This window comes from Hemitrygon akajei, chromosome 31, assembly GCF_048418815.1.
Source record: "Hemitrygon akajei chromosome 31, sHemAka1.3, whole genome shotgun sequence".
Taxonomy (NCBI): domain Eukaryota; kingdom Metazoa; phylum Chordata; class Chondrichthyes; order Myliobatiformes; family Dasyatidae; genus Hemitrygon; species Hemitrygon akajei.
The window spans coordinates 39961649-40169631 of NC_133154.1; the positions used below are offsets into that span (position 1 = coordinate 39961649).

General features: G+C 44.6%; 3 protein-coding genes and 1 pseudogene across 5 annotated transcripts in view; 2 read left to right on the plus strand and 2 right to left on the minus strand.

The window, feature by feature from the left end:
• The window catches only part of LOC140719254 (complement C1q tumor necrosis factor-related protein 1-like), a 58313-nt gene extending 57495 nt beyond the window's left edge, over positions 1–818 (minus strand). For both annotated transcript variants that reach the window (XM_073033741.1, XM_073033739.1), the window contains exon 1: positions 773–818. Coding sequence is in view for 1 of the 2 variants with exons in the window: in XM_073033739.1 (XP_072889840.1) it covers positions 773–801 (29 nt within the window). In the remaining variant the exon portion in view is untranslated. The remainder of the gene's footprint in view (positions 1–772) is intronic.
• A 56577-nt stretch (positions 819–57395) lies between these two features.
• ncf4 (neutrophil cytosolic factor 4) lies at positions 57396–160623 on the minus strand. 2 transcript variants are annotated; one of them, XM_073033747.1, is made up of 10 exons: positions 160485–160623; positions 160241–160325; positions 150642–150795; positions 121724–121794; positions 111555–111619; positions 109608–109665; positions 93579–93677; positions 76569–76723; positions 72629–72694; positions 57396–57715 (listed from the first exon to the last, which is right to left on the minus strand). In XM_073033747.1, exons 1-10 carry the CDS (start codon positions 160508–160510, stop codon positions 57514–57516), a joined length of 981 nt encoding a protein of 326 aa, XP_072889848.1. In that variant the 5' UTR covers positions 160511–160623; the 3' UTR covers positions 57396–57513. The 2 variants fall into 2 exon arrangements, with proteins under 2 accessions (XP_072889848.1, XP_072889847.1); XM_073033746.1 differs by having other exon boundaries at positions 111555–111682.
• On the plus strand, positions 67489–68813 carry LOC140718983 (sin3 histone deacetylase corepressor complex component SDS3 pseudogene; annotated as a pseudogene).
• Positions 100523–107382, plus strand: LOC140719256 (endogenous retrovirus group 3 member 1 Env polyprotein-like). Its single transcript, XM_073033744.1, has 2 exons — positions 100523–101269; positions 104866–107382. Exon 2 carries the CDS (start codon positions 105158–105160, stop codon positions 106826–106828), a length of 1671 nt encoding a protein of 556 aa, XP_072889845.1. The 5' UTR covers positions 100523–101269; positions 104866–105157; the 3' UTR covers positions 106829–107382.
• Positions 160624–207983: the final 47360 nt, after the last annotated feature.

The following is a 207983-nucleotide window of genomic DNA, read 5'->3' on the forward strand; positions in this document are numbered from 1 at the left end:
AGCACGAGGATAGATCTGTAAGATGATGAGAGGTATACATCAAGTGGACGGCCAGAGACTTTTTTCCCAGGGTGGAAATGGTTAATACAAGGGGGCATCATTTTAAGGTGATTGGAGATAAGCACAAGGGGGTATTCTTTACACCGAGTGTGGTGGGTGTGTGGAAGGAACACAATGCCAGGGGTGCTGGTAGAGAAAGATACATTTGCAATAGGCACATGGATGATCGGAAATGGAGGACTTTGTGGGTGGGAGGTGCTATATCGATCTTAGAGTCGGTCAGAGGGTGATGGACCGAAGATCCTGTACTGAGCTGTGATGTTCCATGTTCCATGTCCTACTGATGGTCAAAGTTCCTGAAATCACTCAGTTCACAGTGGGCAAAGTCATCTTCAAGTATAAACATGAAACATAGCTTTGAATTTTGTACACTCAATGAGGATGACAAATTTGAATTTTACATTCACCCTGAGATTATATCACATATCTCAGTCTGTAAACAGAGTGAGGTGTCTCTCAGACACAGAAAAGTTTCTCCTTAATATGGGTTGCAATGCGATCTGTTGGCAGTGTTTGAGAGTCTGCATTAGTTAATGTCTCTCAGTGGGACAAATACTGATCTGTTAAATCCCTTTTACTGAAACCTCCCGTTGGCAAATAAAGCTCGGCAGAAATTTGCAAAGCGTTGGTGGTAGAAGTAAATTAGCAGGAACCTCCTTCAGCATGCGGAAAGGGAAACTATGATCACAAATATAAAACAGTGGGATCTTACCTTTGATAGAGTAAAACTGTACTCAGCATATATGTAACGCAGATGGTTCACATAACATGGCCGGAAGGAAACTAAGATAATTAGAAACAGACTCACAACTGTATGAGGTGGAGAGAACATTGGCAGTTTAAATACAGGAACAATGTATTTTAATCTAATTAACTCTTAAAGTTCAGACGTGTTCAATGCTAATGAATGGCCAAATTATGCCACGCCAATATTCTGGATGGATCTTGCTGTGTTATTAGTATTTCAGTAATATTTGAGGAATATTGTTAATAAGTTGTTTGAGTAAACACTGTTTGTTTAAACAATTCATTAAGGGCTCCGTGAATCGCATACATTGTGATGCTACCACATCACATGTGTGCGCTTCGCTTAAAGTAAAAATAAATTAACGTACACGCATTCCAGGCTCTCATCTTTTTCTTTCGATTCATTTCTGAACTTACAAAACATAACAGGTCTCAGAGCAATAATAATAACTACAGTGAGCTGCTTAGTTTTTGGTTTAAATTGTGTTCTTTCTTGTACAATTCTTGTATATGATTTTTTTTCCTGTTGAATGCAATGCCTATGATGCTGCTGCAAGTAAGATTTTCATTGCACCTGTGCACACACTTGTGTATATCACAATAAACTCGACGGGAATTGATCTGAGCTTGCTCGAACCATCATGAGTTGTCACAAGGCGCAGTGGCTAGTTTAACATTTGGCATTGCGAGCAGTCTGGGTTCACTCCCACTGTTATCTGTAAGGAGTTTGTACATTCTCCCTGAGACTCAGTGAGTTTCTTCCAGTTGTTCCAATTTCCTCCCAGACTCCAGAGATTAGTTAGAGTTAGTAATTTATGGGTATTATTGTGTGTTTGATATTACATGGATCTATTTATTATCAGAAAATGTACACATTTACAACCAGAAATTCTTCGTCTTCACAGACATCCACAAAAAAACAGAACCCCAAAAGAATGAATGACAGAAAAATGTTAGAACCCCAAAGCATCAACCCTCTCCCTGACCAACCCATTTCAGCAAAACGCATCAGCACCCGCTGCTCACCAAAGCACCCAAAGAGACACCATGATCTGCAGTCAGCAAGAACTATTGTTTACCTGACAGCTTGACAGGCCACAGGCTCGCTCTCACTAACAAGGGGCAGAGAGACATCACCCATTTCACAACAAAAGGACCAACAAGCAGTTGCTATTACAATGTTACAGTCTGCCACGTCACTTCTTATTCCGAGATTCTCTAACTCAAGAATTAGCAGCAAACTCTCCCCACCATCGAGAGAGAGAGAGAGAGAGAATGGTCGTTCCAATACAGAGACCTCCTCCTGATGGTCCTTCTCCTGTGATGTTTCAGTCAGTGTCACCGGCCTGGAATCGGTCATCCACCCTGGAGCTGCATCTTCCACACTGCACCTGGAGAATGCCAAATAATGATTGGTCTGTGAGCTCCAGGATCAGGAACTCATCTGCACGATAAAACGCAGTTTGAATGACATTGCAGATCAGGGACCTCAATAAAACTCCAGGCACCTTGAAAAGGAAAAAGGAGACATTAAAAGAGAGGAATATTTCAGTAATAATTGAGTCTTCTTGTATAGATTAATTGTTTGATGAAGGTTTCTTGTTTGTTTAAATAATTTATTACAGGTTACATATATAAATACAAGAATTACATATGTCATCACGTTACCATGTGATACATGCATGGCTCCCTTCGAGTAAATGAGAAGTTGGACCTGCATTCTTGGACTCCCTTGTCTTCCTTTGAATTAGTTTAATGTTTTGAAGTTACAAAACATAACATTGGCAGTGAGGTATTTTTAAAATAAACCCAAGATTGCTATTGACCAGTTGAAGCCATCTGGTTCAAACTAAAAAAAACACAGCCCAGCACCAGCAGAAAAAAGGCAGGAAACGGGAGGATTCACGGGTTCGTAAAGAGAGAGAACCAGGTGATAATAATCTGCTGGTCTTTGACAGAAAGAAACACATTTCGGAAAATGGTGGTTGATGGTTGGGTTGAGTTGCTGTCTGATCTTGGCAATTCATTTTCAGATGACTCGTCACCATACAAGGAGATTTCATCAGTGTGCAGTTCATTCGTGGCGTGTTCTCCAAACGCTTGGCCTTTATACACTAATCCGTCAGCTGATTGGCCGTCATTACAGACACTCAATTGTGATGTAGGGAGGGGGCTCATCACTGGTTGGTTGCATGGTGAACTCTGTACGTTGTGGTCTAGAATTTTACCTGCATTGGCGTTTTGCAGAATTGTTTGCGGAAAACTGCAAAAGTCATGGTTCAAGCAAGCACGCGAGAGAATTCCAATAAGCTTGGTTTTCCGCAAACAATTCTGTAAACAGACCTGTAGATCTCAATCCTATTAATAAGCCAATGCAAGCAAAATTCCAGACTACAACACACAGAGATGGCCACAAAACCAGTCAGTGACAAGACCCCCTCTCAATGTCACCACTGAGCTTCAATAACGATGACCAATCAGCTGATCGATAAGCATTCGGCGGACACTCCACAAGTGAACAGCGCACTGATGATGTCTCCTCGAATGATGATGAAATGTTTGCAAATGGAGGGCAAAATTGCAGAACAACTTAACCCAACCAAAACTCAGTTTGCTGCACGTTTCCATGTTTCAATACATGAGACAAAGTTAATCTAATCTCATTGGGTTCAATTCCCACCGCTACCTGAGAGAACTTCTCCCCTTCTCCAATATTCCAAAGATGTATGGTGAGGGATAATAGACAATAGACAATAGACAGTAGGTGCAGGAGTAGGCCATTTGGCCCTTCTAGCCAGCACCGCCATTCACTGTGATCATGGCTGATCATACACAATCAGTACCCCATTCCTGCCCTCTCCCCATATCCCTTGACCCTGCTATCTATAAGAGCTCTATCTAACTCTCTCTTGAATGCATCTAGAGACTTGGCCTCCACTGCCTTCTGGGGCAGAGCATTCCACATATCCACCACTCTCTGGGTGAAAAAGTTTTTCTGCATCTCTGTTCTAAATGGCCTACCCCTTATTCTTAAACTGTGGCCTCTAGTTCTGGACTCACCCATCAGCGGGAACATGCTTCCTGCCTCCAGTGTGTCCAATCCCTTAATAATTTTATATGTTTCAATCAGATCCCCTCTCATTCTTCTAAATTCCAGTGTATACAAGCCCAGTCGCTCCAATCTTTCAACATATGACAGTCCCGTCATTCCGGGAATTAACCTTGTGAACCTACGCTACACTCCCTCAATAGCAAGAATGTCCTTCCTCAAATTTGGAGACCAAAACTGCACACAATACTCCAGGTGGGGTCTCACCAGGGCCCTGTACAGCTGCAGAAGGACCTCTTTACTCCTATACTCAATTCCTCTTGTTATAAAAGCCAGCATGCCATGAGCTTTCTTCACTGCCTGCTGTACCTGCTTGTTTGCTTTCATTGACTGATGTACAAGAACACCTAGATCTCGTTGTACTTCCCCTTCTCCTAACTTGACTCCATTTAGATAGTAATCTGCCTTCCTGTTCTTGCCACCAAAGTGGATAACCTCACATTTATCCACATTAAACTGCATCTGCCATACATTTGCCCACTCACCCAACATGTCCAAGTCAACCTGCATTCTCATAACATCCTCTTGACATTTCACACTGCCACCCAGCTTTGTGTCATCAGCAAATTTGCTAATGTTACTTTTAATCCCTTCATCTAAATCATTAATGTATATTGTAAACAGCTGCTGTCCCAGCACTGAACCTTGCGGTACCCCACTGGTGACAGCCTGCCATTCCGAAAGGGACCCGTTAATCACAACTCTTTGAGTGCTGGCATGCTACCTTGATGCTGGAAGCACGACACCACTTGCAGGCTGCTCTGCAGAATCCTTGCTGATTTTGACTGGACGCAATCAACTCATTTCACTGTATGTTTCAAAGTATGTGACAAATAAAGCTCATCTTTGTTTTCAAGAAGTCTTTTCCTTTTGTTGGATAAGGAATAGGTTGAGACGATTTGGAATTCCAGAGCTTGGCACCCAGACGTATTAAGGGACAGGTGTCAATCAACAAAATGAGTGGAACAGAGAAATGCACATAGGATGAAGAAAGCTGGGGTTTAAATACCTGTTCAGCTGCACTTTGATGGTAAGGGAAGGAATTATACACTGGAGACAGCATCGAGCTTCAATGCCAATCCATAGTGTGGGTGAACGGAGGGATATGTCCATGTCCACAGATCCGTCAAGGTTGCCACACAAGTTGATAAGGTTGATATGGTCTATGGTGTGTTGGCCATCGTTAGTTAAGTTCAAGAGCCACGAGGTAATGTTGCAGTTATATAAAACCTTGGTTAGACCACTCTCCAAGAATTGTGCTCAGTTCTGGTCTATTCTTTATAGGAAGGATATGGAAGCTTCAGAATGGGTTCAGAGAAGATTTACCAGGATGCTATCTGGATTAGAGAGCATGTCTTATGAGGATAGGTTGATTGGAGTGAAGCAGGATGAGGTGTGACTTGACAGAGCTGAATGAGGTGATAGGAGGCATCGATGGAGTGAACAGCCAGAAACTTTATTCCAGGTCAGAAGTAGCGAAGTATAAAGGGGATGTCCAAGATAGTTTTTTAAACAGAGAACGGTAGGTGTGTAAAAGTCCTCCCTCGAGTGGTGGTAGATGCAGAGAAACATCTAAAAAACTCTTTGATAGGTACATGGATGATAGAAAAATGTTTGGCCATGTAGTTAGATTGATCTTAGAGTAGGTTAAAAGGTCAGCACAATATCATGGACTGCAGGGCCTGTACTGTGTTTAACGTTCTTAAGCTGTGTTATCTTGAGGAAAGAAGGGAGAAATTAATAGCTCTTCCAGTAGATATTGAACACCTTTTACAATATTAAGCAGATGTATATAGCTCAGGTGTCTCACACTTTTGCACTGTTTTTGTTAACGTGGGTTTGTAAATGTGTCAGGAGCAAAGGATGTTGGGAATTGAGAGGGTAGAGTGCCGTGAGAGGGGCGTGGGACACAGGCCAGGTCCAGGGGGTGGTGTGGGTGCAGACACACCCAGAACCAGGCTCAATCAATTGATTCCAAGCAATTGGTTTATTGACCATTATAGACTATCTCTCTGGTGTTTCCTACTCCCCCAACCTCCCTTCCCCTATTCCCAATTATGAATCCCCTCTCCATGCCCCTTTATCACTCTCAGTCCACAATATCAAAGTCAGGTTTATCATCATTCACATCATGAAATTTGATTTTTTTTTGTGTCAGCAGCGCTGTGCATAAGTCTTAGGCACCCTAGCTATATTTATGTGGCTAAGAATCCAAACAAGGACGAGGAGCTGAAATGCTGTGTCTATTTTGAGAGATCAAACAAGATCAACTTAACCCATTAATTTGAATTTCTGAGATAATGTTACTAAATTTGGAAATAAATATGATGTGACTTAAATTGCAAAGAACGATATAAAATGTTGAAAATTCTAACCTAGGGAAAAATGAATTTAGATACTGTCTGGAAATGAAATAAAATGAAAGGGTGGATTGAGGGTCTATACAGAGTAAGAATAGGGAAAAGTCTTCCTTTCAGTACAGAGGCTAAAGGACTGCAGGGTGCAAAATGCATACAACCTAGAAAGAAGTTCAGCTGCATCTTCCCAAAAGATAATTGGGCAACTCACAAAAGAAAATGCAGAGCCCCAGGGTAAGAGTTGGTCAATGGAACTAACTCAATGTGTCATGGTCCTGACTGAACAGCAGCTGGCTCCAAGTTCCTCGGAGAATGGCTGGCAGCCACTGTCCCTTTAGGCTGACCGCCGCACTCCTTCATGAAAGGTCTGTACTTGAAAGCCTCGTGCTGACCACTCAGTGCTAGTTCCATTTCTAGAACTCCTGTTTGTGATTTTGTTTGTGTCATCTTGTTTATCCCGAGTCTGTGGCTGAGTTAATTCTAGACCTTAGTCTGCACTTGGGTTCACCACCCTTGGGTTCATAGTGCTCTGGTCACACAGTGGACACCATCAACGCTGTTACAGTTCTTCGAGTCTGCAAACACAACACTAGTGGTCTGTTTGGCCCTGGGCACATGCTGTCATGCCCGTAGTTTATGGGGACATCATTGTACAACTGTACTCTCGGAGTATTCTGAACAGTTCTGGTTGTGTAGCAATAGGAAGATGTCCTTTAGCTTGACTGGGTGCAGAAAAGACACGGATGCTACTGGTACCGAAGGGCTTGAGTTTTAGGTGGAGGTGGGGTGGGGGGAGGGCAGAGCTGAGGCGTAGGAAAACACGGTGAGCCTCTACAGTCTTTCCCTCAGGATAGGGGAAGTATAAAACTACTGTATATGGCACAGGTTTAAGGTGAGAGGGGAAAGTCTTAGAAGGGACCTGAGGGGCAACTTTTTCACACGGGGGAGGTGTGTAAATGGAATGAGCTGCAAGAGGAAGTTGAAGCAGGTATAGTTACAACATTTAAAAGAAACTTAGACAATTACATGGATTGGAATATTCAGAGGGATAGGGATCAAATGTAGGCTAACTAGACTGGCTCAGGTAGATGACTTGGTCAGGATGAATGCAGGGCCAGAAGATCTGCCAAAGTGCTTGTTGGTAGTGTAGCGGTTAGGGAAACAATATTACAGTGTCATGGACCCCGGTTCAAATCTACCGCTGGCTGTAAGGAGTTTGTACCTTCTTCCTGTGACCGCGTGGGTTTCCTCTGGGTGCTTCAGTTTCATCTCACATTTCAAAATGTTCAGGTTATGGTTAGTAAGCTGTGGGCATGCTATGGTTACGGTTAGTAAGGATACACAGGTTAGAGTTAGTAAGGATACACAGGTTTGGGTTAGTAAGGATACACAGGTTTGGGTTAGTGAGTTGTGGGACATGCTATGGTTAGGATTAGTAAGGATTCACAGGTCAGGGTTAGTAAGGATGTGGGACACACTATATTGGCACACGCTCTGGTGACATGTGTGAGCTGCCCGCAGTATGTCCTCAAACTGTACTGGTTGTTGACACAAATGATGCGTTTCAGTGGATTGATGTACACATGACAAATAAAGCTGGACTCTCCCTCTCTGCCATCTGTGCATATTAATCCAAAGTAACTGGAGAATTTTTTTTATTCTTGTACTCCAGTCCTCTCAGTGAATGTCTCCTCAATCACCTGTTTGCTTATTGGCATTGACCGGCCCACAAGGACCCACCTGTCAGTGATGCTATTTTTCATTGTGCCTGCACCTCAATAGAATTGTGCACATGACAATAACCTCAGACTGACTTGATTCGCACTATCCTTTCACAATCTAGCGTTCTTTAGCTAATAATCTGCTGTTCCTGTTTTATTCTCCAAACTGGATAACCTCCCATTTATCTATGACACTGATCTGCCACGCACTGCCACTGGCTCACCCATAACACATAAGACATAGTAGCAGAGTTGGGCCATTCAACTCATCAAGTCTACTCCGCCAGTCCAGTGTTAATTTATTATCCCTCCATAAGACCACAAGATATAAGGTCAGAATCAGGCCATTTGGCCCATTGAGTCTGCTCATCATGGCTGATCCAATTTTACTCTCAGCCCCAATCTCCTGTCTTCTGAATTGCTGCCAGAAATTCCAGCCATTGTTGCTCAACGGTCATCGGGATGTCATCATACCTACTCAGGATGTGCACAGCACAACAGGCAGGCTGAAATTTTTAATCTTTCCCTCTCCCAGTGTAGAGTGCTCTCCTGCTTCAAATTATCCACCATTGTCCCTGTACCAAAAAAAGACTAAGGTAACACGCCTGAGTGACCTCAATAATAAGCAAATACTTTGAGAGGCTGGTCAAGGATTACATCTGCAGGTTGCTGCCACCCAGACTGGACCCCCTACCGACACAACCAATCGACAGATGCCGCAATAGCCACTGCTCTACACAGCGTCCTTACACACCTGGAGAAGGGAGATGCGATGCACCATCAATAACTCTCGGAGACTGGAAGTGAATGATAGGCTTTTATTAGCAGCTAAAAGGGAGCACGACATCTCGGAGACTGAGGGGGGAGCAGTGCCTCCAATCGCCTTTATACAGGGGTCTGTGGGAGGAGCCACAGGAGCAGTCATCAGAGGGGCATGTCCAGACAGGTATACATAGTTTACCACAGGATGCTTATGTGAGAATGCTGTTCTTGGACTACAGTTCAGCATTCAACACAATAGTTCCATCCAGGCTCGACAGGAAGCTCAGAGACCTCGGCCTTGACCCTGCCTGTGCAGCTGGATCCTGGACTACCTGTCAGATTGCTGGCAGGTGGTAAGAGTGGGCTCCTCACCTCCACCCCTCTGACTCTTGACACAGGAGCCCCTCAGGGCTGTGTACTAAGTTCCCTCCTTTACTCTTTGTATACCCATGACTGTATTGCCATCCACAGCTCTAATCTGCTAATTGAACTTGCCAACGACACTGCATGGATTGGCCTAACCTCAAACAATAACGAGGTGGCCTACAGGGAAGAAGTCATCTCTCTGACACAGTCGTGTCAAGAAAACAGCCTCTCCCTCAATGTCGCAAAAACAGAAGAGCTGTTGTGGATTACAGGAGGAATGGAGATGGGCTAACCACTATCGACATCAATGGATCTGCGGTTGAGAGGGTGAACAGCTTTAAGTTCCTCGGCATCCACATCACCGAGGATATCTTGTGGCCTGTACACACCAGCTGTGTGGTAAAAAAGGCACAACAGCACCTCTTTCACCACAGACGGTTGAGGAAGTTTGGTATGGGCCCTCAAATCCTCAGAACTTTCTACAGGGGCACAATTGAGAGCATCCTGATTGGCTGCATCACTGCCTGGTATGGGAACTGTACCTCCCTTAATCGCAGGATTCTGCAGAGAGTGGTGTGGACAGCCTAGAGCATCTGTAGTTGTGAACTTCCCATGATTCAGGACATTTACAAAGACAGGTGTGTAAAAAGGACCCATAGGATCATTAGGGACCCACGTTACTGCAATCACAATCTATTCCAGCTGCTACCATCTAAGAAATGGTACCACAGCATAAAAGCCAGGACCAACAGGCTCCGGGACAGCTTCTTCCACCAGGCCATCAGACTGATTAACTCACGCTGATTTGAGTGCACATTTAGACGGAGATGTAATGTAAAGATTTTTACTCCTCATGTATGTGAAGGATGTAAGAAATAAAGTCAATTCAATTCAATCCCTGCTTGTGTTCTTTTCCAATCAATTCTGGCCAATTCCTCTTTCATACCTCTATAATTTCTTTTACTCCACTGTAATACTAATACATCTGACTTTAGCTTCTCCTTTTCAAATTGCAGGATGAATACTATCATAAATATGATCGCTGGCCTTTAAGGGTTCCTTTACCATAAACTCTCTAATCAATTCCAGTTCTTTGCACAACACCCAATTCAGAGTAACCCTAGTGGGTTCAACATATAGATGCTCTAAAAAGCCATCTTGTAGGCATCCTAAAAATTCTTCTTCTTGGAATTCAGCACCAACCTCATTTTCCTAATCTACCTACATATTGAAACCCCCCTCATAACTAATGTAACATTGCTCTTTGGGCTTGCATTATCTCTCCCATTGTAATTCTTAGGCCACTTCTTTATTACTATTTGGGGTTTGTATACAACTCCCATCAGGGTCTTTTTACCCTTGCAGTTCCTTAGCTCTAACCACAATGATTCATTAACTTCTGACCCTATGTCACCTCTTTCTAATGATTTGATTTCAATTTTACCAGCAGAGGTATGTCAGCCCACCTCCACCCCCTTTGCTTACCTGCCTGTCCTTTTGATACAATGTGTATCCTTGGACGATAATCTTCCAGCTATTACCTTCTTTCAGCCATGATTCAGGGATGCCCACAACATCATACCTGCCAATCTGTAACCGTGCTACAAGTTCTTCTACCTTATTCGGTGTACCGCAGGCATCCATCGTGCTCACAGAATCTCATCTGTTACTCTGACTATGGAATCTCCTATCAACGGTGCAGCCCTCCTCACCCCTCTGCTTTTCTGAGCAGTGCCAGAGACCCAGTCACTGAGGCTCCCTTGGTAGGTTGTTCCCCCTCAATAGTGGTATACTCTTTATTGTGGGGAATGCCACAGTTGTACTCTGCACTGGCTGTCCATTTCCTTTCCATCTCCTGACAGTCACCCAGCTCAGTGCACCTGGTGCAGACGTAGGAAGCTGGAGGCCCAGAATTCCCATATCTCACACAGAATAAAACACAGCCCCTGATGCTGCTCTCCCTGTACTGACTGCACCTTAGCAGATGAGGAATGAAGGATAAACAAAAAAAAGGAAAGAGAAGCTTAGCAGATACTTACTGTAGCTCACTGAAGCCTGATGAACTAAAACTACTCCAACACTGGACCACTCTAACCATGGCCGCTCCATTTGTGCCTGCTTTATTTTCATTTACCCTTTCGAATGACTCCTGCTAAGTGATTGGTCACAGTCCAACTCCAAAAAACTATGCATGCATATAATTTTGCACTACATGTATTACTCTATTTATTTATATATTTCTTGTAATTTATCATTTAAAAAATTATGTTGTGCTGCTGCTGTAAAGCAGATTTCATGACATATACCAGTGATATTACACCTGATTCTGATTCTGTAATCATACACATCGGAGCTATAGATGCCCAGAAGGACTGGAGACCCACTGAGGGAATCATTGACTTATATTGGTGTTGATGTTAGTTTATTACTGTCACATGTACAAAGATACAGTGAAAAGCTTGTTTTGCATACTGTCCATACAAATCAAATCATTACACAGCGCATTGAGCTATAAAATGGTAAAGCAATAACAATGCAGAATGAAGTGTAAAAGCTAATGAAAAAGTGAAGTGTAGGTAAAGTGCAAGACAGGGTAGATTGTGAGGCTGAGAGTCCATCGTATTGCACAAGAGGTCTGTGCAAGTGTGGTAGAATCAGGGAGGTATTAATTAGAAACAACACACATGAAATGCTGGAGGAACTCAGCAGGTCAGGCAGTATCTATATATAAAAAAAATTACAGTCAATGCTTCGAGCCTGAAATGTCAACTGTACTTTTTTCCTTAGATGCTGCCTGGCCTGCTGACTTCCTCCAGCATTTTGTGTGTGTTGATTGGACTTTAATCATCTGTAGATTTTCCCTTGGTTGCAGAATGTAGAATGAGAATGTAGGGGGTATAAAACAATGGAACGTATAGGTGCCTGATGGTCACTGTGCACTTGATGTGCTGGAGGAGACACAGGAACCTGCAGAATCTGGAACCTGGAGCAACCTGAGCAACTAGAGGAAGTCGACGTGTCGGGCGGCATCTCTGCTGGGGAAATGGGCAGTTGAAGTCTCGGGTCAAGACCCTTCATCTGGGCTGTATTTTTGTGCTGAATGTTTCTGTGACTTTCTGATTTGTAAGATGCATTGTGTATATCTTCATTCATCACAGAGTCAGAGGGATAGAGCACTATAGCCCAGAAGCAGGCCATTTGGCTCATCTAGTTAGTGCCAAGCTATTATTTTTCCCTTGTCCCAACCATGCTGAAACAAAGTAGCAACAGATTCCGTTCATTAGACACAGTGTTTTTGAAAGCTATTATTTCTGGTCAGAAAGTTGCATTCTTCATTAGACAGCACCGAAACAAATCTGAAACATAAGACATTCTAAATGTCTGCCAGATGTCAGCCAGCTCTTAAATTCACTGGGATTAAATCTGTTTATCCTTGGCAGCCTGCAGCCTTCCTTGTGGTTTGAGTTGAAATAGCCAGATTCTGTTTTTAGAGCATTTAGGAGACGTGGCCATGCCTGACTACAAGAGCCTTTGTCACTAGATTCTGAATTTTGTGCTGAGCCAAGCTATGAGCTAACCATTTTAGAGTTATTGAGTCACTACAGCAGAGAAACAGACCCTTCGGCTCACTTAGTCTGTGCTAGGTAAATCGATCATAGCACTCCATATCTCTCCCATCCCAGGTACCTATCCAAATTTGTCTCAAATGGTGAAATCAAATCAGCATCCACCATTTCCGCTGGCAGCCCGTTCCACACTCTCACCACCCTCTGAGTGAAGTTGTTTCCCCTCATGTTCCTCTTAAACATTTCACCTTTCATCCCTAACCCATGACCTCTAGTTCTGGTCTCACCCAAGCTTAGTGGGGAATGCCTGCTTGCATTGACCCTATCTATACCCCTCATAATTTTGTACACTTCTATCAAATCTCCCTTCATTCTCCTATGCACTAGGAAATAAAGTTCTAAGCTATCCAACCTATCTCTATAATTCAGTTTATCAAGTACCAGCAACATCCTTGTAATTTTTTCTGCACTTTTTGAATGTAAGTGACCAGACTGCACACAATACTATAATACACAATACACAATACATGTTAGGCCTCTCCAACGTCTTTAATGACTTCAACATAATATCCCATCTCCTGTACTCAATACATTGATTTATGAAGGCCAATGTGCTAAAAGCTCTCCTTATGACCCTATATCTATTAGACCTGTGATACCTCTTTCAGGGATTTATGGATCTGTATTCCCAGATCCCTCGCTTGCACTGTACTAAGTGCCCTAATGTTCATTGTGTAAATCTCATCCTGGCTGGTCCTACCAAATTGCAACACCTCACACTCGTCTGCATTAAATTCCATCTTCCATTTCTCAGCACATTTCCCCTCTGGTTCAGATCCTTTTGCAAACTGTGACAGCCTTTCTCCTGTCCACGACACCCCCAATCTTAGTGCCATCCACAAATTTGCTGGTCCAGTTTATTACATTATTATCCACGACACCCCCAATCTTAGTGCCGTCCACAAATTTGCTGGTCCAGTTTATTACATTATTATCCACGACACCCCCAATCTTAGTGCCGTCCACAAATTTGCTGGTCCAGTTTATTACATTATTATCCACGACACCCCCAATCTTAGTGCCGTCCACAAATTTGCTGGTCCAGTTTATTACATTATTATCCACGACACCCCCAATCTTAGTGCCGTCCACAAATTTGCTGGTCCAGTTTATTACATTATTATCCACGACACCCCCAATCTTAGTGCCATCCACAAATTTGCTGGTCCAGTTTATTACATTATTATCCACGACACCCCCAATCTTAGTGCCATCCACAAATTTGCTGGTCCAGTTTATTACATTATTATCCACGACACCCCCAATCTTAGTGCCATCCACAAATTTGCTGGTCCAGTTTATTACATTATTATCCACGACACCCCCAATCTTAGTGCCATCCACAAATTTGCTGGTCCAGTTTATTACATTATTATCCACGACACCCCCAATCTTAGTGCCATCCACAAATTTGCTGGTCCAGTTTATTACATTATTATCCACGACACCCCCAATCTTAGTGCCATCCACAAATTTGCTGGTCCAGTTTATTACATTATTATCCACGACACCCCCAATCTTAGTGCCATCCACAAATTTGCTGGTCCAGTTTATTACATTATTATCCACGACACCCCCAATCTTAGTGCCATCCACAAATTTGCTGGTCCAGTTTATTACATTATTATCCACGACACCCCCAATCTTAGTGCCATCCACAAATTTGCTGGTCCAGTTTATTACATTATTATCCACGACACCCCCAATCTTAGTGCCGTCCACAAATTTGCTGGTCCAGTTTATTACATTATTATCCACGACACCCCCAATCTTAGTGCCATCCACAAATTTGCTGGTCCAGTTTATTACATTATTATCCACGACACCCCCAATCTTAGTGCCATCCACAAATTTGCTGGTCCAGTTTATTACATTATTATCCACGACACCCCCAATCTTAGTGCCATCCACAAATTTGCTGGTCCAGTTTATTACATTATTATCCACGACACCCCCAATCTTAGTGCCGTCCACAAATTTGCTGGTCCAGTTTATTACATTATTATCCACGACACCCCCAATCTTAGTGCCGTCCACAAATTTGCTGGTCCAGTTTATTACATTATTATCCACGACACCCCCAATCTTAGTGCCGTCCACAAATATGCTGGTCCAGTTTATTACATTATTATCCACGACACCCCCAATCTTAGTGCCATCCACAAATTTGCTGGTCCAGTTTATTACATTATTATCCACGACACCCCCAATCTTAGTGCCATCCACAAATTTGCTGGTCCAGTTTATTACATTATTATCCACGACACCCCCAATCTTAGTGCCATCCACAAATTTGCTGGTCCAGTTTATTACATTATTATCCACGACACCCCCAATCTTAGTGCCATCCACAAATTTGCTGGTCCAGTTTATTACATTATTATCCACGACACCCCCAATCTTAGTGCCATCCACAAATTTGCTGGTCCAGTTTATTACATTATTATCCACGACACCCCCAATCTTAGTGCCATCCACAAATTTGCTGGTCCAGTTTATTACATTATTATCCACGACACCCCCAATCTTAGTGCCATCCACAAATTTGCTGGTCCAGTTTATTACATTATTGTCCACGACACCCCCAATCTTAGTGCCATCCACAAATTTGCTGGTCCAGTTTATTACATTATTATCCACGACACCCCCAATCTTAGTGCCATCCACAAATTTGCTGGTCCAGTTTATTACATTATTATCCACGACACCCCCAATCTTAGTGCCATCCACAAATTTGCTGGTCCAGTTTATTACATTATTATCCACGACACCCCCAATCTTAGTGCCATCCACAAATTTGCTGGTCCAGTTTATTACATTATTATCCACGACACCCCCAATCTTAGTGCCATCCACAAATTTGCTGGTCCAGTTTATTACATTATTATCCACGACACCCCCAATCTTAGTGCCATCCACAAATTTGCTGGTCCAGTTTATTACATTATTATCCACGACACCCCCAATCTTAGTGCCATCCACAAATTTGCTGGTCCAGTTTATTACATTATTATCCACGACACCCCCAATCTTAGTGACATCCACAAATTTGCTGGTCCAGTTTATTACATTATTATCCACGACACCCCCAATCTTAGTGTCATCCACAAATTTGCTGGTCCAGTTTATTACATTATTATCCACGACACCCCCAATCTTAGTGCCATCCACAAATTTGCTGGTCCAGTTTATTACATTATTATCCACGACACCCCCAATCTTAGTGTCATCCACAAATTTGCTGGTCCAGTTTATTACATTATTATCCACGACACCCCCAATCTTAGTGTCATCCACAAATTTGCTGGTCCAGTTTATTACATTATTATCCACGACACCCCCAATCTTAGTGTCATCCACAAATTTGCTGGTCCAGTTTATTACATTATTATCCACGACACCCCCAATCTTAGTGCCATCCACAAATTTGCTGGTCCAGTTTATTACATTATTATCCACGACACCCCCAATCTTAGTGTCATCCACAAATTTGCTGGTCCAGTTTATTACATTATTATCCACGACACCCCCAATCTTAGTGTCATCCACAAATTTGCTGGTCCAGTTTATTACATTATTATCCACGACACCCCCAATCTTAGTGCCATCCACAAATTTGCTGGTCCAGTTTATTACATTATTATCCACGACACCCCCAATCTTAGTGTCATCCACAAATTTGCTGGTCCAGTTTATTACATTATTATCCACGACACCCCCAATCTTAGTGCCATCCACAAATTTGCTGGTCCAGTTTATTACATTATTATCCACGACACCCCCAATCTTAGTGCCATCCACAAATTTGCTGGTCCAGTTTATTACATTATTATCCACGACACCCCCAATCTTAGTGCCATCCACAAATTTGCTGGTCCAGTTTATTACATTATTATCCACGACACCCCCAATCTTAGTGCCATCCACAAATTTGCTGGTCCAGTTTATTACATTATTATCCACGACACCCCCAATCTTAGTGCCATCCACAAATTTGCTGGTCCAGTTTATTACATTATCATCCAGATCATTGATATAGATGACAAACAACAACGGACCCGGCATCGATCCCTGTGGCACTCCACTAGTCACAAGCCTCTGGTCAGAGAGGCAACACTCAAATACCACTCTCTGGGCTCCTCCCACAAAGCCAATGTCTTATACAATTTACCAACTACTGTTTTGCTTCACTTCTATAGATTTTATGTCTGTAGATATAGATGCAAAAAAAATCAACTTAAAGAACATCTCTTTCAGCTCAGTGAATAAGTGATCTTCAAGGGGACCAAGTTTGTCCCTTGCTATCCTTTTTCTCTTAATATAGCTGTAGAAGCCCTTGGCATTCTCCTTCACTTTGTCTTTCAGAGCAAGCTCATGTTCTCTTTTAGCCCTCCTGATATCCTTCGTAAGTGTTCTCTTGCATGTCCTCAAGTACCTGATTTGTTCCACGGATCTGCTGTGGTTGTCTATTGTGTCCAGTGCTCCTGACGCTGCCATAAATTGGGGGCGGCTTCAGTCAAAAGCTTTGCTTCCTGGTGGCCAAACATTTTAATTCCAGTTCCTATTCCTGTTCTGATCTGTTGATCCATGGCCTCTTCTATTGCCTTGAAGAGGCCACCCCCAGGGTGGAGGGCAACACCTTATATTCCGTCTGGGTAGCCTCCAACCTGATGGCATGAATATCAGTTTGTTCTTCTGGTAAAATAATTTTCCCATCCCCCCCCCCCCCCCCCCCCCCATTCTTCTATTCCCCACTCTGGCCTCTTACCTTTCGCTTCTTCTTTACTTTCTTATCTAGTCATCTCCTCTTCTATCAGATTCTTTCCTCTCCAGCCCTTTACCTTTCCTACCACATGGCTTCACTTATCATGTTCTAGCTATCCTCCTTCCCCTCCACCCACCTTTTTATTCTGGTGTCTTCCACCTTCCTTTCGAGTCCTGATGTTTGACTGTTCATTTTCAGCCATGCCTCCTGAGTTCCTCCAGCATTTTATGTGTGCCACTTTGTTCCTTGCTGTCTATATCCGCATTACACCTTCTTCATTTTCATAACCAGGCTTTCAATGTCTCTCGAAAGCAAAAGTTCCCTAAACCTATTAGCCTTGCCTTTGATTCTGACAGGAACATTTCACTTTTGAAGAAATTCCACTTAGAAAGTACACCTTTTCCAGAAAACAACCCGTCCCAGTTCTTTCTGCTACCATCAAAACTGGCCTTTCTCTAGAATCTCAACTTGAGAACCAGATCTATCCTTCTCCATGACTATCTTGAAACTAATAGCATTGAGATCACAAGATCCAAAGTGTTCTCCCACACACATTTCTGTTACCTGTCTTGTTTCATTCCCGAATAGGATATTCAGTATCATACTCTCTCTAGTTGGCTGTTCCTGGGAGAACATTGCTTGTAAAAACAATTCCACAGAACCATAGAACATTAGAGCACAGAAACAAGCCTTTTGGCCCCTCTTGGCTGTGCTGAACCATTTTTCTGCCTAGTCCCACTGACCTGCACCTGGACCATATCCCTCCAAACCCCTCTCATCCATGTACCTGTCCAAGTTTTTCTTAAATGTTAAAAGTGAGCCCGCATTTACCACTTCATCTGTCAGCTCATTCCACACTGCCACCACTCTCTGTGTGAAGAAGTCCCCCCCCCCCCGATGTTCCCTTTAAATTTTTCCCCCTTCACCCTTAACCCATGTCCTCTGGTTTTTTCCTCCCATAGTCTCTGTGTAAAAAGCCTGCTTGCATTCACTCTATTTATACCCATCATAATTTTATAGACAATAGACAATAGGTGCAGAAGTAGACCATTCGGCCCTTCAAGCCTGCATCGCCATTCTGAGATCATGGCTGATCATCTACTATCAATACCTGGTTCCTGCCTTGTCCCCATATCCCTTGATTCCCCTATCCATAAGATACCTATCTAGCTCCTTCTTGAAAGCATCCAGAGAACTGGCCTCCACTACCTTCCAAGGCAGTGCATTCCAGACCCCCACAACTCTCTGGGAGAAGAAGTTTTTCCTTAACTCTGTCCTAAATGACCTACCCCTTATTCTCAAACCATGCCCTCTGGTACTGGACTCTCCCAGCATCTGGAACGTATTTCCTGCCTCTATCTTGTCCAATCCCTTAATAATCTTATATGTTTCAATCAGATCCCCTCTCAATCTCCTTAATTCCAGCGTGTACAAGCCCAGTCTCTCTAACCTCTCTGCGTAAGACAGTCCAGACATCCCAGGAATTAACCTTGTGAATCTACGCTGCACTTCCTCTACAACCAGGATGTCCTTCCTTAACCCTGGAGACCAAAACTGTACACAATACTCCAGGTGTGGTCTCACCAGGGCCCTGTGCAAATGCAAGAGGATTTCTTTGCTCTTGTACTCAGTTCCCTTTGTAATAAAGGCCAACATTCCATTAGCCTTCTTCACTGCCTGCTGCACTTGCTCATTCACCTTCAGTGACTGATGAACAAGTACTCCTAGATCTCTTTGTATTTCTCCCTTACCTAACTCTACACCATTCAGATAATAATCTGCCTTTCTGTTCTTACTCCCAAAGTGGATAACTTCACACTTATTCACATTAAACGTCATCTGCCAAGTATCTGCCCACTCACTCAGCCTATCCAAGTCACCCTGAATTCTCCTAACATCCTCATCACATGTCACACTGCCACCCAATTTAATATCATCAGCAAACTTGCTGATGTTATTCTCAATGCCTTCATCTAAATCGTTTATGTAAATCGTAAACAGCTGTGGTCCCGATACCGAGCCCTGTGGCACCCCACTAGTCACCACCTGCCATTCCGAGAAACACCCATTCACCATTACCCTTTGCTTTCTATCTGCCAACCAGTTTTCTATCCATGTCAATATCTTCCCCCCAATGCCCTGAGCTTTGATTTTACCCACCAATCTTCTATGTGGGATCTTATATACCTCTAACAAATCTCCCATCATTCATATACACTCTGGGGAATAAAGTCCTAACCTATTCAACCTTTCTCTGTAACTCAGTTTCTCAAGTCCCGGCAAAATCTTTGTAAACCTTCTCCACACTCTTTCAACCTTATTAATATCCTTCCTGTAACTTGGTGACCAAATCTGCACACAATACTCCAAATTTGGCCCCACCAATGCTTTATACAACCTCACCATAACATTCCAACTCTTATATTCAATACTTTGATTTATAAAGGCCAATGTACCAAAAGATCTCTTTACGACCCTGTGACGTCACTTTTAGGGAATTTTGTATCTGTATTCCCAGATCCCTCTGCTCTACTGCACTCCTCAGTTCCCTACCACTTACCTTGAATGTTCTACCTTGGTTTGTCCTTCCAAAGTGCAACACCTCACATTTGTCTGTATTAAACTCCATCTGCCATTTTTCAGCCCATTTTTCCAGCTGGTCCAAATCCCTCTGCAAGCTTTGAAAAACCTTCCTCACTGTCCACTACACCTCCAATCTTTGTATCACCAGCAAATTTGCTGATCCAATTTACCACATTACCATCCAAATTATTGGAAAGGGTACAGAGGAGATTTACCAGGATGCTGCCTGGTTTAGAGAATATGGATTATGATCAGAGATTAAGGGAGCTAGGGCTTTACTCTTTGGAGAGAAGGAGGATGACAGGAGAGATGATAGAGGTATACAAGATATAGAGGAATAGATAGAGTGGATAGCCAGCACCTCTTCCCCAGGGCACCACTGCTCAATACAAGAGGACATGGCTTTAAGGTAAGGGAATGGAGGTTCAAGGGGGATGTTAGAGGAGGGTTTTTCACTCAGAGAGTGGTTGGTGCGTGGAATGAACTGCCTGAGTCAGTGGTGGAGGCAGATACTCTAGTGAAGTTTAAGAGACTACTAGAAGGTATATGGAGGAATTTAAGGTGAGGGGTTATATGGGAGGCAGGGTTTGAGGGTCGGCACAACATTGTGGGCCAAAGGGCCTGTAATGTGCTGTACTATTCTATATTCTATGTTCTATATAGATGACAAATAACAATGAACCCAGCACTGATCCCTGTGGCACACCACTAGTCACAGGCCTCCACTCAGCGAAGCAATCCTTCACTACCACTCTCTGGCTTCCTCCATTGAGCCAATGTCTAATCCATACTACCTCACCATGTATACCTAGCGAATGAATCTTCCTAATTAACCTCCCATGCGAGATCTTGTCAAAGGCCGTACTGAAGTCCATGTAGACAACATCCTCTGCCTTCCCTTCATCCACTTTCCTGGTAACCTCCTCGAAAAACTCTAATAGATTTGTTAAACGTGACCTACCATGCACTGAGCCATATTGACTCTCCCTAATAAATCCCCGTTTCTCCAAATACTTGTAGATCCTATCTCTTGGTACTCCTTGCAATAATTTACCTACTATTGATGTCAAACTTACCGGCCTGTAATTTCCCGGATTACTTTTAGAGCCTTCTGTAAACAATGAAACAACATGAGCTATCCTCCAATCCTCCGGCACCTCACCCGTAGATACCAACATCTTAAATATATCTGCCAGGGCCCCTGTAATTTCAGCACTAGTCTCCTTCAAGGTCCAAGGGAATATCCTGTCAGGACCTGGGGATTTATCTACTCTGATTTGCCTTAAGATAGCAAGCACCTCCTTCTCTTCAATCTGTAAAGGTTCCATGACCTAATTATTTGCCTTATTTCCATTGACTCCATTCCAGTTTCCTTAGTAAATACAGATGCAAAAAACCCAGTTAAGATCTCCCCCATTTCTTTTGGTTCCATACATAGCCGACCACTCTGATCTTCAAGATGACTAATTTTATCCCTTACTATCCGTTTGCTCTTAATATACCTGTATTAGCTCTTTGGATTATCGTTCATCTTGACTGCCAAAGCTACCTCATGTCTTCTTTTAGCCTACTGATTTCTTTCTTAAGTTTTTTTTGCACTTTTTATGCTCCTCAAGCACCTTATTTGCTCCCTGTTGCCCATACAAGTCATACATCTCTCTCATCTTCTTTATCAGAGTTCCAATATCCCTAGAGACCCAAGGTTCCTTATCCTTATTCACTTTGCCTTTAATCTTGACAGGAACATACAAACTCTGCACTCTCAAAATTTCTCCTTTGAAGGCTTCCCACTTACCAATCACATCCTTGCCAGAGAACAACCTGTCCCAATCCACGCTTTTTAGATCCTTTCTCATTTCTTCAAATTTGGCCTTTTTACGGTTTAGAACCTCAACCCGAGGACCAGATCTATCTTTATCCATGATCAAGTTGAATCTAATGGTGTTATGATCACTGGAAACAAAGTGTTCCCCTACACACACTTCCGTCACCTGTCCTAACTTGTTTCCTAATAGGAGGTCTAATATTGAATTCTCTCTAGTCAGTGTCTCTATATATTGATTTAGAAAACTCCTGAACACATTTTCAAGTCAAGTCAAGTCACTTTTATTGTCATATCGACCATAATTGCTGGTACAGTACATAGTAAAAATGAGACAATGTTTTTCAGGACCATGGTGTTACATGACACAGTACAAAAACTAGACTGAACTATGTAAAAAACCACACAAAGAAAACTACACTAGACTACAGACCTACACAGGACTGTGTAAAGTGCACAAAAACAGTGCAGGCATTGCAATAAATAATAAACAGGACAATACTCTAACCCGTCTAGACCATTAACAGTATGGGAGTCCCAATCAATATGTGGAAAATTAAAATCCCCTACTATTACATCTTCATGTTTCCTGCAGTTGTCTGCTATCTCTCTGCAGATTTGCTCCTCCAATTCTCGCTGATTATTGGGTGGTCTATAATACAGCCCCATTAATGTGGTCATACCTTTCCTGTTTCTTAGCTCCACCCATATGGCCTCAGTAGACAAGCCCTCTAATCTGTCCTGCCAAAGCACTGCTGTAATATATTCCCCCCCCCCCCCCCACCCTTCATCCCTCTGCCTCTATCATGTCTGAAACATCGGTACCCTGGAACATTAAGCTGCCAGTCCTGTCCATCCTGTAGCCAAGTTTCACTAATGGCTACGATCTCATAATTCCACGTGTCAATCCTGGCCCTCAGCTTGTCAGCCTTCCCCACAATACTCCTCACAAGATTATTACCACCACACATAACCCTTCTATTTGTGACAATGCATGAACCTTTAACATCATTTATTTTCACCCCCGTTCCACTATCTGCCACTCAGCACCTTCAATGATCAGACTTTGGAGGATGTTGCTAAGGGAAACAGAGTCACACCCGTCCAGCAGCCAAAAAATAAACGTTTTTTGCTCTTTGACACCTTTGTCAGAATTTTATCTCACGATTGGTATTTTCAGATCCCTCCAACAACCCCCCCCCCAAATACACAGATACACACACACGCGCGCACACACATGCGCACACACACACAGACACACTTAAAAGACTTTGAAGAAGCTTGAATCTGAACTCAGAGGGTTACTGATTATATATTACTCATTAAGTAAGCAGCTTTGACTGTAAACAATGTGAACTTTGATTCAACTCTGGGTAACCTACTGAGACAGATGTTCCATATGTATTGGCCACATAAATTTCTAAATTCCAAATAGATTTTCCTCCTTCACGTCAGAGATTAACATGTGCCTCAAACATTTACCACATGATTACAAATATTTGCTTCAAAACTACTTTTCAGAAATATTAAATGCCTGCTATTTGTATCTCAGTAACCCTGCTTACAAGACTTTGGAGAGGCCACACTCAGTGTTGTGCTCAGTTCTGGTCAACCAGCAATAGGAAGGATGTTGTGAAACTGGCTAGGGTGCAGGAGATGTTCATGAGGATGGTAACAGGAGAGGAGGGCTTAAGTTATAGGAAGAGGCTGGATAGGTCGGGGCTCTGTTCCCTGATGCGTAGAAAGCTGAACGGAGTGCTGATCTCATTGAAGTGTAAAACAATCAAGATTTTTTAAGGTGAATCTTCACAGACTTCCTCCCAGCCCGAGCGAGTCTGAAACTGGAGGGTGTAGAATTAAGCTCATGTGAATCTTCACAGACTTCCTCCCAGCCCGGGGAGAGTCTGAAACTGGAGGGTGTAGAATTAAGCTCATGTGAATCTTCACAGACTTCCTCCCAGCCCGGGGAGAGTCTGAAACTGGAGGGTGTAGAATTAAGCTCATGTGAATCTTCACAGTCTTTCTGCCAGCCCGGAGGGAGTCTGAAACGGGCGGGAGTAGATTTAAATTCACGTGAATCCACAGACTTTCTCCCAGCCCAGGGGAGTTTGAAACTACAGGATGTAATGTGTTAAGGGGAAAGATTTAAAAGGAACCTGAGGGGCAATTTTTTTGGCATAGAAGTTTGTGGTTATAGGGAATGAGCTGTACGAGGAAGCTGTAGAGTTGGATGCAATTATATTTTCAAAATGGTTTTGGACAGGTGCTTGAATAGGAAAGGCTTAGAGGGATATGGGCTAACCAAAAGCAAATAGGACTAGCTCAGTAGGCATGGACCTGTTGGGCCGAATGGCCTCTTTCTGTGCAGTATAACTCAACAACGATGGCGGCATTATGTTGACACCACTCTCTTGCTGAGTCTCCACTTGTAGTCACATCATTCAGTTGGAGATAAACTGCAGGTTTTCCTAGTTTTGTATTAACAGTAGAATATAAACAATATAGCCAAGTAATCCTAGACACTTTAGGAGCTGTTAGGTGAAGTTATGAACAGCACACTCAGAATGCTGGAGGCAGCATCTATGGAGGGGAATAAACATGGGGCCATCAGTCCTAATGAAAAGTTTTGGCCTGAAAGAGTGACTGTTTATTTCCCTCCACATATATTGTCTGGCTGCTCAGTTTTGTTTTAGACACACAGTGTGGTTATAGAGACATCCAGCCCAACAAGCCCACGTCACCGCATTACACCCATATGACCAATTGACCGTCTAACCTGTACGTCTTTGGAATGTTGGGGGAAAACATATAAGCTCCTTACAGGCAATGGCAAGAATTGAACCCAAGTCACTGGCACGGTAAACTGCTAGGCCTCTTTAGTTCCTCCAGCATCCAGCGTTTTGCTCTAGATTTCCAGCATCTGCAGAGTTTCTTCTGTCTCAGGCTTTGGAAGTCATGGACATTAAAAGTCATGTTTATTCTCCTGTCCTGAGACAGGCATGAATGTCAGAGAAGGGTAGGGAGGGGGAGAAGTTGAGGTGTGGACTTTCAGAGATTAGTGCTTGGTGGTTAAGATCATGGCACCAGTACAGTGTACACAAGAGACTGGGGCTAGAAAATGGAAGAATTTATCAAAGTCCCTCTGATATTCCTATTTTTTAAGATTCTAAAACTTGGCTTTCTCTCAAAGTACTTTATGAAGCCAAACTGGCTGAACCCTCTATCAGAATGTCCTTCAAAGGCAAAAAAAAATCTTGGAAATCTAGAAGAAAACAAGATATTCTTAAGCACTCAGCGGATCAGGCAACATCGGTGGAGGGTGAAACAACATTAATTTATCTGATAAGACATAGAAGCAGAATTAGGCCATTCAGCCCACTGTGACTGCTCCACCATTCCATCCTGGCTGATCTCCTGCTTCTCCCATAACCTTTGGCACTCTTACTAATTGAGAAACTATCAAACTGTGCTTTAGATATACCCAATGACTTGGCCTTCACAGCCATCTATGGCAATGGATTCCACAGATTTACCACACTCTGGCTAAAGAAATTTCTCTCCATTTCTATTCAAATGGAACATTCTTCTGTTCCGAGGCTGTGTCCTCTGGTCTTTGACTCTCCCACTACTGGAAACAGCCTCTCCATGTTCACTCTATATAGGCCTTTCAATATTCAGTAGGTGCCCTATGACTTTTTGACCTTACTCCAGAAATCTGAGGGAGCTCAGTCCTTGTGCAAATCAATAAGATTTAGGCTATTCAAGAATTTGGAAATAGTTGGTTGTGTGGGAAAATGAAAGAGGGAGCGGGTTGGGTCAGACCTCCCCAAATGGCAGAGTGGGCTGAGGGTTTAAATCCTCTGCCTCAAGATCCTATTTGCCATGTCTTCATGACAAGCACCCAGAGCACAAGCACAACTAAACATTGCAGTCAAACTCTGAGAGGATAATAATTGTACATTTTTAAGGTTAACGCATCAGAATGTAGTACTTCTGGAGAGTGCATTCTGTGTTTGGAACTAATGGTTTCTCCCCTCTCAAGATATCCCTTGGTTCTATGTCACAGAGAAATTCAAAGGTATTCTTCCAAAGAGTGAACCATCAATGATCAATACACAAGGACTATCCACTGGTTTTACAATAGAGTGCTGTGCACACGCTCACAGTCTTGGTTCCCCTGTACTAGGGAAGATGTGGTTAAACTGGAAAGAATGTAGAGAAGATTGCGAAGATGTTGCCAGAACTAGAAAGTCTGAATTACTGGGATAGTTTGTCCAAGCGAGGTCTTGATTCCTTGGAATGTAGGAGAATGTGAGCAGTTTTAAAGAAACATTTAAAATTATGAGGCAAAGATAAGGTGGATGATAAGAGTTTTCCCCCCAGGACACAAATGTCTAAAACTAAAAGGCATAGATCCAGGGTAACATAGAAACATAGAAAACCTACAGAACAACACAGGCCATTTGGCCCACAAAGTTGTGCCGAACATGTCCTTACCTTAGAACAACCTAGGCTTACCCAGAGCCCTCTATTTTTCTAAGCTCCATGTACCTATCCAGGAGTCTCTTAAAAGAACCTATCATTTACACCTCCACCACCGCCACTGGCAGCCCATTCCACACACTCACCACTCTCTGCCTAAAAACTTATCCCTGACATTTCCTCTGTACTAACTTCCAAGCACTTTAAAACTGTACCTTTCATACTAGCCATTTCAGCCCTGGGAAAAAGCCTCTGACTATCCACACGATCAATGCCTTTTACACCTCTATCAGGTCACTGCTCATCAACCTCCACCAACATTACCGGCAGCCCATTCCACGCACTCACCACTCTTTGAATAAAAAAGTTACCTCTGACATCTCCTCTGTACCTACTCCCCAGCACCTTAAACCTGTGTCCTCTTGTGGCAACCATTTCAGCCCTGGGAAAAAGCCTCTGACTATCCACACAATTAATGCCTCTCATCATCTTATACACCTCTATCAAGTCACCTCTCATCCTCCTTTGCTCCAAGGAAAAAAGGCTGAGTTCACTCAACGTATTCTCATAAGGCATACTCCCCACACCAGGCAACATCCTTGTAAATCTCCTCTGCACCCTTTCTATGGTTTCCACATCCTTCCTGTATGAGGCAACCAGAACTGAGCACAGTACTCCAAGTGGGGTCTGACCAGGGTCCTATATAGCAGCAACATTACCTCTCGGCTCCTAAATTCAAATCTACGATTGATGAAGGCCAATACACCATACGCCTTCTTAACCAGAAAGTCAACCTTCACAGTAGCTTTGAGCATCCTATGGACTCGGACCCCAAGATCCCTCTGATCCTCCACACTGCCAAGAGTCTTATCATTAATACTATATTCAGCTATCATATTTGACCTACCAAAATGAACCACCTCACACTTATTCTGGTTGAACTCCATCTGCCACTTCTCAGCCTAGTTTTGCATCCTATCAATGTCCCTCTGTAACCTCTGACAGCCCTCCACACTATCCACAAAACCTCCAACCTGTGTGTCATCAGCAAACTTACTAACCCATCCCTCTACTTCCTCATCCAGGTCATTTATAAAAATGACCAAGAGTAAGGGCCCCAGAACAGATCCCTGAGGCACACCACTGGTGACTGACCTCCATGCAGATTATGACCTGTCTGCAACCACTCTTTGCCTTCTGTGGGCAAGCCCGTTCTGGATCTACAAAGCAATGTCCCCTTTGATCCCATGCCTCTTTATTTTCTCAGTAAGCCTTGCATGGGATACCTTATCAAATGCCTTGCTGAAATCCATATTTTCAAAAGGCTTTTGACAAGGTTCCACGCAGGAGATTAGTGTGCAAACTTAAAGCACACAGTATTGGGGGTATGGTATTGATGTGGATTGGTTGGCAGGAAGCAAAGAGTGGGAGTAAACGGGACCTTTTCAGAATGGCAGGCAGTGACTAGTGGGGTACTGCAAGGCTCAGTGCTGGGACCCCAGTTGTTTACAATATATATTAATGATTTAGACGAGGGAATTAAATGCAGCATCTCCAAGTTTGCAGATGACACGAAGCTGGGCGGCGGTGTTAGCTGTGAGGAGGATGCAGGGTGACTTGGATAGGTTAGGTGAGTGGGCAAATTCATGGCAGATGCAAATTAATGTGGATAAATGTGAGGTTATCCACTTTGGTTGCAAGAACAGGAAAACAGATTATTATCTGAATGGTGGCCGATTAGGAAAAGGGGAGGTGCAACGAGACCTGGGTGTCATTGAAGGTGGGCATGCAGGTACAGCAGGCGGTGAAAAAGGCAAATGGTATGTTGGCATTCATAGCAAAAGGATTTGAGTACAGGAGCAGGGAGGTTCTACTGCAGTTGTACAAGGCCTTGGTGAGACCACACCTGGAGTATTGTGTGCAGTTTTGGTCCCCTAATCTGAGGAAAGACATTCTTCCCATAGAGGGAGTACAAAGAAGGTTCACCAGATTGATTCCTGGGATGGCAAGACTTTCATATGAAGAAAAACTGGATCGACTAGGCTTATACTCACTGGAATTTAGAAGATTGAGGGGGGATCTTATTGGAACGTATAAAATTCTAAAGGGATTGGACAGGCTAGATGCAGGAAGATTGTTTCTGATGTTGGGGAAGTCTAGAATGAGGGGTCACAGTTTAAGGATAAAGGGGAAGCCTTTTAGGACCGAGATAAGGAAAAACTTCTTCACACAGAGAGTGGTGAATCTGTGGAATTCTCTGTCACAGGAAACAGTTGAGGCTGGTTCATTGGCTATATTTAAGAGGAAGTTAGATATGGCCCTTGTGACTAAAGTGATCAGGGGGTATGGAGAGAAAGCAGGTACAGGGTTCTGAGTTGAATGATCAGCCATGATCATACTGAATGGCAGTGCAGGCTCGAAGGGCCGAATGGCCTACTCCTGCACCTATTTTCTATGTTTCTATATACACTACATCTACTGCTTTTCCTTCATCAATGTGTTTAGTACCTCCTCAAAAAATTCAATCAGGCTTGTAAGGCACGATTTGCCCTTTACCAGGCTATGCTGACTATTCCAAATCATATTATACCTCACCAAATGTTCATAAATCCTGCCTCTCAGGATCTTCTCCATCAACTTATCAAATACTGAGGTAAGACTCACTGGTCTATAATTTCCTGGGCTATCTCTACTCTCTTTCTTGAATAAAGGAACAACATCTGCAACCGTCCAATCCTTGGGAACTTCTCCCATCTGCATTGATGATGCAAAAATCATGACCAGAGGCTCAACAATCTCCTCCCTTGCCTCCCACAGTAGCCTGGGGTACATTTCGTCTGGTCCCGGCGACTTATCCAACTTGATGCTTTCCAAAAGCTCCAACACATCCTCTTTCTTAATATCTACATGCTCAAGCTTTTCAGTCTGCTGCAAGTCATCCCTACAATCATTAAGATCCTTTTCCACAGTGAATACTGAAGTAAAGTATTCATTAAGTACCTCACACAAAATGCTGGTGGAACGCAGCAGGCCAGGCAGCATCTATAGGGAGAAGCAATGTCGACGTTTCGGGCTGAGATCCTTCATCAGGACTAACTGAAAGGAAAGATAGTAAGAGATTTGAAAGTAGGAGGGGGAGGGGAAAATGCAAAATGATAGGAGAAGCCCAGAGGGGATGGGGTGAAGCCGAGAGCCAGAAAGGTGATTGGCAAAAGGGAAACTGAGCTAGAGAAGGGAAAGGATCATGGGACGGGAGGCCTAGTGAGAAAGAAAGGGGGAGGGGAGCACCAGAGGGAGATGGAGTACAGGCAGAGTGATGGGCAGAGAGAGAGAGAAAAAAAATGGGAGGGGGGGATAAAAACAAAAAAAAACTAAGAAGGGGCATTAACGGAAGTTAGAGAAGTCAATGTTCATGCCATCAGGTTGGAGGCTACCCAGCCGGTATATAGGGTATTGTTCCTCCATCCTGAATGTGGCTTCATCTTGACAGTAGAGGAGGCCATGGATAGACATATCAGAATGGGAATGGGACTTGGAATTAAAATGTGTGGCCATTGGGAGATCCTGCTTTCTCTGGCGGACAGAGCGTAAGTGTTCAGCAAAATGGTCTTCTAGTCTGCGTCAGGTCTCACCAGTGTATAAAAGGCCACACTGGGAGCACTGGACACAGTATACCACACCAGCCGATGCACAGGTGAAGTGTCGCCTCACCTGGAAGGACTGTCTGGGGCCCTGAATGGTGGTGAAGGAGGAAGTGTAAGGGCAGGTGTAGCACTTGTTCCGCTTGCAAGGATAAGTGCCAGGAGGGAGATTGATAGGATGAATGGACAAGGGAGCGATCCCTGCGGAAAGCAGACAGTGGGGGAGAGGGAAAGATGTGCTTGGTAGTGGGATCCCATAAGAGGTGGCGGAAGTTACAGAGAATTATACGTTGGATCCGGAGGCTGGGGGGGGTGGGGGTGGTAGGTGAGGACAAGAGGGACCCTATCCTTAAGTACCTCTGCTATTTGCTTTGGTTCCATACACACTTAGACACTTCTCCAATGTCACACTTGATAGGTCCGATTCTTTCACTTCTTATCCTTTCACTCTTCACGTACTTGTAGAATGCCTTGGGGATTTCTTTATTTCTGCCCACTAAGGCCTTCTAATAGCCCCTTCTAGCTCTCCTAACTTCCTTCTTAAGCTCCTTCCTATTAGCTTTATTATTTTCTAGATCTAAGTAGTTCTACCAGATACGATCTGCAAGTATTTGGATAAACAGGGACTTGTTAGGGAGAGTCAACATGGCTTTGTGCATGGTAGGTCATGTTTAACAAATCTATTAGAGTTTTTCGGGGAGGATACCAGGAAAGTGGATGAAGGGGAGGCAGTGGATGTTGTCTACATGGACTTCAGTAAGGTCTTTGACAAGGTCTCGCATGGGAGGTTAATTAGGAAGATTCAGTCGCTAGGTATACATGGAGAGGTAGTAAATTGGATTAGACATTGGCTCAATGGAGGAAGCCAGAGAGTGGTAGTGGAGGATTGCTTCTTTGAGTGGAAGCCTGTGACTAGTGGGGTGCCACAGGGATCAGTGCTGGGTCCATTGTTATTTGTCATCTATATCAATCATCTGGATGATAATGTGGTAAATTGGATCAGCAAATTTGCTAATGATACAAAGATTGGAGGTGTAATGGACAGTGAGGGAGGTTTTCAAAGCTTGCGGAGAGATTTGGACCAGCTGGAAAGATGGGTTGAAAAATGGCAGATGGAGTTTAATACAGACAAGTGTGAGGTATTGCACTTTGGAAGGACAAACCAAGGTAGAACATACAAGATAAATGGTAGGGCACTGAGGAGTGCAGTAGAACAGAGGGATCTGGGAATACAGATACAAAATTCCCTAAAAGTGGCATCACAGATAGATAGGGTCGTAAAGAGAGCTCTTGGTATATTGGCCTTTATAAATCAAAGTATTGAGTATAAGGGTTGGAATGTTATGGTGAGATTGTATAAGGCATTGGTGAGGCCGAAATTGGAGTATTGTGTGCAGATTTGGTCACCAAGTTACAGGAAGGATATTAATTAGGTGGAAAGAGTGCAGAGAAGGTTTACAAGGATGTTACCGGGACTTGAGAAACTGAGTTACAGAGAAAGGTTGAATTGGTTAGGACATTATTCCCTGGAGTGTATATGAATGAGGGGAGATTTGATAGAGGTATATAAAATTATGATGGGTATAGATAGAGTGAATGCAAGCAGGCTTTTTACACAGAGGTTAGGGGAGAAAAAAACCAGAGGACATAGGTTGAAGGGGGAAAAGTTTAAAGGGATCATTGAGGGGGCTTCTTCACACAGAGAGTCATGGGAGTATGGAATGAGCTGCCAGATGAAGTGGTAAATGCGGGCTCACTTTTAACATTTAAGAAAAACTTGGACAGGTACATTGATGAGAGGGGTATGGAGGGATATGGTCCAGGTGCAGGTCAGTGGGACTAGGCAGAAAAATGGTTCGGCACAGCCAAGAAGGGCCAAAAGGCCTCTTTCTGTGCTGTAATGTTCTATGGTTCTATGGTTCCATCTCTAACACTACCTAGCTCTCTGAACCTTTTGTAAACTTTTCTTTTCTTCTTGACTAGATTCATTACAGCCTTTGTACACTACAGTTCCTGTACCCGACCATAACTTCCTTGTCTCATTGGAATGTACCTGTACAGACTCTACACAAATATCCCCTGAATATTTCTCACATTTCTTCCATACTTTTCCCTGCGAATATCTGTTTCCAATTTAAGCCTCTGATTTCCTGCCCGATAGCCTCATAATTCTCTTTTCTCCAATTTAACCATACAACCATATAACAATCACAGCATGGAAACAGGCCATCTCGGCCCTTCTAGTCCGTGCTGAACGCTTACTCTCACCTAGTCCCACTGACTCAGCCCATAATCCTCCATTCCTTTCCTGTCCATACACCTATCCAACTTTACTTTAAATGACAATACCGAACCTGCCTCTACCACTTCTACTGGAAGCTCATTCCACACAGCTACTACTCTCCGAGTAAAGAAATTTCCCCCTCATGTTACCCTTAAACTTTTGCTCCCCAACTCTCAACTCATGTCCGCTTGTTTGACTCTCCCCTACTCTCAATGGAAAAAGCCTATCCATGTCAACTCTATCTATCCCCCTCATAATTTTAAATACCTCTATCAAGTCCCCCCTCAACCTTCTACGCTCCAAAGAATAAAGACCTAACTTGTTCAACCTTTCCCTGTAACTTGGGAGCTGAAATCCAGGTAACATTCTAGTAAATCTTCTCTGTACTCTCTCTATTTTGTTGACATCTTTCCTATAATTTGGTGACCAGAACTGTACACAATACTCCAAATTCGGCCTTACCAATGCATTGTACAATTTTAACATTACATCCCAACTCCTATACTCAATGCTCTAATTTATAAAGGCCAACATACCAAAAGCTTTCTTCACCACCCTATCCACATGAGAGTCCACCTTCAGGGAACTATGCACCATTATTCCTAGATCACTCTGTTCTACTACATTCTTCAATGCCCTACCATTTACCATGTATGTCCTTTTTGGATTATTCCTACCAAAATGTAGCACCTCACACTTATCAGCATTAAACTCCATCCGCCATCGTTCAGCCCACTCTTCTAACTGGCCTAAATCTCTCTGCAAACTTTGAAAACCTACTTCATTATCCACAACGCCACCTTCCTTAGTATCACCTGCATACTTACTAATCCAATTTACCACCCCATCATCCAGATCATTAATGTATATGACAAACACCATTGAACCCAGTACAGATCCCTGAGGCACACCACTAGTCACCGGCCTCCAACCTGACAAACAGTTATCCACCACTACTCTCTGGCATCTCCCATCCAGCCACTGTTGAATCCATTTTACTACTTCAATATTGACACCTAAAGATTGAACCTTCCTAACTAACCTTCTGTGCGGAACCTTGTCAAAGGCCTTAACGCTTTTCTAACTTGTCTGTTCCTATCTCTCTCCAATGCTATTGTAAAGGAGTTAGAATTATGATCACTATCTCCAAAATGCTCTCACACTGAGAGATCTGACACCTGACCTGACCAATACTGGATCAAGTACAGCCTCTCCTCTTGTAGGCTTATCTACATACTGTGTCAAGAATCCTTTCTGAACACACCTTACAAACTCCACCCTATCTAAACCCCTTGATCTCGGGAGATGCCAATCGATATTTGGGAAATTAAAATCTTCCATCATGATAACCCTGTTATTATTACACCTTTCCAGGATCTGTTTCCCTACCTGTCCCTCAATATCCCTGTTACTATTGGGCGGCCTATAAAAAACACCCTGTAAAGTTATTGACCCCTTCCTGTTCCTAACCTCCATCCGCAGAGACTCTGTAGACAATCCCTCCATGGCGTCCACCTTTTCTGCAGCCGTGACACTATCTCTTATCAACAGTGCCACACCACCACTCTTTTGCCTCCCTCCCTGTCCTTTCTGAAACATCTAAAACCTGGCACTTGAAATAACCAATCCAGTCCCTGAGCCATCCAAGTCTCTGTAATAGCCACAACATCATACTTCCAAGTATTGATCCATGCTCTAAGCTCATCTGCTTTATTCACAACACTCCTTGCATTAAAATAGACGCATCTCAAGCCTTTGGTCTGAGTGCGTCCCTTCTCTATCACCTGCCTATCCTCCCTCTCGCACTGTCTCCAAGCTCTCTCTATTCGTGAGCAAACTTCGTCTTCCCCAGTCTCTTCGGTTTGGTTCCCACCCCCCAACATTTCTACTTTAAACACTCCCCAGTAGACTTAGCAAACCTCCCCGCCAGGATATTGGTCCCCCTGGGATTCAAGTGCATCCCGTCCTTTTTGTACAGGTCACTCCTGCCCCAAAATAGGTCCCAATGATCCAGAAATCTGAATCCCTGCCCCCGCTCCAATCCCTCAGCCACGCATTTATCCTCCACCTCATTCTATTCCTATTCTCACTGTCCGAGATTACTACCTTTGTGGTCCTGCTTCTCAACTTCCTTCCTAACTCCCTGTAGTCTTTTTTCAGGACCTCTTCCCTTTTCCTACCTATGTCATTGGTGCCAATATGTACCACAACCTCTGGCTATTCTCCTTCCCACTGCAGGATATCTTGGATGCGATCTGAAACGTACTGGACCCTGGCACCTGGGAGGCAAGCCGAGTTTCTTTCCTGTGTCCACAGAATTGCCTATCTGATCCCCTAACTATAGAGTCCCCTATCACTACTGCCTTCCTCTTTCCTTTCCCTGCCCTTCTGAGCCACAGGGCCAGACTCCGTGCCACAGGCACGGCCACTGCTGCTTCCCCCAGGTAGGCTGTCCCTCCAACAGTACTTATTGTCAAGGGGTACAGCCACAGGGGTACTCTCTAGTACCTGACTCTTCCCCTTCCCCCTCCTGACCCACTCATCTGTCTCCCGTGGTCCTGGTGTGACCAACTTCTCTCTGTCACCTTCTCGCTCTCCCTGATTAGGCGAAGGTCATCGAGCTGCATCTCCAGTTCCCTAACTCGGTCCCTCAGGAGCTGAAGCTCGACACACCTGGTGCAGATATGGTCATCCGGGAGGCTGGGAGACCCCAGGACCCCCCACATCTGACACCGAGCACAGAAAACTGGCCTCACACACATACTACTTCCTGTCCACAATTAACACAGGTAGACCTACCTCGCCTCGTCCCATTACCACATAAGCCCATTGATCATCCACACTGTCAAGAGTCTTGTCATTAATGCTATATTCTGCCAGCATACTTGACCTACCAAAATGAACCACCTCACACTTATCTGGGTTGAACTCCATCTGCCACTTCTCAGCCCAGATTTGCATCCTATCAATGTCCCGCTGTAACCTCTGACAGCCCTCCACACTATCCACAACACCTCCAACCTTAGTGTCATCAGCAAATTTACTAACCCATCCCTCCACTCCCTCATCCAGGTCATTTATAAAAATCACAAAGAGTAGGGGTCCCAGAACAGATCCCTGAGGCACACCACTGGTCACTGGCCTCCATTCAGAATATGACCCATCTACAACCACACTTTGCCTTCTGTGGGCAAACCAGTTCTGGATCCACAAAGCAATGTCCCCTTGGATCCCATGCCTCCTTACTTTCTCAATAAGCCTTGCATGGAGTACGTTATCAAATGCCTTGCTGAAATCCATATACACTACATCTTCGGCTCCACCTTCATCAATGTGCTTAGTCACATCCTCAAAAAATTCAATCAGGCTCGTAAGGCATGACCTGCTTTTCACAAAGCCAAGCTGACTATTCCTAATCATATTACGCCTCTCCAAATGTTCATAAATCCTGCCTCACAGGATCTTCTCTATCACCTTACCAACTACTGAAGTAAGACTCACTGGTCTATAATTTCCTGGGCCATCTGTACTCACTTTCTTGAATAAGGGAACAACACCCACAACCCTCCAATCCTCCAGAACCTCTCCCATCCTCATTGATGATGCAAAGATCAAGTCCCGGGGTTCAGGTGTTTTAAAAGGAATAGGATGGGTGGGTAGAAAAGAGTGGCATTGCTGGTCAGGGATAGTATCACGGCTATAGAAAGGGAGGACGCTGCAGAAGGAGTGTCCACGGAGTCAGTCTGGGTGGAAGTCAGAAATAGGAAGGGATCAATCACTGTGCTGGGAGTAGTCTACAGGCCCCCAAATAGCCCTCAGGACACCGAGGAGCAGATAAGCAGGCAGATTTCAGAATGGTGCAGGAAATACAGGGTAGTAGTTATGGGTGATTTCAACTACCCTCATATTAACTGGCGCCTCCTGAGTGCAAGGGGGATAGATGGGGCTGAATTTGTCAGATGTGTTCAAAAAGGATTCCTGACACAGTATGTGGACCGGCCGATGAGGGGTGAGGCTATACTGGATCTAGTTCTGGGTAATGAACCTGGTCAGGTGACAGACCTCTTGGTGGGGGAGCATTTTGGTGAGAGTGACCACAACTCCCTTAGCTTCAGCATAGCTATGGAAAGGGATAAAATCAGACGAAATGGTAAAGTGCTTAACTGGGGAAGGGCTAACTTTGAAGGGATGAGGCAGGAACTAGCAAGAGTAAATTGGAAACAGATGTTCAAAGGGGAAAGCACAGAAGTAATGTGGGAGAAGTTTAGGGACCACTTGAGCTGGGTTCAGGATAGGTTTGTCCCACTGAGGCAAGGAAAAAATGGTAGGAAAAGGGAAACGTGGCTGATGAAACACGTGAGGCAACTCATCAAGACGAAAAAGGAAGCATATGTTAGATATAAGAAGCAGGAAGTAGGAGGGGCTTATGAGAAATATAGGGTAGCCAGGAAGGAGCTAAAGAAAGGACTTGGGAGAGCTCGAAGGGGGCATGAGAAGGCCTTGGCATGTAGAATTAAGGAGAACCCCAAGGCATTCTATGCATATGTGAAGAATAGGAGGATGACGAGAACGAAGGTGGGACCGCTAAAGGATAAAGAGGGCAACATGTGCCTGGAGGCAGAGGAGGTTGAGGAGGTCCTAAATGAATACTTTGCTTCAGTATTCACAAGTGAAAAGGATCTTGATCAGGATGAGGTCGAAGTAGAGTGGGCCTGTGTGCTGGACAATGTGGAGGTTAGGGAAGAAGTAGTGTTGGATCTTCTTAAAAACATTAAGATTGATAAATCCCCAGGGCCGGATATAATACAACCCAGGTCGTTGTGGGAATTGAGAGACGAGATCACAGGAGCATTAGCTATGATCTTTGAATCCTCTTTGGCTGCAGGGGAAGTGCCGGAGGACTGGAGAATGGCAAATGTAGTTCCCTTGTTTAAAAAAGGTAATAGGGAGAAACCTGGGAACTATAGACTGTTGAGTCTTACGTCGGTGGTCTGCAAATTACTGGAAAGGATTCTTAAGGGTAGGATCTATGAGCATTTGGAGAAGTACAGTCTACTCATGGATAGTGAACATGGCTTTGTGAAGGGAAGATCGTGCCTCACGAGCCTGATTGAGTTTTTTGAAGAGTTAACAAAATAAATTGATGAGGGTAGGGCAGTGGATGTGGTCTACATGGACTTTAGCAAAGCATTTCACAAGATCCCTCATGAGAGACTCATCCAGAAAGTCATGAGACATGGGATAGGTGGAACCTTGGCTGTTTGGATAAAAAATTGGCTTAAAGGAAGAAAGCAGAGGGTAGTTGTGGAAGGAAAGTATTCTGCCTGGAGGTCGGTGACTAGTGGAGTGTCGCAGGGATCTGTCCTGGGATCCCTGCTATTTGTGATTTTTATAAATGACCTGGATGTAGAAGTGGAAGGATGGGTGAGTAAGTTTGCCGATGACATGAAGATTGGAGGAGTTGTGGATGGAGCTGTAGGTGGTTGAAGGTTACAAGAAGATATAGACAGGCTACAGAGCTGGGCAGAAAAATGGCAGATGGAGTTCAATCCGGACAAGTGTGAGGTGATGCATTTTGGAAGGACTAACCAGAAGACAGTACAGGTCGCTGCACAGGTTGATAGGGTAGTTAAGAAGGCCTATGGGTTGCTAGGCTTCATTAACAGGGGGATTGAGTTCAAGAGTAGCGAGGTCACGTAGCAACTCTACAAATCTCTGGTGAGTCCGTATTTAGAGTATTGTGTTCAATTCTGGTCACCTCATTATAGGAAGGATGTGGAAACTATGGAGAGGGTCCAGAGGAGATTTACCAGGATGTTGCCTGGATTGGAGAACAAGTCATATGAAGCAAGGTTAGCAGACCTGGGACTTTTCTCTTTGGAGCGTAGAAGAATGAGAGGGGACTTGATAGAGGTCTACAAGATTATGAGAGGCATAGATAGGGTGGATAGTCAGTACCTGTTTCCCAGGGCACAAATAGCAAACACCAAAGGGCATAGGTACAAAATTAAGGGAGGGAAGTTTAGGGGAGACATCAGGGGTAAGTTGTTTTTTTTTTACACAGAGGGTTGTGAGTGCCTGGAATGACTTGCCAGGGATGGTGGTGGAGGCTAAAACATTAGGGGTATTTAAGAGCCTCTTGGACAGGCACATGGATTTTTTGAAGATGTAACTTTTTTAGAATTTTTTGAAGATGTAACTAGTAGAGTGGATAGGGGAGAGCCAGTGGATATGGTATATTTAGATTTTCAAAAGGCTTTTGACAAGGTCCCACGCAGGAGATTAGTGTGCAAACTTAAAGCACACGGTATTGGGGGTATGGTATTGATGTGGATAGAGAATTGGTTGGCAGACAAGAAGCAAAGAGTGAGAGTAAACGAGACCTTTTCAGAATGGCAGGCAGTGACTAGTGGGGTACCGCAAGGCTCAGTGCTGGGACCCCAGTTGTTAACAATATATATTAATGATTTAGACGAGGGAATTAAATGCAGCATCTCCAAGTTTGTGGATGACACGAAGCTGGGCAGTGGTGTTAGCTGTGAGGAGGATGCAGGGTGACTTGGATAGGTTAGGTGAGTGGGCAAATTCATGGCAGATGCAATTTAATGTAGATAAATATGAGGTTATCCACTTTGGTTGCAAGAACAGGAAAACAGATTATTATCCGAACGGTGGCCGATTAGGAAAAGGGGGGGTGCAACAAGACCTGGGTGTCATTGTACACCAGTCATTGTAGGTGGGCATGCAGGTACAGCAGGTGGTGAAAAAGGCAAATGGTATGTTGGCATTCATAGCAAAAGGACTTGAGTACAGGATCAGGGAGGTTCTACTGCAGTTGTACAAGGCCTTAGTGAGACCGCACCTAGAGTACTGTGTGCAGTTTTAGTCCCCTAATCTGAGGAAAGACGTTCTTGCCATAAAGGGAGTACAAAGAAGGTTCACCAGATTGATTCCTGGGATGGCAGGACTTTCATATGAAGAAAGACTGGATCGACTAGGCTTATACTCACTGGAATTTAGAAGATTGAGGGGGGATCTAATAGAAACGTATAAAATTCTAAAGGGATTGGACAGGCTAGATGCAGTAAGATTGTTTCTGATGTTGGGGAAGTCCAGAACAAGGGGTCACAGTTTAAGGATAAAGGGGAAGCCTTTTAGGACCGAGATGAGGAAAAACTTCTTCACACAGAGAGTGGTGAATCTGTGAAATTCTCTGTCACAGGAAACAGTTGAGGCTGGTTCATTGGCTATATTTAAGAGGAAGTTAGATATGGCCCTTGTGACTAAAGTGATCAGGGGGTATGGAGAGAAAGCAGGTACAGGGTTCTGAGTTGAATGATCAGCCATGATCATACTGAATGGCGGTGCAGTCTTGAAGGGCCGAATGGCCTACTCCTGCACCTATTTCTATGTTTCTATGGATGGAAGAAAAATAGAGAGTTATGGGGTAGTGTGGGTTTAGTACTTTTTTAAGGATTATATGGGTCAGCACAACATGGAGGGCTGAAGGGCCTGTACTGTGCTGTAGTGTTCTATGGTTCTATCATCGCCAGAGACTCCACAACCTCCTCCCTTGCTTTGCACAGTAGCCTGGGGTACATCCCCTCTGGTCCCAGAGACTTACCCAGCTTGACGCTTTCCAAAAGCGGCAGCACATAAGGTAAGAAGGAAAGGTTTGAAGAGGTCCTGAGGGTGAACTTTTTCATGTAGATGGTGGTGAGTATATAGTTAGAGGAAATAGTTAGAGCAGGGACAATAGTATCATTTAAGAAGCACGAAGGGGTGTGGCATGGAGATTATGAGCCAAATGGAGGAAATTGCGATTGACTAGGGTGGACTGGTTGGGCCAAAGGTATTATGTCTGTGCTGTATTGTTCTATGACCCTATGAACCTACACTCAATGACCCGGATAACAGGTACACCTGTACACCTGCTCATCAACACACAAAAGCATGCAGACATGGTGAAGAGATTCAGTTGTTGTTCCGACAAAACATCAGAATGAGGAAGAAATGCGATCTAAGTGACTTTGAGCGTGGAATGGTTGTTTGTGCCAGATGGGGTGGTTTGAATATCTCAGAAACTGATGATCTCTTGGGATTTCATGCACAACGATCCTCAGCGTTTACAGAGAATGGTGTAAGAAACAAAAAAAGTATCCCGTGAGGGGCAGTTCGGTGGGCAAAAACGCCTTGTTAATGAGAGAGGTTAGATGGAATGGTCAAATAGGGTTTAAACTAACAGGAAGCTAAAACAGTGGTGTGCAGAAGAGCATCTTTGGGTACTGTGGCGACCCATTTCCCAGCACACTCGAACCGGCTCACAAAGTGGCACACACCGGCATTGAGACCGGTCCCAAAGAGGGCGCCAAGCCTTCTTCACCAGCAAGGAGAAAAGCCCACGCGTGGGACGGGACTGTGACGGGAACAGGAAGGCTTTAAAGCGAGGCCGCAAAGTTTGAATAAACCTCTTTCGCAACTGCAGCTCACCGACTACGTGTCGTTATTTCAGCGCTGCGTGTAGCACACCGCTACAATTGGTGACCCCGTCGGCCCAAACGATATTTGGACCGGAGATGAACGACGCCGCATCTGTTCATGCAGTTTTGTTGAAACTGCCAAGCTTCTGGACGCTGCGACCTCACCTATGGTTCCAGCAAGCAGAAGCCCAATTCCACATTCGGCAGATAACCTCAGATGCCACACATTACTACTACGTGGTGAGCTCCCTCGACCACGAGACAGCCACCCAGGTTGAGGAGTTCATACAGTCACCCCCGGAGGACGGCAAATACACGGAATTCAAAGCCTTGCTCATAAGGACTTTCGGGCTCTCACGGCGCGAGCGAGCTGCCTGCTTACTGCACCTGGATGGTTTGGGAGACAGGCAACCAACGGCTTTGATGAACGAGATGCTGTCCCTGGCCGGAGGACACAAGCCCTGCCTTATGTTTGAGCAGGCGTTCCTGGAGCAGCTGCCCGGGGACATATACCTGCTGCTGTCCGACGCTGATTTCAGTGACCCCCGGAATGTGGCGGCCCGGGCGGACGTACTGTGGAAAGCCAAGAAGGAGAGTGAGGCGTCCGTCGCACAGATCACCAGGCCACACTCCTAGCAGCAGACCAGACCAGGCCTGGCCGCAGAGCCCACTAACCCCAGAAGCAGGCTACAACACCGGACCACTACCTTGTGCCGCACATTCAGGACTTTGCAGCAAACCTGCACGGCGCACGGATCTTCTCCAAGGTAGACCTCGTCCGGGGATACCATCAAATCCCGATGCATCCGGTCGACGTCCCCAAAACGGCACTCATCACCCCGTTCGGCTTTTTCGAGTTCCTCCGCATCCCGTTCGGCCTAAAGAATGCCCCACAGACGTTTCAGCGGTTAATGGACGAGGTGGGACGTGACCTGGACTTCACTTTCATCTATTTGGACGACATCCTCATAGCAAGCAGCAGTCGTCAGGAGCATCTGTCCCACCTCCGTCAACTCTACGCCCGACTGAGTGAATACGGCCTGACAATCAACCCGGCCAAATGCCAGTTCGGGCTCGACACCATCGACTTCCTGGGCCACAGGATTACTAAAGACGGGGCAACCCCTCTGCCCACTAAGGTAGACGCAGTCCGCCATTTCCCCCGACCCAACACAATCAAAGGTCTTCAGGAATTCATGGGTATGGTGAATTTCTACCACTGCTTCCTCCCGTCAGCTGCCCGAATCATGTGCCCCCCGTTCGCCCTGCTGTCTGGTCCGGGCAAGGACATTACCTGGGACGAGGAGTCTGCCACCGCTTTCATTCAAACGAAGGAAGCCTTGGCAAACGCCGAGATGCTAGTGCACCCCAGAATGGACATCCCTACCGCCCTCACAGTGGACGCATCTAACACGGCAGTCAGTGGAGTGCTGGAACAACTCATCGAGCATCGCTGGCAACCCCTGGCGTTTTTCAGCAAACACCTACGACCACCTGAGCTCAAATACAGTGCTTACGACCGGGAACTGTTGGCGCTATACCTGGCAATCCGGCATTTCAGGTACTTCTTAGAAGGTAGACCCTTCACCGCGTTCACAGACCACAAACCTCTTACCTTTGCGTTCACGAAAGCATCCGACCCCTGGTCATCCCGCCAGCAGCGACATCTGTCCTACATCTCCGAATACACGACGGATGTCCGGCATGTCTCAGGAAAGGACAATGTTGTGGCGGACGCCCTCTCCCGTCCTAACATCCAAGCCCTGTCCCAGGGGTTAGACTATGAAGCACTGGCGGAGGCGCAGCAGGCAGATGAGGAGATCCCTAGTTACAGAACTGCAGTCTCCGGTTTGCAGCTCCAGGACCTCCCCGTAGGCCCAGGTGAGAGGACCCTACTCTGTGACGTCACCACCGGCCAACCCCGTCCCATCGTCCCGGCAGCCTGGCAGCGGCGCATTTTCGACTCCATTCACAACTTAGCGCACCCCTCCATCAGGTCAACCGTCCGGATGGTAGCCAACAGGTTCGTTTGGCACGGACTCCGCAAGTAGGTCAGTGAATGGGCCAAAACGCGCATGCACTGCCAGACGGCCAAGGTGCATCGGCACACCAAAGCTCTGCCGCAGCAGTTCCACCCCACCCACCGGCGTTTCGACCACATTCATGTGGATATCGTGAGACCCCTGCCAGTGTCGCGAGGAGCGCGGCACCTCCTGATTATCGTGGACCAGTTCACAAGATGGCCAGAGGCGATCCCGCTCACCGACACCACCTCCGAATCTTGCGCCCGGGCACTGATCACCACCTGGGTGTCCCGCTTTGGTGTACCAGCCCACATTACCTCCGACAGAGGCGCCCAGTTCACCTCCAGCCTGTGGTCAGCTATGGCCAGCCTTTTGGGGACACAGCTGCACCACACAACTGCCTACCACCCACAGTCAGATGGACTAGTGGAGCATTTCCACTGTCACCTGAAGTCGGCTCTCATGGCCCGGCTCAAAGGGCCTAACTGGGTGGACGAGCTTCCCTGGGTCCTGCTCGGAATCCGCACGGTGCCCAAAGAGGATCTGCACACCTCGTCGGCCGAGTTGGTGTACGGTGCACCCTTGGTCGTCCCAGGAGAGTTCATACCAGCCCCAAGGGGGCAAGAGGAAGAACCCACAGCAGTACTGGGCAGACTACGCAAGAGGCTCGGTAACCTGGCCCCCATACCCACTTCACAGCATGGGCTGAACCCGACCTGCATACCCAAAGACCTGCAAAACTGTAAGTTCGTTTTTGTAAGACGGGGCGGACATCAGCACCGTTACAGCAGCCCTACGAGGGGCCGTTTACGGTGCTCAGAAACAACGGGTCCACATTCGTGCTGGACATTGGGGGAAAAGAGGAGGTTTTCACGGTGGACCGACTCAAACCAGCCCATGTGGACTTGGCGCAGCCGGTCGAGGTTCAGGCACCGCGGCGCAGAGGCCGACCTCCCAAACAGAGTCCAGCCCAGACTGAGGACATTGGGGGGTGTATCGCCGGTTCTGGGGGGTGGGGGGGAGGTTATGTGGCGACCCACTTCCCAGCGCACTCGAACCGGCTCACAAAGTGGCACACACCGGCATTGAGGCCGGTCCCAAAGAGGGCGCCAAGCCTTCTTCACCAACAAGGGGAAAAGCCCACGCGCGGGACGGGACTGTGAATACGCGCCCCCTATAGCGTTCCCGCCTGGGGAGGGCGGGAACAGGAAGGCTTTAAAGCAAGGCCGTGAAGTTTGAATAAACTTCTTGTGCAACTGCAGCTCACTGACTACGTGTCGTTATTTCAGCGCTGCGTGTAGCACACCGCTACAGTACCTAATAAAGTGGCTACTGAGTGTATTTCCATGAGCTGCTTTTGATTTGCTTTCCACCAGTTGGGAAAGGGTTTAGTATTTGGCAGCCAATGTGTGGTGCAGTTTAATTATTTTGGGAATTGTAAGCTGAAGCCACATGGACACATTCTGGGTCTTGGGAAAGTGAACACAAATTAATGTTAGCTTCCAAAGCGACAATTTGTTAGAAGCCTAACACACAGTTCTGAAGAACAAAGTGACCAGAATAACTCAGGACTCACACATGAGTGCCCAGGGCATTTCAACTCAGATACCTGATTGAGGAAATCGAATGGGAATAAATTTGGAAAGCAGGGAGCTTTGAAATAATTTAAAACATAGAACAGTACAGCATTGGAATAAGCTCTTCAGCCCATAGTGTTGTGCCTAATTAAACCAATAATTAAATGCCTACATAACTAGTCCCTTCTGTCTCCACAATGTCCATATTCCTCTATTTCCTGCACATTCAAAGTTCAAAGTAAATTTATTATCAAAGTATGTATATGTCACCAAATACTACTGAGATTCATTTTCATGTGGGCATTCACAGTAGAACAAAGATATACCATAGAATCAATGAAAAACTACACACAAAGTCTGACAAAGAATGTGTGAAAAAGAATGACAAACTTGCAAAAACAAAATAAAATCATCCATGAATATGTAAGTTAATAATACCAAGAGACACAAGCAATTTTCTCTGCAAAATACATGACCCTCCACATCCCTCTGAACAGCCCCCCTCTCTTTGAACATATGCCGTCTAATTTTAGATATTTCAAAACTGGGAAGAAAGACACTTAGTCCATAGCCATGAAACCTGTCACTGCTGATCCAGGAGCTCATTAGCTGCAGGCCACAGCCTCAGTTCAGCTCAGAGATGAGTAAATCCTGTGGAGCAGTGAACTGAACCTCCAGCCCTGAAAACCTTGACCTTTTCAATCTGACCCAGTGTTTAAATCAGCCAAACAGCGGGTCGTTCCTCGTTTCGAACCCGGGCCCTGCAGCTTTGATACTCTCTTGGGCCTGGGACCTGCCACCTTGCACCACTCTTCACTCTTCTTTGCAGATATTCATCTTCAAGAGATATTCTGAAGGAAGAGAACATCTTCAAAAGGTGATTCATCAAAAAGGCGACACCCATCATTAAGAATCCTACCATCCATGGCATGCCTTTTTCTCATTAGCTATATCTGGGAGTAGATACAGGAGCCTGAAGACACACACCCAACATTTTAGGAACAGCTTCTTCCCCTCTGTCATCAGATATCTAAATGGACAATGAACTCATGAACTCTGCCTCACTATTTATTTATTTTTTTGTACAGTCTATATATTTTTAAATAATTTATAGCATATTTTACCTATTGCTCCACTAAACAACACATTTCATGACATTTGTCAGTGGTAATAAGCCTAATTCAGCCTCTTATATTCCAGTACATTTGAATTGCTGTACTAGACCACGATGTCACACATGCTCACAGGGTACCACACTCCAGAACATAGAACAAGATAAGCCATGTTATTCCAAATCTGGATGAGTGTGTTTTGGAGGGGAACCTCCATCTCCTGATGTTTCCATGTGTCTGCTGTCCTCATCCTTGTAGAGGTCACTGGATTGGGATGTCATAGAACCATAGAACATTACAGCACAGAAACAGGCCTTTTGGTCCTCCTTGGCTGTGCAGAACCATTTTTCTGCCTAGTCCCACTGACCTGCACCTGGGCCATATCCCTCCAAACCCCTCTCATCCATGTACCTGTCCAAGTTTTTCTTAAATGTTAAAAGTGAGCCCGCATTTACCATTTCATCTGGCAGCTCATTCCACATTCCCACCACTCTCTGCATGAAGAAGCACCCCCCCCCCATGTTCCCTTTAAACTTTTCCCCCTTCACCCTTAACCCATGACCTCTGGTTTTTTTCTCCCCTAGCCTCAGTAGAAAAAGCCAGCTTGCATTCACTCTATCTATACCCATCATAATTTTATACACTTCTATCAAATCTCCCCTCATTCTCCTGCGCTCCAGGGAATAAAGTCCTAACCTATTCAACCTTTCTCTGTAACTCAGTTTCTCAAGTCCTGGCAACATCCTTGTAAACCTTCTCTGCACTCTTTCAACCTTATTAATATCCTTCCTGTAATTAGGTGACCAAAACTGCACACAATACTCCAAATTCGTTCTCACCAATGTCTTATACAATCTCACCATTACATTCCAATTCTTATACTCAATACTTTGATTTATAAAGGCCAATGTACCAAAAGCTTTCTTTATGACTCTATCCACCTGTGACACCACTTTTAGGGAATTATGTATCTGTACTCCCAGATCCCTCTGTTCTACTGCACTCCTCAGTGTCCTATCATTTACCTTGTATGTTCTACCTTGGTTTAACTTTCTGAAGTGCAATACCTCACACTTGTCTGCATTAAACTCCATCTGCCATTTTTCAGCCCATTCCTCCAACTGGTCCAAATCCCTCTGCAGGCTTTGAAAACCTTCCTCACTGTCCACTACACCTCCAATCTTTGTATCACCAGCAAATTTGCTGATCCAATTTGCCACATTTCAGAATCAGAATCATTGACATATGGTGTGAAATGTATTATTTTGTGAGATCAGTACTGCGCAATACATAAAAAAAACAAGATTTTGTTAAAAGATTATCTTTATTTATCACACAGCAAAGCATCAAAACATACAGTGAAACGTGTCCTTTGGCTTCCTGACCAACACAGTCCAAAGATGGGCTTGGGAGGCAGCCTGCAAGTGTCACTACATTTCCAGTGCCAACATATCATGGCCACAACGTACTAATCCTAACCTATCCGGTTTGGAAAGTAGGAGGAAACGCAGAGCACTCGGAACATAACATACAGGGAAAATGTACCAACTGTTTACAGGCAGCGGCAAGAATTGAATCTCGATTGGTGATCGCTGGTACCATAAAGCAATCAAATTTACCGTGCTCTCCTATGGTAATACTATAAATTATAATAAGAATATATATTTTAAAAATAAAAAAACTAGTCCAAAAAGAGAACAAAATAGTATTCATGAATTCATGGACCTTTCAGAAATCTGATGCCAGAGGGGGAAAAGCTGCTCCTAAAACATGGGTCCTTAGGTTTCTGCGGCCCCTCTTTAGTGGTAGTAAAGGGCATGTGCTGGATAGTGAGGGTCCTTAATGCTGGATGTTGCCTTTTAAAGAACCTTGATGCTGGGGTGGCTACTACCCATGATGCTGGGGTGGCTACTACCCATGATGGTGGGGTGGCTACTACCCTTGATGGTGGGGTGGCTACTACCCATGATGGTGGGGTGGCTACTACCCTTGATGGTGGGGTGGCTACTACCCATGATGGAGCTGGCTGAGTCAAAAACCTTCTGCCACTCTTCCCAACCCTGTGAACTGGAGCCGCCCCACCAGACGGTGATGCAACCAGTAAGAATGCTATTCATGGTGATCAATTTTACTACAGTAAAGGAGCTGGATTCTCTTAGATTTGGACATGGAGTAGAAATATAAATGGCAGCAGCTAAATTGAAGAGTTCAGATGGCGGTAATCCAAGAACAAGACCCGTACTGTGTTGGGCTTTTGCCAGTTCCCCATCAGTGGATTCAATGTTGAGTGTAATCACAACCAACACTCAGAAACTGAACCTTCTAAGGGAGCTCAGGTAGGAAAACACTGCCTGGGGACTGGTGAATAGAGAGATGGGTTTATCCCACTGGATGGAAATTCAGCACTGAGCCCAGAGGTGGACTACAAGGTTAAATGCAGGAACAATCTGTACAACCAAAGCAATACGGGTACACAAAATGGTGTAGGAACTCAGCAGGTCGGGCAGTGTCTATGGAGGGGAATAAACAGTCTCTGTTTTAGGTTGAGAACTTTATCAGGACACATCAGGTTTCTTGATGAAGGGTCTTGGCCTGAAACACTGGCAGTTCATTCGGAACTTAAAAAGACTCAGAGCCCAGGCCCTTTGGCCCACGATGCTGTGCTGATGGTTTCACAATTAATCTGACTCTTTCTTCCCACAAAACCCTCTATTGTCCATGTGCCTGTCTAAGAATATCTTAAATGTTCCTTAAGTGTCAGCCTCTACCACCACCCCTGAGCGCACGTTCCACACACCCACCACTCGTGTAAAAATTTACCTCCGACATTGCCCCTAATGTTTTCCTCCAATCACCCTAAAATTATTGATTGATGCATCCATTTATGGATGCAGCACAGAGATGCAGGCCCATCGAGCCTAACCACCCCAGCAATCCCTGTCAAACACGATTAATCACAGGACAATTAACCTGCCCAGGACCTGGAGGAAACCCAGTATTTCATGAGGAAGAGGTGCAGAACAGTGCTGGAATTGAACTCCAACCTCCAGAATGCCCGGAGCTAACAGCTACACTGCTGCGGCACCCACTCATTTGTCATTAAATCCCCTCTCTTTCCACTCCTCGCATCAGCCTTTCCACCCTGGCTATCTACTTGATCTATGCCTCTTATCATCTTATCCACCTCTATCAAGTCACCTCTCATCCTCCTTCACTTCAAAGAGAAAAGCCTTAGCTTGCTCAAACTATCCTCAAACTGTGCTCATTAATCCAGGCAGCATCCTGGTAAATCTCCTCTGCACCGTCTCTAATCCAGGGAGCATCCTGGTGAATCTCCTCTGCACCCTCTCTAATCCAGGCAGCATCCTGGTGAATCTCCTCTGCACCCTCTCTAATCCAGGCAGCATCCTGGTAAGTCTCCTCTGCACCCTCTCTAATCCAGGCAGCATCCTGGTAAATCTCCTCTGCACCCTCTCTAATCCAGGCAGCATCCTGGTAAATCTCCTCTGCACCCTCTCTAATCCAGGCAGCATCCTGGTAAATCTCCTCTGCACCCTCTCTAATCCAGGCAGCATCCTGGTAAATCTCCTCTGCACCCTCTCTAATCCAGGCAGCATCCTGGTAAATCTCCTCTGCACCCTCTCTAATCCAGGCAGCATCCTGGTAAATCTCCTCTGCACCCTCTCTAATCCAGACAGCATCCTGGTAAATCTCCTCTGCACCCTCTCTAAAGCTTCCACATCCTTCCTACGAGATTCGGTGAAGATTGTCCATGTGCTTGTGAACGAACATGAAATAAGACCGTAAAAGGAACAGAATCAGGTCAGTCAGCCCACCAGGAAATGTCTGATTTAATTTCATGCTCAACCCCATTCTCCTGCATTACCTTGTTTAGCAAGAACCTATCAACTTGCTATATATATACCCAATGACTTGGCCTCCACAGCTGCCTGGGGCAGTGAATTCCACAGATGCCTCACCCTCTGGATTAGACTCCCACAGTGTAGGAGACATCTCTCTATCTCAACCTTTCAATATTCAGTAGTTTTCAATGAGAAATCCACTCATTCTTCTAAAATCCAGTGAGCATAGGCCCAAAGCCACCAAACACTCATCATATTATCTGTTCATTCTTGTGACCCTCCTCTGAACCCTCTCCAGTGCTGGCACATTCTTTCTTCGATAAGAGGCCCCAAACTGCTCACAATACTCCAAGAGTGGTCCAGTCAATGCTTGGCAAAGCTTCTTTTATATTCCAGCCCTCTCAAAGTGTATGCTAGCAACTCAAGTTTGTGTCTTAAACAGCAATATGTTATCAACAAGAGGGTGAATTAATAAACAGATTATTTTAATTTCTGGTGTTTACCTTTCCCAGTTAACACGGTGGGTTCCGAGTAGCTTCAGCCTTCCAGATACAGCCCACAATCCTGCGATAACCTCGGACAGCACGAGCAAGTCGGGTCCTTTCAGATACAGCCCACAATCCTGCGATAACCTCGGACAGCACGAGCAAATCGGGTCCTTCCAGATACAGCCCACAATCCTGCGATAACCTCGGACAGCACGAGCAAGTCGGGTCCTTCTAAGTTTCAGAGAATGACCACAAGTCCGACCTTGGCAATAGATGGAACTGGGTCATGAGATAAGGTGAGTCTTGAGCAACACACACAGAATGCTGGAGGAACTCAGCAGGTTTGGCAGCATCGACAGAAAGGAATGACAAGAAGGTGTTTTGGGCTGAGACCCTTCATCGGGATTGGAAAGGAAAGGAACAGAAGCCAGAATGAGTAGGTGGGAGAGAGGGGAAGGAGTACAGCTGGAAGGTGATAGGTGAAGCCAGGTGAGGGCTAGGTAGGTAGGCGCGGGGAGGATGGGATGAAGTGAGAATTGGTAGGTAGAAAATGTAAAGGGCTGAAGAAGAAGGAATCTAATTGGAGAATAGAAGAAAAGGTAGGTGGAAGGTGTCCAGAGAGAGGTGATAGGCAGGTGTGGAGAAGATAAGGGGGTAAGAGGACACTCTGAATGGGGAATGGAAAAAGGCAGGAGGGAGGAGGTGAAATTCAAGCTATCAGATTGGAGGCTGCCCAGAAGGAGCACGAGATGCTGCTGCTCCAACCTGAGAGTGGCCTCATTGTGGCAGCAGAGGAGACAGGTCAGGATATGTGTAATCCTGGAGAATCATTCCAATTACGTTGTCTCATTGCTCCATCATTTTCAATTAGTATCAAATTATTCCACAATCACAGTTCTCATAAAAAGAACCCTGCCAGATATCCTTCACATTTACATTTTCCTACTCCAGGTGAAGCTACACTCACTGGCTACTTCATTAGGCACACCTTTACACCTGCCCTTTAATGCAAATCAGCCAATCACGTGGCAGCAGCACAATGCATAAAAGCATGCAAGTATGGTCAAGAAGTTCAGCTGTTGTTCAGACAAAACATCAGAATTGAGAAGAAATGAGATCTAAGTGACACAAAACAGTCTCTAGAGTTTAGAGAGAATGATACAACCAAAACAAAAAAAAGTCCAGTGATTGACAGTTCTGTGGGATTACCTTGATAATGAGAGGGGTCAGAGGAGAATGGCCAGACTGGTTCAAGCTGACAGGAAGGCGACAGTAACTTAATAACACAGCAGGTTCCACTCAATAAAAATAAAGTGGCCACTGAGTGCAAGTTGCTGCCTCTTTATTACCTCAAGATTCTCTATGTAGTGTGGATACTAAAACTTCTCTGCAATTTAATTAAACTCACTGTTATCCTTTCACTTTTAAGCTTTGTTTTCCTTGAGCTGTATAGTTCTCGGCAAAAGTCTTAGGAACATGTAAAAAAATTACTATAAAGAGCAGTAAACAGTAAAAACCTAAATTAGATCAATATTTGGTGCGACCACCACTTCCCTTTAAAACTGCATCAGTTCCCTTCGGTACACTGTCATGATGCTGTTTTATAAGAAAATCAGTTGGTGGGTTGTTCCAAGTATCTTGGAAATCTCGCCACAGTTCTTCTGCAGACATTGGCTGTTTCACTTGTTTCTGTCTCCCCAGATAATCCTCGATGTTCTGATCAGGGCTGTGTGGACAGCATGCCAGCTGAAGCCATATAAAAAGTCCAAGGTGCCTAAGGCTTTTGCACAGTACTGTAAGTATAAGCATAACCTGATTGGTTGCTTTAATATGCCTTCAACCGAAGAGAAAACGGGTGGGAGTGTAAACAAAGCATTAATTCAGCAGTGTTTCTGGCACACTGCGATCTGGTCAAATATCTAGCCGAAGTCCCACTCCCACTTTTAATAGCTTCATCCACAACAGAGGTATCGTTATCCATATTTCCTGTCCAAAGGATTCAGTATTGCCCAGGGAGGAAAGGTCTTGTTTTGCTGCTGCTGTTGCCTATGTTGTTCTGCTGAGCATCGTGGGTATGCTATGTGTGGCGACACTTGAGGGCTGCCACCCGCCAATCCTTAGGTGGTATTGGTTGATAATGCAAATGATGCATTTCACTTCAATGTACATTTGATAAATCAATGAACCTGAACCTGAACGTACAGAGAACTTGGACTGATTCTCATACTCTGAAGTTTAGACGAATATGGGGGATCTCATTGAAACCTAATGAAAATTGAAAGGCCTAGATGGAGAGGATGTTTCCTATAGTGGGGGAGTCTCAGAAGGCACAACCTTAAAGTAGAGGGGCATCCCTTTAGAGCAATGATGAGGAGGAACTTGTTTAGCCAGAAGGAGGTGAATCTGTGGAAGTGCAGTCACTAGATAAATTTAAAGTGGAGGGCGATAAATTCTTCATTAGTTAGGGTGTCAAAGTTACGCAGAGAAAGCAGGAGAATGGGGTTGAGAGGCAGAGCAGGCTCGATGGGCAGAATGGCCTAATTCTGTTCCTATAGTTTATGGATTTATGGGAGTGTTAAGAATTAATGATGAAATAAACAGTCGAAACTCTTTTCCTGAGATAGAAATGTCAAGAACTAGAGGACTTGTATTTAAGGCGAGAAAGTTTAAAGGAGACATGCAAGACAGGTTTTTTACAGAGAATGGTGGGAGCCTGGAATGTTCTACGGGGCAGTGGTGGAAGCAGATACAATAGTGGTGCTTATGAGATTGTTAGACAGACACATAAACGTTCAGTGAATGGAGGGATAGGCGCCATGTGTAGGCAGAGGAGAATTCGTTTAATTTGCCATCCAGTTTGGCACAGACATTGTGGGCTGAAGGGCCTTTGCCTGTGCTGTACAATGCTCCACGCTCAATCCACTGACCTGTGCTGTACAATGCTCCACGCTCAAGAATTTCATCTTGCACTGTTTTGGCACGTTCCAACATTATTAATGCTGGCTTTCTCTGGTCTTTTCTATTCTTTACTCTGGGATCCATGCCCAGCTGCACCAACCACAGGATGGCACAATATCCTCCAGTTACGGAATTCACTTACCACTGCTGACCTCCTGAACTCAATACTGCCCGTGTGGAGTTTGCACGCTCTCCCTGTGACTGCATGGGCTTCTTCTGAGTCTCCACCCTCAGGGTGGAGGAGTAACATCTTATATTCCATCTGGATAGCCTCCAACCTCATGCCATGAATATTGATTTCTCTTTCCAGTCAAAAAATTCCCTCCTGCCTTCTTCTATCTCCCACTCTGGCCTCTTACCTCTTCTCACCTGTCTGTCATATGTCCCTGGGCCCCTCCTGCTTCCCTTTCTCCTCTGGTCCAGTCTCCTCTCCCCTAGGTTCCTTCCTCTCCAGCCCTTTATCTTTTCTACCCACCTGGCTTCAGCTATCACCTTCTCCTCCCCCACCTGTTTATTCTGCCATCTTCCCCCTTCCTTTCCAGTCCTGAAGAAGGGTCTCAGCCCAGCAATTATTAAACACTGCCTGACCTATAGAGTTCCTCCAGCATTTTGTGTGTGTGTGTGTTACTTTGGATATCTAACATCTGCAGAATTTCTAGTGTTTATATCTTCATTCCAATGAGACAGGGAAAGGACAGTAGGGTACAGGAATTGTGGTGTATAAAGGCTGTTGTAAATCTAGTCAAGAAGAAAAGAACATAGAACATAGAATAGTACAGCACATTACAGGCCCTTTGGCCCACAATGTTGTACCGACCCTCAAACCCTGCCTCCCATATAACCCCCCCCCCACCTTAAATTCCTCCGTATACCTGTCTAGTAGTCTCTTAAATTTCACTAGTGTATCTGCCTCCACCACTGACTCAGGCAGTGCATTCCACGCTCCAACCACTCTCTGAGTAAAAAACCTTCCTCTAATATCCCCCTTGAACTTCCCTCCCCTTACCTTAAAGCCATGTCCTCTTGTACTGAGCAGTGGTGCCCTGGGGAAGAGGTGCTGGCTGTCCACTCTATCTATTCCTCTTAATATCTTGTACACCTCTATCATGTCTCCTCTCATCCTCCTTCTCTCCAAAGAGTAAAGCCCTAGCTCCCTTAATCTCTGATCATGATCCATACTCTCTAAACCAGGCAGCATCCTGGTAAATCTCCTCTGTATCCTTTCCAATGCTTCCACATCCTTCCTATAGTGAGGCAATCAGAACTGGACACAGTACTCCAAGTGTGGCCTAACCAGAGTTTTATAGAGCTGCATCATTACATCGCGTCTCTTAAACTCTATCCCTCGACTTATAAAAGCTAACACCCCATAAGCTTTCTTAACTACCCTATCTACCTGTGAGGCAACTCTCAGGGATCTGTGGACATGTACCCCCAGATCCCTCAGCTCCTCCACACTACCAAGTATCCTGCCAGAGAAGAGCTTATAAAAGGTTCAAAAAACTAGATAATGATAGAGATCTAGAAGATTATAAGGTTAGCAGAAAGGAGTTTTAAGAAAGAAATTAGGAGAGCCAGAAGGGGCCATGAGAAGGCCAGGATTAAGGAAAACCACAAGGCATTCTACAAGTATGTGAAGAGCAAGACAATAAGACATGAGAGAATAGGACAAATCAAGTGTGACAGTGGGAAATTATGTATGGAACCGGAGGAGAGAGCAGAGATACTTAATGAATACTTTGCTTCAGTATTCACTACGGAAAAGGATCATGGCAATTGTAGAGATGACTTACAGTGGACTGAAAAGCTTGAGCATGTAGATATTAAGAAAGAGGATGTGCTGGAGCTTTTGGAAAGCATCGAGTTGGATAAGTCACCGGGACTGGACGAGATGTATCCCAGGCTACTGTGAGAGGTAAGGGAGGAGATTGCTGAGCCTCTGGTCATGATCTTTGCATCATCAATGTGGATGGGAGAAGTTCCGGAGGATTGGAGGGTTGCGGATGTTGTTCCATTATTCAAGAAAAGGAGTAGAGATAACCCAGGAAATTACAGACCAGTGAGTCTTACTTCAATGGTTGGTAAATTGATGGAGAAGATCCTGAGAGGCAGGATTAATGAACATTTGGAGAGGCATAATATGATAAGGAATAGTCAGCATGGCTTTGTGAAAGGCAGGTCGTGCCTTACGAGCCTGGTTGAATTTTTTGAGGGTGTGACTAAGCACATTGATGAATGTAGAGCAGTAGTTGCAGTGTATATGGATTTCAGCAAGGCATTTGACACGGTATCCCATGTAAGGCTTATTGAGAAAGTAAGGAGGCATGGGATCCATTGCTTTGTAGATCCAGAACTGGTTTGCCCACAGAAGATTGTAGATGGGTCATATTTTTCTTGGAAGTCAGTCACCAGTGGAGTGCCTCAGGGATCTGTTCTGGGGCCTCTACTCTTTGTGATTTTTATAAATGACTTGGATGAGGAAGTGGAGGGATGAGTTAATAAATCTGCTGATGAAACAAAGGTCGGAGGTGTTGTGGATAGTGAGGAGGGCTGTGAGAGGTTACAGTGGAACATCGATAGAACCATAGAACATTACAGCACAGAAGCAGGCCTTTTGGCCCCTCTTGGCTGTGCTGAACCATTTTTCTGCCTAGTCCCACTGACCTGCAGCTGGCCAATATCCCTCCATACACCTCTCATCCATGTACCTGTCCAAGTTAAATGTTAAAAGCATTCACAACTTCATCTGGCAGCTCATTCCGCACTCCCACCACTCTCTGTGTGAAGAAGCCACCCCTAATGTTCCCTTTAAACTTTTCCCTCTTCACCTTTAACCCATGACCTCTGGTTTTTTTCTCCCCTAGCCTCAGTGGAAAAAGCCTGCTTGCATTCACTTTATCTATACCCATCATAATTTTATATACCTCTATCAAGTCTCCCCTCATTCTTTGAGAATGCAAATGGGCTGAGAAGTGGCAGATGGAGTTCAACCAGATATGTGTGAGGTGGTTCATTTTGGTAGGTCAAATATGATGACAGAATATAGTATTAATGGTAAGATTCTTGGCAGTGTGGATGATCAGAGGGATCCTGGGGTCCTAGTCCATAGGACACTCTAAGCTGCTGTGCAGGTTAACTCTGTGGTTAAGAAGGCATACGTTGCATTGGCCTTCATCAATCATGGGATTGAGTTTAGGAGTCGAGAGGTAATGTTCCAGCTATATAGAATCCTGGTCAGACCCCACTTGGAGTACTGTGTTCAGGTCTGGAAGCCTCACTACAGGAAACCATAGAAACGGTGCAGAGGAGATTTACAAGGATGTTGCCTGGATTGGGGAGCATGCCTTATGCGAATAGGCTGAGTGAACTCGGCCTTTATTCCTTGGAGCGATGGAGGATGAGAGGTGACCTGATAGAGGTGTATAAGATGATGAGAGGCATTGATCGTGTGGATAGTCAGAGGCTTTTTCCCAGGGCTGAAATGGCTAACATGAGAGGGCACAGTTTTAAGGTGCTTGGAAGTAGGTACAGAAGAGAGGAGATGTCAAGGGTAAGTTTTTTACGCAGAGAGTGGAGAGTGCATGGAATGGGCTGCCAGCGATGGTGGAGGCAGATACAGTAGGGTCCTTTAAGACACTCCTGGACAGGTACATGGAACTCAGTAAAATAGAGTGGTGTGGGTAACTGTAGGTAATTTCTAAAGTACGGACATGTTCGGCACAGCTTTGTGGGCCAAAGGGCCTGTATTGTGCTGTAGGTTTTCTATGTTTCTATAGGAGGAGGATTAGATCATTTGGTTCCTCAATTCTGCTCTGCCATTCAATCATGGCTGTTCCATTTTTTGCCTCCTCAGCCCAACTCCCCAGCGTTCTCCCTGTAACCGTTGATGCCATGTCCAATCAAGAACCTTGATTGCTTTAAATACACCCTATAACCTGGCCTCCACAGCTGTCTGTGGTAATAAATTCCACAAATTCACCACCCTCTGGCTGAAGAAATTTGTCTGCATCTCTGTTTTAAATGGATGCCCCTCTATCCTGAGGCTGTGCCCTCTTGTCCTGGACTCCCCCACCATGGGTAACATCCTTTCCACATCTACTCTGTCTAGGCCTTTGAAAGGTTTCAATGAAATTCCAGCGAGTACAGACCCAGAGCCATTAAACATTCCTTGTATAATAACCCTTTCATTCCTGGAATCAGCCTTTTGAAGCTCCACTGAGCCCTCTCCAATGCCAGCACATCCTTTCTTAGATGAGGATCCCAAAACGGCTCACAATACTCAAGGCGAGGCCTCACCAGTGCTTTTACAAAGTTCGGAGTTCAATTCCAGCGCCGTCTGTAAGAAGTTTGTCCATTCTCCCTGTGACTGCGTAGATTTGCTCCAGGTGCTCCAGTTTCCTCCCACAGTACAAAGACACATGGATTAGTAGGTTAATTGGTCATTGTAAATTGTCCTGTGATTAGGTTGGTGTTAAATAGGTGGGTAGACAGGTGGGCAGGAAGGGCACTGTGATCTATAAGTAGAGTAAAATTAAATAAAATATATAAAAACAACAGGGACATCCAAATGCAGGTGAACAACATCTGAATTCTTCTTTAATAAAAGGTCCTGATAATATTTTTTCCTCCATATTATAGTTCTGCAAAATAACTGACCCTTTAACACAGTGGTAAGTGGGAACATATTCACAGGTGGGTGTTGTACACAGACAGGTCGTCCTTCCTTGTTACATGCAGTTGCCATGAAGCAAAGTCTGGTTTAGTGACCCTGGGCTTCTCTTCTGCCTCCAGTGCCATCAGTTCCACGTCCATGTTGTCTGTGATGCGGACCAGATCTCCTTCTGGGTCACGGTAGTTCAGGGCGATGGCCTTGTTTGCAAACTCGGTCCTGGGATGCAAGAAAACACAAATAATAATGCTGGAAATAGCAAGTTACAGGTGAGGGAAATAGGATACTGATGAAGGGTCTCAGGCTAAACTCCTGACCTGCTAAATTCCTCTGGATATCCAGTCTCTGATGAATTTCTTGTGGTTATGAGGTAAAATGGCAAAGTGTGCGGGCCACTAGCATGAACCTGACATGTTGAATGGCCCTCCCTGTCGTGATGAGTCAGTGAGCAACACATCTTACCATGAGCCTTGGTCTTCTGTACTCTTTAAGCACAGTTTGGGAGGCCAGCATTTATCGATCTTCTCTGGTTGCATTTTCAACTCAATGGTTTGTCAGGATGTTTCAGAAGGCAGTTTAGAACTGACCATCAGCGCTGAGGCCCTGCAGTCATTGTAGGACACAGTGGGTGCCAGGGAAAAATTTGCTAAGGAGTTTCAATTAAAGTTGGTCACAAGTAAATTGGACAGGGACTTCGAAGAGGCTAGAAAATACCTTTGTATAAGGGAAGATGTGACTTGCTAACAGTGCAATCGCCAGTCTTCCAAAGAGCAATAGTCACAGCCTTGTTCTATACATTAATCCTGTGTAATTTATCACATTCTACAACATGTGAGAGACATCAGTCAAGAGACAGTCTGACTTGTCCCACAGCTTTTAGAATTTCCACAATTCACAGAAATAGGATTTAGCTTATGCAGCTGTGTTATGCCCTACGGCTTAAAGGCTAACACTAGATAGCTGGTTTGTTAATTAAAGGGTGTTAACACTCAGATAGTTTAACCCTTTATTCAGAATTTTCTTCTACAGTGGGCAAAATGAGGCACCAGTGAGCAGGACAAAAGAGACTGAAGATACTAGACTCTGAAACGTAAACAAAATTAGAACTCAGAATAAGCAGTAGAGGAGGCAAAGGGGTAGATGACATTTCAGGTTGAGACCCTGTTTCAGGTCTGAAACTGTAGAGGAGAGAGAACCAGGGTAAGGAGGTAAGAGAGAGGGGTGAAGCAAAGGCTGACACATGGCAGGTGGATCCAGGTAAGGAGAAGATGATAAGCGGATGCAGGGTGTATGGGACAACACTGGCTCCATGCTTTTATTCCAAACTTCTTTCTTATTGATCATAATTTTTTACCTGCACTGCATTTTCTCTGTAGCTGTTACACTTTATTGTTTTACATTGTTCTGTCTCAATGCATCTGTATTAAGACAAGTTTGTCACCATGCTTTATGAGACCATAATATTTAGCAGCAGAATAGGCCATTCAGCCCATCGAGTCTGCTCCACCATTCCATCATCTATTTTGGTACATGTGAGAAAAATAAACCAACACCAATATATTAACACAAGTTCAAAGTTCAAAGTAAATTTATTACCAAAGTACCAAATACTACCCTGAGATTAAAGTCCTTGCTGGCATTCACAATGGAACAGGAAATACAACAGAATCAATGACAAACTACACACATACACAGACTGACAAACAACCAATGCGCAAAAGACAAATTGTATAAATAAAAAATGCTTAAATAAACAAACAAATAAATAGATAGATAGATAGATAAATAATACTGAGGACGGGCCGACTGGTGATGAAGTGACATCAGCAATGAAGTTCAAGTCAGATGGTCCTGAGTTCAAACCCAGCCGGGTCCCGGTATCTGTGTGCAAGAAAGGCAGGGCAATCTACTTCTGCATCATGCCATGAAAACCCTTTGGACCCTATGGTTCATGGGGTCATGAAGAGCTGGACTCAACTAAACGACTGAAGAACAAACTGGGGACCTGAGTTGTAGCGTTCTTGGAAGAGTTGTGTTCAGTGATCAGTTTAGTGTTGTGGTGAATGAAGTTATCCACATTCATTCAAGAGCCTGATTGATAGTTGAGGGGTAAAAACTGTCCTTGAGCTTGGTGGTGTGGGACCTGATGCCCCTGTACCTCCTTCCTGATGGTTAAAGGGCAATAACTGTCCATGAACCTGGTGGTGTGAGACCTGATGCTCCTGTACCTCCTCTTGATCCTGCAGATTCTTAGCATCTGTACAGACTCATAGTCTGTAACTTCCTTTTGGACTTGGAGGCCATTGGTGTGGCAGAACCAAGGCAGGGTGAGGTGGTGGGTTCGTTGCTGAATCGGAGAAGTCAGTATCAGGCCAAATCAAGGTGGAGGTTGTTACGATCCAGCAACAATGAATATATAATTGAGACAGGTTTTTAATAACAAATAAAACATTTATTAAACACTGCTAAAAAAAACACAAAAGTAAACAAACGACTAACTTAACCGGAAGTCGACTGCTATACGGCAGCTCAAACAGTTCTTAAAGCGAGAAATGTGAACTCAGTTCTTTAAAGTAGTATTGCAAAAAGTCCAAAATGATTTACACAGTCAGTTAGGAGAGACTTTCCTTGAAATAATAAATTCTCTTCTGTGACATTACTGCTGATCCCAGCCAAAGTATGCCTTGCCCGAAGGATTTACGACGAAGGAAAATAAAACGGCTTAAAGGCACTGACCTTTCCTTGGTGAAACGCTGCATCCAACTCTTTCTGCTTTCAGAATGCAGGACCTATCTTGGACACAGGTTACTAACTCCTTGTATGAAGATTAAATAAGGTCAAACCTGTTTTACCGCCGACATCAACTTTCCTTGATTCTTCGGCTTCCCGAACTTCGATAAATCTTCACTCTCTGACTAGACTTTAACTGGCAGCGTTTTCCAGAACTGCCGGCACAACAATTCTTACGGTAGAAATTAAAACTCCACTTTTAAAATGAAACTGCGTCATAAAATCAAATACGCAGCAGAACGGAGTCACTGATGACTTAAGCCAGGAACTGACCTGCGTCACAGGGAGGGGTTCTCCTTTTATACCCTGTTGAAAAATACCATCACATGACCTCTCACTGGCGGGAAAAGTACATCACTCCACCATCACAAGACCATTACGTCATGCCCAGCAGAGCCTCAATTACATCATGATCATGTGACAGTCACAAGATACCCACGGGGTATGTAACAAGGTGTCTAGGCCCCAGATCATATCGAGGTGAGCGAACTTCACATTTGGATGGAGACTTAGGCACCATGCTGAATCGGAAAGATCGGTTACAGGCTGAGTCAAAGCAGTGGAGTCTTGACCCCAAAGTGTATCCAATGCTGGGACAGAGATTCAGGCGCCAGTTCTGATTGGAAAGGTCACGGTGTCAGGGCTCAGGGTGAGGGACGGGCCAGTTCTGATTGGAAAGGTCGCAGTGTCAGGGTTCAGGGTGAGGAACGGGCCAGTTCTGATTGGAAAGGTCACGGTGTCAGGGTTCAGGGTGAGGAACAGGCCAGTTCTGATTGAAAAGGGGGAAAAATGAAAGTAGCAAACAATCTGCTGGAGGTACTCACAAGAGATCCTGAAGAAAAGCTTGCAAAACTGGCATAAAATGTTGGAGGAACGTAGCAGGACAGACCGTTCCAATGACAGGTCTCAGCCTGAAACATTGACTATTCATTTCCCTTCATTGATGCTGCCTGACATTCAGAATTCCTCCAGCATTTTGTGTTTATTGCCTTGGGTTGTTGAGATTGTTGCTGCATTTAACCTCCTATGGACTCAGTTCTTGAATGCCCATCCAGTGGGATAACCCCATCAATTCATTCACCGGGCCTCAGACAGTGTTTGCTTTACCAGAGCTCCTTGAAAAGATTAAGTTTGTGACTCCCACACACTTTTCAAAGTGATTTCATTTGACAGTGATCTCTCATGGGTAACTGGCAAGGACCCAACAGAGTCCTGGTCTTGTTCTCAAGTTACAGTCATTTTAACTCATTTCAAGTTAACTTTCCATTCCATGTCCAAATCGAAGAACATTCCGCTCACTTACTGTATTACAGCTCACTGAACAGTTGCATCATGGCCTGGTATGGAAGCAGCAATGCTCAGGATTGGAAAAAGCTGGCAAAGGTTGTAAACTCAGCCAGTTCTATCATGGGCACTAGCCTCCCCAGCATGGAGGCACCTTCAAAGGGCAGCAACCTTCATGAAAGGCCCTCACCATCAATGAGGCTGTACAGAAGTCTGAATTCACACACTCAATGTTTTAGGAACAGCTTCTTCCCCTCCACTATCAGATTTCTGAACAGTCCATGACCCATGAACACTGCCTCACTATCTGCTCTCTTTTTGCACTACTGATTTAATTTATTCTTCTTATATTTCTTATTGTAACATTATTTTTAATGTATTTCACTGTATTGCTGCAAAGCAACAATATGCCAGTGTTCTGATTCTAAAAACATTAAAATTTCTGACACATCAGCACATTTGGAATAAAGCCCATGCCTGCTGAGTACACAGTGGAGGTCACAAAAACATTTCCTTATTCAAGTCTAGAATTCCATTAGGGAAAATTAATTTCCTATTCAAAACATTAGATATTATGGTTCTTGTCCAAGTATAACATGGTACTGATTGTTGTAATGGTAATTCATGGCACATTTATTCGCCTCCACCCTGGCCTCAAAGTTTCATCGTCCTGAAGCAGACAGCACCATAACTGACTGCCATTCTGTAATACTTGAACCTTACAATGCTGGATTCAACACTCTGCTCCTCTAGTTGTTTTGGCACCGTGGACACCTCCTTCACACACATTGTACTATGAGCTGTCCATGCCACCATTTTGGTAAGGGCATTACTATGTGCTGACTCCACTATTTTAAGGATGATAACTTGTGCCAAGGTGGGTGCTGGCTGCCATACTGGTGAGGGCAAAACTATGTGCAAACCTGAGGCACGCCAACAATCATGTTGATCAAGATGTCATCATGTACGAAAGTGAACTGTTTCTACAGCCATTACTGTAAGGGCATAATCATGTATGAAAGTGAGCTGTGTCAGCAGCCATTACTGTAAGGGCATAATCATGTATGAAAGCGAGCTGTGTCAGCAGCCATTACTATAAGGGCATAATCATGTGAGCTGCATAACCATTACAATGCTATAGGCACTCGCATTTGCTGAAGTGGATCATGTTAGTAACAGCATAAGCACAGTAATAGATCAAGATGTTGGTGAAGGGATGGAGCCGTTTTAATGTCAGCATCACCCAACCACAGCACTGTCCACAGGGTACAGTCTCAGAATAGAAGGACATTCCTTTAGAAGAGAGATGAGGAGGAATTTCTTTAGCCAGAGGATGGGGAATATGTGGAATTCCATTGCCACAGATTGCTATGAAGTCCACAAGTTCAACATCTTCAACATCTTCTTGATTAGGAAGGGAGTCAAAGATTATGGTGAGAAGGCAGGAGAATGGGGTTGAGAGTGAAACTAAACCAGTCATAGCAGAGAAGATTCAATAGGCCAAATGGCCTCATTCTCCTCCTATGTCTTATGGTCTCTGCTCCCCTGAAAATGGCATATACTTTCACCCACTTCAAAGCATCCAAAAGCAAAGTGGAGTCATAGAGACATAGAAAAGTACAACACATAAACAGGCCCTTCAGCCCATCTAGTCCATACCAAACTATTAAACTGTCTAGACGCATTTGCCTTCACCCAGACCATAGTCCTTTGCAACCTTCCCATCCAAACATCTTAAACTTTGAAACCAAGCTTGCATGCACCACTTGCACGGACAGTTTTTCCACAGTCTCAAGATCCTCTGAGTGAAGAAGATTCCCCTCATGTTCCCCTTAAACATTTCACCCTTCACCCTTAACCCATGACCTTGAGTCATCTGGACTGGTGCAGAGCCAACAACCTGTCTCTTAATGTGAACAAAACAAAAGGGATGGTTGTTGACTTCAGGAGGGCACGGAACGACCACTCCCTGCTGAACATCGACGGCTCCTCGGTAGAGTTCGTAAAAAGCACCAAATTTCTTGGTGTTCACCTGATGGAGAATCTCACCTGGTCCCTCAACACCAGCTCCATAGCAAAGAAAGCCCAGCAGCGTCTCTACTTCTTGCGAAGGCTGAGGAAAGTCCATCTCCCACCCCCCATCCTCATCACATTCTACAGGGGTTGTATTGAGAGCATCCTGAGCAGCTGTATCACTGCCTGGTTCGAAAATTGCACCATCTTGGATAGCAAGACCCTGCAGCGGATAGTGAGGTCAGCTAAGAAGATCATCGGGGTCTCTCTTCCCGCCATCACAGACATCTACACTACACGCTGCATCCGCAAAGGAAACAGCATTATGAAGGACCCCATGCACCCCTCATACAATCTCTTCTCCCTCCTGCCGTCTGGGAACAGGCTCCGAAGCATTCGGGCTCTCACGACCAGACTATGTAACAGTTTCTTCCCCCAAGCTATCAGACTCCTCAATACCCAAAGCCTGGACTGACACTTTGCCCTACTGTCCTGTTTATTATTTATTGTAATGCCTGCACTGTTTTTGTGCACTTTATGCAGTCCAGTGTAGGTCTGTAGTCTAGTGTAGCTCTCTCTGTGTTTTTTTTTATTACGTAGTTCAGTCTAGTTTTTTGTACTGTGTCATGTAACACCATGGTCCTGAAAAACGTTGTCTCATTTTTACTATGCACTGTACCAGCAGTTATGGTCGAAATGACAATAAAAGTTGACTTGACTTGATCTTTCCTGTGGGTAGGTGATCAAAACTGCACACAATACTCCAAATTAGGCCTCACCAATGTCTTATACAACTCTAACATAACTTCCCATCTGCTGTACTCAGTACTTTGATTCAGTACTACAACATGCCAAAACCTTTCTGTACCATATAGCCTACTGTATAATATGGGACAACTTTATGTTGTAGTAACACATCGTTGCATATACTACTAAGCACGTATTGATCTGTACGCGTGTGTTCAGTTCGATTTCAGTCAGTAAAGAACCCTGTTAACTTAGCTCCCATCTCCAGCATTTTTATTAATAGTTTTGTTGTGTAACCCGGCCACATACACAACAAATTGGCAATGAGGTTAATGAATCTACATCATTCTGGAAAGCCGTGTTCGTATCGGAACGAGCCAAGGAGCGGGAGAAGGAGGCAGAGCGAGGCCGCGAGTCTGAAAGGAAGCGGGAGCACAGTCGGAGTCGGGAACGTCGGGAGACCAAGAGACACAGTCGGAGCTGCAGCACGTTCAGCTGAGACCTCAGCCGGCGCTGACCTCAGGGACTCAGAGTCTGCCTGCCTCAGAAGGGAGATAAAAAGAAGCGACACACACACACATCTAGACAGAGTGTGCTCGTGGCGTTAGCAAAAAGGTCACGTGAGTCAAAAAAAAAGGGAGAACAGGGCTAAACTAACATAACAAAGATGACGATAATTGGAACCATTACAGCATTTGATAGTAGCATTGAAGACTGGGCAATTTACATTGAAAGAGTGGAGTTATATTGTGTTAATGATGAAAAGAAAGCCAGCGACTTACTTAGGCTACGTCCACACTAGACCGGATAATTTTGAAAACGCCAGTTTTGCGTAAAAACAATAGGTGTCCACACCAGGCATTTATGAAAATACCTTCGTCCATATTAAAACGGGTATTTGGGCGAATCTCCTCCTACTGGGCATGTGCAGGATACATCTACAGAAAACGAGTGATATGTTTGGTGTCGAATCTCGCTGTGAAAGACTTGGAGCACGTTTGTCCAGTTACAGACTGGAAAAACTTAAAAGGAAATTGTCAAATGATGGACAGCTATTGGCTCTCACACAGGAGGACTTAAAACTGAAAAAACAAATACTGGAGCATATGGAGGCGACCATCAGGGAGTTCACGGACAGTATTGGAACAATTTCCTATAGCCATAGTCTCTTCACCGATGAAAGGGACGACAGCTACAACTAAATGCAATCAGGCTTGTTACTGGGCAAAAGTGAAATCTGCTGTTACCTCATCTGTTTGCCTTTACTTTTGCCACGTCTCTCTGTATTATTTTGCTGTATTTAACATGTGCAATAAAACGAGTTACTGGGCAAAAGTGATCTTATTTTTACCTGAGTAAAAGTGAAACTTATAATTTTCCTTTTTTGGCCTTAACATTTTCACGTCTATGCCAAACATAAGCTACTACTTAAAAATGACATTTTGGAAGTAGTGACAATTGCATCTATTGAATGTTTGCACAAGCAATACATTAATAAAGCACTTTGTTAAATGTATAAAACATGTCTGCATCAGTGTTATCTTGTATTTCCATACAATGTTACATTAGGCTGTAACACATCTATTGTCAGAGAAGTACTTGCATAAATAGGTAAACCACCTTCATATGAGCAAGGACAAAAAACAGGGCAAAGTGAGTATACTTATTTATTCAGTAAGTTATGGGTCAAAGTATTTGGTGAGTACATTTCTAACTCTTCTGGCTTCAGTCTCATTGCCGTCTGTTCTGAAATTGTTAGGTTGTGTGGGGGGTTGGAATTCTCTGTCATACTGCAAAGCTGCAGTAACATTCTGCTCAAGGACAGTCTCCTGAAGCCATCTGCCATTGTTGTTGTGGTGTTGGAGGTTGCATTCCAGAAAACAATGAAATGCCGCGCTGCCACTACCATCTGTCCGGCACGTCATGACAGCGTTTTGAAAAAGCTTCAGTTACCCCGTACACACTACACCGGCCAATCGGCGTTTTCAGATTTAAACACTCTGGAGAGCATTTTAGAAAAGTTCAGTTTTCAGGGGAGGAAAACGCCATTTCAGTGTGGACGGAGGGTCAAAGCAAAGAGAAAAAGCTTCAGTTATGGATTTATCTGGTCTAGTATCAACATAGCCTTAGTATTATGGGAGCAAAAACATACGGGCTGCTATGGAGCTTGTTAACCTCTGAAAAGCCAGCTGATAAAACGTTCAAGCAAATAGTAGACACTCTCCAATAGCATTTAAATCCCAAACCACTGGTCATTGCTGAGCAAAAATGAAAGCATTTCTGAATATTGTGCTGAATTGCGCAAATTATCAGAACATTGTCAATTTAGAGCTGGTCTATCGGACGCATTTAAGGGACAGGTTAGTGTGTGGCATGCACTGTGAAACCACACAGAAGAAGCTCCTGTGTGAAAAATACCTTACCTTAGAGAAGGCGCTGAACATTGCAATATCATTAGAAATAGCCGCACAAGGTGCTTCAGAGATAGAACACAAATCTCTGGAATTTGCTATGAATAAAATGTCACTGAGCAGAAATGAAGGAAAGAAATGATACTGTTGTGGGAACATGTCACATGACCCTGAGGACTGTTGGTTTAAAGACAAAGAATGCAGAAACAGGGCCACATTGGCAGAGCTGATATTAAACCAAAGCTAGTAAACAGCAGAAAAGGGACAGAATACAGAGAAAAAAGAAACCCAAGAAAGGAAAATACAACAATGTACACATAATTAAAGAAGGCATTTCAGATGAACGTGGATTGTCTTGTCTGCAACTTCACAGCGTGAAAGAGACAGATGATCGAAGAGTAATAAGGATCACTCCACAAGTGGCAGGCATGAGACTGAAAATGGAGCTGGACACAGGCTCAGCTTTAACAGTGATCTCTGTACATGACTACAAACGATTGTTTTTGCACATACCTCTGAAACAAACTAAACTACTGCTAAAGACTTACACAGGACAGAAAGTGCGTCCTGAAGGCAAAATTAAAGTGACAGGGACCCATGGAGGTAAACACAGCAACTGATCCTCTATGTACTGAAAAAGGGAGGACCACAGTTGCTGGGACATGAATGGCTCAGAAAAATCCAGTTGGATTGGCACACCATCACGGACTAGATATGTCAACAAAGGAGAGCAGCTCGGTGGGGAAGATGTCTGCAGCTCTCCTCTCTCCAATTGTCAACTATTACAACGACGAGGAGGAGCTAGACAGCGTCGATGATGAGGACGAACACAGTATTGTTATGACCCCAGCCCCCTCCTTTGTGAGAATCGCGAGAGAGAGAGAGCAGCCTTACAGTTTGGAATGTGAGCTGGCCTCTCAGCCAGACAAAAGCCATGGAAATAGCCATTGTCTTGGGAGACACCTTTGTGGAATAAGGGACTGGACTACATGCAAACCCTCAGGGCAATGTGGGCTGGGTGATGGGGGAAAGATTGCCTCACCCCCACCCTGATTGACATCTACAACCCTGCCAGTCCAGATAAAAGGTGGGCTGCCGAGGCGGGGCCTCAGACGCACCAAGGAGACACACGAAGAAGACACGATAGCGCTTCCCGTCGGAGCGGGAAGCCATTTTGAAGGAAGCCACGTGCGTTAGATTCCGGATCGAGAGTCTGTGGCTGAAACCAAAGGAAAAACGTTTTAACTAGCAACAGGGATTTGCTTTGCAAAGACGACGGGCAAGTGTTCCTTCTTTCTCACCACTCTCTCTCTCCAACACGTGAAATGCCAGCGGTTCCCAAACGGAAAAGCCTGCAAATTTATGAGTGACTTTTATATTCCATTGGACTCAGTATTCCCCTAGACAATGATAGAGCTTATTTCTGATTGATTATTACTATACCTGTGCTTTAGATTGAGTTTTGACGATGTATATGATCTGAATGTTTTGTATTAACCATACGTTTGTGCCCCTTTATAAATAAAAACGTTTGAAAATAATATCATCAGACTTCAGCGGACCTCTCTATCTTTGCTGGTAAGTCACCCGGTTACTGGGAACGTAACAGTATCCATGGCTGCAACTCGGATGAAGATACAGAGAATGCAAGGGAGACAGATATTGCCAATAAACAGGATGATGAAGACTACCTGGAAGTCAAAGAGCAGATGTACCAGGAGAAATTGTTATCTCCCAAAAGGCAGCTACAGCAGTTACAGCAAGGCACTTTGCAGGAGTATCGGAAAAGGATGAAGAAACTAGATCAACAACACAAGGAAAGAATACGAAATGCAGAGCTTTTTCTGAAACTGGAGACAGAACAAGTGGAAAGGAATTATATTAAAGAGAAGAAAGCAGCAGTGAAGGAATTTGAAGATAAAAAGATTGAATTAGAAGAAAAGAAAAAGATGATTGAGAATGAGAGGCTAACAATGGAACTCACAGGAGATTCTATGGAGGTAAAGCCAATAATGACTAGGAAACTAGGAAGGAGACCTAATGACCCTGTTCCAATTACAGACAAAAGATGAAAACCTGCACCTGCGCAGTTAAATTACTTGTTAACAGATGAACAGATAATGGAAGATCTGCAAACTCTCAATAAGCTTAAATCTCCAAAAAGGCCAGCATCTCCTGAACAATCTCCTTGGGAAAGATCCATGAAAATTGGTCATCCCTTAAAAGCTCTTGGACAAAATCAATTCCATTCAAACAGAACAGCTTTCGCACAAGGTAAATCTTGAAACAACCATTTGCTCCATTGAGAATCTTATACTTAATCCTTTGCAGGGAAGTTTCTTTTGCACGTACATATTTTGAATCCTCTGCCTATGTGTCTTGTTTTTCACAATGAAGTTGGGAAACAGCATCAAAACAGAGGTGAATTCTGGCAACTAACTTCTATTGTTGTATTTTCACACTTGTGCTGACTGTGCATCTGAAGGAATTCTCCCTCTTGAAGCCAGACAGACAGCACTGCAGGTAATCCTTAATATCAGCAAAACTGTACTTTAACAGCAGCTTAAGAACAATGGAATGAACAACAGGATTTCGATCAACTGCTTCATCGAACAGTGAAAGATTACTGGTAAAGTACTGATCTTTCTGTGAGTCATTGGATTGCCCTGACTTTTGAATAACTAGCCAGATCACCAACCACTTCTTTTGTTGTTGGCAAGTCATCTCTGAAGCAGACCATGGAAACTCCCTATGACTTTTATATGGAAATCTGTATTAAAACAAACAAGTTTATTGACAGACGTTACCTAAAGAGGCAGAGAAGATCCCCCCCCAAAGACTTGAGTTATAATTATTATAATTTTTATTATTATGTTACTTTGTTATAATTTGATATTATTATGTTACTAAGTAAACAATTGGTTGGCGTTTGTATGTTAAAGGTACACATATTTGTTTAGCGTAGTGCCCCCAGTGAAAAAAAACAGTTGATACACTATTAAAATAAAAGGGAGGATTGTCCGTGGATTGTCACCTTGTGGAGAAGCTTGTGTGGTCCTGAGATCCCGAGAGAGATGCCGTCTGGAGCTATGCTCCTGGTAGGGTTACCCATGGCGGTAAGGTTGAGGGTGAGGTCCCTGACAAAGAACAATCCAACCTTGACCTCAACGGTGGAACAGGCGGACGAAGTTACTTCGAACTCAACGGCTGTGAAGGCGAATGAAGGCTGCAACAAATCCATCAGCTCCATCGTCGTGGTTTCCATGCCATTGGAATCAGTTGGTTGATTTGTGAAGTATCGTGTGCTTCTTGGAGTGCAACATCAAGTACACGTTAAACAAATACACGCACAGGCGTCTTCGCTCTGTGATAGATCAACGGAACGAAGACCATCATCCTTGACCTTGAGGGATAGCCACCACGATGACGAAAAGGGAGGAGTATACCATATAGCCTACTGTATAATATTGGACTAATTTAAGTTGTAGTAACACATCATTGCATGCACTATTAGGCGCATATTGATCCATACGTGTGTGTTCAGTTCAGTTTTGGTCAGTAAAGAACTCTGTTAACTTAGCTCCTGTCTCCAGCATTTTTATTTATAGCTTTGTTGTGTAACCCGTCCACATACACAACACTTTAATTACGATCCTGCTGTATTTACCTGTGCCACCACATTAAATGAATTATGCGCACCTGTCTTTGGTCTTGCTGACACTAAACGCCAGTTTGTTGCTGCAACACCACTCTCACTGGTATCTCACTCCTGTATGTCCTTCCATCACCATCTGAAATTCTGACAACAATGGATGCATCATCAGCAAATTTAAAGTTGGCATTTGAGCTATGCCTAACCACACCGTCATGGCTATAGAGAGAGTAGAGCAGTGGACTCAGCACATATCCCCAAGATGCACCAGTGTTGATTGTCAGCGAGGTGGAGATGTTATTTCCAATCCACACAGATTATGGTTTCTGCTGAGGAAGTCGAGGATCCAGTTGCAGAGGGAGGTACGGAGGCCCCGGTTCTGGAGCTTTTTAATCTGGACTGCAGGAATCACAGTGTTAAATGCTGAGCTATAGTCAATAAACAGCATCCTGAAATAGGTACTTGCATTGTCTGTGTGGAGAGCCACTGAGATTGGGTCTGCTGTAGGCCTACTGTGGCCTTGGGCAAATTGCAGTGGGTCCAGGTCCTTCCTGAGACAGGTGTTGATTCCAGCCATGACCTACTTCCCAAAGCATTTCACCACAGTAGATGTGTGTGCTACCAGACGATAGTCATTGAGGCAGCTCACACTACTCTTCTTGGGTTCCAAGTGTGGTCCGACCAGAGTTGCAAACTCACGGCTATTGAAGTCACTGAAAATAAGAACATTGCAGAAGCTGGAAGTCTGAAACTAAACTTAATGCTTCAGGCTGATGACCCCCCATCAGAAAGTTTCTTTTAAGTTGCATTGGCCGCAGACGGTAACTCCATTCCTCTCCCCAGATGCTGGATGACCTGCTGAGTGTTTTCAGCATTTTCTGGTTTGGAGACACAAATGACTGCAGATGCTGGGAACTGGACTGCTTCCCTTTCAATAGATGCTGCCTGACCTGATGAGTTCCTCCAGCATTTTAGGTGTGTGTTGTTCCAGATCCCCAGAATTTGCAGAATTTCTTGTGCTTATAATAAGTTCTGGAGGAACTCAGGCATCATCAGTAGAGGCAGAGAGATGGACAGTGTTTTGGGTCAAGATCCTGCATCTGGACAGGATTCTCTGCTTTGGCTGAAGTGATAAAGAATGGTAACATGGTTCCTTCTCAGTGAGGCCACACTTGGAAATTGTGTTCACTGTTAGTCACCTGTTGTAGGAAAGATTTCATTAGCTGGAATGAGTGCAGGGGAGATTTTTGAGGAAATCATTAGAATTCAGATGACTGAGTTATGGAGAGAAGTTGAGCAGGTTACAACAGTTTTCACTGGAGCCTAGGAGAATGAGAGCAATCTTATAGAGGTGTATAAAATCACAAGGGGGTAGATAGGGTAAACATACAAAGCCTTTCATCTCAGGGTTGGAGAATGAAAAACTACAGATTTTGGCTTCTTCCCTCTTCCTTTCCTGTCCTGATGAAAGGTCTCGGCCCAAAACATTGACTGTTTATTTCCTCCATGGATGCTGCCCAACCCTACTGAGTTCCTCCAGCATTTTGTGTGTTGCTTTGAAGAACTAGAGAGCATAGGTTTAAGGTGACATTTGAAGCAACAGCCTTTTCACCTAGAGGGTGGTCAGTATATGTAATGAGCTGCCAGGGGAAGAGGTTGTGGCAGGTACATTAACAACATTTAAAATGTACTTGGATGGTAAAGGCTCGGGGAAACATGGCAACTGGGACTAGCTCAGATGGGACTTTTGATCAGCATGGATGAACTGGGCTGAAATGCCTGTTTTCATGTTCTATGATTCCATGACTCTGATGGTGAAAGATGAAGGAGATGGAGAGAGAAGCTTGTGGGGGGTGTTACCATCCCTCATAGAACTATGAGATGTAGGTACAGAATTAGACCATTCAGCCCATTGAATCTACTCTGCCATTCAATCATTTCTAACATCTTTTTAATCTCAACCCCATTTTCCTGCCTTCTCCCTATAACCCTTATACCTCCTTACCAATCAAGAGCCTATCAATCTCTGTCTTAACGACTTGATGTGATTTCCATGGTAATAGAATGGATCCCTTGAGCTATCAACCAATGGGAGCAGCTGTCAGAGAAACGTCCACCAACCTTGAGCACTCCACCGTCAGCAAATGAGTGCAGAGAAAAATAAAGCAGTAACCCAAAGAAATCTTATTAAAAGGAGGCTGTTGAGTCACGGCTGTTTGCCTATGCATACTATACCTCATCAAGGAGAGAAGAAATGTATATTCCGGCTGTAGAGAGATGCCACTTCCCAAATAGATATCCCTGCAATAGTAAATATGTAGTCAGTACAATGTTTCATCAACAGTACAATGTCTACAGTGATGTGGGTTCTTTCTGATCCCTAACACCAGAGTCATGGAGAGAGGCAGAGACTCGGCACTGATAACCAACTCGGCTCACAGTAGTGAAGCGGTTAATGCAAGGCCTTCCAGCTGTAACTGTTGCCTGTAAGGAGTTTGTACATTCTCCCTGCAGCCAGGTGGGTTTCCTCCCACATTGCAAAGACGTAGGAGTTAGGGTTAGAAAGTCATGGATGCCATGTTTACACTTGAAGTGTGGTCCCACTCGTGGGCTGCCTCCAGCACATCCCTCACACAAGCAGCACATTTCACTCAATGTTTTAATGTTCATGTACATATGACAAATAAAACTAATCTTTAACTGGTCTCAGTGATGTAGGTCAAGATTAACCACTTCTGTTTTCATTAAAAGACATTTCTATCTTTCCCTTCACTGCATCCTGAAGCAGCTTACAGGCAATTAAATTTTTTTGAGCTCCCCCCTCAAACAGTAATCATGTGCTCACTTGTGTTAATTTAGTTCAAAGTTCAAAGTAAATTCCAGTTTAAGATGGCACTACAGAAGGTGGGCTACATCTTACTGGTGGTTCCCAAAGCAAGAAATACAACTAACTACTTTATTAACAACACTTTTTCTGTAAAATAAATCATGGCAAACAATCAGCACAAACAATGAAGAGGCTAGTGAATGTGAGGCTTTCTCAAGGGTCGAGGCATGTGGGTGTGATGCAGAGCGGAAGCAAGATTGAGGCATGTTCGAGAAGGTTTCTACAGTTATTTTAATAGCAAAAGAATAGTGAGGGATAAAATTGGTCCCTTAGAGAATCAGAGTGGCAGTTATGTGTGGAGCCAAAAGAGATGGGGAAGATTTTGAATAATTTATTTTCTTTGGTATTCACTAAGGAGAAGGATATTGAATTGTGTAAGGTAAGGGAAACAAGTAGGGTAGTTATGGAAACTATGATGATTAAAGAAGAGGAAGTACTGGCACTTTTAAAGAATATAAAAGTGGATAAGTCTCCAGGTCCTGACAGGATATTCCCTAGGACCTTGAGGGAAGTTAGCGTAGAAATAGCAGGGGCTCTGACAGAAATATTTCAATTGTCATTAGAAATGGGGATGGTGCTGGAGGATTGGTGTATTGCTCATGTTATTCCATTGTTTAAAAAGGGTTCTAAGAGTAAACCCAGCAATTAGCGACCTGTAAGTTTGACGTCTGTGGTGGATAAATTAATGGAAAGTACTCTTAGAGATGGTATATATAATTATCTGGATAGACTGGGTCTGATTAGGAACAGTCAACATGGATTTGTGCGTGGAAGGTCATGTTTGACAAATTTTATTGAATTTTTTGAAGAGCTTACTAGGAAAGTTGATGAGGGTAAAGCAGTGGATGTTGTCTATATGGACTTCAGTAAGGCCTTTGACAAGGTTCCACACGGAAGGTTAGTTAGGAAGGTTCAATTGTTAGGTATTAATATTGAAGTCGTAAAATGGATTCAACAGTGGCTAGATGGGAGATGCCAGAGAGTAGTGATGGATAACTGTTTGTCAGGTTGGAGACCGGTGACTAGTGGTGTGCCTCAGGTATCTGTACTGGGTCCAATGTTGTTTGTCATATACATTAATGATCTGGATGATGGGGTGGTAAATTGGATTAGTAAGTGTGCAGATGATACTAAGGTAGGTGGCGTTGTGGATAATGAAGTAGGTTTTCAAAGTTTGCAGAGAGTTTTAGGCGAGTTACAAGAGTGGGCTGAAAGATGGCAGATGGAGTTTAATGCTGATAAGTGTGAGGTGCTACATTTTGGTAGGAATAATCAAAATAGGAATTTACATGGTAAATGGTAGGGCATTAAGGAATGCAGTAGAACAGAGTGATCTAGGAATAATGGTGCATAGTTCCCTGAAGGTGGAATCTCATGTGGATAGGGTGGTGAAGAAAGCTTTTGGTATGCTGGCCTTTATAAATCAGAGCATTGAGTATAGGAGTTGGGATGTAATGTTAAAATTGTACAAGGCATTGGTGAGGCCAAATTTGGAGTATTGTGTGCAGTTCTGGTCACCGAATTATAGGAAAGATATCAACAAAATAGAGAGAGTACAGAGGAGATTTACTAGAATGTTACCTGGGTTTCAGCACCTAAGTTACAGAGAAAGGTTGAAGTTAGGTCTTTATTCTTTGGAGCATAGAAGGTTGAGGGAGGACTTGATAGAGGTATTTAAAATTATGAGGGGGATAGATAAAGTTGACATGGATAGGCTTTTTCCATTGAGAGTAGGGGAGATTCAAACAAGAGGACATGAGTTGAGAGTTAGGGGGCAAAAGTTTAAGGGTAACACAAGGGGGAATTTCTTTACTCAGAGAGTGGTAGCTCTGTGGAACGAGCTTCCAGCAGAAGTGGTAGAGGCAGGTTCAGTATTGTAATTTTAAAAAAAATTGGATAGGTATATGGACAGGAAAGGAATGGAGGGTTATGGGCTGAGTGCAGGTCGATGGGACTAGGTGAGAGTAAGTGTTCAGCACGGACTAGAAGGGCCGAGATGGTCTGTTTCCGTGCTGTAATTGTTATATAGTTATATGGTTATAAGTGGTCGGAAAAAGATGGAGGCATGTTCGGGAAATGGTTGGAGCGAGATCGAGGCATATTCGAGAAGTAGTCACAGCGAGATCAAGACACGTTCGAGAAGGGGTTGGAACAAGGTCAAGACATGTTCGAGAAGAGGTCAGAGCAAGGTCGAGGAATGTTCGAGAAGAGGTTGGAGCAACATCAAGGCATGTTTGAGAGATGGTCACAGCGAGATCGAGACATGGTTGAGACAGAGCTTGGATGTGTGAAGTGGAGAGATGTCAGGTCAAAGGAGTTTCAGAACCCAACCACCTAAACTGAGACAACCCTTCAGGACAAAGGATCTCGGCCCGAAACGTCGACAGTGCTTCTCCTTATAGATGCTGCCTGGCCTGTTGTGTTCCACCAGCATTTTGTGTGTGGTGTTTGAATTTCCAGCATCTGCAGATTTCCTCATGTTTGCACCTAAACTAAGAGTGAGGTTTGATCGATCAAAGGCCAGGATGAATTGCAAATATCTGGAACAAGATGGTGGGATCCATTCCTTGCTTTAATAAGGAGCGGTTTCCAGGCTGGGTTGAACCAGGGTAGTTCTGGTGAAGCTCAGTATCTTTAAACCGTGGACTATCAGGAGAGACAAAGAACAGGTGGTGCCAAGTGCAGAGGAGACCAGAGACAAGGATGGAGTTGAATGAAGAACGTTCACTAGAGGATTGGCTAGTAGTGAACTCAAGAACACGCACGGAGTAAACACAAGACCGAGAAAAGGCAAACCAAAACAAAGGCAACTAAACTAGAGAAACAAAATAACACTGTAACTAAAACAAGGCTCAGGTGAAAATAATCAACTAGGAATCATGGAAGGAGGAAGTTTGGAGCCTGAAGGACTCAGGCATCCCCCCCCACCCCACCCCCCCACCTTCCCAGTGCCCAGTCCAAAGTACGACACCCCCTTCGCCATCAGATTGCTGAACAGGCAATGAACCTGCGAACTCTGCCGCACTATGTTTGCCCTCAATTTGCACTCTGCATGTTTATGTCTGTAATTATTCATATTTCTTATGGTCATTTATAGTAAATTTTATGTATTGCATTGCACTGCTAAGCAAAACAACAAATTTCATGACATATGATAAGAACCTCAATTCTGATTCTGATAGCCTGATTGGTAAATGATCTATGATTGCCTCTTGTACCGGGAAGCAATGTAAGCAGCCATATTCCTTTGTTTTACCCCTTCAAATGAATGAGCTTGCTCACACTCACCTAATTTCACAACAGTAGACATCATGGTAGACACATCGCAATTGGTGGACCACAGAACTCTCTTCTTTATATGTAGCGGGGACTTCTTCCAATAAATCGTTAATGATTCTCACAAAGGATTTTGGGAAGATGCCTGTGTTGCCACAGTGAATGCCCTATTGCAGGAGGACAACAGTGAGAAAGAGAGAAAAGTCAGTGAGGACACATATAGAAGGATCATCATCTGCTGGACTGCTGCAGAGCCGGGTGGTGCAGTGGTATTTATCTAGAGATACTGACAGAACAGGTCCTTCCAGCCCTTTGAGCTGTACCACCTAGCAATGCCCAGCTTAATCCGAGCCTAATCACAGGACAATTTACAATGACCAATTAATCTACTAACATACAAACAAGAGAACATCTGCAGGTGCTGGAAATCCAAGCAACACACACAAAATGCTGGAAGAACTCAGCAGGCTAGGCAGCATCTGTGGGAAAAGTACAGTCGATGTTTCAGGCTGAGACCCTTCAGCAGGACCTACTAACCTATACATCTTTGGACTGTGGGAGGAAACCAGAGCATGTGGAGGAAATCCATGTATAGGACGTACAGATTCCTTACAGATGACACCAGAATTAGTATAATAAATTCATAGATTCATAGAAAACGACAACACAGAATCAGGACCTTTGGCCCATCCAGTCCTTGCTAAACCATTTAAACTGCCTAGACCCATCCACCTGTACCGGGACCATAGCCCGAACATCCATGTACCTACGCAAACTTCTCCTAAACATTGAAATCGAAATCACATCCACCATTGTTTTGGCAGCTGGCTCCACACTCTCACCACCCTCTGAGTGAAGAAGACTTCCTTCATGTTCCCCTAAAACATTTCACCTTTCACCTTTAACCCATGACCTTTAGTTGAAATCTCAGCCAACCTCAGTAGAAAGAGCCTGCTTGCATTTACCCTATATATCCCTTATAATTTTGTATACCTCCATCAAATTTCCTTCAAACGTTCCAGGGAATGAAATTCTAAACTATTCCATCTTTCCTTATACTTGGGTCCTTCGCAACATTCTTGTAAACTTTCTCTTTCAAGATCATTGACATCTTTCCTGTAGGTAGGTGACCAAAACTGCACACAATACTTCAAATTAGGCCTCAACATCATTGTATATAACTTCAACATAACATCCCATCTCCTGTACTCAATACTTTAATCTATGAAAGCCAAAGTCCCAAAAGCTTTCTTAACAACCCTATGTACCTGTGATACCATCTGTGACAGATAGACCTCAGTATGTGCGGTTGGGAGACTGTAGGTCTGACACGGTGGTCAGCAGCACAGGGACGCCGCAGGGAACCGTACTCTCTCCGGTCCTGTTCACCCTGTACACATCAGACTTCCAATATAACTCGGAGTCCTGCCATGTGCAGAAGTTCGCTGATGACACGGCCATAGTGGGATGTGTCAGGAATGGACAGGAGGAGGAGTATAGGAAACTGATACAGGACTTTGTGATATGGTGCAACTCAAACTACCTGCGTCTCAATATCACCAAGACCAAGGAGATGGTGGTGGACTTTAGGAGATCTAGGCCTCATATGGAGCCAGTGATCATTAATGGAGAATGTGTGGAGCAGGTTAAGACCTACAAGTATCTGGGAGTACAGTTAGACGAGAAGCTAGACTGGACTGCCAACACAGATGCCTTGTGCAGGAAGGCACAGAGTCGACTGTACTTCCTAAGAAGGTTGGCGTCATTCAATGTCTGTAGTGAGATGCTGAAGATGTTCTATAGGTCAGTTGTGGAGAGCGCCCTCTTCTTTGTGGTGGCGTGTTGGGGAGGAAGCATTAAGAAGAGGGACGCCTCACGTCTTAATAAGCTGGTAAGGAAGGCGGGCTCTGTCGTGGGCAAAGTACTCGAGAGTTTAACATCGGTAGCTGAGCGAAGGGCGCTGAGTAGGCTACGGTCAATTATGGATAACTCTGAACATCCTCTACATAGCACCATCCAGAGACAGAGAAGCAGTTTCAGCGACAGGTTACTATCGATGCAATGCTCCTCAGACAGGATGAAGAGGTCAATACTCCCCAATGCCATTAGGCTTTACAATTCTACCGCCAGGACTTAAGAACTTTTTAAAAGCTATTATTAATGCTTTTTGAGATAGTGATTTAGATGCATATCATATTTTTTACTGAGTTAAGTATTGTATGTAATTAGTTTTGCTACAACAAGTGTATGGGACATTGGAAAAAAAGTTGAATTTCCCCATGGGGATGAATAAAGTATCTATCTATCTATCTATCTATCACTTTCAATGAATTATGGACCTGTATTGAGAGATACTTTTGTTCTACCACACTCCTCATTGCCCTACCGATCATTGTGTGAGACCTACGCTGATTGGTCCTCCCAAAGTGCAACACCTCACACTTGTCTGCATTAAATTCCATCTGCCATTTTTCAGCCCATTTTTCCAGCTGGTCCAGATCCCGTTGCAAGCTCTGATGGTCTTCCTCACTGTCCACTATATCTCAAATTTCAGTGTTATCTACAAATTTGCTGATCCAGTTAAACACATTATCCTCCAAATTATTGATATAGATGACAAACAACAATAGACGTAGCATCAATCCCTGTGGCACTCCTTTAGTCACAGGCCTCCAGTCAGAGGGGCAACCAACTACTACCACTCTCTGGCTTCTCCCAGAAAGCCAATGTCTAATCTAATTTACCACCTTATCTTGAATGCCAAGTGACTGAACCTTCTTGACTATCCTCCCATGAGGAACCTTGTCAAATGTCTTGCTAAAGTCCATGTAGACAACATCGACCATCTTGTCTTCATCAATGTTCTTGGTAGCATCCTTGAAAAACTCTATAAGGTTGGTTAGAAATGACCTACCACACACAAAGCCATGTTGACTATTCCTAATCAATCCCTGTCTATTCAGATACCCATATATCCGGTCTCTTAGAGTACCTTTCCCACTACTGATATCCTGCTCACTGTCCTAGTTTATTTTTAGAGCCTCTCTTAAACAGCAAAATAACTTTCCTCCAATCCTCTGGTACCTCACCTGTAGCTAAGGATGATTTAAATATCTCTGCTAAGACCCCGGAAATTTCAGCACTTGATTTCCACAGGGTCTGAGGGAACACCTTGTCAGGCCCTGGGGATTTGTCCACGCTGATCGGCTTCAAGACAGGTAGCACCCCCTCCTCTGCGGTCTCTATAGGGTGCACAGCCTCAGTGCCGCTTTACCTCATTTCTATAGACTCTGTCCATCTGCTGAGTAAATACAGGTGCAAAATATCCATTTGAGATCTCCCCCATCTCATTTGGCTCCACGCATAGATGGCCATTCAGATCTTCCAGAGGAACAGTTTTGTTCCTTGCAATCCTTTTGCTCTTAACATATCTGTAGAATCCCTGAGGATTCTCCTTCACCTTGTCTGCTAGAGAAACTCACGCCTTCTTTTAGCCCTCCTGGCTTCTTTCTTTGAACTCTGAACCCTGACACCTTGAGCCTGTATTAGCTTTGCACTAATTGCGATGGTACCATGACAGAGCTGCTGTGTCATTGATCTGGTGATCTGGGTTCGATCCTGACCTCAGGTCTCGTCAGAATTTGCACTGGTGCTACACTTAAAATGATGGATTAATACAGCATGGAAAAAGGCCCTCAGGCCCAGCTCACCCAGGCCAACCAGGGTGTCCACAAACTTCTTCCACTTGCCTGTGTTTGGCCTATGTTCCTTGAAATCCCTCCTATCCAACTGTCTATTATTGTACCTTCCTCAGCCACTCCTCTGGTAGCTCATTGCATATACCGACTGCCCTTTGCATGAAGAGTTGCCCCTCAGGTCCCTTTAAATCTTTTACCCCTCACCTTAAACCTAGTACATGTCTGGATGGCTAAGGTTCAGCTGAAATAATAGTTAGGCATGGACACGATGGGCCGGAAAGCATGTTTCTGTGCTGCAGTGCGCTGGGCTCACTGACTGAGCATTCTTTCCAGTTTAAAGAAGTTTAATTTAATGAATCACTTCACAAAGGCATGTGGATTGACCAGTTAATTGGCCAGTATTGGTGTGTGTGGGCTGACCAGGGAGGGGTAGCACCTCTGTTGAAGCAGCTGTCGTGTCCATTCTGGGGCAGTTTCCTCACCTTTGGTCCCCACCGGACACTCAGTTCTCACCTGTGGCTCCAAGTAGCTGTTTGCATGTGACAGCGGTAAAACCCCGGTACGCTGCTTTGACTGGCAGGCTAAACCAGCTGAATCATACCTCAGTGAGATAAGGACATGCCTGTCCTAGCATGGGAAGTCAGCTCTGGATGAGATCTACAGTGACACCTAATGGCCAGGAGGTGGTTCTGAAATGCTCTGAAGACATCACGGTTATCCACTGCAACCAAGGAAGAGCCCAGTCTGTGACACTTGTTTGCACTACTGGACATGGACTTCTGAAGTCTAGAGAGTGAAACTGCCCCAGTGCAACAGCTTTTCCACTTTAAAGCTCCCCCGCAAAGGCTTCCTGTCATTGTCGGACATGATGGACTACCAATAGCGTAGGGGAGTGGTGGGAGAATGACGGGGGAGTTGATGGGCTTGTGAGGGTAAATAAGTTACAGGGATGTTAGTGGGGAATAGAGCTGAGGTTATCTCTCTCACAGAATAGACTGAATGAGTTGAATGCCCTCATTCTATGAGCTATTAGGCTAAAGAACATCAAACTTATTGTAATTTGGAAGAAAAAAGAAATGAATGTGGAATAGGAAGGTCAGGAAGAAAGAGGATTCAAAAGTTGAGATTATTGTCATGTGCACACGTACAGTGAGGTGTGGTTGCAATGAAAGATTTATTTACAACAGACACAGGCCCCTATACAGATTACAGCAGACATGGGCCCCTATATAGATTACAAAGGAGGAAGTGTTTGCTGCCTTAAGGCAAATTAGGGTGGATAAATCCCCAGGGCCAGACAAGGTTTTCCCTCAGATCCTGAGGGAGGCAAGAGCAGAAATTGCAGGGGCCCTTTAGAGATATTTAAAAACACGAGAAAATCTGCAACTGCTGGAAGTCCAAACCAAAACACACGAAATGCTAGAGGAACTCAACAGGCCAGGCAGCATCGAAGGAAAAGGGTAAATAGCTGATGTTTTGGGCTGAGACCCTTCTTCAGGACTGAGAGGGAAGGGACAAGATGTCTGAATTAGAAGGTGGCGGGAGGGAAAAAGAGGTCAACTGGAAGGTGATAGGTGAAGCCAGGTGGGTGGGGAAGGTCAAGGGCTGGAGAAGAAAGAATCTGATAGGATTGGAAAATGGACAGTAGGAGAAAGGGAAGGGAGGACCCAGGGAGAAGTAATAGGTGGGTGAGAAGATGTAAAAGGTCAGAGTGGGGAATGGCGGGGTGGGGAACTGAAATACATGCCGTCAGGTACCCAGATGAAATCTAAGGTAACACACACAAAATGCTGGTGGAACACAGCAGGCCTGGCAGCATCTATAGGGAGAAGCACTGTCGACGTTTCGGGCCGAGACCCTTCATCAGGACTAACTGAAAGAAAAGATAGTAAGAGATTTGAAAGTAGGAGCGGGAGGGGGAAATCCGAAATGATTTATCTGAATGATGAATTTGGATAAATGATAAATTGGCCTGCTACGTTCCACCAGCATTTTGTGTGTGTTGCTTGAATCTCCAGCATCTGCAGATTTCCTCGTGTTTGCGAAATCTAAGGTGTTGCTCCTCCACCCTGAGGGTGACCTCATTTTGGCACAAGAGGATTGAGACATTGGAAAGGGAATTGAAATACATGCCATCAGGTTGGATGGGTACCCAGCTGAAATCTCAGGTGTTGCTCCTCCACCATGGTGAAAATGAGGCAGTTAGGGCAGAGAATTGGAAGCTACTGAAGAGATCGAGGATATGAGAAGAGTCGCAGATGTAGGTGGGAAGGGAATGAACCAAGGGGGAATAAAATTGAGTCAAGAGATGAGGAGACATGTTCAGTAGGGCAGGAGAAGGCAGAGACAATAGCCCTACCCAGACCGTAGGAGGTAGAATCAAGCAGTGTGGTGTAAGAGAACTATGAGTTTGGTGGCAATGACAGGGAGTTCTCCAGAGTGGATAAGGTCAGTGACAGTGTCAGAGACAGTTTTTTGGTGGTGAGGAGTGGGGTTCTCCTCAAGGGGTAGATATGAGGTAGAGTCTGAGAGTTGCCACCGGGCCTCAGCATGTAAAGATATTTACACCAAACTACCACGATGCCCCCTCTGTCTCCAGGTTTGATGGTAAGTTTGGGATTGGTGCAGAGTGTTCAGGTTGGAGGAAGAGAGAGGAGTGTTGTATTCAAGATGGTTGATGTCTTGTCAACAATTAGAGATGAAAAGATCCAGAGCAGGCAGGGAACTGGAACAAGATATCAAAATCATTCTCAGCGACAGGTGAGGTACAGCAGACTGGAGGATGCCTAATGTTGTTCTGCTGTTTAAGAAAGGCTCTAAAATTAAACCAGGAAATTATAGGCCAGTGAGCCTGACATCAGTAGTGGGATAGTTATCAGAAACAATCTGATATGTATTTGGATAGACATGCACTGATTAGGGATATTCAGCGTGGTCTTGTGCGTGGTCGGTCACAGCTAACCAATCTTATAGTTTTTTTTAGACTAACTTATCAGGAATGTTGATGAAGATAAGTCAGTGGATGTTGTCTACTTGGATTTTTGCAAGGCATTTGAGAAGGCCCCCATGGGAGGTTCATCAAGAAGGTTCAGGCACTTGGCATTCAAGATTAGGAGGTAAATTGAATTAGACATTGGCTTTGCGGGAGAACCTAGAGAGTGGTAGTACAACTTTACCTCCCTGACTGGAGGCCTTTGACTAGTGTTGGGTCTGTTGTTGTTTGTCATCTACATCAGTGAAGTGGATGATAGCATGGTTTACTGGATAAGCAAATTTGTAGATGACACCAAGACTGGGGGTATCATGGACAGTGAGGAAGACTACCAGAGATTGCAGTGGGATCTTGACCATCTGGAAAAACACAGCTGAAAAATGGCAGATGGAATTTAATGCAGAAAAGTGCGAAGTGTTGCACTTCAATAGAACCAACCTGGACAGGTCTTACACAATGAATCGTAGGGAACTGAGGAGTGCGGTAGATCAGAAGGATCTGGGAATACGGGTCCATAATTCACTTAAAGTGGCATTACAGGTAGATAGGATCGAAAAGAGAGCCTTTAGCTCATTGACCTTCATAAATTGAAGTATTGAGCTCAGGAGATGGGATGCTATTTTGAAGTTGTATAAGATGTTGCTGAGGCCTAATTTGAAGGGTTATGTGCAGTTCTGATCACCTACCTTCAGAAGATGTAAATAAGGTTGAAAGAGTACAGAGAAAATCTGCAAGGATGTTGCTGGGACTGGGTTAGGGTTAGGGGTTATAAGTAAAGATTGAATACATTAGGATTTTATTCCTAGGAATATAGAGGTTTTAGGGCAGATTTGATAGGTATACAAAATTATGAGGGATAAATGCAAGCAGGCTTTTTCCATTGAAGTTTGGTGGGACTACAACTAGAGGTGAAAGGTGAAAAATTTAAGAGAAGTTTGGATAGGATGTCAGAGGTATGGAGAGCAGGTCAATTGGACTAGGCAGTTTAAATGGTTCTGTATGAACCGGATGAGCCAAAGGGCCTGGTTCTGTGCTTTACTTTTTTATACTCTGTGACTCCATAAAATGACTCCATAGTGAAAAGGACTGCAAAAAAGTCCGTGGTGGTACAAGAGGTGGTCTGTAGTGTTCTGTTGATGTGGTAGGGTTAGGGTTGAATAGACTGTGTAAGACAGGGAAGAAACAAGAGGTTCTTGAGCGCCAACATCTCAAAGGATTTATCCTGGGCCCAGCTTACTGATGCAGTTACAAACTTGGAGGACTGTCCGAGGGTATGGATGAGTGGGTGGGAAGGCGATTCGAATGGTGCTTGTTTCACTGCTTTTGTGTTATTGCTTCTTGTGCTCTGTGCTGTTCTACCAGGCAAGGTGGGCACGTTGTGTTGGTGTGTGTGCCAACACTTGCCAGCTGCACCCAGCTTATTCTTAGGTGTGTTGGTGGTTAATACAAATGATGCATTTGATTGTACATTTCCATGTGATAAATCTGAATTCTGAGAATCTGAAGCCATGGCAGTATCATTAGGAGTCTTTGATATGTCACCAAAGACGCTAGCAAATTTGTACAGATGTACAGTGACAGGTTGTATCACCATCTGGTACAGAGAGGCTACAATGCACAGATCTAAAGAGACTGCAGAGAGTTGTAGAGTCAGCCAGCTCCAAGCCTCCCTACCACTGAGGGCAACTTCAAAAGGGAGTGTCTCAAGAAGGCAACATCTGTTGATAAAGATCTTTGCTATCTGGGACATGTGCTCCCCTCATTACCACCATTGGCGAGGAGGTACAGGATCTTGAACACAATTGCTCAATGTCCTAGTCATGGCTTCTTCTCCTCCGCCATCAGATTCCTCTTTTGCACTATTTGTTTTTTTTTGTAACTTATTGTAAGTTTTTTATCTTGCACTGCACCGCTGCTGCAAAATAACAAATTTCCTTGCATGTGTCAGTGGTATTAAACCCGATTTTGATTCTGATTCTGAAGTGTCTGCAAAATGCAGGGTGAAAGGCCTAACTTTACCCTTTCTCCAGCATGCAGATTGGTGGCCCTCAGCATGGTTCACCAAGTCCAAAGGTACAGGCCCCACTCCAGAGTTTTTGGTAGATTTTCGTAAATAAAAGAGTGGAGGCATTTTACGTTTCAGAAAAGCCATAGCAACTAATTTATTGAACACCAAAAAACTGAACTCAAAGCCTGCTAAAAACTCTTTATGTAATTATGTCATCATGTCAGAACGGCCTCTTAAAATGAAACCCCAACTTAGTGTCGGTGGCTGTGAATTATGTACATTTCCACCAATTACGTTACCCTACACTTGAGCCCAAGAAGCTCGGTTAATTCCCCAAGTGCAGGAGTTGTCACCTCCACTCTGGCTTGCTATGTCATTATCATGATATGCAGCATGTCAAATATTTACACTGTTAATCAGCAGAACCCTCATGTATCTGAATATGACACTTGATGGTTTGAAAGTCTGCATGTTATTTTTGTGACACAAGATACTTCAGGGTCTGTTATGTATCTGCCACAGCTGTCGACTACCTTCTTAATGGAAATAGCTCATGCTCTTTCCTCATGGAACGTACAGAATGTACATACAGCACACATATTGTCTTGAGCTTTCTGAAGCTGGCTGCTGTCCACAGCACTGAACTAAAGGCGTTTCAAATGCATTCCAAACTATGACCCTGTTAGCTCTCAAAACACATAAAACTTGGGAACAAGGACAAGATTTGGAAGTGGAGAAGCAAATGAAAATAAAGGGCCCTCACTGTAGAGAAACTATAAAGATTGAACTGTTGGTAAGTTTCATCATCAAATGGTTTAATATTAAAGGGAGGAAAGGGGCTCGTTTTGCTGTTGTTGTTTTGTTGCCTGTTGTGTTCTGTGTTGTTCTGCCAAGAATCATGGGCTTTTCTGTTGGTGCTAGAATGTGTGGTGACACTTGAGGGCTGCCCACAGCACACCCTAGGGAATTGGTTATTAACACAAACAAAGCATTTCACTTTATGCTTTGATGTACGTGTAAAAAATAAATCTGAATAAGGTGATGGTGATACCATTGATGGTTAGATTCCATTGGAGGAGATGGTCATTACACATACCTGTGATGACTTTCCTCTTACCAGCCAGTTTATACACAGGGTGGTAAATGGTGTGCTCTTTATTCTCATTTGGCACAATCTTCATTAGTTGAGCCACTGAGTTCAAGAGTCACAAATCTCTGATGAGGCCACATCTGGTGTATTGTATTCATTTCTGGTTGCTTCATTGCAATTAGGATGTGGAGGCTGTGACACTGCTGGATTAGGGGACATGTCATGAGTAAACTGAGGCTGTTTTCTCTGGAGTGGTGGAGACTGAATGGAGATTTGATAAAAGTTTATTAGATTATGCGAGGCATAGGTAGATAGCCAGTATAATTTTTTGGCCCCTGGATTTGAATGTCTAATACTAGAAGGCATGGATTTAAGGTGAGAGGGGGAAAGTACAATGCACCTTGACCCAGTATCACCTTGGCCCTGTGGCACCATTACTCAGTTATTATTTGACCCAGGCAAGAGGGGTAAGTGCAACAGGGCATATGCAAGACAATTTTATTTTTACAGAGTGGAGGGTGTCTGGAATACATTGCTAAGGGTGGTGGTGGAAGCAGACAGTATTGGAGCATTTAAGAGACCCTTAGATAGGCGCATTAATATGCAGAGAAAGGAGGGATATGGTCAAGTTGCAGGGAAAAAGGATGAGATTAATAAGGAGTCATTGGTTTAAACAGTGAGGCACAACTTTTTTTCCAATGTCCTATTCTGTGCTGGACTGTTTGACGTTCTACATATCTAGGTCTTTTTGAACAAAGGCACGTGCTAAGGAGCTGCAAAGGAAACTAAATCACTGACAAGCATCCCAACCTCTGACCTTAGGACGGAAGGAAGGTAATTGGTGAGGTAGCTAAAGATGATTAGGCCTAAGACTCTGCTGTTCTGAGAAGATCTTGGAGATTCAATGCCGTCACCAGAAAATGGTTCACTTTTCCAGCAGTAGGAAAACATTAAAAATTTATCACCTGCAACAACATGATTTACTCAAACACCAATAATTGTGAACGGTCCCCAAGGAAGTCACATCGATTGACAGACCAGTTTGGGAAATGGAATTATGTCTTCAAAATTTTATTTTGCTTTAATGAGAGCTGAATTTTCTCACAAAAATTAATAACTGGGCAGCTACAACAGTATCATTCAAAATTTGGATAGGAGCATGGAGGGGCAGGGCTTGGAGTGATATGAGCCAAATACAGGACATTGGGAATAGCTGGGAGGACAGCATGGATGAGTTGGGCCGAAGGGTCTGTATCATTGCTCTATATCTCAATGTCTGCACATGCATAGGAAGGAAAAAAATTCCCTCTTCTTTCCCTCACATTGAGCAGAAGATACAAGACCTTTAATGCATGTCGCATCAGGCTTAAGGACAGCTTCTATCCCGCTGTTATAAAATTATTGAATGGACCCCCTGGAGCAACCTCACTATGACCTTGCACTGCACTTTCTCTGTAATTGTAACACCTTAGTCTGCATTCTGCCATTGTTTTCAATTGCATTACTGATGTGATCCAATGATCTGTACAGATGGCAAGTAAAACAAAGATTTTCACTTTACCTCAGTACATGTGAAAATAGTAAACCAATTTACCCTTTCAACTTATCATGTTCAAAAGTATCATTCCTGCCACATTTCAGCAAATACATCAGTAGTTCAGGACAGGTAACCAGATTCAACCTCTAATACATCTATCCACCAGCAGGCTCTACAATAGCTTCTGCTCTGCTTTTACACAAAGTACAAAGTACATTTACTATCAAAGTACAGGTATGTCACCATGTGCAACCCTGAGATTCATTTTCTTGTGGGCGTAATAAATCCATAATAGAATCAATGAAAGACCACGCCAACTTGGGCACTCAACCAGTGTGCAAAAAACAACAAACTGCATATACAAAAATAAGTAATAATAATCCACTAAATAATGAAGATTGAGAACATGAGATGAAGAGTCAGATCATTCAATAAGATGATTGACTGGACTCCTGATCTCATTATGATCATGCACTTTACTGTCCACCTGCACTGCACTTCCTCAGTAGCTGCTGTGCTTCATTCTGCATTCTGATTGCTTACCTTGTTCCACCTCAGTGCACTGTGCAAACCAAGCTTTTCACTGCCCCTTGGTACACGTGACATACTAGACCAATTCCGGTGGGGAGATATTAATCTCTGTGGTGATACAAATGATTACACAGTGCTGCTGCTAATTTCTCCCAATAGTCCCCAGACCAGTCCACCTCCTGTTCAACAAATACAAAATGCTCGAGGAAGTTTAGCAAGTCAAGCAGCACCTATGGAGTGGAATAAATAGTCAACATATCATGCCGAAGTCCATCATTAGAACTCATCTCATCCCAAAACATCAACTGTTTTTTCCCCTCCACAGATGACTTGCTGAGTGTTGTTTAAAATTTTCAGCATCTGCAGAATGCATTGTATTTATGACCTTCAGTTCAGAGACGTTTAAGTTTATTGTCATTGAACCTACACATGTATACAGCTAAAGGAAACAACATTTCTCTGGGACCATGGTGGAAAACACAGTACATATATCACACACAGCACACAAAATAATATTAACAGATATTAACAAAATATTCTATAGATGTACTGTACAAGTTGACATAAAGTGCATTTATGACGTATAGTTAAATATACAACAATGCAATGCCACTGGCACAATCAGAAATAATGTGGACTGGATGGTAATGGCTAGAGTTTCTGGGGGAAATTCGGAAAGCGCAGGGCAGACACATCCCAAAGGGAAGATAAAAACAGCATAAAGGCAAAAGCGAGGGCACTCAACATAGCAAAGGTTAGTGGGAAGTTAGAGGATTGGGAAGATTTTAAAAATCAACAGAGGCAACTAAAAACCATAAGAGAAGATAAGATGAAATATGAAGTTAAGCTGACCAAATATAAAAGAGGATACCAAATGTTTTTTTTCAGGAATATAAAAAGTAAAAGAGAGGCGAGAGTGGATATTGGACTGCTGGAAAATGATGATGGAGAGGTAGTAATAGGGAACAAAGAAATAGTGGATAAAATTGGTAGGTACTTTGCATCAGTCTGAGGAAGACACAAGCATTATGCCAAAAATTCCACAGCATTAGGGGGCAGAAGCGAGTGTAGATACTATTACTAAGGAGAAGGTACTGGGGCAGCTGAAAGGTCTGGAGATAAATAAGTCACCTGGAACAGATGGACTATACCCCAAGATTCTGAAAGAGTTGGCTGAAGAGATTGTGAAGGCAGTAGAAATGATCTTCCAAGAATCACTAGATTCTGGAATGATTCCGGAGGTTCAGTCACTCGGCACCCAAGATGAGGTTTTTCGAGGAAGTTACAAGGAAAGTGGATGAAGGGAAAGCAGTGGATGTTGTCTACATGGACTTCAGTAAGGCCTTTGACAAGGTCCCACATGGGAGGTTAGTTAGGAAGATTCAGTCGCTAGGTATACATGGAGAGGTAGTAAACTGGATTAGACATTGGCTCAATGGAAGAAGTCAGAGAGTGGTAGTGGAGGATTGCTTCTCTGAGTGGAGCCTGCGACTAGTGGTGTGCCACAGGGATCAGTGCTGGGACCATTGTTATTTGTCATCTATATCAATGATCTGGATGATAATGTGGTAAATTGGATCAGCAAATTTGCTGATGATACAAAGATTGGAGGTGTAGTGGACAGTGAGGAAGGTTTTCAAAGCTTGCAGAGGGATCTGGACCAGCTGGAAAAATGGGCTGAAAAATGGTAGATGGAGTTTAATACAGACAAATGTGAGGTATTGCACTTTGGAAGGACAAACCAAGGTAGAACATACAAGGTAAATGGTAGGGCACTGAGGAGTGCAGTAGAACAGAGGGATCTAGGAATACAGATACAAAATTCCCTAAAAGTGGCGTCACAGGTAGATAGAGTAGTAAAGAGAGCTTTTGGTACATTGGCCCTTATAAATCAAAGTATTGAGTATAAGAGTTGGAATGTTATGTTGAGGTCGTATAAGGCATTGATGAGGCTGAATTTGGAGTATTGTGTACAGTTTTGGTCACCAGATTACAGGAAGGATATTAATAATGTTGAAAGAGTGCAGAGAAGGTTTACAAGGATGTTGCCGGGACTTGAGAAACTGAGTTACAGAGAAAGGTTGAATAGGTTAGGACTTTATTCCCTGGAGTGTATAAGAATGAGGGGAGATTTGATAGAGGTATATAGAATTATGATGGGTTAGATAGACTGAATGCAAGCAGGCTTTTTCCACTGAGGCCAGGGGAGAAAAAAAAAAGAGAACATGGATTAAGGGTAAAGGGGGAAAAGTTTAAAGGGAACATTAGAGGTGGCTTCTTCACACAGAGAATGGTGGGAGTGTGGAATGAGCTGCCAAATGAAGTGGTAAATGCAGGCTCACTTTTAAAATTTAAAAAAACTTGGACAGGTACATGGATGAGACGTGTATGGAGGGATATGGTCCAGGTGCAGGTCAGTGGGACTGGGCAGAAAAATGGTTTGGCACAGCCAAGAAGGGCCAAAAGGCCTGTTTCTGTGCTGTAATGTTCTATGGTTCTATGGTTCTATGAGGTATCAATTGGATTGGACATTGGTTTTGTGGGAGAAGCCAGAGAGTGCTTGTAGATGGTTGCCTCTTTGACTGGAGGCCTGTGACTAGTGGTGTGCCACAGGGCTCAATGCTGGGTCTAATGTCATTTGTCATCTGTATGAAAATGTGGATAACTAGATCAGCAAATTTGTGGATGAAACCAAGACTGGGGGTATAGTGGATAGCAAGGATGTGAACCAGCTGGAAAAATGGGCTGATGGAATTTAATGTAGACAAGTGTGAGATGTTGCACTTCGGTAGGACCAGCCAGGGTCGGTCTTACACCGTGAACGGGAGGGTACTGAGGAGTGTGGTAGAATAAAGGCATCTGGAAACACAGGTCCATAATTCATTGAAAGTGGTGTCACAGAGAAAGCTGTTGGCACATTGGCCTTCATAAATCAATGTATTAAGTACAGGAGAAGGATGTTATGTTGAAGTTGTATAAGACATTGGTGAGGCCTAATTTGGAATATAGTGTGCAGTTTTGGTCACCTACCTACAGGAAAGGTTGAAAGAGTACAAAGAAAATTTACAAAGATGTTACTGCATCTGGAAGTCCTGAGTTATAAGGAAAGATTGAATAGGTTAGGACTTTACTCCTTGGAATGTAGAAGACTGAGGAGATTTGATAGAGGCATACAAAATGATGAGGGGGGTAGTTAGGTTTAAATGCAAGCAGGCTTTTTCCACTAAGGTTGGGTGGGACTACAACCAGAAGTCATGGGTTAAGGGTGAAAGGTGCAAAGTTTAAGGAGAACATGAGGGGGATATTCTTTACTCAGCAGGTCATGAAGTGTGGAATGAGCTACCAGCAAAAGTGGTGCTTGCGAGCTCCATTTCAATGTTCAAAAGAAATTTTGATAGGTACTTGGATGGTAAGTATATGGAGGGCTATGGTCACAGAGCAGGTCAATGGGAGTAGGCAGTTTAAATGGTTTTGAAATGGATTAGATGGGCTGAAGGGCCTGTTTCTCTGCTGTATTTTTCTATGGCTATAACTATGACTGGAAATTTGCAAATGTCACCTCTCTTAAAGATGGGAGGGAGGCAGGAGAAAGGAAATTATAGGCCAGTTAGCCTAATTTCAGTGGCTGAGAGGATGTTGGAATTTATTATTATTAAGGATGAAGTTTCAGGGTACTTGGAAGTGCATGATAAGCAGGCCAAAGTCAACATGCTTTCCTTAAGGGGAATTGTTTGGAACTGTCTGAGGAAATAACAGGCGAGATAGACAAAGGCGAGTCAGTGGATGATATTTACTTGGGTTTTCATAAGAATTTTGACAAGGTGCCAGCAATGAGGCTGTGTAACAAGATATGAGCCCATGTTATGAAAGGACAGACACCAGTATGGATAGAAGATTGGCTGATAGGCAGGAGGAATAAAGGGAGCCTATTCTAGTGATGTGGTGTTCTACAGGGATCGCTATGGGGTCCACTTATATATCAATGATTTCAATGATGGAATTTATGGCTTTGTGGCCAAGTTTGAAGACAATACAAAGATAGGTGGAGGGGCAAGTAGTGTTGAAGAAGAAGGAATTCTGCAGAAGTACTTGAAGATTGGGAGAATGGGAAGAATGGCATGGATTATTTTCTAACTGGGGATCAAAATTCAAAAATTAGAGGTGCAAAGGGACTTGGAAGTCCTCTTGCAGGTTAAGAAGGTGGTGACGAGGCAATGTTAGCATTCATTTTGTGAAAACTAGAATACAAAAGCAAGGATGTAATGCTGAGGCTTTATAGGGCATTGGTCAGACTGCATTTGGCACATCATGTGGAGTTTTGGGCCCTTTATCTAAGAAAAGATGTGCTGATATTGGAGAGGGTTCTATTAAGAGAATGATCCCAGGAATGAAATGGATAACTAATGAGGAGTGTTTGATGGCTCTGGGCCTGTACTTCTTGGAGTTTAGAAGAATCAGGGGAATCTCAGTGAGACCTACGAATATTGAAAAGCCTAGATAGAGTGGATGTGGAGAGGATGATTCCTCTAGGACCAGAGAGCACAGCCTCCGAATAGAGGGATGTCCATTTAGATCAGAGTTTAGAAAGACTTTATTTAGCCTGATGGTAGTGAATCTGTGGAATTCACTGCTGTGGTCAGCAGTGGAGGCCAAGTCATTGAGTATATTTAAAGCAGAGTTGGTAGGTTCTTGGTTAGTCAGGGTGCCAAAGTTTACAGGGATAAGGCAGGAGAATGGGGTTGAGAGGCATAATAAATCAGCCATAACGGAATGGTAGAGCAGACTTGATGGGCTGAATGGCCTAATTCTGCTCCAATGTTTTATGATTGTATGGTAACAGGAAGTCTAACAGTCTGGGGAAACAAGCTGTTACCCATCTTAACAGTCCATGTTCTTATACTCTGGCACCTTCTGCCTGATGGTAGGAGGTCAAAAAAATTGTGTGCCAGTTGGGAGGGGTCCTTGACAGTGTCAAGGTCAATATGAATGCAGCACTTCCATAATGCGAATTTTTGAGTGTTGGTAATGACTTCACTAATAGCAAAGATCTGAACATCACCCAGTTCTGGCTACACCCATTCACCATACAGAAATCTCCACAGTACAATGTCCTGCTGCCAACATATCCTGGTAAATGAACACTGTCTGCTTTAGCATCACACTTACCTCCAACCATTGTTCGTTTACTTTGTTTAGCAGATAGATAATGTCGCCAGCCTTGAACGTCAATTCCAGGTCATTTTCCCCAGTAAAATTATACAGAGCCTGAGGGAATAAAGAGAGAGAGAGGTCAGTGCTTCAGCATGGAAAAGCATCCCTGTAAAGCACTCTATATGGGAAAAAAATAAACCATGCTCACGTTGCCGTGGCAGGCTCGGATTAGATTCGGATTCATTTACCACACGCATTGTTGAAGCACACCCAGTAAAATGTGCCATTTGCGTTAACAGACAATACAACTTGAAGCAAGAGTCGCCACACAGTCTGGCACCAACAGATCATGCCCACAGGAATGGGATCACTGAAGTCAGGGGTGGCCCGAACAGCCCCAGTATGCCCCGTGACCTTTTACCACGTGAAATGTTCTCTTGACTGTGCATCCAGCACACCTTCCCTTCCCCACACCGCCTTCAGCCACATGAATACCATCCACTGAAAAGTCATCCCTCCTCGATCTCCCTCTATCATCACCGATAACTGGTCTCTGGAGACTTATTTACTTCATTTACTGTGTACAAGGTGAACAGCACAGCCCCTGACTCCACAGTGTTCTGAAGTCTGATAAGAGGAATGCCATTTTATACAGAATTGACCAGCAGTTATGGAGACTGAGTATTTGCTAAACCGAGTATATTCAAATTCTTTATTTGCATAGTCAATCACCATTCACAATACAGGTGTTAAAGTCAATAGAGTCTGCCAGCTGGCAACAGACAATTCTTTCAAGTTAGTAAGTCCCCTGCTTAGTGTCTGTGCCTTCCACTGTTCTGTTACATGCTTACCTTGGCTCTGGTCCCCTGCTGTACAAAGGAAAGCAATGCTTTCTTACCTGCATTGACTGCATCCTACTGTAAACTATGCTTCGCTGGACATTATCTTGACCCTTACTTTGCTCCAGCTTCCACACCTCTTCTTCGTTAAGAAATTTGCAGTATCTCTTTGTCCAATATTTTGATCACCGTTCATAGCTCACTACCACATTTTCCCTGCTTTAGCTTCCACAGGTGGTCTGAGGTTGTTGTTCTATCTCCATCCCGTTTTGACATGTCGGTCCATGGCCTCTTCTTTTGCCATGATGAGGACCTCTTGGGGTGGAGGAGCAATGCTTCACATTCCCTCTAGGTAGCCTCCAACCTGATGGTATGAATACTGATTTCTCCTTCTGCTAATTTTTTTCTTTTCCTTCCCCCTTCCATCTTCCATTCCCCACTCCTGTCTCTTTCCTCTTCGCCTCACCTGCTAGCACCTCCCCCTGTTGCCCCTCCTTCCCTTTCTCCCATGGTCCAGTCTCCTCTCCTGTCAGATTTCTTCGTCTCCAACCATTTACCTTTCCCACCCACCTGGCTTCACATTCTGGCTATCCTCCTTCCCCTCCCCCCACCATTTTATTCTGGCAACTTTCCCCCTCCTGTCCAGTCCTGACGAAGGGGCTCAGTTCGAAACATCAACTGTTTATTCATTTTCATAGATGTTACCTGACTTGTAGAGTTTCTCCAGCATTTTGTATGAGTGAGTGAGTGAGTGTGAGAGTGAGAGTAAGAGAGAGAGAGAGAGAGAGAGAAAATGAGAGATGTGCTATCTGTACCTAATTCTGAAATTACTGTCTGTAGCCAAAACCTTGTCAGCTGATGAGTTAGAAACAGAGAGTATGGTCAGGGTCAGGTCATATATTCTATTGTATTAAACATAATTAATTTGAAGAGTGCAGAAACTACAATTTATTCAAAACCACAGCAAATCCTCCCAACAAAAGCAGACTAATTTCTGGAAAATAAAAGCAGTGTTGAGGGTAGTATTATATAAATGAGAAATATAAAGTGTGTTGGGCAAATGAACAGAATATATAACACTGTTTGGAAACCTTTGTTAAATTTGGCAATGCTTGAGGTGGAATCCACAATTCACTGAATGTTACATTAATCACTACACTGCCATGCCACCCTATAGCCCATTCTTACAATAGATTCTCAAGATGCACCAAATGGCTGCTCGATTAACAGGGTGAAACTATAGCCTCTTATTTTCTGATTAGATTCCACTTTGGCTGGGAGAGTCCATCAATTCATTTCTGCCTAAGAACACAGCAACTGCAAAGGACTACTGATCGCAGTCCAAAAAAAGACTGCTGAATTTTCCATCGTATACAAAGGAATACTGTGCATGGTCTGGCTAGCATTGTAATTTATTCCCATTGAAACGTGTTATTGCCTGGAGATGATCTAAACTCATTTACAGCGTATGTTATATTTGCTTCATTGCTAATCTGTCAGAATCATAGTGACATAAAAGGCTCTACTACTCACCCTGCCCATCATATCCTCTATACCAGAGGTTCCCAGACTTTTTGGGTTACTAACCCCTTGGCTCCCAGACCCCACTTCTCTCTTTCTGGCCTTTACATAAAAATTATGAGGAATTTTTATTAACATTGAAAAAAATAGCACCTTCAAATTCAAAATAGTGACAAAGAAATGACAACAATATTCAAATCCATTTAAGATACAAATAAAATTGTTTCTTTATTTAATTACAGTAAAATCTATGTTCATCAACAATTTTAGACCGTACTGCAGTAGTCTAACTATTCACCACTTTTCACCTTTCAGTGAGATGCATGGGCTTGGTGCAGTGATATCAGCTTCTCAACGTCAGGCTGAATGTCACTGAGAAGGAGTTTCAGATCCCCACATTCAGTAACTTGCAGTGTGTTTCTTTGCTGCAAAAGTTGGACGACTGCCCTGACACTACACTCCACTAAATATGATGTTGGAAAGGCAATAAAGACCATCTTGAGCTTTTTTCACAGTGCAGGATAGCATTCAGAGATGTTTTTCTGCAACCAAACTCTTGATATGAACCTATCAAATGGTGAAAGGCCTTGATAGAATGGATGTGGAGAAGATGTTTCCTATGATGGGAGAGTCCAAGACCAGTGGACACAGCCTCAAAGTAGAGGGGTGTCTTTTATAACTGAGATGAGGAAGTATTTCTTTAGCCAGAGAGTGGTGAGTCTGTGGAATTCTTTGCCACAGGCAGCTGCGGAGGCTAAGTCTTTATGTATATTTAAGGCAGGGGTTAATAGATCCTTGATTGGTCAGGGCATGAAAGGATTTGGGGGAAAGGCAGGAGATTGGGGCTGAGAGGAAAAATAAAGCAGCCATGATGAAATGGTGGAACAGGCTTGATGGACCAAATGGCCTAATTCTGCTCCTATATCTTATGGTCTTATGGTCTAACTAGGGTTATCTTGGACAGGTTATCATGCGGAGCAGCATGATAGCCTAGTGGCCAGCACAACACTTTATAGTCCCAGCGACCAGCGGTTCAATTCCTGTCGCTGTCTGTAAGGGGTTTGTACATTCTCCCCTTGACCATGTGGCTTCCTGTGAGTGCTCCAGCTTCCTCCCACATTCCAATCACATACCAATGACTAGGTTAGCTGGTCATTGTAAACTGTCCCGTGATTAGGCTCGGGTTAAATCTGCGGTTCCTGGATGGTACAGCTCGAGGGGCTGGAAGACCCTAATCCATACTGTATCTCAATAAATAAAAAAAGGGGAGGTGACTGACTTGTCCTGGATAAGATTCACATAATTTCCTTGCAATTGAAGATTGATTTCATTAAACTTTGCAAATAATTCTGACAAATAAGCAATGTCATCCCTAATATTCTTGAGTACAGTACTGAATGAAGCATTCAAGACGTCAAAGAATTTTATCACAGTTTCAAAAAGTGCAAACGAGCATCTCAGGCAGTTTCGTTTTGAGAGCCATCTGATTCTGTGCTCAGCAGCAAGCATTCAAACTGTCCATCATTGCCTCATTTGAAAGAACTTTTTCACATAACAGATACATTGGCTGCTGTTGGTTGCTTGGTGCTGGTATAAATCCATATTTCAGATACTCCACACTATACTGTCTCCTCTTCTTTCTCATTTGATCTGTTTCTGATATTTTTGTTATTGATTAACAACAACAATCTCCTATTGTTTAAGTCCAACCTCAAGCGAAGTTATGACGTCATCATAGCTCAGCAAACACTGACTTCCTATCTGATGGTACATAAAGTTTTAGGAACATTTTCTCACATGCTCAGTGTTTTAGGAGCAGTTTTAGTAAGAGCTTTTTCCACTCTGCCATCAGATTTCTGGACAGACCATAAACCCATGAACACTGTCACATTCACAATGAAACGTACAGTGAAACGTGTGATTTGGGTCAACAAACAGCAGGTCCAAGGATGTGCTGGGGACAGCCCGCAAGTGTCACCATGCTTCCAGTTTCAACGGAGCATCCCCACAATGTACTAACCCCAACCCTAACCTGTACATCTTTATTTTTGGAATGTGGGAGGAAAGCGGAATTCTGCGAAGACACCCACGAGGTCATGGGGAGAATGTGTAAACTCCCAATGGACAGCCATGGGGATTGAACCCTGATCTAATCACTATACTACGAGTTGCCCTTGATGATTTATGTGCTTCTCTGGAAACTTAATAAATCTTGTGAGGATCTCTGCCCCCACTACCATCTCAGGTGCGTACTTTCAGATTCCTCTAGATGAAAAAAGCTTTTACTCAGATCCCTCCTAAACCTCTTGCCCCTTACCCTGAACTTAGTCCAGACTTTATCTGCATCTTATTGCTACAAATATTCTCAGGTATGACATCAATGATAAAGATGGGTGATGAGCAGCAAATTAGATCATTGTGCATAAAAGCAAACTGCTGGAGCAGGCAGCATCTGTGGAGGGAGATGGAATCCAGGGGAAGAGTCCAAACCCAAAGAATCAATGATCGATTTTGTTCCACAGAGGCTACAATATTTCTTCAGCATATTTTTTAAATCAAAATATACTTTATTCAAAAATAAAATTATATACAATAAACCATTCAATGACTCTCAGTCCTTTACAAATGTTTCCATTACAATCTTTACATTTCTACACTTTAGCCACCCCTTCAGCATTCTGTCTTTCTTTTTGTACCAGCAGGTTTCAGCATCTGCAGACTCTGCCTCCAAATCACACTCCTAAGAGTGGAGAAAAAACTTATCAAGATAGTGGTGAATAACGGTAGCTCAGACTGAGGCACTCGATGTTGTGGCAATTGGCTTGCAGGCGTTTCATCACCAGTTGAGCTGACATCCTCAGTGCGCAGTTGTGGTGTTTCTCTCTGGGAGTGCTCATGTTTTTATAGGCACCCATTTGCTTACCTCAGTCCTGATTGGTTACTCCTTCAGCTGACCTTTGAATTCTATTGGCTCCATTCTTTTGGGTCTTAGGGGTTCATCGATGGAGTCTATGTCAATATGTTTGTTTATGGAGTTATCAGTTATTCATGCCTGCTTCGTGTTTGCCTGCACCACAACCTCCGCAGTGTCCCAGTTAAAATGATGTCCATCATGTACCAAGATCAGCGACAGTGAATCATGTCTCTGTACCGCCAGTTTGTGTCCCCGTAAATGAGTTGAGAGTTTACATCCTGTCTGGCCGACGTAGATCTTGCTGCAGACTCCACAGTTGTACACTCCATTGTTCTCGTCAGTTGTCTTTAATGGTAACAAGTACATCCAGGAATGCGAGTTGGTCACTGCTTTCTCTTTCCATTGTTCACATTATGTTGTGGAATATGTTGTTGATTTGGGTAAAGGAATTCTCTATTTCATTGTGTTTGAGTATGAGAAAGCCATCACCTACTTATCGCGTCCAGAGTTTGAGTTTAAGGACCGCAAAAGAACTCTGGAGTTATTGGAATGCCTGCACTGTTTTGTGCATTTTATGCAGTCCTGGGTAGGTCTGTAGTCTAGTGTAGTTTTTTTTTCTGTGTTAGTTTTTGTACTGTTTCATTTGGCACCATGGTCCAGAAAGACATTGTCTCGTTTTTACTGTGTACCGTACCAGCAGTTGTGGCCGAAATGGCAATGAAAGTGACTTGACTTGACTTGAAAACACACACCAGCCTTACGACAGGATATCTCCAGGCCTCCAGTCTTTAGTCACAGACTCCTAAGTGCTTTTAAGAGAGATAATATGCTTTTTCTATGTATCTTCCTCCAGTTAGGCAAACTAACAATGTAATATAAACAGTTTCCTAAGAGGGTATGCACCAATGAAAACATAAAACATTACAAATTCTAAAACTACCTGATCTTATCTGATCATCAAAGCTAAGTAAATGTAGCTCTGGTTAGTGATTGGATGGGAGACTGCTGTGGGCATGGTAATTGGTCACAATTTGTTTAAAATTCGTGTTGGTACTCCAGTAACTATTTACTTAAGTTTGTGAATAAATGATAGCCTAATGTCAAGTCATGGGAATAACTACTTTTTAAGAAACATTTTAGTTTGAACCTTTTGCAATTATATAGTTTGGAACTTTTTAAAGAACAAATTACGTTTTGAAATGCAGAAATATAAGCTGCAAACATGCACTCAGTGGCCACTTTACTAGATATCTTCTGTAAGTATTAAAATGCCACTGAGTGTATGTTTGTGGTTGTTCACTTCAAGTTCTGACATGTTGTGTGTCCAGAGATACTCTCCTGCTCATCTCTGTAATGCCTGGTTATTTAAATTGGGGAAGAAAGGTGATCTAAGTGGCTTTGATCATGGAATGATTGGTGGTGCCGGCCGGTCTGGTTTTAGTCAAAAACTGCTGATCTCCTGGGATTTTCACGCACAGCAGTCTCTAGAGTTTACAGACAATGGTGCAAAAAGCAAAAAAAATCTAGGGATCAACAGTTGTGTGGGCGACCTTGTTAATGAGAGGTCAGAGGAGAATGGCCATTCTGGTTCAAGCTGACAGGAAGATGACCAATCTAGTGTGACAGTGGAAAAGTGTGTATGGAACCGCAGCAACTTAATGAATACTTTGCTTTGGTATTTGTAAGAAGAGAAAGGGTTAAGGTTAGACTGTGCTAAGATCTAAGCTTACAAAACATATGCTGACACATTGCTAAATAAGGATATAAGATTCTTGCAAAACTGTATAGGTACAATCTGTACCTTGTGGTAATCATGAAGAACTAAAAAGGAGTCATTAAGCTAGGAGCTGAGAGCGGAGGTGGATGAAACAGATGGAGATAAGCTGTACTCTTGTGGCTAACTCCAAGGCCGATAAGTGTTTGAAAACTTGGCAGACATGGCTCTGCGGATGGCTAACTCCAAGGACAGAGGATATGAGAAAATGTGTATGTGACCCCCGAAATGTACAAGCCTGTGGGGAGGGGGAGAGTGGAGCTGACTATGAATAATTGTAGGAATGATACAGCAACTGAGGGACACGTGATAACCTACTTGAAACTGTATAAAAGGAAATGAAATGTAATGCTCTGGGCTCAATACTGCTGGAGCAGTTTTGGGTCCGACTCTGCAGACTCGTGAAAAATAAAGCTTTGCCGCTTTGCAGTTTGCTGAGACTCAGAGTGTAGGATTATTTCTGACAGCTGGGGGCTCGTCCGGGATCCCCACTCCGGTCGTGGAGGGCGAGAGGAAGGACATCGGAGAAGGTGCACCCTGCCGAGTTCGGCAGTCCCTGATTCCTTGCTCGTCGTCTGAAACGGCTTGAGCGAGTGAGATCCGGACAGCGCAAGGCGGCAAAGCAGGGAGGAAAGGAGACGGTTCTACGGCACACCGGGTAAGTGAGACTAGCTAACTGAGATCTAGGTGGGTGTGACCGGGTAAACTAGGTGTGACGACACCTAGAGTAAAAAGAACCGGGCCGGGAAGGGAATAATGGGAGGGGGAAGCTCAAAGGAAGAGGAGCCGGAGAGTTCGGGTTTGTTCCCGAAGGTACCTCCTGATAGCCCCCTCGGTAGAATGTTTGCAGGATGGGGATATGGACGAACAAAGGGAAAGCAGAAAAAGAGAATGGTAGAATATTGCAAATTATGGTCCAAACAGCCAATAAAAGGGTCCTCGGTATGGTGGCCACCATTTGGGTCAGATGAGGATTGGGTTAGACAGGCCTTAAACATATATGTAAACTCTAAACCAAATGTGAGAGAGGAAGAAAATGAGTATGCCTCTTGCTGGGTTCCCGGACCAGGAGACTCCGCAAGAAGTTTTAAACTAGAAACTAAAACCAAGGGTCAGATACAACCTTTATGGTAGATTCGGGTGCTGAAAGATCCAGTGTAATCCAGATACCTCCCGGCGCCCGAACAGGAACAAGAGTAATGAAGGTATCCGGTATCGGAGGAAAAACGATACAAGTGCCCATTGTGGACAATGTGGAAGTCGGATATGAAGATAGGGCAACAAGGCAAGACCTTCTCCTGCTGCCCTCGGCAGGATTTAACCTATTAGGAAGGGACCTGCAAGTGCAACTGGGCATTGGAACAGTGCCGAACAATGGAGAAATAATAGTAAAATTATTCGCATTAAAAGAAGAGGACGACCAGAAAATAGAGCCCGAGGTGTGGTATAGAGAGGGAAATAGGGGAGGATTGAACATCAGCCCTCTACAGATCACCTTGCTACCGGACGGTCGCCCAGTAAGGAGGAAGCAGTATCCCATTGCGATGGAAGGAAGAAAAGGGCTGCAGCCGGTAATTGAAGGGCTGATCGCAGATGGACTGCTGGAAGAATGTATGTCGCCATATAATACCCCCATCCTCCCGGTGCGAAAGCCGGACGGGACTTATCGGATGGTACAAGACCTGCGGGGTCTAAATGCAGTAGTCCAGACCCGATACCCGGTAGTACCCAACCCGTACACCCTGATGAGTAAAATCTCCCCTGACCATGAATGGTTCAGTGTAATAGATCTAAAAGATGCTTTCTGGAGTTGCCCGCTAGAAGAAAGCAGTCGGGACATGTTTGCGTTTGAATGGGAAAATCCTACAACAGGGCGGAAAAGACAACTCAGATGGACGGTCCTGCCGCAAGGATTCACTGAGTCACCTAACCTATTCGGGCAGGTCTTGGAGCAAGTACTAGCGGAATTCCAATGTGCTCCAGAGAACCAACTGCTACAGTATGTGGATGATTTATTACTATCCGGGCCAACACAGAAAGGGGTGCAGGAAGATACCATCAGATTACTGAACTTCCTAGGGAAAAAGGGGCTACGGGTCTCCAAGAAAAAGTTACAATTCGTGGAAAAGGAAGTAAGGTATCTGGGACACCGGGTCAGTAAGGGACAGCGAAGCATTACCCCAGAAAGGATAGCTGGAATAACAGGGATGTCGCTACCTCGTACCAAGAAGGAGATACGACAGTTCCTGGGGTTAGTGGGGTATTGTCGAATCTGGATTGAGAATTATACTCCCCTGGTGAAATTTCTGTATGATAAACTCGGGCAAGATGAGCAAACAGTAAAATGGACAAAGGAAGAGGAGCAAAAATTCAACTATATCAAGGGGCAATTGATCCGTGCTCCGGTGTTAGTCTTGCCAGCCCTGGAAAAACCATTCCAGCTGTACGTCAACAATGCCGAAGGAATGGCCCAAGGGGTACTCACCCAACTCAGAGGAGGAAAGCGGCAACCCGTGGCTTTCCTGTCAAAAATGTTAGACCCGGTATCGCGTGGATGGCCCACCTGTATCCAAGCAGTGGCAGCGACAGCGGTATTGGTAGAGGAAGCCCGGAAACTAACCTTTGGAGGGAAGATCACAGTGCATTCTCCCCACTCGGTCAGCACCCTACTAGCCCAGAAGGCACATCGGTGGCTCACTGACTCCCGCATTCTAAAGTACGAAACTATACTGATGACCGGAGAAGACCTAAACTTCGCAAAGGATTCCAGTTGCAACCCAGCCCAGTTCCTCTATGGAGGACTAGAAGAAAAGGAGTCAGAACACGACTGTATTGAATTGCTGGACTTGCAAACAAAGAGCCGGGAGGACTTACAGGAAGTTCCCCTGGGAGAAGGACAGGAATTGTATATAGATGGATCCTCACGATGTATTGATGGAGTACGGCACAGCGGATATGCCATCATTGACGGAGAGACTGAAAGAATAGTGGAGTCCGGGAGATTACCGGGAAACTGGTCGGCCCAGTCATGCGAATTATACGCACTCCAGAGGGCTCTGAGGATATTGGAGAAGAGGATCGGAACAATATACACTGACTCTAAGTACGCCTATGGGATAGTACATACCTTTGGGAAGATATGGAAAGAAAGAGGACTGATAACGGCCAGAGGAAAGGGACTGGCACACGAGCAAATGATAAGTATGACATTGGAAGCCCTGGCCCTACCAACTGAGATTGCGGTAGTACATGTACCCGGACACCAAAAAGGATCAACACCTGAAGCAGTAGGGAACCGTCTAGCCGATGGGGAGGCCAAACGAGCAGCCGTTGAAGACCCGATCCAACTCCTGACCTTGATACCAGTGAGGGAAGGACTTACTAAACAACCTATGTTTACCCAAATAGAGATTGATAGCATGAACCAACTAGGAGCCCGAAAAGACACTGATGGTAAATGGACGGTCCCGGATGGGAGACAGGTACTAAATAAGGAAGTAACCCGCAACATCCTCCAACAGTTGCACCATCAAACCCACTGGGGAGTACAGGCCATGTGCGACACAATTCTGAGGGACTATGTATGCAAAGGAATATACACACTGGCCCAGCAAGAGATAACTGGATGTCCGACGTGCCAGCGGATAAACAAGAAAGTGATGCGATCCACTCCAAGAGGTGGCCAGCCACTGGCCATGAGACCGTTCCATAGAGTCCAGATCGACTTTACCGAACTACCCTCAGTGCAGAGATGGAAGTACCTGTTAGTAATAGTGGATCATTTTACCCACTGGGTGGAAGCATACCCGACCACAAAGGCCGATGCGCCTACAGTAGCCCGAATACTACTAGAAAACATAATCCCCAGATATGGGATCATGGGGTCCATAGACTCGGACAGAGGGACACACTTTGCCTCCAAGACGCACCAGTTGATTTGTGATGCATTGAGTATCCAATGGAAATACCATACCCCGTGGCATCCCCAGAGTTCGGGACGGGTGGAAAGGATGAACAGTACCTTAAAGGCGCAATTGACCAAATTAATGCTAGAAACCAAGTTACCCTGGACTAAGTGTCTCCCCATCGCCCTGTTAAGAATCCGAACAGCACCCAGGAAGGATATAGGAATCTCCCCCTATGAAATGCTGTTTGGACTCCCGTATTGGAATAAGGTAGAAGGGTACCCCACGCTACAAGGGGGTGATATTTTTATAAGGAACTATTTACTGGCACTATCTCGTTCCTTTGCAGAACTGCGGAAGAAGGGTCTCTTGGCCCAGACTCCGCCGCTCGACTTTGCTTTACATCAGATCGTGCCTGGAGATTGGGTTCTGGTACGGACCTGGAAGCCGGAGAAGTTACAACCACAGTGGGAAGGCCCTTTCCAGGTCCTGTTAACCACCGAGGCGGCCGTACGAACAAAAGAGAAAGGGTGGACCCACACATCCAGAATAAAGGGACCAGTTAAGCCTGAGGGACACACGGAGTGGACCTGTGTTCCCAGTGAAGAACCGTTGGTGGTGAAACTGAAAAGGCAACAAAAATGAACTCAATGTGGACTGTTACATTATTGACTGTAATATATTTAATTCTGTATGTGGGAAAAATAGAAGGGAAATGTGACAAGTGTAGGAACCGAGTTTTGGAGAAAGGAAAAGAACGACCCGGGGCCCTTGTGTCACATTCACATGTAAATGACCAATGTTATGGAAAAGAAAAAGAGGAATGTGAAGAGGGAGGAATAAAATATACCCTGAGAAAGAACAGGGGATACCCCGGTGGATCAGTGAGAGAAGAAAAAGGAGAAGGGAGAAGTTGGAGTGTACGAGAAAGTACATGCCCTGAGACAGAATGGATATGTGAAAGGAAAGAAAAAGGAAGGGCAGAGTTTGGTGGAGTCAGAGAAGAATGGGGAACCTATGGAAAAACAAGACCGGAAATGAAGGAAAACCTGTTTATAGACTTAGCAACTCGAATAGCTACAAGTTTAAATGTAAGTGACTGTTGGGTTTGTGGGGGACCCCACATGAGCGAGCAATGGCCATGGATAGGTGAGAGTTTGAGTGTGTGGGAGCTATTGGCTCATGATTGGGATAAGAAAAGGACTGGTAGGACGCAAGAATGGAAGTTAACAAACTATCCGGAAGGACAAGTATGTGTAGAAAGAAAAGGGAAGGTGAAAGTAGGAGAAAGCCCATGTCAGAGTATAAAGTTGGCTAAAACAAAAAATAATGCCACTTGGTGGCCCGAGGAGCCGACTTGGTACATAACTAAAGGGGCAAAGGACAATTGTACGGCTATGGGAAACAATTCGGGAATCTGGAATTGCAGTGGGCATAACCCGTACGAAGGAATTCCCAGTGTTTGGAAAGCCTGGCGGAAAGCAAAGAAAGGAGGATTTGTTCCAGAAGGTCTGTTCTGGATTTGTGGGAATCAGGCATACACCAAATTGCCGAAAGGATGGGGAGGAGTTTGTTTCTTAGGCCTTATAAGGCCAGAGTTCTTCCTCCTACCCCAGGATGAAGATAGGGAATTGGGAATCAAGTTATTTGACTCACTGAGAAGGGAGAAGCGGGAGATAAAGGTGGGAGAATGGGGCGACGAGTGGCCTCCAGCACGCATCATTGAATATTACGGACCAGCAACTTGGGCCCAGGATGGGTCATGGGGTTACCGAACCCCGGTATATATGTTAAATCGAATAATACGCCTACAAGCTGTAGTAGAGGTGATCACCAACCAAACCGCATTGGCTCTGGAATTGCTGGCTGAGCAGCAAAGCCAGATGAGAACAGCCATATACCAAAATCGATTAGCATTGGATTACCTATTGGCCTCCGAGGGAGGGGTCTGTGGAAAGTTCAATCTGACAAACTGTTGCCTAAAGATAAATGATAATGGAAAGGCAGTGTTGAAAATATCCGACAAAATTCGGAAGTTGGCCCATGTGCCAGTACAAACTTGGAGATCCTTAGGGAACCTGAGTTGGCTGGATAGTCTGCTGGGAGGAAGCTGGTGGCGAATAGCCCTGTTAATATTTGGCGGAATACTCATAATGATAATCATATTACCATGCTTAATACCCTGCTTGAGAGCATTAATAACGCGAGTAGTAGTACAGGTAATGCAGCCAGGGAACCCAGCTGACCCGGCTAAAATGCTGTTGCAACGAGGCAGGGAACTGAAAGAGTGGAATCCCTGGACAAATCCTTAGCACACTCTAAAAAGAAAAAGGGTGGAATTGTAAGAAGAGAAAGGGTTAAGGTTAGACTGTGCTAAGATCTAAGCTTACAAAACATATGCTGACACATTGCTAAATAAGGATATAAGATTCTTGCAAAACTGTATAGGTACAATCTGTACCTTGTGGTAATCATGAAGAACTAAAAAGGAGTCATTAAGCTAGGAGCTGAGAGCGGAGGTGGATGAAACAGATGGAGATAAGCTGTACTCTTGTGGCTAACTCCAAGGCCGATAAGTGTTTGAAAACTTGGCAGACATGGCTCTGCGGATGGCTAACTCCAAGGACAGAGGATATGAGAAAATGTGTATGTGACCCCCGAAATGTACAAGCCTGTGGGGAGGGGGAGAGTGGAGCTGACTATGAATAATTGTAGGAATGATACAGCAACTGAGGGACACGTGATAACCTACTTGAAACTGTATAAAAGGAAATGAAATGTAATGCTCTGGGCTCAATACTGCTGGAGCAGTTTTGGGTCCGACTCTGCAGACTCGTGAAAAATAAAGCTTTGCCGCTTTGCAGTTTGCTGAGACTCAGAGTGTAGGATTATTTCTGACAGTATTCACTATGGAAAAGTATCTTGGCGATTGGAGGGATGACTTGCACTGGACTAAAAAGCTTGAGAATGTAGATATTAAGGAAGAGGACGTGCTGGAGTTTTTGGAAAGCATCAAGTTGGATAAGTCACCGAGGTCGGACGGGATATACCCTAGGATATTGCGGGAGGCGAGGGAGGAGATTGTTGAGCCTCTGGTGATGATCTTTGCATCATCAATGACGACGGGAGAGGTTCCGGAGGATTGGAGGGTTGCGGATGTTGTTTCCTTATTCAAGAAAGGGAGTAGGGATAGCCCAGGAAATTATAGACCAGTGAGTCTTAGTGGTTGGTAATTGATGGAGAAGATCCTGAGAGGCAGGATTTATGAACATTTGGAGAGGCATAATATGAATAGGAATTAGCATGGCTTTGTCAAAGGCAGGTCATGCCTTACGAGCCTGATTGAATTTTTTGAGGATGTGACTAAACACATTGATGAAGGTAGAGCCGTAGATGTAGTGTATATGGATTTCAGCAAGGCATTTGACAAAGCTCCATGCGAGGCTTATTGAGAAAGTAAGGAGGCATGGGATCCAAGGGTCTTTGCTCTGTGGATCCAGAACTAGCTTGCCCACAGAAGGCAGAGTGGTCGTAGACGGGTCATATTCTGCATGCAGGCCATTGACAAGTGGTGTGCCTCAGGGATCTGTTCTGGGACCCCTACCCTTCATGATTTTTATAAATGACCTGGATGAGGAAGTGGAGGGATGGATTAGTAAACAAAGGTTGGGGGTGTTGTGGATAGTGTGGAGGGCTGTCAGAGGTTATAACAGGACATTGATAAGATGCAAAACTGGGCTGAGAAGTGGCAGATGGATTTCAACCGAGGTAATGTGAGGTGGTTCATTTTGGTAGGTCAAATATGATGGCAGAATGTAGCATTAATGCTAAGACTCTTGGCAGTGTGGAGGATCAGAGGGATCTTGGGGTCCAAGTCCATAGGATACACAAAGCTGCTATGCAGGTTGACTCTGTGGCTAAGAAGGCACATGGTGCATTGGACATCATCAATCGTGGGATTGAGTTTAACATCCAAGAGGTAATGCTGAGGCTATATAAGACCCTGGTCAGACTCCACTTGGAATACTGTGCTCAATGCTGGTCACCTCACTACAGGAAGGATGTGGAAACTATAGAAAGGGTGCAGAGGAGGGTTACAAGGATGCTTTCTGGATTGGGGAGCATGCCTATGAGAATAGGTTGAGTGAACTCGGCCTTTTCTCCTCGGAGCAATGGAGGATGTGAGGTGATCTGACAGTGGAGTACAAGATAATGAGAGGCATTGATTATGTGGATAGTCAGAGGCTTTTCTCCAGGGCTGAAATGGCTAGAATGAGAGGGCATAGTTTTAAGGTGCTTGGAAGCAGGTACAGAGGAGATGTCAGGGGTAAGTTTTTTATGCAAAGAGTGGTGAGTGCGTGGAATGGGCTGCCGGCGGGCGGTGGAGGAAAAAAACGATAGGGTCTTTCAAGAGACTCCTGGATAGCTACGTGGAGCTTAAAAAAATAGAGGGCTATTGGTAAAGCCTAGGTAGTTCTAAGGTAGGGTCATATTCAGCACAGCTTTGTGGGCTGAAGGGCCTGTATTGTGCTGTAGGTTTTCTATGTTTCTACGACAGTAACTCAAATAACCACGTTATAACAGTGGTGTTGCAGTAAAACATCTCTGAAATGCACAACATGTCAAACCTTTAAGTGGATGATCTACAGCAACAATAGATGATAAACATTCACTCAGTGGCCACTTTATTAGGTACAGGAGATAACTAATAAAGTGTGCGGACCAAAACGTTGACTGTTCATTTCCACGGATGCTGCCCAACCTGCTGAGTTCCTCCAGCGTGTTGTGCGTGTAACTAAGAAAGTTTCCACTGAGCGAGTGCTTTATAGCCTTTTGGCCTTACACAGATTGCAGCCGAGGGCAGGATCGAAGCCAGGACGCTAGAGTGATGAGCGATGGCCTCTACCCACTGCACCACCTTACCAACAGACTCACAGGTCTCAACAACTGTGAAACTAAATACCAGCAAAGCTTGGGAAGGTTTGTAGGGTTAAATTGGAAGGAGGAACTGAATAGTCAGCGACCATTGAGCCTGGTTTAACTAACAGCTCCCGCTGTACGTGCAGATTCAGCACTGGCAGCAGTACCCACCTCTGCCCTCGGGACCTCTGGTTCCGTGCTCTGTACGCCCTTTGCTGTTTTGGATTGGCTAAGGAACAAATGAAGAGCACTTAGTGTTGTAATAACACATTTAAAATAATTGCAACAGATTAAATTAACAACACGCCAATAAAGAACTGACAAAGATGTTACTTGTATATTTTTATTGGAAGAGAATGGGTCTGATTATTGTACATTTCAAGAAACAACACAATCTCTGCTTTCTCATAATGACTTGGCAGTATAAAATGCCTTGGCTTTTTGATTTCAGATTGGCTTTAATCAGAAAAGGCTACAGAATGTGGTGGACACCGGCCAGTCTATTCAGCACATTTACAGGGAGCACTGCCATAAGAAAGCAGCATCCATCGTCGAAGACCCCCACCATCCAGGACATGCCCCTCGCTGTTACCATCAGGCAGGAGGTACAGGAGACTCCCACACCACCAGCTGCAGGAACAGTTATTACCCGTCGACCATCAGGCTCCTGATCCAGCAAGGATAACTTCACTCACCTCAACTCCAAACTGATTCTATCATCTACAGACTCACTCTCAAGTGCTCAGCATTCACGTTCTCTGTATTACCTTCACCTGCACAATTTGCCTTCTTTTGCACATTTGTTGCTTGTCAGTCTTTATCTGCTTGTGTATAATTTTTTGTAAAATTCTATTGTATTTTTCTCAGAAAATGTCTGAAAGAAAGGGTTTATGAAGGAGGATCATTTGATGGCTCTGAACTTGCTGAAGCTTGAGGGGGATCTCATTGAATGTTGAAAGGCCTAGATAGAGTGTTTATGGAGAACATGTTTCAGATTGTGGGGCAGTCTAGGACCAGAGGGCACAGCCTCAGAACACAGTTTAGAACAGAGATGAGGAGGAGTTTCTTTAGCCAGAGGTGGTGAATCTGGAATTCATTGCCACAGACGTCAGTGGAGGCAAAGTCATTGGGTACACTTAAAGCAGAGTTAGATAGGGTCCTACAACACACACAAAATGCTGGAGGAACTCAGCAGGCCAGACAGCTTCTAAGGAAAAGAGTATAGTCGACATTTTGGGCCGAGACCCTTCATCTGGACTGGAGAAAAACAGATGAGGAGTCAGTGTTAGGAGGAGGGGGACGGGAGGAAGAAACATAAAGTGATAGGTGAAACCAGGGACAGTGGTGGGGGTGAAGTAAAGAGCTTTGGAGTTGATTGGTGAAAGAGATACAGGGCTGGAGAAGGGGGAATCTGATAGGTGAGGACAGAAGGCCATAGAAGAAAGAAAAGTGGGAGGAGCACCAGAGGGAGGAGATAAAGTGAGAGAGGGAAATGGGAATGGGGAATGGTGAAGGAGGGATGTTCTTGATTATGAAGGATGTCTAAGGCAGGAGAATGGGATTGAGAGGGAAAATAAATCAGCTCTGATCAAGTGATGGAGCAGACTTGGTGGGTCGAATGGCATAATTCTGCTCCACTGTCTCATGGTCTAATAACAAGGGTTGTGTAGGATAGTACAAGAACACGATGGTTGTAGGAAAAGAGAACAATCCCTGAACCTGATGGTGTGAGACTTCCCTACCTCTTAGCCCACAGGAGCAGCAAGAAGAGGCCGCGACCCAGACGGTGCGGATCCTGGGTGGCAGATGCCGCCTTATTGAGACAGTGCCTCACGTAGGGAACGGCACAGATAAAGGGAGACGATCAGATGGATGTAAACACAAGGACTGCAGATGTCGAATATGGAGAAAAAGACAAACTTCTGTCAGGTGGGATCTGAGGGGAGGGGATGGTGGATGCTTTGAGTTGAGACTCTGCGACTGGAATGGTGGTAATGAAGCTGCAACCAAAGGCAGCTGGCCTCTGTAGTTGCAACAGAGAGAAAATTCAGCACCTGTAGGTATTGCTAGAACTTCCGATTCAAAGTGCAAAATAAATTGATTCACACAGTTACTCACACTTTCCGAGTGGGTGGCCTCAGTCTCCGGAGGGAGTTTGGTACCTGCTTGCAGTCTTCTGTGGTCTGATGGAAGAAAATCCGGAGATCTTCATTAAGGAGGAACCAGGCCGGAAGGGCAAGTACTTTCTGGAATTTTTGTGAAAATTAGGAAAAATCAGTCAAAAGATATCAGCCTATTTTATAAGATTATTCAATAAGATCAGCTTTATTTGTCACGTTGAAACAGTGAAACTTGTCAACAACAAACACGATCCAAGGATGTGGTGGGGGCAGCCCACAAAGGTCGCCACACTACAGGCTCCAACAGAGCATGCCCATGATTTACTGACACTGACCCGTTTGTCTTTGAATGTGGGGGAAACGTACAAACTCCTGATAGACAGTGGCAAGAATTGAACCCCAATTGGTGATCACAGTGTTGTGCTAACCACTACACTACTGTGTCGCTCTACTTTATGCATCAGTGTTAAGCCAAATCTCAAAACGAGGGATCGACCATTCAGAATGGCAGAGACGGCCTGCCTCGTGCCTGCCTTCACCGGTCGGGGCTCTGAGCTTAATAGTTCAGAAGTGGTGCTGCGGCTGCAGAAACTATTGGTTGGGCCACACCTGGGCACCCAGTTACAGGAAGGATGTGGAGGCTTCGGAGAGGCTGGAGAGAAGATCACCAGGCTGCTGCCTGGATTCGAGGTTATGAAGCGGTTGGAAAGATTTGGTTTGTTTTCTCTGGAGTATCAGAGTCTAAGGGGAGATCTGACAGAACAAGAGGCATGGATAGTTGGAGTCCTTTTCTCAAAGTACAAATGTCAAATACTAAAGGAAATAGCTTTATGGTGAGTGGGGAATGTTTAAAGATGTGTAGGGCAAGCTTTTCCCATGGAGATAGTAGATACATGACATAAATTGGGAGACCAGTTAACCAAGCACCTATATTCCATCACTTGACACAGATTGTGAGTGCAGTTCACCGAGCACCTACGCTCCATCATCCGACATAGATTGGGAGATGGCTTTGTCAAGCACCCAGGCTCCATTACCTGATGTAGATTGGGAGACCAGCTCGATGAGCACCTACTCTCCGTCACCCGACTTGATTGGGAGACAGATTCGACGAGCACCTATGCTCAATCACCTGACACAGATTGTGAGCACGGTTCACCGAGCGCCTACTCTCAGTCAGCCAACACAATTTTGGACTGAAATACGAGGAAATCTGCAGATGCTGGAAATTCAAGCAACACACACAAAATGCTGGTGGAACGCAGCAGGCCAGGCAGCATCTATAGGGAGTAGCGCTGTTGACGTTTCGGGCCAAGACCCTTCGTCAGGACTAACTGAAAGGAAAGATTGTAAGAGATTTGAAAGTAGTGGGGGGGGGGGGGGGGGAGAGATGAGAAATGATAGGAGAAGCCCGGAGGCGGAGGGGTGAACCTGAGAGCCGGAAAGGTGATTGGCAAAAGGGATACAGAGCTGGAGAAGGGAAAGGATCATGGGATGGGAGGCCTAGGGAGAAAGAAAGGGGGAGGGGAGCACCAGAGGGAGATGGAGAACAGGCAGAGTGATGAGCAGAAAGAGAGAAAAAATAAGGAGGGGGGAAAAAACTAAATATATCAGGGATGGGGTAAGAAGGGGAGGAGTGGCATTAACGGAAGTTAGAGTAATCAATATTCATGCCATCAGGTTGGAGGCTACCCAGCCGGTATACAAGCTGTTGTTCCTGAGTTTGAATTCATTTTGACAGTAGAGGAGGCCATGGATTGACATATCAGAATGCGAATGGGATGTGGAATTAAAATGTGTGGCCACTGGGAGATCCTGCTTTCTCTGGCGGACAGAGCATAGGTGTTCAGCGAAATGGTCTCCCAGTCTGTGTCGGGTCTCACCAATATATAAAAGGCCACACTGGGAGCACCGGACACAGTATACTACACTGGCCAACTCACAGGTGAAGTGTCGCCTCACCTGGAAGGGCTGTCTGGGGCCCTGAATGGTGATGAGGGAGGGTGTAAGGGCAGGTGTAGCACTTGTTCTGCTTACAAGGATAAGTGCCAGGAGGGAGATTGGTGGGAAGGGATGGGGGGGGGGGAACAAATGGACAAGGGATCCCTGCGGAAAGCAGAAAGAAGGGGGGAAGGAAAGATATGCTTGGTAGTGGGATCCCATTGGAGGTGGTGGAAGTTACAGAGAATTATACGTTGGACCCGGAGGCTGGTGGGGAGTTAGGTGAGGACAAGGGGAACCCTATCCTGAGTGGGGTGGCAGGCAGATGGGTGAGGGCAGATGTGCGGGAAATGGGAGAGATGCGTTTGAGAGCAGAGTTGATGGTGGAAGAAGGGAAGCCCCTTTGTTTAAAAAAGGAAGACATCTCCTTCGTCCTGGAGTGAAAAGCCTCATCCTGAGAGCAGATGCGGCGGAGACGGAGGAATTGTGAGAAGGGAATAGCATTTTTGCAAGAGACAGGGTGGGAAGAGGAATAGTCCAGGTAGCTGTGAGAGTCTGTAGGCTTATAGTAGATATCAGTAGATAAGCCATCTCCAGAGATGGAGACAGAAAGATCAAGAAAGGGGAGGGATGTGTCAGAAGTGGACCAGGTAAATTTGAGGGCAGGGTGAAAGTTGGAGGCAAAGTTAATGAAGTCAACCAGCTCAGCATGCGTGCAGGAGGCAGCGCCAATGCAGTCGTCGATGTAGCGAAGGAAAAGAGGGGGATGGATATCCGTATAGACTTGGAACTTGGATTGTTCCACAAAGCCAACAAAAAGGCAGGCATAACTGGGACCCATGCAGGTGAGCATGGCTACACCCTTGGTTTGGAGGAAGTGGGAGGAGCCAAAAGAGAAATTATTGAGAGTAAGAACTAATTCCGTTAGATGGAGGAGAATGGTGGTAGAAGGGAAATGGTTAGGTCTGGAATCCAAAAGAAGCGAAGAGCTTTGAGACCGTCCGGGTGGAGGATGGAGGTATATAGGGACTGGACATCCATGGTGAAAATAAGGCGGTGGGGGCCAGGGAACTTAAAATCATTGAAAAAATTCAAAGCGTGAGAAGTGTCACGAACATAGGTGGGAAGGGATTGAATAAAGGGGGATAAGACAGTGTCAAGGTATACAGAAATGAGTTCGGTGGGGCAGGAGCAAACTGAGACAATGGGTCTACCTGGACAGGCAGGTTTGTGGATCTTGGGTAGGAGGTAGAAATGGGAAGTGCGGGGTGTGGGAACTATGAGGTTGGTGGCAGTGGATGGGAGATCCCCAGAGCTGATAAGGTTGGTGATGGTATAGGAGACGTGGCCTGGTGCTCCTTAGTGGGGTCATGATCAAGGGGTAAATAAGAGGAGGTATCAGAGAGTTGTATCGGTTTGGAACACCACTTTGCTGACATAGTCCATCACCTGACATAGTTTGGGAGACTGCTTTACCAAGCATCTATGCTTCATCCTCCAGAAAAAGTAGAATCCCCCTATCGCCACTCATTTTAATTCTACTTCCCTTTTAACCCAGCTGGTACATCTTTGGAAATGTTGACTGTTTACTCTTTTCCATAGATGCTGCCTGACCTGCTGAGTTCCTCCAGCATTTTATGTATGTTGCTTTGGATTTCCAGCATCTACAGATTTTCCGGTGTTCCTGAATACCATCCGTGTATCTCGGTCTACCTGTTGAACCGTGTCTACGCCCACCTGGACAAGCCGGCGAGCACTGTGAGGGTTATATTTTTTGATTTCTCCAGTGCGTTCAACACCATCCGCCCTGCTCTGTTGGGTGAGAAGCTGACAGTGATGCAGGTGGATGCTTCCCTGGTGTCATGGATTATTGATTACCTGGCTGGCAGACCACAGTAAGTGCGCTTGCAACACTGTGTGTCAGAGTAGTCAGCAGCACTGGGGCTCCACAGGGGACTGTCCTGTCTCCCTTTCTCTTCACCATCTACACCTTGGACTTCAACTACTGCACAGAGTCTTGCCATCTTCAGAAGTTTTCTGATGACTCTGCCATAGTTGGATGCATCAGCAAGGGAGATGAGGCTGAGTACAGGGCTACGGTGGGAAACTTTGTCACATGGTGCGAGCAGAATCATCTGCAGCCTAATGTGAAAAAGACTAAGGAGCTGGTGGTGGACCTGAGGAGGGCTAAGGCACCGGTCACCCCTGTTTCCATTCAAGGGGTCAGTGTGGACATGGTGGAGGATTACAAATACCTGGGGATACGAATTGACAATAAACTGGACTGGTCAAAGAACACTGAGGCTGTCTACAAGAAGGGTCAGAGCCGTCTCTATTTCCCGAGGAGACTGAGGTCCTTTAACATCTGCCGGACGATGCTGAGGATGTTCTACGAGTCTGTGGTGACCAGTGCTATCATGTTTGCTGTTGTGTGCTGGGGCAGCAGGCTGAGGGTAGCAGACACCGACAGAATCAACAAACTCATTCGTAAGGCCAGTGATGTTGTGGGGGTGAAACTGGACTCTCTGATGGTGGTGTCTGAAAAGAGGATGCTGTCCAAGTTGCACGCCATCTTGGACAATGACTCCCATCCACTCCATAATGTACTGGTTAGGCACAGGAGTACATTCAGCCAGAGACTCATTCCACCGAGATGTAACACTGAGCGTCATAGGAAGTCATTACTGCCTGTGGCCATCAAACTTTACAACTCCTCCCTCACAGTGTCAGACACCCTGAGCCAATAGGCTGGTCCTGGACTTATTTCCACTTGGCATGATTAACTTATTATTATTTAATTATTTATGGCTTTATATTTCTACACTATTCTTCGTTGGCGCGGCTGTAACGAAACCCGATTTCCCTCGGGATTAATAAAGTATGTCTGTCTGTCTGTTAACCAATCACAAATATTCTATTTGTTCTCTCGCAGTGTTGATGTGAAATGTTGCCTGTCCACTGCCTCCCTAGACATTGCCTCAGTGCTAAGTTCCTCCAGTGTTCCAGATTCCAGCACCTGCGCTCCTCCTCTTTGTAAACTAACTTGATCGCTTTCCCTCTCTGTTCCAATGAAGGATCTTAGACCTAAACCATCAATCCTGTTTCTCCCTCCATGGATACTGCCTGACCTGCTGAATTTTTCCAATGTATCCCTGCTTTTCATGAGTATGCTCTCGGCCAATTTCTGCCTTAGTGTTTCCCTGAGCTCTCTTGTGCCCATTTGATTACGGTATAGTTATCTCTCTTCCCCTGTCCTTTCAACTCTGTTAATCTTTCTGATTAACATTCCTTATGACTGTGCCGTTGTTCTGAAACCGGTCTGTCTGCTGTTCATTACCAGTAAGAGAACAATACCACAATACCACATAGCTCAGTCCAAAGAGACCAGGGCAATTTCTCAGTCCTCAATTAACATTTTTAAACGCTATGTTTGTGGGAACTTTGTATATACAAGTAGACTCCAGCACTTTATACATTTCCACAGCATTAGCCTTCAAAGAGTACGTCGGCTGTTATAAAGTTCACGGAGGCCTCGTGAAGTTGCAAAAAACAGGCTCTTTCAAGATATTTTATGACTCTTACATTCTGGAATGAAAATGACTAGGGTTAAACTTGCAAGTATTAATGGATGTCATTAATGTTCCTTTGATGAAAATACTGCTGACAGCAGAAATATCAGTAATTAACAACACACTCAACCTCCTGGTATTCAGTGGGGCCCAGGCCAGACCAGCGTCATTAGATGATAAAGGTTCTTTGAAAGATTTAAAGCAATTAACAACTGCTCCCAGGATGCAGAAGAATTGACATCGACAACCAGCCTCCCCTCCATGGACTCTTGTCTATACTTCTCACTGCCTCGGTCATCAAAGACCCACCCACTCCAGATATAAATTCATCCCCCAGCTATCAAACAGCACCACAGGAGCACAACATTATTACAGCTCGAGGGTGTGGAAGTTCAGAGTTCAATTCCTCTGTAACACACTCCTCATGGAATGCATGGGTTTTCCCTGGGTGATCCGGTTTCCCCCCATTCTCCAAAGACGTACCGATTTGGTTAAATAGTCATTGTAAATTGGCCCATGATTAGGTTAGGGTTCCAGGATTGGCATGGCTCAAAGGCCTGGAAGGACCTACTCCGCACAGTATCAAGTCAAGTCAAGTCAAGTCACTTTTATTGTCATTTTGACCATAACTGCTGGTACAGTGCACAGTAAAAATGAGACAACGTTTTTCAGGACCATGGTGTTACATGACACAGTACAAAAACTAGACTGAAATACATTAAAAAAAACACACACAGAGAAAGCTACACTAGACTACAGACCTATACTGGACTGCATAAAGTGCACAAAACAGTGCAGGCATTACAATAAATAATAAACAGGACAGTAGGGCAAGGTGTCAGTCCAGGCTGTGGGTATTGAGGAGTCTGATAGCTTGGGGGAAGAAACTGTAACATAGTCTGGCTGTGAGAGCCCGAATGCTTCGGAGCCTTTTCCCAGACAGCAGGAGGGAGAAGAGATTGTATGAGGGATGCATGGGGTCCTTCATAATGCTGTTTCCTTTGCGGATGCAGCGTGTAGTGTAAATGTCCATGATGGCAGGAAGAGAGACCCCGATGATCTTCTCAGCTGATCTCACTATCCGCTGCAGGGTCTTGCGATCCGAGATGGTGCAATTTCTGAACCAGGCAGTGATGCAGCTGCTCAGGATGCTCTCAATACAACCCCTGTAGAATGTGATGAGGATGGGGGTTGGGAGATGGATTTTCCTCAGCTTTCACAGAAAGTAGAGACGCTGCTGGGCTTTCTTTGCTATGGAGCTGGTGTTGAGGGACCAGGTGAGATTCTCCGTCAAGTGAACAGCAAGAAATTTGGTGCTCTTTATGATCTTTACCGAGGAGCCGTCGATGTTCAGTGGGGAGTGGTCACTCTGTGTCCTCCTGAAGTCAACAACCATCTCTTTTGTTTTGTTAAATTAAGAGACAGGTTGTTGGCTCTGCACCAGTCCGTTAGCTGCTGCACCTCCTCTCTGTAAGCTGACTCGTTCTTGCTGATGAGACCCACCACTGTCGTGTCATCGGCGAACTTGATGATATGGTTTGAGCTGTGTGTTACAGCACAGTCATTGGTCAGCAGAGTGAACAGCAGTGGAGCCCTGGGGAGCCCTGGGGAGCCCCCGTGCTCAGTGTGATGGTGTTGGAGATGCTGCTCCCAATCCAGACTGTCTGAGGTCTCCCAGTCAGGAAGTCTAGGATGCAGTTGCAGAGGGAGGTGTTCAGGCCCAGTAGGCTCAGCTTTCCAATCAGTTTCTGAGGGATGATTGTGTTGAATGCTGAACTGAAGTCTATGAACAGCATCTGAATGTACGTGTCTTTTTTGTCCAGGTGGGTTAGGGCCAGGTGGAGGGTGATGGCAATGGTGTCATCTGTTGAGCGGTTGGGATGGTACGCAAACTGCAGGGGGTCCAGTAAGGGGGGCAGCAAGGTCTTGATATGCCTCATGACGAGCCTCTCGAAACACTTCATGATGATGGATGTAAGTGCAATGGGACGGTAGTCATTTAGGCAGGACACTGAAGACTTCTTCGGCACGGGGACGATGGTGGCGGCCTTGAAGCACGTTGGAACGGTGGCGCTGCTCAGGGAAATGTTGAAGATGTCAGTGAGAACATCTGCTAGCTGGTCTGCACATCCTCTGAGCACTCTACCAGGGATGTTGTCTGGTCCAGCAGCCTTCCATGAGTTGACCCTGCACAGGGTTCTTCTCACGTCGGCCATGGAGAGACACAGCACCTGGTCATTTGTAGGAGGGGTGGACTTCCTTGGACTTCAAGGGGAAACAAATCTACAGTCTTCATGCTTCCAAGTGAAGAACAGACACTTGGGTGTGATACGGAGACATAGATAACCTCTAAACATTGACGCCTTTGCAGATTATTCAGCCTATTAAATTAGAGTGCAGCCTCTTACTTGCACACTCCTCATTTGACACATTTGGAAGATACTTTACAAAGAGGAGGAATGGGAGATATATGAAAACCTATTGCAAATGTCTGGAATTCATTGAAACGTATTAACTCTCCTGGGATAATTATTCCCCTGAAAGAGGAAGATGCAGATACAGCCCATTCTAACAGCCTGGGAGGGTTACTGAGTTACCCAGATTTGTTCTGAAACCCTTGTCAGCAGCAAAAGCCTTTTAAGTATTACAATAAATAAATAAATAAACAGACAGTAGGTAACAAAAGCCTGAAAGCACATCCCCCCAGGTTCAATGGCGTCAAAAGGATTCAATGATTGAATAAAATGGGTTCTTGACTTCACCATCAACTTTGGAATGGCCTTCCACCTTATTATCTGTCTGCACTGTACTTTCTTTGTAACAGTAACACGTTACTCTCCAGTCTGTTATCGCTTTCCCTTATAGATTAAAGATTAGCTTTTATTTGTCAGATATAGATCAAAACACACAGTGAAATGTGTCATTTATTTCAACAGAGGATGTGCTTGGGTCAGCCGTCAAGTGTAGCCATGCTTCTGGCACCAACGTAACCTAACTCGTACGCCTTTGGAACGCGGAACGAAACCTGAGTGGTCATGGGGAGAATGCACAGACCTTTTACAGATGGTAGCGGGAATTGAACCCTGATCACTGATCACCGGCGCTGTGAAGCAAGGCTACCAGGCCTCCTACCAAATACCTCAATACACTGATGTACTGAATTTTCAGGTGGTGGGGTGGAGATATATCTCTACCAAAGCAGGAGTAAGGTGCTCTTTCTCTCCGCTAACCTACAGGTCACCCTTGGGCAAGGTGTAGCATCTGCTTAGCCTCCCAATCAGGGTCACTTGAAGCCATGGGAGCAGGTGGTGGATGGCTGTATGAGCAGCTGGTGCATATCACAAGTCCTGGTTATGTGACCACCAACATCAGGCAGGCAATCTCTGAAGAGTATTGATAATGGCTGGTGTAGCCTGTCTTGTAAAGACACTGCCCAGTAAAAGGCACTTCTGTAGAAAGTTTTGCCAATGGGACCGTGCTTTTGCCCATGTCACACAGCACGGCAATGATAATGAATGAAATGATCCATCTGGTGACATGCAAAACAAAACAGCTCAGTAAATGTGACAAGAATAATTTACCAAAGAGTTTCAGTGGAAAATGATTCATTCAAAAACCTAAGAATCTGCCAAGCCCACGTTTAACTTTTGTTAGGCAATTAGTCCCACCCCTTGCTTCTTTCCCATATCACTCTTTGTGATATTGTTCAGTACGGATTCATTTCCACTTGGAACATTTCCAATCAATCTGTTTCCATCGCCTTTTCAGATGCTATAGCTCACTGAGATAAAATAGTTATCCTGATCTCCTCCAGGTCTTCTCAAGTTCAAGTTCCCATTTATTATCATTCAACCAAATACATGTATATTGCCAAATGAGACAAAGGTGCACCTCGTAGTACATATAACTCACCCGCAACACATAAAGTAACATTATCACAAATACTAAAATATAACCCAGAAGATTGACATTTAGCATAAGGTGCATGTATGACACAAGTTAAAAAGTGAACACTACTGGCTTTTTATGTGTGATGAGAGCTGGGTGGAGGCAGGGAGTTCAGTGGTCTCACAGCCTTGGGGAAGAAGCTGTTTTCCATTCTAAACAGTCCTTGTCCTAATACTACGGTACCTCCTGACTAATGGTAGGAGATCAAAGAGATTGTGGGACGGATGGGAGGGATCTTTGACAATGCTAAGGGTCCCATATACACAGCACTCCTGATAACTATCTCGGATGGGTGGAAGAGAGACCCCGATGATCCTCTCAGCAGTCCTCATGATCCTCTGTAGGGTCTTGTGGTCAGATGGCTTGCAATTCCCCTACCAGACAGAGATGAAGCTGGTCAGGACACTCTCGATGGTGCTCCTGTATAAATTGGTCAGAATGGCGGTGGTGGGGAGGGGGAGGTGGTGTTAACCCTTGCTTGTCTCAATCTGTCAAAGATCTTCAATCTGACGACCTTGTTTGTCTCATCGTGATGTCCTTATTTATTCTTTCCCAAAACATTTCCTGACTTTGAATACCATTGTCAAATCCATTAAATTGCAACAGAAGAATAGAGAGACTCTTGGAGAAAGGAAGAATCATGCAAAGAAGTACAGTAGCTGGACAAGGGGGAGAAAGGGAAGCATCTGCTGTTTAAGGAACTTCCTACCTTCATGTACATATTGAGTTCAGGTATTCGTTTCTCTGCAATCTCTTGCTTGTTGCCGAGGTAAACTTTCCCTAATTTGGAACAAGGAGATCTTGTTACAAGCAGAATAAACATAGGCATCACAGGGCAAGTCAAGCGAGCATAGAACACCGACCTTACCCCTGATGCCAGGGTAGTAACATTCCACTACAAAACCCCCGTGATCCAGTCAGCATCTCAATTTGAGACCCTTCACCCGGTTTGCTCTGGAATCCAGCACCCGTCATCTCTTGTGTCTCCATTTTACTATTCTACAGCAAAGGTAGAGCAGGGTGAATCTGTGGAATTCATTGTCACAGGTGACTGTGGAGGCCAGCTCATTGGGTAGATTTAAAGCAGAGGTTAATAGGTTCTTGATTATAAGGACATTAAAGGTTCTGGGGAGAAGGCCGGAGAATGGGGCTCAGAGGGATATGACGGTATGGCGGAGCAGATTTGAGAGACTGAATGGTCTAATTCTGCTCCAATGCCTTATGACTCAAGGTCTCGTTAAGGTTGATAAAGGTTTCCTCTGCTCTTTGGCAGGAGTTCCATGAGTCCACCACATCTCCCCCTCCACTCTCTGTGATTTCCACTGTCATCTTATGAGGAAAGATTGAGCAAGTTAGGGCTTTTCTCTTTGAAGAGAAGGGAAATGAGAGATGACTTGATAGAGGTGTACAAGATGGCAGGAGGCATAGATGGAGTGAAGAGCCAGAGGCATTTTCCTAGGGTGGAAATGGCTAATATAAAGGAGAATAACTTTAAGGTATCTGAAGGAGGAACAGGGTGAGTATCTGGGGTGTGTGTGCTGGGTATGTGGAACACCCTGACAGTGGTGATTAGGCAGATACATTAGGGACTTTTAAGAGGCTCTTAGATAGACACATGGATTAAGGAAAAATGGAGGGCTTTGTGGGAGGGAGTGGTTAGATTGATGGTAGAGGAGGTGAAAGTGTTGGTACAATGTCGAGGGTCAAAGGTCCTGCACTGTGCTATGCTTTCCTGTATTTCAACCACAGGCTCACCACTACAGTTACATGAACTTGTCTGTTACTTTCTCCACTCTTTCCTCCACCATCTCCCCATCACTCCTCTTCAATTGGATCTACCCCTCTCCTTACCCCCTTATAGTGGCTACCTTTCCTCTACCCATTCAGTCCCAGATAAAGGGTAAATGCCTGCAGAGAATGAATCTCAAGGTAGTATATGGTGACAATCATCAGTGGCCAGTTCACTCAGTACACCTGTACACTTGCTCATTAATGCTAATATCTAATCAGCCAATCAGGTGGCAGCAACTCAATGCATAAAAGCATGCAGACATGGTCACGAGGTTCAGTTGTTGTTCAGACCGAACATCAGAATGGGGAAGAAATGTGATCTTAGTTACTTTGACCATGGAATGGTAGTTGGTGCCAGACAGTGTGGTTTCAGTATTTCAGAAACTGCTGATCTCCTGGGAGTTTCACACAAAACAGTCTCTAGAGTTTACAGAGAATGGTATGAAAAACAAAAAAAATATATAGTGAGCAGCTGTTCTGTGGTTAATGAGAGAGGTCAGAGGAAAATGGACAAACTGGTTCAGGCAGACACGAAGATGACAGTAACTCGGATAACCACATGTTACAACAGTGCTGTGCAGGAGAGCATCTTTGAACACACAACATGTCAAATTTTGAAGTGGATCGGCTACAGCAGCAGAAAATCACAAACATACACTGAATGGCCACTTTATTAGGTATAGGAGGTACCTAATAAAGTGGCCACTTAGTGTATGCACTCTGATAATAAATTTACTGTGAACTTTGAACTTGTTCATTTCTCTCCACAGAATGTGACATCCTCTGTGCCTTGTCATGTCCTTCACTCTCCAAGGAGCATTACAAAACCACCTTCCTGGCCGTTGTATCTCAATGTCCACTGGAACTGATCCCACATGCTGGGAAAGGCAGGTCCCTGTCTCACCGGGTTGGGAGCCACACCGGCTACCCTCACCTGCTTTAGCCTGCCTGTTGAATCAGTGTATCGGGATGTACCGCTGTCGCATGCAAACAGCTACTTGGAGCTTCTGGTGAGAGATGAGCGTCCGGTGAGGACCAAAGATTACATTCTTTGTAGTTCCTAACTCGTTGAAGTAGTGAAATAGTTTCATTCTCACTTCCGGCTGCTTCTGGCACTTCCAAACCCGAATACTTGTAACTGCAGTGAGCAGAACAGTTCTGAATTGTCTTACTGCTTATTTCTCTCCAACTATCAGTGACAAAAATCACTGCTTTTTGAACCCTAACATTTGACTGACACCATTTAAGAATTGTTCGCTCTATGCACAGTGTAGTCTCTAATGGCCACACAAGGACACCCAACTGACGCTAGTTAGAAACTGCTTGGCCAATCTCCTGTCCCAAATAAGGGGCATAATGTCCTAAATAAATGAAGGGAAATGAATATATATATATTGTATATACAGCATATATAAATATAAGTAAGGCAAAAGTAGTGAGGTAGTAAGAATGGTTTCACAGCTCATTCTGAAATCTGATGGCAGAGGGGAAGAAACTGCTCCTAAAGCATCTTCAGTCCTCTCTGGAAAGATGTGGAAAGGGCATGTCCTGGCTGGTGGGATCCTTAATAATGGATGCCGCCTCTCTGAGACATTGCTTCCTAGAGGCATAGACTCTTGACTCTCTGTCTCTAGGTGCCAAGAAGTGAAAGGAAGAGCTTTAATCAAAGTTCCATCTTTCTTGGCTCCTCTTTTCCAAGGAGAAACTGGGAAGTTAATGATGGGTTGAATCAACCACACGGTACAGCAGCCAACCAGAAGCTGTATCTCAGGCAACCTCCTCATTACCAACACAAAGGTAATCATTATTTTGCTTTAGCTTGAGTTGTCAGGATCTATTAACTTACTGATCACTGGTTTGTGGGTAATTCTGCTTAACCCACTCTGCTGCTGAAAGACTTCAGCAGAATTCTCAACCTCTTTCTCTTGTCCAATGTCTAACATCGTAGATCAGTCCTCTGTCAACTTCATGAGACAAGTATATCCTCGAGACTGATAGAGATAGATAGATAGATAGATACTTTATTCATCCCCATGGGGAAATTCAACATTTTTTCCAATGTCCCATACACTTGTTGTAGCAAAACTAATTACATACACACTTAACTCAGTAAAAATATGATATGCATCTAAATCACTCTCTCAAAAAGCATTAATAATAGCTTTTAAAAAGTTCTTAAGTAGTTTACTTAAATACATTAAATACAATCAACCCTTGCACTTTAACATATCTTACTCCTGGCGGTTGAATCGTAAAGCCTAATGGCATTGGGGAGTATTGACCTCTTCATCCTGTCTGAGGAGCATTGCATCGATAGCAACCTGTCGCTGAAACTGCTTCTCTGTCTCTGGATGGTGCTATGTAGAGGATGTTCAGGGTTTTCCATAATTGACCGTAGCCTACTCAGCGCCCTTCGCTCAGCTACCGATGTTAAACTCTCCAGTACTTTGCCCACGACAGAGCCCGCCTTCCTTACCAGCTTATTAAGACGTGAGGCGTCCCTCTTCTTAATGCTGCCTCCCCAACACGCCACCACAAAGAAGAGGGCGCTCTCCACAACTGTCCTATAGAACATCTTCAGCATCTCACTACAGACATTGAATGACGCCAACCTTCTAGGGAAGTACAGTCGACTGCTCTGCTCTGCTCTGCTATTCATTAGAATTTTGGCTGAACTAAACTTCCTGTTCTTTCCTCATTACCCTCGATTCCCTAACTGATTAAAAATCCCTGCGGCAGGCTTGAATAGAAGAAGGTACTCTGCCCCCTCACTCTCTCTGGCAAAAAATTCCAAAGACTGAATTCTCTAAGGCAAGAATCTTCCCCCTTTTAATTAAAGTTCAAAGTTTAAATTAAAGGAAAATAAAGAAATACAATAGAGTTTATAAAAAAACTGTAAATAAACAAATACTGACCAACAACCTATGGGACAAAGAAGACAATACAGGGTATGGGCAAATAATAAAAAATCAATAAATAAAATCGAGAACGTGAGCTGTAGAGTCCTTGAAAGTGAGTCCATAGGTTGTGGAGTCAGTTTGGAGTTGAGGTGAATGAAGTTCCCTGAAGGTGGAATCTCATGTGGATAGGGTGGTGAAGAAAGCTTTTGGTATGCTGGCCTTTATAAATCAGAGCATTGAGTATAGGAGTTGGGATGTAATGTTAAAATTGTACAAGGCATTGTTAATAGACAATAGACAATAGGTGCAGAAGTAGACCATTCGGCCCTTCGAGCCTGCACCACCATTTTGAGATCATGGCTGATCATCTACTATCAATACCCGGTTCCTGCCTTGTCCCCATATCCCTTGATTTCCCTATCCATAAGATACCTATCTAGCTCCTTCTTGAAAGCAATTAAGGCTGAATTTGGAGTATTGTGTACAGTTCTGGTCACCGAATTATAGGAAAGATGTCAACAAAATAGAGAGAGTACAGAGGAGATTTACTAGAATATTACCTGGGTTTCAGCACCTAAGTTACAGAGAAAGGTTGAACAAGTTAGGTCTTTATTCTTTGGAGCGTAAAAGGTTGAGGGGGGACTTGATAGAGGTATTTAAAATTATGAGGGGGATAGATAGAGTTGACATGGATAGGCTTTTTCCATTGAGAGTAGGGGAGAGTCAAACAAGAGGACATGAGTTGAGAGTTAGGGGGCAAAAGTTTAGGGGTAACACGAGGAATTTCTATACTCAGAGAGTGGTAGCTATGTGGAATGAGCTTCCAGTAGAAGTGGTAGAGGCAGGTTTGGTATTGTCATTTAAAGTAAAATTGGATAGGCATATGGACAGGAAAGGAATGGAGGGTTATGAGCTGAGTGCAGGTCGGTGGGACTAGGTGAGAGTAAGTGTTCGGCACGGACTAGAAGGGCTGAGATGGCCTGTTTCAATGCTGTAATTGTTATATGGTTATATATGGTTAAGTTATCCATGCTGGTTCAGAAGACCAATGGTTGTAGGTTAATAACTATTCCTGAAGCTGGTGGTGAAGGACTTAAAGCTTCTCTATCTCCTGCCGAATGGTAGAAGCGAGAAGAAATCATAGCCTGGGTGATTAGGGTCCTTGATGATGGTTGCTGCTTTCTTGTGGCAGCACTCCTTGTAAATGAGGAGGAGGGCTTTGCCTGTGACGGACTGGGCTGCTTCCAACACTCTTTGTGAGCATTGGTGTTTCCTGGGCATTCCTGGGCATTGATGTTTTCACATTGGGTCGTGGTACATCCGGTCAGGATATTCTCCACTCTGCGTTTAACAAGTAAAGGTCTTGTCGTACCATCTTTGTGATGGCACTTATGTGCCCATCCCAGGACAGATCCTCTGCCACGATAACACCAAGGAAGTTAAAGCTACTGACCCCCTCTACTGTTGGATTTATGCTCACTACCTCTGTACTGATATTTGGGTCGATACAAAAGCACAAATGCCTTTAGAGGTTGAGGCCTGGTTTGAACCAGTGTCTGGCACCAGAAGACATCATGATTGTCAATACAAGAGACTGCAGATGCTGTAATCTGTTGTTTTCTCTCATAACACACGGAAACAAGCCCTTTGACTCAACCATCATTGCCAACCAAGGTAATCCCATTTGCCCATGTTTGGTCCATATCCATCAAAACCTTTCCTATCCAAGGAGCTGTTGCAGAGCCTTTCAAACTTTGTTAATGGGCAATGCCTCAACCATGTCTTCTAGTAGCTCATTCCATATACGGACCACCCTCTGCGTGAAAAACGTTGCCCCTCAGATTCTGTTTAAATCTTTCTCCTCTTAATTAGACCCACTGTTTGTCCTCCACTTATTGATTCCCCAACCTTTGGGGAAAAAAGACTATGCCCCTTATGATTTTATACCCCTCTCTAAGGTCACGCCTCATTCTTCCTTGCTCCAATGAATAAAGTCTTATCCTGCCCAAACTCTCCCTATAACTCAGTCTCTAGCACCAGCTCGTAAATCTTTTCAGTACTCTTAGAGACATAGAGTCATCCAGGAAACAGGCCCTTGGTCCAACTAATCCTTGCCAACCAAAATGGCCCTTCCAAGCTATTCTCATTTGCCAGTGTTTGGCCCACAACCTTTTCTATCCATGAGGCTGTCCAACTGTCCTTTAGAAGTTGTTATGGTACTTGATTTGCTAGGCACTGAGGAGACCAGGAGTGAGAGCTGGTCAGCAAGACCCAGATTAGGTGTCTGTACAGTTGGGAGTTAGAAGGCTGGTGACCCCTTCCTCAAGTCAAGTCCCAAAACTCAAACCTGTTATTGGTGCGGGGACAAGGTTTAAAAGTCAAACCTGTGATCAGAGAGTCCTGCGGTTGGTAGCCCTGGGATCGAGAGTCCTGGTGAAGTCCGGAGCACAAAGTCAAAGGTCGAAGTCGAAAGCTCACCAGTTACGCAGGTTACCTGGTCTGTGCAACAACCGAGACAATGTAGCTCCCCCAGTTCGGTCTCACCATGAATCAATGGACCAGACCTACCGTATTCAACAGGGTCTTGTGTGCACAATGAAAATGTCCAAGACTATTAAATGAGTTATCAAATGCCCAACTCAGCTAAAACCTTCTGCCTGGATAATGTCTACATCCCTCCATTGCCTGCACATTCATATACGAGCTTTTAAAATGTTCTGTCTATATTTCCACCACCACCTTTCTGTGATTCTGTAATGACAACTCAGCATTTCAAAACAGCCATAAAACTTGGAAGCATCTGGAAGCAGTTTAGACAGCTGAAGGGAAACTCCTTGCTATAATTGATTACATTGCTATTATTATTGTACAGTCGGCCCTCCGTATCTGCAGGTTTCGCATCCGCGGATCGAAAATATTCGAAAAAAATTTCCAGAAAGTTCCAAAAAACAAAACTTAAATTTGCCGCACGCCGAGCACTACGTGAATCCACATGAATGAAGTGATGTGTAGGCATACCCTGCTGTAGCCTCCCGCCATTTCACAGATCCTCAGTCTCTCACCAGCACTCATTCTTTGAGTATTGTTCACCTCGCGTCTCATTTGTTCGCTACTTGTGTTGTGAGCGAGAGGAAGGAGCTTAAGGCTAGTAGGGGATGGCTGGCTAGCTCTGTAAAGCGCTACAGCCTCAAGAACTTAAAAGATCATGGGAGAATCGGCATCGGCATTCCCAGAAGAACTACGATGATTACTTCGGTACTAAACTTGTACAGACTTTTTTTTCTTGTCATTATTCCCTAAACAATATAGTATAACAACCATTTACACAGCATTTACATTGTATTAGGTATTATAAGTGATCTAGAGATGATTTAAAGTGCACAGGAGGATGTGCGTAGGTTATATGCAAATACTATGCCATTTTATATAAGGGACTTGAACATCCACAGATTTTGGTATCCGCGAGGGGCTTGGAACCAATCCCCCATGATTACCCAGGGATGACTGTATTTGCTTTATTCAATAGTCTCTGAGCACATGTGGCCACTTTATTAGGTACACCTGAACACCTGCTCATTAGTCAAGTCAAGTCACTTTTATTGTCATTTTGACCATAACTGCTGGTACAGTGCACAGTAAAAATGAGACGTTTTTCAGGACCATGATGTTACACGACACAGTACAAAAACTAGACTGAACTATGTAAAGAACAACACAGAGAAAGCTACACTAGACTACAGACCTACACAGGACTGCATAAAATGCACAAAAACAGTGCAGGCACTACAATAAATAATAAACTGGACAGTAGGGCAAGGTGTCAGACCAGGCTCTGGGTATTGAGGAGTCTGATAGCTTGGGGGGAAGAAACTGTTACATAGTCTGGTCATGAGAGCCCGAATGCTTCAGAGCCTTTTCCCAGATGGCAGGAGGGAGAAGAGATTGTATGAGGGGTGCGTGGGGTCCTTCATAATGCTGTTTGCCTTGCAGATGCAGTGTGTAGTCTAAATGTCCGTGATGGCGGGAAGAGAGACCCGAATGATCTTCTTAGCTGACCTCACTATCCGCTGCAGGGTCTTGCGATCCGAGATGGTGCAATTTCCGAACCAGGCAGTGATGCAACTGCTCAGGATGCTCTCAATACACCCCCTGTAGAATGTGATGAGGATGTGGGGTGGAAGATGGACTTTCCTCAGCCTTCGCAGAAAGTAGAGATGCTGCTGGGCTTTCTTTGCTATGGAGCTGGTGTTGAGGGACCAGGTGAGATTCTCCATCAGGTGAACACCAAGAAATTTGGTGCTCTTTACGATCTCTACCGAGGAGCCATCGATGTTCAACGGGGAGTGGTCGCTCCATGCCCTCCTGAAGTCAACAACTATCTCTTTTGGTTTGTTCACATTAAGAGACAGGTTGTTGGCTCTGCACCAGTCCGTTAGCTGCTGCACCTCCTCTCTGTAAGCTGACTTGTCGTTCTTGCTGATGAGACCCACCAATATACACAAATATCTAATCAGCCAATCATGTGGCAGCAAGTCAATGCATAAAAACATGCAGACATGGTCACGAGGTTCAGCTTTTCAGCTCAAACATCAGAATGGAGAAGAATAATTGACCTAAATGACGTTGACTCTGGAATAACTGCTTGGGCCAGACGTGGTGTTTTGAGTATCTCAGTAACTCCTAGGATTTTGATTTTCATGCACAAGAGTCTCTAGAGTTTACAGGGAATGGTGTGAAAATTTAAAAAAAAACATCTGATGAGCAGTAGTTTTGTGGGTGAAAATGCAGAGGTCTGAGGAGAATGACCAGACTATTTCAGAGGACCTGTCCTGGGCCCAGCATATAAATGCAATTTCAAAGAAAGCATGACAGTGCCTCTAATTCCTTAGGAGTCTGTGAAAATTTAGTATGATATCTACGTTTGTAAAACATGGACAAACTTCTATAGATGTGTGGTGGAGAGTATATTGACTGGATGCATCACAGCCTGGTGTGGAAATGGAAACACCAATGCCCTTGAATAGAAAATCCTAGAAAATGTAGTGGATACGGCCCAGTCCATCACGGGTGAAGCCCTCTCCACCGTTGAGCACATATACATGGAGCGTTGTTGCAAAAAGCAGCATCCATCATCAGGGACCCCTGCCACACAGGCCATACTCTCTTCTTGCTGCTGCAATCAGGAAGAAAGTACAGGACTCATAGCACCAGGTTTAGGAACAGTTCTTACTCCTCAACCTTCGGGCTCTTGAACCATAACTTCACTTACCCCATAACTGAACTGTTCCCACAACCAAAGGACTCACTTTCAAGTACTCTTCAACTCATGTTCTCGATACTTACTTTTTCTTATCTTTTGTGTGCACAGTTTGTTGTCTTTTGCACACTGATTGAATGCCTAGTTGGTGCAATCTTTCATTGATTTTATTCTAGTATTTGGACTTATAGAGTATGCATGCAAGCAGATGAATCTCAGGATTGTATATGGTGACATAGTTATAATTTGATAATGCATTTACTTTGAACTTTAAAACAAAGCATATAGGCTTTGTTGAACATTTTGTCTCTGTCTGTCACAAAAGGCAGAAATTCCCAACGGCTCCCATTTAAATTTTACTTCCCGTTCTCATTCCAACACGTCCATGGCCCCTCCTCCTCTACATTTCATGATGAGGCCACTCTCAGCATGGAGGAACAACACATCATGTTCCACCTGGGTAGCTTCAAACTTGATGGCACAAACATTGATTTGTCCAACTTCTGGTAAAAAAAATTTCCCCATTCCCCCTTTTGACTCCCCTCTGACCCCTCCTCTCATCCTTACTTGCTCATCATATCCTTCTGGTTCCTTCTACTCCTTCCATTGTCCATCGTCCTCTCCTATCAGATTCCTTCTTCATCAGCCCTTTAACTTTTCCACCTATCACCTCCCATCTCCTCACTTCATCCCTCCTCCCTCACCCATCACTACCTCCACCTATCACCTCCCATCTTGTACTCCTCCCCTCCCCCCCACTTCTTACTCTGTCTTCTTCCTCCTTCCTTTCCAGTCTGTGATGAAGTGTCTGATGCACCATCAATTACTCTAGGAGACTGGAAGTGAACGATAGGCTTTTATTAACAGCGAAAAAGGACCACGACCATGTCGAGACTGAGGGAGGAGCAGTGCCCCCAATCGTCTTTATACAGGGGTCTGTGGGAGGAGCCACAGGAGCAGTCAGTTGGGGGGGGGGGGCGTGTCCAGACAGGTATAAATAATTTACCACAGTGTCTCAGCCCAAAACATCAACTGTTTATTCCTCTCCATAGGTGCTGCCTGACCTGCTGAGTTCCTCCAGCATTGTGTGTGTAGCAGACTTGATGGTTCTGAATGGCCTAATTCTTATGGTCTTATTGCACAGGTTACTTTTTTCCTTTAACTTTATGGGAGCTTCCAGTGCCCCAAAAGTAGTGTTGGGCTTCCCACAGAAGTGCTTCATCATTTGTACAGCATTTTGATTCACCCAGGAAACATCATGGAAGGCGCTATAGGAAGATAGATCTGATATTCTACTTTGCTCAAACTGATCTTCATTTACTGACTGCACTGCCACCTGGTGTTGGAAGTATTCACTGCTCTACAAGGTGGGTGAGTACAACACAAGAGGGTCAGTTGGCATCTATGGAGGAAAATGGACCATCAATACATCAGGCCAAGGCCCTTCGTTAAGTAACTGCAATCTCAGATTCCTGGGAATCCCTGGACCATGACTACATTAAGAGCAGCCTGCAAGTGTTGCCAGGCTTGCCGAGAATACGGCATGCCCACAACTCACTAATCCCAACCCGTACATCTTGGCAGGAACCTGGAGCACCTGGAGGAAACCCACATGGTCACAGGAAGAACATACAAACTCCTTACAGACAGTGACAGGAATTGATCTCTGATCTTACAGCTGGTGCTGGAAAGTGTTATGCTAACCAATACACTTCATTAAAAATCACTATATTATTGCAAGAAATAATAGGGATGTATATCACTATTCATCAACATCTCGGAGGACCTCTCCTGGGCCCAGAACATAGATTGAACCATGAAGAAGGCGCAATAGGTCGTATACTTTTTTCAATACTCATCAGGTCCCGGTGACTTATCCAACTTTGATACTTAAGGAGATTCAAAATTCAAAGTTTGAAGTAAATTTATTATCAAAGGAATTTTGTTTTACCACAGACAGCTGTGGAGGCCAAGTCTTTATGTAGGCTGATAGATCCTTGAATAATCAAGGCTTGAAGGGATACCGGAAGAACAAGGAGATTGGGGCTGAGGAAAATTGAATCAGCCATGCCAGAGTAGACTTGATGGGCCAAATGGCCTAATTCTGCCCCTATATCTTATGGTCTTATGTATATGTCATCATATACTACCTTGAGACTCATTTCCTTGTGGGCATTCGCAGTAAAATAAAGTAATACAATATAAGCAATGAAAAACTTCACACAAACAAAAGTTGTCAAATAACAAATAGCTAAGTAATGTTACAAATGTGCCACAACTCTGAGGGGCTGAAGGGTACAAAGTCGCCCCCTCCTTTTTGAGAATCGCAAGATCGCTATTAATTCAGGTCTGGGACCCAGGAAATGAGAGAGAATCCACAAGGTTTGGAATGTGTCCTGGCCTCAGCGAAACAAAACCATTGATAACGGCTATTGTCTCTTGGAGACGGAATTGTGTATTGAGTACTGTACTATTCATTGAAGCCCCTCAGGGGACGACCAGAGTGGGCTGGTTGAGGGATTGCATCATCCCAACCTGATTGACATCTGAGACCCCGTGAATAAGGATAAAAGAGGGTCTGGGGAACACCCCTCAGACGCACCAGGAGAAACGCTAGAAATCCCGTGACAGCGTTTAATAGCGACAGCCGGTGGGGGGCTCGTGTGCGTCCTTCCCTTGCCTGGGATTGGCGGGCTCGCCACGGAAGAACAGCTTAGCTAAAGGAGAGGCCACAAGTGAACAGCCACACCAACGAGACTCCGACGGATTGAAATCATAAAAGGAAAGCCGGCAAGTTTCTCAAAATCTCTCTCTCTCTCTCTCTCCAACCATTGCCACACAGTGGTCCCCAAAGGCTGCAGCCTGCATGAACTGAGTGACTTTTATACTTCCATCGGACAATACATTATCCCCTAGACAACGATAGAGCTTATTTCTTATTGATTATTATTATACCCACACTTTTAGATTTAGTATTGACGACGTATATTATCTGTATATTTGCATTGATATTATTTTTGTGTATTTTTACTAATAAATACTGTTAAAAATAGTACCATCAGACTTCAACGGACCTCTCTATCTTTGCTGGTAAGTGACCCAGTTACGGGGTTCGTAACAGTAAATAAATAATACTGAGAAAATTAGTTGTAGAGTCTTTGAAAATGAGTAGTGCATAGGTTGTGGAATCAGTTCAGAGTTGAGGAGAGAGAAGTTATCCATGCTGGTTCAGGAGCCTGATAGTTGAAGGGTAATAACTGTTCCTGAACCTGCTGGTGTGGAAGCTAAACCTTCTGTACCTCCTTTCTGATGGCTGTAGTGAGAAAGGAGCATGGCCTGGATGGTGAGGGCCCTCAATGATAGAGGGTGCTTTCTTGTGGCAGTTCTTCTTATAGGTGTACTCAGTGGTGGGGAGGGTTTTGCCTGTGATGTCCACTACTTCTTATAGGCTTTTCTGCTTTTACAAGCTTTTCAAGTTTGTCTGCCTCCCGTGACCACCTCATTGATGTCCTTAACTCTGGTGTCTTGTTCTTCAGCTTCTGCCTGTTTGCAAGCAGGAGGAGGACAACCACATGATCAGATTTCTCAAAATGCTGTCCAGGGATGGAATGTTGGGCATCCTTGATGATGGTGTAGTAGAGGTCGTGCCTGGGTCCTGTGATGCTGCAGGTGATGTGTTGATGGTAATTGGGCAAGCAGAGATGTTTTTCAAGCTAGCCTGACTGAAATCCCCAACAAGGATTGGAAAGGTGTCAGGGTAGGCTGTTTCTCCTTTGTTGATCAATGCATTCAATACATCGAGTGCTTGACATCTGTCTTTGATGGTGTGTAAACTACAGTCAGGATCAAGGAGAACTCAGAAAGTAGAATGATCTGCAATTAATCATTAGATGGTCCATGTCAGGAGAACAAGAGTGAAACCAGGCCATTAGACATTTCATAGCTTATCACCCCAGACAGTCAGCCATTCTTGTCTGGCGCGTGGAGTCAGGATTGGTCTCCTTTCAGATTAACCGGGTCACAGTATGAACGTTCCTGACTCGACCCTTGTTTTTTTTCTATGAGGCTGAGTGGCTGGCTCAGCGCGCAACCCGGCACGGATGGAAAGCGTGCCCGGTGGGGGGGGCCGACTGGTTCGAACTTGGGAGCCTTCGCTTCCGAAGTCCGGCACTGATGCCACTGCGCCACCGGTCGGCACCACCATTAGTCAGGAGCACCATGATGTTTATCAGGAAGCTTACCCAATGGGTTCTCCCCTTTCCCGATGCAGCAGCTTGTTCCATCCAGTGGATTGGAGTGTCAGAGGTGCACCAAATCTCAGTGAAATAGAGAAAGCAGCAATCCCTCATTTCTCTCCAATATTGCAACTTTCCCTTGGGTCTTCAATCATGTCTCCAGAGAGCATACATCAGCCAGCAATTTTCTAAAGAGAGGTGGTCATGTGCCCCATTGCTTTATCCTAGCTTGAAGTCCACCCTGGTGCCCTTCCTTCCAGCGATGGCCATACCTGCATTCCTGACAGTCAAATTTGCCGAGTCCTTCAGGACATGATAAAATTGCTAGTCCATCGCTAGTTCAAAAGTACGCTTCGAAAAGGAGAATTACAGCAGGGTGGAGTTGCAGCACTAGCAGTTCAGAAGAATATGTCTGGTAGTTTTGTGAGCTGCTGTCTAAACGTCATTGTATACCACCAGCACCATCATGTATTCTGCATGTTGTCGAAGACTGAAGCACCTCCACAGTGGAAAGCAGTCTGACTGGTTGCATCACAGCCTTGTGTGCAAACTCCCATAGACAGGAACGAAAGAGTGATGGACTCAGCCAGTTCCATTATGGGTAGAGCTCTCCCCACCACTGAGGACATCTGCAAAGACATCTTCCTGTCTCAGGAAGGCAGCATCCATCAACAGAGAGCCCCATGCCCTTTTCTCAATGCTGCCATCGGGCGGTAGGTTGAGGAGTCTGAGGACCCACTACCATGAGGTTCTTGAATCAACCTGAAAAGCCCTAATGTTATAGCTCATTTCCCCTCTCAATCCTGCACTGCTGTTGTCATGTTTGTTATTTATCTGCACACGTAGTTCTGTATAATTACATTAACTTTAAGTTAATGTAGGCTTGTAACTAATGTATTGTGCTGCTGCTAATTTTCATGCCATTTATAACCTGGTTCTGTATTATGGTCAGCGTTAGGGTTACACACACGTAATACATTGGTTTGGGTACAAACCCTGATTAAGAAAGTGAACTTGGGCCTTTGGAGTTCAGAGTTCAATTCTAACATCATCTGTTATGAGGCTGTACGTCCTCCCTGTGGAACGTGTGGATTTTCTCCGTGTCCTCCCAGTCCAAAGATGTACTGGTCAGTAGGTTAATTGGTCATTGTAAATTGTCCCATGGTTAGGCTAGGGTTAAATCAGGGTTTGCTGGGCACTGCGGCTCCAAGGGCCAGAAGGGCCTTTTCCACTTTGAATCTCTAAATAAATAAAATACCCTTTCCAATATCCATAGGACACTCAAAGCTGCTGCGCAGGTTGACTCTGTGATTAAGAAGGCATACAGCGTATTGGCCTTCATCAATCATGGAATTGAATTTAGGAGCTGAGAGATAATGTTGCAGCTGTATAGGACCCTGGTCAGACCCCACTTGGAGTACTGTGCTCAGTTCTGGTTGCTTCACTACAGGAAGGATGTGGAAACCATAGAAAGGGTGCAGAGGAGATTTACAAGGATGTTGCCTGGATTGGGGAGCATACCTTATGAGAATAGGTTGAGTGAACTCGGCATTTTCTCCTTGGAGTGATAGTGGATGAGAGGTGACCTGATAGAGGTGTATAAGATGATGAGAGGTATTGATTGTGTGGATAGTCAGAGGCTTTTTCCCAGGTCTGAAATGGCTAACACGAGAGGACACAGGTTTAAGGTGCTGGGGAGTAGGTACAGAGGAGATGTCAGGGACAAGTTTTTTTATGCAAAGAGTGGTGAGTGCGTGGAATGGGCTGCCAGTGACAGTGGTGGATGCAGAAACGATAGGGTCTTTTAATAGACTCCTGGACAGGTACATGGAGCTTAGAAAAATAGAGGGCTATGGGTGTAATTTCTAGGTAATTTCTAAGGTAAGGACATGTTGGGCACAGCTTTGTCAGCCGAAGGGCCTGTATTGTGCTGTAGGTTTTCTATGTTTCTATGAATGAAGATTAGGAGCGTTTGGATTGGGTGTCACTGACAGAGACTCCTCCCTTACCATGCTGTGAAAAGTCAGTTACAGTATAGGTCACCCTGTCCTACCCAAGATGCATTTTCTTGCAGGCATTCACAGTAGAACAAAGGAATATAGTAGAATAAATGACACAATGTCAAGTCAAGTAAATTTATTATCAAAGTATGTAATTGTTACCATATACTCCCTTGAGGTTCATTTTCATGAAAGTAATGAAATACAGTAGAATTTATAAAAATTATCATAAGAAAAAACTGTCAAACAACCTATGTGTGTAAAGGAAGATAATTGTGCAAATAAAGATTTAAAAAAACATTGAGTTGTTGAGTCACAGAGTTTGTATGTAGGCTGTGGACTCAGCTGTGAAATTTGGGATCTTGTTTCTCCTTCTCCTTCCAACTGATTGAGCTACTGATTATTTACGGCATTTTATTGTTTAAAGCTACAGGAGGAGTGGACTTTGCCTTGGGAGAGGTTGGGTGTGCTGGGGGTTTCCCAGCAGGTACACAGCCAAAAATGTTGCCTTGCCTGAAAATGGCTAATCCATCTGTACGCTCCTCTAACCTCTACCCCAACCAGACAGCTGAGAAAAACCAACAGAGAAAAAAACTCCGCTGGAAACTCCCCTTGATTCCTCCAAGAAACCAGACAGGCTTACACTGGCTGAACAGTTTATCTGAAAACAACGGTTTAATAAGCCGCCCTTCACATGAGCTCTGGTTCCTCCCACCTCCATCCTCGTCACGTAGACTCAGGGAACTACTGTGGAAGGAATTATTTCTGGGCCTCTTAACTGCTTATTATAGGCATGGTTTCCTGTCTGAAAATACCCTCTGAGAAGACCCCATTGATCAATGAAAGGAAAATATAAAACCCTCTCACCAGAGCAAATGTCCCCAAGACTTGAGGCCTAATTTTAACTCTCCAGTCCCTTCAATCTGGGTGGGGATCTTTTCATGTAAAAGATACTTATCCTTTATTGAGAATCAATAAAGAGTCAACGCGGTTGGTACATGTCTCACTACGTGCATTATACCATCAGTTCAATCCATTCTCTGACAAGGCATCAACACCACTTTGGTTTCCTTCAGAGGCTGTTACACTGGACCCATCCTCTCCTGATGTCAGTGACATCAGGGCCCTATACCGTGATCCTTCCCCACACAGCAACAAACGTCACAAATATGTCAGTGACAAAAATTATGGTTCTGATTCGGATCACGGACTCTCCAACTTGGCACTGTCTTGGACACAGAGTAGGCACCCACCCAACCACCAACACACAAATGCAGCAGTTGCTACCATCTGCAGGATACACTACAGCAATCTACCAACACTAGAGATTCTGCAGATACTGGAAATTCAGAGCAACGCACACACACAAGATGCTGGAGGAACTCAGCAGGTTAGACAGCATCCATGGAGGGGGAATATGCAGTCGACATTTCCGGTTGAGACTGATCATTAACAACTCACAAGGATTCAAAGGTTCAAAGTTCAAAGTACATTTATTATCAAAGTATGTATACTATTACAACCTCAAGATTTATCTCCTTACAGGCAGCCACAAAACAAGAAAACCCAATTAAAAAAGACCGTCAAACACCTGATGTGCAGGAAAAAATACAAAAATCAAATCATGCAAACAATACCGTTCAGAACTGAAGGTGACCAAAGTGAGTCCACAGTCATGAAACCAGTCACAACCGATCCGGGAGCCCGTTAGTTACAGGCACAGCCTTGGTTCAGCACAGAGACGAGTAAACCTCAAGGAGCAGCAAACTGAACATCAGCCCAGCCCCAACTCCCTGACCAAGCTGTGCACAAGAAGGGCCAGAGTCACCTCTACTTCCTGAGGAGACTGCAGACGTTTGGAGTACACAGGCCTCTTCTTCACATATTCTACCAGTCTGTATGTACAGTGTGCGACTATGTGCTGCATGCAACTGGATGTGCTGCGTGTGACTATACATAGTGTTTTACATCTTAGTCCCAGAGAAATGTCATGTTTAGTTTAGTGATTCCCAACGGGAGCAGTTATATGTACCAAGGGGGCATTAGGGGAAATCAAATTCGTGGGTGGGGTGTGGTCATTCAAGATCCTTGGTGGGGGCAGTAAGTGGCACCCTCACTTGAAGCATGAGACCTGACTAACTGTTAGTGGAGCAGGCACTTCCCAAATAATAGGATGAGGCACTGGACCCAGGAAGAACCGACCGTGGTTCTTTAGGCGGTGAACACTCATCGTCACAATGCATCTGAATCTCGGCAATCCCATCTGACCTTACCATCCAACCAGACATTGTTGGGGATGCATAAATTTGTAGCCAGGGGTCCCAACAGTTTTCCCTGACTCACGGCAAGGAACGAGTTTGTGCAACTTTGCAGCTGGTAAGTCAGTACACCCTGCTAGTTTTCTCTATAGATCTACAGAAAACAGGTTGTGCAATGATACAGTGCTGGCCGGAACCAAACTGTGAAATTGAGCCAAACAGTGAACTGTCCGACCCCGAAGGTTCCTCTTGAGGTGTTCAAAGCAACCTTGGCTTCATATGTGCAGCCAAGAGCCATCTATGGGGATTATGATACATCACATGTTTAGTCAATCGTGCTAACTGGAATAGTATACAGGTAGTTCGATGAACACTAGGTCTATCCCAACTAACTGTTGTGATCATCTTCATCGTCACCTCGTTGTTCCTTTGCATGCCACTACCATCATTCCATCCATGTCAACTCACTGCTGTCTTCCACATCTCAGTTTGTGTTTGTTTTTTATTTTAATTTAGCCCCATTAATGATGGATAAACATGTACAGTGTGCTCTCTCTGAATCTGAAGGCAGTGAAGCCTTAAATTCTAATCCTGCTAGGAAACAGAAACTACAGAAAGTGTGTCAGTACAATGTTACATAGCTGAAGCATGGTTTTACTCCATTCCCATCAGATCAGCGACACTGTACGGTAATACTGTGCTGTCTAATGAAGCCACGAAACCATCAACATTACGGGAACACTTCCATAAAAGACACCCTGTAAAGGCTACTTATGGTATTATTCAGTTCCAGAAGATGAAAGAAACATTTGAAAAGTGTTGCACAGTTGAGTCATTTGCCAAGAAAGCTAAAAATGACTTTGATAGTGATCTCATTGTTTCCTATAACATTTCCAAAATGGTAGCAAAGTGTGGAAAATCTCGTACAATTGGTGAAAGATGGAGAACACCACTGTTCTCAAAACGGTTACCAGTATTTTAAAATCAATTCCTCTGAGTAATAACTGTCACTCACTGTATTGATGGAATGAATGAAGACATTGAGTATCGACTATGCACATTTCACTGGGTTAAAATCCTAGAACCCCCCCCCCCCCATAACAGCACAGTGGGTATAGCCACACCTCAAGGGCTGCAACTCACCGATTTTTCAAGGGTAACTAGATATGGGGAATAAAATTTTGTCACAGTCTGTGAAGCCAAAGTCCCTTGAACAAATTTAACAAAAGGCTGCCGGAAGCAGGTCGTTCGGTGACAGTCCAAGGGGGGAAAGTGAAGGTGAGTAGACAGGTAGTGCAGAGCACCCCAGTAGCCATTCCCCTGAATAATAAGTTTACCGTCCTGGATGCTGTTGGTGAGAACAACCGACCAGGTGTGAGCCATGGTGGCAGGGCCTCTGGCACTGAGTCTGACCCTGTGGTGCAGAAGGGTGGGACGGAGAAGAGGAGAGCGGTCGTCATTGGGGACTCTATAAATCAGGGGAGCAGACAGGAGATTTTGTGGATGTGAGGAGGAAACCCGCATGGTTTGTTGCCTCCCGGGTGCCAGGGTCCGGGATGTCTCTGACCGGGTGCATGACATCCTGGTATGAGAGGGAAAGCAACCAGAAGTCGTGATACATGTTGGTACCAACGACATAGGCAGGAAAAGGGATGAGGTCCTGAAGTGTGAGTTTCGGGAACTAGGCAGAAGGCTGAAGAACAGGACCTCAAGGGTGGCGTTCTCAGGATTGCTGCCGGTACTACGTGATAGTGATGGTAAGCATTGGAGGAGATGGCAGTTGAATGCGTGGCTGAAGAGTTGGTGCAGGGGGCAGGGTTTTAGATTTTTGGATCATTGGGATCTCTTCTGGGGAAGGTGGGACCTGTACAGATTGGATGGGTTGCACCTGAACTCAAGGGTAGTGCAGTGGATGTGATCTACATGGATTTTAGTAAGGCATTTGACAAGGTTCCACACAGTAGGCTTATTCAGAAAGTCAGAAGTCATGGGATCCAGGGAAGTTTGGCCAGGTGGATTCAGAATTGGCTTGCCTGCAGAAGGCAGAGGGTCGTGGTGGAGGGAGTACATTCAGATTGGAGGGTTGTGACTAGTGGTGTCCCACAAGGATCTGTTCTGGGACCTCTACTTTTTGTGATTTTTATTAATGACCTGGATGTGGGGGTAGAAGGGTGGGTTGGCAAGTTTGCAGATGACACAAAGGTTGGTGGTGTTGTAGATAGTGTAGAGGATTATTGAAGATTGCAGAGAGACATTGATAGAATGCAGAAGTGGGCTGAGAAGTGGCAGATGGAGTTCAACCCGGAGAAGTGTGAGGTGGTACACTTTGGAAGGACAAACTCCAAGGCAGAGTACAAAGTAAATGGCAGGATACTTGGTAGTGTGGAGGAGCTGAGGGATCTGGGGGTACATGTCCACAGATCCCTGAAAGTTGCTTCACAGGTAGATAGGGTAGTTAAGAAAGCTTATGGGGTGTTAGCTTTCATAAGTCAAGGGATAAGAGATGCTTAAGAGACACGATGTAATGATGCAGCTCTATAAAACTCTAGTTAGGCCACAGTTGGAGTACTGTGTCCATTTCTGGTCGCCTCACTATAGGAAGGATGTGGAAGCATTGGAAAAGGTACAGAGGAGATTTACCAGGATGCTGCCTGGTTTAGAGAGTATGGATTATGATCAGAGATTAAGGGAGCTAGGGCTTTACTCTTTGGAGAGAAGGAGGATGAGAGGAGACATGATAGATGTGTACAAGATATTAAGAGGAATAGACAGAGTAGACAGCCAATGCCTCTTCCCCAGGGCACCACTGCTCAGTACAAGAGGACATGGCTTTAAGGTAAGGGGAGGGAAGTTCAAGGGGGATATTAGAGGAAGGTTTTTCACTCAGAGAGTGGTTGGTACGTGGAATGCACTGCCTGAGTCAGTGGGGGAGGCAGATACACTAGTGAAATTTAAGAGACTACTAGACAGGTATACGGAGGAATTTAAGGTGGAGGGTTATATGGGAGGCAGGGCTTGAGGGTCGGCACAACATTTGAGCTGAAGGGCCTGTAATGTGCTGTACTATTCTAATATGAAAAAACAAGCCTTGTAAGAGGGTCGAGATTGCATATTGTGCAGGAAGTATCTGATGGGGAAAGCCCCTCTCACTGCCAGCCAAGCGAGGTCTTGCTGTTTGTGAGAATCTGGGTGAGCAGTGGTTGGGAGGTGGGCAGTCCCACCCACCTCCGACTGCAGCCTTCACAGAACGTCCCACATTCTCCCGCCACCTCGATGGACACTGAAACCCAGCTGGCAGATCCACCAACAGAAAACCTGAACTTTCACCATCATCTTTATAAATGTCTAAAAATAATCTACAACCACAAGAATATTTTTCAGTTGTTGCTAAATAGAGCAGTAAGTATGAACACCGAAACCTCCCACAATATGATCATTACTTGGCACTCAGTAGCCACTTTGTAAGGTAGACCTGTACACCTTCCAGAATCATCCTTGTGAAGCTCCTCTGAGCCCCCTCCAATGCCAGCACATCCTTTCTCAGATGAGGATCCCAAAACGGTTCACAATACTCAGGGTGGGGCCTCACCAGTGCCTCAGCATCACATTCCTACTCTTATATTCCTGAAAAGAATGCCAACATTACATTTGCATTTCTCACCACCGACCCTACCTGCAAGTTAACTGTTAGGGTGTTCTGCACAAAAACTCCCACGTCTCTTAGTATCTTAGATTTTTAGATTTTCTCCCCATTTGGAAAATAATCTGCACATTTATTCCTTCTACTAAAACACATGACCATGCATTTTTCAATGTTGTATTTCATTTGCCACTTTCTTCCCCATTCTAATCTAAGTCCTCCTGTAGCCTTCCTGTTTCCTCAACACTACCAATCTTCATATCTGTAAACTTGGCAACAAAGCATCTATTCCATCATCTAAATCATTGATATACAGCTTAAAAATAAGTGTTCCTAACACCACTAGTTGCTGGTGGCCAACCAGAAAAGGATCCTTTTATTTCCACTCGCAGCCTCTTACTAATCAGCCAATGCCCTAACCATGCCAGTAACTTTCCTGTAATACCATGGGCTCTTACCTGGGTAAGCAGCCTCATGTGTGGCACCTTGTCAATGACCTTCTGAAAGTCCAAATATACAATATCCACTACACCCCCTTTATCTATCCTGGTTGTAATCTCCTCAAAGAATTTCAATCAGGCTGTCAGGCAAACTTTTCCCTTAAGGAAACCATGCTGACTTTCTCCTACCTTGCCCCTTGTCAACTTCATAACCTCATCCTTAACAATTGACTGCAACATCTTCCCAACCACTGAGATCAGACTAACTGGTCTATAACTTCTTTTCTGCTGCCTTTCTCCTTTCTTCAAAAGTGGAGTGACATTTGCAATTATCTAGCCCTCTGCAACCATGGCAGAGTCCAATGATCTTAGAACCGTCATTACTAATGCCTCCACAATCTTTACTGCTACCTCTTTCAGAACCCTAAGGTGTTGTTCATCTGGCCCAGGTGACTTATGTACCTTCCGGTCTTTCAGCTTTTTCAGCACCTTCTACCTTGTAATAGCAACTGCACTCACTTCTCTTCCCTTGCATCCTTCAACATCTAGCACATGCTAGTGTCTTCCACAGTGAAGGCTGATACAAAATACTCATTTAAATCATTTGCCATCTTCTTGTCCCTCATTATTATTTCTCCAGCCTCATTTTCTAGCTGTCCTATATCCACTTTCATCTCTCTTATTTTTTATATACTTGAAAAATCTTTTTCTATCCACTTTGATATTATTTGCTAGCTTGCTTTCATGTTTAATCTTCTCCCTCCTAATGATTCTTTTAGTTGTTTTCTGTAGGTTTTTAAAAGTGTCCCAATCCTCTACCTTCCTGCTAATTTTTGCTTTATGCATGCCCTCTCTTTTGTATTTACATTAGCTATAATTTCCCTTGTCAGCCATGGTTTTACAATTTTCCCATTTGAGTATTTCTTTGTTTTTGGAATACATCTGTCCTGCACCTTCCTCATTTTCCCCAGAAGCTCATGCCATTGCTGTTTTGCTGTCATTCCTGCCAGCAGATCCTTCCAGTTCACTTTGGCCAACTCCTCTCTCATACCACTTTAATTTCCTTTACTCCACTGAAGTACTGCTACATCAGACTTTCTTCCTATCAAATTTCAAGTTGAATTCAATCACATTGTGATTACTGACACCTCAGGGTTCTTTTACTTTAATCTCCCTGATCACCTCCAGGTCATTATATAACATCCAATCCATTAGAGCTGATCCCCTACTAGGCTCAATGACAAATTGAGCTGAAAAGCCATCTCATAGGCATTCAACAAATTTACTCTCTTGAGACCTAATTTTCCCAATCTACCTGCTTGTTAAAGTCTCCCATGACTATCATAACATTGCCCTTTTGACACGCCTTTTCTATTTCCCATTGTTATCCGTAGTCCACATCCCAGCCACTGTTGGGAGGCCTGTATATAACTGCAGTCAGGGTCCTTTTACCCTTGCAGTTTCTTAACTCAACCCAGAAAGATTCAACATTTTCCAATCCTATGTCACATCTTTCTAATGATTTGATGCTATTCTTTACCAGCAGAGACATGTCACCCCCTCTGCCTACCTTCCCATCCCTCTGATACACAGTGTATCCTTGGACATTCAGCTCCCAACTACAACTATTTTTTAGCCATGATTCAGTGATTGCCATAACATCATATTCAACAATCTCTAATAATGCAACAAGATCATCCACCTTATTTCTTACACTATGTCTGGAGATATAATATTTTGAGTACTGTATTTGCTACTCTTTGATTCTGCATCACCCTGCTTTCCTTTTGGATTTGCACAGCTTGTTGTGTTTTACACATTGGTTGCTCCATTAGGTGTGGTCTTTCGTTTACTCTTTGTGTTTCTTGGATTTACTGGGAATGCTCACAAGAAATTAACTCTCAGGGTTGTATATGGTGATATATATGTACTTTGATAATAAATTTACTTTATACTTTGTACTAGATCACTGGATCTATGAGGCAGCATCTCCGTGCCCCTGAGAATGTCATCAATAACCATTTATTTATTAATTAATTTATTTAGAGATACAGCATGGTACCAGACCCTTCCAGCCAAACTGCCTATTAACATATACTAACTCTGACATCTTTGGTATGTGGAGGAAATTGGAGCAATTTCCAATTGGAAATTGGAAGGAAACCAATGTGGTCATGGGGAGCGCATGCAAACTTCTCATGGACAGTGGTGGGAATTGAACCTCACCCTTGTTTTATAAAGGTCAAAGTTATGTATTGCATTATGCCAGATGTCAAAAAGCAAAGTCATTCCTTTCCTGATACATTTTACATTTCCTCAAACATGTGGTTTCCAGTCAACTCTGACTCATCTGGTCTTGTGATTTCTGGGTTGTGAGGATGAGCTGGACTCTCTAACAGCAGAGGGGCAAGGAGAACCATGAGAATGAACACACAAGTTGCTGGCCTTGTCCAGAATCTCAGTACTAAAGAGGGTAGACTGCACCCCACCAGCAGATGCCTTGTGCAGGAAGGCACAGAGTCGACTGTACTTCCTTAGAAGGTTGGCGTCATTCAATGTCTGTAGTGAGATGCTGAAGATGTTCTATAGGTCAGTTGTGGAGAGCGCACTCTTCTTTGTGGTGGCGTGTTGGGGAGGAAGCATTAAGAAGAGGGACACCTCACGTCTTAATAAGCTGGTAAGGAAGGCGGGCTCTGTCGTGGGCAAAGTACTGGAGAGTTTAACATCAGTAGCTGAGCGAAGGGCGCTGAGTAGGCTACGGTCAATTATGGAAAACTCTGAACATCCTCTACATAGCACCATCCAGAGACAGAGAAGCAGTTTCAGCGACAGGTTACTATCGATGCAATGCTCCTCAGACAGGATGAAGAGGTCAATACTCCCCAATGCCATTAGGCTTTACAATTCAACCGCCAGGACTTAAGAACTTTTTAAAAGCTATTATTAATGCTTTTTGAGATAGTGATTTAGATGCATATCATATTTTTTACTGAGTTAAGTATTGTATGTTATTAGTTTTGCTACAACAAGTGTATGGGACAATTGGAAAAAAAGTTGAATTTCCCCATGGGGATGAATAAAGTATCTATCTATCTATCTATATAGCTGTCGGGAACATCTGGCTGATATGAGTCATTAACCACTTATGCAATTTACATGCAGGCATGACACATCCTTAAATATGGACAGGATTTAGGGTTCAACACATTTCTTACACAAGCATTATCAAAGCAAATCAACAGAACGTAGTACAGGACCTTCAGCCCTTGGTATTTTGCTGACCTTTTAACCTCTCTAAGATCAATTTAAACCTTCCTTCCTAAGTAGCCCTCCATTTGTCATTCATCCATGTGCCTATCTAAGAGTCTCTTAAGTGATCCTAAATTATCTGCCTCGACATCCACTCATGGCAGCAACAATCAAGTGGAGACAAAAAATCGTGAGCCCTGAAATCTTTAAGGAAAACTTAGTAACTTACTGCATAGTAAGTTGTGTGCTTATTTGTGCTTTCTGTTTATAATATTAAATTAGGATGAAGTTACTTTGTTGTGCTTGTATGCTTATTCCCATGTCTCCTGGCTGGACAGTCGAACTAGTTTCGGGTATTTTGGATTTGATCAACCCAGCCCATTACATGTGCCTAAAACTCTTGCAGCAGACTGTAACTTGCAGGCTAATGAAGATTAAGTTGTACTGCACTGAGGAGGAAAACCTTATTACCACTTAAGGAACCCACAGGCAGACCTGCTGCAAGATTTTGATTCAAAATATTGGCAGTTCCTTTTCCCACACAGATACAGCTCAACCGATTGGATTTCTCCAGCAGAGATACAACAGATTCAGCTGCAGGAGCTCACCAGGTCAAGTAGCATCTATGAAAGGAAATAAAGAGTTGATGTTGTCATGCTCCTGATTGTTAATCCCCTATCTTGCCCCTAATATCCTTTGATTATGCCTTGATTCCAATCATTAATTTCCCATTTACTGCTAATTCACTTGATGACAGCATACCTGGTCTCCATCAAGAACTGCAGTACAAGAACCCTGGCATCACAACCACTGGTTGCCAGTTTGTTGGTCTATTCCTGTGTGATAACTTTGTTTCCTGACTGCCTAGAACTGTTTGTTCAGCTCCAGTTTCAAGATTCTCCATGAAAAGCCCATCTCTGTGTCAAGATTCCTCCTGTTTGCTGTTCAACATTCACATCTACGCCAGCATCTCCAACTCAGTCTCCGTGCCTGTGTCCTGCCCTTGGGTTCTCCTTAGTCACTCAATGCAACAGATGTTTTGGGATGAGGCCTTTTAGAAGTTAAGTTTAAAAAATAGATTATGTTGTACTGTGTAAGTTGCAATGTAGCAATGCAAGGGTTAAGATAATGTCCAGACAAGAATGTTTTTACAGATAGAGTGCAGTCAACCTAGACAAGAAAGAGCCTTAAAGAGCATGGCTTCCCTTCGCACAGCGGGGGACCGGAGTTGTTTGGCATGTGGAGACAAGATAAGGATTAACAGAACAATGTGAGGCACACACACTAACAAGGACACAATCACATTATTAACTTCAAAGTATTGTCAGTTGTCAGCTGGCAGACTCCATTGACTGTTATCACCTGTATTGTGAATGATGGTTGAATATGCAATTAAGGAATTTGATTATACTCAGTTTACCAAATGCTTAATCTCCTTATTGGATAATCAATTCTGTATAAAAATGGCTTTGTTCTGTTCAAACCAGAACAAGCTTTATTTGATTATGAAGGGTATGACATGGGTCATGACCATCATTGTTCTTGGCAATTTTTTCCTCAGAAGTGGTTTGCCTTTGTCTTCTTCTGGGCAGTGTCTTTACAAGACAGGTGACCCCAGCCATTGTCAATACTCTTCAGAAATTGCCTGCCTGGCATCAGTGGTCACATAAGCAGGACTTATGATATGTGCTAGTTTCTCATATGACCTTCCACCACCTGTTCCCATGGCTTCACATGACCCTGATCGAGGGGGTCTAAACAGGTGTTACATCTTATCTAAGAGTGACCTGCAGGATAGTGGAGGGAAGGAACACCTTACACCTCCTTTGGTAGAGACGTACCTCCACCTCACCCAGCAGTGAAGGGTAGGGATATGGTAAATGCAAGCAGGCTTTTTCTACTGAGATTAAGTGAGGCTATAACTTGAAGGGGAACAGGAGGAGGAATTTCCTCCAAAAAGGAAGACAGCCTTGTCGTGATTTGGAAGTTTACGTGCCTCAATGACCCAGAGAGCTATGTTGACCCTTAGGAAGATCACCCAAATCAAACAGGTGAAATGGTAGAGGCCAGACTATCAGTGGTCCACCAGTCCTCCAGGCCAGTCAAGCAAAACTGTTACAAAAATACCAATGACAAATCTTTATACATCTGTGTGTGGTGGTATTCTTGAGAGTCCACCTGGGACTTACGTGGCTGATAGCAGAGAAAACTAAGAGGAAGCTACTGGCATGATGAAGGAAGCCATGAACAGCACCAAGTATGCCAAGGACAGACAGAGATGGAGGACTTGCATTGCTGCCCTAAGCATCGGTAAGAACGGACAGTAAGTAAGCAAGTAAAAAAGGGGATTTCTCCACTCCTCACAGAGGGTAATGAGAGTGTGAAGCAAGCTTCCTGCAGAAGTGGTGGATATGGGCTCAACTTCAACATTTATGAGAAATTCAGATAGATACATGGATGGGAGTGGAATGGAGGGCTACTCTAAGCAAGGCTATATTCTCAGCACCCACACTTTTTGACAACTTCATTACCCTTTTCCTGAAGCACATATCTGGCACTGAAACAGAGGGGATCTACCTCCACACTAGGTTTGATGGCAGGCTTTTTAACCTCGCCAGCCAAGAGTCAAAACCAAAGTGTGCAAGGCTATGATGAGAGAATTGCTGTTTGCTGCTAATGCAGCAGTCACAACCCACACTCTGCAACACCTCCAGAGCCTGACGGATCACTTCTCCCAGGCCTGCAAGGAACCTGGTCTGACTATCAGCCTGAAATGATAAACGTCTTGGGACAGAATATGGAGGCACCACCAGTCATTGCCATTGATAACCACAAACTGGATATTATTCACATTCCTGGGGTCCATCATCAGTGGCAACTTCCTCTTGGATGCAGAAATTGACAAGTGCATCAGGAAGGCCTCAACAACTCTGGCCTGCCTCACCAGACGGGTCTGGGAGAGCTCCAAGCCCACCAGTAGAAGCAAGGATGGCAGTGTACAACATTTGTGTCACCAGTATACTGCTACACTGAGGCGATACCGGGACAACATACTCTAAGCAGGAGAGAAGGCTCAACACTTTCCACTAAAGGTGGCTTCATTACATCTTGGACATCTCCTGGACAGACAGAGTACTCAATGCTGAGATTCTCTCTCAATGTGGCCTGCTTGGGCCATGTCTGCCACAGGTAGGATGTCTCCACCCCTCTACGGTGTACTGAGAACCACTGGCTGCCCACAACTCTGCATCAAGGATGTCTGCAAGTGGGACGTGAAGGCACAGGACATCAACATTGAGACCTGGGGGGAACTTGCAGCTGACCGCACCAGATGGAAAAGGACCTTGAAACATTACTTTAAGTCAGGTGAGGGAAGATTCCTGAAAGCAGCAGAAGACAAGTGGGCCCATAGGAAGGAATGCAAAGCATCTCCAGCAGAGCTGAGACTGCTTATATATGAGACCATTGCAACAGAGTCTGCCACACTCGTCAGCCACAGACAGCGCTGCACAACAACATAGATGGCGAGGACACAACATCCATGGTGAAACGGGTCCAGTGCAGATTGATGAGTCTGGGCAGAATGATAGTGCCGCATGGACTCAATAAACCAGAGGGCCTGTCTCTGTCCGATGAATATGATTGTGTAACAGCGTGGAGAGAAGGGCTAGATTGTTCTCCTTGTGCACATGTAAATAAAGTGTATGAAGAATAAATGAGTTTTCAGAGCCCAGTGATTCAACAACTACAGTGCTAAATCATGGGTCTTTCCTTCGACACAACCACTGATACCACATAGAATTAAAGAGGTGATAAAGAGTAACCCACCAACAGACAGGACAGGTACTTTGCCCTACCTGGGAGCTCAGGCAAGATGCATGTGTTGTAGCTCTTGTTATTCTCTGGGCTGAACTTCATCTTAAGCTTGGACTGGAGGTTGTGAAATTGCCGGTAACGACGGAATATGAAGTATCTACCCCCGCCTTTCATCTTCACCTGGATGACAAACAGCTGCAAGAGAGACAGACATGACTTCAGTATGGAGCACGCAGTGAATCCAGGAGAGAACTGTGGCGACCGGTTCTCTGGCACTGTGTCTGGTGCTGTGGCTCTGAAGGGATGTGGGGAGAAGAGGACTGCAGTAGTGATAGTGGGTGCATAGCTAGAGGAGTAGATATGAGATTCTGTAGACGTGAGAGACACCTCAGGTGCCAGGGTCAAGGACATCTCAAATCAGGCCCACGGCATTCTAGAGGGGTGGGGGGGGGGGGAAGCAGCCAGAAGTCTTGATACATATTGGCACCAACGACAATGAAAATGGGAGGGGGTCCTGAAGATAGAATTTATTGAGCTAGGTAGAAAGCTGAAAAACAGGAGCTCAAGGGTAGTAATCTCTGGATTGCTGTCTGTGCTATGCGCCAGTGAGGGTAAGAATAGGGTAATATGGCAGGTGAATGCATGGCTGAGGAACTAGTGCAGAGGGCAGGGGGATCACCGAGATCTCTTCTGGGGAAGTTCCACCTGTACAAAAAGGAAAGTTTAGACTTGAACCTAAGAGGGACCAATATCCTTGCAGGCAGGTTTGCTAGAGCTGTTGGGACAAAATGAATCTGGCAGCGGGATGGGAACCAGAGTCACAGGTCTGAGGATGGGCCAGTTTGTATAAAAGCAGTGGCCGTGTGTAGTGTATGAGGAATGTGAGGAAGAACAGGCAGATGATAGGGCACAATGGCAGTCACTGGGATAAGTTGCATTGTAATAGGGGGACAAAATCGAAAGGGGTGACGCATACAAGGCTGAAGTTGTTATATTTGAATGCGCTTAATACATGGAATAATGTAGATTATCTTGTAGCGGGTTAGAGATGGGCAAGTATGACATGGGGGGCATCACTGGGTTGTGGCTGAACAAAGTTTGGGGATAACATTCAAGGATACACATTGTATCGAAAGTACAGGCAGGCAGGCAGGCAGAGGCCTAGTTGATAAAAAATGAATTCAAATCCTTAGTAAGAGGTGACAGAATATTGGAAAATGGAGAATCGTTGTGGGTAGAGTTAAGGAACTGCAAGTGTAAAAAGATCCTGTTGGGAGTTATAGCCAGGCCTCTGAACAGTAGCTAGGATGTGGGCTACAAATTATAATGGGAGATAGAGACCACAAGTTAAAAGGGTAAAGTTACAATAGTCATGGGGGATTTTGATATTCAGGTAGATTAGGAAAATCAGGTTGATGCTGATTTTAGATCCCAAAGGAAACAACTTGTAGAAAGCATATGAAATGGCTTTTTAGAGCAGCTTGTGGTTGAGCCCACTAGGGGATCAATTATTCTAGATTCAATGTTGTGTAATGAACCAGTTTTGATAAGGCAAGGGAACCCTTGGGAAGCAGTGAACATGATAGAATTCACCCTGCAAACTGAGAGGGAGAAGCTAAAATAGAAGTATCAATATTACAGTAAGGGAAGGAAAGGGAATTAGAGGCCAGAGAGAGGAGTTAGCTGAAGTTGATTGGAAGGGAACATTAGCAAAGATGACAGCAGAGCAGCAATGGCTGGAGATTCCGGCAGCAATTAGGAAGGCACAGGATAGATACTGTATGTCCCCCGCCAGAGGTATTCTAAAGGTAGGATGTCTTCAACATAAACTTGTACCCGATATTGTGATCTAGGGAAGCCAAATGTGCCAAAAGCTCTCTTTATGTCCTTACCTTCCTGTGACGCCACATTCAAGGAAATATGAAACTGTATTCTAAGATCCCTTTGTTCCTCCACACTCCTCAGTGCCTCTCCTACCCTGGTTTTCAGTCTCAAAGTGCAACACCTCACACTTATCTGCATTATATTCCATCTGCCAATCTTCAGATCATTTTTCTGGCTGGTCCAGATCCTATTGCAATCTCTGATAGTCTTCAGCAAGGAAACCCCCAATCTTGATGTAATCTGTAAATTTGCCGATCCAAATGACTACATTATCATCTAGATTGTTGATATTGATGACAAACAACAACAGATTCAGCACCAATCCCTGTGGCACTTCATTAGCCACAGCTAACCAGTCAGAGAGGCAACCACCTACTATGATCCTCTGGCTTCTCCCTCTAAGCCACTGTTGAATCCAACTTACTACCTCATCTTGAATGCCAAGTGACAATCTTCTTGATCAGCCTCCTATGTCAAAGGCCTTGCTAAAGACAATATCCACTGCCAACTTTCCTGATAACCTCCTTGAAAAACTCTGAATCTTGGTATAAAAAGCTAATCGTGTAACTAGAGTGAGAAACAAAACGCCAGAGTAAATCACTGGGTCAGGCAGCATTTGCTGGGGGCAGGGGTGCAGTTGGTGGTGTAGTTGACATTCTGGATCGAGACCCTAAGTTTAGATGGAGAATGAGGCCAATGTGAAGAGGAGGGAGGGAGGGAGGGGTCTGGTGGGTGGAACCAGGTGAAGGGGAGCAGGTAGAGACAGAGATGGGAAGATATGTGTGGATACAAGAGGCTGCAGATTTCAGAATGTGGTAAATAAAACCAGAAAGCATAGGAGCAGAATTAGGCCATTCGCCCCACCATTCGACCATATTTATTTACCTCTGGAACCCCATCTCCTGTCTTAACCCCATAACCCTTAACACTGTTACTAATCAAGAATCTATCAACTTCTACTTTAAATATACCCAGTAACTTGGCCTCTACAGTCATAGAGTCATAGCGAAGTACAGCACAGAAACCGGCCCCTTTTGCAAAACCATTTAAACTGCCTACTCCCATCAACCTGCACTGGGACCACAGCCCTCCATATGCCTGTCATCTGTGGCAATGAATTCCACCCACAGATTCACCACCCTCTGGCTAAAGAAATTCCTCATCTCTGTTCTAAAGGAATGTCCTTGTATTCTGAGGCTATGCCTTCTGTTCCTAGATGTTTGATGCTAGGTAACATTCTCTTTACGTCTATGCTATCTAATCCTTTCACTGTAAGTCCAATCACTAACAGGAGAAAATCTGCAGAAGCTGGAAATCCAAGCAACACACACAAATGCTGGAGGAACTCAGCAGGTCAGGCAGCATCTATGGAAAAGTGTACAGTCAACATTGTGGGCTTAGACCCTTCCCATCCTGATGAAGGATCTCAGCCCAAAACATTCCCTGTACTCGTTTCCATAGATGATAGATAGATAGATAGATAGATAGATAGATAGATAGATAGATAGATAGATAGATAGATAGATACTTTATTCATCCCCATGGGGAAATTCAACTTTTTTTCCAATGTCCCATACACTTGTTGTAGCAAAACTAATTACATACAATACTTAACTCAGTAAAAAATATGATATGCATCTAAATCACCATCTCAAAAAGCATTAATAATAGCTTTTAAAAAGTTCTTAAGTCCTGGCGGTAGAATTGTAAAGCCTAATGGCATTGGGGAGTATTGACCTCTTCATCCTGTCTGAGGAGCATTGCATCGATAGTAACCTGTCACTGAAACTGCTTCTCTGTCTCTGGATGGTGCTATGTAGAGGATGTTCAGAGTTTTCCATAATTGACCGTAGCCTACTCAGCGCCCTTCGCTCAGCTACCGATGTTAAACTCTCCAGTACTTTACCCACGACAGAGCCCGCCTTCCTTACCAGCTTATTAAGACGTGAGGCGTCCCTCTTCTTAATGCTTCCTCCCCAACACGCCACCACAAAGAAGAGGGCGCTCTCCACAACTGACCTATAGAACATCTTCAGCATCTCACTACAGACATTGAATGACGCCAACCTTCATAGGAAGTACAGTCGACTCTGTGCCTTCCTGCACAAGGCATCTGTGTTGGCAGTCCAGTCTAGTTTCTCGTCTAACTGTACTCCCAGATACTTGTAGGTCTTAACCTGCTCCACACATTCTCCATTAATGATCACTGGCTCCATATGAGGCCTAGATCTCCTAAAGTCCACCACCATCTCCTTGGTGATATTGAGACGCAGGTAGTTTGAGTTGCACCATATCACAAAGTCCTGTATCAGTTTCCTATACTCCTCCTCCTGTCCATTCCTGACACACCCCACTATGGCCGTGTCATCAGCGAACTTCTGCACATGGCAGGACTCCGAGTTATATTGGAAGTCTGATGTGTACAGGGTGAACAGGACCGGAGAGAGTACGGTTCCCTGCGGCGCTCCTGTGCTGCTGACCACCGTGTCAGACCTACAGTCTCCCAACCGCACATACTGAGGTCTATCTGTCAAGTAGTCCACTATCCAATCCACCATGTGAGAGTCTACTCCCATCTCCGTTAGTTTGTGCCTTAAGATCTTGGGCTGGATGGTGTTAAAGGCACTAGAGAAGTCAAGGAATGTAATCCTCACAGCACAACTGACCCCATCTAGGTGAGAGAGTGATTTGTGCAGCAAATACGTGATAGCATCTTCCACTCCCACCTTCTCCTTATACGCAAACTGAAGAGGATCCTGGGCATGCCTGGTTTGTGGCCTCAGATTCTGTATTATCAGCCGCTCCATGGTCTTCATCACGTGCGACGTCAAGGCAACAGGTCTGAAGTCATTCAACTCCTTTGGTTGTGGTTTCTTCGGTACCGGGACAATACAGGATGTTTTCCACTGTCTGGGTACTCTTCTCTGCTCCAGGCTCATGTTGAAGATGCGCTGTAGTGGTTCTCCCAGCTCAGTCGCACAGGCCCTCAGTAATCGTGGGGAAACTCCATCCGGTCCAGCCGCCTTGCTGGTACAGATCTTCCTCAGTTGACCTTCCACCTGTGCAGCCGTAATCCTGGGCGTGGGCAAGGTCTCCTGTGAGTGGCTATTTTCCTGTGAGGGAAGTAAGCCTGGTGTGGATTTCTGCGGTGAGGATGAGATTGAGCTGTCGAACCTGTTGAAGAAGTTGTTCAGCTGGTTCGCTTTCTCCACATCTCCACTTATGTTTGCCCCCCGCTTTGCACCGCATCCGGTGATGATCTTCATCCCATCCCAAACCTCCTTCATGCTTTTTTTCTGCAGCTTTTGTTCTAGCTTCCTCCTATACTGCTCCTTTGCCCCCCTTATCTGTACTCTGAGTTCCTTCTGAACTCTTTTAAGCTCCAACCGATCACCATCTTTAAAGGCCCTCTTCTTCTGGTTTAGGAGGCCTTTGATATGACTAGTGATCCAGGGCTTATTATTGGGATAGCCGCGAACAGTTCTAACAGGGACAACAGATGCAGCCCAGCCTGCTGAGTTCCTCTGGCATTTTGTGTGTGTTGCTTTCAATATTAGGTAGGTTCCAACAAAATCCTGTCTCATTCTTCCAAATTCCAGCAAGTACGGCCCGGAGACATCAAATGCTTTGTGGGAAGATTTGTGGGTGCTGCACGGTGCAGTTTAAACTAGAGTTGCAAGGAGATGGGAACCAGAGTGCCAGAACAGTTAATGGAAAGGTTGTAGAGCCGGATGTTGGTAAAGCCTCAGAAAAAGTCAGGATCAAAAGGTTAAACATGGTGTGACTAGTGTCCTGAGCTACGTATATTTCAATGCATGAAGTATCGTAGTAAAAGTGGATGAGCTCAGGGAATGGATCAACACCTGGAATTATGGCATTGTAACCATTAGTGAGACTTGGATGCAGGAGGGGCAGGACTGGCAGCTCAATATTCCAGGGTTTCATTGTTTTAGATGTGACAGAGTGGGAGGGATTAGAGGAAGAGGAGTGGTTTTACTAGCCAGAGAAAATGTCATGGCAGTGCTCCATCAGCACAAACTAGAAAACTTGTCTAGTGACATAAAATGGGTGGAACTGAGGAATAAGAAAGGTATGACCACATTAATAGCATTACAGACCACCCACCAGTCCTAGAGAGTTAGAGATAAATTTGTAAAGAGATCATAGACTGCTGTGAGAAACAAAAGGTTGTTATAGTAGGTGATTTTAACTTTCCACATATTGACTGGGAATCCCATACTGTTAAAGGACTTGATGGGATAGAGCTTGTCAAGTGTGCTCAGGAAAGTTTCCTTCATTGGTACGTAGAAGTTCCCAACAAGAAAGTGTGTGTACTGGATCTGCTATTAGGGAATGAGAAAGGGCAGGTGACAGAACACTTTGCATCCAGTGACCACAATACCATTAGTTTTAAAGTAAATATGGAAAAAGATAGATCTGGTCTGAAGGTTCAGATTCTAAATTGGAGAAAAGCCAAGTTTGATGGAATCAGAAACGATCTGGCAAGTGTGGATTGGGACAGGCTGTTTTCTGGCACAGGTGTACTTGGTAAGTGGGAGGCCTTCAAAAGTGAAATGTTGAGAGTACAAAACTTGTATGTGGCTGTCAGAATAAAAAGCAAAAATATAAACTGTAGGGAACCTTGGTTTTCAAGAGATATTGAGGACCTGGATAAGTAAAAAAAAATAAGAGGTGCTTAGCAGATATAGGTAAGTAGGAACAAATGAGGTTCTTGTGGAGTATAAGAAATGTAAGAAAGAAACCAGGAAGGCTAAAAGAAGGCTTGAAGTTGCTCTAGTGGACAAGGTGAAGGGGAGTCCTAAGGGATACTATAGAAACATTAAGATCAAAAGGATTGAAAGGGACAAAATTGGTCCTCTGGAAGACCAGAATGGTAACCCATGTGTGGAGCCAAAAGAGATGGGGGAAATTTTAATTAAATTTTTTGCATCTTTATTTACTCAGGAAACAAACACAAAGACTATAGAAGTAAGGCAAAGCGGCATCAACTTCACCGGCCCTGTACAGATTACAGAGGAAGAGGTGTTTGCTAACCTAATGTAAATCAGGGTGGATAACTCCCCAGGGCCTGATAAAGTGTTCCCTTGGACCCTACTGACAGAAACTGCTTGGGCACTAGAAGAGATTTATTTCATCCTTAGTGACAGGAGAGGTAGCAGAGAACTGGAAGATATTCAATGTTGTTCCACTGTTTAAAAAGGCTCTAAGCAGAAACCAGGAAATTATAGGCTGGTGTTTCTGACATCAGTTGTGGGGAAGTTATTGGAAGGTATTCTAAGCAACTGGATAGACTATTTGGATAGACATGGACTGATAAGGATAGGCAGCATGGCTTCTTGTGTGGTAGGAGATCATGTCTAACCAATGGTGCTTTGAGGAAGTTACCAGGAAAATGGATGAAGGCAAGGCAGTGGATGTTGTCTATATGGACTTTAGTAAGGCATTTGACAAAGTCCGGCATGGGAGGTTGCTCAAGAAGGTTCAATCGGTCAGCATTCAGGATGAGGTTGTAAATTTGATTAGATGCTGGCTTTGTGGGAGAAGCCAGAGTGGTAATAGATGGTTGCCTCTGACTGGAGGCCTGTGACTAGTGGAGTGCCACAGGTTTCAGTGTTGGGTCCATATCAATGATTTGGATGGTAATGTGGTTAACTGGATCAGCAATACAGGTATATAATTTATTGAAAATTGTGTCACAAATAGATAGGGCATAAAGAAAGCTTTTGGCATATCAGTCTTCATAAATCAATGTATTGAGTATAGGAGATGGGATGTTACATTGAAATTGTACAAGATGTGGTGAGGCCTAATTTGGAGTATTTTGTGTCGTTTTGGTCATCTACCTACTGGAAACAATTAAGGGGGAACATGAGAGGAAACCTCTTCATTCAGAGGATCTTGTGATGGTGGAATGAGCTGCCATCCAAGTGGTGCATGCTAGCTCAATTTCAACCTTTAAGAGGAGTTTGGATAGCTACATGGATGGTAGGGGTATGAAGAGCTATGATCCCTGGAGCAGGTCAATGAGAGTAGGCAGTTTAAATGGTTTTGACACGGACTAGATGGGCTAAAGGGCCTATTTTTGTGCTGTACTTCTCTACTACTCTAAATGCTCCTCATTCATTAACTCTTTCATTTTTGGGATTATTCTTGTGAACTTCCTCTGGACTCTCTCCAATGCCATTACATCCTTTCTTACATTTGGATTGCAAAACTGCTCACAATATTCCAACTGCAGTCTTACCAATGGCTCAGCTTTATATCCTTGCTTTTATATTCCAGCCTTCTCGAAATGTGGTCTGATCAACATTTAAACAAAGTGACAAGTGTGATGAGGTAAAATTCAAGATGTTTTATTGTCATTCTCTAGTACAAAGGGATCTGGTGCATAATAAAACCAGACAAAAATCATAAAACACAATAAGTATAAATATATTGAATTTTTTGAGGATGTGACTAAACACATCGATGAAAGAAGAGCAGTAGATGGAGTGTATATGGATTTCAGCAAGGCATTTGATAAGGTACCCCATGCAAGGCTTATTGGGAAAGTAAGGAGGCATGGGATCCAAGGGGACATTGCTTTGTGGATCTAGAACTAACTTGCCCACAAAAGGCAAAGAGTGGTTGTAGACAGGTCACATTCTGCATGGAGGTCAGTCACCAGTGGTATGCCTCAGGGATCTGTTCTGGGACCCTTATTCTTCGTGATTTTTATAAATAATCTGGATGAGGAAGTGGAGGGATGGGTTAGTAAGTTTGCTGATGACAAAAAGGTTGGAGGTGTTGTGGATAGTGTGGAGGGCTGTCAGCGGGAATTGATAGGATGCAAAACTGGGCTGAGAGGTGGCAGATGGAGTTCAACCCAGATAAGTGTGAAGTGGTTCATTTTGGTAGGTCAAATAGGATGGCAGAATATAGTATTAATGATAGGACTCTTGGCAGTGTGGAGGATCAGAGGGATCTTGGGGTCCAAGTCCATAGGACGCTCAAAGCAGCTGCGCAGGTTGACTCTGTGGTTAAAAAGGTGCATGGTGATTTGGCCTTCATCAATCATGGAATTGAATTTAGGACCAAGAGGTAATGTTGCAACTATTTAGGACCCTGGTCAGATCCCACTTGGAGTACTGTGCTCAGTTCTGGTCACCTCACTACAGGAAGGATGTGGAAGCCATAGAAAGGGTGCAGAGGAGATTTACAAGGATGTTGCCTGGATTGGGGAGCATGCCTTATGAGAATAGGTTGAGTGAACTTGGCCTTTTCTCTTTGGAGCGACGGAGGATGAGAGAGGACCTGATAGAGGTGTATAAGATGATGAGAGGCATTGATCTTGTGGATAGTCAGAGGCTTTATCCCAGAGCTGAAATGGTTGCCACAAGAGGACACAGGTTTCAGGTGCTGGGGAGTAGGCACAGAGGAGATGTCAGGGGTGCTTTTTTTATACACAGAGTGGTGAGTCCATGGAATGGGCTGCCAGCAGAGACTTTTGGATAGGTACATGGAGGTTTTCTGTTTCTATATGGGAGGGGATACAGATGGGGTTGGTTTCCCCTGTAAAAAGCACCTGAGTTACTGACGTTTTGGAGGAAACCTGCTGTCGGGACTATACATGACTCTGGGCACATCCCATGCAGGTGAGCCAAGAGTTGCCCCAGATCAAGACAAATAAATGCATCCTCCATTTGTCCACCCCACTCGGGAGTGGACTCTGCCCCTTTAAGAAACAAATACTCACAAAGTAGCCAGAGATTCCTTTGCCCGGTTGCACATCAGCGACGTGGGCCGAAACCGGTACGTCGTCAGGAAGCTGCTCGTAATCGCTGCCAAAATAAAATAAACCTGAAACTTCCGCGGCATGGTCCGGTCAGCGCCCCGTGTACCCCGCTCACCGCTCACCGCTCACTCCCGCCCGCCCCACCGCCCGCACGGGGAGCCCTCAGGGACAGAGAGGCACCAAACCGGTACCTAAGCCTCCTCACCTCTCTCCTCTCAGTTGTCGGTGCATTGTTACAAACTTCAGCACTCTGGACGAGTACAATAAACGCAAAGGATAAGGGCAGGATGTTAATAAATCTGCTGACGTTTGACAGCGCAGAAAGCACTATAGTAACTGCCTCCTGCTCCTGTGAAACTGGTTTGAGGAAGTGTGAGTAGATTGTGACAGGGTGTTGTGCGCCTGAAAATTTATTGACCTTAATGCATTTGTAATAAAAAGATGACAATTATTCGGTTTCCAAAGAATTTTTGACATTATTGTGGGGGATGATCGCAGCTGGTCCCGTACTTTCGGACTGAAAGATCAGTTTTTTTTCAGTCTAGGAACTGCAGCGCTGGATTATAATAATTGCGTCTCCTCCTGACCATGTCCGACATGGAATCTGAAGTAATCTGTTTTCATTTCTCTTTTAATATAGAAATAAACACATAGGGTACTTCAGAAAATCGTTTAATTATAGAGTGGACACGAGGAAATCTGCAGATGCTGGAAATTCAAACAACAACACACACAAAATGCTGGTGGAACACAGCAGGCCAGGCAGCATCTATAGGGAGAAGCGATGTCGACGTTTCGGGCCGAGACCCTTCGTCCTGACCAAACGTCGACAGCGCTTCTCACTATAGATGCTGCCTGGCCTGCTGTGTTCCACCAGCATTTTGTGTGAGTTGTTAATTATAGAGTGGTGTAGATTTGGTGAAGAAAGAGAAATGGACTTGTATTGTTCCCTTCACCCAGTTCATGCCCTCTTCTTATTGCTACCATCAGGGAGGAGGTACAGGAGCCTCATCATTTAGGAATAGTTCTACCCCTAGGCCATCAGATTTCTGAATGAGCCTATGAAGCCCACCAGGGATAGAGTCCCCCTGGTCCTCACCTATCACCCTACCAGCCTACCGATCCAACATATAATCCTCCGTAACTTCCACCACCTCCTACAGGATCCCACCACCAGACACATCTTCCCCTCCCCCCCACTCTCGGCTTTCCGCAGGGATCGCTCCATACGCGACTCCCTTGTCCATTCATCCCCCCATCCCTCCCCACCGACCTCCCTCCGGGCACTCATCCCTGCAGACGGAAGAAGTGCTACACCTGCCCCCCCACTTCTTCCCTCACCACCATCCCAGGCCCCAGACAGTCCTTTCAGGTGAGGCACCACTTCACCTGCGAGTCAGCTGGGGTGATATACTGTATCCGGTGCTCCCGATGTGGCCATTTATACATTGGGGAGACCCGCCGCAGACTGGGAGACCGTTTCGCCGAACACCGGCGCTCAGTCCTCCAGCAGTGGCGGGATCTCCCTGTGGCCAAACACTTCAATTCCACAGACCACTCCCTCTCCTATGTCTGTCCATGGCCTCCTTTACCATCAAGATGAGTCCACACGCAGGTCGATGGAGCAATACCTTATCTCCTGCCTAGGTAGCCTCCTACCTGCCGGCATGAAAATCCAACTCACAGACCTCCGTTGATACCCCTGCCCCCCCTTACCCCATCCCTATCTATAATTCTAGTCTGGTTCTCTTTCTCTCTTTTTTCCCCCCTCACTATAATCTCCCCCCAGCCCTACCTTTCTTTCTCTTTTATTTCCCATAATTCTCCACCTTTCCCCTAGCCCATTTCCCTCCAGCCTATCACTTCCCAGCTCTCTACTTCATCCCTCCCCCCACTTCTTATCCCCCCTCGACCATCCCATGTTACTTCACTCCTGATGAAGGGTTTCGGCTCGAAACATCGTCACTACCTCCTCCCATTGATGCTGTCTGGCCTGCTGAGTTCTGCCAGCATTTTGTGTTTTTATTTATTTCCAGCATCTGCAGATTCACTCGTGTTGACTTCCACCTCACTAGTTTTTTTTCTTTTTTTCCTCACTTTTTTGTCCTGTGCCTTATCACATGACATTGGCGATCACAGTCCTTTCCATGACCATGATGGTTCTTGGCACAATTTTCTACAGAAGTAGTTTGCCATTGCCTTCTTCTGTGCAGTGTCTTTACAAGATGAGTGACCCCAGCCATTTACAATACTTTCCAGAGGTTGCCTGCCTGGCGTTAGTAGTCACATAACCAGGACTTGTGATAAGAGCAGAATTCAGGAACAGTTTCTTCCCCTCTGCCATCCAATTCCTAAATGGACAATGAACCCATGAACACTACTTCACTTTTTTAATGTATGTATTTTCTGTTTTTGCATGATTTTTATTCTATTCAATATGCTGTAATTGATTTACTTATTTATATATTTTTCCTTTTTTTCTCTGCTAGATTATGTATTGTATTGAACTGCTGCTGCTGCTAAATTAACAAATTTCACAACACATGCCAGTAATAATGAGCCTGATTCTGATTCTCATTCTGAGATTTAGGCCATTTGGTCCATCGAGTCTGCTCTGCCAATTCATCATGGTTGATCCAATTTTCCCCTCAGGCCCAATCTCCTGCCTTTTCCCATATCCCTTCATGCCCTAATCAATCATGAATCTATCAACTTTTCCCTTAAATATACTTAAAGCTGCATATGGCAAATAATTCCACAGATTCACCACTCTCTGGCTAAAAAAATTCCTCCTCATCTCCATTCTAAAAAGGAAGCCACTCTATAGTGAGGCTGTGTCCTCTGGCCTTAGATTCTCCATCCATAGGAAACATCCTCTCCACGTCTACTCTATCAAAGCCTTTCACCATCCAATTGGTTTCAATGAGGTCACCCCTCATTCCTCTGAATTCTAGATTGTCCAGAGCCATCAAACCCTCTTTATATGGCAAGCCATTCAATCATGGAATCATTTTTGTAAACCTCCTTTGAACCCTCTCTCGTTTAACCACATCCTTTCTAAGATACTACTGCTACATCGACTCAGGCCTAGGGGGCCGGCGTCGGGCACGATGATGGACTTTCCACTCATCAGTGTGTTCAGTTCATCTACATTAGCTGCGCCGCTATCTTCTAGGAGCGTGTTGACCATAGTCTTGGGAAGGCACCCAGGTTTCATCCTCCCATGCTTGAGCTCCCATGTGATGACTAGGCTGGCAGGTAGCTCAGGGTGGCGTAGACAGTGCCCCACTAGTTCCAGTCGTCTCACCTCGATTTTAGTAGTGAGCATCGGTAGTTCATCATAGAGCTCAACGTTCATCATGTGCTGTTGCCAGCTCACGTCAAGAGCCATCTGGAGCATTTGTGCATAGCAACCATCTAGTGACTTTCTCATGGTCTTGGTGAGTGTCCATGTTTCACATCCGTAGTGACAATGGACTCTATGACTGCTATGAAAATCCTCTTTTTGAGCCCTCAGGTCAAGTTCGACCTCCAGATTTCCTTCATGTCATTCATAGCCCTCCACGCTATTACCTTCCAGATCTTTATGTCCTTCTCCGAACACATCATTCTTGATCCGAGGTACTTGAAGTCTAAGACTTTCTTAATGGTATCATTCTTTACAGTCTTGCGAGTACCTTCATCGCAGTTGAACACCATGTACGCTGTCTTTTTAGCATTTAGGTGCAGTCCAACTTTATTGCACTCAATTTCCACTTTTGTCAGTAACTGCTGTGCTTCCTCAATCTGGTCAGAGAGCAGGACTATGTCATCTTCAAAATCGAGATCTAAGATAAGGGGCCCAAAACTGCTCATATTACTCCAAGTGAGGCCTCACCAGTGCTTTATAAAGTCTCAACAATACGTTCTGGCTTTAATATTCTAGTCCTTTTGAAATGACTGATAACATTGCATTTGCCTTCCTCACCACAAACTCAGCCTACAAACTAACCTTTAGGGAATCCTGCATAAGGACTCCCTAGTCCCTTTGTATATTCTCCCTAGTCCCTTTGTATATTCTCCCTATATTCTCTCCATTTAGAAAATAGACAACCCCTTATTTTCTTCTACCAAAGTGCATAACCATACATTTCCCAACACTGCATTCCATCTGCCATTTCTTTGCCCAGTCTCCTAATCTAAGTCCTTCTGTAGCCTCTCTACTTCCTCAAAACTACCTGCCCCTTCACCCATCTTCATATTGTCTGCAAATATTTCAACAAAGCCATCAATTCCATCATCCCAATCATTGACATAACATGTAAAAAAAAATCAGCCCCAACAAACCATGCTGACTACAGGCTCTTTCATCATGCGCCTCCCAGTTCCCTGAGACCTCATCCTTAATCGACTCCAACATCTTCTAAACCTCTGAGCTCAGACTAATTGGCTGATAGTTTCCTTTCTCCCTTCTTGAAGCATGGAGTGACATTTGCAATTGTCCAGTCTTCCAGAACCATTCCAGAATCTCGTGATTTTAGAAAGATTATTACAAATGCCTCCACAATCTCTTCAGCCACCTCTTTCAGAACCCTGGTGTGTTCACCATCTGGTTCAGGTGACTTATCTACCTTCAGAACTTTCAGTTTCCCAAGAACTTTCTCTCTAGTTACAGTAACTTCACACACTTCATGCCCCCTGACACCTGGAACTTCAACCATACTGTTAGTGTCTTCCACAGTGAAGACTGATACAAAATACTTTGTCAGTTCATCTCCATTTTGTTGTCCTCCTTTACTACCTCTGCAGCATCATTTTCCAATGGTCCGATAACCACTTTCACCTCTCTTTCATACTTTATATGCACCGGCTGCTCATATGACCATCCATCAGCTGCTCCCATGGCTTCACATGACCCTGATCAGGGGGCTAAGCAGGTTCTACATCTGTCACAATCTGGAGGGACTAGGGTGCTGGAGGATGACCCAAGTGCAGGACACAAACACATTTTGTAAGGTTAACTAAACGGAGTTCATTACTATTTACAAGGAGAGCAGTGACACAAGGATAGAACAGAGAGAAATCAAGGAAAGCAAAGAGGAAGCAGGAATAGGCGTAATAGACAAGGACTCAGGCCTGGGACTAGACTGGGACTCAGGGTCTGGGGGCTAGGACTTAGAGCTAGGGGATCAGAGCCAGGACTCTGAACACTTACCTTGGACTTGATACTTGGAACACCAGAGCCAGGACCCCTCCTTGGGGACAGGACGTAGGGCCAGGGGTTTACAGAGTCAGGACCCCTCCTTGGGGACAGGACGTAGGGCCAGGGGTTTACAGAGTCAGGACCCCTCCTTGGGGACAGGACGTAGGGCCAGGGGTTTACTGAGTCAGGACCCCTCCTTGGGGACAGGATGTAGGGCCAGGGGTTTACAGAGTCAGGACCCCTCCTTGGGGACAGGACGTACGGCCAGGGGTTTACAGAGTCAGGACCCCTCCTTGGGGACAGGACATAGGGCCAGGGGTTTACAGAGTCAGGACCCCTCCTTGGGGACAGGACATAGGGCCAGGGGTTTACAGAGTCAGGACCCCTCCTTGGGGACAGGACATAGGGCCAGGGGTTTACAGAGTCAGGACCCCTCCTTGGGGACAGGACGTAGGGCCAGGACTCGTACACAGAACACAAACGACAGTCCATTCGAGTAGCGGCAAACGGCCTGCCTGCTGAGTTGGATACGAGAGGACCAAACAATGGACGGTACTATAACTGAGCCCAAGCAGCGGGAGCTCTTGACTCGCTCTGGCAAGGGAAGGCGGCTTGGTGGCACTTGCTCTGGCTAAAGGACTTTAGCTCGCGGTGACTTCGTTAACGCTCTCGCACCCAACGGCTGAGGCCGGAGACTTATAAACTGTCGGTTCGGTCGAGAGTAAATTGCCTTTAATCACCAAGCCTGAGGGACACGGGAAAACAGGGAATTAAAGGGAAACAAGGAGTCAATGGTCTGGATCGTAACCAACTAGGTAAGTTTAAAGGGAACCCAATCCGGACCTGCAGGCTAGAGGAGGGACATTACACATTACACATCCTTTAGTAGGGACATATCTCCAGCCCACCACCCAAATGACCAAGCAAAACCACACTACTTATTTAACTTCAAGTTTTATGTGTTTCTTACTGTAATGTAGAACTTTAAAATTCTGTTTGCAATGTACTGCTGCTGCAAAACATCATATTTCTTGACATGTGTCAGTGATAGTAAACCAGATTCTGATTCTGGTTCAAATAAATTTGCACAGGCAAAATACACTTACAGGTTGTTAATAAAGTTCAAAGTAAATTTACTATCAAGGTTCTTCCGTACAGTTTATGTAACCATATGCTACCTTGAGATTCATTTTTGCAGGAATTCAGTAAAAACAAAGAAACGCCACAGGATCAATGAAAAACTGCACAGAAGGTGGACAAAAGACAACGAACTATGTAAATACAAAAAGAGAGCAAACAAAATAGTCGTAGGCAGCCGTCGCAGCCGTCGATCCCAGGGGATCATGGGTTTGCACCTCTGGTGGTCTGTGTCCTCTCCAGGGCGCAAGCCTGGGTTTGCTTTTGCCCATACAGCGGGTTCTCCCTCTCCACGCCACTGATGTAGTCCAAGGGAAGGGCAAGTGCCGATACAGCTTGGCACCAGTGTCGTCGCGGAGGTTGCTAGAGTGAAGTTGTAAACATCGAACTGCCTTAGGGACCCTGGCTCCGGATTTCTTCTTCGGGGTTTACTCCAGAAGCCTTTCTCATGGGTGAGTATGTAAGGCAGCAGAGGTTTAAAATCAGATTTTTCCTTCTCCTAGGCAGGCTGACGAGCCCCACTTGCCCAAAGAGAGTTAAATAAGTTAAATACAACCGAATGAACGTGAGTCCATAGGTTATGGGAACAGTTCAGTAGGACTGTGTGAAGTTGAATGAAGTTATCCCTTCTGGTTTAAGAACCTGATGGTTGTCGGATAATAAATTCCTGAACACCGTGATGTGGGGTTTGAGGCTCCACTGCCTGCTGTCTGGTGTCCCTTCAGTACCTCCTCCTGCAGCCTGGAAGGTCTGGTTGGGAGCAATCCCTTGTGGACAGCTCCTTACACTGGAAGTCCAACAAGTTTCCAGCCGAACAATTTCACTGAAATGGTGATGTTTCTACAGCACTCCATACCTCTCTCATCTTTGGCTGTGTTGGCTGTTAACACAAACAGCATATACTGAGTGACCACTTTAGTATGTTCTGTCTTTATCTTATAAAGTGTGTGTTCCTGGTCTTTTGCTGCTGTAGCCCATCCACTGCAAGGTTCAGCATTTGTGCATTCAGATATGTTCTTCTGCTGACCCCTGTTGTAACACATGGTTATTTGAGTTAGTAGCACCCTCCTGTCAGCATGAACCAGTCTGGCTATTCTCCTCTGACCTCTCTCATTAACAAGGCGATATTGCTCACAGAACATTCGCTTAATGGATGATTTTTTTGGGGGGTTATTTTGTTTTTCAGAATGAATACTAGGACTGCAACATTATGTATTTCACCAAGACATGGATACATGGGCAAATCCTGGATCCCAGCAATGCCGAGAGTGGGTTTTCAACACTACGAGCTTAGAAACATAGAAACACAGAAAACCTACAGCACAATACAGGCCCTTCAGCCCACACTGTTGTGCCGAACATGTACTTACTTAGAAATTACCTAAGGTTACCCATAGAACCATAGAACATTACAGCACAGAAACAGGCCTTTTGGCCCTTCTTGGCTGTGCCGAACCATTTTTCTGCCTAGTCCCACTGACCTGCACCTGGGCCATATCCCTCCAAACCCCTCTCATCCATGTACCTGTCCAAGTTTTTCTTAAATGTTAAAAGTGAGCCCGCATTCACCACTTCATCTGGCAGCTCATTCCACACACCCACCACTCTCTGTGTGAAGAAGCCCCCCCAATGTTCCCTTTAAACTTTTCCCCCTTCACCCTTAACCCATGACCTCTGGGTTTTTTTCTCCCCTGGCCTCAGTGGAAAAAGCCTGCTTGCATTCACTCTATCTATACCCATCATAATTTTATACACCTCTATCAAATCACCCCTCATTCTCCTACGCTCCAGGGAATAAAGTCCTAATGTATTCAACCTTTCTCTGTAACTCAGTTTCTCAAGTCCCGGTAACATCCTTGTAAACCTTCTCTGCACTCTTTCAACCTTATTAATATCCTTCCTGTAATTAGGTGACCAAAACTGCACACAATACTCCAAATTCGGTCTCACCAATGTCTTATACAACCTCACCATTACATCCCAGCTCTTATACTCAATGTACCAAAGGCCAATGTACCAAAAGCTCTCTTTACAATCCTATCTACTTGTGAAGCCACTTTTAGGGAATTATGTATCTGTATTCCCAGATCCCTCTGTTCTACTGCACTCCTCAGTGTCCTACTATTTACCTTGAATGTTCTACCTTGGTTTGACCTTCCAAAGTTCAATACCTCACACTTGTCCACATTAAACTCCATCTGCCATTTTTCAGCCCATTCCTCCAACTGGTCCAAATCCCTCTGCAAGCTTTGAAAACCTTCCTCACTGTCCACCACACCTCCAATCTTTGTATCATCAGCAAATTTACTGATCCAATTTACTACCTCTCCATGTATACCTAGCGACTGAATCTTCCTAACTAATCTCCCATGCAGGACCTTGTCAAAGGCCTAACTAAAGTCCATGTATACAACATCCACTGCCTTCCCTTCATCCACTTTCCTGGTACCTTCCTCGAAAAACTCTAATAGATTGGTTAAACATGACCTACCACGCACAAAACCATGCTGACTTTTTCTAATAAGTCCCTGTCTATCCAACTACTTGTAGACCCTATCTCTTAGTATTCCTTCCAATAATTTACCTACTACCGATGTCAAACTTACCGGCCTATAATTTCCCGGCTTACTTTTTGAGCCTTTTTTAAACAATGGAACTACATGAGCTATCCTCCAATCCTCTGGCCCCTGACCCGTGCATATTGACATTTAAAATATTTCTGCCAGGGCCCCTACAATTTCAATACTAGTCTCCTTCAAGGTCCGAGGGAATACCCTGTCAGTTCCTGGGGATTTATCTACTCTGATTTGCCTCAAGACAGCAAGCACCTCCTCCTCTTTAATCTGTATAAGTTCCAACTCCTCCCTACTTGTTTGCCTTATTTCCATAGACTCCATTCCAGTTTCCTTAGTAAATACAGATGCAAAAAACCCATTTAATAACTCTCCCATTTCTTTTGGTTCCACACATAGCTAACCACTCTGATCTTCAAGAGGACCAATTTTATCCCTTACTATCCTTTTGCTCTTAACATACCTGTAGAAGCTCTTAGGATTATCCTTCACCCTGACTGCCAAAGCAACCCCATGTCTTCTTTTAGCTTTCCTGATTTCTTTCTTAAGTATTTTCTTACTCTTTTTATACTCCTCAAGCATCTTATTTCCTCCCTGTTGCCTATACATGTTATACATCTCTCTCTTCTTCTTTATCAGAGTTCCAATATCCCTCGAGAACCAAGGTTCCTTATTCTTATTCATTTTGCCTTTAACCCTGACAGGAACATACAAACTCTGCACTCTCAAAATTTCTCCTTTGGAGACCTCCCACTTACCAATCACATCCTTGCCAGAGAACAACCTGTCCCAATCTACACTTTTTAGATCCTTTCTCATTTCTTCAAATTTGGCCCTTTTCCAGTTTAGAACTTCAACCCAAGGACCAGATCTATCTTTGTCCATGATCAAGCTGAAACTAATGACGTTATGATCACTGGAACCAAAGTGTTCCCCTACACACTCTTCCATCACCTGCCCTAACTCATTTCCTAATAGATCTAATATTGCATCCTCCCTAGTTGGTACACCTATATATTGATTTAGAAAACTTTCCTGAACACATTTCACAAACTCTAACCCATCTAGACCTTTAACAATATGGGAGTCCCAATCAATGTGTGGAAAATTAAAATCCCCTACAATCACAACTTTCTGTCTCCTGCTATCTCTCTGCAGATTTGCTCCTCCAATTCTCGCTGACTATTGGGTGGTCTATTAATGTGGTCATACCTTTCCTGTTTCTCAACTCCACCAATATGGCCTCAGTAGACAAGCCCTCTAATCTGTCCTGCCGAAGCACTGCTGTAATATTTCCCTGACTAGCAAAGCCATCCCCCCACCTTTCATCCCTCTGCCTCTATCACGTCTGAAACATCGGAACCCTGGAACATTGAGCTGCCAGTCCTACCCCTCCTGTAGCCAAGTTTCAGTAATGGCTATGATATCATAATTCCACGTGTCAATCCAGGCCCTCAGCTCTTCTGCCTTCCCCACAATACTCCTCGCATTGAAATATACACACCTCAGAAGATTATTACCACCACACACAACCTTACTATTTGTGACTTTGCATGAACTACTAACATAATTTATTTTTACCCCTATTCCACTATCTACTCTAGCACTCTGGTTCCCATCCCCCTGCAAATCTAGTTTAAACCCTCCACAATAACACTAGCAAACCTCCCAGCAAGTATATTGGTCCCCTTGTAGTTCAGGTTAACCCATCTCTCTTGTACAGGTCCCACCTGCCCCAGAAGAGGTCCCAATGATCTAGAAATCTGAAACCCTGCCCCCTACACCAGTTTCTCAGCCACGTGTTCATCTGCCAGAGCATCCTACTCTTACCCTCACTGGCACGTGGCACAGGCAGCAATCCAGAGATTTACTACCCTCAAGGTCCTGTTTTTCAACTTCTTACCAAGCTCTCTGTACTCACTCTTCAGGACCTCCTGACTCTTTCTACCTATGTTGTTGGTACCGATGTGTACCATGACATCTGGCTGATCACCCTCCCACTTCAGAATGCTGTGCACGCGATCAGAGACATCCCTGACCCTGGCACCCAGGAGGCAACAAACCATCCGGGAGTCTCTGTCATGACTGCAGAATCTCCTGTCTGTACCCCTGACTATGGAGTCCCCTATCACTACCACTCTCCTCTTCTTCCTCCCTCCCTTCTGCACTGCAGAACCAGACTCAGTGCCAGGGATCCAGCTGCCGCAGCTTGTCCCAGGTAAGCCATCACCCCAACAGTATCCAAATCGGTATACCTGTTTTGGAGGGGAATGGCCACAGGGAAACCCTGCTCTATCTGCCCTTTCCTCTTCCTTCTCCTGACGGTAACCCAATTACCCACAGCCCTCTATTTGTTTAAGCTCCATGTACCTATTCAGGAGTCTCTTAAAAGATCCTATTGTATCCGCCTCCACCACTGTTACCGGCAGCCCATTCCACACACTCACCACTCTCTGCATAAAAAAACTTACCCCTGAATCTCCTCTGTACCTACTTCCAAGCACCTGAATGTGCCCTCTTGTGTTAGCCATTTCAGCCCTGGGAGAAAGCCTCTGACTATCCACATGATCAATGCCTCTCATCATCTTATACACCTCTATCTCATTTTCCAACACTCCAAGGAGAAAAGGATATTCTCAAAAGGCATGCTCCCCAATCCAGGCAACATCCTTGTAAATCTCCTCTGCACCCTTTCTATGGTTTCCACAGCCTTCCTGTAGTGAGGTGACCAGAACACCTCCACGTGGGGTCTGACCAGGGTCCTATATAGACAATAGACAATAGGTGCAGAAGTAGACCATTCGGCCCTTTGAGCCTGCACCGCCATTTTGAGATCATGGCTGATCAATTACTATCAATACCCGGTTCCTGCCGTGTCCCCATATCCCTTGATTCCCCTATCCATAAGATACCTATTGAGCTCCTTCTTGAAAGCATCCAGAGAATTGGCCTCCACTACCTTCCTAGGCAGTGCATTCCAGACCCCCACAACTCTCTGGGAGAAGAAGTTTTTCCTTAACTCTGTCCTAAATGACCTACCCCTTATTCTCAAACCATGCCCTCTGGTACTGGACTCTCCCAGCATCTGGAACATATTTCCTGCCTCTATCTTGTCCAATCCCTTAATAATCTTATATGTTTCAATCAGATCCCCTCTCAATCTCCTTAATTCCAGCGTGTACAAGCCCAGTCTCTCTAACCTCTCTGCGTAAGACAGTCCAGACATCCCAGGAATTAACCTCGTGAATCTACGCTGCACTTCCTCTACAGCCAGGATGTCCTTCCTTAACCCTGGAGACCAAAACTGTACACAATACTCCAGGTGTGGTCTCAGCAGGGCTCTGTACAAATGCAAGAGGATTTCCTTGCTCTTGTACTCAATTCCCTTTGTAATAAAGGCCAACATTCCATTAGCCTTCTTCACTGCCTGCTGCACTTGCTCATTCACCTTCAGTGACTGATGAACAAGGACTCCGAGATCTCTTTGTATTACTCCCTTACCCAACTCTATACCATTCAGATAATAATCTGCCTTCCTGTTCTTACTCCCAAAGTGGATAACCTCACACTTATTCACATTAAACGCCATCTGCCAAGTATCTGCCCACTCACCCAGCCTATCCAAGTCACCCTGAATTCTCCTAACATCCTCATCACATGTCACACTGCCACCCAGCTTAGTATCATCAGCAAATTTGCTGATGTTATTTTCTATGCCTTCATCCAAATCGTTAACGTAAATGGTAAACAGCTGTGGTCCCAATACCGAACCCTGTGGCACCCCACTAGTCACCACCTGCCATTCCGAGAAACACCCATTCACTGCTACCCTTTGCTTTCTATCTGCCAACCAGTTTTCTATCCATGTCAATGCCTTCCCCCTGATGCCCTGAGCTTTGATTTTACCCACCAATCTTCTATGTGGGACCTTATCAAATGCCTTCTGAAAATCAAGGTACACTACATCCACTGGATCTCCCCCGTCTAACTTCCTGGTTACATCCTCGAAAAACTCCAACAGATTAGTCAAGCATGATTTACCCTTGGTAAATCCATGCTGGCTCGGCCCAATCTTATCACTGCTATCTAGATATGCCACTATTTCATCCTTAATAATGGACTCTAGCATCTTTCCCACCACCGATGTCAGGCTGACAGGTCGATAGTTCTCTGTTTTCTCCCTCCCTCCTTTCTTAAAAAGTGGGATAACATTAGCCATTCTCCAATCCTCAGGAACTGATCCTGAATCTAAGGAACATTGGAAAATGATTACCAATGCATCCGCAATTTCCAGGGCCACCTCCTTTAGTACCCTAGGGTTCAGACCATCTGGACCTGGGGATTTGTCAGCCTTCAGTCCCATCAGTCTTCTCATCACTGTTTCCTTCCGAATGTCAATCTGTTTCATTTCCTCTGTTACCCTATGTCCTTGGCCCATCCATACATCTGGGAGATTGCTTGTGTCTTCCTTAGTGAAAACAGATCTAAAGTACTCATTAAATTCTTCTGCCATTTCTCTGTTTCCCATAACAATTTCACCCAATTCATTCTTCAAGGGCCCAACATTGTTCTTAACTATCTTCTTTCTCTTCACATACCTAAAAAAGCTTTTGCTATCTTCCTTTATATTCCTGGCTAGCTTGCGTTCGTACCTAATTTTTTCTCCCCGTATTGTCTTTTTAGTTAAGTTCTGTTGTTCCTTAAAAACTTCCCAATCATCTGTCCTCCCACTCACCTTAGCTCTGTCATATTTCCTTTTTTTTAATGCTATGCAGTCTCTGACTTCCTTTGTCAACCACTGAGGCCCCTTTCCCCCCTTTGAATCTTTCCTTCTCTGGGGGATGAACTGATTTTGCACCTTGTGCATTATTCCCAAGAATACGTGTCATTGCTGTTCCACTGTCTTTTCTGCTAGGCTGTCCATCCAGTCAACTTTGGCCAGCTCCTCCCTCATGGCTCCATAGTTTCCCCTGTTCATCTGCAACACTGACACCTCTGAGCTGCCCTTATCCTTCTCAAATTTCAGATAAAAGCTTATCATATTGTGATCACTACCTCCTAATGGCTCCTTTACTGCGAGATCGCTTATCAAATCCTGTTCATTACATAACACTAAATCCAGAATAGTCTTGTCCCTGGTCGGCTCTCGTACAAGTTGTTCCAAGAATGCATCCCGTAGGCACTCTACAAACTCCCTATCCTGTGGTCCAGCACCAACCTGATTCTCCCAGTTCACCTGCATGTTGAAATCCCCCATAACTACTGCGACATTACCTTTGCCACATGCCAATGTTAACTCCCTATTCAACTTGCACCCAATATCCATGCTACTGTTTGGTGGCCTGTAGACAACACCCATTTGGGTCCTTTTGCCCTTACTGTTCCTCAGTTCTATCCACACAGACTCTACTTCTCCTGACCCTATGTCCCCCCTTGCAAAGGACTGAATCTCATTCCTCACCAACAGGGCCACCCCACCCCCTCTGCCCACATTTCTGTCCCTACGATAGCACATATACCCTTGTACATTCATTTCCCAGGTCTGATCTCCCAGCAGCCATGACTCCGTTATCCCAACAACATCATAGTTACCCATTCGCACCTGGGCTTCAAGCTCATCCGCCTTATTCCTGACACTTTGTGCATTCAGATATAGAATTTTTAACCCATTTCTCCTCTCTCTGTTTGAATCGCTGCCTATTGTGCTTAACCCAGGTCCCCGAACTCCCATCGGGCTATACGTCCCTAGAATTTTGTTGTCCTTCCTACATTTACTTATTCTTGCAACACATTTAACTCCATGTTCCGTCAGACCATCCCTCTGTACACGAGTCCTCCTTATCACTTGTTCCGCCCCACCTTCCTCTACTACACACTTAATGTTCCGGAACCGTGTAGTCCCCACCTGTCCTTTATTCTTCCTCTCGCTATCCTCTCTCACATTCTGGATCCCCGCCCCCTGCAAATTTAGTTTAACCCCCCCCCAAGAAGCTCTAGCAAACTTCCCTGCAAGAATGTTAGTACCGCTCCAATTCAGGTGTAAACCGTCCCTTCGGAACAGATCCCACCTTCCCTGGAACAAGGCCCAATTATCCACAAACCTGAAGCCCTCCCTCCTGCACCATCCTCTCAGCCACGTATTAATCTTTATAATCCTTCTGTTCCTTGCCTCACTCGCACGTGGCACAGGTAGCAATCTTGAGATTGTTACCCTGGAGGTCCTGCTCTTCAGCTTCGCACCTAACTCCCTGAACTCCCTACGCAGGACCCCCTCAATCATCCTACCCACGTCATTGGTCCCTACATGGACCACAACATCTGGATTCTTGCCCTCCCTCTCGACAATAACCTGCACCCAATCTGAGATGTCTCGGACCCCGGCACCAGGGAAGCAACATACCATCCGAGACTCCCGATCTTCCCCACAAAATCTCCTATCCGCCCCCCTGACTATAGAATCCCCTATCACTACCACTCTCTTCTCTTCCCTCCTCCCCTTCCTAGTCGTGGGTCCAACCTCAGTGCCAGAGACAGGACCACTGCAGCTTGTTCCTGGTAGGTCATCCCCACCAACAGTATCCAAAATGGTATACATATTATTGATGGGAACGGCCACAGGGGTGCTCTTCTCTCTCTGTCTGCTCCCCCTGCCTCTCTTGACTGTCACCCATTTGCCTACCTCCTGTCTTTTCGGTGTGACTACCTCCCGATAACTCTTATCTATCTCTGCCTCTGCCTCCCGAATGATCCGTAGTTCATCCAGCTCCTGCTCCAATTCCCTAACTCGGTCTGATAGGAGCTGCAGCTGGATGCACCTATTGCAGGTGTGGTCATCAGGGACAACTGTGTTGACCCTGACCTCCCACATACTGCATCCGGAGCACACCACTGCTCTAACCATCTCCCCCATTACCTGATCCCAGATTAGTCAGAATAAATGAAAAGCAGGCTTCTTGTCGAAGTCCTCTTGCTCTGAAGCCCGCTGAGCCAAAGCCCAGCACTCTGCTCCTGCGCACTCTGCTGCCCACACCGACGCTGCCCGCTCCTGAAAGTGGGCCGCTTTTGAACCCCGCGCTCGCCGCTGACGTCACCCGCGCCTGCACAGCTTTACCTTCCTCCTCAGGTACTCTCCAGGTAGGTCCGAGGGTCTCGGCCTACCTACAACGGCTGATCCTCCGATCTCCAGTCGTCTGTCGATCATGAGCACTCCTTACTCCCGCTCCACTACTCGCACCGACACTGCAACATTACCTCTCAGCTCTTAAACTCAATCCCACGGTTGATGAAGGCCAAAGCACTGTATGCCTTCTTAACCAGAGTCAACCTGCGCAGCATCTTTGAGTGTCCTATGGACTCGGACCCCAAGCTCCTTCTGATCCTCCACACTGCCAAGAGTCTTACTATTAATACTATGTTCTGCCATCATATTTGACCTACCAAAGTGAGCCACCTCACTCTTATCTGGGTTGAACTCCATCTGCCACTTCTCAACCCAATTTTGCATCCTATCGACATCCCACTGTAACCTCTGACAGCCCTACACGCTATCCACAACACCCCCAACCTTTGTGTCATCAGCAAGTTTACTAACCCATCCCTCCACTTCCTCAACCAGGTCATTTATAAAAATCACAAAGAGCAGGGATCCCAGAACAGATCCCTGAGGCACTCCACTGGTCACCAACGTCCATGCAGAATATGACCCATCTGCAACCACTCTTTGCCCTCTGTGAGCAAGCCAGTTCTGGATCCACAAAGCAATGTCCCCTTGGATCTTGTGTGTCCTTACTTTCTCAAAAAGCCTTGCATGGGGAACCTTATCAAATGCCTTGCTGAAATCCATGTACACTACATCTACTGCTCTACCTTCATCAATCTGTTTAGTCACATCCTCACAATACTCAATCAGGCTCGTAAGGCAGACCTGCCTTTGACAAAGCCATGTTGACTATTCCTAATCATGTTATGTCTCTCCAAATGTTTATAAATGCTGCCTCTCAGGATCTTTTCCATCAACTTACCAACCACTGAAGGAAGACTCACTGGTCTATAATTTCCTTGGCTATCTCTACTCCCTTTCTTGAAGAAGGGAACAACATCTGCAATCATCTAATCCTCTGGAACCTCTCCCATCCCCATTGATGATGCAGATATCGTTGCCATAGGCTCAGCAATCTCCTCCCGCACCTCCCACAGTAGCCTGGGGTATATCTCATCCAGTCCTGGTGATTTATCCAACTTGATGCTTTCCAAAAGCTCCTGCACATCCCCTTTCTTAATGTCTATATGCTCAAGCTTTTTAGTCTGCTGTAAATCATCCCTACAATCACCAAGATCCTTTTCCGTAGTGAATACTGAAGCAAAGTATTTACTAAGTACCTCTGCTATCTCCTCTAGTTTCATACACATTTATCCACTGTCACACTTGATTGGTCCTATTCTCTCACATCTTATCCTCTTGCTCTTCACATACTTATAGAATGCCTTGGAGTTTTCCTTAATCCTGTTCGCCAAGGCCTTCTCATGGCCGCTTCTGGCTCTCCTAATTTCATTCTTTAGCTCCTTCCTACAAGCCTTATAATCTTCTAGATCTGTATCATTACCTAGTTTTTTGAACCTTTCATAAGCTTTTCATTTATTCTTGACTAAATTTTCAACAGCTTTTGTACACCATGGTTCCTGTACCCTACCATCCTTTCCCTGACTCATCGGAATGTACCTATGGAGAATTCTATGCAAATATCCCCTGAACATTTGCCACCTTTCTGCTGTACGTTTCTCTGAGAACATCTGTTCCCAATTTATGCTTCCAAGTTCCCAATCTACGTCGGGTCTCACCAATAAACAGGCCTCACCTAGCGCACTGGACACAGTAAAATGACCCAGACAGACTCACAGGTGAAGTGTCGCCTCACCTGAAAGGACTGTTTTGGGGGCCCTGAATGGTAGTGAGGGAGGAGATGTAGGGGCACATGTAGCACTTGTTCTGCTTGAAAGGATAAGTGCCAGGAGGGAGATCAGAGGGAGTGACAAGGGAGTTGTGTAGGGAGCGGTCCATGCAGAAAGGAGAAAATGGGGGAGGAGGGAAAGATGTGCTTGATGGTGGGATTCCATTGGAGATGGCATAAGTTACCATAAGACCATAAGACCTAGGAGCAGAATTAGGCCATTTTCAGCCCATTGAGTCTGCTCCCGGATCCCACTCAACCCCATACACTTACCTTCTCGCTCTGCTGTCATCCCAGCTAATATCCTCCACCAATCCACTGGGCAAGATCCTCTCTCACGCCTCTGTAATTCCCTTTATTCATATGCTTCTTCCTCTCAAATCACAATATGAATTCAATCATATTATGATCACTGCCTCCTAACGGTTTCTTTACGTTAAGCTCCCTAATAAGATCTGGGTTATTACACAAAACACAGTCTAAGATAACCTTTCCCCAGCAAGCTGCTCGAAAAAGCCATAATGTAGACATTCAACAAATTCCCTGTCTTGCGATCTGATACCAACCTGATTTTCTGAATCCCCTTAAATATTGAAGTGCCCCATTACAATCATGTCATTACCCTTATTACATGTCTTTTCCAGCTCCCTTTGCAATCTCAACCCCATATCTTGGCTACTATTAGGAGGCCTATATATATTGGCCTGCTGAGTTACAGAGAATTATGGGCTGGTCACGGAGGCTGGTGTGGTGGTAGGTGAGGACAAGAGAAACCCTGTCTTTGGTGGGGTGGCGGGAGGATGGGGTGAGGGCAGATATATGTGAAATGGAAGAGATGCAGGTGAGGACAGCATTGATGGTGGAAGAAAGGAAGCCCCTTTCTTTGAAGAATGAGGACATCTCCTTAGTTCTGGAATGAAATGCCTCATCCTGAGAGCAGATGCGGCAGAGACAGAGGAATTGAGAGAAGGTGATGGTATTTTTACAAGTAACAGCGTGGGAAAAGGTATAATCCAGATAGCTGTGAGAGTTAGTGGGTTTATAATAGACATCATAGATAAGCTGTTTCCGAGATAGAGACAGAGAAATTGAGAAAGGGGAGGGAGGTGTCAGCAATCAACCAGGTAAATTTGAGGGCAGAGTTGGAGGCAAAGCTGTTGAAGTCAACGAGCTCGGCGTGGGTGCAGGAAGCAACAACAATATAGTTGTCGATGTAGCATAGGAAAAGTAGGGGAGTGACACCAGTGTAAGTTTGGAACATAGACTGTTACAAGTAGCGGACAAAAAGGCAGGTATAGCTGGGACCCATGCGAGTACACATGGCTACACCTTTTGTTTGAAGGAAGTGGGAGAAGCCAAAGGAGAAATTATTGAGAGTGAGGACAAGTTCCGCCAGACGGAGGAAAGTGGTGGAAGAGGAGTAACTGGTTGGGCCTGCCCATCACCTCCCTCTGGTGCTCCTCCCCCTTTTCTTTCTTCTATGGCCTTCTGTCCTCACCTATTAGATTCCCCCTTCTCCAACCCTGTACTTCATTCACCAATCAACTTCCCAGCTCTTTACTTCACCCTTCCCCTCACTCCCGGTTTCACCATCACCTTGTGATTTTTTCCTCCCCTCCCCCCACCTTCTTACCCAGACTCCCCATCTTTTTTTCTCCAATCTTGCTGAAGGGTCTCGGCCCAGAATGATGACTATACTCTTTTCTATAGATGCTGCCTGGCCTCCTGAGTTCCTCCAGCATTTTGTGTGTGTGTTGCTTATTTTTAAGGTAACTTCCTTTTTTATTCTTTATTACTTCTCTTCTAATAATAATACCTATGCACTTGTAATTCCACTGTGACATTGTAATTTCCTTTGGGGTCAATAAAATATCTATGTATCTCTGCAAACTCTAGAGACTGTTGTGCATGAAAATCCCAAGAGAACAGTAGCTGCTGAGATGCTCAAAACACCCACTCTGACATTCCACGGTCTAAGTCACTTAGATCACATTTCTTCCCCATTCTGGTCTGAACGGTAATTGAACTCTTGACCACATCTGCATGGTTTTATGCATGAAGCTGCTGCCATTAATGAGCAGATGTACAACTGTATGTAATAGAATGACCACTGAGTGCATTTCACTGTATGTTTCAATGTACATGGGTTGAACAAGTCGAACTCTGAATCCAAAAGTCCTCCATTTCTGGGTAATGTTGTGAAGTTTGTGAGTGTAGCAAAGGAACTACCACTTGCAAACATTAAAGTTTTTGAGCAACTTTCAAACAACATAAATAGTTCAAGGTTCTCACCAAAACAAAGTGAATCTTTGTTTTCAGGAAGTTACACTGATTGATAGCTGGTTCACCTTTAATTGTATGCATAGCCAAGGGAGGTTACAAAGAGAGAAACTCACTTTCATGTTAGTAAGATAATATAGGGAACTGTTTTCACAGTGGAACGTCAGAGAGTTCTTGGAACAATGTAAACCTACATGTTGACTACTGCACCTGCATTTCAAGTTCAAGTCTAATTGTCATTCACCTTACTCACGGATACAGCATTCCTCTGGGGCCGAGGTACAAAATACAGCCAAGCACAGCACACGACACATGGACTTACGATCCAGCATGTACAGACACAAAATAATATTCATACAAGTCCCTGAGTGGCATGGTCTGAAGCTTGATGGTGCGTGGGATGTTGTCCTAGAGCCATGTTGAGAGGTGGGCCAGGTTCACCCATCCAGATTACCTGCTCTCTTCTGAGGTTACGGCCATGTCTAAGTGTCTCAGAGGGAATTCTACTGACTTGCTGGAAATCTTCACCTGGGTGATATGCATCAAAAGGCTGTAGGATCATAACACATTGGAGAAGAATTAAGCCATCCAGATCATCGTTTGCTCCACCATTCAACCATGGCTGATTTATTTTTCCCTTTCAACCCCATTCTCCTGCCTTCTCCCCATAACCTTTAACACTAATAAAGAACCTATCAACTTCCATTTTAAATGTACCCAATTCCAAAGGTTCACCACCCTCTGGGCAACAACATTCTTCCTTTTGTCTCTTCTAAAGGGACATCCTTCCAGTCTGAGGCTGTGCCCTCCAACCCTAGACTCCCTCACTGTTGGAAACATCCTATGCGTGCTCACCCTATCTAGCCTGTTCAATATTTGGTGAGTTTCAATATCCCTTCATATGGGACATTGGAAAAAAGTTGAATTTCCCCATGGGGATGAATAAAGTATCTATCTATCTATCTATCTATCTATATCGCTGCTTGATATGAATCTCACTCCACTCTTCGAGAAGAGAGAGAGGCAGAAGAAAGGAAACTATGGGCCAGTTAGTTTGGCCTCAGTGGTTGGGAAGACATTAGGGTCGATTATTAAGTCTGTAAAACCATAAGACATAGGACCAGAATTAGGCCATTCAGTCCGTCGAGTCTGCTCCACCATTCCATCATGTCTGATCCCGGATCCCACTCAACCCCATACACCTGCCTTCTCGCCATATCCTTTGATGCCCTGACCGATCAGGAAAATTCTGCCTTCAATATAGGCACAGACTTGGCCTCCACCACAGTCTATGGCAAAGCATTGCACAGATTTACTACCATTTGGATAAAAAAAATTCCTCTTTACCTCTGTTCTAAAGGGTTGCCCCTCAATGTTGAGGCTGAGCCATCTAGTTCTGGATAGCCCCACCACAGGAAACATCCTCTCCACATCCATCCTATCTAGTCCTTTCAATATTTGGTAGGTCTCAATGAGATCCCCGTGCATTCTTCTAAATTCCAGTGAGTACAGGCCCAAAGCTGCCAAATGCTCCTTATATGTTAACCCCTTCATTCCCAGAATCATCCTTGTGAACCTCCTCTGGACTCTCTCCAATGAACACATTATTTCTGAGATATGGGGCCCAATACTCCAAATATGGCCTGATTAGTGTCTTATAAAGACTCAGCATTATCTCCTTGTTTTTATATTCTATTCCCCTTGAAATAAATGCCAACATTACATTTGCCTTCTTTACCACAAACTCAGCCTGTAAGTTAACTTTCTAGAAGTCTTGCACGAGGACTCCTAAGTTCCTCTGCACCTCTGAACCTTATCCGCATTTAGATAATAGTCCACAGTATTGTTCCTTTTACCAAAATGTATTATCATACGCTTCCCAACACTGTATTCCACCTGCCACTTTTTTTGCCCATTCTCCCAATTTGTCTAAATCCTGCTGCAATCGCATCACTTCCTCAGCATTACCTATCCACAAACTTTGCCACAAATCCATCAATTCCATTATCTAAATCATTGATAAATAATGTGAAAAGTAGTAATCCCAACACTGACCCATGAGGAACACCACTAGTCACCGGTACCCAACCAGAAAAGGCCCCTTTTATTCCCACTCTATGCCTCCAGTCTGTCAGCCATTCCACTATCCATGCCAGTATCTTTCCTGAAACGTCAGGATTAAGGATGAGGTCTCAGGGTACTTGGAGGCACATGATAAAATAGGCTATAGTCAGCATGGCTTCCTCAAGGGAGAATCTTGCCTGACAAATCTGTTGGAAATCTTTGAAGAAATAACAAGCAGGACAGACAAAGGAGAATCTGTTGTTGTTGTGTACTTGGATTTTCAGAAGGTCTTTGGTGTGGTGCCAAACATGAGGCTGCTTACAGCTACAAGCCCTTGGTACTACGGGAAAGACTCTAGCATGGATAAAGCAGTGGCTGATTGGCAGAAGGCAAAGACTGGGAATAAAGGGAGCCTTTTCTGACTGGCTGCCAGTGACTAGTGGCGTCCACAGGGGCCAGTGATGGGACCGATTCTTTTTACGTTATGTATCGGTGATTTGGATAATGGAATTAGAACCATAGAACATTACAGCATAGAAACAGGCCCTTCTTGGCTGTGCCAAACCATTTTTCTGCCTAGTCCCACTGACCTGCACCTGGGCCATATCCCTCCAAACCCCTCTCATCCATATTTGTTGGCTTTGTTGCAAATTGATGGCTTTGTTGCAAAGTCTGCAGACGATATGAAGATAGGTGGAGGGCAGGTAGTTTTGAGGAAACAGAGAGGCTACGGAAGGACTTGGACAGATTTTGAGAAGTGGCAGTTGGAACCTAGTGTCAGGAAGTATAGAGTCATGCACTTTGGCAGAAGAAATGAAAGGGTTGACTATTTTCTAAGTGGAGAGAAAATACAAAAAACTGAGATACGAAAGCACTGGAGAGTCCTTGTGCAGGATTTCCTAAAGGTTAATTTGCAGACTGAGTCTGTGGTGAGGAAGGCAAATGCAATGTTAACATTCATTTCCAGAGGACTAGAATATAAAAGCAAATACATAATGTTGAAACTTTATAAAGCAATGGTAGTATTGTGAACAGTTTTGGGTCCTTTATCTTAGAAAGGATGTGCTGAAACTGGAGAGGGTTCAAAGGAGGTTAATGAAAATAATTCCAGGATTGAATAGCTTATTATAAGAAGATTATTAGGGAGACTAAAGTTTAGCTTTTTTGTCATATGTTCAGCGAAACATCAAAACATGCAGTGAAATGTGCCGTTTGCGTCAAATCAAAGCAGCAAGTGTTGTACTTGGGATGGCCCATAAGTCTCACCGTGCTTCTGGCATCAGCATAGCAAGCCTGCCATGTACTAACTCTAACCCTATAGCATACTAATTCTATAGCATGCCTACCATGTACTAACTCTAACCCTATAGCAAGCCTACCATGTACTAACTCTATGTATATAGCATACTAATTCTATAGCATGCCTACCATGTACTAACTCTAACCCTATAGCATACTAATTCTATAGCATGCCTACCATGTACTAACTCTAACCCTATAGCAAGCCTACCATGTACTAACTCTATGTATATAGCATACTAATTCTATAGCATGCCTACCATGTACTAACTCTATGTATATAGCATACTAATTCTATAGCATGCCTACCATGTACTAACTCTAACCCTATAGCAAGCCTACCATGTACTAACTCTATGTATATAGCATACTAATTCTATAGCATGCCTACCATGTACTAACTCTAACCCTATAGCAAGCCTGCCATGTACTAACTCTATGTATATAGCATACTAATTCTATAGCATGTCTACCATGTACTAATTCTAACCCTATAGCAAGCCTGCCATGTACTAACTCTATGTATATAGCATACTAATTCTATAGCATGTCTACCATGTACTAACTCTAACCCTATGGCAAGCCTACCATGTACTAACTCTATGTATATAGCATACTAATTCTATAGCATGTCTACCATGTACTAATTCTAACCCTATAGCAAGCCTGCCATGTACTAACTCTATGTATATAGCATACTAATTCTATAGCATGTCTACCATGTACTAACTCTAACCCTATGGCAAGCCTACCATATACTAACTCTAACCCTATAACATGCCTACTGCATACTAACTCTACCTCTAAAGCATGCCTACCATGTACTAACTATATTTCTATAGCATGCTTACCATGTACTAACTCTATCTCTACAGCATACTAATTTTATAGCATGGCTACCGTGTACTAACTCTATCTCTAGCCGTACGTCTTTGGAACGTGGGAGGAAACTGAAGCACCCTGAGGAAACTCACATGGTCACAGGGAGAACATACAGACTCCTTACAGACTGTGCCAGGAGTTGAACCCTGATTGGTGATTGCTGGTGCTATGAAGCAATTGTACTAACCACTGTGCCATCAGTGTTAATGCTGAGAGAAAATTGCTCCCTATGGAAGAGACTGGAACTAAAGGACTTCAAGGATCATGGAACAACTTTATTCACTATATATATATATATACATATATATATATATATATATATAGATATGAATTTGCTGTGATATGTTGGTGGGACATACAACATAAAAACCATAAGACCATAAGACATAAGAGCAGAACTAGGCTATTCAGCCCATCGAGGCTGCTCCGTCATTTCATCGTGCTTGATCCAAACTCCTATGTTCTCCCGGTATCCCTTCATTCCCAGACCAGTAAAGAATCTAGCAATATCTGCCTTAAATATACATAAAAGTTTTGCCTCCACAGCTGCCTGTAGCAATGAATTCCACAGATTCACCACTCTCTGGCTGAAGAAATTCCTCCTCATCTCCATTTTGAAAGGATGCTGCTCTATTCTGAGGCTGTGTCCTCTGGTTTTAGACTGTCCCATCATAGAAAGCATCCTCTCTCACCACATTTGCCTTCCTCACCACAGACTCAACCTGCAAATTGAGGTTTGAGGGAATCCTGCACAAGGACTCCCAGGTCCATTTCGACCTCATTTTTTTGTATTTTCTCTCCATTTAGAAAATAATCAATCCTTTCATTTCTTCTACAAAAGTTCATGACCATAAACTTCCCAACACTGTATTCCATCCACCACTTCTTTGCCCATTCTCCTAATCTGTCTAAGTCCTTCTGTAGCCTCTCTGTTTCCTCATATCTACACAAACGCAAACAAGAGAGAACCTGCAGATGCTGGAAATCCAAGCGATACACACAAAAATGCTGGAGGAACTCAGCAGGTCGGACAGTGTCTATGGACAGAGTAACACACACAAAATGCTGGAGGAACTCAGCAGGTCGGACAGTGTCTATGGACAGAGTAACACACACAAAATGCTGGAGGAACTCAGCAGGTCGGACAGTGTCTATGGACAGAGTAACACACACAAAATGCCGGAGGAACTCAGCAGGTCGGACAGTGTCTATGGACAGAGTAACACACACAAAATGCTGGAGGAACTCAGCAGGTCGGACAGTGTCTATGGACAGAGTAACACACACAAAATGCCGGAGGAACTCAGCAGGTCCGGCAGTGTCTATGGACAGAGTAACACACACAAAATGCCGGAGGAACTCAGCAGGTCGGACAGTGTCTATGGACAGAGTAACACACACAAAATGCCGGAGGAACTCAGCAGGTCGGACAGTGTCTATGGACAGAGTAACACACACAAAATGCTGGAGGAACTCAGCAGGTCGGACAGTGTCTATGGACAGAGTAACACACACAAAATGCTGGAGGAACTCAGCAGGTCGGACAGTGTCTATGGACAGAGTAACACACACAAAATGCCGGAGGAACTCAGCAGGTCGGACAGTGTCTATGGACAGAGTAACACACACAAAATGCCGGAGGATCTCAGCAGGTCGGACAGTGTCTATGGACAGAGTAACACACACAAAATGCCGGAGGAACTCAGCAGGTCGGACAGTGTCTATGGACAGAGTAACACACACAAAATGCTGGAGGAACTCAGCAGGTCGGACAGTGTCTATGGACAGAGTAACACACACAAAATGCCGGAGGAACTCAGCAGGTCGGACAGTGTCTATGGACAGAGTAACACACACAAAATGCCGGAGGAACTCAGCAGGTCGGACAGTGTCTATGGACAGAGTAACACACACAAAATGCCGGAGGAACTCAGCAGGTCGGACAGTGTCTATGGACAGAGTAACACACACAAAATGCCGGAGGAACTCAGCAGGTCGGACAGTGTCTATGGACAGAGTAACACACACAAAATGCCGGAGGAACTCAGCAGGTCGGACAGTGTCTATGGTCAGAGTAACACACACAAAATGCTGGAGGAACTCAGCAGGTCGGACAGTGTCTATGGACAGAGTAACACACACAAAATGCTGGAGGAACTCAGCAGGTCGGACAGTGTCTATGGACAGAGTAACACACACAAAATGCTGGAGGAACTCAGCAGGTCAGACAGTGTCTATGGACAGAGTAACACACACAAAATGCTGGAGGAACTCAGCAGGTCGGACAGTGTCTATGGACGGAGTAACACACACAAAATGCTGGAGGAACTCAGCAGGTCGGACAGTGTCTATGGACAGAGTAACACACACAAAATGCTGGAGGAACTCAGCAGGTCGGACAGTGTCTATGGACAGAGTAACACACACAAAATGCTGGAGGAACTCAGCAGGTCGGACAGTGTCTATGGACAGAGTAACACACACAAAATGCTGGAGGAACTCAGCAGGTCGGACAGTGTCTATGGTCAGAGTAACACACACAAAATGCTGGAGGAACTCAGCAGGTCGGACAGTGTCTATGGACAGAGTAACACACACAAAATGCTGGAGGAACTCAGCAGGTCGGACAGTGTCTATGGACAGAGTAACACACACAAAATGCTGGAGGAACTCAGCAGGTCGGACAGTGTCTATGGACAGAGTAACACACACAAAATGCTGGAGGAACTCAGCAGGTCGGACAGTGTCTATGGACAGAGTAACACACACAAAATGCTGGAGGAACTCAGCAGGTCGGACAGTGTCCATGGAGGAACTCAGCAGGTCAGACAGTGTCTATGGACAGAGTAACACACACAAAATGCCGGAGGAACTCAGCAGGTCGGACAGTGTCTATGGACAGAGTAACACACACAAAATGCCGGAGGAACTCAGCAGGTCGGACAGTGTCTATGGACAGAGTAACACACACAAAATGCTGGAGGAACTCAGCAGGTCGGACAGTGTCTATGGACAGAGTAACACACACAAAATGCCGGAGGAACTCAGCAGGTCGGACAGTGTCTATGGACAGAGTAACACACACAAAATGCCGGAGGAACTCAGCAGGTCGGACAGTGTCTATGGACAGAGTAACACACACAAAATGCCGGAGGAACTCAGCAGGTCGGACAGTGTCTATGGACAGAGTAACACACACAAAATGCCGGAGGAACTCAGCAGGTCGGACAGTGTCTATGGACAGAGTAACACACACAAAATGCTGGAGGAACTCAGCAGGTCGGACAGTGTCTATGGACAGAGTAACACACACAAAATGCCGGAGGAACTCAGCAGGTCGGACAGTGTCTATGGACAGAGTAACACACACAAAATGCCGGAGGAACTCAGCAGGTCGGACAGTGTCTATGGACAGAGTAACACACACAAAATGCCGGAGGAACTCAGCAGGTCGGACAGTGTCTATGGACAGAGTAACACACACAAAATGCCGGAGGAACTCAGCAGGTCGGACAGTGTCTATGGACAGAGTAACACACACAAAATGCTGGAGGAACTCAGCAGGTCGGACAGTGTCTATGGACAGAGTAACACACACAAAATGCCGGAGGAACTCAGCAGGTCGGACAGTGTCTATGGACAGAGTAACACACACAAAATGCCGGAGGAACTCAGCAGGTCAGACAGTGTCTATGGTCAGAGTAACACACACAAAATGCTGGAGGAACTCAGCAGGTCAGACAGTGTCTATGGACAGAGTAACACACACAAAATGCTGGAGGAACTCAGCAGGTCAGACAGTGTCTATGGACAGAGTAACACACACAAAATGCTGGAGGAACTCAGCAGGTCGGACAGTGTCTATGGACAGAGTAACACACACAAAATGCTGGAGGAACTCAGCAGGTCGGACAGTGTCTATGGACAGAGTAAACAGTCGACGTTTCCAGCAGAGTTACATCATCAGGATGGATACAAGATGGCAGTGAAGTCATGTTTCTAGGAAGGATATGTTGCTGTGATAGTGGGTATGGGTGAGTACGTGGTCAAACGGACAGAGAGCAGCAGGGATCAAAGGGGGAGCAGTAGAGAGGATTTCACTGAATTCCTGTCGAAGGGAAGATTTAAACTTTGCACGGTAGGTATCCTTGGAAGAGACTTCAGCAAGCCAGGCAACATCTATGGAAAAGAGTAAACAATTGACGTTTCGGGTTGAGACCCTTCATCAGGACTAGTCTTTTCCATAGATGCTGCCTGGCCTGCTGAGTTCCTCCAGCATCTTGTGTGTGTTACCATCCCCTCCACCTATCTTCATGACAGCAACATTCAACAAATATGGGAGACCAATATTTGGCAGGGAGGTTTGCTAAGGCTGTTGGGGAGAGTTTAAACTAGGATTGTTGGGGGGTGGGAACCAAACTGAAGAGACGGACGAAGGGGCAGTTGGCTCACAAATAGAGAAAGCTTGGAGGCAGTGTGAGAGGGACGATAGACAGGTGATAGAGAAGGGACGTGCTCAGACCAATGGTTTGAGATGTGTCTATTTTATTGCAAGGAGTATCATGAACAAAGTGGATGAGCTTAGAGCGTGCATCAGTATTTGGAACTATGATGTTGTGGCCATTACAGATACCTGGATTGTGCAGGGGCAGGAATGTCTATGTCAAGTGCCAGACTTTAGATATTTCAGAAAGGACAGGGAGGGAGGCAAAAGAGGTAGGGGGGGTGGCACTACCGATCAGAGATAGTGTCACAGCCATAGAAAAGGAGGAATTCATGGAGGGATTGTCTACAGAGACTCTGTAGGTGGAAATTAGAAACAAGAAGGGGTCAATAACTCTACTAGGTGTTTTTTTTAGACCACCCAGTAGTAACAGGGACATTGATGAGCAGATAGGGAGACAGATTCTGGAAAGGTGTAATAATAACAGGGATGTTGTGGTGGAAGATTATAATTTCCCAAATATCAATTGGCATGGCCCTAGAGTGAGGGGTTTAGATGGGGTGGAGTTTGTTAGGTGTATTCAAGAAGGTTTCTTGACACAATATGTAGATAACCCTACAAGAGGAGAGGCTGTACTTCATCTGGTATTGGGAAATGAACCTGGTCAGGTGTCAGATCTCTCAGTGAGGGAGCATTTTGGAGATATTGATCACAATTCTATCTCCTTTACCTTAGCATGGGAGAGGGATAGTAACAGACAAGTTAGGAAAGTGTTTAGTTGGAGTAAGGGGAAATATGAGGCTATCAGGCAGGAACTTGGAAGCATAAATTGGGAACAGATGTTCTCAGGGAAATATATGGAAGAAATGTGGCAAATGTTCAGGGGACATTTGGTGGAGTTCTGCATAAGTACGTTCCAATGAGACAGGGAAAGGATGATAGGGTACAGGAACCATGGTGTACAAAGGCTGTTGTGAAGGTGGAGTCTCATGTAGATGGGGTGGTGAAGAAGGCTTTTGGAACGCTGGCCTTTATAAATCAGAGCATTGAGTACAGAAGTTGGGATGTAATGTTAAAATTGTACAAGGCATTGGTAAGGCCAAATTTGGAATATTGTGTACAGTTCTGGTCACCGAATTATAGGAAAGATATCAATAAATTAGAGAGAGTGCAGAGACGATTTACTAGGATGTTACCTGGGTTTCAGCACTTAAGTTACAGAAAAAGGTTGAACAAGTTAGGTCTCTATTCATTGGAGCGTAGAAGGTTGAGGGGGGATTTGATCGAGGTATTTAAAATTTTGAGAGGGGTAGATAGAGTTGACGTGAATAGGCTGTTTCCATTGAGAGTAGGGGAGATTCAAACGAGAGGACATGATTTGAGAGTTAGGGGGCAAAAGTTTAAGGGAAACACGAGGGGGTATTTCTTTACTCAGAGAGTGATAGCTGTGTGGAATGAGCTTCCTGTAGAAGTAGTAGAGGCCAGTTCAGTTGTGTCATTTAAGGTAAAATTGGATAGGTATATGGACAGGAAAGGAGTGGAGGGTTATGGGCTGAGTGCGGGTAGGTGGGACTAGGTGAGATTAAGAGTTCGGCACGGACTAGGAGGGCCGAGATGGCCTGTTTCCATGCTGTGATTGTTATATGGTTATATGGTTAAATCTACCCAAGAAGAAAGGAAGAGCTTACCATAAGATACCATTCAAAAGATTCAGAAAGCTAGGTAATGATAGAGATCTAGAAGATTATAAGGCTAGTAGGAAGGAGCTAAAGAATGAAATAAGGAGAGCCAGAAGCGACCATGAGAAGGCCTTGGCAGACAGGATTAAGGAAAACTCCAAGGCATTCTACAAGTATGTGAAGAGCAAGAGGATAAGAGGTGAGAGAATAGGACCAATCAAGTGTGACAGTGGAAAAGTGTGTATGAAACCAGAGGAGATAGCAGAGGTACTTATATACTTTGCTTCAGTATTCACTACCAAAAAGATGATTGTAGAGATGATTTACAACAGACTGAAAAGCTTGAGCATGTAAATATTAAGAAAGAGGATTGCAGGAGCTTTTGGAAAGCATCAAGTTGGATAAGTCACCGGGACCAATTGAGATCAAGTCGAGTCAAGTCAAGTTGCTTTTTATTGTCATTTCAGCCATAAACTGCTGGTATAGTACACAGTAAAAATGAAACAACGTTCCTCCAGGACCATGGTGCTACATGAAACAACACAAACCTACACTAGACAATGTGAGACAACTCAAGGCTACACTGGACTACGTAAAACAACACAAAAGCTACACTGGACTACAGACCTACACAGGAACACATAAAGTACAATAATTAATTAATTAATTAACAAGACAATGGGCACAGTGGAGAACAAATTTCGATATAATAATAAATGATGTAGATGTCAGTCTGGACTCTGGGTATTGAGGAGTCTGATGGCTTGGGGGAAGAAACTGTTGCACAGTCTGGTTGTGAGAACCTGAATGCTTCGGTACCTTTTGCCAGATGGCAGGAGGGAGAGGAGTTTGTATGAGGGGTGCATGGGGTCCTTCATAATGTACCCCAGGCTACTGTGGGAGGCAAGGGAGGAGATTGTTGAGCCTCTGATGATGATCTTTGCATCATCAATGGGGACGGGACAGGTTCTGGAGGATTGGAGATTTGCAGATATTGTTCCATTATTCAAGAAAGGGAGTAGAGATAGCCCAGGATAGCCCACTGAGTCTTACTTCGGTGCTTGGTAAGTTGATGGAGAAGATACTGAGAGGCAGGTCTTATGAACATTTGGAGAGGCATAATATGATTAGGAATAGTCAGCATAGCTTTGTCAAAGGCAGATCGTACCTTATGAACCTGATTGAATTTTTTGAGGATGTGACTAAACACATTGATGAAGGTAGAGCAGTAGATGTAGTATACATGGATTTCAGCAAGGCATTTGACAAGGTACCCCATGCAAGGCTTATTGAGAAAGTAAGGAGGCATGGGATCCAAGGGGACATTGCTTTGTGGATCCAGAATTGGCTTGCCCACAGAAAGCAAAGAGTGGTTGCAGATGGGTCATGTTCTGCATGACCAGTGGTGTGCCTCAGGGATTTGTTCTGAGATCCCTACTCTTCATGATGTTTATAAATGACCTGGATGTGTAAGTGGAGGGATGGGTTAGTAAGTTTGCTGATGACACAAAGGTTGGAGGTGTTGTGGATAGTGTGGAGGGCTGTCAGAGGTTACAGTGGGACATTGATAGGATGCAAAACTGTGCTGAGAAGTGGCAGATGGAGTTCAACCCAGATAAGTGTGAGGTGACACGAGGAAATCTGCAGATGCTGGAAATTCAAACAACAACACACACAAAATGCTGGTGGAACACAGCAGGCCAGGCAGCATCTATAGGGAGAAGCGCTGTCGACGTTTCGGGCCAAGACCCTTCGTCAGGACTGATGAAGGGTCTCGGCCCGAAACGTCGACAGTGCTTCTCCCTATAGATGCTGCCTGGCCTGTTGTGTTCCACCAGCATTTTGTGTGTGTTAAGTGTGAGGTGGTTCATTTGGTAGGTGAATATAATGACAGAATATAGTATTAATGGTAAGACTCTTGGCAGTGTGGAGGGTCAGAGGGATTTTGGGGTCCCAGTCCATAGGACACTCAAAGCAGCTGTGCAAAATTGACTCTGTGCTTACGGAGCATTGGCCTTCATCAGCCAAGGGACTGAGTTTAGGAGCCGAGTGGTAATGTTGCAGCTATACAGGATCCTGATCAGACCCCACTTGGAGTACTGTGCTCAGTTCTGGTCGCCTCACTACAGGAAGGATGTAGAAACCATAGAAAGGGTGCAGAGGAATTTACAAGGATGTTGCCTGGATTGGGGAGCTTGCCTTATGAGAATAGGCTGAGTGAACTCAGCATTTTTTCCTTGGAGCGACTGAGGATGAGAGGTAACCTGATAGAGGTGTATAAGATGATGATAGGCATTGATCAGAGGCTTTTCCCCAGGGCTGAAATGGCTAGCATGAGAGGGCACAGTTTTAAGGTGCTTAGAAGTAGGAACAGAGGAGATATCAGGGGTAGGTTTTTTACGCAGAGAGTGGTGAGTGCATGGAATGGGCTGCCAGTGACGTTGGTGGAGTTGGATACAATAGGGTCTTTTAAGAGACTCCTGGACAAGTATATGGAGCTCAGAAAAATAGACTATTGGTAACCCTGGGTTATTTCACAGGTAAGGACATGCTTGGCACAGCTTTGTGGGCCAAAGGGCCTGTATTGTGCTGTAGGTTTTCTATGTTTCTAAATATACATAATATAGAGTCAGTAGTACAGATATAGAATAAAATGCACAGAAATACCAGCATGTGCATACAGTATTGACAGTGTAAACAGCATTATCAAAAGTGGTTTTGAGTGTTTAGTTCAAGTACTTGCTATGTGCAATGCTCCGACTGAGGTAATAAGTGGGGGCTGGTGGTGACTAATTGATCAGATCAACTGCCTGGAGGAAGATGGTGTGCAGTATTTGTTTTAACAGCCCTATAGTGCTTTTCAGAAGAGAGCTTTTGGAAAAGGATGTTTGCTGGGGGTGCTTGTCACTACACAACCAGAGTTAATACTAATAGAATGATTCCTCCTGGGAGAACCTGGAACCAAAGGACATTGTCATATAAAAGTGAGCACCCATTTATACCAAAAATTTCTTCTCTCAGGAGTCTGGGAGTCTCAGAATCTGAGACTGGGGACTGTCTTTGTGTGTATTTAAATCTGAGATACGTTAATAATCAGCAGGGGAACCAGAGATTATAGGGAATGTACAGGAAGGTGTATTTGAGGAATGTTGAACTAGCTGTTGGTGGAACAGTCTCAAAGGTCTGAGTAGGTTCCTCCTGCACAGACTTCCTGTGGTGGTGGAATCTCCGATTCACTCGCTGCAGGCACCATGGTGTTTTCAGTAGAAAAGGTCGATCATGTGTGTTTTATAGAAGGAATTTCCAGTCATTGTTGCATGGCTGATTTAGAGAGATGACCTGAATCTCTCTATTTTTCTCCTTCATGCCATATGGACCAGAGAACATTTTGTGCTGATGATGGTTCTTGGGGGTGTGTGTGTGTGTGTGTGTTGCTCTGGATTTCCAGCATTTGCAGAATCTCTCATGTTGATGATTTACTGCCTGTGAAGGTCTCATGTGACACATAGCTACAGGCCCAGGACTTCTGACTAGTAATCTGTTAAGAAACCCTGCACACATGATCAAAACCAAGACCACAACAGGAAGCATGAAACTCCTTCCTCAGCTAACTTTAGATGTATGCTGCAATTCAGCAAACTTTTCTCCTGAAATAGTGGTCCCATCCTCTAGCCAGAAAGGCTCTGATAAGACAGTTACATTCCTCTAGTCTGATTCCTGAGCAGTGAAAACAAAGGTAGATGCTGAAACCGGAACAAGAGAACAAACCACTGGAAGACCTCAGTGGGTCTGTGGAGAGAAAAATGGGATGATCAACATTTGGGGTGAGGCTCCCTTTATCGGAACCTGAAATATTACTAGGACTCTGCCTCCACAGAGGCTGCTCAGCCTGCTGAGTTCCTGCAACAGTTAGGTTTTTTTTTGGCCATGCCACAGCTGGGGAATTATATCCAGCTCTATGCTTTGCTCTTCAGTCAGGGATGCAGGCTTTGAAAAGGGCGCAGAAGAAATTTGGAACTGGAATTTGTTTATTATAGTCACACCACCAAGATAGTTCTGTTCATATCAATCAGATCATTACACAGTGCAGGAAAAACAAAACACTGCAGAATAAAGCGTAACAGCCACTGACAAAGCGCAGAGCAAGTAGACAATTAAGTGCAAGATCATAACTGTGAGATGTAGCAGCCATTCAAGAGTTTGCTGAGGGAGTTGTCTGATAGGGTGGAGTTGACCGATAGGGTGGAGTTGTCCGATAGGGTGAAGTTGTCCGATAGGGTGGAGTTGTCCGATAGGGTGGAGTTGTCCGATAGGGTGCAGTTGTCCGATAGGGTGGAGTTGTCTGACAGGGTGGAGTTGTCCGATAGGGTGGAGTTGTCCGTCCGATAGGGTGGAGTTGTCTGTCCGATAGGGTGGAGTTGTCCGATAGGGTGGAGTTGTCCGACAGGGTGGAGTTGTCCGTCCGATAGGGTGAAGTTGTCCGATAGGGTGGAGTTGTCCGACAGGGTGGAGTTGTCCGATAGGGTGGAGTTGTCCGACAGGGTGGAGTTGTCCGTCCGATAGGGTGAAGTTGTCCGATAGGGTGGAGTTGTCCGACAGGGTGGAGTTGTCCGATAGGGTGGAGTTGACCGATAGGGTGGAGTTGTCCGACAGGGTGGAGTTGTCCGATAGGGTAGAGTTGTCCGTCCTATAGGGTGGAGTTGTCCGATAGGGTGGGGTTGTCCGATAGGTTGGAGTTGTCCGACAGGGTGGAGTTGTCCGATAGGGTGGAGTTGTCCGTCCGATAGGGTGGAGTTGTCCGATAGGGTGGGGTTGTCCGATAGGGTGGAGTTGTCCGATAGGGTGGGGTTGTCCGATAGGGTGGAGTTGTCCTTGAGCTTGATGGCAGGTGCTTTTGGGCTTTTGTATCTTCTGCCGATGGGACAGAGAAGAGAGAACATCAGACAGTTCCTGAGACGACAGTTTGAATGGTCGGGAGAGGTTGATCAAAGCCAATCTCAAAGTAAATCTATTATCAAAGTATATGTTACTGTATACCACCCTGAGATTCATTTTCCTGAGCTGTTTACAGGAAAATAAAGAAGTAAAATAGAATTTTGAATAACTATGCATAGAAAAGATTGATAAACCACCTCCTCTTACCTCTTCTCCTCACCCTGATGCCCCTCCTCCTTCCCTTTCTCCCATGGACCACTCTACTCTTCTATCAAATTCCTTCTTCTCCAGCCTTTTGCCTTTTCCACAATCACTTCCCAGCTTCTTACTGTATCCCTCTTCTTCACCCTCCTAGCATCAGCAGTCACCTTTCCCCTTACCCCCCACCACCTTTTTCTGACGTCTTCTCCTTTCCTTCCCAGTCTTGTTGAAGGGTCTTGGACCAAAACGTTCCACAGATGCTGCCTGACCTTCTGAGTTCCTCTAGCATTTTGTGTTTTGCTTTGTCAAACAACCATTGTTCAAAAGAAGAGAAAAATATCAATAGATACTACTGAGAAGAAAAATTGTGCAAATAAGAAAATATAAGTCCTCCTTGAAACAGATAACATTGTGAAGCAATTTGAGGTGAACATATTTTTTTAAATGGCAATAATTTTATCTAAAAAACTGGCCATTACCAGTTAACAAGGAAAAGGTAGATTAGGAGGTATAAAGGAGAACTGGTCCCATTGGAGGAGGGGTCAGGAGTCAGAGAATGAAGGTGAAATGATTTGGAGGTGGCTTAAGTAGTGGTAAGGGGCAGGGAAGGGGCAGATCCTATCAGAATAAGAATCAGGTTTATTGTCACTAACGTAAAACAGTTACCGTAATGTTTTGCGGTGCTAGTAATCAATCAGAAGATTGAGGTTAAATTCTCACTGCTGTCTGTAAGGAATTAGTATGTACTCCCCATGACTGTGTGGGTTTCCTGCAAGTTCTTCGTTTTTCTATCTCATTCCAAATTTGCCCAGGTTAGGGTTAGCAAGTTGGGGCGTACTATATTGGCACCGGAAGCATGATGACACTTTGGGCTCCCGCACACTGCGTTGGTCATTGACTGAAAAGATGCTTTACACTATGTGTTTCGATGTGCATGTGACAAATAAAGCTAATCTTTATCTTTATTGTGAAGTGTGTTGACTTGAGGCAGAAGTATAGTGCAGATGTAACAAATTACTATAATTTACAATTAAAGAAAAGACAGAGGTGGGGTTCATGGGGTATGGACCATTGAGAAATCTGATGGCAGAGAGGAGGAAGCTGAGTGTGGGTCTTCAGACTCCTGTACCTTCTCTCTGGTAGTAATGCAAAAAGGATATATCCTGGATGATGAGGGTCCTTAGTGATGAGCACTACCTTCTTGAGGTACCGCCTTTTGAAGATTTCCTTAATGGTGGGAGCCTTGTGCCCTTGGTGGAACTGGGCACCAAGTCTATAAACTTCTGCAACCTCTTACAATAAAGTGCATTGGTACCTCCATACTAGGCAGTGATGCAGCAGTCACAATGCTCTCCATGGTGCCTAGAACATAGAAAAGTACAGCACAATACAGGCCTTTCAGCCCACAATGTTGTGCTGATCTTTTAACAGACTCCAAGATGAAGCCACACTCAGGTTGGAGGAACAACACCTTATATCCTGCCTGGGTAGCCTCCAACCTGATGCCATGAACATTGGTTTCTCTAACTTCCTTTAATGCCCCTCCTCTCCTTCTTAACCCATCCCTGATTTATTTATTTCCCCCCTCCTTTTTTTTCTCTCTCTGCCCATCACTCTTTGCCTGTTCTCCATCTCCCTCTGGTGCTCCCCTACCCCTTTCTTTCTCCCTAGACCTCGCATTCCATGATCCTTTCCCTTCTCCAGCTCTGTATCCCTTTTGCCAATCACCTTTCCAGCTCTCAGCTTCACCCTACTCCCTCCTGTCTTTTCCAATCATTTTGGATTTCCCTCTCCCCCTCCTACTTTCAAATCTCTTACTATCTATTCTTTCAGTTAGTCCTGACAAAGGGTCTCGGCCCTAAACATCGACAGATGCTGCCTGGCCTGCTGCGTTCCACCAGCATTTTGTGTGTGTTCCAAGATCAATCCCTCGCTTGCCTCCCAAATAACCTGCTATTTTTCTTTCTGTGCCTATCTCAGTGTCCCTTAATGCTGTATCTCCCCCCAGCAGTGCGTTCTGTGTACTTACATGTTTCTGTTTAAAAAAAAACTACCTCTGACATCCTCCCCCCCCCATACTTCCCTTAAATCACTTCAAAATTTTACCCTCTCACATTTGCCATTTTCTCCCACTGTAAAAACTTGTTTGGCAACCTCGAGGGATCTCAGATGTGGATCCCGAATTTGCTTGTTCCTCCACACTGCTGTTAACCTTGTATGCTGCCTTCACGTTTGACCTTCCAAGTATATTACTCACATTTTTCCAGATTGAACTCTATCTGCCATTTCTCAGCCCAGCTCTGCATCCTATCAACATCCCATTCTAACCTACAAAAACTTTCTACATTATCCGCAGCCTTAGAGTCACCCACTAACTGGCCCACCCATTCACTTCCTCATAAAGTCATGGTCACACAGCATGGAACTAGACCACTCAGTCCAACTTGTCCATTCGAGCTGGACCTATTTGTCTGCATTTGGCCCATGACCCTCCAATCGTTTCCTACCCATATACCTGTCCAAATGTCTCTTAAGTGTTGTTATTCCTTCTGCCTCAATCACCCCCTCGAGCAGCTTGTATCATATTTTTTTGTTTATTTATTTTATTTTCTTACTTATTTATTGAGACACAGCGTGGAATGGGCCATACCAGCCCTTCGAGCCACACTGCTCGGCAACCTCTGATTTAACCCATTCAGAGGGTTAATCATGGGACAATTTACAATGAGCAATTAGCCTACCAACTGATATGTCTTTGGACTGTGGGAGGAAACTGGAGCATTGTGGGGAGAATGTACAACCAGCAGGAATTGAATCCGGGTCACCTGTACTGTAAAGCATTGTGCTAACCAATACACTACAATGCCGCCCTGTATTCTCAAAGTCATTTATAAACATTGCAAAGAGCAGATAACTTCAGAAGGCCACTGCTCACAGATCTCCAGGCAGGATACCCTCTGCTTTTGGTGGGCAATCCATACAGCCAGGTTTCCCTGCCTCCTGACTTTCCGAATGAACCTTCCATGTCAAACACCTTACTAAAATTCATATATAACCGCCACATTGGTAGGAATTTTCTAGAGTTTTTGGTGACATACCAACTCTCCTCATACTCCCAAATAAGTAGAGCCGCTGGCTTGCCTTCTTCATGACTGCATCAATGTGTTGGGTGCAGGATAGATGCTCTGAGATGTCGATGCCCAGGACTTTAAAGCTACTCACTCTTTCCTCTCTGAACCCTTGATGAGGACTCATGTGCGTTCTCCTGACCTCCCCCTCCTGAAGCCGACAGTCAGTTCCTTGGTAAGTTCTTTCAGAAAGGACCTGGATAATTACCTGAATTAGCTAATCAGGACTGGGGCTAAGTAGTTTATAGACAGAGACAGTATAGACACAGTGAGCTGAATGGTCTTGTTTGATGCTGCAATCAAGCTGCTGGAACTTCAGAGGCAGCAACAACACATAGGAAGTGTTGGAGTAACTCAGCAGGTCAGGCAGCATCTATGAAGGAAAACGGACAGTCATTGATTCAAGCTGAGACGCTGTATCAGGATGACAGAAGCTCTGCTGCCCAGCAAGAGAGAGAAGTGGAGGGGCTCTTTACCTGTTGTGTTACCCACCCCAATGGATCGGACATCATGGTAATGGTTCTCAATTGCAAGGGCGTAGCTTGAACAAGCTGCCCCTTCCTCTAGCATTCATGAGCCAGTCACACAGGCAAAACAACATTTACCTCGGATGGTGTCTTGTTTTTGAACAGTCCTCTCTCTCTTCTCTAAACTAGATAATTTATCTATGGATTTATATTCTGTGAGATTAGATAATTATATTCTCTAATATCTCACTGATATTGATTAATTTATATTCTGTGTGCAGTCTGTACCTCTGTGCCTGTGCACGCTTTTCAAATGACTGTACCTCACCATACTTGTGCACATGGCAATAACTTTGACCTGCTGGGTTCCTCCAGAATTTTGTGTGTGTTCAAAGTTCAAATTAAATGTTGTTGTTAATAGAGTACATACAGTATATGTCACTGCATACAACCCTGAGAATCATTTTCCTGCGGGCATACTCAGCAAATCTATATAATAGTAACTGTAACAGGATCAGTGAAAGATCAACCAGAGTGCAGAAGACAACAAACTGTGCAAATACAAAATAATGAGAACATGAGATAAAGAGTCCTTAAAGTGAAATCTTTGGTTGTGGGAACATCTCAATGGATGGGGCAAAAGAGTGGATCCCCTTTTGATCAAGAGCCTGATGGTTGACGGGTAGTAACTGTTCTTGAGCTTGGTGGTACAAACCCTGAAACTCCTGTACATGGGTGGTGGGAATCCCTGGTGATGAGTAGTAGAGTACATCTATAATTTTCGACATAGCTAATCTGACATCCATCTCAGCTGTCTTGCCTTCTGCCAACTAGACACCCTGAGTGCTAAAACATTGCTCCAAAGGCCTAGGCTTGGGGTTACAATATAAACCACTGAACATAAGATGTTAGTACTGTACCAGTGAACCCATTCAGTGGATCATAAACACAGGAGATTCTTCAGAGCAAGACACAAAAATACTGTCCTGGTGCAGATTGGGGGACTGCTTTGCGTGCACCTTCGATCTGTCCACCAAAAGTGGTAGAAATAAAGTCAGCTGTCAGCCTGTCAGGGTTATCTATCGTATCTGGCAGTCCTGAAGCTGTCTTGTCTCCATCAGTCAGGGCTGTTGCAGACTGCGGAACACACTTTGTCAAGTATCTTCACCCTATCCACTGGAAAAGGTCACCTATCCATTCCAATTCAACTTCCCATTTCCATTCTGACATCTCTCTTTGGCCTCCTCTGCTGCTATAATGAGGTCAAATACAGATTGAAGAAGCAATACCCCACATTACCTGAGGAATCTCCAACCCGATGGCATAAACATCAATTTCTCCCCTTCCCTCATTTTCTCCTTTTCCATTCCCCAATCCTGTTACCCTCTCTCCCCTTCTCTTCTCCTCACTGGTCCATCACTTCACTTTGGTTCCCTCCTCCTTTTCTTTCTCCCCATAGTCCACTCTCCTTTTCTATTAGATTCCACCTTCAGTTATAATATTCAGAATTAGGCCATTTGGCCCGTCAAGTTTGCTCTGCCATTTCATCATGGCTGATCCATTTTCCCTCTCAGTCCTAATCTCCTGCCTTTTTCACACACCTCACAAACTCTAGGTGGTAGCACCGTAGAGTCAAAGGCACAAGCCATTTTCAGAACTGATACCCATCATGAATGCTATCATGATGAATCAAGAATCTATCAACCTCCACCTTAAATATACCCAACGACTTGGCCTCCACAGTCATGTGTGGCAAAGAATTCCATAGATTCATCACCCTCCCGCTAAAGAAATTCCTCCTCATCTCCATTATAAAAGAACACCACTCTATTCTGAGTCTGTGTCCTTTAGTCTTAGACTCTCCCACCATAGGAAACATCCCTTCCACATCCACTCTATCGGCGCCTTTCACATTCGATAAATTTCAATGAGGTCACCCATCATTCTTCTGAATTCTAGTGAGTTGAGGTCCAGAGCTATCAAATGCTCATCACATGACAAGATTTTAATCCCAGAATCATTTTCGTGAACCTCCTTTGAACCCTCTCCAATGTCTGCACATCTTTTCTAAAACTGCTCACAATACGCCACTGAGGTCTCATTAGTGCCTTATAAATCCTCGGCATTGTATCTTTTTTATCTAGTCCTCCTAAAATGAATGCTAACATTGCATTTGACTTCCTCAACACAAATTCTGCACAAGGACTCCCAAATCCCTTTGCACCTCAGATTTGTACTCTTTCCCTTCCCACATCTTCTTATTCTGGCTTCTGCCCTCTCCCTTTCCAGGTCTGAAGTAGGGTCTCAGCCTGAAACATCCTCTCCAAACATGCTGTCTGTCAGACTTGCAGAGTTCCTCCACCATTTTGTATGTGTAACCTGCAATTTATAGTTAGCCTCACAACCTCTAGGTGGCAGCACTGTAGAGGAGAAGGCACAAGCCAGTCCCAGAACTAATACCCAAAGGAATTGAGAGTGTCAACACATCATAAAACAGAGAATTCTCAGCAGCTCAGGTCCCTGTTCTTGTTGGAACAAGAACAAGAACAAGAACCCTGTTCTTGGTGGATAGCAGAGTCTGACAGAAGGTTGACATGAAATTGAGGTGAATAAAATATATCAATATAGGGTGGAATCACAAAGAAGGTGTGTCAGTGTCTTTACTTAGTAGTTTAAGAAGCTTCGACTTGTCACGAAACAGTCTGACAAACTTGCACAGCTATACTATTGAAAGATCCTGACTGGTAACACCACACCACGGTCTAGGATGCCAAATAGAACGCACAGGACTGTAAGAAGTTGCAGAAAGTAGTGGACTCAGCCGAATACATCATGGGCATATCCCTCCCCTCCACTGGTAGTACTGACAAGAAGGCAAAACCCATCATCAGAGGTCCCCACCATTCTATACTCTTGCAGGAGGTACAGAACCCCAAGGTCCCGCTCCACCAGCTTCAAGAACCAAATTGTTTAAGGAAGGTAGCTTCAACACAGAGATAGTGATTAGGTTTGCTGCAACACCATAACCACTTTGCACTAAAATTGACTTTTATTTTCTTTATTTTTCTAACTGTGCTCTTACTAGCAAAAACTGTGTAAATTCATCCTTAGGCAACACGAGTGAATCTGCAGATGCTGGAAATAAATAAAAACACAAAATGTGCCGAAACGTCGTCACTACCTTCTCCCATAGATGCTGTCTGGCCTGCTGAGTTCTGCCAGCAGTTTGTGTTTTTATATCATTCATCCTTATGTTTTTATTCTTGTGAAAGCTGCTTATACATGCTCTGTGCCCGTGATGCTGCTGTGAGCAAGTTTTGCCTCCGTGCAGACGTGTACTTGTGTTCATGACAGTAAACTCAACTTTGACTTCAGGGTACTATAAATGAGTTTGTGATGGTTGACACAGACTTGATGGGCTGAAAGGCCTGTTTCCGTGCTGTACAGCTCGATGGCAGTAATTTATCAAAATTGACTGACTCTACTTCATCTTCAGTTCATCATGCATCTTCCCTTTTGCTCTTCATTGCCCCCCCATTATCTCTGAACATTCAGTGGAACTCTCCTGAAAGGTGGTGGGGGGCAGATACAACAGAAATGTTTAAGAAGCTGTTAGATGGCATGTGAGCATAGAGGGATTGGAGAGATATAGATCAAAAGAGACTTATTTACTTTGGGCCAAAATGCCAACTCTGTGTTCTATCTGAGACGGGGTGGGGGGGGGGGGGTAATGGGACATTTCCAGTGACTATGCCCCTCAGCCCGCTAACAGCAGGGGTGTGCGACATGCCCAGTGATAGTATATGGAGACATATACAGATCTGTGCAGAAGTCTCAGGCACATATATATAGCTAGGGAGTCTTAGACTTCCCCACAGCACAGTAGTAATTTTATGTATTGTGCTGTACTGCTGCCAAAAAAACAAATTTCATGACATATGTGAGTGATGATAAAGCTGATTCTGATACGGATCCCTATTGGAACCCAGCATCTTGGCTAGGATGAATGATTTGGGCTGAAGGCCCAGTTTCTGTGCTGTATTATTCTGTGACTCTAAATGCCGGATGTTGTGCTACACTTGTTGAAGGGTGGGTGCACTGCAGACAACAGGCTGGGAATTGTCCAAAATGATGCTTGTGTTGTCGGAAAAGAAAGTATCAACTTTGCATACAGAGCCCCCTCAGACAGGAACATAGTAACAATCGTCACACGCTCACCGGAGCAGTGTCGTTCTTCACTCACTGGGAAATCTAATATCTCATCAGAAAGGAACCTGTGACAGTTCAGAGCCATCATAAGCTGCTGTCCGGAGCATGTTCCAAGCTCTGGAATGCTGAGGCTTTGTAAGGCATTGGTCAGACTGCATTTGGAGGATTCTGAGCTGGTTTGGGCCCTTTCTCTCAGAAAAGATGAGCTGACAATGGAGGGTCCAGAGGAGGTTCAGGAGAATGATTCTGGGTTCAGGTATGAGGAGCATTTGATGGCGCTGGACCTGATCTCACTGGAGTTCAGAAGAATGGGGGGGGGGGGGGGGGGAATCTCATTGAAACTTATCAAATATTGAAAGGAAAGGCCTAGATAGAGTGGACACGGAGAGGATATTTCCTGTAGTGGGGGAGTTGTGGACCAGCGGGCGTCCTGTAAGACTGCAATGAATGAGGAAGTATTTATTCAGGAAGTGGGCAGTGAATTTGTGGAATTCATTGCCACAGGCATCTGTGAGTCCAAATCAGTGGGTATATTTAAAACTTGAAGTTGATAGGTTTATGACTAGTCAGGGCATCAATGGTTTCGAGAAAAAGTCAAGAGAATAGGATTGAGAGGAAAAATAAATCAGCCATGATGGAATGGCAGAGCAGATTCAATGGGCTGAATGGACTAATTCTGCTCCTACTTCTGGTCTTACTTCTTACAACATGGTGGAAAGCCACTCAATGAATGGTGGACTGTCCCTACGCAGTGTTCTGATCCAAAACATTGACCATCCATTTCTCTCCACAGCATGCTTCTCCTGCTCATTCCTCCAGCATTTTTGAAAGAAAGAGCACAAAGAACTTTTACAAGATGTTGCCGAGACTTGCGGACCTGAGGTATAGGGAAAGTTTGAATTTTCAGGATTTTATTCCCCGGAGCATAGGAGAATGAGGGGGAGATTTGATAGAGGGATATAAAATTATGAGTAGTATAAACAGTGTAAATGAAAGCAGGCTTTTTCTCCTGGGGGTGGATGAGACGAGAACCAGAGGTCATTGGTTAAGGGTGTAAGGTGAAATATTTATGGGGGCCATGAGGGCGGGGATCTTCTTCACTCAGAGGGTGGTGAGAAGGTGGAACGAGCTGCCTGCTGGAGTGGTGGATGTGGGTTCGATTTCAACATTTAAGAGGAATTGGGGCATGTACATGGATGGGAGGGGTACGGAGATGGGACGAGGGAGGATAATAATTCGACATGGACGAGGTGGGCCAAAGGGCCTGTTTCTGTGCAGTAGTACTCCGTGACTTTATGACTCTATTAAAAGACGTGCTGGTACATGGGGATCAGCAAACAGACGTCCTTGAAGGTCAGCACGGATGCAGCAGGCCAAAGGGCCTGTTTCCAAGCTCTTTCCTTAATCAGTACATAGGTCCCAACTGGAGACAGTGCTGTACTAGATCTCCTATTAGGGAATGAGGCAGGGCAGGTGACAAATGTTTGTATGGGAACATTTTGCATCTAGTCATCATAATTAGTTTCAAGGTAATTATGGAATAGGTCTGGTCCTTGGGTTGAAATTCTAAATTGGAAGAAGGCCAATTTTGATGGCATCAGAAAGAATCTGGCAAATGTGGATTGGGATAGGTTGGTTTCTGGTAAAAGTGTACTTGAAAAGCAGGAAGCCTTCAAAAATGAAATTTTGAGAGTACAGAGTTAGATTTTTCTGTCAGAATAAAAAGCAAAGATAACATGTTGAGGAAACCTTGTTTTTTTGAGAGACATTGAAGCCCTTGTTGAGAAAAAGACAGAGGTGCATAGCAGATATTGGCAGATAGGGATAAATGTGACACTTCAGGTGTATAAGAAATGCAAGGGATTCAGGGCTAATAGAAGGCGTGAGGCTGCTCTCACAGACAAGGTGAAGGAGAATCCTAAGGGTTTCAACAGATGGATTAAGAGAAAAAGGATAGCAAGAGACAAAATTGGTCCACTGGTAGATCGGAGTGCTAATCTATGTATAGAGTTGAAGAGATGAGGGAGATCTTAAATGGATTTTTTTTGCATCTGTATTTACTTGGGATAAAAAACACAGAGCATAGAAGTGAGACAGTGAGGTCATGGGCCCTGTACAAATTACAAAGGAGGAGGTGTTTGCTGTCTTGAGGCAATTTTGGGTGGATAAATCCCCAGGGATTCACAAGCTGCTCTCTTGGACCCTGTGCAAGCTTGTGCAGAAATTGCGGGGGCCCTAACAGAGATATTTAAAACATCCCTAACCATGTGTGAGGCGCTGGTGGACTGGCCGATGGCTTATAGTGTTCTGTCGTTTTAGAACGGTTCTAAAATAAACCAGGAAATTATAGGCCAGTGACCTGACATCAGTAGTGGGAAAGTTATTGGAAGATATCCTAAAGGACCGAAGTATTTGAGTAGGACTGATTATGGATAGCTGACTTTGCTTTGTGCATGGTAGGTCATGTCTAACCAAATTTATAGAATTTTTCAAGGAAGCTACCGGGAAAGTGGATGAAGGCAAGGCAGTGGATGTGGTCTACATGGACTTTTTAGCAAAAGTTTCCATCAGGTCCCTCAAAGGAGCTTAGTCAGGAAGGTTCAGTTGCTTGGCATTGAAGGTGAGGTAGTAAATTGGATTAGAAATGGGCTTTGTGGGATAAGCCAGAGAGCGGTGGTAGATGGCTGCCTCTCTGACTGGGGGTCTATGACAAGTGGTGTGCCACAGGGACTGATGCTGGGTCTGTTGCTGTTTGTCATCTACATCTATGATAATCTGGTGAACCGGATCAGCAAATTTGCAGATGACACCAAGACTGGGGCTGTAATGGATAGAGAGGAAGACTATCAAAGTTTGCAGTGGGATCTGGACTAGCTGGTGAAATGTGGTGAAAAATAGCAGATGGAATATTAATGTGACAAATGTGAGGTGTTTTTCTCTGGGAGGACCAACCAGGGTAGGATTTACATTGTGAGTGGTAACGCACTGAGAAGTTCAATAGAACAGAGGGATCTGGGAATATTCCTAGAAAATGGTGTCACAGTTAGATAGGGTTGACATTGACCTTCAACAGATGAACCAGAGTGCCAGAACCAGAGTGGAGTTGTTGTGGAGACAGATGTTGGTAAGACCTCAGACAAAGTTTTGAATCAAAAGGTTAAGCATAATGCGACTAGTGTCCTGATCTGTGTCTATTTCAAAGGAAGAAGTATCATAGTAAAATTGGATGAGCTCAGGGAATGGATCAAGACTTGGAATTATGACATTTTAGCCATTAGTGAGACTTGGATGCAGGAGGGGCAGGACTGGCAGCTCAATGTTCCAGGGTTCTGTTGTTTTAGACACAACAGAGGGGAGGGATTAAAGGAGGAACAGTGGTGTTGCAAGACAGAGAAAATGTCACTGTAGTTCTCAGTCAACACAGACTGTAGAATTCATCTAGTGAGGCATTATGGGTGGAAATGAGAAATGAGAAATGGAGAATTCATCTAGTGAGGCATTATGGGTGGAACTGAGGAATTAGAAAGGTATGACTACATTAACAGGGTTACATTACAGACCACCCAACAGTCTGTGGAGTTTAGAGGAACACATTTGTAAAAGATTGCGGACTGGAGCAAGAAACATAAGGTTGAGATAGAAGGTGATTTTAACTTTCCACATATTGACTGGGAATCCGATACTGCAAAGGACTAGTTTCTCAAATATGTTCAGGGAAGTTTCCTGAATCAGTATGTTGATGTCCCAACAACAGAGTGTACAATACTGGAACTGCTATTAGGGAATGAGACAGGGCAGGTGACAGAAGTTTGTGTAGGGAAATACTTTGTAACTAGTGATCACAATGCCATTAGTTTTAAAGTAAGTAAGCAAAAAGACAGATCTGGGTCTGCGGGCTGAGATACTAAACTGGAGAAAGGCCAATTCTGATGGCAACAGAAATGATCTGGCAAGTGTGGATTGGGACAGAAACACAAGAAAATCTGAAATGCTGGGAATCCAGGCAACACACACAAAATGCTGGAGGAACTCAGCAGGTCAGGCAGCATCTATGGAAATGAACAAACAGCCAAAGTTTCAGGCCAAGACCATCAGCACTGATAAAGGGTCTCGACCCGAAACATTGACTGTTTACTCTTTTTCATAGATGCTGCCTGGCCTGCTGAGGAAGGGTCTTTGCAGTTGTACTTGGAAAGTGGGGGGCCTTCAAAACTGAAAATTTGAGAGTACAAAGCTTGTATGTGCTTGTCAGAATTAAAGGTAAAGTTAACAAGTG

What these genes read in the sequence shown, in the direction of transcription:
- LOC140719256 (XM_073033744.1), top strand. Translation starts at nt 105,158, where the DNA reads ATGAACTCAATGTGGACTGTTACATTATTGACTGTAATATATTTAATT.
- ncf4 (XM_073033746.1), bottom strand. Translation starts at nt 160,510, where the DNA reads ATGCACCGACAACTGAGAGGAGAGAG. An exon ending in CGACAACTGAGAGGAGAGAG is followed by an intron (nt 160,326 to 160,484) that starts GTGAGGAGGCTT and finishes TTATTTTGGCAG; the next exon opens with CGATTACGAGCAGCTTCCTG. An exon ending in TAAACGAACAATGGTTGGAG is followed by an intron (nt 76,724 to 93,578) that starts GTAAGTGTGATG and finishes CTCCTGCAATAG; the next exon opens with GGCATTCACTGTGGCAACAC.